Below are 202,883 nucleotides of genomic sequence, written 5' to 3'. Positions count from 1 at the left end.
TCTCGTTATTGTCTTTTAATCACCAGTTTAGAATTTACTCCCACACCAATCACCCCCACCCCAACACCACCACCACCACCTTTGAAGAAGAAAATGGTTGCATTCTACCGCACCAACAATTCCAGAAAAAAGTCAATTAATTGCAATTTACTTGACCATCCCAGGCTGACCACAGTCAGTGGGATAAGCTATAATTTAATTATGGTTGCTCTAAGTTTAATATGTTCAAAAAGTCTGTCGAGTGTGACGGCTCAGATGAAATGTAGTTAGCAGTATTTAGCTACCGGTATTTAGTGTTTATCCATCCATCCATCCATTTTCCGAACCGCTTGATCCTCACTAGGGTCGCAGGGGTGCTGGAGCCTATCCCAGCCGTCTCCGGGCAGTAGGCGGGGGACACCCTGAATCAGTTGCCAGCCAATCGCAGGGCACACAGAGACGAACAACCATCCACGCCCACACTCACACCTAGGGACAATTTAGAGCATCCAATCAGCCTGCCATGCATGTTTTTGGATTGTGGGAGGAAACCGGAGCACCCGGAGAAAACCCACGCAGGCCCGGGGAGAACATGCAAACTCCACACAGGGAGGCCGGAGCTGGAATCGAACCCGGTACCTCTGCACTGTGAAGCCGACGTGCTAACCACTGGACTACCGGGCTGCCTATTTAGTGTTTAATAAGGGTAAATTTATCTATCTTATATTTAAACTTGCTTCTTTTTCGTGCCTCTCTCTGTTTCCTTTTGTTTGCCTCCCAGCACATAACATTTGCTGAGGTAGGACACAGAGAATATTTTCAAAAAGGCTCTGGGTGTTTTTTGTTTGTTTGTTTTCTTTTGTTAATATCTAGAAAAGACTGTTAAGCTCGATTTGCAAGTTGTGAAGAAACAGCTGGCTAATGAAGGAGCTGCTACCGAGCCTATTGTTGGTCTATCTGGCTTATCTGGCTGCTCGACGTGGAGGTGAAGCGGCTTGACTCTGAGCCCTCCTGGATGACTGAGCTTCTCGCCTTATCTCTCAGGGAGAGCCCAGACACCCTGCAGAGAAAACTCATTCCGGCCGCTTGTATCCGGGATCTCATTCGTTTTTTATTATTTTTTTCCCCATTAAATACATTTCAGAGAGCTCACACGAAACTGCAGTCGGGCATAATGTATGTTCTTTCATAATTTTCATGTGAAAACTGACCATCATGATGTCAATAATAAAATCAGGTCAGACACAACAATAACAGTGAACAAATTACCCTCAGTTAAAAATCCATTTGGGTAATCATCCAAACCCATAAACAATAACGTGTGGGCAAAAGAAATGGCTTTTGTGGTCAAAGGAACATTGCTTTCATTTTGCCTTCATGATGTTAAAACACGGTTTGTGACTTTTCGTGAAAATTCAAAGAATAAAATATGTTTCCTTCAGCCAGTAGGTGTTAATAACACTATGATTCAAATAAGTTCGTAGGCTCATCTAATGTGTCAAATTGTGACAAGATACAGTATGGTCATGTGGGTTAGGTTACAGCAGCTTCTTTGTAAGGTGACACAGACTTTTAAAGTCAATTCAAAATGGTGAACTTTATGTTCGGTTTTTCATTTGGTTCTAAGAATTTTTTTTAGGTCTTTGGCCAGTTATGTATACCACGATATTCTCATACATCGAGCTGAAACCTAAAACCAGGGCTTGCTTTGTTAAAAATGTCTTGGGGGCGCGAGTGAGGCACCTGCGCTTTGCGAAAATTCACAAACTTGGTTTTGCAACATTATGTAAGCCAAAACACTCCTGCAAGCAAATATGAGCTAAGTTCTAAAATAAAATTTAAAAAATTTATTTTGCACACTGTTTGATTCATTATTCTATTCATTATATGGCATTTTGTGTTTTTTGTTATTGTAAAGTGTCCTTGGGTGTCTTGAAAGGCGCTTATAAATAAAATGTATTATTATTATTATTATTTAATTGTATGTTGCTCCAACCTAAAGATTCACAATTTATACAGACAAGTCGCTGCCGTGTGTTCAACATTCAAGACGCACGGGGCCACAAGAAATGCCCAAGTGTTCTGAGAAAATTTGTTTGGTCATTCATTAAATGTACACTTCAGACCCATCGACAACATGAATGCTTGTATCCATTTTGTCCAGGGAAAACTAAAACGAGGTGACCACAATGGCGAAGTGCTGCCGAGTGACACTTGGTCGTAACAAACTTATTTTTCTCCTTGAATAAAGAAAACACAAGACAAGCACTGCACCCAATAAATTATTTCTCAGGAATTACACAACAGGAAGGAGACTAATCAACATGCTGTTCTAGGACTGATAAGTAATAATCTGTTGCATCAAACAAACCTACTGTGTCCCTTGTGGCAGCTGCTGCTTAGGTTGGGTCCAAAGTTGTTTGTCCAGGACAATTTGCCTTCTTTTTATTAGTGTTAAACTAAATCACTAAATCATTCCGCTTCCACGCCTTATCTCCTCTTTCTCTGTATTTCCACCGCTATCTCTCATCTTGTCTCTCGTAACCTCTTTTGGTCCCATATATCCCTTGATCCTGTCTTCTCCCTCCCCCAGTCTCTGCCACCTCATTCACTCTTGAATTTCTTGCATTCTTGTACCCGTCGTCAACTTCTTTCTAAAGTTTGATTCATGTATTGTTATTATATTTTCAAAGCCCAACGGGTACGTCTATATTCTTCTCTGTGCATTATTTTTCTCAGATGAACCACAATACTTCAATAGTGTCTGAGAAGCTCATCTTTATAGTACCGGTCCCATTTTTTTCATGTTCTTGTGATATTCTAGCAAAAGAATAGGATCTTTAAAAAAGAAAATTTGAAAGCACACACACAATATGGATCTATTGCATTTTAGCATAGGCTGAAAGCCTTTCTAAGACCTTTCTGAAAGGTGTTAGAAAATTCACTCCTCCATTACCACAAGTGAATTAGAGCCTCTTGGAACCATAGTTAAGCCCAGACCTTATTTGTGTGTGTTTGCACCCGTTGTACTACGTTCTTCCCTGCAGCGTTGATTACAGTGGATAATCAAATGATTGAAATGGTTTAACAGTCCAGGCACATGGTATGCATTTGTTTTCTGGTCTGTTCTTGCACAGATGGTGTGCCCCCCTTGAGCGATGCACAACTTAATCTCTCAGACATATGGCAGGCTTAATCGGAGCAACTTTGTTTGTGTGTTTGAAGTGTAGTTTCAATAACATAGCATGACTGTGAATTTCGTTTATACTAGCAGCATGAACAGTTTCTAGGGTAAGGTACAAAAATCGAAATTACTTTGCAAGGGCAAAACATTTCGTTTGCCATGCATGACATCATGTGAGATTTCTGATATGCATATCTGAAGTCTTGAGACTTCAGTATATGTCATGAGCATTTTAAGATGAACTCCACACAAATATAATGGGGATAATTCAACATCTTTGGTGTTAATTATAACACAAGCAAAGACGAAAGGTTGTTTAACATTCAAGAAATTGTTGACCACCCAGTAGTTTTTTAGCGCAGCAAACGTAGTGTTGATAGTGCAGTAATAACGGCACTATTCAGTGTTTAGATAAACCCCAATGAGTGTTTATACCAACATCACACACTTCATCATGGCCTATGCCACACAACCTAAAACACATTACAAGATTTCAATTCAAAACGTTTTTTTTTCCATCCATCCATCCATTTTCTACTGCTGTCGGGTCGCGGGGGCAGCAGCTTTAGCAGGGAAGCCCAGACTTCCCTCTCCCCAGCCATTTCTTTCAGCTCTTCCCGGGGAATCCCGAGTCGTTCCCAGGCCAGCTGGGTGACATCGTCTCTCCAGCATGTCCTGGGTCGTCCCCGGGGCCTCCTGCCGGTGAGACATGCCTGGAACACCTCACCAGGGAGGCATCAGGAGGCATCCTAATCAGATGCCCGAGCCACCTCATCTGGCTGCTCGACGTGGGGGTGAAGCGGCTCGACTCTGAGCCCCTCCCAGATGACCGAGCTTCTCGCCTTATCTCAAAGCCCAGATACCCTGCAAAGAAACTCATTTTGGCTGCTTGTATCCGGGATCTTGTTTGGGGGTTTTTTTCCATTCAATAAATTTCAGAGCGCTCACACCAAACAGCAGTTGGGCATAATGTATGTTCTTTCATAATTTTTCATGTGAAAACTGACCATCATGATTCCATTAATAAAATCAGGTCAGACACACCAATAACAGTGAACAAATTACCCTCAGTTAAAAATCAATTTGGGTAATCATCCAAACCCATAACAATAGCGTGTGGGCAAAAGAAATGGCTTTTGTGGTCAAAAGAACATTGCTTTCATTTTGACACAGCTGGCTGATTCGCCAAATGTTTCACCATGGATCTGCATTCATCTCAGCTGATGGCTGTTCAGATGTTGAGTGGTTTGGCTGAGACTTTGGGCCACTTTCAAAATTACAGCAAAACAGACAGAAGAATATGGACACAAGGCGATTAACATTACATACTTGAGCCCATTTCCTGTCAACCTACATGAGCAAATGAATAAACTCTAGTGGTTTGTGTATCTCAATACACACATAAATAGTTGGTGAGGCCTTTTCTTCCAAATAGGGGAAGAGAGTGACAATTCCACAGACATAGAAGAATCAAACATTAACTGGAGACCCTGGAGAACTTTTATAATTAGTAAGATTACAGATAGTTGACCCATGTCTGTAAAATGTACATGCAGTTTAAACTGCAATTTACCCGTCATCCTGAATCATATCTATCACTAAGATGTTGTCAAGTTTCTTTCTTATGGGATAATACAGGCGATAGTTTCCTCATACTCTCTGCATCCATCTTTAGCCCCTGGTTTCTGACAGAGCCTTGAAAACAACCTGAAAGAAGAGTCCCTTGTCAGACAAATAACTTGAAAAAAAGAGATTAACGTTCAAAATGTACATTACATGAAATTAATTTTATGTACACTGTACACTGCAGAATTAAGCAGCAGGGTATTCAAACTACTGGCGCATAAGATTAGGTAAGGTGACTTGAACTAGGCCGTTATCCGGCTGTGGGCTTTCTCATGCTTTCATGTGGTTTACCTTCTTGACAGCACGCTTGGCACGCAAATTAGTTGATCTCATTTAAGACCGTAGAGTCACACATAGACCACGTTTACATGCAGTCAATAACCCTTTTAAAACCCAAATATTGGCTGTATTCTGTTTTTTTAAAGGCCATGTAAACACATGCAAAACCCCAAATATGCTCTTCGGGTTTCTAAAAACTAAAGAAAGGCACCTGGCCATATCCAGTAAACAGAATTGAGCTACCTACAAATGAAGGAGTCAGCATTTTGTGTTTTTACTCTATCCTTAAGGATTTATGGTCATTGTGTTACAGAAAGTTGTTTCAGAAATGTTGACTCCATGTAAACTGTCACATTACACACAAAGCAGGAAGAGGAACTGCTTCGTACGTAACAGAGCAAACGAGAATAAGTGGATCCCCGAAACAGCAGACACTGACAAGGACTTTGTCTCAAAAAATAATATTTATTATAAACAAAACTCCGCCTCATAGAAAAACAGAAAACGCTGGTCAAAACGAGAACCAGGAAACAATGTAACCCGACAACAAAAAGCGCTTGCAAAAAACGGCAAGGAAATAATTAGAGAATTACTAGTTCAAGTACGCACTTAGAATGATCCCAATGGGACGACAAAAATGTAACAAATAACAGTCAGATTCGAGTAATATTTACGAACATGGGCAACAACAGTGGCACGGCAATGAGTCGACAGCCGGAGCGCCTAGATATAGCAGGTGCAATCACCGACAAATAGGCAGCAGGTGTGCAGGCGGCAGAAATGAACGCCTGCCACCTGCTGCCAAATACGGAACATCACATAAACGTAGTCAATGGCACACAAGCTGGAGAGAGTCGCCCTCCCTCTGGGTTGGTGACCAAGGGAGTATAAAGAATAGGGACCAACTGGACAGATTAGACATTTTTCCAAAATCTCACAGAAAAAAGGATCCATGGCTGTGTCTCGATCTTGCTGACACCCACTAAATAGTTCAACTCAGAATATGCAGTCTTCTGGCAGTAACTATGAGGACAGCGAGCATTAGAGACAAAAGAACCAGGCAAAGGTTCCCTCAGAACTTTTCAGCCCTAAATAACCTTTTGCCGAATCCTTCCATTTTCTGTTCTGCCAATCCTCACAAGATGGCTTTGGGCAAGAGGTAGAGTACACCCTGATCTGGTCACCAACCAATCACAAAGTCGAACAACATTTCACATGAACACTTCATCCATTCATCCATCCATCCATTTTCATCACCACTTATCCTGAACTGGGTCACGGGGGGTTGCTGGAGCCTTTTCCAGCTGACTTCGGGCGCAAAGCAGACCATGCCCTGTACTTGTCGGCAGTTGCAGGGCACATGTTGTATAGAGACAAACAACCATTCACTCCCACATCCGCAACGTCACCGACTGGGAACCGATCCTATGCTGCCCGCACACAAGTCAGGCGAGTGAACCACTACACCCAGGGTAGTGGGTGATCCTATGCATGCGGCTCTTTAGCGCTGCCCTAGTGGCTCCCCTGAGGTTTTTCAAAAATGTTTGAAAATGGAAAAAGATGGGGGAGGGAAATATATTTTTTATTTTAATATGGTTTATGTAGGAGGAAAAACATGACGCAAACATTCTTAACATTTTCCAATGCTTTAAAAATGTGTAGAATAAAATTTAAATTTCAATATTTCTGTCAACGAAGATTTGCGTCATAGATTATGACACACTTTTTGATTAGCAGGGCGGGATGCCAGGCGTTGCTGCAAAAAATATATATAATAATAACGGCCTTTCATGTATGTTTCACCTGGGGTACTGGCAAAGAATGGGAATCTGGTGGGCCAACAGAAGCATTTTAAAACGGTACACGTGAGCTACGTAGTTAACATGCTGCAAAAGTGCATCGAGTGCCTCCACGTCTGGTCTTGACGAAGGTAGATTGGCATGCGTGTGCAAGTGCGTGTGTATGCGCGCATGTGCAGTAACAGGTCAATCGCGAGAGGTTGGTTGATCGAAAAGTAGATCAAAAGAGGTTGGGCACCCCTGCTCTACAGGATGCAGTGCAGGGAAAAATATAGTATTTGTAGCCAACTTAGTCATTTTGATAGTAGACTAATGTGTTGTGACTAATGTGCATGTGTTGCCTTCATTACAAGGCTTATAGAAGGCTTTTTTTTTTTTTGTGGCTCCAGACATACAGTATTTGTTTTTTGTTTTTTTTCGTCCAATATGGCTCCTTCAACATTTTGGGTTGCCGACCCCTGCACTACACCATCAGTGACAGATGTACTTGAATATAATCAAATTCCTTTAAGGACACTTGGCTTTTCATAATCATCTCAATTACATGTTACATTTTGGAGAATAGGCATATTGTTTGCCAAGCTGCTAACAAATGACGCTCATTGGACTGCATGGAATCAGTTTGGCTACTCACTAGTGATGTGTCGTTCGCGAACGAGCCGGCTCTTTGAAGTGAACGATGGGAGCCGGCTCCTCATTGGGAGCCAGTCCGAATAGGAGCCGACTTTTTTTTTCTCCTGTTTTTTTCCCCCCTTCGGTTAAAGCCGCACGTGATTGGTCAAGATCCGTGGTAGAAGAGGAAGGGGAGGGTTTTACACACACAAGCACACGCTGCAGTTTAAAGAAAGGGGAGGGGTTAGAGAAGAGACACACAGCAGCACACTGAGTGAGCAGCACGCAAACAAGACAAACGAGGAGATGAGAGAGTTAGTTAGCGAAAAAAACAACACGGTGGAAAGCGGAAAGGTGAGAAAATGGATAGGAAACGCAGTGAAATTTGGACTCATTTCAATTTAATTGATAGTTCAAAGGCAGCGTGTAGACTGTGCAAGGTTAAAATATCCCATCGATCAGGCTCCACAAATAACCTGCACAGGCACATCAGAAAAGTCCACCCATCAGTACAATTTGAAGAGAAAAGACAAGCAAGGGAACCAGCTATTAATGAAGGTGCTAGTGTGTCTGCAACTGTTGCTGCTGCTGCAATGTCACAACTGCCTAGATGTACAACCCAGAGCTCTATGAGCCACTTTATGCAAAAAGCTATAAACCAGCAAAACAGAACACAATTGACGAGGAACTGGGTAAAATGATTGCAAGTGATTTTCAGCCATTTTGGTTGGCTGTGTGTTGTCGCAACATCTGTCCCCTCAGAGAGAATCTTCTCCAAAACAGGGCAAATATTAACAGAGAGGATAAACAGGATCAACCCCTCAAAGCTGAGGCACTTGGTTTTTCTTCATGCCAATCTTCGCGAAAGACAAGTTAAAACTTTTACCTGGGTGCTGCTTTCTTCTTTTTGTTTTACAAATTTTAACTTATAATTTGTTGTGTGGTATTCAAAGCTTACTTATGTTGTTTTACTGTAAATAGTTAAAAGCTTATAAATATACACATTCAGAGATTGGAACTTTTTGTTGACCTTGTTTTGATATGGGTCTTTGTACTTTGTTTTTATTTTTGTAGCACTCCATGTTGAGTATGTTCAGAAGAATATACATAAAGGCATATAAATAATAAATATTTGATATACTGTCTATTTTTTGCATTAGTAATTTTTGGTACTAAATTAATTTAAGCAACAAAAAAACTGAGGAGCCATTTGGGAGCTCTTTTTAGGGAGCCGAGCCAAAAAAGCCGGCTCTCTAAAAGGAGCCGGAATTCCCATCACTACTACTCACCAGTCAGTTTCTCCACTTCTCAGAACAACTCAGCAGGTTTGGGAAAGGTACAGAGCTCCTACAAGTTCACACACGGGACTTAATATCAGCCATAATGCAAGCCGAGTGAAAAGCAAAGTCAGAAATAAGTTTGAATAAATGTGCAATTTGTCACTCTGGCTGCATAGCCCTACTGGAACAAAAACATAAATACTGTGTGAATAAATCCGATTGGCCAGGCGGCCCGTGTGATGACACACCACGGAACTGCGAAATGGCAACAATCTTTAAATAACATGCAGGCTGCACAGGATTTGTCAGGTTGCTTTCAAACATCTAATGCAGGGGTGTCAAACTCATTTAGATCTGAGGTCCGGATACAGCTTAATCTGATCCCAAGCGGACCGGGCCAGGAAACCCAATAAATCAAGGAGAAAACAATAAGTCCACTTTTTTCTTCGTATGACTGCAAAGAAGTCACTTCTGAAAATCTTTATTTAAAATGAATTTTCATTTATTAAATACATTATGAACAACATAAGGACTACATAAAATGTGCAATTTTACTCAGTTTTACATATATATAATGCTTTATGCATGAAAACTCATCACTTTGTGGAACTTGTGGAAATACTGTTTCTTTCTTTCAACATCTCGGAAGCAATTTGAACAAATGAATGACTTTCACAGCAATTACTCGTCTTGCTTAGTATTTGCCCCTAAAACTTGGCATCGTTTACACGACACAACTGCATCAATATTAGGCATCATGTCCTGAGTAGCAGCCAATTACAGAATCTCATGTAAGGGCTTATGTGTGACCTTTGAGCGTCGCTTTCTTAATGTGCATTGGTGAGAAAACTTGCTCACAAAGGTAAAGGTAGTCCCAAACATGGAGAATATTTTTACAGCCAGTGCTGTCAATGTAGGACAGGGGTGGCCAACCAGTCAGAGACAAAGAGCCAATTTTTTTACTGAGTTACTGCAAAGAGCCACATCATACTCTTCCTCGCGCGCGCGCGCACACACACACACACACACACTTTTTTGGCCAAAAAAATTGATTTTTGAAGCGACCAACTTCACGAACGACGCGATCGCGCACGTGCAAGCATATGTGACGAGGTCACAACTATGATGGTCTCGAGCTCCACGTCGCTGCCGCCTCAGGAACACCAGACACTAGGATGTGGCTTTTCTCTTTTTTTATTGCCTGCAACACAGTATGGCGGGAGGGATAGGTTAGGTGAAGTCACCGGGCTTTTCAGTCTCAAAAATAACCTGTGACTTCCCTGGTAGCTCTGCCTGAACTAAACATCATCCATAAGAAAACTAAATGCACAACAAAACAAAATATACAACATAGGTGATCGTATATTAACTATTCACAAAAAAAGGGGAAAAAAAACACACTTCCACTGGTATCTACGTGATGCTGCTGAACGCATCACACGCAGCAGAACGGCTGCGCAATGCACAATAATGGCGGCCACGACGAACCGCGCGGGTACACCCCAGCCACACTAACAGCCAAATGAAAAACGACACGAAAAACCATATACAGTACAACCAAAAGGAAAGAAGCATTACCTGCAACACAGTATGGCGGGAGGGATAGGTGAAGTCACGGGGCTTTTCAGTCTCAAAAATAACTGCGCAACTAAAAAACACCTGTTAACTCAATGGATAAAAACTTTCATTCGACAAAACTTAAATTAAATGACGACACAAAAAGCAATGTGGACTCGGAACAAATCAGGGAACTAATTAAATACACGGCACCGTAAAAAAGGAAAAACAAAGTGACATATTGTAATTAAACTAGAAATGAATCCGGACCGTCAATGAAACCTGGCTTACCCTGTGACTTCCCTGGTAGCTCTGCCTGAACTACGGCGGGAAGCTGGTGCCATACTGTGCGCTGTTGCGTCACTTCCGTCATAATTTAATAAACGCAATATATCACTCCGTTACACATACACACACAGGCGCGCGCGCTACGCACTCACGCAGGTGCCCACCAGTGCACTCGCGCACATATGCACGCACACCACGATGAGCTACAGTCGGAACGGGCCGAAAATGAATGAAAGCTCAAGATACAAACAAACAAACAAATAATAATAATAATAATAATAATACATTTCATTTATAAGCGCCTTTCAAAACACTCAAGGGCACTTTACAATCAAAACAAGAACAATAAAACCATAGATAAAATTATAAATAATAAAAGGAGAGATGAATTTAAACGGAATAATTTTAAATAGTTGACGCCGGCAACATCGCCGTCGCGAGGAGCACTAGTCGACCTAGCCAGGCCGGCCAACACGCCGTGGTCCGCAGATCGGCCGCCGTTTCTGCCGTTGTCTCTGCGTGGCCGGCGGGAGGACGACCAAAAGGAGGTGATGCCCCTGGAGCCATCGGGGTGGAAGCCCTGACGAGATCCGTGGCAGATGCACCCCCGGGAAGGACGAGGAGCGACGCCCGGGAAGCAGTGCAGCGCAAGCGGGGAGCCCGACCGGGTACAACCGTGCGACGACCGACGGTCCAAAATCACAACGAACCGCGACAGGAGTGCAGGTACTCCCCCATGACGAGAGCAAACCGCAAAAAAAGAATAATTGCAACAACAACAAAAAACGCTAAAAAAAAGAATAATTGCGGGTGAGCAGCGGCAGCCAGACACGCCAACGTTCACTCAACCCGGAATGTGTGTTACCGATGTTCGATGCCATGTCAGACTTTTTTTTAAATCTTTTTTTTCCCCACACATTTCCTCCTCCTACCCCTTGCGGTCGACTTGGGACCAGTTCGCTGGCTCCCGGTCGATTCTGATCGACGTATTGGGCAGGGCTGCCTTAAAGTCAGAGGTAATTCGCTAACTAACTTAGCACTTAGCGCCGTTGTTTGCGCATGACCGGTGATACAGTCATCTGATTGGTTGCCCTCTATGTCAATCAAGTAACGGGATTGATGATAGGCTGACGGAGTACGTTCTGTGAAGTTGGCGCCTTGTTTGAATGGCATCGCCGCTGCCGAGGCGTTTTCGACGCTTGTCGTGTGAGAGCCCGGGAGCCGCATTGAACCAGCCGCATGCTCTTTGCAATGGTAAAATGTGTCCAAGCCCACAGAAGCAAATGCGTCCTTCAATTCTACATCACACTGCAAACCAATGATTTCAATTTCTGAACCGCTTCCTCCTCAGGGGGCGGGGCGTGCTGGAGCCTATCCCAGCCGTCTTTGGGCAGTAGGCGGGGTACATCCAGAACCGGTTGCCAGCCAATCGCAGGGCACACAGAGACAAACAACCATCCACTCACAATAACACCTAGGGACAATTTAGAGTGTTCATGCATGTTTTTGGAATGTGGGAGGAAACTGTAGTACCCGCAGAAAACCCACGCAGGCACGGGGAGAACATGTAAACTCCACACAGGAAGGCAGTTGCTGGAATCGAACCCACTACCTCTGCACTGTGAGGTTGACACGCTAACCACTTTCGGGCCGCCCCCTTGCAACATTATTATGATTATTCAAGTGCTCTATGATGTCATCCATAAAAGCAAGGTCCTGCAGCCATAGTGGGCATTGTAATTCCTTAGCAGGCTTACCTTTTTTGTCCATGAATTGTCTGATTTCGCCACGTAGATCAAAGAAGTGCTTCTGCACAGCACCTCTGCTTTACCATCATAGATCCGAGTGCAATGGCACGCCATGGGTATTGTTGCAGTCATTCAGAAGGCAGTCAAATTCACGATGATTGAGACCTCTGGCTCAGATGAGAAGTTCGGACAACCACCTCCATGACGTGATCTATTTGATTATTTTGCAGCATAATCCTCATGCAAAATGCAATGAAATGTCCAAAAATCCATGATTGGCTTGTATTTTCTCACTGAACTTTGTCACAACACCTGCCTTTTTACCAATCATTGACGGTGGACCATCACTAATACTTTTGGCGCACGCAACCAGCCCTGATTCTATCCAGCGCTCCAACTACAGAGCGGAAAATGTCCTCAGCAGTAGTGGTATCTCGAGAAACTCCTCTTTGACAGTCAAAGTCTTGTCAACTCCACGAATGAATATGGCCAGTTGAGCGACGTCCACAATTTCAGTGCTCTCATCAGTCGCAACAGAAAATGCCAGAAATTACGAAACTTTGCGTTTCAGTTGGCAGTACAAATCTGCTGAGAGTTAGGAAATCTTGTCTGTAATGGTACTTCTCGTCAAGCTAATATTGGCAAAAGCTTGTTGCTTCTCAGGACACACAATTTCAGCAGAGTTTTTGACAAACTCTCCATCAGTGTGCGGCTGTGATGCTAATACTATTTGGCTTTTATCGCTCCATCACTGGCTTCTCGTCTCCGGGTGAAAACACATTGTTCTTTCTTCAGATGAACCATCATTTCATTTACCTTCTGTTTTCTCCGTTCTCCGTGCAAGCTGTTGTGTTTTTCACCATACTGAGTTTCATCGTGATGCCAGTACTTGTCAGGTTCATTGCTCAAATAACATTTATACACTTACACAAAAAATGAGAGAAGACTCCGCACATACAATTCCCACAGCTATACAAAGCAGCCCCCCCCCCCCGAAACCCTCTCTTTTTATTCATTTTGGTTTTCAGGTTTATCAGAGGAAAGTACACACACGATGTTTGTGGGAAATTCCAACAAGGTCAGAGACTGACATTTCAGCAGTCAGTTTAGCAGAATCAGCACTTCTCTCTTGGGTCTTCTTATCTTCGGTGACCAGCTGGAAACTTCTCAGCCAAATCTGCAAACATTTCTTCACACCAACCTTCAAACCAAGCAAACTCTACACAGCAATAATTAAATGTAGAATAAGCATAATAATAAATGTTTTACCAATGTATTACTGTATTGTATTTTTAAGTACCAAACCTTGCCGCTGTTGCACCAGGAACACGGGTTTCCCATTCACCGCTGTGTACATATAAGAACATGTCTATTTTTCTTGAAAAATTCTAAACTCTGTGTCTACTTTTCTCCTTTTGAACAAAGATCTTGCATTTCGCTGATGAGGGTGCCAGGGCCAACTGAAAAAGTGGATAATGCAATAGACTCAAATGCCACTTACTGTTGTTCAATGCTACCACCTGCTGTTCGTTCCGCTGCAGTGTTGCTTTCATGTTATTTGCACTCACTAAAACACATTGCCCCTAGCCGACAATATAGAAACTGCAGTTTTTAAAGAAAATTACAGCAGGTTAATTCTTTTTTTTTTTTTTTTTTAAATAATGCAGATATTCCCCAGGCGGGCCGGATCCGGCCTGCGGGTCATGTGTTTGAGACCTTTGATCTAATGTTTTTTGAACATTTATTAATCATGGTTAAATCATCACATCTGGCATCGCAATGCATCTAACAATCGATGTAACAGCACACTTGACTCATTTCTATTCTTTAAAGTAATGTAAAGATGTAAACATGATATGGAATCTTGAAGGGGAACTCAACACTGAAACGTCTTTACATACAGTATGTTCTATGCAACTCCACTAGTCTAAACACAGCATTCTGATTAATATTGTGTTTGTGGAATTTGCATTAAGCAGCAAAATCCACCCGTTTTTAGCCATCTCAAGGGGTGGCCATTTTGTCATTTTCTGTCAACTGAAAATTACATCACATTTGCTCGGGCTATGACCAATCACGGCTCACCTTTTAGTCATGGCAAAATGGCCGCCTCCAGAGAAAGACAAAAACGGGCGAATTTTACTGCTTTAGTTATTCCACAAATGCAGTATTCATCATAATGCCATCTTTAGACTAATAGGGCCACATAAAACTTATTGGAAAGAATATTTTGGGGTTTGCTTGCCCTTTAGTTATTTTCTAATAAATGCTCTCTTTTAAACAGTTTCAACCAGAAAACTCAAAATTGAACACAAGTTATGAGTTAAAATAATAATAATAATCAAATGCCGTCATGTTAGAGTTTTGCCTACCTTAGGGAAGTTCAATTCCGCAAGCAAGTATTATCTACAGACATTCTCACAGCCATTCAACATCATTGCTATGACTAAAACCTGGATCTACACAGAAAAGGGAATTAACTTTCAGCTAGGTGGGTTATGAAGTCTCTTATAACAACAGACTAAGCAAAATTGGTGGAGGATAAGATATATTTGCGGACAATAATTTAGAATTGAAGGTGTTGGAAGCTACGGCACAGGTGATTGGGAATTTCCTTGAATGTCGTACAATACATCTGTGCTTGGAAAATAAGACAAATGTTGTAGTGAGCTGCACATATAGAGCGCCAACTTTAGGGAATGGATGGAAGGCATGCTCTCTATATCAGGGGTGCCCATTACGTCGATCCTGATCTACCGGTAGATCTAAGACAGGTCCCAAGTAGATCCGAGGAGTGTCGAGGAGAAAAAAAACAACCGATTGTGTGTCTTTGTACATGTTAGTAATATATTTTTTTGTGTTAATGTACGCTGCACCCTAATCATCCTATCAGTCTCATTTTCACAAAATAAATATTTAAAAAATAAAACAAAGCAGGTAAATCCTGAATTTACGGTGGCGCATGATTACGTCACCGGAAGTTGTTCGCGCTCAGCAGTCTGCAATTGCAGCTTGTGATCAGAGCTGATGCGCTCTATCTTTTATCGTCATTATTCTCATTCAGTTTGCTAAGTGTACAATTCACCGAGGGCACGGGCAAAGAATAGGAACCTAGGAGGGCCCAGGGAAGCACTTTAAAACGGTACGTGTGAGCTACGATGCAAAAGTGCATCGCATGCCTCAGTTTCAGGCTGTTTCTCATCATGGCGTGAGTGTGCGCGCGCGCGTGCCAGTAAGGGTAGATCCCGTGAGGTTAGTTGATCGAGAAGTAGATCTTCGGTCCAAAAAGTTTGGGCACCCCTGCTCTATATTAACTAAAAAGAACGGTTTTATATGTGGGGATTTCAGTATTGATTTATTTAATGCATAGGTTGAGGTTTTTTTCAGACAATTGTCAGGTGCTGTTTATTTTTATTTTTTGTATCCGGCGGGGAAGGAGGATGTTTCCTCCATAGCAGCACCTGTAACAATTAATTAAATTTTAGATCAGAAATCATGTGGCATACAAATATACAAAGTGCTAAAAATAATTATAATATTAATAATTCAACTATTGTAAAAAAATAGAGGCACAATTAATGACATTTTCTAATTTATTTACAGTTATTGTTTACAATTGATTAATTGTTTGTCACGGTTCTGTTTTCGGTCTGGCCAGCAGGTGGCATGAGCGGTTCTGGTGCACACCTGCTGCCAATCTATGATTATGAGACTGTATTTAAGGACTCCTCTGCTGTGCACCTGTTGTCGGAGTATTGTTTATGCCTTGCTGTTTCCATGCTCATAGACCATTTGGCTATAGACATCGTCGTTTTTTGCTTTCGATATTCTCGGTACTATTTGATCTTGTCAGTATGGTTTTCATTTTGTGATTTGGCTTTTGGCTTGCATGTGCTTTGTCACATTGTTTTTCGTTGCGTTCTCGGTTCTTGGTTTCTTTCCTTGCCTTTCGGCAAGCGCTTTTTGTTACTCATTATTGTACGCCCTGGTCCGTTTTGACCAGCGTTTTTTGTTACTCTTTGTCGGTGCGATTTTGGTGTTAAAACATTTTTTTGCTACGGAGACCTTGTTGACGTCTACTCTTTGGGATCCAAACTTAACTCGGCTTGTCCGAAACGTAACATTGTTTAGATCTTTTTAAATTTAATTTTGTCGAAATTCTCAGAATTTCAGCTTCTCATCAGTCAATGTTGTCCGAGTTTTAAGTGCTCCATGAAAACACTACAATTATTTTTGTGTTGAATCAGAATGAAACATGTTTTTTGTTTTTGAATCTTGATTAATATGTTAATACAGTCCTGTACTTTAATGTTGGTCCATACAGTGGCACTTGATGAATGTTTTGACACGTTGGGCCACATAGAACATACGGTATTATTTCAGTATGTACAGTATTATTAAGAAAATGTTTGAATTGACTACTTTAAGAAAATTAAAGGATAAAGGAACACTGAACAAGGACGTTACTACTGCTTAATGTTTCAATGATAAATATATTTGTGGGGACCACTACTAAATTTCAATCAACAAAATGTGCAGGAGTCCACAAGTTGCTTTGTCTTTCCTTTAATTCTTAATTTACAAAGTAAAATAGAGCTCAGTGATGTGATCCTCTCAGTCATTCACTCTTCTCTCTTTTTATGTGTTCCGCAAATTCATAGTCTTTAATAACTATATTTGCAAATCAGCATCCAATAGGAAACACTATTGCCATCTAGTGGCAGAATAATTATATGCAGATTAAACTCAATACAAATTGACTCATTCATAATAATAATAATAATGCATTTTATTTAAAAGCGCCTTTCATGCCACCCAAGGACACTGTACAGACAATAAGAAAATACAATAACATACTTTTCAACACAATATTATTTTACGTTCAAATAAATGAATAAATGATATGAATGACTACATAATTACTGTGTCGATGAATAAACGACTAAAAGATGCAATATTTGCAAAAGGTAAACCTAACCATACACTTTCATGTGAACAAAACAGATCAAAATTGTGTGATTAATTTATTATGCGCCCCCCATCCCCAAAAACGGACATTTTGCAGGCCAAATCTCATTGAAAAAACTTTTTTTTTTTTTTTTTTACAGAATATAAAGAAACAGATCATGATTTTATATTTGATGTGTTGTTTTTCTTCTGTTTCCAGGTAGAGCCAAGCCATATATTCCTAAAGGGACGCCATTTTATGTCTTGGAATATGCTCGCGCACAGTCATCCCAAACTGTGCGGCGTGACTTGCAAATTTTTGAAAAACTTCACCAATAGGAAAACAAAGTTGGAAATCTTTGAAATCTGAAATCTGTCAAAGAATCACAACATTTATCCAAATCCCAGAATCAAAAACTTTGCCTTTTTGATGCTACAAACAAAATGGCCGAGAGCATGAGAAAGAGGGCTTGGCTGTCCACAAGTAAAGCATTCACTCTTCTCTTTGATTCTTTTTCATCTGGTAAGAGTTCATATTTCTTAAAAATTTCCAGACACTAAATAAATTTTCAGTTCATTAAAAGGATCGTGAACTATGTATTTCAACTTGAAACCAAATGTTTTGTTAGCAATTAGCTTGCAAAGACTAGAAAACATCCGCCCATTTTTCACTCGTGTTTTTTAAAGGAAACATCCGCCCATTTTTCACTCAGTCTGTCTTGGTATTTTTTTTTTTTTTTTGATCATGAGAATGATCTTAGCTTGCATTTTCAATGTTATCAATTTGTTTTAGAGAAATCAGTCAATACCTAACTAGTCGAAAAACGACCCTTTCTAGTCAACTATATAGCAACATCCAGCCACCCCTCTTCCAATGTCTTGGTGGGAGTCACCGGAGGAACCAGGCTTAATTTGTCAAATCAAAATCATTGTACCGTACATACTTGGTGCACTGTACATAAAGTCCAAAAACGGCGATCGGTTGGCACCCAAATTTAGGTGGACATCTCTACTCAACTCTACTCAACTCAACTGTATTTATGGAGCACTTTAAAACTACTCCTGCTGTAGACAAAGTGCTGTACATAGAGCAAAAATAATTCATACAACAAACAATTAAACAATAAATTAAAAACAAAGACAATGCAAAGCACAAAAACATTCAAACTAAAAATCAAGTCTCATGCTGAGTCAAAAGGCAAAGAATAAAAAATAGTTTTAAGGTGAATTTTATAGATGAGCAGCGAGAAGGCTTGCGTAATATTCAGCGGGAGGTCATTCCAAAGAGAGGGACCAGCAACGGAGAAAGCTCAATCCCCTCTGAGCTGCCGTAAACTTGAGGCACCGGACAGGTGTGGAGAGGTATGGTGGAGCGAGGCCATTTTAAGATTTGAAAACAAATAATAGACTCTTAAAAAGAACTCTAAAATGTATAGGGAGCCAGAGAAGGAGTTTTGTGCTTCCTCTTAGGAGTAGCAGTCAAGAGGTGAGCAGCGGCATTTTCGACCAACTGGAGACGCTTTGGTAATCCAGCCAGAGATGTGACAAAGGCATAAATTACTGTTTCAAAGTGCTTTTGAGAAAGGAGAGCCTTTACTTTTGCTAGCTGCCTAAGCTGAAAGAAACTGGATTTAACAACTTCACCAATTTCTATACTTACGGCCACTTCAAACTTCTGAAAAGGATTAGCCTCTACCATGGCTCACAGATGAAAGAATGAGGAAATGTGCACCATACATGCAGTTTCTCTGATGACAGATCTGTTTTCTTTGATTAGTCCCCAAGGTATGAACACAATGCATTCCAAAAGGCGTTTCGGAAACTGAATTGTTTATAAATCATTATCCTGGTGGATTGATAAAAACACTAAATCATACACATTTTAAAATGGAAACATATTCAAACGTTGTATTATGTACATTCGTTTGGACAAATCGTGAATTGCTTCTAAGATGGTTATGATGTGTACATCACTTTCTTTACCTCTTGTTTTGTTGCTTTTTTTGGATGGGGGCCTACTAGTGGAGTGTGGCCTTTCCTACTTTTTATCACAGAGAGCTCAATCTCGAAGTGTTCCTCCTCACATGCTCCTTGTAACATCACCTGGTTGTAGTGTGGGACACTAACCGCTAGCTTTGAATTTGCCATTTTTCCAAGTTCAAAATTTCAACTTTTGCGATCAAGTTCAACCGAACAATTCAGTATTATGTTTTGATGTCACCGCCCGACGGACGGTATGCTGACATATGTCTAGCTTGTGGACTTTATCTGCAAAATATTAAATAATTATTAGAAAGAAAACGATCTACCGTATTTTCCGGATTATAAATCACTCCGCAGTATAGGTAGCACCAACCATAAAATGCATAATAAAGAAAAAAAACATATATAAGTCGCACTGGAGTATAAGTCGCATTTTGGGGGGGAATTTATTTGATAAAATCCAACACCAAGAACATACATGCCATCTTGAAAGGCAATTTAAAATAAAAATAAAACGGAAAACAACACGCTGAATAAGTGTATGATATGCTAACGTTATGCAACCCGGATTATGGCATGAGGCAATGGGGAGTAGACATAACCAATTTAAAGATCATAGGTTTCATTCAGAAGTTAAAAAAGAAATATATATATATAAACATAATCTATATTGACTAAAAGAGTAGCGTCATTAAAATCGGCTTAATTAAACAGAACTGAATATTGCCGTGGCCCTAGCGAATCAGGGCACAGAATACGAGTGGGGTGTCAGCGAATGAGAGGTGCCGTTTTTCACCTTCGTGACGTCAAGAACTTGCTGTGCAACCTATCTCTTTTCTGACGGGACATGAACGCGAGCTGACGTATTCTTCAGCTGTTGTAAAGAGGTGTTTCGGGAGAAAGAGAGAGTCATTCTACTCAACCTCGAGCACTGTTCCTGGCTAACGTAGCTGTTAGCTTTCCGTACCGCCGGGATTTCGCCGACAGTATAACATCGTCAGAGTCTCATTCAACATTCTTCTGGCCGGGTCTTTTGCGGAGTTCTGATTGAGGACAGCGCTGGGATTAGCGTGCCTTCAGTAGAGTGGATTCCATTACGGTGCCCTGACTTCCGAAAGTACTGGAAAAGGGGTACAGTGGGGGTGGCGAGCCAACCAAAGAACATATATTACATTTGATAAACTTTTATTTGTGTTGGTAATGTTTAGAAGAATTTATTTTGTACGACAAGAGTTGACGAGAACATTTTGTGTTTAGTTATTTCATTCAGATTGAAAGGAAAAAAAATCTCACACCCGTGTTGAGAAAGGTGATCACCACTTATTTTGCTTGAAGGGAAAGTCAACTAAGAGGTTGAGACCAAGTTGGATTTATTTACTTTTTCACTGTGTTTTTGTGACAATAATTTTGTTGTCATGTGTTTATGTTTGATATAAAAGTTAATTGTTTTTACAACTGTTGTCTTGTTTCTTTGCCCATGCTACCCCCTCAATGTTGACATCATTGGCTCCAGTGAATTGAATCTAGTGTCCCCTTACTGGTCCAAATACAAACCCGTTGTCCGCACCATAGTGTTTTATCATCTCCAACAATCATAAAACAGACGTAGCCCTTGTTACAGTTACATGATGCATAAACGACGAACTGAGAACGTGCCTGGTATGTTCAAGGAACATATTAAGAGTTATTCAGATAACTATAGCATAAAGAACATGCTAACAAATTCACCAAACCATCAATGTCACTCCAAATCACAAAGGCCAATGGAATCTTCATCCTCTGTGTCACTTTAAAGCAGTGGTTCTCAATTATTTTCTGTCATGCCCCCCCCCCCCTAAAAAGAAGAAAACATCTCGCGCCCCCCCCCCTCGTGACTATAAATACCTGTAGTATCATTTGTCTATAAAAAGTACACCTCTGCATAACACTGTACCCTTATTAACGTATAAGAGAATAAAAAAAGAAATATGGACCAACCTACAACAAAGAATAGCTTTATTAACTGTAACAGAAAAGAGTTAAAGTGCATCTGAAATTCAAAAGTAAAATTAAATCCTTAATTTAACTATAAATATTTTTTGACGGACCAGGTCAAACCATACAATACTGAAAAATAAAATTACCGGTAGATAAAATCAATAAATAACAATGCATTCAAACTGATCACCAACATTAACTCAGGAGCACAATCTTAAAAAAAAACTTTAACCTGCAAAACAAAAATATACAGTATAAAATAATTTGTGCAATTTTTTTAAAATCAAAGATAATGTCTGGATTAATGGCTACAAGTAGCAGTCACAAAACGGGATGATTGTTGGCAATATTCGGCACGTTTTTTCTGAAAAAAAACCCTCTTTTATCAACGAAATTGGAGTCTTTAAGTGACACCTTAATTCATTTGGCTTCATGCTGTCCGATGTCTTTCCTCCCACCGTGCGAACAAAACACCTAGCGAATGCTCCCTGCGCACTCTGCCAAGGTGAACGCCACTGCCCCCTAATGTAGTCGAGGTGTAATTGCACTTTATTCTAGGACAGTAAAAAAATAAAAATAAAAATAAAAAAGCATGTTCCCCGAGGCCAAACGCCCCCCCCCCCCCCCACCCACTATTTGAGAACCACTGCTTTAAAGCGACTCCACCAACTCCGGAGGTAGAAGATGCAGTGCTTCCTCTTCTACGTCGCTTACGTCAGACTCATCGTGGTTTTATCAATACAGGTCTAGAGCGGCCTATTGCGGTTTAATGTGAAAATAACATGTGAAATGATATAATAATGTGTTAATAATTTCACCCATAAATCGTTACAGAGTATAAGTCGCACCCCCAGCCAAACTATGGAGAAAAAAAATGTGACTTATAGTCCGGAAAATATGGTCGGTATTGTTTTTGTAAAGTACCATCATGTTTTTCATTGAGTTTGTAACTGCCCATTCTCTAATAAATTGATCTTACATCTTTGTCATTGTTGGTTCTTTGGCGGGTGGGACATTTTTAGGTGACTATTTCAAAGTGACTTTTGGCAGAAACCTCAGAGGTGGGGGGCGAGGGACAACTCAGTGACCTTGAAGGTTGTCCTTCTTTTGCCAATTTTCTGCGTCACTGAACACAGCTCGTGACAAGGATGCATGAGTCAATCATTTTAATTAAGTGTGAATATCTATCGTATATGTTATGAATGCCACAGTAGGACATTTTGATGTTGTAAGATAGGACACCCAGCTACAATGCATTTTCGGAGAGTGACATCATTTGTCCTTTCATTTGTTTTAAGTCAGGAAACAGACACCGCTGGGAGGCTCTGTGTTCAAATGACCTTCAAAATGGATCCATACCAGTCAGAAGAGGATGTAAAGAGGTAGGATTTCGCATTCCTGTCAGGAAGTGGTGAAATCTGGGCAAGGCCATCTTTTATGTCAGCTCGGGTTTTATCTCACTAAATCCTTCATCATCATGAGCTGATGTGATAAAAAGTACAACTGTGACATCCTGTTTGTCAGTCAGACAGGTGAGGTGAGGTTTTCTGTTCAAGGGAGTTGTTGAAAATATACATAATCATGATTAAATATTCATCTTTTTATTCATTTTTTATAATTGTATGTCGTTTATCCTGTTTCTGGTATCACTGCGTAATTAATTTCAAAAGCTGTTCTTGAATGAAGTCAGGAAACAGACCGCTTTGGTGGAGTCCCTTTGTTCAGAGTGTCCTTGAAGCAGATGCCATGACAGTCAAAACAGGAAGGGCAATGTACAATTTTTAGGTCAATAAAGTATTGAAATGTTAGAAAAACCACCCATGCATTCGTTTGTCAAACTTGTTAATGCTCTTGACATTTTGAAAGTAGTGATCTTTGAAACTACAAAGTACACTTCATTTCCAATGAGATACTTCGTAAAATGTATTCCCAATAGCCCTGCACATTTTAATTTCACCTGATCGATGTAATCTACTTTAAATTAAATTATTAAATTATTTCGCAAACCCGACCTGAAAAAAATGACTAAAATAGAGTCAAGTAGCGATTATGATCAATCATGTTAGAGTCAGGTCCCGGTGGAGATATGGGGAGGGACATCAGCTAACGTCAAGCAATCGAGAGGAATAGATGAGACAGATTTGGAAACTGTTGGAAAAACGCATTTGTTTATTTACATTTAAATTTGACCTCCAGCAGCCATTTCGAGCAATGTCATACACAATTTCAGTGTGCAATTATGCTTTCAGCATTCCGATGCACCAGAGTTGGACTAAGACTAAAAATAGGCCTTGGCATTTTTGGCTTTGACCGACCACCATATGTTGGTGTTCTCTGAAGGAATATATTTGACGATTATTCCATAATAATAATAATAATAATAATAATTGGTTTTACAGTCATCCCTCGCTATTTCGCGGTTCGTTTATCGCGGCTTCGGTGCATCGCGGATTTTTTCAAACATTCATAAAAAATAATAATATATATACTGTATATATTTTTTGGAAGTCCGCAAAAAGTCCGCAAACGGTCCGCGAGAAGCAGTGAAAGTCAGCAAAAAAAACAGTGAGGCACATAGAGCAACATATACAGTACATGTGGGGTGAGGAGGGGGGAGCTGAACCCATGTTGATTGGCTGTGCATCTTCTTTCTGTCTTATCACGGTGGGTTAGTCTTTGATCTTTAATCAGTCTCTAAGTGTTTTTTACGATGCTGCTAGTGTGTGCGTGCATATGCGTGCGAGTGTGTGTGTGTGTGTGGCTGAGAGAAAGAGTGTCATGATTCGGTTTGTGACCAACAGGTGGCACTGAAGGTTTCCCCCTGCAGCTTCACACCGGTTGGTCATTAGTTAATTAGCTGTATAAAAGGACTCCCACCCGAACACTCATTGTCGGGTCATTGTTGCTCTTTGCTGCTGTCATGTTTAGGTCATGTATTTGGTCATGTTTCTGTTATTGATAGTCCTGAGCTTCAGTCATGGGTTTTTGTTTGATACTTTGGGTTTGTTTATTTAGGATTTAGTTTTCTGTGTTTTAATATCGTGATGGGTCCATGAGGCCTCATGAGGCGTGTCGACACACTGACACACTGTGTTGATACTGTGCTGATACTGTGTCGCTGACCACTGCCACCTGCTGGACCTTCAAAATCCCTGCAGCCAACCCACTTGACAGACTGAACTGACTGATTTGATGATGAAGTGTATACAATGCACTACCTCACTTTACCCACAATAGCCACAAGTGCCATTGTTTATGTTGTTGTTTATGCTGTTTATATTGTTTATATCGTCTATACTGTTTATCCTGTTCAGATTACATATGTCTTTTTTATACAGTGTAGCTGCTATCCTTTCTTAGCTGTGTGTGTTTAATGCACAGCACAGCATGTTTGCATGCATATTTGCACTGAGGATTGAGAGGAAGAAATTTCATCTATGCTGCATGTCATACATAAAGCATATTTAACAATAAAGATGACCTTGACCCTTGACAATATCATTCACATCCATGCATTCATATTGTATCATTCAATGTGTTTCAATAATGTGAAAATCATGTGAATGATGATGCTTGTGGGCTTTGTCTTCACAAATTTTTAATCAGAAAAATAAGATGCTCCAGTGTTTTAAATTTCAGTCTGTTGCGTTTCTTTCATGCACGTACTTACGGCGCCGACGCAACCCACGCCACATATTAGCTTTGAACTACGACAACAGCTAGGCTAGCCTAGCCGATGTAATGATGGTCAGCAGACATGGTTTCTGTGTTTTAATACAATCTTTCAAGTACACCCTGCTCCTCCCTCTCTTGCCTGCTCTTTGCGGTCCACCACCACCCCTGTATCGTGAGAGAGAGAGAGGAGGCTTATAAGAACAAAAGCAGGTCTCTTCCATCCTTAATGGCCTAATCATCCTTAATTGACAAATCATAAACACGTCATGCCAACCTTTGTTTGTGTGTGTGTGTGGGTGTGTGTGTGTGTTAGTGCGCTCTGCTCAAGCGCAAAGGCCCACGTGGAGCAATTTCTTTTTTATGTATATGTTAATTGGTCGCTACTTCACGGATTTTCGTTTATCACGGGTAGTTTTGGTCCCCAGTAACCAAGGGATTAACCGAGGGATTACTGTTATTATTATTATTATTATTATTAATTTGGTGAGGTGTATCAGAATTGAGGGGACTTGTGTTGAGTCGACTTGAGTCGCTGAGTATTTGTGACATGCTTTGCACAAATTTATGAAAAACTCCATTATGAGCTAACTCATGCTAACGAGTCGACCAGTGCCATGATTATTATTATTATTGTTATTATTGTTATTATTATTATTATTATCATCATGCTGGCCCGGTGGTCGAGTGGTTAGCGAGTCGAGCTCACAGTGCAGAGGTCATGGGTTCAATCCCAGCCTTGCTGTGTGGAGTTTTTCATGTTCTCCCGGGCCTCTGTGGGTTTTCTCCGGGTACTCCGGTTTCCTCCAACATTACAAAAACATGCATGGCAGGCTGATTGACAACTAAAAATTGTTCCTTGTCTCTGTGTGCCCTGCGATTGGCTGGCAACCAGTTCAGAGTGTCCCCCACCTACTGCCCAAAGGCTCCAGCACCCCCTGCGACTCTTGTGAGGATTAAGCAGATCGAAAAATGGATGGATGGATTAATGACATTGCAATTTTTTTTTAAACATTTATTTATTTATTTATTTTGTGAGCCCATTTTCGTGTGATCACTTTGCACAAGTCTGTTTTGTGCTTCTTTCAGAAATGTTTGCTTTGGCTTGTTGGAAATGTGTTTTCCACTTCTATTTTTAGATATGACACACAGCGAAATCTTCTCTGTCGCCTCATTTTCAGTTGGATGATTTTCATACAGCATTTCAATGTTTAAGATATCGTTTATTTGTCCCACACTGGGGAAATGTACAATTATTTTTAAATATTTAATTATTTAGAAATAAACAATTAGCGCACACATGTCATGATAAATCATCTTTGGCTGCCCAAACAGATTTGAAATCTCGCTGGCATATTTATATCAACCTGTGACACATCATTTTGATGGTTTTCAGGGCTATGCAGACCAATTTGTACATTGTCAAAGAATGCATTGCCAAAAATTCTTTCACCTACCATTGACTGGGCGAGACATTATAACTATGATTACTTGGCTTGTGACATCTAACACTTTCTTGGAGTGTATCATCTTTATAATTTACTGTGTCCTTGGCGCTTTTGGAGGATGTAGTTCGCCAGACGAAGCCATCTGGCTCCCCTTGCGACTCTCTTCCCCCGCACTTCGTTCAGGAGGTTCTCCCGAGTGTTGGCGCATCAGTCTTGGATATCATCAACAGCAGCCTCTCTTCTGGTGTAGTTCCCCAACAGTTTACGGATCGAGCCTTTTCTGTTGCTGGTCCCTCTCTCTGGAATGACCTCCCACTGAACATTCGGCAAGCCTCCTCGCTGCCCATCTTCAAAACCCTCCTCAAAACTCACTTGTATTCTTTGGCATTCGACTCAGCATGACTTAGATTTGTTCTTGGTTTTACTGTTTGGTGCTTTCTACCGCCTTTATTACCGATTTGTCTTACTGTTTATTGTGCATGTTAAATTGCTCCATGTACAGCACTTTGTATGCAGCGATGGCTGTTTGAAAGTGCTCTATAAATACTGTTGACTTGACTTGTTGACTTATAATTCTGTCCATTGGCCCCCTTCTCTCAACCAACTGAACATCCTGGCACCCCTTTGCCGCCCCACATTAAACTTGCTAGAATGACCACTGATGCTGTGTTAAAGGTGCAAATGTTCATTTTAGGCTACATCATGATATTTTAAATTTTTAGATTACAGGTGTGTTCAGGTGTCATTTGTTTAATGGCAAAGTTTTGCCAGAAGGTTAAAATGATTTTGTTTTTTAGTTTTTAATTGTTTTCAATTCACCACTTCAGGCAATTACAATACCTCTCCTGTGTGTGTGTGTGTGTGTGTGTGTGTGTGTGTGTGTGTGTGTGTGTGTGTGTGTGTGTGTGTGTGTGTGTGTGTGTGTGTGTGGCTGTGGTGGGGAGTGAGATGTAAGGGGGTTGGGAAAGTGTATGACATGTGGGAGAGTGTGAATGCAGGAAATGAGGCTAATATGAGACAGGCTGCTGAAAGTGCCGTGTGTGTTTCAGGATAAACTATGCTCAGCTCGGTAAGTGGCTAATGACTAAATATCACTACTTATGAATTAATATTCGATATCATGTTTCATATAAAGGCCATTTTTTATGGAAATTGAAATAAGACAACATGATTTAATTAATGTTTTGAACTTCATCAAGGCAACGAAAATGTGTGGAACCCTTTTATCATCGTTGACGGTGCTTATGGTCTATTTTGTAAAAATCAACTGCATTTTCTGCTTTTTAATTTGTTTTCGTTGTCCTTATTTACTTGCAACAATGTTGTTTGAAAACAGATGTTTTTGACAGGTAACAATGGAATTTAAATAAATATGGAAGTCGGCAGCCTTAATGTAAATGTTTAAAGTTATATTAACTTTAAACATAACATAAACATAACATAAGGACTTAACAACGTCCTCCTAAATACAACAAAGACTTTTTAAGCGACTTTTCAACCTTTCTTGCGGAAATCAGGCTGAGATATGATCATATCCTCCTAATGGGGGATTTTAATATCCATGTGTGCTGTCCGGAAAAACCACTAGCAAAGGACTTCTTAAGACTTATCGACTCTTTTAATTTCGTGCAGTATGTGACCAGCCCGACACATGAACAAGGACATATTTCAGACCTTGTCCTTGCTTATGGCCTACTGGTGTCAAATCTGGAAGTCCTTGAAAATGGGATTTCTGACACATGGCAGTTTTATTTGACGTAGGCTTATCGCATGCTGCTGTGAAATCTGCCGCTCCGAGTTGTAAACGCCGAATTTTTAACCCTCGCACTGCTAGTCGTTTCTCTGATGCCTTTAATAACGTTTGCGTACCCTCGTCTAACACAGAGGAACTCACCTCTTGGTTCAACTCATCATGCCGTGCCATCCTGGATTTGGTGGCTCCTTCAAAAACTGTGCTCCCAAAACCTAAACCTGAGCCTTGGTTTAACGACAAAACTCGTGCAGCCAGGCAGGGGTGTTGCAAAGCCGAACGCAAGTGGAAAAAAGACAAATTGCATGTCTCTTATCAAATTTGGAAAGACTGTTGGCGTAACTACCAGCTCACAGTAAAAGAGGCCAAAAGAGAATATCTGTCGGACCTTATTCAAGCTAACCGTCACTTGCGACTCTCCTCCCCCGCGCATTTTTCAGGAGGTTCTCCCGAGTGTTGGCGCATCGGTCTTGGATATCATCAACAGCAGCCTCTCTTCTGGTATAGTTCCCCAACAGTTTAAACATGCTGTGGTCCAACCCTTGATCAAGAAATCTGGTCTTGATCCAGATGTGCTGTTAAGTTTCAGGCCCATTTCCAAACTGCCTTTCATTTCCAAAATTCTGGAAAAAGTGGTGCACATGCAGTTGAATTTTTTCTTGGATTAACATAACATCTTGGAGGTCTTCCAGTCAGGTTTCAAGATGATGCATAACACGGAGTCAGCCCTGTTACGCGTTTCTAATGACATCCTCCTGGCAAATGACGCTGGAGACCACGTGTGTCTAGTTTTATTGGACTTAACTGCAGCATTTGTTCTCACTGTATCTGCTCCCATTGGGTTCCATCTTAAGGAAACATGGTATTCCCTTCCACTGCTATGCAGATGACTGCCAGATCTATGTCCCACTGAGCAAGAAAGACGCCTTCTCATTAAGGCCACTCCTATCCTGTCTGGAAGAAATCAAAACCTGGATGGCACAAAATTTCTTGAGATTCAATGAAAAGAAGACAGAGGTGATATTGTTTGGTCCCAGTGGCCCTTGTACATCCCATCCTGTAGACTTGGGCCCCCTGTCTCCTTATCTTAAGTCAACAGTCTCAAACTTGGGCCTTAAACTGGACAGTGATTTCAAACTTGATCGGCAAATTGGTGCCGTTGTTAAATCCAACTTCTTTCACCTTAGACAGCTGGCCAAAATAAAACCTCTCCTCTCACATGAACACTTTGAGACAGTAATTCATGCCTTTGTCACATCCTGGCTCGATTACTGCAATGCCCTTTACTTTGGAGTCAGCCAGTCCTCCATTAAGCGCCTTCAGCTGGTCCAGAATGCCGCTGCTCGCCTCTTGACTGGTACTCGTAAGAGGGAGCACATAACTCCTACTCTGGCATCCCTTCACTGGCTCCCCATACATTTTAGAGTTATTTTCAAGATCCTCTTATTTGTTTTCAAATCTCTGAATAATCTCGTGCCACCTTACCTCTCTGAGCTCATCCGCCCCTACACACCTGCCCGGCGCCTCAGGTCTGTGGACCAGACCTTATTAGAAGTACCAAGAACTAAACTGAGGCTCAGAGGGGATCGAGCCTTTTCTGTTGCTGGTCCCTCTCTCTGGAATGACCTCCCACTGAACATTCGGCAAGCCTCCTCACTGCCCATCTTCAAAACCCTCCTCAAAACTCACTTGTATTCTTTGGCATTCGACTCAGCATGACTTAGATTTGTTCTTGGTTTTACTGTTTGGTGCTTTCTACCGCCTTTATTACCGATTTGTCTTACTGTTTATTGTGCATGTTAAATTGCTCCATGCACAGCACTTTGTATGCAGCGATGGCTGTTTGAAAGTGCTCTATAAATACAGTTGACTTGACTTGACTTAAAGTGAACTGAACTAGGGTACAAAGTAATTCATGCATGTGTTCCCCAAAGGATTGTAATTTACTCTTATCCCAAACACAACTCTAATTATTGTAGTTAGGCATACTGTACAACATTTTTTTAATAATACTCTAAATGGTGGCTTATTAGGGACACCCTCTCACCCAAATGAGTCACTTTACATAAACGCTAAGGCTGAACTCAACAGGAACTCGGACATATTTAATTTCCTCTTGAATTTTGCCTATTTTTGGCCTTTTATCGAGGTCCCATTTTATTAAAAGTATCTTTTAATATGATGTACTTCATTTAAAAAAAAAAAAACATTCCAATTCCAATGTGCCAACCTGCCAGTACCACAAAGTTGTTAGGGCTGCGAGGGCCCTTTAGAGCACCATGATGACTTCAATGAAGCGGTCAAATATTGCAAGTAAATCCATGACAAAAAAAAGGGTCTTAATTTTTGCACCGTATCCATTAAATTCTAATCTTCATCCATTTGAATTTTTTCACAACGCCATCCCTGTTTCTCTGTTTCTTTTTCCAGTGAAAACTTGACTTTTCCTGTTCAACCCACTTCACAATTCAAAGTGATGACACTTGGAAAATAGCCCTCATCGCTTAAAATCAAAATTAATGAAAAATGAGAACGATCTTAGTCGGCTTTCTATGGCTAAGTCTTGCCCTTCATCTAGATGCTTTATTTTTGAATGGAGTGAGGGCAGACTCAATAGGGGAAGAAGGCATCCCGGAAAAGGCGGCAATCAAAAGAGTTAGACGAGGCTGGCGGTGGAATCAGTTTTTCCTGCAAGAGGAGTATACCGGCAGTGACTATCAGTACATTGGAAAGGTAAGAAATGTTTTAGTTTATTGCAGGGATCACCAACATTTTGAAATTCAGAGCTAATGAACTGATTAAAGCAAAGGGCTTCCGGTTCGATGCAGTCTTGTGAAAGAACATATTTGCTCAAATTATATTTTGCACTTAGTATCCATTCTTAATTCATTTAATACCAGCCATTTTTCTCAAATAAGGAGAGCCGCTGCATGCCATTTTTGACCATTTTGACAAAATTTTTTGAGTTTTGAGAAATTTAATTTTCTAGCTATATAGGCATGACACCAACCAAAACAAAGCTTCAACCTGCTTCCTTCATCGGGGGGAAAAAAGTACATTTCTTTTATAAACAGCTGTTGAACATTGGTAAGTTTCTTGAATATACTCGTTTCCAAGGAAAATTCGAAGAAAGAGGCCTTTTTGTGAAAGGAAGCATTTTTTTGTTTGCATTTGTGATCCATCACAGATCTAAACAGTGCTTTTCAACAAAATAACAACATACACAATACAGTGATCCCTTGCTATATTGCCCTTCATTATTTGCGGCTTCACTCCATCGCAGGTTTTTTTTTCCAAAGTAATGTATTTAGAAAAAGTGTGTGTGTGTGTGTGGCTGGGGGATGGGTGCGAGAGAGAGAGAGAGAGAGAGAGAGGGTGATTGGGCTTGTCTGAAAAAAAGAGCACTTCTCTTCACTCCTCCTCATCAATACAGGTTGTCTTATCATAAACACATCATCTGCGCGCTGCGGCATAGCTGGCCAGCAGCTTGCTGGCGGCTAACGGAGGCTACACTGTCAGAGCGGCATAAAGAGAGTAACACAAGTCTCTTTCTCTCTCTCTCAAAAGGCAATGCAGATGAATGTTAATTACTGTATAAGGTTTTATAATTAAAGATTTAAGTAAATATGTGTACAGTCATGCCGTAGTCATTGTCTCAAATATGTAAAGTATAAATACTGTTCACATGTTTTAAACATGCTGGTACCCACAAACCCTTACACAAGAATTCCTGAGGGAGAGGTGGGGGGGTCAAACCCTACTTCGTGGATTTTCGTCTTTAGCGGGTGGTCCCAGTCCCCATTAACCATGATAAGTGAGGGATCACTGTACAAAAAAGGTCACTTGGATTGCAAAATAACAGTTTATTGCAGGAAAAACACTGCCATGACATATAAACAATGCATGAACTTTTCATGAACGTTGAACTTTATCCAGCAGCGACCCGGTAGTCCAGTGGTTAGCACATCGACTTCGCAGTGCAGCTCCGGCCTCCCTGTGTGGAGTTTGCATGTCCTCCCCGGGCCTGCGTACTCCGGTTTCCTCCCGCATTCCAAAAACATGCATGGCAGGCTGATTGAACACTCTAAATTGTCCCTAGGTGTGAGTGTGGCCGTGCGTGGTTGTTCGTCTCTGTGTGCCCTGCGATTGCTGGCAACCGATTCAGGGTGTCCCCCGCCTACTGCCCGAAGACAGCTGGGATAGGCTCCAGCACCCCCGCGACCCTAGTGAGGATAAAGCGGTTCGGAAGATGAATGAATGAATGAACTGTATCCATGTTCTCAGAACTTCTCACCACCACACTGGTTTCGCAGGCCACCTCGTCACACACGTGGAATCGCCGTACTGTATATACACACTCATACGATGTATGGACCAAGATCCAATCAAAGCCACTCCTGCAATCCAGTGGTGATTTATTATGCTGAAATCAGTTCCAAAGCATTGATACTACAGTGAAACTCCTCTACAACGAAATCCTGTTTGCAGCAAGATTTTTTTCACAACAGGGTTTTTTTTACTGTAGCAAATTTGATCTCAGATGTAAACACACACACACACACACAAACGTATGTGTACACGCACAGACAATCGTATGTGTACTCTTTTTTTTATTTCAATAGTGCATAAATATGAGCACACACTTATTTGACACTTCATATTGTCAGTGTAGAAAGAAAAAAAAGGGAAAAAAATTGCGAAATTTACCATCAGCAATCACTTTCACTTACATCAATTTCTTGGATAATGTATTTTATTTTGCTTGCTCCGTCTTTCATTTTGATCACTTTTACCCCCTCTTCCAGCATCAGAGCTCTTCTTGTCATAGCTGCTTGACATCCAAAGGTCCGTTTTGTAGCGATTATTTGTTATTGTTAGATTAAGTCAATGCTCGTCTTAATCTAACAATAACAAATACTTCCTGGACCCAGTGGCTTTTCTTTCCACCATCTCACTGTCTCTAACTCGACCTCCCCTCGATCGCCACCCAAGACAGCGTTGCTCAGCTGCTGTCATGCAATGAACTTTTAAGCCAGCCACGGGACGCTTCGTAGTCCTCGATGGCCAGAGTTAGCTCTCGAAGGCTAAAAACCTTACGCTAACTGGAGCGCTTCTCTCCCATTAGCGCTCCAGTTAGCGTAAGGTTTTTAGCATGATAACAAGTAAAGCATTTTCGAGGAAAATGCTTTACTTGTAATATGAGGAAACGTTCGTTTATTTGAATGTCCGTCGAGCCATAAGCAATTTACTCCGAGCAGCTAATTGGATGCATTCTATCTTGTCTATCTTCTACTTCTACTCTATCTTCTACGGATCTAGCTTCAGTATCTACAGACATAGACAGTGAGGTCCCTCTTGGCCAATCGGAGGTCAGGATGATGCTCGGTAAGCCAATGGCAGAGCAGCTATGAGTATGTTGCGTTCAGGAAACTCACAGCTGTGACCGAAATAAACATCGTTCACTATGTAAACCAGTGTGGTGGTTGCTGTTGCCGTTTCCGAACAAAGCAGTAGAGGTCGCTGTTGGATTAGACTTTGTTGTAGTGAATGTCTTCGCGAGGCAGGAGCAGAGAAAATGATTTCGTATAACGCAACAGGGGTTTTTTTCATCGTGGGGGGGGGGGCAGTAGAATGGGAATGGTGTTAATGCATGAAGATTTTGTCACATTAGGGGGTATTTTCGCCCATGTAGGTTTCGTTCTAGAGATGTTTCACTGTAGCTCCACAAAGCTCTTGATTATTTTTTTAATACAAAAACAACAACAATTTAAGTTTATATTGTGTCACTAATTGATCAGGATTTTACAAACTTAATTTTACATTTTGTCATTCATCAATGTGAAGACATTGATATATTGATTTTCCAATAATTTGATCCCATAGGAAACATAAATATCACGATACAAGACATCATTTCTCTATATCTCTGCAGGCATGTACTGTACATTTGCAAATCATTTTTACAATATTCTGAGGAATTCACAGTGTCCCATTTTCATGAGCCATTAACACCTATTAACTGAACTATTTTTAGCGTCCCTGTTGAAAACTCCTATTCCCTTACAAAACTAAATAGCAGATAGCTAATATTGTTTTTGTTGCAAGTAAAATTAATTTCAATTGATTTGGAAATAAAGTGATCTTTTTTAATCCAAAATGCAATTTTATTTAGTCAATCAGCCATTCCAGTCTCTTCGCAGGTGTGGGTTAACTTTTTTTGTTGTGTGTGTGCAGAAAAATCACACAACCTCAAAAGTCTGACAAATTGGATTGAATGATTTGCTTTAATTTATTTTGATTGTGGTGGTGAAATCGGAAATACTGAACTGCTGAAACTGGCTTACTGTGTTTTTGTATACACTGTAGCTCCAGTCAGACCGAGACAGTGGAAATGGCCTTGTCAGGTATGTTCTCTCTGGTGAGGGGGCAGGCACCATCTTTGTTATTGACGAGACCAACGGCGACCTGCATGCCACGCGCCGCCTGGATCGGGAAGAGAAGGCGTTTTATATCCTCAGAGCGACAGTTGTCAATAAAATCACAGGCAAAACATTAGAACCAGAGACGGAGTTCACTGTCAAACTCCATGACATCAATGATAATGAGCCTCAATTCAGCAAGGAATTTTATAATGGCAGTGTACCTGAGCGGTCCGATATTGGTAAGGAGTGGTTTTACCTGTGCATCACTTGTCATTACATCCAGGAATCTTCTGTTTATACAGTATAAATGTGTGTCTTCTGAATATGTTTTAGGTACGTCAGTCATCTGTGTGACAGCTACAGATGCAGATGACAACATGTATGGGAACAGCGCTAAACTGGTGTACAGTATCAAACAAGGGCAGCCATACTTTTCTGTTGACCCAAAAACAGGTACAGTATATTTAAATGCATGCGTACCCGTGCTCATTGGGAGCAAAGTTAGAAAATAGCCCCTTGTCTTATTCCGTGAGCTGGAGTGGCTGCGAGCTTTAAGGTTCATGCTTCACTCATATGGTCTTATGCTAGACTGCCACTGTCTGGTAATGGTGATACATAGTATTGCATGTCGCTCTTACCATCATACAAGCTATGTGCAGACATGACCACTCCACACAGGCAGGCCAAAGCCAGGACGTGAATCCACAACCTATGAACTGTGACGCGGATGCGGAGGGCCACTTTCCTGCCTGTTTTCGAGCTCTCCCGGCTGCAACACACCTGATTCAGATGATCAGCTCATCAGCCAGCTCAGAAGCAGCATTAGAACAATCCTGTTTATTTGAATCAGGTGTGTCGCTCCTGGGAGAGCTCAAAAACAGGCAGGACAGCGGCCCTTGAGGACTGAGTTTGGACACTGCTGTGCGAACCAGTCAGCCAATGTAGACCCTCCGCTCCTCCTCCAGTCACTTCACCCCCAACTTATTGTACATATTATAGATACAAATACGAGAGAAAACAAAAACCACCATACTGTAAGACAGTGGTTCTCAACTGTTGTCACCCTCGGACCTGCATCTTCCTATTGTTGGAAAGTCTCAACCCACTTTATAGAAGTTAAAAACAAAAAAGGCTTGTTTTTTTTAAATAACTTCTGATAATACCTGTTATTTTTTAAAATGCAGTTTCAAATGAATTTTACATACCATCAAAAGTATGTTGCTAGCTATGACATCCGTTAGCCAAAGGCTGAGATGCGCTGTATTTGTTTACAGACAAGCTTGTGACAAGAGAATGAGTGAGTGATATTTCCTGATGTTTGCTTACCAAATATTGTATTTTCTATGTGAGAAACTGAGCCTCAGTACTGTTCTAAAACATTTGAATACGAATACAGACATGTATAGACACATAATCTTTTACGAGCTGTCCGCAACCCACCCAGAATGGGTCCATGACCCACTTTTGGGTCCCAACTAGAGGCTGATATTTTTTTCGGGAATTCCAAGGGATGGGAGTCAACTTTACCATGAATCAGGATTAAAAAGTTTATGGCAGCAGGCAGGAGCAAGATTTCATTTTTTTCCAATTTGTTTTCTATTCCATGTTGCACAAAACAATAAGAGTTGATGAGGAGAAAAGGGGCAAGTGCTGTTCAAAAATAAGTAAAATTCAACTTGAGTTGTTTTTTTTTTTTTTTTGGTTTTATTTTTTTTTTGTGATTTTTATGGAGCTGACCCCCCAGAATGGAAGCGATACGGGAGTGGGAGTCATTCTGAATGGGAGTAGGACGGGATGCAAAGTTGGTTTCACTGAGAACAAGACGGGACAGTTTTGTTTTTCTTTTTTTTAACTGTGGTCCGTAAACTGGGACGGGAAAGGAGATTTTCCGTGGTAGTGGGATGGGGCAGGAGTGAAAATCCACTCCTGTATCATCCTCTAGTCCCGACCCACCAGTTGAGAATCAAAGCTGTAAGAAATAGTGACGAAACCACAAAGTAATGAAGCGAAAACAATCCCAGTGCCACAGTAAAATAAGGTAAATTTATTCATTGTCCTCCTCCTCACTGATTGAAATTGTCTTCATTTTCCGTGTGAACTGAAGAGCTATCAATGAGCAAAATGTTGCTGGATTCAACAAAAAACATTTTTGTCTAGGTGTGATCAGGACTGCTTTGGGTCCAGGCGACATGGACCGTGAGCAGAGGGAGCACTATCAAATAGTAATCGAGGCTAAAGACATGGCTGGAAATCGAGGAGGGCTCACTGGGACCACAGTAGTGTACATCACCCTCATTGATGTTAATGACAACACACCACGCTTCACTCAAAGTAAGACATTATCGTTATGTTTTTTGTTGTTGTTGTTGTACCCTTAACATACACATATCAAAAACTAGCTGACATTTTCTGGTGGTGGAACACAAAGTAAAAAAAAAAATTCTGTCAAAATAATTATTATGCATGCTCATTTTTTGATAATGATGATTTTTTAGGTATATACCAGTTCAGAATTCCTGAGCTGTCCATCCCTGGCACTGAAGTTGGGAGGATTAAAGCTACAGACAGAGACATTGGAACCAACGCAGAGATGTACTTCACAATTATTAGTGGAGATGCCCTGGACATATTTGACATATTCACCAATAAAGAAACCCAGGAGGGTATTATAACTGTCAGCAAGGTCAGAAAGACAAGACGTCTGAAAATATATGATTTATGTACAGTCAAAGTCCTCTAGAACGAAACCTACATGGGCGAAAATACCCCCTAATGTGAAAAAATCTTCATGCATTAACACCATTCCCATTCCCTCTACTGCTTCATTTGGAAACGGCAACAGCAACCACCACACTGGTTTACACAGCTCCGAGTTTCCTGAACGCAACATACTCAAAGCTGCTCTGCCATTTGCTTACCAAGCATCATCCTGGCCTCCGATTGGCCAAGAGGGACCTCACTGTCTATGTGTGTAGATACTGAAGCTAGATCCGTAGAAGATAGAGTGGAATGCATCCGATTAGCTGCTCAGAGTAAATTGCTTATGGCTCAACAGATATTCAAATAAACGAACGTTTCATCGTATTACAAGTAAAGCATTTTCGAGGAAAATGCTTTACTTGTTATCATGCTAAAAACCTTACGCTAACTGGAGCGCTAATGAGAGAGAAGCGCTCCAGTTGGCGTAAAGTTTTTAGCCTTCGTGAGCTAACTATGGCCATCGAGGACTACGAAGCGTCCCGTGGCTGGCTTAAAAGTTCATTGCATGACAGCAGCTGAGCAACGCTGTCTTGGGTGGCGATCGAGGGGAGGTCGAGTTAGAGACAGTGAGATGGTGAAAAGAAAAGACACCGGGTCCAGGAAGTATTTGTTATTATTAGATTCAGACGAGCATGGACGTTGTATTGCTAAAATGGCTACAAAACAGACCTTTGGATGTCAAGCAGCTAAGACAAGAGGAGCTCTGATGCTGGAAGAGAGGGTAAAAGTGATCAAAATGAAAGACGGAGCAAGCAAAATAAATATTATCCAAGAAATTGATGTAAGTGAAAGTGAATGCTGATCGTAAATTTTGCAATTTTTTTTCTACACTAACAATGTGCTCATACTTATGCACTATTGAAATAAAAATAAAGAGTACACATACGATTGTGCGTGCGTGTACACATACGTTTGTGTGTGTGTGTGTGTGTGTGTGTGTGTGTGTGTGTGTGTGTGTGTGTTTACATCTGAGATCGAATTTGCTACAGTGAAAATCCCCGTTTTGTGAAAAATTTCTTACTGCAAACATGATTTCGTTGTAGAGGAGTTTCACTGTATTCATTTCTATTGTTTTAAAAGTGTTTTAAAGACCTTCAGAAATCGAAGTGCCATAAAGCTATAAAAACATGCTTTGGGTGTATTTAAATAGGGCATTTCTGTATTGCGGATTTCGCTCATTGCAGGAGTGGTGTGAAACGCACTTTTATTTTTAATGATTGAAATGGTATAAGGCGGCCCGGTGATCCAGTGGTTAGCGCATAGACCTCACAGTGCAGAGGTACTGGGTTCAATTCCAGTTCTGTCCTCCCTGTGTGGAGTTTGCATGTTCTCCCTGGGCCTGTGTGGGTTTTCTCTGGGTACTCCGGTTTCCTTCCACATTCCAAAAACATGCATGGCAGGCTGATTGAACACTCAAAATTGTCCCTAGGTGTGAGTGTGGGCGTGGATGGTTGTTCATCTGTGTGTGCCCTGCGATTGGCTGTCAACCGGTTCAGGGTGCCCTTTGCCGACTGCCCGAAGACAGCTGGGATAGGTTCCAGCACCCCCCGCGACCCTTGTGAGGATAAGCGGATCAGAAAATGGATGGATGGAAATAGTATCAGGCGGCCCGGTGGCAAGTGGTTTGCGCGTAGACCTCGCAGTGCAGAGGTTCAATTGCAGCTCTGTCCTCCCTGTGTGGAGGACAGGACCACAGGAGAGAGCTCGAAGGATGCATAGAACCCATCCATCCATCCATTTTCTGATCCGCTTTATCCTCACAAGGGTCGCTGGATGTGCTGGATGTGCTGGAGTAGGTGGATATCAAAGGATATCTTATCTTATATTCTTTATTTGCACCACACTGGGGAAATTTACAGTCTACAGCAGCAAGATTGTGGGTAGGAATAAGAAAGAAGAAAAACAAAGTGTTTGCATTCACAGATATACTGTCGATAAGGTGGCTGTGCTATTTACAATTGTTTTTCACATCATTTTATTTTTTATTCAGCAGCCTGACAGCAGTCGGTAGGAACGAGCGGCAGTATCTCTCCTTCTTGCAGCGTGGGTGTAACAGTCTCTGGCTGAAGGAGCTCCCTAGTGCTGTCAGGGCGGGCTGGAGGGTGTGGGAGGGACTGTCCATCATAGCTAGCATCCTCCTGTTGCCCACCTCCTCCAGAGTGTCTAGGGAGCAGCCCAGGACAGAACTGGCCCTCCTGACCAGTCGCTCCAGTCTCTTTCTGTCCCGGGCCGAGATGCTGCCTGACCAGCAGACCATGCCATAATGGATGGCCGAAGCCACCACCGAGTTATAGAAAGTCTTAAGGAGTGACCCCTGAAACCCAAAAGACCTCAGTTTCCTGAGTAGGAAGAGTCGGCTCTGTCTTTTCCTAATCAGGGCATCCGTGCTCGTAGACCAGTCCAGTTTATTGTTTAGAAGAACACCTAGGTACTTGTAGGAGGTCACCCTCTCTATGTCCATACCCTGGATGTTCATCAGTGCAGGTGAGGACTGTTTTCTGAAGAAATCCACAACCAACTCCTTAGTTTACCTAGGGTTGATCTGGAGGTTATTCTGCTTGCACCAGTCCACTAAGTCCTTCGTCAGTCCCTTGTACTCCCGATCGTCTCCCTCTGGAATGAGGCCTACAATCGCCGAGTCATCTGAGAACTTCTGAGAACAGTTTGGAGTGGTGTGTCTGAAGTCTGAGGTGTAGAGGATGAACAGGAATGGAGCCAGAACAGTCCCCTGCGGTGCTCCAGTGCTACAGAGAAGCCTGTCCGACTCATAGCTCTGTACCCTCACGTACTGTGGCCGGTTTGTGAGGTAGTCTGTAATCCATGCTGTGAGGTGGTGGTCCACTCCGGCGTTCTGCAGTTTGTTAAATCAATTGTTGTTTTAGATGTGTTGGTTCTTCTTGTAGTTCCTTGTATAACTTGTATAACATAATATTGTTTTTTCTTCTTCTTTCTGCCTACATTCTTGCTGCTGGAGGCTGTAAATTTCCCCAGTGTGGGACAAATAAAGGATATCTCATCTTATCTTATTCATCAGAATGCCATCATATAAACCAAGTACCATTCACCTTGTTAATTTTTTTATTTCTACAGATTTTGGATTATGAGAACAAACAGTCCTACGTAGCAGAGATCCAGGTCCAAAACACCCAGACAGACCCTCGTTTCACATCCACATACTCGAAAGACATGGCCACTATTCAGATTGTCGTGGAGGACATGGATGAGCCACCAGTGTTTGACAAACACAGTTATTTTATAGAGATTAAAGAAGATGCTGCAGTGGGCATGGTCATGGGCTGGGTCAGTGCCATGGACCCCGATGAAGCTCACAGTCCGGTCAAGTAAGACAAAACAGTCTATGATGCTAATAGTGCTTTTTTTCTATCACATCAATGTACATTTTTAAAAAATATAAAATCGTCTGTCTCGTCATTGCTAATTATATGAAATGGGTCGCGCCTCACCTTATAGGAGGCTTACATGTTTTGATGCCGTCTTTCTGCCTCAGATATCTGAAGGAGACAAATCACGTGATCACAAATTCATCAATGACTACAGCATGTGTAGTAAATGCAATGCACTCTGTCACTTAAGGGAGTGCGAGAAGTCTTTTGTCAAGACAGTTTGTGTGCACCTCTGCTGAAATTTTGGTGCTAGGCGAGCAATGTGTGCTCTCTCCAAAGCACTGTGGTGTGCGTGCTTCAAAATGCAAGTGTTCACGAATTTAGGACGCTGCAGTCTATTAATTCACCACTAGATGGCACGTGTGAACAGCATATAATCTTTTGCAGTTACAGTAAAGTTTCTTTTGACATTGACTTTCACAGGTACTCAGTTGACCGCCGGACAGACATGGACCATCTGTTCAATGTCCATTCAGAAAATGGAACTTTATTCCTTCTAAAAAATCTGGATAGAGAGGAGACTGCCTTGCATAATATTTCAGTCATCGCCACCGAGATCTGTAAGTCTTTCCACTGCTACCTGTATGGCAGGACGAAGGCTATGTCCCCTGCATTGTTGAGGCAAGTGTTTTCCCCTGCATGAAGCTTTTGCGTGTCTTCATTTTAGCTCACCCTCAGCAGAGTAGCCCTGTTTCAGTGTACATCAATCTACTGGATGTGAATGACAATGCTCCAACCTTTGCCACATTGTATGAAAGCTTTGTCTGTGAGAAGACCAAGTCGGGTCAGGTACATGCACATTCTCACTTCAAGAATATGCTATGTAATTTGGCGAACCAGGTTCTTTCATGATAACAGCAATGACCCAGTCAAAGAGACAAGTCAAATACCCCAAATTATTCATACATGGTTCTTAATCAGTTTATTTATATTTGTTGGTGTTCTCAAAAGCGCATACAAATAATAAGTGCTGTTGATGCTGATGAGCCATTGATGGGGCACAAGTTTTTCTTCAGTCTGGCGCCAGAGGAAACCAGCTACAGTAATTTCTCTTTACAAGATAACGGAGGTATTGTTTTTTTTCGAGCATGTTCACACACTGTCTTCCAAAACCTTGTTTAGCTTGGGGCTGAGAGACGATATAACTGAATTTTCCAAACTCAGATAACACTGCCAGCGTTGTGACAAAAAGGGCCAGCTACAGTCGCCTTCAACAGAACACCCACCTGGTTCCCATCGTAATCACTGATGGTGATTACCCAATGCAGAGCAGCACAGAAACTTTAACTGTGCGGGTCTGCACTTGTGATTTGGAAGGCAACATAGAGCTGTGTAACTTTAATGCTCAGATAGGCTCTCCAGGGATGAGCACCGGAGCCTTCATCGTCATCCTGCTGTGTGTCATCATACTACTATGTAAGTGCAGGAAAAAAATAAGTGTATCAAATGCAGTGATGGAGTAACAGTATTGTATGTAACTGTGTTACTAGAAGGGTGGGGATGAACGAGTGAATCACATAAGTGAAGATGATTCAGTCAAATTTCATTTTAAGCCAATCAGAAGTAAAGTTAGGCTGGTGTTGACAGAAACTGCGAGCGAGGATGGGTGCACAGCAGTGGCGGATGCTTGTCTGTCAAGCAGGGGAAGCTCAGTTTTGGCCTACATCATAAAATTTATACGTGAATTCTACTCTCCGTTCCTTTTCAAGAAAATGATCTGTGACCCTGTCATACCAACTGTCACGGTTCAGACGAATTGAATCAAGTTTTGGATCCCAAAAGTGTAGACTCCAGACAAGATCTCCGTAGCAAAAATGTTTAATGAACAAAAATCGCACCGACAAAGTAGTAACATAAAGTGCTGGTCAAAACAAGGACCAGGGAGCACGAAAACGAATAACAAAAAGCGCTTGCACAAAAGGCAAGGGAGGAAAACAAGAACCGAGAATATAAACGAAAAACAATGTATCAACTACACGCTAGCAAAAAACCCAAATCACAAAACAAAAGCCAAACTAAAACAACAAAGCAAGAGTACAAAAGCAAAAACGACAAGGTCTATAGCAAAGGGTCTGTGAGCAAGGAAGCAGCAAGGCATAAAACAATTCTCCGACAACCAGCAGACTGATTGAGGGTCCATAAATACAGACTTCCCTAATTGTCAGATTGGCAGCAGGTGTGCAACCAGCAAGACTGCTCAGTCTGCCATATGCTGGCAAAGCCGAGAACAGGAACATGACACCAACAAGGCGTCTTTTCCAGGGTCTTAACTGTGGTGATATAAGTCAGTCTGCGAACACAAACAACTACAATAAAACCCACCAGAAATAAAAGATTAATTTGTCGCTAGTTTTTTTTCAACAAAGAGAGTGTTGCTAAGATGATTAGAAGAAGTCTCCTGTTCAACTCAGAACAGAATGAGAATTGAAAAATCCTCCCACGGATGCCGACACCAAAGGATTGGCTCATTTCGCTGTCAATCAAAAAGAGATTCAGCCTCAGACAGATTATCCAATCATCATGCAGAAAAGCTGAGCGTCCGGGCCAGCCGATAAATGCCCACTGTCCATCGACTCCCAGAGACGCTGAGCATCCAATGGGCAGGACAAAACCAGCATTTATCCAATGACTCATCTCATTTCAATGCATTGGGACAACGGGCTCTGAACTCTCTAGACACCCAGCGTCCGCGCTGTAGACGCTCAGCGTCCACACAGTTGAAAGCTCAGTGAAGCTGCGGGAATGAATGAGAAGAGAGTCGCGTCGTAACCAATAATAAGAAGATGATTCGAAACAAAAGTTGAGCACGTTATAGCACATATTTAGTCAATGACATGTATGTACACACATATATTTGATCACTTATTTTTTTGACACTTTAGGGGAAGCTGAGCTTCCCTTGCAGTCTTAGAGCAATCGCCTCTGGTGCACAGATCTAAAATGTCTATAAATCTACCGGTAAAGAAAGTGGCCTTCTTGAATGAGAAGTAGACATTGATTTTTCATAAATGAACTTAAAGGAAAGAATGTACATGTCAAATGCACATTCTGACTTGGACAAAATGATTCCTCGGGTCAGAGTCGAGCCAGCCTCAAGAAATCATTTTTATTGACACATGCGTCTACAAAATGAGTGGCTGAGGAGATGGAGACAGTGCTAAGTAACCAAAAGAAATTAAGAATGCTTTCTTTTTTTTTAAATATAGATAAATAATTAATTCGATTACCTGATACTTGATAAAGGGAACTAAGTCACCAGGGATGTGCGGTCAGGCCAGGCAGGGGAGACACAGTCTCCCTGGCCCCCTTGACTGCATGTAAAATATGGTGGGCGTTCACGACGGTCGCGCTGTCAGACTTCCAGATAAATATCATTCTGTGTCTTGGAATGGGAGATATGTCACACTACAAGTCAGTCACTGACCAGACCTCACTGAATCGTCGTGTGCTTCCGTCAAGATCGGTGCGGGTCCGTCAGGAAGCCGGGACAAGCAGCTGTCAAAGTCATGCGTTTCTTCTCTTATCAGAAAAGGCAAAAAAAGAGAGACTAGCTAGGATCACACTGCAGGAAAATCCGACACAGATCGGATTTTTATGCCCATATGCGACCTGTATCTGATTTTTTTTCCTTCCTGATAGTCTGAACGATTCAATTCTGATTTTTGAAAATACATATTGGATTTTTTGCAATGCGACTGCAGTCTGAACGACCAGGTCACATATACATAGAAGTTATCGGGCGGGGAGAGAGCATTTGGAAAGGAGATTGACTGATTGTCTTGTGAGTCTGCAACGTTGTTCTGAGTAACAGTAATGCCTTCATATGTGATTTGAATGTATTCCCTCTTGAAATATGGAACCTAATGTGTATATTTGTGGTGGTCGTACTAATTTAGCCACATAGACGCCCCAATTATTATGCGCGGTAATAACATGACGTAATATTTTGTAACATCGACATGAAATTGAGATATAATTTTTTTTATTTATACCTCCTCTTGCATCGCTGCTCTGATGCGCCGTGGTCCTTCCACACTGTATGGTACGTTGTAAATGAGGTCATCTCTTCTGTGCAGGCGGGTCACTTTCGGAGACGTACTGTATATATTCACACACCAGGCAGACTGAGGTTGTATTTAAAATGTAATGTAAATCCTTCCTCAAAAAAATGGGATTCCACCCAAAAATAAAAAATGAGCATTAAGAACTGTAGAGTGAACCTAGCCTATGGATACATTCCTGGATGGTGGGGAGGGGACAGTAAAGAGTTCGAGGACACCGCATCAGCTATTACTGTAACTTTGCAGTCCACAAATGTAGCATGAGTTGAAACGCTTCGAATATTTTCCAAAATGTACCCTATTTTTCGACATTTCTTTGTGCGTGCCATGTCCAGTCTCTTGTCATTAGTAGGAGGGCACAGTCTGCCTATTGGTCAATGCCAAAGAACCAATCGAAGAACGACATAGGACACGTCACACTATGCGGAAAGACGGACAAAAATTCTGAACATGCCAGACTGTCGTCGTCCTGAAGCATTCCAGATGCCTCACGGCCAATCATTGAATATGTGACACGACGTAAAGTAATTAAAAGTTTGAAAACAATTCTTTGAATTCATGTCAAATTTGGCTTCATACTTTTATATCCGACTCCAGATGAGCCAGTGCCTCACCAGTCATGAACCTCACCGCACGTCGCTCGCTATCATAACACCTTTACTTTCTCTTGGGGCGTTAATTCCATCACTGTTCATGATGCAAGTGAATTTGCTATTGTGAAAGCAGATTTGACTGTTGACTGTCAAAATATGTGATCTCTGCCTCATTTCTTTCAGTGATAATCGTTCTGTCCATTAAATTAACACGACAAAGAAAAAAGGAGCCTTTGATTGTCTCCAAGGAACATATCCGTGACAATGTGCTGAGCTACAATGACGAGGGTGGAGGCGAAGAGGACACCCAGGCCTTTGACATTGGAGCTCTGTATGACCAAGAAGCCGCAGCTGTCATGGAGAAATTTGCTCAACAAAGGCGTGACATCATCCCCACAGACATGCTGGGCTACCCAATGCACTTTCAACATGCCTTTGATCCCGTGTTGCCGCCTGTCAGCTTGGATTCACATGACAACGGCATATGCAGATTCATCAATGAAAGAGTTGAAGAGAATGACTATAACCCTACTACACCGCCATATGATTCACTGGCCACTTACGCTGATGAGGGAGCAGGTTCAGTGGCCGAGTCTTTGAGTTCACTGGATTCCGTATCATCTGAAGCTGAGGATTACTACGACTACCTAAGTAATTGGGGGCCCAGGTTCAAGAAACTAGCTGACATGTATAAAAGTGAGAATATTATGTCCTCCTAACAACATTTCTACAGTATCACATATTTCTATGAGACTCGAATCTTATATTTCTTTCTAGCAATGCAATACGATTTTTAAGCAAGCATACATATTGCTTGTACAGTTACTTCTCCATGTGATGCTTGCTAAATGTAAATATATTCTTTGCAGAAAGGATTTCAGATGTTTCTCATATTTTGGGTTAAAAAATAGAGGTTTGATGACCAGTTTTGCTGATGTGCCTCATTAAAGGGGAAAAAGGTTTTAGGTTCTGATCAAGGAGCAAGGACCCAGGTGCAGAATAGTTGACAAAAGTTTAATTGAGCCAAAAAACAAAACACAAAGTCCCCATAAAGGAAAAAAAAACCTCACGACAGTTTCAACTGGAAACAGGAGTTTGGACCGGCTTTAGAAGACGTAACATTTAATGTGAAAGATAAAAAAAATATTTAAAAAACGACTCAAGAAGATTTAGAAAAATTCAACTATGCATCAGTCTTCAGCTGAATCAATACGATATTGATTAATATACCTATACCTATATTTATAGAACATCAATGCTCGGGGATGCCTTTGCTAGCAATTCAGGGTGATCTCTGGAACGGTGGTTACGGCGCTGTTGGTGGTATTGCACCCAGCTTTGATCTTATCCAGTTCCTCTTTGTTAAGGGATTTTAGCCTTAATATGAGTACTAAGGTAAGGTAAGGCCTCTTTCCTGAACATCTGTTTAAACACTTATAATAAAGAATGTAGTGTTAAGATTACATCTTCTTCCCCCTTTAGTGATTATCAGCCCCCAAGTGTCTTCTTTCACACCCCCATCTCGGCAAACTGCCTGAAGGCTGTCATGAAAGGAACTCTTATCTCAAGATTTATGCACCGCAGGATAGGTCTGGACTTTGTCCTCATGCCAAGATCCAACTGCATTGACCTTTCTTTGTTTCTGATTTTTACATAAGGGGAAGGACTGCCCGCCCCTCATTAACATATTAACTCTATATAAACGTGAGACTGTATATTTTCCCTTGCTTCCTGACGAGATCTGAAACTCTCAGAAGCACGAATCGATTCGTATTGTGTTGTGATAAACTGCAGAAAAGACGACGGGGTGTTGGGTCTTCTTCCACCTTATAGAGAAATAAAAGAACCTGTGACTAAGGAGCCCCGTAAGGAAATGGACAGCTCCCCTCCACTACACTCTTGCTTAACACTCACTTGAATTCCAAATAGTTTCTACACTTCTGCTTTTAATTTTGTTTTCAGACTTGTATCATCACGTTCCACAATTGTTGTTTGAAAACTGCTCCGACTTCACAAAGCGAAGGTCACGTCACTCAAGTCATGCGAGAGTTGGGTTACGGTTGTAAACTCCATCCAGCAAAGGATTGAACCCACAACCTCTGCACTGTAAGGTCGACGTGCTAACCACTCGGCCACCCGGCCGCACTTTGTAATGATTATAATTTTATTTTATTAAATATTTCATGGCAGGCTGAACACTCAAAATTGTCCCTAGGTGTGAGTGTGAGCGCGGATGGTTGTTTGTCTCTGTGTGCCCTGCGATTGGCTGGCAACCGGTTCAGGGTGTCCCCCGCCTACTGCCCGAAGACAGCTGGGATAGGCTCTCGCGACCCTAGTGAGGATAAAAGCGGTTTGGAAAATGAATGAATGAATTATGAATTTCATAATGATTATTTTCATATAATTTAAAACATAACAACAGTACTGTATTCATTTTCCAAGATTGTATAATTTAAAAAAACGTTTAAAATTTAATTATAATAAATCCTTCATTCGATATGAAAGAATAATAAAACACATTGCATAATACATATTTTACAATTCAATGGGAAATATATATTTGTCTGTTATTTATTAAATGTTACTTATTTCAAAATGTGTTTATTTATTTTGACATGATGGCTCAAGCATCAAGATTGCAGCCATATTAGCGGTACTTGGCCTGCCCTGGTGGTCTGAATATCTATCTATCTATCTATCTATCTATCTATCTATCTATCTATCTATCTATCTATCTATCTATCTATCTATCTATCCATCTATCTGTATATGTCGACTGGTTAGCACGTCCGCCTCGCAGTACGGAGATCATGGTTAAATTCTGGGCTAGTTTTCCTACGTGGAGATTGTATGTTCTCCTTGTGCCTGCTTGGGTTCCCCCCGGGTACTTTCTTTTCCTACCACATCCCAAAAAGATGCTCGATAGGTTAATTAAACACTCTAGATTAGGGGTGTCAAACTCATTTTTGTCACGGGCTATATTGTAGTTACTGTTAGCAGGGTTACTTCACAGCGCTTGTTGACTGACATCCTTTTGTCTACCATTCTAAGAATGACATGATAGGTGTTCTCTTCAGCCAGACACCGGCATATTTATTTCAACAGGCAGAGAGATTAAAAAAAACAGCGTGCCCCTTTTATATGGCAGACAACGTCATTCACCACGAACAATGCAGAGTATAGTTACATTGCCCTCTACTGGCTCAGCTGCAAAAAGGCAACCATACAACCCTAACAGTTACCATTTCCATTGGAGGGCCTGTATGACTGTGAAACCATGTAACGAAGTCAAGAATATTTTTTTTCTTCAACTTTAGTTACTGTAATGAGGGGGTTGGCAACAAGAAAATGCTTACAATATCTCACTTATTTGTTGCATATGAGAGTTTGACGTTTTAGTACAGATATTAGGAAGCATCATGTTTGACGTGTTTGATTGGCATTTGTGGGAAACAGTACTAAGGTTAAATGATGTGACGGGCGAGATTTGGCACCCGGGCCTTGCATTTGACACGAGGTTATCCCTAGGTGTGATTGTGAGTACGAATGGTTGTTTGTCTTCGGGATAGTTGTGTTGAATGCGTGTTGAGGAATTAAGGTTGTTTTGGTTTGGTAAGGCAAACGAAAATAATAGAGAATCTTTTTATGGGGGTTCTGTTTTATTTGGTGAAGGAGACTGTTTGCTATTGGTTTTACTCTCTCACACTGAAGAACTCTGATACAAACTCCATCACAATAGGGGCGCTAACTATAAACGTGGGATGCCTCCACCGGCCGAAGAAGAAGAAGGAGACGACGACAAAGAAGAAGAAGAAGAAGAAGAAGAAGAAGAAGACGACTCAGTCGAAGTAGTCGTAGTCATAGTAGTACTAATTTGTAATCCGCACTAATAATGGTTTAAGTCTTTTGATAAGAGTATATACAGGTAACCAATTTTTTATTTTCTTTTGCATGGTTCAGAGCTATTGTGCGCGTTTTAAAATGAGTTTTGTTCAGCCAGCGCGGGTCTATAAACACCTGCCGGTATGGATCGTGGAAGACCACCACGATGTAAGTCTGTGCTCTAGCTTCTGTACTTTTCGAGACGTCCCGGCGAGTGATGACCAGATTAAGTTTTCTTAAGACTTGAATCTGCCCATGAACATGGTCCACAAAAAGGTTAACCTTCATAGTCTTCATCCTATTTTAGGAATTCTTTGATTGGAAAGATTACAGAAAGAGACAACATATTCTCAAGACCAAGGATGAATTCACATTTAAATGGTTTCGTCAAATACCAACAGAAAAAAAAGTATATCTCATTTGTCAAATTTGATCAAGCTCGTTCAGAGATATCCAAATTTGAAGTTAATAAGAATTAATTTTGTGATTTCCTCGTTTGTGAATACACAACAAAGGAATAAATAACAAACACTTGTGAGACAGTCCAGTCTCCTACATTTTACTGACATCAGATTGTTCTCTTGGATCATCGGCTCAAGAAAATGCCAGGGGGGGGGGGGGCTAGATAATTTATTTTGTGACTTCTTCGCTTGATTTTCTGTTTTGATGCATTATTTTTAATTTTCATAGTTTCATTGAAGTAAACGTTAATTTATGTTTTTCGGAGGTGGTCATGAATGCCTCTCGAGTCGAACGGAAGGAGCGTCGCTCCATCTAGTGGATGCATTGTAGATTGGGCCTTATAATCCAGTGCGCCCAATATATGAAAAAAAAAGGAAAAAATAGCCCATTCATTGAAGGTGCGCCTCATAATCCAGTGCACCTTTTAGTGTGGAAAATACGGTAGTCTAATGGTCCATTTGTTGATGCAAGCAAACAAAAATGACATCCATGTTTCTTTGTATTTTAATGTCTCAATGATAAGAAACTCAACATTAGTGTTTCACAACACAAAAATGACTACTGTGATTGAAAAAAAAAAAGTTTACTTTTAGAACTCCAAGCCTCATTTGGCATCTTCGTGGGCGGGCACGGACTCCTATGGCCTGCCCGAGGAGACGGATCCCACATACTGTAGGTGTGGGACGGGAATTGTTTACAGATGTTTAAGCGGCCAACTCAACCACCGTCGGCCACCAAATTGACTGGCGATGTCTGGACTTTATTGGACAGATGGAGCACACTAAAATAACCGATTCACGGCCAACCTACTGTAATCACTGTAAAATAGCTAATTCACTTCAGGCCAAGAGTTCTTTGCTGCGGCGATTGATCAATCAGAACCATTCACGGCAAAATAACGCAAACAGGAGAGTTGCCGGTCACGTAAAAATAACCACTACCCAACATATACTGTAACAATAATTTCATCAGAATCATCTTTATTGGCAAAGTATGTGGAACACACAAGGGATTTTTCTCCAGTTTTGGTTATTTCTAATTAATTCATTCAGTAATTTCAACATGCAATATAACAAAAGTCATCATCATTTGAACGCTAATATTAAAGTTAAAATTTCAACAGAAAAGAATCCAAATTTAGTGGAGTGGTTGACGTGTGCACGTTGCAGGTTCTGCTTTGTGTGCAAACGCACTATCTCCGATTGGCTGCCATGACTGCCAGTCATGATCACTAATCTTATTCTGTAGCTCTCCACAACCAGCATCCTTTTTAAAACTCTGTATTTTACCATTTGTTTAACATAGAAAATAAGGAAGCTCACAAACTATTGAGAAGAAATACCAAGACAAAAATAAGAACGGTAAATGGACTGTCACTATCTGTAGCGCTTTTCTGCCTAGGGTGGTCTCACTGGCCAGGGATCGAACAACCAACCTCAGGGTTGGAAAACGACCACTCTACCAGTGAGCCATGCCATAGAAAATGAAATAAAATAAAAAGGAAAAATGTCCGTGATGTACCATCAAAATAAAAAAACCCACAAAACATTTAAAAAAAAACTAAAACCAAGACTACATACTGAAAATGACTCTTACAAACAATACGCGTCATTCATTGAATATTTTTTCCACTTCTGCCATCGTTTTTTTTTTTACCCATATCTTTTTGAAGGTACAGTGAAACTCCTCTACAATGAAATCATGTTTGCAGCAAGAAATTTTTCAGAACAGGGCGTTTTTCACTGGAGCAAATTTGATCTCAGATGCAAACAGACACACACACACACCCACACACACGCGCACACACAAACGTATGGGTACTCGTTATTTTTATTCCAATAGTGCATAAGTATGAGCACACACTTATTTGACACTTCATATAGTCAGTGTAGAAAGAAAGAAATTGCGAAATTTACGATTAGCATTCACTTTCACTTACATCAATTTCTTGGATAATGTCTTTTATTTTGCTTCCTCCATCTTTCATTTTGATCACTTTTACCCTCTCTTCCAGCACCAGAGCGCTTCTTGTCTTAGCTGCTTGACATCAGAAGGTCCGTTTTGTAGCCATTTTAGCAATGCAACGTTCATGCTGCATCTGAATCTAACGATAAGAAATACTTCCTGGACCCGGTGGCTTTTCTTTCCACTATCTCACTGTCTCTAACTCGACCTTCCCTCGATCGCCACCCAAGACAGCGTTGCTCAGCTGATGCCATGCAATGAACTTTTAAGCCAGCCACGGGGCGCTCCGTAGTCCTCGATGGCCATAGTTAGCGCGATGGAACTCGCCTTCTCTCTAATTAGCGCTCCAGTTAGCATAAGGTTTTTAGCATGATAACAAGTAAAGCATTCCAGGAAACGTTCGTTTATTTGACTGTCCGTCGAGCCACAAGCAATTTATTCTGAGCGGCTAATCGGATGCATTCCACTCTATATTCCACGGATCTAGCTACAGTATCTACACACATAGACAGTGAGGTCCCTCTTGGCCAATTGGAGGACAGGATGATGCTCGGTAAGCCAATGGCAGAGCAGCTATGAGTATGTTGCGTTCAGGAAACTCGCAGCTGTGACCGAAATAAACATCGTTCACTATGTAAACCAGTGTGGTGGTTGCTGTTGCCGTTTCCGAACAAAGCAGTAGAGGTCGCTGTTGGATTAGACTTTGTTGTAGTGAATGTCTTCGCGAGGCAGGAGCAGAGAAAATGATTTCGTATAACGCAACAGGGTTTTTCGTCGTATGGGGGGCAGGAGAATGGGAATGGTGTTTATGCATGAAGATTTTTTCACATTAGGCGGTATTTTCGCCCATGTAGGTTTCGTTCTAGAGGAGTTTCACTGTATACAGAATATGTCATCTGCTCCAGAACATCAATTTTGTTTTCAAATGTAAGCTGTAGACGTGCTTGTCTTCACTAGGTGGTGAGCCATATATATCGTGCCATTGCATCAAGACATCTCCCCATGAAGAACATTAAGATGGTTCATTTAGACTCCCATCCAGATCTTCTGATTCCTGTCAACTTGTGTGCTGATGCAGTTTTTGAAAAGGATAAGTTATTCAGGTATGTTGTGTCAAGAATTATTTCTGGATTCGAACACCTTATGAAACTATATAGGAGAAGACTCATTCAGTCCAAGATATTTTCATTTCCTTCTGTACCCTAACATGGGAAACATTTTTAAAATTACATGTATCTGGGATTAAATACCTGTATTCTTAAAATAACATGGAAAAAAAAAACTTTTTGGAAGGAGCTGTTTGTTTACAAAAGGTGGCTGTCCAAAGCATTAACTTTAGGGGTCCTAAAAGTTCTGGCAGCTCTAGTTAAGATGTGTTCTTAAGCTTTAAATTCATACATATTTTTGAAGTAATAGAGGACCAAAATAAAAAGGGGAGAATCTAACAAATTCAAGTGCATTCATCCAGTGGAGAAAAAAATCCCACATTGCAAATTAATTTTTTTACATCAAATCATCAATGTCATCATGTGCTCCAATGATGACGATGTTAATCCTTGTCAGAATGTGTGTGGGTTTTTTTTTTGTCAAACCGTAACTTGAAATTGTTTGTGAAATAGTAACACGTCAATTCCTCCACGTCACTGATGAGGCGTCAAAAATTGCAGAGACGATGATTGTGCGGACAGTAACATGTCTATGCTTATTTTCTTAAGATTGTTACTGTAATTGGAGAGAATCACTTTGTGTTTGTGTACGTGTATACGTGTGTGTGTGCACGCACTTCACAGGTGGCAGGATCTTGTTTGCGTCATAATGAATCCACACTCGCAATTAGCCCAGCAAAATGTTGGATGGCATGAGGGCCCCCCCCCTACTGTCCCCCCTTTTTTTAAGATAGTGAGGTACACTGACTGCAGTGTCATGTTTAATGCTGACATGCATTACTGATGTACTGAATCTCATTAATGCCAGACAACATACATTTTTTACAGCGAGTTGAGTATAGAGAACTGGATCATGCCCATGGTTTACGCTGGCCACGTCTCTTGTGTGGCATGGCTACATCCCTACTGGTCGCAGCAAATCATGGAAGGGGAACACAAGATGACCGTCGGCAAAGATTCATCCACCACCACCATCAGGTATAATTTACTTGATAGTTCATTCAAAATTGATTTTACTGCAACTAATTTGTTGTTTTGTTGAATTGGCATCAAAGTCAATTTGTCTTTCAAATTCTCACTTTCCCCATCTCGGCAGGGTCACAAGTAAAGATCATTACTTCCTCAGTGATGGCTTGTACGTCCCAGAGGAACAGCTTGAAAACCCCAAACCTCTCATATTAAATGTGATCAAAGTCAATCCTGTTAATCGTCAGCAGACATTTAAAGGTATGTATTCAGCAGAGATGGGTAGTAATGTGCCATATTTGCTGCATTATATTTACTAAAGTAACATTTTGGAAATATTGTACTTGTTTGGGTAGTTTCAATGTGACTTAGTTTTTTATTCGTACGTGAGTATTTTCATTGGCCCACTTTTTTAAATAGAGTAGAACCTTCCAATCACGGTTTTATCCAGTGATAGATGAGATCGCCTTGGTTGATCCCAAAGCATGTCTCAGTCTGTGCACTCAAAGTAGCACCTGTCCTTTTTCCGACAGCCTCCAATTATAATGCCTTACCAGACAGCACGTCGTCGTCAAGCTGTATAGGGCACATGGCGAGTTATTGAGACGTTGACATTTTTTTTTGTGGTGTACCCACCATTATTGTTAACTTTTGTTATCAATGAATTTTTTGAGATAAGGAATTAACCAGTGCATACTTCGACAAAAATGTCCTACTTTAATGATGTATCACTGCAGCGTGAACTTTTTACATTTTCCATATATTTCAAATGAAAGCCAAATATCCCTAACTTTTTGGGAATTGTGTGTGTGTGTGTGTGTGTGTGTGTGTGTGTGTGTACACACACACACACATACATATTAGAGCTGTATATATATATATATATATTTATTTTTTAAAGAGCAGGTGGCCCGGTAGTCCAGTGGTTAGCACGTAGACTTCACAGTGCAGAGGTACCGGGTTCAATTCCAGCTCTGGCCTCCCTGTGTGGAGTTTGCATGTTCTCCCCGGGCCTGCGTGGGTTTTCTCTGGGTACTCCGGTTTCCTCCCACATTCCAAAAACATGCGTGGCAGGCTGATTGAACTCTCTAAAATTGTCTCTAGGTCTGAATGTGAGCGTGGATGGTTGTTTGTCTCTGTGTGCCCTGCGATTGGCTGGCAACCAATTCAGGGTGTCCCCCGCCTACTGCCCGAAGACAGCTGGGATAGGCTCCAGCACCACCCGCCACCCTAGTGAGGATCAAGCGGTTCGGAAATGGATAGATATATTAGAGCTGTCAAACGATTAAAATATTTAATCTAATCTAATTAAAAATGCAACTGTCATAAATGAACTAAAAAATTAATCGTGATTACACACACATTTTTTTATCGTTTCTGAATTTCCTTTTATATTTTTTTGTCCTATTTTTCCCCATTTTAATGCTCTCATCAACATGGAATCATGAATCAGTTTTCTATGTGGAAAATGCAAATATTTAATATTTCAATTTTCATGAACATTTTTCACTTGGAGCAGTTATTCACACAATCTCACACAATATTACTGTCCATCAACAACAGTGAAAAAAATATTTCACATCTAAGGTAAACTAGTACTCAGCCTATAGTGGATTTAAACCATGGTTGCATACTTCGTTTTTCTCAAGTTTGCTTTGAACACAGCAGTCAGGCTATGTTGATTCTGTTGGTCCTTCTTGCGCGGAAGTCTCTCTATGGTTTTGTGTAGACATCATTTCGGATGACGCCCATGTCTGTTTTGCCAGCCACGGCAGCGCGAGACACCGAAAACTGATACTTAAAGAGTTTATGAATGGAAAGTTTACTTTTTAAAAAAATGCCAGATTGTTCCACTGACAAGACCAAAGTTAACTGTATGTTTTGCAGTCGTAAACTGAGCTATCATCATAGCACGTCGAGTCTGAAATACCACTTAATGGCCAAGCACACAGCTGACATGAGTACTCCGCCCCCTCGACTAAGACAGACAGCTGTGGATCATTTCAAAGTGAAGAAAATGGATAACACGACGCAGAACAAATTTGCTGAAGCCATAGCTAAATGTATGGCGACTGCATGCACGCCTGTCAACATTGTCCACAGCTCGACTCAAGCTGAAATCATTCGCATTGCATCTAACGACTCCACTATGGATTGCCAGCGAGAGCCCCCATTACAAGCTGTGTACAGAGATTGTACGTAGCGGAGAAGGCTAAGGTACACCAAGCGGGAGAAGACATTGTTTTGGGAGAGAAATAAGAGACTAGGTTGATGAGCCTCTGGTGAATAAAGAGCAGGCATTCTGTTGAGTTCGATGTATGCCACTGACGCGACTGTTACTTGTTTGGAACTATTTTGTGTGGAAGGTTACAGTGTTCCGTGTCCATATAAATAAAGCGGGTGGAGCTTCTCTGTGTTCGTCTGACAGTGACGGTGCGCTGAGTCATGTCGAGAGTTCAGCGGTGCTGTCGTTGCGAACACTGAAAATAAAACGTCTCCAGTGTTGTGTTGTGCCTCGAAACATGTGTAGTCCGCCGAAATTATATCTGCACAAAACCATAGAGAGACTTTCGCGCAAGAAGGACCAACAGAATCAACATAGCCTGACTGCTGTGTTCAAAGCAAACTTGAGAAAAACAAAGTATGCAACCGTGGCTTAAATAAGAAAATCCACTATAGGCTGAGTACTAGTTTACCTTGGATGTGTACTTTATCATTTTATATTGCTCTGTTTTGATTCCCTAAGAAGAGCTGTTGTGTGGCAAAATATTTTTTTCACTGTTGTTGACAGACAGTAATATTGTGTGAGAGATTATGTGCGAATAACTGCTCCAAGTGAAAAATGTTCATGTAAAATTGAAAATCAAAATTGTTGTTTTAATAAATATTTGCATTTTGCACATAGAAAACGGATCCATGATTCCATGTTGATGAAAGCATTAAAACGGGAAGAAATAGGACAAAAAAAATACAAAAGGAAAGTCAGAAATGATAAAAAATGTGAGTAATCACGATAAAAAAAAATTGTGAATTAATTATGACATTTGCATTTTTAATTCGATTAAATATTTTGATCGTTTGACAGCTCTATTATATATATACACCTGTATATGTGTGTGTATATGTATATATATATATATGTGTGTATATACAGTATTTTCCGCACGAAAAGACGCACTGGATTATGAGGCGCACCTTCAATGAATGGCTATTTTGTCATTTTTTTCATATATTAGACGCCTCGGACTAAAAGGCGCAATCTACAATGCGTCCACTAGATGGTGGTACGCTCCTTCCAATCAGCTCGAGAGCCGTTCAACGTGAGAGGCGTTCATGACTGCCTCTGAAAAATGTAAATTAACTAATTAATTAACTGTCTTAAATGAAACTACGAAAATTGAAAATAATGCATCAAAACAGAAAATCAAGCGAGGAAATCACAAAATAAATTCTATATCCCCCCCTACAGAATTTATTTGGTGATTTTCTCGCTTGATTTTCTTCGTGGTTTCATTGAAGTAAGAATTAATTTAGGTTTTTCATAGGCGGCCTTGAACGCCTCTCGAGTGGAACGGAAGAAAGCACGGAGACGGACAAAGACGTACAGTACCTGGACTTGCTGAGACTGTGAAAGCCATTAATAAAGTCTGCGTTTAAAAAAATTATAAAACCACAACCACAGCTCTCATTTTTTCAACAAACTCAGGTGTGTCTTTGTCTGTCTCCTTCCCTTCTTTTCCTCCGGTCAACTTGAGAGGCGTTCATGACCGCCTCCGAAAAACCCATTGGCATTTCCTTTATCATAGCTCCAAGAGTCCAATCAGATAAGATAAAATAAGAAAACCTTGTTGTTTTCTTTCACAATGGATAATTTCCCACTTCATAGCAGCAAAGTTATGAGAGGAAGAAGTCGAAGAACAAAATAAATAGTAGCTGCTGGAAAGGCAGCCACTCTCGCGGCGCCATCTTGAAGTCAAAATAACACGACAAGATGTCAGTCGTAGTTATTTATTCCTTTATTGTGTATTCACAAATTATGAAATCACAATATAAATTCTGTCGGGGGAGGGGGGAGAATTTATTTTGTGATATCCTCGCTTGCTTTTCAGTTTTGATGTATTATTTTAAATTTTTGTAGTTTCATTGAAGTAATCGTTCGTATACATTTTTCGGTGGCGGTCTTGAACGCCTCTCGAGTCGAACGGAAGAAAGCACGGAGATAGACAAAGACGTACCTGTATTTGTTGAGACTGTTTTAAAAAATGAACACCACAGCTCTCATTTTTTCGGAGCTGCAACACATACTTATTTAATAAAGCAGCGACACAGTTCACTGAACCAACAGCAAGTTATAACATTGGAAGCATATCTCCAGGAAGGAGCCATCTTGGAGTCGACGTCTTACCGTAATGACCATACAAAAGACACACTGGATTTTAAGGCGCTCGGTGAGCTTTTAAGAAAATTGAAGACTTCTTGGTGCGCCCAATAGTGCGGAAATTACGGTACCCATTTTATAGTATTGTTGCAGTGCATACCTGTACAGTACCATACTGTGATATTTAGCCGGCAAAAATGATAGCATAAAAAAATGCAGCGAAAAAGCACTCCAACTCAATGTGTCGTCGTTGTTAAAGTTGCACAAACACAAAGATAGAGGGCTGAAGTGGCGGGGACTCTGTGGTAATGTTTTGGGCCACCATGCAGCTGCAGACATTTACCGACCAGGCCAGTACAAATTGATCCACTCACATCAATTTGACAGCAACGTGCATTTTTGTGTGTGTCAGGTTAAATCCTTCCCAGAGGGAATGGTTTGAACACGATAAACATATATCAGTCTGGAACTGTACTTTGCCACATTTACGGCCATCGAACTTAATTAGTACTCTTCTCTTTTTGTAGTGTTTATAGCACTTTGGTCATGGAGACTGTACTTATCTAATTCACCCACAGGTACATGTGGAATTATAAATACTGTCAGGTACTGTTGTAAAACATTGTATACTGCACTTCAACATTATCAGCACCCCTTGTTAAGATGTGAATTTTTAGCTTTTAATAAATTGAGTTTTTTTTCCTAAATAATATAGGCTCTAAAATAAATAAATAAAGAACGTTTAAACTTTAATTTTTGTGTATTTGTCCACCCATCCATCCATCCACTTTCTCATTCACTTATCCCCACAAGGGTCGCTGGAGTGCTGGAGCCTCTCACAGCTGTTTTCGGGCAGTCGATGTGGGGTACAGCGTGAACTGGTTGCCAGCCAATCGCAGGGCACACATAGACAAACAACCATTCCTGCTCGCAATCACATTTCGGGACAATTTTGCTGCTATGCATGTTTTTGGAATGTGTGAGGAACCGGAGTACCTGGTGAAAACCTACGTAGGCAAGGGAAGAACATGCAAACTCTGCACAGGATTGCCGTACAGGAAGGCTGGAGCCGGAATCAAACCCTGCACCTCTGCACTGTGAAGCCGAATTGCTAACCAATCGTCCCACTGTGCCGCCGAAGTTTATTTTAAAAAATCCCTCGTTTAGAAATATTTTTCCATCCATCCCATTATCTGAGCAGTTTATCCTCACGAGGGTCACGGATGTGCTGGAGCCTATCCCAGCTGTCTTCCGGCAGTAGGTGGTGTTCACCCTGAACTGGTTGCCAACCACTAGTAGTACACACATAGACACACAACCATTCACACTCGCAAATATCTCTCACAATATGATAAAGGTATATTGCACTCCTCTGTATTTCTCATCAGTGCAACTAGCTCATCCATTTTATTGGCGGGTCTTAATATTACTAGCTCGAAGGAACGGCATAGACTTCATCTTACTCGCCCGCACTATTACATCAGCGTTATTCTCATGGCTGTCTATCTCCTTCAGAGTTTCAGGGAACTCCCCACTGACGCGTAACACTCAATGTAAGCCAGTAGATGGTTGCGTATGCAAACAAGTAACAAGCTAAATTTGAAAACAGGAAGTGGGCAAATACTTTTTCACGGCACTGTATATCTGTACACATTCACCACCAGTCAAAAGTTTTGACGCATTTTTTTCGTGCTATCGTAGGAGATCACCTGTACAGATTTGATTGGTTGTGTACATATTGAACATGCATATACATGCATAGCCAAAATGATTTTCTCCCCCCCTGCTCCCCTCCCTCCCCTCAAATAAATATTACAGAAATGAAAATGGAGGACTCTGAGACATGGCTTGCGAAGAAACCCAGGAGAGAATGTTCACAAGTTGGAGAGGCCAGTTGCTCTCAACCCCTTTTAAGAGCTGATGCGCCACAACTTGCCGAAGTCAGGTCGGTTAATAAAGATGCCGGACAAGAACAACCGAGCTGCAGTATAAAAAGGAATTACAATGGTGAAGATGAAGAAGGAACCACAAGTTACGTGGTTAAAAGGATATCAACTTTTCTGAGTCACACAGAGCCATACATCCTGGATATTGATTTAGATTTCTTTTCCTGTAAGAATCCATTCAAGGAGTTGTATACTGAGGTACCTATGGCTTCTAATTTCCATTTTGTATTTGTGGTTGTGTTGTTGGAAGCAGATTTGTAATGGTGTAACCTTGGTTGTGATTGTTTTTCTTACACATCCAAATAATTGATTGGGCTTCTTTTAATTGGCATTTTAAATCAGGTATTTAAGATGAACAAATAGTGTGCCATTTCAGGATGACATAGCATTTTTGTTTGGTTTATGATAAAAGACATATTTCAACAATACAAAATGTAGGAGTGGCAAATGAGAAGATCGCAGCTACACTGTATAAAAGACATAATATGCAATCGGAACAGTATAAACAATATAGACGATATAGACAATACAACAGCATAAACAATGGCACTTGTGGCTATTGTGGTAAAGTGAGGTAGTGCATTGTGCAATACGCAATATTCAGATGTTGGATAATGAGGGGAGGGTCATAGTCTGTGACAGGAGGCAGGGGTCGGGCAGAGGCAGCATGGTAACTTTATGAATAAAACATTCGTCACAAGGTGTAGTAATGCTAATGTTAACTGTTGGTAGAACTAATGATGACGTGTGTTAGATTCTTTCGTCAAATTGATAGAAGATTACACATACGTCGTCTTGGGAAGAGGATGTCAAGCCTCATCAATACTTACCTGTATTAATGATTACCAGTAAATTAATCTTTCCAGTATGGGATTGGAAAAAATACTATGATTTTGTGGTATGTTGTATTCATGATGCCATATGAGTACAACATATTTTGATCCATTTATTTTCTTGAATAAACCTGGAGTACAGAGCTGCTGATGTAATGTTCATTGTTAATGCATCGTTTTCAAACATTTACCCTTGAAACATTATACTTTTGAGTTTCAGAATTCTTGATTATGAATATCAGTCAAAATAGAAAAATGGGTTCCCATGATGAATGTTTACGGAACCCAAAATGAGTTACCGTGGTTTCCCATTGGGTAATCCGACGGAACCGAAAAAACGGTTACCGTGAATTTCCGAAATCCTTCGCCCTGCTACTGAATGATTTAAATTTTTGCAGCATTTCTTTATAATTGTGTGTATATGTTGTTGTTTGTGTTATTATCATATGATATGAATTGAATAAGTAGACCATTTCAGAATTCGAAATTTGGGACTCTCGAAATGCATAATGGAACTCGAACTTTTCTGATCAGCGAGTCCCTGGGACTCGCTGGTGGTAAACTGTGAAATTTTTACTGTGCATGTACAAAACCTCCGAGTTATTCAGCCTTTTTTTTCTGAATACAGTACTTTGGAAAAATCCGTGATGCACTGAATTCGCAATAAGTGAATCAGGAAGTAGCGAGGATCACTGTACTTGCAAATTACTGTTCTAACTTGTGTTATTGTGCATCATAATTGTACCATTTGATGATGTCAAAGTTATTTCTATTTCCTGAGTATTATAGTTCACTGATTTATCGTCTCTTTTTCAAGGCGGAATATGCCATCCTTCAGGAACTCTACAGCTTCAAAGGACCTGTTCCTAATGCTAACAAGGTATTTATCTATACAGTCATTCCCTGACATCACGGGGGTTACATTCCATCACACAGCAGCAAGTGAAATCTATAAAATCGAAATGCACACTGGGCCTTTTTATGACATTTAAAATAATTTCTCAAATTTCAGCTTTTTAAACACATTTGAACACACAAAAACATTTTTTGCTATATCTTGTTGTTTATGAGATATTTTTTGTATCACATTTGATATAGTGGGCGCTTTTGGCAACTTTTTGGTCACAACAGTGTTAATATCAGAATAAAAAACAGAGTTCTGTCCATAACATTTTGAAATTATAGAACATGTTTTGAAGCTTTTCCTCTTTTTCTTTTTCATATGACACATTTTAGTGCCTTTTTATTTCACTTTGTGGTAGGCGGAAAAACACTTTGTTTTTGTTCTGGCAAAGATGCACCCTTCACTTTCCACAGTAGACATGTGAAAAGTGATTGCCCGTGCAGTGCTTGCATCTCTGTCGGGTTTCCCATGTAGGAAAATGGTCAGTGCCATCCTTTCTGTACTAACCCCATATGCATGTACATGCCTAGAACCTGCTCCATCTCTTTGGCACTTGTGTTTACCGACTTCCCTTTTTTTGCACACTGTACAGGTTTGTTTGTTCTGCAGTTTCCTGTAACATTTCATCAGTTACAAACTGTTTGAAATACAGATATGGTGTCCAGTCACACTTGTCCTCCGCCCCTTCATCAACACATGCAACAAAATTGACAGATGGACCTTGATATTGTGATTTTATTCCATCTGTATTCTCTGCTTTTTGCATTACCCTTTACTGACTCCTTTCTGATTGTGTCTTGTGTTGTTGTTGGAACCTCAACATCTGTGCTTGTCGGGGAAACACTTTCCTCTTGATTGTCTTCCTCATCAGTGCTGTCTGAACTTTCATGCATGTCCTGAGGAGTCCATTCCTCATCCTCATCCTCATCATCATCTGCCAACTGCTCTATGTCACTTGTATTGCCATCCATTATCATGCTGATGACATTTTCAATGTGCTTTGTCTTTCTCTCTTCTTCCTCGAGCCTTTTTGACATCTAGGTCAATATTGCATTACATTACATTGTTTCAGAGGAATTGTTATTGTGGAAATGCAGTACTCAAAATGTATTTGAAGGTGGCATTTCAGTGATTTCTGTCAGAGATTTTCTCGGACAAAGTTAAAGAAATGACTCGGCACACAGGAAAATTGTCTTCAATAGCGGCGGAAGCGGATCTCTGAGAGCGAACGACGGTTAGTTGCTCCACGATCACACTCGAGCTCCCTTTCCGCCAATTCAGACTTTTATTGTAACATACAAGGAAAACACTGCCCCCGATATTTGCATACTATATAAACAGCGTGTCGGCCAGAAGTGCTGTCAGTCATGCTTTGGAACTCAGCTCATACACTAGACGCTCCACATTATAAGGCCTCCTGTCCATTTTGGAGAAAATTTAAGACTTTTAATGGCGCCTTATAGTCGTGAAAATATGGTATATGGAAAATGTAAAATGGTCATGCTGCAGTGATACATCATTAAAGTAGGACATTTTTGTCGAAGGATGCACTGGTGATTTCTTTATCTCAAAAAATTCATTGAAACAAAAGTTAACAACAATGGTGGGTACACCACAACAAAAAATGTCAACGTCTCAATAACTCGCCACGTGCCCTTGAGCATCAATTACAGCTTGACGACGACGTCTCATGCTGTTCACAAGTCGACTTATTGCCTGCTGAGGCATGGCATCCCCTTCTTCTTGAAGCGCAGCCCTCAGGTCATTGAGGTTCTGGGGTACAGAGTTTTGATTCTCTACGCGTAAATGGGTATGGATATATTTTAACTCCCTCCACCCTGTATCCACTGTTATTTTGTTCTTGCACAAGTCATACAGACAGTAAGAAGGGAGATTAAATGTATTTAAGATGTTGATGTTCTCATAGTTAAACTCGTTCACGTGATTTTGTTTTTATCTGCGTGTCTAGGAGCAGCTTGACGAGTGCGTTGATTGTCGTATACGTCAGTTAGAAGACTTAGAAGCAGCATTCGCAGATCTACTCGAAGATGATGGAGAAGAAGTTGTTTCACATTGGGTCGGCAAACTTGGGTGAGGAGACAGTTTTTAGGGTTGCTTTGTTTTTCCAACATTGAGCAAATGTTATCTCTTGCTTGAGTTTTCAAGGTTGTGACATTTTTGCCCACAGATTTAGTGTCATTTCAAATGTCAGTTAACACAATTCGTTTTTTAGTTTAGGGGTGCAACACTCAATGTCTCACCAGGTGTGACTTCTTAGGGATGTTCCAATCCTTTTATACAGTATCTGTGTTGAGTATCGTCCACAAATTACATATTCCAGGGTGACGTGTGGCACAAATCACCATAGGTCAAATATTTTTGATATATACTAAAATACCGTGTACAACTTTACTCAGTGTATTTTTGTTAAGACAGGCAAACTGCACCTCTACTATTCTCCCATATTATTTACAAGCTAACGCCAACTTAAGTTTGAACTTTTCAGGCTTGTCAAACGATAATACACAGACCAGCACCAGGAGACTAACATGATGTTGCCTCACTTCAAAGCAGAATAATGTAGAATTCTGTCGTGACTTAACTCCGTTTCTCTAGATGAGTGAGCATTGCACACTCCACTTCCGTGCACTCTGTGATGGGTGATGTTGAGCGCGAATGACGCAGCGCGTGAGTGAGAGAATAATCACGCGACACAACAAATCAAAAATGAAATTCGTTGACAGCACTTTTAAATGTCGATTTTTATCGACATATAGATTTGTTGTTACAGCCGTACAATCAAGAAAAAAATTAAAAATGATACTTGTAAGGGAGGACAGCACAAGTTGTTTTTACGACAGTCAAGGAAAAATTGCAGTAAACTTACAAGGGTCACAAAATGTGTTTGCCTTGAGTTTAATTGAAACAGATTTCCAGAGTGCGTATTTACTTTTTTTTTTCCCTCTCTCCAGGAAGACATGTTTTGACCGCCTGGTTTCCAGTTTGAAGTCAAGAAATCCTCACCCAGATTATGAAATGGTAAGAATGATTCGTGTTTGTGCAGAATGTACAGAAGTATAATTTTACATTGCTACAAAATCATATAAGACTTTTTTTTAAATAATTCATTGACATTTTGTGCCCACAATGAATGAATCAATCAATGAGTGAGTCATAGTTTATTTTTCAGTTTTATACATAGTAGCGAAAAGAAAACATAAAAATCACATTTTGAGTGTTAATTACCATATTTTCCGCACTATAAGGCGCACCAAAAAGTTCAATTTTCTTAAAAGCTCACAGCGCGCCTTAAAATCCGGTGCGTCTTGTGTATGGTCATTACGGTAATATGTCGACCCGTAGATGGCTCCTAGCAAGTTATAACATGCTTACAATGTTATAACTTGCTGTTGTTTCAGTGAACTGTGTCGCTGCTTTATTAAATACGTTTTTGTTGCAGCTCCGAAAAAAGAGCTGTGGTGTTGTTTTTTAAAATGCACATTTTATTAATGGTTTTCACAGTCTCGACAAACACAGGTACGTCTTTGTCCTCGTGCCTTCTCTTCTTCCGTTCGAATCGAGAGCCGTTCATGACCGCCTCCGAAAAACGTAAATTAACGATTCCTTCGATGAAACTACGAAAATGGAAAATAATTCATCAAAACAGAAAATCAAGCGAGGAAATCACAAAATGAATTCTATAGCCCCCCTACAGAGTTTATTTTGTGATTTCCTCATTTGTGAATAAAGTCCACAACAAAGGAATAAATAACAAACACTTCTGAGACAGTCCAGTCTCCTACATTTTACTGACACCTGATCATTCAGTTGGTGCTACGCTCAAGGAAATGCCAAAATAAATTCTAAACAAGTAGGCTCGAGCATTAACTTAGCAGGAGCTATTCTTCCTCGGTTTTGGAAGAAAAATACCTCGGCCACTTCTCCAAGCCATTGGTACGTAGCCCGAAATAAGATGCTCTCGTATTTTATGTGTTGGCAGCCCTTCCTTAGCAAAACTGGATATATTCTATTCTGTCCGGAACCTTGAAAGGCTGGAATTCATCTTTTGCTCCTTTCATCCGCTCTTCCAAGGAGGTGGAAGGGACTAAATTGTTGTTTACAGGTGTCAAATTCACATTATCTGAATTTCCCCCGGATCGCATGCAACCACCCCTTGAGTACCTGGTGAAAGGATATCAAATAGGCAGTTCATTATTCTGGAGGATTGGTAATATCCCCGTTTGTACAAACCCAATTCCAATGAAGTTGGGACATTCATGTTCATGTTCAACCTCCATGTTCAACCTACATTTTAATACACTACAAAGACAAGATATTTAATTTTCAAACTAATAAATATTGTTTTTCGCAAATAATCATTGCCTATGGCTGCAACACGTACCAAAAAAGCTGGGACCGATGGCAAAAAAGTCTGAAAAATCCCACAGGTGAACAGGCTCTCCGGGAACAGGCCATGTTTGGCTGGTAACCAAAGAGGGATTGATTGCTCCTCCATGGGTACCTGGATGTTGTTTCTGAATATTTTGGTAATGTCTTTTTTTTTCTAAATTCATTTTTTAGACTGAATTTTCTGAGGCGTTGAATTTTTTTTTCCAGTACCTGTATATATTTTTTGGATTTAATATATTTACACTGCATATTTTGTGATGTTGACTTTTTTCCCCATGTTAAATTCAATTCTGAAAAAATTCCATGTTAGGAATTTCAATGCAAAAAAAATTTTGTGTTAGAACTTAAAATTCAAACTCCGATGGCGCAGGTATACTGCTATACCATAGTAAATGGAGAAACCTTGCTGAAAGGCTGGATTCATGTCATGCACTTTACTTTGGAGTGAGACAATCCTCCATTTAGTGTCTCCAGTTGGTCCAGAATGCTGCTGCTCGCCTCTTGACTGGTACTTGTAAGAGGGACCACATAACTCTAACTCTGGCATCCCTTCACTGGCTCCCTATACATTTTAGAATTCTTTTTAAGATTCTATTATTTGTTTTCAAATCTTGAAATGGCCTCACCCCATCTTACCTCTTCGGACCAGACACTATTAGAGGTACCGAGGACTAAGCGGAGGCTCGCTTTTTCCATTGCTGGTCCCTCTCTTTGGAAGGACCTCCCGCTGAACGTTAGGCAAGCCCTCTCACTTCCCATCTTTAAAACTCGTTGTTTAAACTCATTTTGATTGTTTGGCTTATGAGACTTGATTTTTAGTTTCACTGTTTGTGTGCTTTCTACTCTCTTCATTATTAATTTATTGTTTTATTGTTTGTTGTGGCGGCCCGGTGGTCGAGTGGTTAGTGCGTCGCCCTCACAGTGCAGAGATCTTAGGTTCGATCCCGGCTCCGGAACTTCCTGTGTAGCGTTTGCATGTTCTCCCCTTACCTGCGTGGGTTTATCCAGGTAGTCCGGTTTCCTCCTACATTCCAAAAACCTGCATGGCAGGTTAATGAAACACTCTAAATTGTCCCTAGGTGCGAGTGTGAGCGTGGATGGTTGTTCGTCTCTGTGTGCCCTGCGATTGGCTGGCAACCGTTTCAGGGTGTTTGTGAGGTCCTACGTAGTTGTTCCACTCCTGCTTTCCCCAACTTGACCATCAGAAGTCCTGGCTGGGTCTTGTTTTTTAAACAACATGATCCATGTGGCTGGCTTGACTGATTAGTCCTGAGTAAAGCCTACCTCTTCCACTAAAACAACTGGATTATTTTTTCTCTTCCCTTTGACCCTGTAAGACAGGGGCTGTGAAGATAATGGATGGAAGTATGGACTGCTTCAGTACATTTAAGTGTAGCCTTTTTTTCTCCTTGATTTTTGCTAACTTGTTCACATCTGACTTTGTTCACTTGTACTTTGTTTTCCTTATTATGAGTTGATCTTTTCTCATCCCCAGGTACATCAAGCAGGTTTAACCTGTGATACAATCGAGTTGCCCCATCATATTAGCTCTGATGAAGAGATTGACAGACTTATATCAGCTGTACAGCGGTTTCTGAAACACTTGCCTTTACCTTCTCTGGTGACAATGTCCAGGTGAACACACACATGCACGCGCACACACACACACACACACAAACACACACGCGCTAAAATATGTCCAAGGTAGTGCCAGCATGAGTGGCTTCCTCAGTTACGCAGTCTCTAGTATTGTCTTTGTTTTGGTCATTTTAATTCATTTTTGGCAACTTTGCGCCGCTGACTTGAGAGAAGTCCTGACAAGCGCTAGGGACTCTCCACTCATCCTTTTTTTACCAACACACTTAAACCCACAAGGTTTTTCGGGGTTAATAGCTGGCGGTGCAGCTGCACAATAGGGGGAAACGAGTCGGCGTGCTCGTCAAACTACATCAGCGTGGCTTTCGAACCCGCTCCAATCGATCCATCTTGCCAATCCATGTTCTCTGCCAAACAAGATGGAGGAACTCCTTCTTCTCACAAGGACCAACAAAACCTTTCCACATTCTGCCACGCTCTGCTTCACTGGAACCTGGCTCAGCGACCGCCACCCGGACACCGTGCTGCACCTACCCAGTTTCTGCCTCTTCTGAGCTGATCGTGACATGGAGCGATCGGGGAAGATCAAAAGGTGGTGGAATATGCTTCTATGTCAAAGAAGAATGGTGAACTGATGTCACAAAACTCAACACGCACTGCAGCCCGGACTTGGAGTCGCTGTTTCTAAACTGTAAGCCACAGGTGTCAAAGTCAAGGCCCGGGAGCCAAATCTGGCCCGCCACATCCATTTATGTGGCCCGCGAAGGCAAATCAAGCATGTCAAGTCCATGATGCTTGCTAAAGTCTGAACCAAAATTTCAAATTGTCATCTGTAATCTGCATTAACAGTCATCTTTCTTGACTTCTGATTTTAAAACTAATTACTCATCAACTTGTTGTGTGCTGTGTATGTAATATGTGGAGGGGATTAAACATTTATAAGGTTTCCCAAAATTCATAACAGCACTCCAAGGAAAACCGTAACTGCAATGTGGCTCGCGACCATAATGAGTTTGACACCCCTGCTGTAAGCCATTCTACACACCACGTGAGTTGTCCTCCTTCATTCTCGCGGGTGTTTACATCCCACCGCAAGCTGACGCGAGCACAGCGCTACAAACGCTGGCTGACCAAGTAAACAAACTTGATCGAAAGCATCCAGAGTCACCCCTTTTTATTTTGGGCAATTTTAATAGAGCACAACTTAACCATGAACTTCCCAGATATAAGCAGCACATTGATAGTTTCGCCAGAGAAGACAACATTCTGGACCATTGCTGCACGACGCTTAAAGCACTGGGCTTTTCTGATCACCTTTTAATACACTTATTCCATACATACAGGCACATACATGTGTAAAACCGGTTGCCAACACTGTGAAGAGCTGGACCAATGAAGCAAAACTGTCACTCCAAGAATGCTTCGACTGGCAACCTGGACGAATACACAGAGACTGTAGCATTATTCATCTTTCTGTGACAATGTGTGTTCCAACAAAGTCCCTCCGCTCCTTCAACAATAGCAATCCATGGTTCACAGCCAGCTATGCAAGCTACGGGTCATGACCGAAAGAACAAGATCCCGGATACAAGCGGCCGAAATGAGTTTTCTCCGCAGGGTGTCCGGGCTCTCCCTTAGAGATAAGGTGAGAAGCTCTGTCATCCGGGAGGGGCTCAGAGTCGAGCCGCTTCTCCTCCACATCGAGAGGAGCCAGATGAGGTGGCTCGGGCATCTGATTAGGATGCCTCCTAAACGCCTCCCTGGTGAGGTGTTCCGGGCATGTCCCACCGGCAGGAGGCCCCGAAGACGACCCAGGACACGCTGGAGAGACGATGTCACCCAGGTGGCCTGAGAACGCCTCAGGATCCCCCGGGAAGAGCTAGAAGAAGTGGCTGGGAAAGGGAAGTCTGGGCTTCCCTGCAAAAGCTACTGCCCCCGCAACCCGACCCCGGATAAGCGGTAGAAAATGGATGGGTGGATGGATGGGTTCACTGTGAAACTCAGGCAACTTAGAAAAGAGAAAGAGGCCACCTTTAAGAAGTGTAGAAGCACACGGTACAAACATGCCCAAAACCAATTGACAAAGGAAATTAACATCGCAAAGAGAAGCTATGCAGAGAGGCTGAAAAAAAAAAAAAACGTTTTTTGTAACGACTCTGCATCTGTGTGGAATAGCCTGAAAGCAGTTACAAACTGTAGGACACCAGCTGCTCCAGAGAGAGAGAGAGAGGGTGAGAGAGAGAGAGAGAGATCCCAAGGCATTCTCAATTATTTGTGAAAAAGCTCACTTATTTGCTGCTCCAGAGAGAGAGAGAGTTTGAGAGAGGGAGAGAGAGAGATCCCAAGGCATTCTCAATTATTTGTGAAAAAACTCACTTATTTGCTGCTCCAGAGAGAGAGAGAGAGAGAGAGAGAGACATTCCAAGGCATTCCCAGGCCAAACCCATCCTCAATTATTTGCAGAAAAACTCACTTTCTTGCTGCTCCAGAGATAGAGAGATCCCAATGCATTTCGAGGCCTAACCTATCCTTATTTATTTGTGGAAATCTCACTTATTTGCTGTATTTGTGCTCAAGCCAAAGCAATAAAATATGTTTATTTGTCCCATCTTGTTCTGCTTCTTATTACTTAGGGCCTATGCTAAGATAAGATAACCTTTATTTGTCCCACACTGGGGAAATTTGAGGGTGACTTGAGGGGCTTCATTTAGATGAACGTTGGATGTCACTATCTTGATGCATCACTTTGCAATTAAAAACCTTGTCTGGGGCTGATTGTGATCTACTGACTGATTTTCGCTTTTCCCTCCGCAAATAGCTGGAGTACACTGTACATACAAAGAGATATGACTCTCCTGATTGTGGACTGGTGGTGATTCTTACCCTGACTTTTGTATTTGTCTCTGTGTCATAGATCCAGTCTAGATGAATACTGCCCTGTAGAACAAGTGGATTCAGTCCAAAGCAGAGTGTTGGCTGTGCTTGAAAAGCTGTATGGACCTTTGGACATACAAAAGGACTATGAAAATCCTAACACAGAAGTTCAGGGCCACCAACCTCAGACCACATAACAGGCATCCAGGAGTCCCTTGAAGTGATCTAAATAGGGTGTTTTCTCAAGCACTCGCAGCATGTCAGTTTCGGTTTTTGCATGTTTAAAAACATTTTTAATATTTTTGTTTTTGTCTTGCAGCAAACAAGTTTTAATACCGTGTGAATCTCTGCTCTGAGATCGATAACAAAAATAAAACCGAGCACTTTTATTGTTTGAAGCGAAAACTTGTCTCATCTCAATATGGCGTCATACTCCATATTTGAACCAGGAACTCGACCCATTCTGTGCCCATAAAGCGCACATGCATACTGCCAGGGAATTGGACGTACAGCCCCCAAGAACCACCAGAAGCTCCTTCCCTCATCCTCGTGGGAGACAACAGCACACCAGCCACCCTTCAGTTGTTCCTTTCCAAAATCGTACTTCTGGATTAGCATGTTCAACGGTATGTCCTGTGTCGGTTTGTTGTTTCTTTCCTTTTGAGTCCATTGGACTAATAGGCTTGCGACAATGCCCACAAATATCTGAGACGGCCCTTCCGTGGCTAAAATAAAACTCAGTGCTTTTCCTCATCTCAAAGGATTTACAGTGGACATATTAAAAATTCTTCAAGAGATTATAAAAGAGTTGTAAAGCTGTTTCCTAGGCCCAATTAGACATGATTAAAAATAATCTAATTCATTCTAAAAGACAGATCTCATTTCCAAACATTCAATTAAATCACATTCACCTTAAAGACAAAATGTGTAATAATAAAAGTGTTAGTCAAATATTTCAAATTAATATTTAATATTTAGTCAAATATTTCAAATTAAAATTTCATGAAGAGTTGCAGTTGGCTGGCAACCAGTTCTGGGTGTCCCCCGCCGACTGCCCGAAGACAGCTGGGACAGGCTCCAGCACGCCCCACGACCCTTGTGGGATAAGCGGATCAGAAAATGGATGGATGGATATTTCACGAAGTGCGAAAATCCATAACAATGAACGTAAAATTACAAATAGATATGTGCACTTTATGAAATGGACGATGTCTTCCAAAGTGAAAGAATGCCATTTAAAATTGGACATGGTCATGATCCAGCAGAAGCAACGTTGGTTGATAAAACAATTTAGATTGGAGATTGAGCCATGCGGCTTTAGCTCTAGAGAGGAGGAAACAATTGACATCTGTTTTTCTCCTGTTTGAAAGAAACTTGGAATGATGCAAATGAAAATGGATAAAGTACTACAATTAAATTTGGACCAAATTCATGGTACAATTAACCACACACAAGAATGAAACTTTGCAATAGTGTCATAGTTATGCATGCTAAATACCACGGGCAAAAAAGAAAACTGTCCATTAATGCGTTTAAAACTGAGAGGTGAATTTGGACTTTCAAAGTTTATGTGAAGATGTCTCAAATTATTTATTGTAACACATTAACCCTTTGATGCATAACATGGGTCAAAAGTGACCCGGCTGACTTTTTATTTTCGATATCGTCGCAGTAAATTAATTTCATCATTCAGCATTCATGGTATTCCTCAATTAACTTGTTTTTGACCATCAGACACAATTGTTTCATTTTTTTTCTTTATTTTTTAATAAATAACATTTTTATATCACTCCCCTTCTAATGCACAACATGGGTCTAAAATGACCCATTTTCATTTTCTATGTTATTTCATGCATTGCTGAGTTTTTTTTATGATATAACTATCATTTACTCTTCCAAATATGCAGCAAAAGTTTTGTTTTTGATTACCACTGATTATTTCCACTTTTCCTTTCTTATGGTATGAACAAGCACATCTTTTGTATTTCTACCTCAAGTTGACACATATGGGCCAGAAAGACCCACATTGATTTACTAGCTATTGCCTTTGGAGAGAAAATACATTTCACAGCTCTGCACAAGCCTCTTTGCCCATCTCTAATTCATGTAAGTATTGTTTTTCAATTTCTCTAACGTTGCCTCAAAAGGTATTTGATGACATTTGTGTATTGCACATAATATTTCATCCATCCATCCATCTTCTACCGCTTATCCGGGGCCGGGTCGCGGGGGCAACAGCTTTAGCAGGGAAGCCCAGACTTCCCTCTCCCTAGCTACTTCTTCCAGCTCTCCCCGGGGGATCCCGAGGCGTTCCCAGGCCAGCTGGGTGACATAGTCACTCCAGCGTGTCCTGGGTCTTCCTCGGGGTCTCCTCCCAGTGGGACATGCCCGGAACACCTCACCAGGGAGGCGTTCAGGAGGCATCCGAATCAGATGCCCAAGCCACCTCATCTGGCTCCTCTCGATGTGGAGGAGAAGCGGCTCGACTCTGAGCCCCTCCCGGATGACCGAGCTTCTCACCTTATCTCTAAGGGAGAGCCCGGACACCCTGCGGAGAAAACTCATTTCGGCCGCTTGTATCCGGGATCTCGTTCTTTCGGTCACGACCCATAGCTCGTGACCATAGATGAGGGTTGGAACGTAGATCGACCGGTAAATTGAGAGCTTCGCCCTTCGGCTCAGCTCCTTCTTCACCACGACAGACCGATACAACGTCCGCATCACAGCAGACGCTGCACCGATCCGCCTGTCGATCTCCCGCTCCCTCCTGCCCCCACTCGTGAACAAGACCCCAAGATACTTGAACTCCTCCACTTGGGGCAAGATCTCCTCCCCGACCCGGAGGGGGCACTCCACCCTTTTCCGACTGAGGACCATGGTTTCAGATTTGGAGGTGCTGATTTTCATCCCAACCGCTTCACACTCGGCTGCGAAACGCTCCAGTGAGAGTTGGAGAGCCCTGTTTGAAGGAGCCAACAGCACCACATCATCTGCAAAAAGCAGGGATGCAATACTGAGGCCACCAAAACGGACGCCCTCAACGCTTCGGCTGCGCCTAGAAATTCTGTCCATAAAGATTATGAACAGAATCGGCGACAAAGGGCAGCCTTGGCGGAGTCCTACCCTCACTGGAAACGATTCCGACTTACTGCCGGCAATGCGAACCAAACTCTGACATCGGTGGTATAGTGACCGAATAGCCCGTATCAGGGGGTTCGGTACCCCATACCCACGAAGCACCCCCCACAGAACTCCCCGAGGGACACGGTCAAACGCCTTCTCCAAGTCCACAAAACACATGTAGACTGGTTGGGCGAATTCCCACATACCCTCGAGGACCCTGCTAAGGGTGTAGAGCTGGTCCACTGTTCCACGGCCGGGACGAAAACCACACTGCTCCTCCTCAATCTGAGGCTCGACTTCCTGACGGACCCTCCTCTCCAGCACCCCTGAATAGACCTTACCAGGGAGGCTGAGGAGTGTGATCCCTCTGTAGTTGGAACACACCCTCCGGTCCCCCTTTTTAAAAAGAGGGACTACCACCCCGGTCTGCCAATCCAGAGGCACTCTCCCCGTTGACCACGCGATGTTGCAGAGGCGTGTCAACCAGGACAGCCCCACAACATCCAGAGCCCTGAGGAACTCCGGGCGGATCTCATCCACCCCTGGGGCCCTGCCACCGAGGAGCTTTTTAACCACATCGGTGACTTCAACCACAGAGATAGGAGAGCCCACCTCAGGGTCCTCAGACTCTGCTTCCTCCAAGGAAGACGTGTTGGTGGAGTTGAGGAGGTCTTCGAAGTACTCTGCCCACCGGTTCACAACGTCCCGAGTCGAAGTCAGCAGTGCCCCATCCCCACTGTACACAGTGTTAGTGGTGCACTGCTTCCCCCTCCTGAGACGTCGGATGGTGGACCAGAATTTCCTCGAAGCCGTCCGGAAGTCGGCTTCCATGGCCTCACCGAACTCTTCCCACGCTCGGGTTTTTGCCTCGGCGACCACCGAAGCTGCGTTCCGCTTGGCCAGTCGATACCCGTCAGCTGCCTCTGGGGTCCCACAGGCCATAAAGGCTCGATAGGACTCCTTCTTCAGCTTGACGGCATCCCTTACTGCTGGTGTCCACCAGCGAGTACGAGGGTTGCCGCCACGACAGGCACCAACCACTTTACGGCCACAACTCAGATTGGCCGCCTCAACAATAGAGGCACGGAACATGGTCCACTCGGACTCAATGTCCCCCGTCTCCCCCGGAACATGGGAAAAGCTCTGTCGGAGGTGGGAGTTGAAACTCCTTCTGACAGGGGATTCCGCCAGACGCTCCCAACAAACCCTCACAATACGTTTGGGTCTGCCAGGACGGACCGGCATCTTTCCCCACCATCGGAGCCTACTCACCACCAGGTGGTGATCAGTTGACAGCTCCGCCCCTCTCTTCACCCGAGTGTCCAAAACATGCGGCCGCAAATCCGATGATACAACCACAAGGTCGATCATCGAACTACGGCCCAGGGTGTCCTGGTGCCAAGTGCACATATGGACACCCTTATGTTTGAACAAGGTGTTCGTTATGGACAGTCCGTGACGAGCACAGAAGTCCAATAACAAAACACCACTCGAGTTCTGATCGGGGGGGCCGTTCCTCCCAATCACGCCCCTCCAGGTCTCACTGTCATTGCCCACGTGAGCATTGAAGTCCCCCAGCAGAACAAGGGAGTCCCCAGCAGGAGTACTCTCCAGCACACCCTCCAAGGACTCCAAAAAGGGTGGGTATGCTGAGCTGCCGTTTGGTGCATATGCACAAACAACAGTCAGGACCCGTCCCCCCACCCGAAGGCGGAGGGAAGCAACCCTCTCGTCTACCGGTGTGAACCCCAATGTACAGGCACTGAGCCGGGGTGCAATGAGTATGCCCACACCTGCTCTGCGCCTCTCACCATGAGCAACTCCAGAGTGGAAGAGAGTCCAACCCCTCTCGAGAGAACTAGTACCAGAACCCAGGCTGTGTGTGGAGGCAAGTCCGACTATATCCAGTCGGAACTTCTCTACCTCACACACCAGCTCGGGCTCCTTCCCTGCCAGAGAGGTGACATTCCATGTCCCAAGAGCTAGCTTCTGCAGCCGAGGATCGGACCGCCAGGGTCCCCGCCTTTGGCTGCCGCCCAGCTCGCATTGCACCCGACCCCTTTGACCCCTCCCACGGGTGGTGAGACCATGAGAAGGAGGACCCACGTTGCCTCTTCGGGCTGAGCCCGGCCGGGCCCCATGGGTGTAGGCCCGGCCACCAGGCGCTCGCCAACGAGCCCCACCTCCAGGCCTGGCTCCAGAGGGGGGCCCCGGTGACCCGCGTCCGGGCAAGGGAAACTGAGTGCCATCGATTTTGTCTGTCATAAGGGGTTTTGTGAGCCGTGCTTTGTCTGGTCCCTCACCTAGGACCTGTTTGCCATGGGTGACCCTGCCAGGGGCATAAAGCCCCAGACAACTTAGCTCCTAGGATCATTGGGACACACAAACCCCTCCACCACGGTAAGGTGACGGCTCCCGGAGAGGGCACATAATATTTGATTTGGTTTAGTCTACTTTGAGTGAGTAGATTCCTTGTTAGAAAGTTACAGGTAATTATGATTAGCCAGCTCTCTCGCTATGGTGGTGTTTGCTAGTCGTGGTGGGGGATGCTGCCATATTTTTTTTCATTGGGGGTTAGCTAAATCAAAATAAATCTATGTATGTGTATGCATATTGACGTGGATCAGAAAACATTGTAATGCTTTTGTTTTTCTTTATCTAGAGCAGAGGTGGGCAAACTACGGCCCGCTGGCCAAATCCGGCCCGTTGGTCTTTTTAATCCGGCCCGCCGAAGGTTGGTACACAATTAAGGTTCAATGTCAACGACTGCATTCATTTCATTTGGACTTGTAATGACAGGCATTTCAACGCCAGGTGGCACAGTTACTTGAAGTTGCAGAACATAGGGAGGAAGGGGGAGACGATACGGAAGCCCGCAGTAGCGCCAAGTCAAGCAAATCCCGTTCGATACGACGGAATAATGTACTCTTAAAGTCTGAAAAACGTGCCAAGAAATGCAAAATACTGCTTTTTAAATAAAGAAATCCAATTAATATTATGTCGAATTTAGTTCACCCTTTTGATCCGGCCCTCCATAATATTTTCTGGTTCTCATGTGGCCCTACGCAAAAAATAATTGCCCACCCCTGATCTAGAGTATTGCTGTTTGCAGATTTACTGTTGAAGAGGTTGTAGCAATGCTGCAGCAAGAGGAAGATGAGGAGACCATTTTTTTCTGATTCAGAGTCTGAAATTTCTGATGATGATGAACCCAGAATATTTGCTACAAGCTGAAATTGTGGGTGTGTCTGGAAATCCAGCTTTCCTGCATGAAGAAGACTCCTCTCATGACACAGAAGATTCCTCTAGTCACTCTTCTGGAGAGGAAACTCAGCCTCAGTCCAATAGACTGAGTAAAAATGGATCTTACTGGAATGAGAATCCCTCCACTCATGGCAGAACAAGAAGCCACAAACTTCCTGAGGAGTTGTCTGGACCTCTTCTTGGAACATCAGCTGTTTCACTAAAAGATGCCTGCATGTTCGTGAGTGACAACATCATTGAGGAGGTTCCAAAATGCACCAATTTAGAGGGACAAAGAACCGAAAAACTGACAAAGTATTCATGGCCTTTGTCAGTTTGACCCTCATTGCAGGGCCAGGTGCATGCCCAGCAAGCCTGCAAAATATGGGATGAAAATCTTCTGGATGTGTGACGCAAGGTTACCTTATGGAATAGAAGAAACTGTCTTGACAGGGAGACAGCCAAGACAGGAGGTTCAAAGAAATTTAGGAGGGAATGTCACACAACAATTATGCAGTGGAATCAGACAGATAGGTGAATATACAGGACAATAGAGAAAGTACGTTTTAGCACGATGTAAAATTGACTTTTTAAAATTTGATTCATTTGAGGGCAGAATCGAATAAAATGCAATGCAACCAGTTTACAGTTGTAAAGCTACTGATTTAGCTCAATTCAATAGCTGTGTGCTCTGTTCTCAAAGCTGTGTAACAAAATGACAAATAAAAACATTGCAAATATTAAAGACACGTGTTTGGCCTCCTTCACTGCTAAAGTAATGACTTGAAGCAAAGTATTATTACAGTTCTAAGTTATGTAGTCACACTTGAATGAATGTGTCTCTTTTGACCCATGTGTGTAAACTTAATGTAATCATATAAAAACTATTTTTGTTCATAAAGTATGAAAGGAAGAATGGAAATAATGATCAGTGGTAATCAAAAACAAGGTATTGAAACAATACTTGGAATATCCAATGATAAAATAAATTGATTTCAAAAGATACACCAAAAATATACTCAGCCAGCATGAAATAACATGGAAAATGAATGCGGGTCATTTTGGACCCATGTTGTGCATTAGAAGGGGGTGCATATGTTATGCATCAATGGGTTAAGAATACTGAACGTAAATGGCTTATAATGACATCAGAACTGCCTGGCTGTCATTTTGTTTTTCCTATCTCTACTTCTCTTCCACTGACTTGTTACATAAACACAAATATCCATCTCCCATCGAGGTTTGTGTACTGTATTGTAATTGTGTGAATCCTTTTTTTTTCTTTTTTTTTAAAGGAAGGGTTAGGTCATCATCGGCCGCCGAAGGACCCCGATTAATCTTGCAGCCTGATCAAATCTGGTACCGAGAACCTTCTCGGTACGGTATATGTCATTCTAATGAGTGGAAGAGCACATCTGGTATCGACAATGTCAGCAACAGTCGAAGGCGTTGTGTATGCAACCACGTATATCTATATATAGATAAGAATATATGTAGATACGACACACTCTTTGCGACATACATGCCTACGGTGCTGCTAAGCTAGTAGGGGCAATGGCGTCCGTGCATTCGTGCAGACAAAAAGAGTAGTGACAGAAAAAGATGAGGGCGAATCATGCCGCACACGGTTATGCACAACGGCGTACAATTATGAATGTGACTAACTTTTCACGTGTAAACGGTATGTAAATCATTTTTTCCGCAGATGTTGAAACCTCGTGTAAATCAGTTGAGAAACGACTAAGTTGAGACTTACAGTATTTCAATGTCCATGCATTGCCGTAAACGGGAACGCCGCCCCTGCCAACATGGCCGTCACGTTACGTACGCACGTTGGTTAACTGGGCTGCGCCATTTTACGGGCGTTTCTTCATATCTTTGATGGGAACCATCCGGGGACTCACTTGCACAAATAAGTCGTATCGTAATAAAAATGAAGGACGCAGTTTTCCCCCGAATCTTTGTCATCATCTTGTGTGCAGTGGTTTTTGTTGCAGTTTTGGTCGTTAACGGCTTAGCAGGGGCGGGTAGAGGTGAGTGGTAGCAATCAAATAGAACAGTTTTAACGTCCCTGTCGCGATGCCAATGGTGGTTCGATAGTTTAGATGGCATTCCGACACATCACTAGTAATTATATGCTTCAAATTTCATAGATTCACAATTAAAGTACATGAAACGAGCATGATCAGACAGATCTTTTAAAGACGATTTCTGTTACTTTATCACTTTCCCGTGACAATCCCGCGACCCGACTAAGAATAAACGGTTCGAAATATGGATGGATTATGTGTCAGTCTTTTAAAATGCCCCAATTAACGGCCAACGCCTCAATGCAATCATTGAGGCTCGAGTGTTGAAGTGTAACATTTTTTGTTGTTGTTGAATAAACGTTTCAAAGTTTCATAACTTTTTTAAAATATTTACTCAGGGGTCATTTAGCCATGAAAGGCTCGGATTGGTAAAACGAGTGAAGAATTCTGGGTCAACCGTGAATCGGCTATTTTACCGTAATTGCAGTAGGTTGGTTATTTTTGCGTAATATGTAAAATGCCGTGTTACCGTTGGCTACAAGTGGCATCCAGATTAACTGGCTCCCAATTCCAGCTGTGGCGGGTAGGTCAATGCAAGTCCAGTAATTTTGAGTTCCCTGTCTGCAGATTCTTCACAAACTACATCAAAATTGTTCAACTGCGCATAATTCTTCACTTCTTCAATAAACACGTGAAATAAAACGTTTCGTTTTCATCACCCCATTGGCTGCAAGAAATTGTCAACATACAAAAAAAAAATAAAGATAAAGATTACAAAAAATAAAATACAAAGATACATACAGTACCACAGGCGTTGCTTGGCATAAAGCACTACTATACCCCGTGGAATTATGGGGGAAAACCTGATTGGAAATCATGCACTGCAGACATAATCAAACCATACAATTACAAATGAATAATGCTTAGTTAATTTTTGAATGTATCAGCATAATATTGGCCAAATGCTAAATAGCTTTTTTATTTTTTAACTTGAGCAAGTCCTTGATTGTATTCTTTGTTTTATTTTATGCTAAATGTTCTGTAAAGGGAAGGCTCATGGTCAAGTGGTTATGCGCGTCAACCTCACAGTGCAGAGGTGCAGGGTTAGATTCCGGCTCTGGCCTCCCTGTGTGGAGTTTGCATGTTCTCCCTGTGCCTGAGTAGGTTTTCTCCGAGCGCTCCGGTTTCCTCCTACATTCCAAAATCATGCATGGCAGGTTAATGGAGCACCTTAAATTGTCCCGAGGTGTGAGTGTGACCGCGGATGGTTGTTTGTCTACGTGTGCCCTTCAGCACAGTTCCTAAGCAACAAGATGGTGCTGATTTGTGTGGTAGCTGTTTTGTAATTACAAAGGACGGGTTTACAAAAGCGAATAAGTAAAATTGCGAATAGCAAAAATGTGGGCGTTATTTGTGCCCTTTTCCGGTTCATGGCTTCAAGATAAGACTTTCCCAAATCATAGGCTTCATGTACACAAAACCATGTAAATGTACATTATCCTTATTATGTACTGTAATTCCATCATTTTACCAATACAAGTAGGTGAGTTTTCTATGAGTGATGAATGATAGGGTCCCAAAAAAATAATCAGTGATGAGGCGAATAAGGGATTTTTGAATATTTGTCTGAACTCTACTGTGAATTCCCCACTGTTATTTGTCTATACTGCATGTGCTCTGAGATTGTCAGGCGACCAGTCAAGGGTGTGTGCCCTGCCCTCGGCTCTCGTCAGCGAGTACTGCATAGGATCCAGGTCAACTGTGATCCTGAACGTGATAAGTGGAAGAAATTCCAATTTGTACAAACGAATGACTCTGCTTTGCAGGTGCCTTCCATTCCTCAACAGGCAATGTGTCAGCCCGTTATGAAACAGACATCACACCTGCTGGCTGGACCTTCTCCATTTGGGGTGTTATTTATACCTGGCTCTCCTTAATGGTCTTATATATCACCCTATTTGTGTTCAGGGGGTAAGTAAACATCAGAGTGTGTACTGCAGACTAATATGATTCTTCATTCTCAGACCAGCTGAACCATGTTTTGCACTTTTTGAACAGATCCTGGGCTCAGTGTCTGCTGCCGTACACCTTCTATTTCTTCTGGCTGCTCAGCATTGTGCTGAATATGATATGGCTGCTGTTGTGGGACAGAGAGTATGTCGATGGTTTCTTATTCATCTTTTTATACAATCTATGTACATGTTAATATGTCCAATCATGTCAAAAAACATACAGAAGAATAGGGACCGTGAATAGTGAAAATCCGCGTACAATTGATAGACATTCAAATGCATTGGAAGAAAATGACTACATTATTTTTGGGGACCATAAACTGCACTTAAAATCCTTTAATTTTCTCCAAAACCTACAGTTGCGCTTTGTAATGGAGTGCACCTTATGTATGAATTTTGGCTTTTCAATTTGTTGTCTTTAATTCAAATTCCTATTTAACTTTCATGAATATAATTGCTAGCAGGAGTACATTTTTTCCTCATAAGGAACAAGATCACTTTAATCAGATGTGTTGCAGCAAGAAGAGATATGAAACTGGCCCGCGAGGAACAGGATTGGTGTATGAGAATCTTGGGTGAAGTAGTCATGCTAGCATAATACTGCAGTCAGACCGAACGTGAAGCGAGCGTTGCTGGCTGCGCGTTTCCAACATTACAGTGGTGGACAATATAATTGTGGTCAGTAGAAGAGAGAGAGGTAAACAACACAGTCGGCTATCGGTGGGTGCTGGGACCGAGCAAAAAAGGAGCTGGCTTGTCACGAGACATTGGCATATCTCGTGAGTGAGTGTATTGACTTGTTTACAGCTGTTGAACTGTCAACCTCAGCAGGCAAACACCATCAGATTCAATAGCAATGTTTACATTTTTCGATTGATTTGTTTATTTATCAACTGTCGGAGGAGCTCGAAGCAAACCGCAGTGTAGTTGCATGGCAAACTTATCAAAAGATAGAAATCAAAATTATGAACTAAAAATGGGACAATGATATTACGCCTCATAATCCAGAGTGCCTAATGGTCCGAAAAAGACGGTAAATGAACCACAACAATTCTTCAGAAAACGTAGATAAAATTCTGTTTTTCACAAACACAAGAGGGAAATGGGGTAGAATAAACAAACAAAACCTTTTTTTTTTAAAGGAAAAAAATCCCTGAATATGAAAATCCATAGGTCGCAAACCGTATTGTCTATCGCTAGACAAACAACGAGAGCACAGCTGGGGGGTCAGGAGGGGGGTCTTTGGGCAGTCAGACTCTTCCAACCGTATCCTCGCACTGTTTTCTTAACTTCCTTTCTTTAGGAAAGCTTTGCAGGCTTACCTCGCTTTTATTGAAAATTACATCAAAAGACACGCAGTGTGGCATTTTGGCTCCTTTACGCTGTAGTTCATTGTTTTGGTTTGCTTGGCAAAGAGCAAAGCACTGTCATGGGCAGCAACCATTCTACGTCACTACACAGAATGCGACAACGGTGGCATATATGCAAATAAGGTTTAAACAAAATCTGTTCAACTGGAAATTCCTTCCAAAAATCTGATGGCATGTTACTACCGTATTGGCCCGAATATAAGACGGTGTTTTTTTTTTCATTGAAATAAGCCAAATAAGAAAAAGTGGGGGTCATCTTATATTCGGGGTATAGGGGTTATACCCATTCACTACGCTAGATGGCGCCAGATATCATTGAAGCGAATGCTGAACCTGACTCCCCAGGCCAAAGTGAATCCCTGTCACGAAGAATAAAAATAAAAATAGCGGTAGCATGAAGAAGAAAAATAAAAAATAGCAGTAAGAAAGAAAAGAGGAGAAAATAATAGCAGAGATAACAGAAAATGGAGAGACGTAGTGACAATCTGGAGAAAAGTGGGTCGAAGATCGGCCAGGTTAACCGGCAGCTGAGGCGACGTTATGATGTAATTTACATTTAAAAAACCATAAGCCATTCATTTACAAATGTGATTTCACTTTAGTTTGCATATTTCAATGTTCAGATATTAAGATTTGAATGAAGCAAAACAACACTTTTTCTCTCAAATATATTATTATAATCATTTGTTTCAGATGTACTGTAATTATTTTCTGTATAAAAATTTATTTGGTGTTCAAAAAGTATTTTTTTCAAACTTGAGTCTTGAAAAAGAGGGGGTCGTCTTATCATCAGGGCCGCCTTATATTCGGGCCAAGACGGGAATAAGTCGGGGTTCCTTTTAAGGGTCCCCGTCATGTGGTTACCCCGCTAAATGAGCAGGAAGTGGGATTGAAATGTTTTATAAGCTGCAACAATTTGCATTCCCACATTGTTGTGTAACTCTCACAGCTTCTATGTAAACAAAACGCCAGTTTCGCTCTACCGAAAGTTGCGCACCTAATTCACGACTGGAGGCTCATGGGACGCAGGAGTAAGGCGGATGGCCTGTCATAAAATATTTAACAATATGATAGTTTGATCCGTTGACTCTTTTGTTCCCTCTTTTAGGTTGATGCTGTCAGCATTGGTTGTATTGATCCTGATCGTGATTTCCAACTATAGTGCCTTGAGTATCTGTTGCTTTATCACGGATTACTATGGACTCTGGCTACACACCTATTATCCCAAAGATCTGACCTCCGTAACAATTCTGGTAGGTGGACTGACTGTCATCTGAGTGCAATGGTGCCTTGAGATACGAGTTCATGTGTTTTAATTTGTACTTCAACAGTAATGTTTAAAAATAGCATTCCATATTATGTGATAAAAAAAATAGACAGTTGAACCGAGTTAACATGTATTATCAAACACTTTTTACGGCAATGCTTATTGCGCATCTCATTCTATGCCAACGACATAAGGTAGCAGGCACAACAATTAAATGCCTTTCTGTTAACCTGTCCATCAACCTTTTGTGAAATCTTTGTCCAGTGGTGTGCCGTGAGATTTTTGGCTCAGTTAAATTTGGGGAAACACAACAGTAAATGCTCGTTTTCAATTTTACGCTCAAGGCACCACTTTATGTAAGATATTTATCATAATTGATTTTAGCGTTAAGTGGTTTGATTTGTTTTCACGAATTTCATTTTGTATCCGTGTATGAAAACTTTGAAGGTCCAGAATGGCTTGGCTCTCTACACCACGTGGACATCCATTGCTTCTTTGATCAACTTCACCCTCGTTCTTCAATTGTGGGGTGTGGTCAGGAGCACAGCCGCAACGGTGTCCCTTTGCCTCCTGTTTGCCGAGCTGGTGGGCTGGTAAGATTTTACCAATTGTCTCCTCTAAGATCCCGTTTTGTCTACTTCGGCCTGATCAAATGCAACGAAATCATGTTTGCAGCAAGAATTTTTTCACAACGGGGTTTCTCACTGTAGCAAATTTGATCTCAGATGTAAGCACACCCACACCCACACCCACACCCACGCACACACAAACGTATGTGTACTCTTATTTTTATTCCAATAGTGCATAAGTATGAGCACACACTTATTTGACACTTCATATTGTCAGTGTCGAAAGAAAAAAAGGGAAAAGAAATTGCGAAATTTACAATCGGTATTCACTTTCACTTACATCAATTTCTTGGATAATGTCTTTTATTTTGTTTGCTCCGTCTTTCATTTTGATCACTTTTACCTTCTCTTCCAGCATCAGAGCTCTTCTTGTCTTAGCTGCTTGACATCCAAAGGTCCGTTTTGTAGCCATTTTAGCAATGCAACGTCCATGCTCGTCTGAATCTAACAATAACAAATACTTCCTCGACCCGGTGGCTTTTCTTTCCACCGTCTCACTGTTTCTAACTCGACCTCCCCTCGATCGCCACCCAAGACAGCATTGCTCAGCTGATGCCATGCAATGAACTTTTAAGCCAGCCACGGGACGATTCGTAGTCCTCGATGGCCATAGTTAGCTCTCGAAGGCTAAAAACCTTACGCTAACTGGAGCGCTTCTCTCTCATTAGCGCTCCAGTTAGTGTAAGGTTTTTAGCATGATAACAAGTAAAGCATTTTCCTCGAAAATGCTTTACTTGTAATACGAGGAAACGTTCGTTTATTTGAATGTCCGTCGAGCCATAAGCAATTTACTCTGAGCATTCAATCGGATGCATTCCACTCTATCTTCTACGGATCTAGCTTCAGTATCTACACACATAGACAGTGAGGTCCCTCTTGGCCAATCGGAGGCCAGGATGATGCTTGGTAAGCAAATGGCAGAGCGGCTTTGAGTATGTTGCGTTCAGGAAACTCGGAGCTGTGTAAACCAGTGTGGTGGTTGCTGTTGCCGTTTCCGAACGAAGCAGTAGAGGGAATGGGAATGGTGTTAATGCATGAAGATTTTTTCACATTAGGGGGTATTTTCGCCCATGTAGGTTTTGTTTCTAGAGGAGTTTCACTGTACATAAATCATATATTTGCAGAAGTCTTGTCTTTCTGACCTTGCTGACAGTTATAACACCCTCCTGGGTTTCTTTATTGGTGAATATGTCAAATATGTCCAGGGCATCTCCACTAATAATTGTGAAGTACATCTCTGCGTTGGTTCCAATGTCTCTGTCTGTAGCTTTAATCCTCCCAACTAACAAACCCTACTTCGCGGATTTTCGTCTCTAGCGGGTGGTCCCAGTCCCCATTAAGCATGATAAGTGAGGGATCACTGTACAAAAAAGGTCACTTGGATTGCAAAATAACAGTTTATTGCAAGAAAAACACTGCCATAACATATAAACAATGCATGAACTTTTCATGAACGTTGAACTTTATCCAGCAGCGACCCGGTAGTCCAGTGGTTAGCACATCGACTTCACAGTGCAAAGGTACCGGGTTCGATTCCAGCTCCGGCCTCCCTGTGTGGAGTTTGCATGTTCTCCCCGGGCCTGCGTGGGTTTTCTCCGGGTACTCCGGTTTCCTCCTGCATTCCAAAAACATGCATGGCAGGTTGATTGAACACTCTAAATTGTCCTTAGGTGTGAGTGTGGGCGTGCGTGGTTGTTCGTCTCTGTGTGCCCTGCGATTGGCTGGCAACCGATTCAGGGTGTCCCCCGCCTACTGCCCGAAGACAGCTGGGATAGGCTCCAGCACCCCCGCGACCCTAGTGAGGATAAAGCTGTTCGGAAGATGAATGAATGAACTTTATCCATGTTCTCAGAACTTCTCACCGTATGGGGGGGCAGGAGAATTGTGTTAATGCATGAAGATTTTTTCACATAAGGAGGGGGTATTTTCGCACATGTAGGTTTCGTTCTAGAGGAGTTTCACTGTATTGTCATGTTCCTGTTCTTGGCCTGGCCAGCAGGTGGCAGACTGAGCAGACTTTCTGGCTGCATACCTGCTGCCAATCTTTCAATTAAGGAACTTTGTATTTAAGGACCCGCAATCTGTCTGCTGGTTGTCGGAGCATTGTTTATGCCTTGTTGTTTCCTCACTCACAGACTCTTTGCTATAGATCTCGTAGTTTTCGCTTTTGAACTCTCGGTGCCATTTATTGTGTAAGTATGGCTTTGTTTGTTTGTTATTTGGCTTTTTCTTGCGTGTAGTTGATACATTGTTTTTCGTTTGTATTCTCTTTTCTTGTTTTCATCCCTTGCCTTTTGAGCAAGCGCTTTTTGTTATTTGTTTTTGTGCTCCCTGCTCCTCTTTTTGACCAGTGCTTTATGTGACTACTTATCGGTGCAAATTTTTGTACATTAAACATTTTTTGCTTCGGAGACCTTGTCTGCAGTCTACACTTTTGGGATCCAAACCTTGATTCGGTTAGTCTGAATCGTGACATGTATTGATTTAGTAATATTTTTTTGGATTATGCTGCACCCTGCTGAGACTTGTTTCTGATTTTAGTGACCTCATTAATGACATGATCAACAACAACAAGCCTTCTCTGTCTAGGTTTATTCTTGAAAACTGGGTACTGGACCGTTGGGTGCGCAACATTCTGACAGTGTACCCGGTTGTGATCGTGGCGCTGCTTGGAAATGTTTTAAAACATTTTGATCCAGTGGACCCCAGCCCAAATGCCATCTTCATGGGTGAGTTGAATTAATCTGATCAATTTAATTAGTGAGGTCCAGAGTGTGAGCGTGAAGTCCACTAATCCCCGTTCTACTACTGCTACTACTATTGGTACTTCTGCTGCCGCTGCTACTGTGATCACCAGTGGCATGCCCTTAGGGCTTTCAAAGCCTTCTCTGCAGACCCAACCTCTATTAGAAGCACAGACCTACATTTACAACTTGCATGAAATGGAAATAATTTATTTCCAACAGCTTGTGTCTTCATTTGTACCGGTACCATGATTAAAAATTCACTTTCAAGGCGCACTTCTCAAGAAAACCAACACTGCTCTGCTGAGTGGCTTCTTTCAATCCAATTTTTTAAATTTTTTTTAGGAAGGGTGTACTTTCAGAGTAGGTATGTATGAGGGGAAGAGTTTAGTATACACAGACAGGCAGGAGCCTCTGCATTAGGATTTGTGGGAAGTATGATGTGATTATTTAAAGTTTTTAAGTGAATAAAAATTGATAGTGAATTTCTTTTTTTGTAGAGATTTAGAGTTGTTGAGGTGATGCGTTTATGGAAGATAAAAGTAAAGGTATGGAGTTTTTTTTTTCTTTCGTAGTAATGCTACTTCGGGCTGTACAATATAATCAGTATATTTAGTAAAAGTATGAATTTGCCCAAAGGTAGGAATTTGCATCCTACTGGATCTATATACATATTTGTATGTAGACACTGTTTGGGGCGGCCCACTGGTACAGTGGTAAGCGCGTCAACGTCACAGTGCAAAGGTCGTGGGTTCGATCCCAACTCCGGCCTTCCTGTGTGGAGTTTGCATGTCCTCCCTGTGCCTGAGTGGGTTTTCTCCGGGCACTCCGGTTTCCTCCCACATTCAAAAAACATGCATGGCAGGTTAATGGAGCACCTTAAATGGTCCCTAGGTGTGAGTGTGACCGCAGATCGTTGTTTGTCTACGTGTGCCTTTTCAGCACAGTTCCGAAGCAACAATTCCGAAGCACAGTTCCGAAGTACTGATTTTGTTTTGTAATTACAAAGGACATGTTTCCAAAAAAATCAATTAATAAGTAAAATTGCGAATAGCAAAAATGTGGGCGTTATTTGTGCCCTTCGCTGGTTCATGGCTTCAAGACAAGACTGGTTAGCACATAGGCAGAGGAGTAGGGTTCAATTCCAGCTCGGGCCTTCCTATCCGGCCTTCTTGTGTGGAGTTTGCATATATCCGCCTGCGCGGGTTTTCTCCGGGTACTCCGGTTTCCTCCCACATTCCCAAAAACATGCATGACAGGCTAATTGAACACTCTAATTGTCCCTAGGTGTGAGTGTGAGCACAGATGGTTGTTTATCTCTGTGTGCCCTGCGATTGGTTGGCAAACTGTTCAGGGTGTCCCCCGCCCACTGCCCGAAGACAGCTGGGATAGGCTCCAGCATTCCCTTGTCAAGATAAAGCGGATCGGAAAAATGAATGGATGGATGGACACAGTTCAGGAATGAACTGAATGATGATCAGATCTCATGAACGTAGACACAAACATAATCCGTAGGAGAAATATTTATTTAATAGAAAAAGTGCACCAATGAAATATAAAAAGAAAACGCTAATCAAAAAGAACCAGGAAAAACAATATATTAATAAAAAGCGCCTGCAAAGGCAAGTAAATAGAAAATCCAAAATTATAAACAAAATGACTTTAGTTCAATTTCACGAACCAAAAACATAAGCAAGGTCAAAGACCAAGGTCAAAAAAGGTGAGGTAAGAGAGAAAAAAATTATTCAGAAAACAGGGAATTTAACCCAAAATGGAGAAGCAATTTTTTTTTTCAATGCAAAGAAAAGATTGTCTGTCTCATCTGTCGGTGGCGGTATTCAAAGAACACAATCTGTGGAGACACTATGAATCCCGTCACAACAACAAGTACGATTTTTTGCATGGGCAAATGAGAGCAGACAAACTGTCAATGCTAAAAAGAGGAACGTTAGCTCAGCAAAACCAGCCATCTGTTTGGGCTAGCTTTCGGTTTGCTCAACTGATAGCAAGCAGCGGTGAGGAGAGTTTGTCAAGAAATGCATGAATGCTGTCGCAGAGGTGGCGTGTCCCGAGAAGAAAGAAGTCTTTAATACCGCGAGTGTATCAAAAAAAGTTATTTGATTTTGTGTGGGTTTCTGGGAAACAATACATTTTTACGCCTAGGTACTCTTGCAGTCACACTTTTGCTGTTACAAACTGACCGGCCCCCCCATCAGAGAAGCGAAAGGTTATGTGGCCCTCACAGGAAAAAGTTTGGGGACCACTGGTTTAATGGATTGCACTGAAAATGTGTGTGTGGAAATTTTAAGTTGTAACATCTCATAAAGGTTTCATAATATCGAAGAAAATGTTGATGCTCTCTGTTCCTGTTTAATGAAGACGGAAGGTTCTGTGTGGAAACCTGTGAATACAGTAATGCGTTCAGCTAAGGAAACGGTTTTTAAACCCCTCCGTAGCTCTCACTTGCATTCGCTGAATGTATTAACAAAATCCTTTGAATTTGTTTTCTTGGAGTATTGTTTCTGCCGTTGCTTTAATTTGTAATTCAACTGGAATTGAATAACCACCACTGTGAAAGGAGGGACTGCAGTTTTTGTTTCTCTGTTACTGACTACAAGGGAATGATTGGAGTATCCAGCTAAGGCTTCATTAATTACAGCTGTACAGTCTGACAGTTGTTTTTCATGAATCAACTGAATTTGGAAATGTCTTACTGGTAACGAATTTCCAGGGAAGGAAATAGTGCTGTGACTTGGGAAAGGAAAAGCTTATTTGTCGATACTGGTCAAATAGAGCTGGACCTACACAATTTGGACTGGAAGCCACGCAGCCAAGACACAAGCTATGAAATAATACAAGACCGTTGGAAATCTATTATTTCCACTTCATTTAGGTTATAAATGTAGGTCTGTGTTTCTGATGGTGTTTGCGCCTGCAGAGGCTTTGAAGGCCCCGATGGAACGTCACACACATTAAAATATAAAACATAAACTCCAAAAATACATTGTACTCACCAGAGATGCTGATTATTTATAGGTGATAAAGTCCTCCTTTTCTTTGCTCATCAGAGCTAGTTGGTTTTGTAGTCAGAGCTAGCTAGTTGTAGCGCCATTACGTGTCACTCGGGAAGTTGCCAAATAAATAATTTTCTGGGTTGAAACAACCTATGTTGTTGGCTGACCTATCCTCACAATATCCATTTGTTTCTTGAAGTGTCTGCAATTAAAAAGTACACACGCAGTGAGTTTTAATAATGCCCAACATTTATCTTCCACCGTCAGTCAGCCCTTGCACAAACCGCAAAACTATTCAATACTGGTGAACCAGTCCCAAGATGACAAGATCCTGTTGTCATGCCAAGCCTTTGTGAAGGCCAAGTTTTGTGAATCTGAATTAAATTTATACAATTTCATGTAAATCCTCAGTGTCGATCAGTATTTTGCGCAACACATGGGATAAATGATGAACGATAATACAAACATTAACAGACCAACAATTTTTTTTTCTCCAATCCTAGTCCAGATCTATTGGGCTGAAATATGTGCCACCACAAACTTGAATCTGAAAAATGTATATTTGAATTTGAATCGCCAAAGTTCAATAAGTGCTTCGAAAAACGGAATCCGAATTACATAAATTGAATTTGCATTGTTTCATTTGAATATTTGTTATTAAAAACTGTCTTGAATTGCACAATCTGAATTTGAATTCCTCACTGAAGATTCAATTCTGTATATTTTTTTTTCATATTCAGTTTTACATCGGCGCACCCATGCTCAACAAGACTGGCAAAACAAAACGAAAATGTGACCTGTTTTGGATCTGAGCCTAAAATTGAATGTGGAAAAACTTGGCTTTTGTTTCCCCTTTTTTTTAACATTTTAGATTTAAATCCAAACAACAAAACAAGCAGACCTTTTCATTTTTTGAGTTTCAGAAATGGATCCTGATGAAAATCATTTCATTAATGTAGAAAAGATGCTTGAATGCTGACTTTTTTTTTTCATCAAGACATGAAATCCTGAGAATCCATTTTTATTTGCTAAGACATCCCTTAAATAGAAATGCTGACTTAATTTGCTTTCATTCAAATAAAATCGAAACCTGCAGTGAACACATTTCACGACTTGAGGCAGAATCACCAAGGCGCAAATATTCCTGTATCTGCTTTTGACATGCAGCCCGAGTAGATTAATTTACCCTTTAAACAAATGTCACGGTCCTACGTAGTCCTAAATGTGTGGTCAGCTGATGTGTGAAAAGTATCGTCATTGAAGGTTCGGCTGTTATGAGTGATGTTATGACGAATATGCACGAATGCTATTTTTGTGTCTTATTAGTTGCTCTCCTGGTGTTGGCATGCATCCTGCTGGTGTTCCGAGTATGTAATGTCATCTGGAGAAACAAAAGGCGACCCCTCTTTTCTCCAGGGTCAGCACGGCCGCTGATTTCGCCTCTTGATGCAAGCAAATTCAAGATACAATTGAGATTCTGTTGATACTCAAGTCTTGACTTCAGGATCTTATGACAGAAACATACAGTACCCTAAAATGGGATCACTGTAGAGGTGGATGATGTTACTCGTGCTGTCTACTTTATGCAAGCTAATGTGGTATCGGATTTTTTAATGGACACATCTTGTGTACGTACAGTATTTAATTCCTATTGTTACATGGACGTACAGTACTGTGTCACTGCTGCCAAATAAACAGGAAGGCTTTGTGTCTCCTGTACAATACCACTACGTATAATCATTATCTCAATAAAAAATGGATCGCAGTGTGATGTTTTGATACCTTTTTACACCAAGTTAGCTTGACTGTATTCTGCTTAGTGTCGTATGTTTAGATTGTTTTTTTTTTTAAAGTCAAATGTGTATCCAATGTTTGATAATGACGCTATTAAATGTCTTTCAATACAATCCCACATGCATCAATGCACGTTCATGACTGTCAATTGTTGAATTGTAGAGTTCGTTAACCTGTAATGACAGCAGCAAACCTAATTTTGTCACTCACGAACATTAATCCAGGAGGAGGGAATGTGTGTACAGCCCTGCATGGACACTATCATTGACTTGAATTTAAATTAACTTCAAATTCAACTGAACTGTATTTATAGAGCACTTTCAAACGGCCATCGCTGCATACAAAGTAGACCTAAGATCGGTCCTAAAAAATTGAGCCCGACCCGAACCGGCCCGAGGGTATTTAAGCCCGACCCGGCCCAAGCCTGATCACTTAACTTGATTTGCAGGCCCGAGCCCGAAGCAAACCCGACATTTCATATTTTATTTGTGAGGACTCGGGAAGCGGAGGGGTGATTTCTGATAACAAAGCCTGTCTTTTGGAACTAAATCTAAGTTAAACAAGACTGTATAAACATTTATATCTTTTATATTTCTGTTTCTGAAGAGGTTACATTAGCCGACAATTTTCCATCACTGACGGATTTTTTTTTAAGAGTGGATGGGGAAAATTTAAGGCCGTCCGTCATTTGGACGGGTTGAAAATTGGGCCATAAACCACAGCAGCAGTACGTCCTTAAGACTCTAGCGCGGCACTTTAAGAGAAAGTAGCAGAGACAAAGACGAATAATGACGGGTGGATACTCGACAGAGACTGGAAGGAGTTCTTTGAATTGTCATTGCAAGAGTTTAGTACAATACAGTACGTGTTGTGATGAGGCAACGTCTGTTTTTTTTGCGAACCACGGTCTCTCATGGCCAAAACTATTCACGGCCTCGAATTTTTTTTTTAAAAAGTCAGCGAGAGAGAAGCCCGACACGACCCGAACCCGAAGCAATGATTGACATTTCGGCTCGGGCTTGGGCTCGGGCGGCCCGATCTTACCTCTAATACAAAGTGCTGTACATGAAGCAATTTAACATATACAACATTCAAGGGTGTAGAGCAGGAGAGTGTCAAACTCACTTTTGTCGTGGGGCACATCGTAATGTGGGCCGTAATGACTGTGAACCCACACAATACACAACAAATTGACGGATAACTCAACCAGAAGCTGATAAAAATGGTTTGTTCCGTTATTTTTCAGTTTACTAGGCAAAGTAAAAAAAAAAAAAAAAAGCTGCTGTCTCAGCGTTATTCAAAGTGAAGCCAATTTACAAATAGCTGGTCGCAGCTCTAGTTGTAATTATGAGTGATTTGTTATTTATATACACAATTACGAACTCATTCAGTGCCAGCCATTTCAGACCCTTCTTATCCCCTCCCACGTCATGCCAAAATTTAAAATTAAAAAAAAATACATACAGTAAAGATGTACCTGAGATTGAATGCCTGAATTAAAAAAAAGGGAAAAAAGTGAAAAATCATCCATGGCGTTGAATTAGTTCTTTGCTAATAATTTTTTTTTTCATACTGTTGCCATAAGGAAATATGCCTCTTGAATGCATGCCATGTTCATGTCAAGTCAACTTTATTGTCAAATTTGCTACATGTGCAACATGCAGCAGAGATTAAATTTCTTTCCTCAGGAGAGAGAGGAGCCACTGTGGATGCCTGTGCCGCCGTCAAAACTAACATAAAATGACAAAATAATACAACACAACACAAAAGACACAGACTGTCGTGCAATCTTAACCACTTTTCTGCATACACTTTGTTGTTTGAAGCAGTTATAGATAAAAGAGGAGTGAATCAAAGTATCCTTCGGCTGTTTGCATGTAATCTTCAGTACCCTGTGTTTATATTATTATTATATCTACTGACATGTACTATTTTATCAATCCATGGCAACTTTATAGGTTGTTTTATATTAATTAATTTTATATTTTTTGTGTATTCTTTGTCAATACTGCACACTGGCACTTGTTACAACATAACTCTAACAACCAGTTACATTAATACTGTGTTGATATTTTCATTTCTGAATAAAATCAAATGAATTTGGAAACATCCTTGAGTGTCAGTGATCTTTTTGGGGGGTTCTGAAAAAGATAAGATAAGATATCCTTTATTTGTCCCACACTGGGGAAATTTAAAGCCTCCAGCAGCAAGAATGTAGGGAGAAAGAAGAAAAAACAAACAAACACCGTTCAATTAAGTGCAATATAAATACAAATGGATAAATCGCAGTGCTATTTACAGTTGTTTTCCACATCATTTAATTATTATTAATATCATTGTTGCTATTTTTTATTCAGCAGCCTGACAGCAGTTGGTAGGAACGAGCGTCGGTATCTCTCCTTCTTGCAGCGCGGGTGTAACAGTCTCTGGCTGAAGGAGCTACCCAGTGCTATCAGGGCGGGCTGGAGGGGGTCGGAGGGACTGTCCATCATAGCTTTTAGCTTAGTTAGCATCCTTCTGTTGCCCACCTCCTCCAGAGTGTCAAGGGAGCAGCCCAGGACAGAACTGGCCTTCCTGACCAGTCGCTCCAATCTCTTTCTGTCCCGGGCCGAGATGCTGCCTGACCAGCAGACAATGCCATAATGGATGGCCGAGGCCACCACCGAGTTATAGAAAGTCTTAAGGAGCGACCCCTGAACCCCAAAAGACCTCAGTTTCCTGAGTAGGAAGAGTCGGCTCTGTCCTTTCCTAATCAGGGTGTCCGTGTTTGTAGACCAGTCCAGTTTGTTGTTCAGAAGAACACCTAGGTACTTGTAGGAGGTCACCCTCTCTATGTCCATACCCTGGATGTTCATCGGTGCTGGTGAGGACTGTTTCCTGCAGAAATCCACAACCAAATCCTTAGTTTTCCTAGGGTTGATCTGGAGGAGATTCTGCTGGCACCAGAAGAAAAAAGGAGCTTCAGATTCTGAAGTGCACTCATTTGAGACATGCAACAGGTCTAAAACCCCACCACTCACTTTTGAAAAGAGTGGGTTAACCATTTGGGTTAATAGCAGAAGATTGGAGAATATGGGCAATGTATTCCACAATAAACTGAATCTCAATCATTTATATTTGAATTTGAAATGATAAACGTGAATAATTGCATTGAAAAACTGAATTGGAATTACATAAATTCAATTTGTATTGTTTCATTTAAATCTTTACATTGAAAAACTGAATCGGAATTGTACAAATTGATGTCGACTGGTTAGCCGTGAGCACATCCGCCTCACAGTGCAGAGGTGCAGGTAAAATTCTGGCTCCGGCCTTCCTGTGTGGAGTGTGGAGCAATGTTCTCCCCGTGCCTGCATGGGTTTTCTACGGGTACTTTGGTTTCCTCCCACATTCCAAAAACATGCATGGCAGGTTAAAAACATTCTGGTTGTTCGTCTCTGTGTGCCCTGCGATTGGCTGGCAACCAGTTCAGGGTGTCACCCGCCTGCTGCTCGAAGACAGCTGGGATGGGCTCCAGCACACCCATAACCCTTGTGATGATAAGCGGATTAGAAAATGGATGGATGGATGAATTTGAAATCATTACTTTGCAGCTGAACCCTAATCAATTCAAAACGTGAGAATCACACACACACACACACACAAAATAGATAAATAAAAGGCTACCAAACACATGAGAGGTCATTGACTTTTTTGGGGGGAGGGGGGTGTAGTACAAAAATGTATGCTTAAACACCTTAAAGCTTGCAGACATTGTTGAAGAGGCTTCACGCCTTAAGTGACAAAATGACAGATGCGCTTTGTGCTGTCTCTAACTGCTCTAATGAAATTTGTAGATTTAAACGGTGTCAAAAAAAACTGACAAAAAACATCATTGCAAACCTCCATGTTCATCTCCAACTTCATGACAGAAAACATCCGGAGGTGGATGTAAAAGATGGGCAAAAATTGTACATTTCTTGAATGCATTTATTTTGCAAGTGCCTTGGAACCCCATGCATCCCATGTCCTGTCTGTGTCATCCTAACATGCTGGAATTGGTCCTTGGACAGTCACTGTACTGAATTATCAAGCAACAGAGGTGGCCGGAGATCTGCATGTCGCTTTTTGGCAGATGACACCGCAATCTTTTTTAACCCTTTCGGGGACCACGGTTACTACAGCTTATCATGTTATCAGGTTACAAGGTGCATGAAAAGTTTAAAAATGCAAGTCACGTGCCAATTGCCCACAGATAACTTTTCTAAACCTTCTCAATTAATCTTCAACTTTAACAAATATTAACTATTATTGGTCAAAATTCTAACGATCATAGTATTTGTAAAGGAAAAAAAAAAGCAACAAAGCTGTTCATGAAGTACCGGTAACCTATTTTGGTGTGATTATCTGTAAATAAAAAAAATAAATAAAATCATCTCAAATTTTCCTACTATTATTAAAAAAAAAAACTACAACCTAAACTAGATGAAATTTTAAAAATATGTATTTTTTTGTGCCAGGTGTGATGTGTGTTCGAGTGAGTTTTTGCCAAGGTTCAGACCAGGGGTCACCAACGTGAGGACCACACGAATAGCCCGCTAGTGCTAGGATTGTGATTTGCTACAAATTTTGATTTAAAAATGCAAACACTGGCAGTATTTTGAGACAGCTTTAAGATGATCAGAGCCTGAATTTTTTAAATAAATCATTCAGTACTAAAAATAACACATTCTAATATTATTAAATGTACTTTGTACAGATGTTGTTTCAGACGTGTATCAATTTGGTAGCCCTTCACACAATCAGTACACATGAAGTAGCTCTCACGATCAAAAAGGTTGGTGATCCCTGGTTTAGATGCTCAAAAACAGCATTGTTTCTTGTTGTAAACAGCGCATTGCCACAGTAACAGCGTCTGACGAAATAAAAAACTTTCAATAACTTTTCATCTTAATCAGCTCTAGATGAAACACCCTAAGTTTGAAGTGGATCAGATAAATTCTCTAGGAGTTTGTTAAAATCTGAACTCTGTAAAAGGAACCAAAAGGTTGCCCAATTCCAAAATAAAGTAAAAATGGCGGGCTTCCTGTTAGGTTTAGCATATGCTACCCAATACTTTTTTGTAGGTCTCGGGCTGTAACGTCTGACTCCCAATTTTCACAGATCGAGGTGAAACATAGAATCAGAATCAGAATCATCTTTATTGGCCAAGTTTGTAGAACACACAAGGAATTTGTCTCTGGTTTTGATTATTTCTATTCAGGCTATACAAGTATCCTCATAAACAAGGACATGACAAATAAGGACGGAAAGACATTCCATAATGTAAGTGTACCGTTGTGCTGTTGTACCACCCAATGACAACTGTGAGACAATGTGCAAAGTATCAAGCAGAGCTAAAGTAATCAGTGGTAGAATACTATAATATATCAGTTGTGCAGTTGGTGCAGTAAATCAATGCACCATTTTAAAGTGACGAGTAGCAGTATTTGTAGAAAAAGTGTAAGTGTATATTGTATAGATGTCCTTGAGCGCTTTAAAGTGTCTGGTGCTGTGGAATATAGATCAGTGACAATGGTTCAAGGAAGTACAGAGCGGGAGCTACAGTGATTATTGCGGTAATGCTGTTCCACAAGGTTGTGCAAAATTGCAAAGAGCCACTATACAGGTAGATTTGGGTTACTGTTTAGGGAGTTAATGGCTAGAGGGAAGAAGCTGTTTTCGTGTCTGCTCGATTTGGTGCGCGTGGATCAGTAGCGCTTGCCTGAGGCGAGTAGCTGGAAAAGGTGGTGGGCAGGGTGCGGGGGGTCCAGTCGGATTTTCCATGCCCTTGTCTTGGTTCTTGCGGTGTGCAAGTCCTCAAGAGTGGATAGGGCGGTGCAGATGATTTTTTTGCTCCATCCTAACTGTCCGTTGCAGTCGAATTTTGTCCTTTTATGCGGCGGTCCCAAACCAAACTGTGATGGAAGAACACAGGATCGATTCGATGACTGCTGTCTGTAACTGTCTTAGCACCTCCTGTGGCAGACCATGCTTCTTCCTCAGCAGCCTCAGGAAGTACATCCTCTGCTGGGCCTTTTTCAAGATGGACTTGGTGATGACCTCCCACTTCATGTCCTGGGAGACACTGATTCCCAGGAACTTGAAAGTCTCGACGGTTGACACGGCAGTTGGATAGTGTGAGGGGCAGCTATGGTGAAGGATGTTTCCTCAAGTCCATGATCAACTCTACCGTCTTGAGCATGTTCAGCTCCAGGTTGTGTTGGCTGCACCAGAGCGCCAGCTGCTCCACTTCTTGTCCGTATGCAGACTCGTCGCCATCTTTGATGAGACTGATGACTGTGGTGTCTACGAACTTTATGAGTTTGACAGTTGGATGTGTTGAGGTGCAATCGTTCGTGTAGAGGGAGAAGAGCAGTGAAGCGAGGACACATCCCTGCGGGGCTCCTGTTGATGATGTTGTCCTTCCCAGCCTCACCTGTTGTGTCCATCCCGTCAGGAAGCTGAGGATCCCCTGGCAGATCGTAGGGGACACAAGAGCTGGAGAAGTTTGAGGCTGAGGAGTTGGGATGATGGTGTTGAACGCAGAGCTGAAGTCCACAAACAGGATCCTTGTCGAGGTGCTCGAGGATGTAGTGCAGCCTGATGTTGACTGCATCCTCCACAGACCTGTTTACCCAGTAGGCAAACTGCACAGGGTCCAGCAGGGGTACGGTGATGTTTTTTCGGTGGTTCAGCACAAGGCGTTCAAAGGACTTCATGACCACAGACGTCAGAGCGACAGGCCTGTCGTCGTTCAGTTCCGATGTTGCTGGTTTCTTGGGAACTAGGATGAGGGTAGACTGTTTGAAGCAGGATGGGACCTCAAACAGCTCCAGGGATCTGTTGAAGATTTGTGTGAAGACCGGAGCCAGCTGGTCAGCGCAGACTTTCAGGCAGGAGGGGGACACTTTGTCGGGCCCCGCAGCTTTCTTGATCTTCTGCTGCTTGAAGAGCCGTCTCACTTCCTGTTCGTGGATCTGTAGGGGAGAGAATGAGGGTGGGGACGTAGATAGAGTAGTTTCTGGTTGAGGTTGGTGTATGTTGGAAATGGGGGTGTCCTTTTCAAATCGGCAGAAAACATGTTTAGTTGATCAGCCAGACCCTTATTGTTCACTGCTTGGGTGGATGGTGTCCTATAGTTTGTGACTGCTTTCAGGCCATTCCACACAGATGCAGAGTCGTTAGCAGAAAACTATTTTTTCAGCCTCTCTCTATAGCTTCTCTTTGCGATGTTAATTCCCTTTGTCAATTGGTTTCGGGCAGGTTTGTAAGGGTTTAGACCCTCAAAAACACTATCATTCGTCTTTGTAAATGGAGCATTGTTATGGCAGCAGTTTATGATGACAAAAATAGATTTAAATGAATTTGAATTTTAAACATCATGAAATGTCTCTCTCTTTTGTCTCACATTTTGAGATGGTACAAGTTTGAAGTCAATCGGGTTAACTCTCTAAAACACGGTGTCAAACACAAGATATGGCCTGTCACATGGTGTTTGTCAATTTGCATGATCCATGCTAAAATCTGTACCGACATGTCAAATTGTCATGTGCAATAAATAATGTTTAGATTTTGCAATATTTTTTATACTCACTTGAACAATAATTCATTTGTTGTGTCAAGGTAATAATGCGATGAGATGCTGAAACATTTTTGTAGTTTCACTGTTAGAACTCCAAAGTGGCCCGCGAGAAAAAGGAATTTGACACCCCTGGCCTGGGGGGCAAAAGTATGACCCTGTAAAAAGAATTAATTTGCTCTAAATTTTGTCTCACAAAATTCTTACAAGGATAGATCTTTATTCATCAAAACCAGCTTCCAATCATTTTTCCCATAAAACATGATAATTACAAATTGAGCACACAAGCAACATGCACCGAACTGTGGATTCTAAAAAAACAAAAAGTAGAGGTCTATTCAAAAAATAAAACAGTTATACCATGACATATTATAATTAATGGCCTGTTTTTGTTAGGGTTTGTATGTGACCCCAATAGCACGACAACAGGCAGGTCTCGTGGAAGCCAACACTTGGCGTAGTTTATTTACGAGTCTTCACAAAGTCACTCAGGGAGAAGCACGAGGAGTCCACAAGGAAATGTCCACACAAGGAACAAGAAGCTGCAGGAGACGGCAACAGAGTCCACTGGCGTGGTGACGGCACGAACTTGCACTGGGGAATGGTCGGTGAGTCAATTTGTACCAGTCCAAACGAGCAGATAGGCAACAGGTGGGTGATGAGCTGACGAGTCTCAGGTGTGAGGTGCAGAGCACCCTGGCTGAGGAGGCTGCCTGGCTGGCCCCTCCCTAACAGTTTTGTTTTAAGTCTCTGAAATGTCAGAAAATACTCAATTTCTCTCAGGTAAATGGAAAAAACAGTAGGCGACAATTTATCAATCTGCATCTATGATTGGATTGGATTGGATAAACTTTATTGTCAAATGTACTGTATGTGTAACATACCTGTACAGCACAGATGAAATTTCTTCCCTCTCAACATAAAACAAGAGGAGCCGCTGCGGGTGTCCGCGCCGCTATGAAAAGAAAAGTGAACCAAAAAAATGACAAAACAATACAAAACAACACATGAGACACAGACAATCGTGCACTCTTAACCACTTTCCTGCATACTTTGTTGTCTGAAGCAGTTATAGATGAAAGAGGAGCGAATTAAAGTGTCCTTTTCACCAGTGGATCAAAGACGTCATGCTGCAATGTGCACACGTCTGTTACAAGCTAAGCTTGAAAGCAACAAGAAGCTGTAGCATCCATTAACAAAAAAGAGAGATTGGCTCTCTTCTCCTGTCCCATGTAAGTCCGCTTCAATTCCAAGCCGCGACTCCCAGTTCCACATACGCATCGGCGCTCTGCGCTGACGCTCCTTTCTTCTCATCGTCGGCTCCTCAATCCATGCATCCATCCAGCCGCAGACTCCATCAGCATCGACCTTTTCGCTGAACAAAAAGGGGCTGTGAAAATGCTGCCTACTTCAGGCGCAAGACACAAGCACCCCGGGGATGTCCAGCAATGACAGTCAAATGGCGCAGACATTCCTCCCAATCAAGAAATCAGTGCTGGTACACATGTGCTGCCGAGAAGGGGCAACCACCAAGCACAGATTCTTCTTCTTTGACGAATGCCATGGCCAAAAATGCTGAAAACAGTCCACATCAGGTCCACACGATGTAACAACAACACCATGTGACAAAACAAGACAAAAACAACAAAAAACAACAAAAAACGCAAGGCTCTTGAAGAGCACTTGCCGATGGCTGCCTATCCGGGCGCCACATTGGGGGGGGAAAAAATGAATAATTTTTTTCAAAAATACAGGTATTTTCAAAGTGTTGTACAACAGTTCCTGTTTTTCCTGTTTCCTATTTTGTTTTACCGTTCCATATTTAAAGTCTCTGTACTCGAGTTGGGGTGACACATGATCCTTCTCCCAAAACACTTTAGTGTGTATACAGTCAAAAATAAATGTTCCAAAGTCTCTGTCAGAGTTACAAAATTAAATACATACATAAATAAAAGTCTGCTCTAAATTAACCCTCGGATTACAAGGCTATAAATAATTTAACATCTTAAAATTTGATTCTCTACTTTTAGTAATATCGGTAGAGTTAGGTATTCTTTCCTTATTCAAAGTCTAATTCTTTGCGAGCATATATACTTGAACTTCATTTAAAAGATAAGAAAAATACTAGACAAAAGGGCACCCTTTAAGAATCTATTTTTGCACGGTTTTATTATTTTTCCCGAATCTGCACTGCTGTTTGCGCAGGTATTTTGTCCTGGTGTGATTACCGTAGTTAACGACAAAAAAAATGGCCGACATCCTGCGCGTTTGCTGCAGAGGTCACAGATCGTGTATTGAGAAATGACGGACCCCCCCCCCCCCCCCCCCCCCCCCACAATGCTTACTACAAAAATGTTCTGAGCATGCTAGTTCCCAATTTAATTTTTTTCCAGCGCACAAGTACCTGCGCACCGCTATGTTTACCCCTGTATATGTGTATCGTGAGAGAGAGAGGGAAGGAGGGTGGAAACATCTATCCATTTTCAATACCATTTATCCTGTACAGGGTCACGTGGAGGGGGGGGGGGGGCTGGAGCCTATCCCAGTAGATGCGGAAGGCAGACTACACCCTGAACTGGTCGCCAGTCATTCGCGGGGCACACACAGCGACGAACAACCATTCACGCCCACATTCATAACGTCATTGAGTACCGCTACATCAGCGACTTCCGAAATCAAATTTGCATTTAATTTTGTCTGTAACATTAATGCATTAAAACATGTCTAAATGCACTTAACATCAAGGAGTTCAAATATTGACAAACAGTAAGGACCCAAACATAATTTAAATTTTGGAGCATTATTGATAAGTATTGAGGTACAGTCAAATTATTCTTATTCTCGTCAACCAAATTTAAATTAGAAAATAAAATCAACGCTGTTCCCAAATACTGTAATTCTGTTGCAACATATTCGGTTAATACGGTAATCTCGAAAGCCTGGTTTTCTGTGCCACGCCTCCAGTCTCAAATGTTGCAGTCAAACACTCGTCCCTTAGCAAATAAGACTGCTACTTCCGAGGACGGGGAATACGACGAAGGCGTTTCGGGGTCAGTTGTTTAAGATCAATATGTCAACATTATTATAATGTCATGTATTGTAGCCCTGGTCTGTCGTCGTCGCCATAGTGGATGATCACAACAGAGGAGAGAATCAACCCACCGAAATTGCAGACATTTCTTGTTCAAAAGGCAACGTTTCGGATGTTGAAATAACCCAACATACGTTTTTCACTTTACTCGAAGATTCTCCGTCATTCATTGCAATACTGCATCACAAACGTTTGAAGGGCCTATTGTCATTTGATATGCACATTCATGTGCACATGCGTTAGGAATAAATTATAATATACTATATTGCAACTGCTTTTTTTTTTTTTTACAATTGGTCGAAACATTTATGCATGCGAAGAAGTTCAACGGTTCAAAATCAAACAAAAAAACTCAATATGGGCCATGTTTTTTTTGTTTGCTCAACGTATTAGACGCTGGTGAAGATAATATAGACTGCTGCTATTTGCGAAGGAATTTGGACTTCGTGCTATTTGAAGCTACATTTGCACGTGCTGTTGTGTTATGTATCTATAACCTGTACGAGTGTGTGTTCCGTTCAGGGTTGACATGAGCTAAGGTTGTCGAGAAAGCTCATCAGTGACAAGAGTTTTATAAATACACGTTGACATTATCGGCAAGATTCCTGACCTTGTCCAGGGGAAAGCACGACGCAGAATCAAGTTTGAGGTTTCTGGTGGCTCCAATGACTCTTGACCGCTTTATCCGATGTTATTTCTTGTTGCCTTAACGCAGTGCTTCTCAATTATTTTCTGTCATGCCCCCATGAAGAAGAAAACACCCCCACCCGCGCGACCATAAATAGTATCATTTGTCTATAAAATTATTATAAGTACACCTCTGAATAGCACTGTATCCTTATTAACGTATAAGCGAATAAAAAAAAAATATGGACCAACTTACAACAAGGAATAGCTTTATTAACTGCAACAGAAAAGATTTGAAGTGCATCTGAAATTCAAAAATAAAATTAAATCCTGAATTAAACATTTTTTGACTGACCATGTCAAACCATATGATACTGAAAAATAAAATCAATAAATAATAATGCATTCAAACTGATCACCAACATTAACTCAGGAGCACAATATTTAAAAAAACTAACCTGCAAAACAAAAAATATATAAAATAATTTGTGCTGATTTTTTAAATCAAAGATGATGTCTGGATTAATGGCTACAATTAGCACGTTTTGCAATGCACAGCTTTTCGAAGCGAACGTTTGAAGCAGGACACAGCAACTCTCAGCTCCTGCTCAATGTGTAGCCGGAACCTGTATTTTAGTTTACTGAAGTAGCAGTCACAAAGTGGGATGATTGTTGGCAATATTCGGCACATTTTCGCTGTAGAAACTCAAGCAGCTTATCAGCGTGATTGGGGTGTAATGTTTTTGAGTGACGCCTTAATTTATTTGGCTTCATGCTGTCCGCTGCCAACATTTTTCGACACAGGAAGCACACCAGTCTTTCCTCGTCTCCCACCGTAGTTACAGTGAAGCCAAGCGCTACATACGCTTCGTCATATTTCCTCGTCTTAGCTTTCGGGAGCCTTTCTTTTGTCTCTTTATCACCGTCTCTTTCTGCCTGTCTTCTCATCCCTGTTAAATATTTTTTCATTGGGGTCACTTGAGGGTCTGCTACACTTCGTGTCTACACTTTATACTCATACTCTGTGCTGTGTGCAAAGCGCGCATGCTCAGTGCAAACAAAACCACTACACCACCCAGCAAATGCTCCCTGCGCACTCGACGGAGCGCGCCCCACTATTTGAGAAGCACTGCCTTAACCAGAGCCAACTCATTTCCATCTGAAATTATGAATTTAATTTGTGGGGGGGCAGGAGAATGGGGTTCATTGATAGTGTGACACAGATACATTTAAATAAATAGGTAAGAAACTAATCAAATAAGTCAATTTCAATTCAAATAAGAGGCGACAACATCTGTTTGATCGTCAAATCACATTGGCGTGAGTGTTTTATCAGTCCAATTAAATGATTGCAGTGGAACAAAATAGAGCATGTCATATATCCTATATCAGTGGTCCCCAACTACCGGTTCGCTGCCTGGTTCTGGTCCGCGGGCTACTTGGTACCAGGTTGCTCATACATCTCCTCTCTCTCTCTCTCTCTCTCTCTCTCTCTGTATATATATATATATACATATATATACAGTATATAATGTATATGTATATATGAGGGCGGCCCGGTAGTCCAGTGGTTAGCACGTCAACTTCACAATGCAGAGGTATTTCTGGGAGTTCAATTCCAGCTCCCTGTGTGGAGTTTGCATGTTCTCCCCGGGCCTGCGTGGGTTTCTCCGGGTACTCCGGTTTCCTCCCACGTTCCAAAAACATGGATGGCAGGCCGATTGAACACTCTACACTGTCCCTAGGTGTGAGTGTGGGCGTGGATGGTTGTTCGTCTCTGTGTGCCCTGCGATTGGCTGGCAACCGATTCAGGGTGTCCCCTGCCTACTGCCCGAAGACAGCTGGGATGGGCTCCAGCACCCATTGTGAGGATAAAGCGGTTGGGAAAATGAATGAATGAATATATATATGATAGGGCGGTCCAGTGGTTTGCGCGTCGACCTCACAGTGCAGAGGTTCAATTCCAGCTCCGGCCTCCCTGTGTGGAGTTTGCATGTTCTCCCTGTGTGGGTTTTCTCTGGGTACTCCGCTTTCCTCCCACATTCCAAAAACATGCGTGGCAGTCTGATTGAACACTCAAAATTGTCCCTAGATAGATATGAGTGTGAGCACGGATGGTTGTTCGTCTCTGCGTGCCCTGCGATTGGCTGTCAAACGGTTCAGGGTGTCCCCATTCTACTGCCCGAAGACGGCTGGGTTAGATAGGCTCCAGCACCCCCTGCGGCCCTTGTGAGGGTAAAGCGGATCGGAAATGGATGGATATATATGATAAATATGTAAAATGTCCTTTTTACAGGTGACCAGGATTCTGCACAATCAAATTACGCAAAATGCTGCCCCAAGACTTGAAGCAGATCAGAGTGCTGATACTCAATGACAAAGAAAATTTAGAGAGGACCCTATTCAGACTTGATCAAGGTAAACTTTGCTGTCATTTAAAATTCAAATTATCTATTCATATTCCAGTTATTGGCATTAAAACGGCATTGCTTTAAAAAAAAGAGATAAATCACACACTAAAAGCCTCACAACATTGCAACAGTTTTTTTCTATAACAAACATAAGATCAGCAACCCTATGAACTTTTGAATATTAAAAATTGTTAATAGCAAGAAAAAAATATATTTTCATGCAATCTAGACCTCACCAAATGTACCTAATGACATTGTGACTATGGTTAGATCTTGGATTTACACTGGTTCAAGTGATAAACAGTGATCCCTCGCTATTTCGCAGTTCGTTTATCGTGGATTCGGTGCTTCGCGGATTTTTTCAAACATATTCATTAAAAAAAAATATATATATATATATATATATATTTTTTCCATATACATGGAGTACAGTACTGTATATGTTGCTCTATGTGACTCGCTGTTGTTTTGCAGCTTCTCCTGGACTGTTTGCAGACTTTTTGCGGACATAAAAAAAAAAAAAAATTTAACCTGTTAATTGGATTTTCATTTATCGCGGGTGGTTTTGGTCCCCATTAACCGCGATAAACGAGGGATTACTGTAGTTCAGATTTTTTTTTTTGCTCTTTAGTGGCGTGCATCATGGCAGCCTCACAAAACAAAAACAAAACAAAACAACCCCCCCCCCCCCCCCCCCCCCCCGCTTGGAATCGTGTATCTGCAGATCAGAATCAGAATTCTTCCAAATCTGGCCAACTAAGCTGTGTATGTTTTTTTCAGTCTTTTTGTCCACTACAAGTTTTCTCTCCCTAGCAAAACGCTTGTGAGATGTGAGATTGTTATTTGCATATGTACGTGTAGTTTGTCATGTATTCTGTGAACGTAACACGTCCTCATCCGTGATTTGAAGTGTACATGTCGATGGGCTAGGCGATTATAGAAAAAACAAAGTCACATAATTTTGATTGATATTGAAATCATGAAATCATGGATCGGTTCACAGCCGTGTGTGAAGCGGGTGGGGTGAGAATCGGCGCCTCCAAATCTGAGATTGTGGTTCTCAGTCAGAAAAGACTTGAGTGCCTTATCCATGTCGGGCTTGAGATCTGCCCCAAGTGGTGGAGTTAAAGTATATTCGGCTTTAGTTCACAAGTAAGGAGACCATGGAGCCGGAGATCTGCAGGTGGATTGGTGCAGCGGTGGCAATATTGCGGATATTATCGGTCAGTCATGGTCAAAAGGGACCTGAGCCAGAGGGCAAAGCTATCGATTTACCAGTCGATTTACGTTCCTATCCTTTCAGAGAGTTAATATATTTTTACTTCCTCAGGTTTTGAGCTCCAGTTCCGTCTGGGTCCAAGTCTTCAGGGCAGGAGAGTTACAGTGCAAACCAACTACCCGCCTGAAGGACAGCGGTTTGAACGAAACACTTTCCGTGTTTTAACCTGGAACAACCCAACAGGACGTGAGGATGACTCTGATAAGTTTTGCCTTCTGGATATCAAGGTGGCCGGTTCTTATCAGTACTGCTTTGGATTTGGGTAAGATTCCACTGTAAATTAACTCTCAGAATACAAATGATGCATTTTATTCATGACTAAATTGCAGTATCAGTTGTTTACCATCCTGATCAACTTTTAGCCAATAATTTGGGGCAAATGATTGATGATTGATTAGGCATGGAAAAATCCTTATTCCATTGGATCCGCCGAGTGACCCATATAAATAGTTGACCATATTTGACCTTAATTTTGTTATTAAAAGTGTGTGTGTGTGTGTGTGTGTGTGTGTGTGTGTGTGTGTGTGTGTGTGTGTGTGTGTGTGTGTGTGTGTGTGTGAGAGTGCGAAAATTTGAAACCTGGGGCAGTCTGCTGAAGAATGATGAGATAACAATGAGTCTTTTGGTGGTACGGCGTGTAATTAATTGCATATACAGTAGATTGCCGCCCTAATTAGTCGCGCCCATCACTCCACAATTCCGCAATCGCAACATTTACCGCTGATTTCGAAGTCCTCCATGGAAATCAAAGCAGTCCACGTAATATACTGAAGGGCAAAGTGAAGAATATTACTTGTTCATTTAATTTTCATCCTGGCAGCTAAACGTTGTGGTCTGATAGACGGGGTCGAAGGCTACGTTCACACTGCGGGGTGTGATCCCCAATTCCCAGCCGCTATGCTAATACATGCCAATTAAAAATTGTGAGATCTTGCACAGGCGGTCTGGTGGTCCTGTGGTTGGCGTGTTGGGTTCTGTGTCAGGGATGAGATTTTTCCGCTTTTTGGCGGAATTCCGCTTTTTTTCCAGTCAAAATGTACCTATTTTATATTGTTCCAAATCCGTAAAAAAAATCAGGGGGTGGGGGGGGGGGGGGGGGGGGGGTCCGGACTTGTCTTCGGCAGATTCGGGGCTCGTAATGTTTACAAGTAACATTTGTAAGCATCCATTTTGAATCCCGTTTTTTTATCGCGAAGCGTTAGTTTGTCGTTACTTCCTATGTGGGCTAAAACCAATGTCTTACTTGTTGTGATTGGTCGCCATATTGGCAAACGCAAATCGCAACCAATCCGTGTTCGCACTCCTAAACCCCTTTCTCGCGAATGCCGAATGTTATCGAGACTCGCGACGAAGCTAAAGTGCGTCAGACAGATGCGGATCTGAAAAACACGTTTCGATGGGACTGGTTGGATAGAAAGCTGACGGTGTCCCCAGTAGGAAACAGTAAAGCGGAACCATTGTGCTTGTGTCGGGTTTCGTGAAAAAGCTCGATGTCGCCGGTAAAGCTCTGTGTACAGTGTGTGACGATGTCATTCTATACGGATCGAGAGGATGGAAAGCTTTACAGAGTCACGCAAGCTCGGTGAAACACCGAAAACAGACATTTCTACTGAAAAGTAACGACTCAATCTCAAGCGCTTTTCGACAGCCTGGAGCATGTGTAAAACCAAGAGGAGTTGGCTAAAAAGAGAGTGGAAAAAGACGGAGAGGACCAATAAGCTTTTAGCGCTTGCTAAAAAGCTTAAAATGAAGAGAAAATAAAGTATTCTACCTCATGAAAATGTATATTGTATATACTGTAAATAGACATCCACTTTATATAATAAAATACATTCATAACTCATATATAGTAAACAGTGTGGGACTTCACTATCACTGTATGAGGTAAGAATCAACAGCTTTTTATCACATTTACACAACACTTTATGAATACAAGTAATGAACAAATCTTAAATATGGCAGGGAATGTGTTTCCTTTTTTAGTTTTGATTTTGAGCAGCAAATTTGAAGTTACATGTTGGTGCTCACCAGGAATGCATCAGCAAAATTGCAGAAATTTTCACTTGAAAGATTAGTGCACAATCTTGGGATTTTTTTCTGTTAAAGTTTCAAATAGTGTGTAAATTGAATACACTTCATCTTCAGCATGTTTAGTGCCACTTTTGTAAGTGGCCCCGCCCCCGTCCCGGCCACGCCCCCTTCCGCTTTTTTCATCACTAGCCACTCTCATCCCTGCTGTGTAGAGTTTGCATGTTCTCTCCAGGCCTGCGTGGATTTTCTCCGGGCTACCGAGTCATCTTCCAATTAATTAAAAAAACTTGAATTTTGCATTTCTCCCCCCAAAGCAATTAAATGGCCGTCATTTATAAGCAGATAAAACTGCGACAATATAACAAATACAGTAATTGGTTTTCTTTCAGTGTGTTTTCTCCTCCGAAATTCCAAAAACATGCGTGGCAATTTAATGGAACACTAACTTACTAACTAACTTACTAACTTACTTACCAGGTTGCTCATACATCTCCTCTCCCTCTCTCTCTCTCTCTCTCTCTCTGTATATATATATATACACATATATATACAGTATATAATGTATATGTATATATGAGGGCGGCCCGGTAGTCCAGTGGTTAGCACGTCAACTTCACAGTGTAGAGGTATTTCTGGGAGTTCAATTCCAGCTCCCTGTGTGGAGTTTGCATGTTCTCCCCGGGCCTGCGTGGGTTTCTCCGGGTACTCCGGTTTCCTCCCACGTTCCAAAAACATGGATGGCAGGCCGATTGAACACTCTACACTGTCCCTAGGTGTGAGTGTGAGTGCGTATGGTTGTTCGTCTCTGTGTGCCCTGCGATTGGCTGGCAACTGGTTCAGGGTGTCCCCCCCTACTGCCCAAAGACGGCTCCGATAGGCTCCAGCACCCCTGCGACCCTTGTAAGGATAAAGCCGATCAGAAAATGGATGGATGGAGATCTTGGACAATTTTTAAATGCAAGCCCGACATTTTTTTAGAACTCAAATAGTAGCTGGGTCAGGGGAAATGACCATTCATTGACATTTGTTGGTTAGTTTGATTTTATGAATAGTGCAGACTAAGTCAAACAGATTTTATGAAATGAACATTCATGTTTGTCTGACAGGGGTACAGATTTCACTGGGTTACACAATGTGTTCAGCAATGATGCGAACATACTGGGACAAAAGAAAATCTCTGCTGTCATCAAAAAAATATATTGTCTACATTTTATAAATTGGTGGTGACTACAGCGTATGCAAGCTGCTGCTCATTATCTATTCTTGTTTCTTCTTTCCCACAAGTCAATGAATAGTGTGCTTCTTCACAAAATGGAATGTTTTTTTTGTACATCACATATTTTTTCCTCTCATACCACTGAAGCGCTGAAGCAATGAATCGTAAATATGAAGCTTTACTGGCATCAATTTGTGCCAGTTACCTCTTGATGTTTTAAGAATTTATGGAGGTTACACTCTAAAAGAAAAATACCCTCCCCCCCCACAGAGATGCAGAGAAATCTGGAGGAGGCTACTTTGTTGTCAACCCAATTCTTCGTGTTGGATCAGAGAACCGCGTCCTCCCATTAGACTGCATCAGCATTCAGACCTATTTATCCAAGTGTTTGGGTCACCTAGATGACTGGCCAGCCCGATTGCAAGTTGCAAAGGAGTCAGGTATGTGTGTGATGTCTTTTTAAGCAGAACATTTTACCCATTACAGTATGATACTTGAACTCCTCCACTTGGGGCAGGATCTCATCCCCAACGTAGAAAGAGCACTCCACCCTTTTCCGACTGATTTGGAAGTGCCGATTTTGATTCCAACCGCTTCACACTAGGGTGCGAAGTGCTCCAGTGAGAGTTGGAGATCGCCGTGGTGCAAAATGTAAACCATATCATCTGCTAAGAGCAGAGACACAATACTGAGCCCACCAAACTGGACCCGCTGATTGCCTTGGCTGTGCCTACAAATTCTGTCCGTAAAGGTTCCGAACAGAATGGGTGACATAGAGGAGCCTTGGTGGAGTCCAGACCAAAAGCAGCATGAGAAAAAAGCTAACAGACGAAGGTCCCATACTACAGGGCCAGGCAAAATGATCTGACACATTTGTCGGTTAAATAAAATAAAGAAACCAAAAAAGTGTCTTTATTTTTGAAAAGTACATATAATGCCATTCTTTTTCATTATGTTTTAAAAATTAAGTGGAGTTTCGGCGGTGCAAGGTCGGCCGGTTGATTTTCGTTTCAATGCAGAGACCAGTAGCTCTGAAGTTGGTAACCCAAGATCGTGTTTTGAGCTGGTATGGGATCATGTCTACCAAAATTGAAGTGCAAATGAAACGCTCGTTGTGTTGCAGTTACAGATTCGTTTGTTTTGATAAACGTTTCCACAATGAAAGTGTAATGCTCACCAGTCCAATTCATGGCAGCAACTGAAAAAGAAACGAAAAACAATGGCATTATAAAGAAACAAAGCAAAATGGCATTATATGAAAAAAAAGACATGTACTTTTTGAAAATAAAAACTTTTTTTGTTTCTTTGCTTTATTTCCCTTTTATTTAACATAAGAAAACACGAATAATGTGTGGTGACTTTAACATTGACTTATGAAACCCAAATGGACACAAAAAAACAACTGACTTTATAAATACTATGTACAGCAACAGCCTTTTCCCAGTAATCCTGAAAGCTAGATGAATAACAGTTGACACGGCCACATTAATAGATAACATATTTATAAATAAGATTGATCATAAAATGAAAAGTGGACTTCTTTGATATAAGTGACCATCTACCTGTCTTTGCAGTTTTTCATAATTATTTTGATAGAAAAACAAAGTCAACAACTCACATATCAGAAATAAGACTAAGAACCCAACGCTCCATGGATGCTTTTAAGCAAGACCTAGAAAAACAAAACTGGATCGAGGTCTACTCAAACGAAGACCCAAATACAACGTTTGATGTATTTCAGTCTACCATAATCTCCCTATTTGATAAACATTTTCCATTAACTAAAGTCTCCAAAAAGTATAAAGACCCAAGTAAGCCATGGGTAACTAAAGGCATAGAAAACGCATGTAAAAAGAAAAACAATTTATATAAATTGTTTATAAAAATGAGAACTGAAGAGGCAGACAAAAATATATAAGAGCTATAAAAATAAACTAGTAAATATTATAAGAACCAGTAAGAGAGACCATTATCATGTGCTATTAGAGCAGAATAAAAGTAACACACAAGAAATATGGAAAATACTTAATCAAGTAATCAGAAATAGTCCTAAAAAAATGGATTATCCAGAGTATTTTATCAAAGGCAAAAATACTATTCTGGAAAAAACTGCAGAAATAGCAACTGAATTTAATGAGTATTTTGTCAACATCGGCAGTAACCTAGCAAAACAAATTCCTGATTCAACAAACTTTGAAATAGATAGATACGTAGAAAAAAACTCCTCCACGATGTTCCTTACTGCTGGAAAACAAGAAGTATCAAATATTGTAAGAACGTTTAAAAATAAAAAGTCAATTGATTGCTTTAATATTGATATGACAATAATAAAACAGATTATAGAATTTGTAGTGCGACCTTTCACGCACATATGCAACCTGTTATTCAAAGCTGGTATCTTTCCATCAAAAATGAAAATTGCTGAAGTTATTCCAATTTATAAAAGTGGAGAAAGACATTTGTTTACAAATTATAGACCAATATCACTACTCCCACAATTCTCAAAAATATTAGAAAAACTATTCTCTAGCAGACTTGATAGCTTTATACAAAAACATGCGCTGTTAAGTGAGAATCAATATGGCTTCAGGGAAAAACGGACCACCTCAATGGCAGTTATGGAGTTTGTGGAAGCAATAGCCACTAATATAGACAACAAAGAATTTACTGTTGGGGTTTTCCTAGATCTAAAAAAAGCTTTTGACACAATAGATAACAGTATATTATTGAAAAAACTAGAAATATATGGCATTAGAGGTGTAGCTTATAAATGGATAAAAAGTTATTTAGAAAACAGATATCAGTATGTGCAGCTCAACAATATAAAAACGAATCAACTGAAAATCACTCATGGAGTTCCTCAGGGGTCAGTGCTTGGTCCAAAACTATCCATCTTATATATAAATGATATCTGCAAAGTCTCAGAACAATTTAAATGTGTCCTATTTGCTTATGATACAACTTTCTACTGTTCTGGAATAAATCTGAAACAGCTCCTGACAACTGTAGAAAATGAATTAAACAAATTAAAAACCTGGTTCGACAGAAATAAATTGTCACTTAAGTTGAAAAAATCTAAGGTAATTGTTTTTGGCACAAGACCAATCAAACACCAAGCTAAAATTATGGTAAACTCAATTGAGATAGAAAGAGCGTATGAAACCAAGTTTCTCGGATTAGTAATAGACTCAAAACTATGTTGGAAGCCACATATCGATAACGTAAAAAGAAAAATAGCCAAAACCATAGAGATCCTCTACAAAACCAAGGAAGTGCTAAATAAGAGATCTTTGCACACATTATACTCTTCATTATTATTACCATATATGACCTACTGTGTGGAAATATGGGGAAATGCCTGTAAAACAAACACACTCCCTATTCTAAAACTACAAAAAAAAGCAATTTGAATTATTAATAGATCAAAATATACGGAACCCACAAATCCAATATTTATCAAATTAAATACAATGAAATTTTATGACCCCTCCGTGAGCCGTCACCTTACCGTGATGGAGGGGTTTGTGTGTCCCAATGATCCTAGGAGCTAAGTTGTCTGGGGCTTTATGCCCCTGGCAGGGTCACCCATGGCAAACAGGTCCTAGGTGAGGGACCAGACAAAGCACGGCTCACAAGCCCCTTATGATAAATAAAATCAATGGCACTCAGTTTCCCTTGCCCGGACGCGGGTCACCGGGGCCCCTCCTCTGGAGCCAGGCCTAGAGGTGGGGCTCGATGGCGAGCGCCTGGTGGCCGGACCTACACCCATGGGCCCGGCCGGGCTCAGCCCGAAAAGGCAACATGGGTCCCCCTTCTCATGGTCTCACCAACCGTGGGAGGGGTCAAAGGAGTCAGGTGCAATGCGAGCTGGGCGGCAGCCAAAGGCGGGAACCCTGGCGGTCCGATCCTCGGCTGCAGAAGCTAGCTCTTGGGACATGGAATGTCACCTCTCTGGCAGGGAAGGAGCCCGAGCTGGTGTGTGAGGCAGAGAAGTTCCGACTGGATATAGTCGGACTTGTCTCCACACACAGCCTGGGTTCTGGTACCAGTTCTCTCGAGAGGGGTTGGACTCTCTTCCACTCTGGAGTTGCTCACGGTGAGAGGCGCAGAGCAGGTGTGGGCATGCTCATTGCCCCCCGGCTCAGTGCCTGTACATTGGGGTTCACACCGGTAGACGAGAGGGTTGCCTCCCTCCGCCTTCAGGTGGGGGGATGGGTCCTGACTGTTGTTTGTGCATATGCACCAAACAGCAGCTCAGCATACCCACCCTTTTTGGAGTCCTTGGAGGGTGTGCTGGAGAGTACTCCTGCTGGGGACTCCCTTGTTCTACTGGGGGACTTCAATGCTCACGTGGGCAATGACAGTGAGACCTGGAGGGGCGTGATTGGGAGGAACGGCCCCCCCGATCAGCACTCGAGCAGTGTTTTGTTCTTGGACTTCTGTGCTCGTCACGGACTGTCCATAACAACACCTTGTTCAAACATAAGGGTGTCCATATATGCACTTGGCACCAGGACACCCTGGGCCGTAGTTCAATGATCGACTTTGTGGTTGTATCATCGGATTTGCGGCCGCATGTTTTGGACACTCGGGTGAAGAGAGGGGCGAAGCTGTCAACTGATCAACACCTGGTGGTGAGTAGGCTCCAATGGTGGGGGAAGATGCCGGTCTGTCCTGGCAGACCCAAATGTATTGTGAGGGTTTGTTGGGAGCGGCTGGCAGAATCCCCTGTCAGAAGGAGTTTCAACTCCCACCTCCGACAGAGCTTTTCCCATGTTCCGGGGGAGGTGGGGGATATTGAGTCCGAGTGGACCATGATCCGTGCCTCTATTGTTGAGGTGGCCAATCTGAGTTGTGGCCGTAAGGTGGTTGGTGCCTGTCGTGGCGGCAACCCCCGTACTCGCTGGTGAACACCAGCAGTGAGGGATGCCGTCAAGCTGAAGAAGGAGTCCTATTGAGCCTTTATGGCCTGTGGGAGCCCAGAGGCAGCTGACGGGTATCGACTGGCCAAGCGGAACGCAGCTTCGGTGGTCGCTGAGGCAAAAACCTGAGCGTGGGAAGAGTTCGGTGAGGCCATGGAAGCCGACTTCCGGACGGCTTCGAGGAAATTCTGGTCCACCATCCGACGTCTCAGGAGGGGGAAGCAGTGCACCACTAACACTGTGTACAGTGGGGATGGGGCGCTGCTGACTTCGACTCGGGACGTCGTGAACCGGTGGGCAGAGTACTTCGAAGACCTCCTCAACTCCACCAACACGTCTTCCTTGGAGGAAGCAGAGTCTGAGGACCCTGAGGTGGGCTCCCCTATCTCTGTGGTTGAAGTCACCGATGTGGTTAAAAAGCTCCTCGGTGGCAAGGCCCCAGGGGTGGATGAGATCCGCCCGGAGTTCCTCAAGGCTCTGGATGTTGTGGGGCTGTCCTGGTTGACACACCTCTGCAACATCGCGTGGTCAACGGGGAGAGTGCCTCTGGATTGGCAGACCGGGTGGTGGTCCCTCTTTTTAAAAAGGGGGACCGGAGGGTGTGTTCCAACTACAGAGGGATCACACTCCTCAGCCTCCCTGGTAAGATCTATTCGGGGGTGCTGGAGAGGAGGGTCCGTCAGGAAGTCGAGCCTCAGATTGAGGAGGAGCAGTGTGGTTTTCGTCCCGGCCGTGGAACAGTGGACCCAGCTCTACACCCTTAGCAGGGTTCTCGAGGGTATGTGGGAATTCGCCCAACCAGTCTACATGTGTTTTGTGGACTTGGAGAAGGCGTTTGACCGTGACCTTTGGGGAGTTCTGTGGGGGGTGCTTCCTATACTATACCACCGATGTCAGAGTTTCGTTCGCATTGCCGGCAGTAAGTCGGAATCGTTTCCAGTGAGGGTAGGACTCCGGCAAGGCTGCCCTTTGTCGCCGATTCTGTTCATAACCTTTATGGACAGAATTTCTAGGCGCAGCCGAAGCGTTGAGGGGGTCCGTTTTGGTGGCCTCAGTATTGCATCCCTGCTTTTTGCAGAAGATGTGGTGCTGTTGGCTCCATCAAACAGGGCTCTCCAACTCTCACTGGAGCGTTTCGCAGCCAAGTGTGAAGCGATTGGGATGAAAATCAACACCTCCAAATCTGAAACCATGGTCCTCAGTCGGAAAAGGGTGGAGTGTCCCCTCCGGGTCGGGGGGGAGATCTTGCCCCAAGTGTAGTATTAAGTATCTTGCGGTCTTGTTCACGAGCGAGGGCAGGAGGGAGCGAGAGATTGACAGGCGAATCGGTGCAGCGTCTGCTGTGATGCGGACGTTGTATCGGTCTGTCGTGGTGAAGAAGGAGCTGAGCCAAAGGGCGAAGCTCTCAATTTACCGGTTGATCTACGTTCCAACCCTCATCTATGGTCACGAGCTATGGGTCGTGACCGAAAGAACAAGATCCCGGATACAAGTGGCCGAAATGAGTTTTCTCCCTTCAAGATAAGGTGAGAAGCTCGGTCATCCGGGAGGAGCTCAGAGTCGAGCCGCTTCTCCTCCACATCGAGAGGAGCCAGATGAGGTGACTTGGGCATCTGATTCGGATGCCTCCTGAACGCCTCCCTGGTGAGGTGTCCCACCGGGAGGAGACCCCGAGGAAGACCCAGGACACGCTGGAGAGACTATGTCACCCAGCTGGCCTGGGAACGCCTCGGGATCCCCTGGGGAGAGCTGGAAGAAGTAGCTAGGGAGAGGGAAGTCTGGGCTTCCCTAAAGCTGTTGCCCCCGCGACCCGGCCCCAGATAAGCGGTAGAAGATGGATGGATGGATGGAAATTTTATGACCTGGTTGACTTTAAAATCGCCAAATTAATGTAAAAATCACGCAATAACCTGCTCTGTCAAAACATTCTGAAGTTTTTCGAAATTCGAGAAAGCTGCTATGATTTAAGAGGTACCATCTTATTCAAAAAACTCAAAACAAGAACGAACATCAAGCAAAGAAGTGTTGAAAAGGACCTGAAAATGAGTAAATCGCTTTCTGAGTTCAAAAACAAATTCAAAAAAATAGTACAAACAACCTACATCAATCAGAGTTAAGGTGATAAATTCTAAACATTAATTAAATATAATAATAAATCAGAACTAAGTTGATAAATAGAGAACGGTACTGCAATATCCATTATGAATACAAGAGAAAATTGACACAAGAGTGCCAGGGTGTGTATGTATAAAATCCCGATACAAACCAAAAGTTGTAAAAATATCACGGTTAAGGGTAAAGCATGAGCCTTAATGGAGACTTCTTTCTTCTTACTTTCTTTCTTTTCTGATTGATATAAAAATGATCTATTTAGATATAAACACATAACACGGGGTAGGACTAGATACGTTTTTTACTTCTTCCTACTCCCTTGAACATAATAATTGTGTTGAATGATGACTGATTTCTCTTTCCTTTTTACTATTTTACTTACCTTACTTTCTGTCAAATTATTACTGTGTATGTTTTATGTTCCATAAACAAACGAAACAAAACATATAAATGTGTCAGATCACTTTGCCTGACCCTGTATTAATAATAGTCTGTCAATTAATCTTGAATGCATGTGAAGTTCCTGGCGGTTTCATAAAGATGAAGAGAGTTTTACAATTAACTTTCTGCTTGAATTCACACTATGAAGTGTGAATTCAAGCACAACCATAAGTGAATGAGGATGACCTCATTCACTTATGGTTGTCATCACTGGATAATAATAATAATAATAATAATAATAATACAGCGATAATAATATCCACCTTTCCATTCATTTCTTTTCCATCCAATTGGAATACTGTATCCCAATCCCATTGGAATATCTATCTAAACACGTCTATCTGACACGTGTAAGACAATAGATGTCATTTCTGCTTCTTACCTTCAACCACCAATAAAAGACATTACATTCCTGTTTTCCACCACACTAATAAAGTAGTTGGTTTCTTGTTCACTCAAAAAGTGCACTTCTGTTTGGGTCTGAGTTTCAACATGTTTGTTTACCTATACTTGTATATTTCCAGTGCATTGTGCGTCAGATGCCGTACATGTACAAGTAGTTTCTGTACTCAAAAGACCGAGATTGCTTGCTGACAGAACATGCGCAGAAAGCAACCAAATGTCCCGTTCATCAGAGATATTCCAATACGCTTTTATACAAACCCAATTACACTGAAGACAGGTCTGGACTGCAGGCAGGCCAATCGAGTACCCACACTGTCTTACTACAAAGCCATACTGTTGTAACATGTACAGAATCTGGTTTGGTGTGTTGGTGAAATAAGCGGTCCATGAAAAAGACGTGGCAGCAGATGTTTTTCCACAACTGTGTGTAACATTCCACATTAATGGTGCCTTCACAGATGTGTAAGTTACCCATGCCATTTGAATGAACACAGCCCCATACAACCACATCACGTTGCCCTCCACAACAGTCCGGATGGTTCTTTTCCTCTTTGACCCAGAGGACACAACGTTCACAATTTCCAAAACCAATTTGAAACATGGACTCCACACTTTTGCACTTTATATCAGTCTATAATCTTGGGCCCAGAGAAATGATAAATGGCTTTTGCTTTGTACAGTACAGCTTTAAGTTGCACTTACGGATGTAGCGTCAAACTGTATTGACTGACATTGTTTTTCTGAAGTGTTCATGAGCCTATGTGGTGATGTCCTTGATGTTAGTGTTTTATGCAGTGGCACCTGAGGACACAGAAGGTCCCAGGCATTCGGTGTTGGTGCTGGTGTTCGGCATTGCTGCTTACAGTACAGCTTGCAGTAATTTCTTCAGATTCTGTGAACATTTTGATGATATTATGGACTGCAGAAGATGAAATCCCTAAATTCCTTGCAATTGTACGTTGAGGAACATTGCCCTTTAACTGTTTGACTGTTTTCTCATGCAGTTGTTCACAAAGAGGTGAACTTCGCCCCATCTTTGCTTGTGAATGACTGACCAATTCAGGCAATGGACTTTTTAAAATATAATGTTTCGTATCATATAATATGATCACATAGCACTACACTGGCACAGGAAGGAGTCACAAGTGCCTTTCCTGCACAATGCTGAAGTGGGGCGCGATGGCTCCCCTCCATTCGTGAACATGCATCTTAGACAAACATACCGATAATTTTTTTGTTCGTTAAAAATTGTACTTTTTTTTTTTGTTAGTTGAACTAATGAAATTAAGGGTAAAATGTGTAAAATAACATTAACGTTAACATTAATGTTAAGGTTAGCTGTTATTGGTGCTGCAGTTTTAAAAATTCAGTCCCAGGGCTCGACACCATCTCTACTGAAATCAAAGATTGACTTGTTGATCTCTTGTGTCATGCTCATTATTTAATGTCAAACCTAAATTTGTTCAGTTTACAGCAAAAAAAGGAACTGGCCTCACTTTTCCATTGTTTATGTAGAGCAGTGACTGTTGCTTGTTACCTGGAAAATTGATTCATTTTCACCCCTGCTTTTGATGTGTTGCTGTTTTGTTTTCCGGAAGTGTGGCAGTCAAGCTATACAATGTGATATGTGAGCGATGTATATGTTTATTTTATTTTCTAGGGTACAACATGATCCATTTCACGCCTATGCAGACGCTAGGAGAATCCAGGTCATGTTACTCCTTGGCAGACCAGCTTACCTTTAGCCCTGAGTTCAGCCCTGATGGCCAAAACTATAGCTGGACAGATGTGGGGGCATTGGTGGAGAAGTTGAAGAAAGATTGGAACATACTGTGTATAACTGATGTGGTGTACAACCACACTGGTAGGTAACTAAATATGTGTTAATGTGTGTTATATACGGTTTGGTCCGGAAGTATTTAGACTCTGCCATAGTTTTTGTGATTTTGTCTCAATACACAATCACAAGGGTTTTATTGTAAAATGAATCAATTATCAATTGATGGGTAGAAAAGTCCATAGTAGTCTAAAGAAGGTGGGCATATCTTTGTCAAAATCTACAGCCGAGAGACTTTTTGAATACATTGGGTTAAATATGATGCAAACCATTTGAAAAACACAGGAAAGGCATACTGGAGCAGAACAGCATTTTTTTTAAAGCCTCCCATTGAAGGAATTTTTCTGACAGATGAATTCAAGATCAACTTGTATCGCTCTTTGTAAATTTGCTTTCTTCCAGAATAATTAACCATCTCTAAATATTCAGATTGTTTATTGATTGTGGTCATGGAAATAAGATTTGTCACAAAAAGCGTTATATAAAAGATATAACATGCAATTTTAGGAATACATTTCATTCCAATCATTGCCAAATGGCCAAAGTGATCGAAAACTTTAAAATCACGCAGGAATAATTCATTTAACAAAGAGGATTTGATTTTCATGCAAGATGGTGCTCCTCCACGTTTTGCTCTTGGTGTTTGTGAATGGCAGAATGCTCACTTCCCTGGGGAATGGCCAGGTCATCATGGTCGACATGTTTGGCCTGCCAAAAGTCCTGACTTTACACCCTGCAACTTTTCACTTCGGGGGTTGGTTCAAGGAGCAAGTCTACTTACCAAATTGACAACTTTGGAAAAACTTGAAGGACGAAATATTTTGTCTTTCATTCCATAAGACTTCTTCGTGAAATCTGTTAATGCGGTTCCTAATCGGCTTGAGAAGCTGATGGCAAATGTTGGCGCCCATTTCTTGACATTAGTGATAGTTCAGAAATAAATTACAAATTACTTTTCAATTACCCTGTATATCTCAAGTGTATTTAAATAGCTCTTAAGGACAAAAGATTCACAAGCCCACCTTTTATCAAGAATAACAACACCCCCCTTATCTAACTCCGCCCTCTATATCTACATTCTATGAACAGACTTGCGCTGGGAACAAAAATAGGGCCCTATGTCTCTGTGTGAAGGAAGTGTTCCACTGCGCGAGCCAATTGATGATGATTTAGGTCACAGTTTATTTTTCTATTTTCAGCCGCTAATAGCAAGTGGATCCGAGAGCATCCAGAATGTGGTTACAACCTGGTGAACTCTCCTCATCTACGTCCAGCCTGGGTCTTGGACAGAGCTCTCTGGCATTTAACCACTAGAATCGTAGACGGACGGTACAAGGACAATGGCCTTTCTGCGAATATCACCAATAAAAATCAACTGAATGTAAGTGCATTATTGCTTTTAACACTTTGTTTTAGATTGTTGTCAAACTTAAGAGGAAACATATTGGCACTTCAGTGGTTATCCCTCTTTCGACAGCTAAATTTGCATTCACCTCTGGTGAATTCCGTTGATTGGGTGCACCTATCTATATAAGGTCCATAGTTGACCGCACATGTCGGAGCACAAAAATCATGAAGTCAGAGGAGTTTTCTGCTGACCTCTGAAACAGAATTGTTTAGAGCAGTGTTTCTCAAATAGTGGGGCGCGCTGGGGGGGGGGGGGGTTTGCGTCAAGGGGGGCGGGTTTGACCTTGGGGAACATGCTTTTTTTAATTTTTTTACTGTCCTAAAATAACGTGCAGTTGCACCTCCACTACGTTAGGGAGCAGTGGCGCTCTCATTGGCAGCGTTTGCGCACGGAGCATTCTCAGGGAGGAAATATGACGAGGCATATGTAGCGCTTGGCTTCAATGTGACTGCGGTGGCAGACGAGTAAAGATCGATGTGCTTACTGTGTTTAAAAATTTTGGTAGCGGACAGCATGAAGCCAAATAAATTAAGGCATCACTTAAAGACATTACACCCCAATCACGCTGATAAGGTGCTTGAGGGAAATGCTGGGTGTAAAATCTATTGAGTGAAAAATCGAGAGGCGAGTGTTGCAAAGAATCGCACATGTGATGCGTATGGGAAATGAAAGACTAACAAAAGCGATGGTATTAGGGTGGTGGGAGGAACTGGAAGGAAGAGGGAAGATGATGGGATGCAAAAGGAAGACAGTGTTGTACTGGAAGAGAGTAATGAGGAACGCAGGAATGGACTGGACGGAGGTGGAGAGATTAACGAGTGACAGAGAAGGATGGAAGCGGAGAGTGAGTGAGCGTATGGATCACCTGTATAAATGGGAAAATCAGAAGGGTCACAGATATGAGGTGGGAAGGAACGAGGAAATACTGGAGAGGAATGCTAGGAGGGTGAATGATGGGTTGGTATGTAGGTACGAGGGGTGCGGAAAAGTGTGCAGGAGTAGAGCTGGTCTAACCATGCACGAAAAGCGGATGCACCGCAGGAATGATGAACAGGTGAAGTTTGAGTGTGGGAAATGTGGGAGGATGTTTGGGTCGAAAGGGAATAAGATAAGTCACGAAAGGAGTTGTACAGGAGGAGCGTATGAGGAGAAGGGAGAGAAGAGACAGTGTGGAGGGTGTGAGGAGAAGGGAGAGAAGAGACAGTGTGGAGGGTGTGAAAGGTGGGTGACAAAAGCAAACTATGCCAGACACGTGAGAGGGTGTGAAAGAGTGGAAAGAGAGAATGAGGAGGAGAGGGGAGGAGGGAGAAGGGATGAAGCGGGTGTGACGCGTGGAGGGGGAATCGGGGGAGGACGAAGAGCAATTGGGGAGGAGGGGGGTCGTGGAGGGAGAAGGGTGGCTTGCGGGAGGTGTGGGAAGGAATTGTTGGCGTGGAACCTCGCAAGGCACCAGCGGGACTCGTGCCAGGTGTGGGACCCGGGAGGGGGGGCAAGTCCCTGACGGAGGCCGACTGCCCAGGATCGGAGACAGGAGTAGCCTCGCGTGGTGGGTTGCCTCCAAGTGGCGCGAGGGGGGAACACCGGGGCTCTTGGGCCCCAGACGCGGCTAAATGCACACCAGCCGGCGGGGAAGGAGGTGGGGTCTCACCGTAAGGTGAGGCGCCCAGGGCGCGCCCCGCCGGAACGGAGGGGAGTGGGAGGAAACTCTTTGCGTGTCAGTGCAAATCCACCTCTTCTGTCCACCATGCAGGAAAGATGAATGTTGCTAACTTGAGGACCACTCTTGGCATTGTTGCAAGTCTCTTTTTTCAAGAATAGTCACTACAGGCATCACTAAATATAGGGACAATGTAGCTTAGTTGACAACACTACATACCGTACACACGCATGCACATGAAAATAAAAGCTCCGCCTGTTCTCCTTTTTTTTTTCCTCACGGTGAACAGATCAGATGTTACCTGCGAGTTGTACATTGCCTTGGTTTTTTGCAAAATACATGAGCCTTCGGCGTACATTTTAGATGTATTGCTGTGCGTCTACACAGAATAAGAAAGGTAAACCAGTCATTGTAGAATCATTACACAATTCTGGGTGACCTTTTTTTTTTTTTAGCTTCCACTTGAAAAGCACTCCGCATACAGTGGAACCTCAAGTTATGACCATCCCTTTTTACAAACAATTAAAGTTACGCACAAAATATTGGGAGAAAAATGATCACATTTACATATTATTTTTGATATACTCAGTTCAACTCAACTTTATTCATGGAGCACTTTATAACAACCATTGCTGCATATAAAGTGCTGCAGATGAAGTAGAAATAAATCATCCAATGACAAAGACAGAAAAAAAACACTAAATGAATAACAAAAACACAGCAGACACCATAAATCACTACAAAGTCTTATGCTGAGTCAAAAGCCATGGACCAAAAATGTGTTTTCAGATGAGTTTTAAAAATGGACAGAGAAGGGGGGCTTGCCTAATATTCAATGCAAGGTCATTACAAGGGAGGCCCTGGCAACGATAAAGGCTCCAGCCATTTGAGCTTCTGAGGCTCTGGGCGGGTCCGTAGGTATGGAGGAGTTCAGAGAGGCAAGGTGCAGTGGACCAATTGGAGACGCTTGAGGGAGGACTGGCTGACTCCAAAATAAAGTGCATGACAGAAATCCAGCCGAGATGTAATGAAGGCCTGGCTTAATGTTTCTAAGCGCTGTTGAGAAAGGGCACGCTTTACCTTAGCCAGCTGCCTTGGATGAAAAAAGATGGATTGAACAACAGCACCGATTTTCCAGTACATTTAATATCTATGTCCAATTTCACAAGTTTGAAACTGTTGGGGTCAGGTCAGTAGGGTGTGATATACAAGGCCCACTAGGACGAAAAACCGTAACTTCTGTTTTCACTCATTATCCGAGCCACATATTCTCACTAGGGTTGCTGGTACGCTGGAGCCTATGCCAGATGTCTTCGGGCAGTAGGCGGGGTACACCATGAACTCCTTGCCAGCCAATCGGAGGGCACATGTGGACAAACAACCATTTACACTCACAATTACACCGAGGAACAATTTTGAGTGTTCCATGAAACTACAATGCTTGTTTTTTAGAATGTGGGAGGAAACCGGAGTACCCAGAGAAAACCCACACAGGCATGGGGAGAACATGCAAACTCGACACAGGAATAATATCCTCAAAAATCTGGAATGGTATTCGAGGCGTTGTGTTAGACTGGTTCAAAATCTATCTGCATAATAGACAACAGTTTATTAAGTTGTGTGATGTTTCCTCATCTTTTTTGGATACTGTTTGTGGTGTCTCTCAACGGTCATTTTGGTGCCCTAAACTATTTTTTGTTGTTGTATATAAATGATGTTTGTAAGTTATGATACTGGTATTGTTTGCTGATGACAGGGTTCAAGAACATACATTTCTATATACTGTATATGTACACACAAATATATATTTCTATTCCTCACCCTTCCTTAGCTGTTTAATTGATTAACAGATTGAATAAATTTTCTGTATTGTACTGTATTTATTTTAACTATGCACCAATTAAAAACAAATTGAACATATATTTATGAGGTGGCTGCAATGAAGTAATTCTTTGTCAATTAATTTCAGTGGCAAACATTGCTTCGATCTCACTTTTGATTGAGTGAACCAAACCAAACTTCAACAGGATATTGTTTGTCCACTGAATGCATTCAATTTTTCAAAAAAATGTGTTTTAGCTATATAATGGTGTATACCATTTGGATTTCAAAATGATTACAAAAATGCCTTTTGTCAATGTTTGTGTGTGTGTGTGTGTGTGTGTGTGTGTGTGTGTGTGTGTGTGTGTGTGTGTCAGGAAATCCGAAGTGTGCTGTGGCAGGATGTGTATCCTCGGATCAAACTGTGGGAGTTCTACCAGGTCAAAGTGGACAGCGCTGTGGAGCAGTTCAGAACGCTCTTACAAAATGGTCTGTACAACTCTGCCTTTCTAAATTAGCTCCTCTCTGTTAACGTCCATGTTGTTCATTGAGGCAGAACACAGCTTTTCATGATAATGATATTTGGTAAGATTCCTTCCTGTAAACAGGTCATGATTGTTTCAGGAGAAATGTCGCAATTTGTGTTATACGTGGTTGTTATGTTCAAATGCCATTGGAAAAATGTGTCCTTTAAGGGGTCTTTGGATGCACAAAGTTTGAGACCCTTTAATCTATGTAATTGTTCTGATCCAGATTTAATACAATATCATCTTGCGTAGGGTGAGAGGGAGGAGGGACACCCAAAGCGAGCGATGGACACATGCATCCACTGCTGCCTGGTCAGCACACACACAAGAAATCCACTTCCGTGCTTTCTGTCAAGTATATATGGACAGTACACATTTGTGTTTTTGAACCTTACGTGACCATTTTTATAATTTCAAAATTACCTGTGGATGAAATACCAAAGCTTGTTGTAAAAAATAATAATAATAATAATACATTTTATTTGTGGGCGCCTTTCTAAGAACTCAAAGACACCTTACAACAAGCAGTTAAAAAACCACAAATACAATGTTAAAAACAACATCAAATAGAATAAGATAAAATAATACAAAATAGAGACAATGGATTTATGGTCAGAGTGAATAAGCTTGTCTAAACAGATGTGTTTTGAGGCTGGATTTGAAATGTGTGAAATGAATCTGTGTTACGAAGGTCAGCAGGGAGTGTGTTCCAGAGCTGGGGAGCAGAGCGACTGAAGCCTCTGTTTCCCATGGTGACGAGACGAGCAGGGACAGTGAGGAGGAGAGAGGAGGAAGAGCGAAGAGAGCGGACAGGTGTAGGAATATGGATGAGGTCAGACAGGTATGGAGGGGCAAGGTTATGGATGGCTTTGAATGTAAGGAGCAGGATTTTATATTGTGTGTATAATGTGGAGCCAGTGGAGATGTTGGAGGACAGGTGTAATATGGTTTATGGATGGTGTGAGCGTGATAATGCGAGCGGCTGAATTATGGACCAGCTGAAGCTTATGGAGGGTTTTTTGAGGGAGACCGAGCAGGAGGGAGTTACAGTAATCAAGTCGGGACGTGACGAGGGTGTGAACAAGTATAGCAGTGGAGTAAGTACAAACAGCTTGCGCCTCACTGGCCTGCGTCGTATTTCGGTCGCAACATGTGTGTTCATTGACTGTCATGTTTTTGTGGATTAATAAGTCATACAATGTAAAATATTGTACGGGGACCCTCAAAACACGATTCAGGCATAGTTCATATTCCTGAGAGTTGTCATAAAAGCAAAGTTACAGTTCAATGCGAATTGAATTAGTTTTAATTTGTTGCTGACTTTGGCTGTCAGGAAGTTATAAAAAATACCTAGAAAAATTGCACTTTCCAATCCTTTTGGATTGATAACTTTTTTTCTTTCTTTTTTTTTCTTTTTTTTCACCGTGCCCATAGTAATATCATTATTGTATCATTGTAAAGACAGCTGTCAAAAATATTGAGATTCTACCAATCATAGGCTCCAGCACCCACCTCCCCCACCCCCCCCTCCCCGTGACCCTAATTGTGACGATAAAGCGGATCGGAAAATGGATAGCTGGATGTTATTCTGTCCTACTTGTCTGTGTCCGAGACGTGAACAGATAGACAGATAGCGAACAACGAAAAAAGACCAAGAATCCACAATGTTGAGATGGAGCTTTAGTTTCTTTTTCCTTAGGTTTTTTGTAAAACTGTACAGAGAAATAGAAACACAAAAAGGGGGATGTTTCACACCGTTCAAATTAAATGTCTCTGTGTCAACACTGTACATTGTAATGTTAACTTGTCAAAACGCAATATAAGCTTGGAACAGAAATAACCAAAATATGCACGGTTAGCATTGAAAATAGCCGCAACTAGCATGCAGTAGCCCATATGCTAATATGGATAGCCCAAGCGCTAATGTAGCATAGCAAAAACGGACGGAAAATCGTTCTTAATATTGCATATTTCCAATGCTAGAACTGAAGCAACGGTTTGGTAGACATCATGAAAGTGCAATCTAAACAGGGTTCAACTTACAGACGATGCTTTCCAAGGCATATACTCAAGAAGAAAACGAGAAACGATAACAACAGCTAGCACAAAACCATGAGGTCTTCACTGGACTAGGTACTTCCGGTTTGTGTTGCCAAAATTAAAGTGCCGTAGAATCTCACCAAAAACGGAACATGACAAGTTACTTCCGGTTTGTTTTGCCAAAATTAAAGTCCCCTCGAATCTAACTACAAACGGAACATGACAGGATGATATATCTTACATTCTCTTTTTTGCATGTTTACTTTGACAGTAAACTTCAACTTGGACTGCCATTAATAAGTTTGAATCCTCGATTTTGAAGAATTGTTCACCTGCTGCCAAACTGCTAATTGTTGTGAAGCGAGTTGAGTTGCGTTCACTGCCCTCTTAGAGTGCTTATATCTAAAAATTTTGCTTGCAAGTCAGTGCAAAAATATTGGCTGAATGAAGCCTCGTCTTGTGAAAAACGTGGTCACGTATCTCAAGGCACAACTGTATATCTACATACAGTCAATGGTAAACAATGTCCAAATCAATTTGTATGTTATATCCATCCGTCCATTCATCCAGCATTCCATCCATTTTCTTCCGCTTATCCAAGGATGAGTCGTGGATTCAGCAGTTTTAACAGGGAAGCCCAGACTTCCCTTTCTCCAGCCACTTCGTCCTGCTCTTCCAGGGTGATGCCAAGGCCATCCGGTAGACATAGTCTCTCCAACGCGGCCTGGCCTCCTTTTGGTGGGATGTGCCCAGATCACCTCGTCAGGGAGGCATCCTGATGCCAGATGCCTGATCCACCTTACCTCTTCTTGATGCACAGGAGCAGTGGCTTTTCTCAAAGCCCCTCGGGATGACCGAGCTTCTCACCCTTTCTCTAATGTAGAGCACCGGATGGACACCCTAACGAAGGAAATTCATTTGGGACACCTGTATCCGGGAGCTTGTAGTTTTGGTTACGACCCACACCTTGTCAACTTGGGTGAGCGATAAATTGAAAGCTTTGCCTTTCAACCCAGCTCCTTCTTCAAAGACACTGCCAACGCTGAACCGATCCACCTGTCGATCTTCCGCTCCATCCTCCTTGCACTCTTGGTACTTGAACTCCTCCACTTGGTGCAGGATCTCATCCCAGACCCAAAAATACAGTCCACCCAACTGAGAATAATGGCTTTAGATTTGGAGGTTCTGATATTGATATGCCAAATCACCCAGTGAGTTTTAGCAAACGGATTTTGATTTTAATGAAACACACTGTAATTGTTGAGAGTAATGGCACAACCCAAAGTCTCAAATTTTCGGTCAATCAGAGCAGGGGTTTGGAGCAACAGCTCGCCAAATGTTTTATATGTTTGGCAAGAAGGGGCGTGGCTACCTTCCTTTAAACCCTTATATCTCAGAAACTAAGTATTCCAAATCTGCAATAACTTCAAAAATTGTTGCATATTTTAGTAACCTAATCTTTTGAGCTACTTTGTATAATTTGACCTTGAAATTGACATGTCGATCACATGACCGGAAAAAGGTTATTCATGAAATGTAATCTCGTAAGTGTTGTCCAGAACATATAAAAGTGTCAGATATGTATTATTTTTTTTGGTTTTGCAGCAATAAGGAGTCAACGTATCCATACCCCCAGATATTCATTGAACATTCATTGAAAGTTGATTATTCAGTGAATTGATACTTTGAATTCTTATTGCTGCCAAACAAAAAAAAAATGGAACATCTGAATCTTTTATGTTTTAGGGAACATGTGAGAGATTGAACTTCAAAAAAAAAAAAAGTTGAGTGCATATGATCCAGAAGGTCAAAAGGTAAAGTGATTTAAATATACCCCAATCTTCTGAACAATTACGGATTTGGAATCCTAGATTCCCTTTCCAACAATAGCTGTTTTGTGAAGACTGGCCCAATAGTTCCTGAGACACAAGAAAGTGTTCGGGCGCCTTTTTGCCAAAAAGATAAAAATTTGGCAGGCCATAGCTCCCAACCCCCTGCTATGATTGTCCTCAAATTAGAGTACAGCAATTTGATTAAAATTAAAATCTGTTTGGTTAAAATGTTCCGATTTTTATGGGGGGATGGGGGTGATTTGACATGGGGTCAACCGTTTTACGATAGGCTGCGATCCGCACCACTGAATGTTGGCGGTCACAGCAGGATGATGCAAATCTGATGCCCCCAATAACGATTCCCTCTACGCCTTGGCTGCACCTAGAAATTCTGTCTATAGAAGTTATCAGAATCACTGACAAGGGTATCCTTGATGGAGTCCAACCCTCAGTGGAAATGAGTCAGACTTGCTGCTGCCAATGCGGACCCAGATCTGGGACCGGTTGTTCAGGGTCTGAACACCCTGTTTCAGGAGATTTGGTACCTCATACTCCCAAAGCACCCCTTTGGAACGCCGCAAGGGACATGGTCGAATGCTTTCTCCAAATCCACAAAACACATGTCGACCGGTTGAATGGACTTCTATGCACTCCCGAGGGTGCAGAGCTGGTTCCACGGCCAGGACAAAACTCCCCCTGATCCTCTTAAATCTGAGACCCCCCTCAACATTATCCCCGAATAAAGTGTAATCCGCATGCAGTTGTAGCACACCCTCTAGTCATCCTCCTTAACAAGGGACCACCGCCCCAGTCTGCAAATCCAGAGGTGCTGCCCTGGATGTCCACCAGACATTGCAGAGGATTGTCAACCAGAAAGAGCCCTACCACATCCAGGCTTATCACCAAAGACCTTTTTAACCATTTTGGTGGATCAACCATGACAATAGAAGAGCTCACCCGAAAGACCCCAGACTCTGCTTCCTCATGTGAAGGCGTGTCCGTGTAATTGAGAAGGTCTTCAAATTCTTCTGCGTTCATCGATCTATCCATCCATTCTTCCATTGCACAGCAGCCTCAGAAGAGAGATCCAACCTCTTTTCATCCTCTCCGCTCCAGCTAGCTCTTCCAAAGGGATGCAGAGGTGTTCCCAGCATACCCGAGAGACAGTCTTTCCAGCGTGTCCCGGGTTTTAATAATCTGATGAATATGTGTCACATGTACCATGTCTGTATTTCAAGGTGCGAAACCAGACCATAATAAGACTGGAGGAAAAAATGGCCTTATCATCATCCAGGACCCTGGTTGGCGACGTTATGGCAACTCAGTGGATATGAACTCTGCTCTAGAAACTTTTGTACCTCACAGGTAAGACACATTTTAACACAGCTCATTGTAGAAATGTATGTGTGCCATCAAATTCAATATTTGATATTCTGGATCTTTTGACCAGAGCAGAAAAAATGTGTTTTTTTTTCTTCTTCCCTGTTTGTGTTTTATCATTTAACTGATTTGAGAATTATCTTTTCACGCAAATGTTCAAGCCACAGAAGGACATTTCAAGCATGGACAAATTACAAATAACCATTTGCACACGTCTTGAAACCTATATTTATAAAAATATTGTAGATTGCGTAGTTTACAGTACTGTACATGCCTCTTTGGTCATTTTGAGGTGTGTTAAACAGAAAAACATAAGTGCAAGTTGTTTTGCTCTTTACGTAACTGTATGTCATTTTCAAATCATGTATTGAATCTCGCCCTTAATTCAAATCATTTTCAATATGATTTGAACATGACCATATTCTCAGTCTTATTATAAATATGTATTATTGTGGTGAAATACTAAACAACAACAAAATATTTACTTTTTTAAATCTTTGTGATTTTAAATGTTTTTGTAAAAAACACAATTTTGTGGTTGTTTTGTTTCAATATTAATAGCATGTAATTCATGAAATGTGGCTGGTACTACAGTTTATAAATGTAAATATAATTTGATGTTGGCGGGGTGTTAACATTACTGAGCCCGATCCTCTGTGGCTGCCACAAATCTTGTATTGTCACAGACAATGTGTCACAAAATTTGATATATTGATGTAAATATGTATTGTCAAAAAGATCAATTATTATGCAGACTGCCATCTTCCTGTCTTCTTTTGTATTTGATTCTTCTATTGTTGTTGGAAATCTGATTCAGGAATGCCAAAACTCCACAGTGCATATCTAATTTTCTTTTATCCGCATACATGTCATGAAGCAGTTTTAAAAAATATATTTGTTAAGAATAATTGTTTTTGCTGTTCGTACAGTTTGTCCCCACAGCACATAGAGGAGTGCTGCCATTTGTTGCGACAGAAATTGAACCAGCTTAATGAGGAACAACTGCACATTGTGCATCAGCATCAAGAACAGGTAGCATAACATAACGTAACATGTTTCTTCGGTAACATATTGATAAGGCAATGTCTCCTAAATTGATTAGAAAGTAGGTTACAAAGGTGACTGTATGAGTAGACATGATGAAAAGTCAACACATGGCGAACATCAACAGTCAAACGCCACGTCGAAGTCACTGGCATTCCATGTCATTTTTTAATGACATCAGACCTGCAATCTTCCAGTTTTGGCTCACATCAACTGTTCAATGTCAAAATCAGGTTGTGTTTTTGTCGCTTTTAAACAAACATTTCTACCAGGTTGAACATTTTTGTGATTGACCAACTGTGCAGTTTGTAAAGCCAAAAAATAATAAAGCCAACGGATAAATGGTTTAGATAATAGACATGAAAACAATCATTATCTCTTATCACTCTTTTTAGTTCATATTTGCTTGTAATTGTTTGCTTGCAGGCAGCCAACTGCATTGTGGGAAATGTAATGTATGAGCGTCTGGCAGAACATGGCCCCAAAATAGGCCCTGTTAGCAAGAAGAACCCTCTTGTTACCAGGTAAACTTTTGTTCTTCGCTTGTCTGTCTGTTTAGGCTGACCGGGAAGCATCAGTGTTTCATTGACCCTAGAAGAACAAATGGGATCTATGACGCATGTAGAAAGACAAATATTTTAATTGAGTATTAGCAAATCAAGGGCAAAAGCTGATGAAAAATGGTTTCAGACATATAAAAATGAAGAAGTAAACATAAGAGCAAGTCAGAGAACATTAGGGGTGTTCACACGGCACACATTTTCTCCGGCGCTGCACCGATGTATTTTGTTGAGATATATTTTACACCGCAGCAAATTGTGTGGAGCGTTCACACGTACAAAGCCGCTGAGCGTGTCAACACCGGCACAGGGTCGGTGCAGCCCCACTTGCGTTCACACGGCAGTTTCTGCAGCGGAGCAAAACGACAGAAAAAAAATGAGCTGTCGTGTTGGTTCTTTTTAAAACGTATACACAACTCAAGCGACTACTGGACAGGCACGTCCTTCTCCTTCTCGTTCTCCGTGCCTTCTGCTCGAGAGTGACCGCCCCCGAAAACGTAAATCAACGATGACTTCAATGACACTCAGAAAAGCAAACACGTAATGCGCCAAACAGAAAATCAAGAGAGGAAATCACAAAATAAATTATATGGGGGGCGGGGGGTTGTGAACACACAACAAAGGAACAAACTACACAAACAACTCCGAGACAGTACAGTCTCCTACAAAAGGAAAGATGTTACCAGCCAAGTCTTGTGTCGTTATTAAACAAACACATGACGGAAGTCCGACAGAGCACGAAAGCAACGCATTCTCGCCGTACGTAATCAACTCTTCACAAGCATTTGCTCTGGAGCAAATTTAACCTAGTTGCGTTCACACGTGCAAATTTACATTGGTGCTGCTTCGCAAATGAGCATTTGCTCTGGAGCAAATCTTTAAACCACCTCCCTGAGGTGGATCAAATTTGGTCCGGTGTAAGCTGTTTTCCGGGGCTACGCCGGAGCTAATTTGCACGTGTGAACGCTCTACTGGGGCAGCCCCGGCGTAGCACCGGACCAAATCTTGCCGTGTGAACACCCCTAATATCACACATTATTGTGATGGAACATGAAAAACGCAAGAATTGTGTTAAATAGTATAATTATTTTTTATGGACTTCCCAGAATACTTCATAAAAGAAAACATATTATTGATAAAATTAGAGGTATTGCTAAAATAATGTTTTTTTTTGTTGCCAATGTTGGTTATGATCTCACCAAAGAAATTTCTAGGCCAAGAAATAACAATGGAACAGATAAAAATTAAATAATAAAACTAAAAACTCCTGCGTGTTTATTCGTGCTGTAAATAACAGAGATATAATTTTGTATTGTTAAAAACAAAAAAAAACACTCAAAAATCCACTAATTGCTATGATATGAACATTATATAAATAAAAAATATTTTGGAATATGTGGCATCGTCATATTCTTCATTTGTAAACTGTCCTTTGAAACTAGTATTTTCCCCTTAAAAATGAAAACAGCAAAAATGACTCCTTTCTATAAAAGTAGATCTTTATATAAATCTATTTACAACCTACAGACCAATGTCACTGTGTCGACAGTTTAAAATTGCATGGTTAACAAAATACACAATAATTGACTTTAGTCAATAGTTTACTGTTTGAAATCAGACAACAAAAGTGTTGTGTATAAAATAAAGCCTATGTTCATATCCAAAATTGACCCAAGAGCAGACCTTGTCGTTGGCTCCACTGTATCAACATCACAAGGACATACGTTCCTATACGGTGTCAGAACTAACCAGCCACCTTGCTATACTGCTCAGGTCAGGACTTTTCTTTCCAGATTTCTCAAATTTACTGGGTGGAATACTTGGTGAATGAAGTCTGTCTGATCCAAATGTTTGCTGCAACTGAATTCATCAACTCTGTATTTGTTGCATTGTTCATTGGAATATTCTCAATAGTTTTCAAATTGTAATCGTTTGTTAACAGGGCCTGAATTGTTTCTTTTTTTCCCTCTCTCAGGTATTTCACCTTCCCATATAAAGATATGACTCTTGAGCATGAGATGCAGATGCTGGATGAACCAGACAAGACATGTCACTTCCTGGCTTTCAATGGTTGGGTGATGGGGGATGATCCTCTGCGCAACTTTGCTGAGCCAGGTAAACTCATTAAGTGTAAACAAATCATTGTATTCTCTTACGTTTAACACAACGTCCAAACTTCTTTGGAATTGGGTTTGTACAAAGGGACATAAATAAATGCCTCCTGAGTTAATTAAAACCTTGTAGTTGTTCTAAAAAGGACCCCTGAAAGCATTTGAAAGTGAATTGATACGTGTAGAACCATGATATTTTAGTGACCCTGACTGTAAAAACTGACTCTCAATATTTTCATTCATTTTTTTATAGCCACCTTTCATTGAGCATAACCTCTCTCTCCTGTGGTTGAGAGGGAAAAAAATCATCTGTGCTGTATGTTGCACAAAGAGCACATTTGACAATAAAGTCAAGTCAGCTTTTATTGTCAAATATGCTCTACGTGTAACATACAGCACAGATGAAATTACTTTCCTCTCTCAACCACAGTGCAAACATGGAGTGTATTGAACAGACACAGCTAAAATTTACGTTAAAATTCCACAAGACATAAATATATAAATATGTTAAATAAAAATAAACTGTTCTTGAGCCTGGTGGATTTAGCAGAGAGACATCGCAGTCTCCTCCCGACGGCAGCACGTCAAAGAGGCTGTGAGACGGGTGGGTGAGGTCACCTGCGATCTGGGTGGCTTGGCGGGTCAGACCAGCGTTGTAAGTGTCCGCGAGTGGAGGAAGAGAGACACCAATGATCTTCTCAGCCGCTCTCACAATGCGCTGCAGACTCTTTCTGCAAGACGCGGTGCTCGCGGCGTGCCACACGGTGATGCAGCTGGTCAAGATGCTCTCAATGGTGTCTCTATAGAAAGTCTGCATCATTGGGGGGCGGGGCTCTTGCTCTCCTCAGTTTGCAGAGGAAGTACAGGCGCTTGGTGGGCTTTTTTGGCCAGTGAGGTGGTATTTAGGCTCCAGGTCAGGTCTTCAGAGATGTGCACACCAATGAACTTGGTGCTACTCACCCTCTCCACTGCTGCACCGTCGCTGGTCAGTGGAGCATGCTGGGTGTGCGTTCTTCCGAAGTCCATACCAATCTCCTTCGTTTTTTCCACATTCAGGTATAGATTGTTGTCTTTGCACCACATGGCAAGCCTGCTCACCTCACTCCTGTAGATCGTCTCATCGTTGTTGTTGATGAGACCCACCACAGTCGTGTCGTCTGCAAACTTAATGAAGAGGTTGGAGCAGGATGAGGGAGTGCAGTCGTGGGTCAGCAGAGTGAAGAGGAGGGGGCTCAGCACACAAACTTGGGGGGCCCCCCGTGTTCATCATGATGGTGCTGGAGGTATTTCTGCCTACCCGATCTTCCTGTGGCCTCCCCGTCAAAAAGTCCAGTAGCCAGTTACACATGGAGGTGTTAAGCCCCAGGTGGTCCAGTTTGTGGATGAGCCACTGGGGGATGATGGTGTTGAATGCTGAGCTGAAGTCGATGAACAGCATTCTGACGTGTGAGTCTTTGGTCTTCAGGTGGGTGAGGGCTGAGTGGAGGGCAATGGAGATGGCGTCTGCAGTTGATCGATTAAGCCGATATGCGAACTGTTAAGGGTCCAGGGTGGAGGGGTGGGGGGGGCAGCATGACTAGGCGCTCAAAGCACTTCATAAGAATAGGGGTGAGTGCGACCGGGTGGTAATCATTATAACTGGAGGGAGATGACTTTTTCGGGACCGGGATGATGGTGGTGGTTTTGAGGCATGTGGGCATAACAGCCTGGCTCAGTGAGGTGTTGAAGATGTCGGTGAAGACATCTGTGAGTTCCTCAGCACAGCCTTTCAGGACACGACCAGGGATGTTGTCAGGGCCTGCCGCTTTCCGTGTGTTTGTCCCTCTGAAGGATCGTGTCACGCTATCCCGGGAAAGCGTCAGCACCTGGTCGCCAGGAGGAAGTGGGGTCTTCTGTGCTAGAGTGTTGTTGTTCACCTCAAAGCGGGCGAAGAATTCATTCAGTTTGTTCAGTAGAGAGAAGGAGCTGTCGCAGGTCTGCGGAGTGGGCTTAGAGTCCGTAATGGTTTGGATCCCACGCCACCGGTTCCTGACATCTTTGCTCTCATTGAATTAATCTGCGATCCTCTTGGAGTATTGTCTCTTGGCCAATCGAATGCCTCGTGACAGGTTGGCCCTGGCAGTCCAAAGACCCACCACGTCCCCAGCTTTGAAGGCAGTGTTCCTGGCCCTCAGGAGCTTGCGGACCTAACCTGTCAGCCATGACTTCTGATTGGCCCGAGTGGTGATATTTGTAGTGACCGTGACATCGTCTATGCACTTCCTCATGTAAGATGTGACAGTCTCTGTATATTCATTGAGGTCAATGATGTTGCTGTTGGTTGTAGCTACCTGTTTGAACACACTCCAGTCTGTGGTGGAGAAGCAGTCTTGGAGTGCTTCTGTGGACCCCTCGGGCCACACCCGTATCTGCTTTTTTTACCGGTTTGATGACTTTCACCAGCAGCCTGTATGCTTACATTAGCATAGCAGTGGTGTGGTCTGAGGCACCAAGGTGTGGCAGGGGGAGGGCTTTGTAGGCTCCTCTATTGGTTGTGTAAACATTGTCCAGATTATTGGTACCTCCTGTGGGAAAGTTGACATGTCCATGGCATTGTGGAAGCCCGCTCTTGGGGTTTGCATGATTGAAATCCCCAGCCAATATGAGAAAGGCATCAGGGTAAGCTGTCTGCTGCTTACTCATGTGCTGATGGAGTTCATACAGAGCCTCTCTCCTGCTGTTGAACCAGGGCGGATGTATATAGCTTCCAGCAATATGGTGCTAAATTCCCTCAGCAGGTAGAATGGCCGTAAACGTAAAACGTAAATCCTAAACAATAACGTAATGACCCAGTCCTTTTTTGGAGCAATTTTTGGATACCAATTAGAAATAATTAGTCGTGTTCAAAATTCATACACAAAATCTTACAACTTCAAAAATGTTACATATTAGTAGTCCACGGGGTTTTAGATGGGCTATATGATCCTCATCTGAAAATGAAACACTCACGAAGCGTGAGATTTGAATACTCTATGTATGGTAAGAACAAAAATATCCATCCATCCATTCTCCAACGCTTACCGAAGGTCGGGTCGCAGGTGAAATGGCCTACGGGAGCCCAGATTTCCCTTTTCTCAGCCACTTTGTCCAGCTCCTCCAGGTGGATCCTGAGGTCCTCCCAGGCTAGCCGGGAGACATAGTCTCTCCAGCGTGTCCTTGGGTCATCACTGGTACCTTCTCCTGGTTGGATATTTGGAAAAGGTCACCAAAGAAGCACACAAGAGACATCCTAACCAGATGCCCGAGCCACCTTTTCTGCCTCCCTTGGATGCGGAGGAGTCGCAGATCAACTCTGAGCCCTTCCCAGATTACTTAGCTTCTCACCCTATCTCTCAGGGAGAGCCTCGACGAAGAAAAAGGTCATTTCAGCCACCTCGATCCAGGATCTTTTCATTTGGGTCACGACCCACAGCTCATGACCATACGTGAGGATTGGCATCTAGGTCGACCGTTGAATTGAGAGGTACTGATAGACAGTCCTCATCACTGCAGATGCTGCAGCAATCCGCCTGTCTCTCTTCAATTGTGAATAAGACCTTGAGATACCTGCGATTGCCTGACAACCGGTTCAGGGTGTCCCCCGCCTACTGCCCGAAGAAGGCTGGGATAGGCACCCCCCGCGACCCTTGTGAGGATAAAGTGGATCAGAAAATGGATGGATTGATGGATGGACCTTGAGGTGAACTGACATCAAGAGCTACTGATACAGAGTCCGCATCACTGCAGATACTGCACCAATGTGCCTGTCTCTCTTCAATTGCGAATAAGACCTTGAGATACTTATAATGCTCCACTTAGGGCAGGATCTCCTCCTCGATTCGGAGAGAGCATTACATCCTTGTCAGACGGAGGACCATTGTGTCAGATTTAGAGGCGCTGATTCACATCCCATCTACTTCATTCTTCTTCATCATCAACACATCACCATGTTGTGATCGCACCCCCCGGCCCCCCTCTTCGCCCTAGTGTCCAAGACATGTGGCCGCAAGTCCAATGACACGACCACAAGTCAATTATCTAACTCATTGTCCTGGTACCAAGTGCACGTATGGACACACTTAGGCTCCAACATTGAGTTGAGTTATGGACATTCCGTGAGCAGCACAAAAGTGCAACAACAGAACACGACTCTGGTTCAAATAAGGAGGATCGTTCTACTCAATCACCCCCTTCCAGGTCTCACTGTTATTACCCACATGACCGTTGATGTCCTCCAACGTAACAAGCGGGTCCCCAGTGGGATTGCTTTCCAGCAACCTTTACAAGGACTCAAGACCTCCAAGAAGAGTTGGTGCTTGGAACGGCTGTTTGGTGCAGAGGCACAAACAACAGCCAGTAGTTGTACCCAAAACCCGTATTCATAGGGTGGTTACCCTGTCGTCCACCGGAATACTCGTAAGAGAGAGCACATCACTCCTATTCTGGCATCCCTTCACTGGCTCCTTATACAATTTAGAGTTATTTTTCAGATCTTATTATTTGTTTTTAAATCTTTAAGTGGCCTCGCTCCACCTTACCTCTCTGAACTCCTCCGAGCCCCCAGCCTGGTACCTCAGGTCTGCGGACCAGACAATATTAGAGGTACCAAGAATTAAGCAGAAGCTCAGAGGAGCCTTTTCCGTTGCTGGTCCCTCTCTTTGGAATGGCCTCTCACTGAACATTTGGCAAGCCCCCTCGCTGCCGATCTTTAAAACTCTTCTCAAAACTAATTTGTATTGTTTGGCTTTTGACTCATCATGACTCAGACCTGATCTTAGTTTCACTGTTTTTGTGCTTTAAGATAAGATATGATAAGAAAGCTTGTATTTGTCTCACAATGGAGAAATTCGCGATTTACAGCAGCAAAATTTAGAAGAGAAGAAAGTAGAAAAACATGAAGAATTTGTATTGTTTATTGTTGTTTATATGATATTTGCGCCGTTGACAGCACTTTGTATAGAGCGGTGGTTGTTTTAACCCTGGAGAACCCAAGAACCTTTTTCTTCTTTGGAAAATGATGAATTATACATTAAATGACTGCTATATGTTCACTGAACACCAAAATACTGTATATCTTTGTTCAAATATTCAATGCTTTACTCCAAATTTAGGATTAGGGCCAAAGATGACCCTTTGGGATTTAAGGGTCATTTGAGTAGCAGAATTTATAGGGGCCAAATTTGACCCCGTGGGTTCTCCAGGGTTAAATTACTCTATAAATACAGTTGAGTTGAGTGTCGGCTTACTGTAATTCTTTGTGTGTGTTGTCTTAATTTATGCTTACTTTAGGATCCAATGTCTACATTCGGCGGGAGTTGATATGCTGGGGCGACAGTGTCAAACTTCGCTATGGCAAGGGACCCGAAGACTGCCCTTTTTTGTGGGCTCACATGAAGAAATACACTGAAATAACCGCCAAATATTTTCATGGGGTCAGACTGGATAACTGCCACTCTACACCATTACATGTTGCAGAGGTAAGCTTATCTTGTAGTAGTCTGCGTCACCAGAGACATTCAAATCAGAAAATATAGAAAACCTGTTGTTCTATTGAGTTAGATGCTCATTTGATATTTGATCCAATTTAGCTCACAAAAAATTGACATACAATTTATAAAAAGAAAAGTAAGCTCTCCAAAACTGCTGTATACTGTTTACCAGTCTTTTCTTTTCTTTACAAGTCTCTTCTTTTCTCCCTGTCTGTAATGTAATGTTTTGTCCAGGCCATGCTTGATGCAGCAAGAGTGGTCAGACCCAATTTGTATTTGATAGCCGAATTGTTTACAGGCAGCGAAATCATTGACAATGTATTTGTGAATCGGCTGGGAATTAGCAGCCTTGTAAGAGGTACTTGTTCAAAAAAAAACTAATGTTGTGGTGTTTCTCTTCCCTTTTCCCTGCGTTTTGTGTGCTTTCACTTTCCTTCTATTCTGTTTTCTTGGACTGCATGAATGAATGTGGTGTGATTCTTCCCAATCTGTTTGTTGTCACTAACCGACTTCATCTCTTCAACAATTGTTTGATAAATTCATTCCTACACTTCCTTTTTTCCTACCTTAATTACTTTCTGACTTCTTGGACATTGATGTGTTGCTTCGTGGTGGTGGTTGACAAGTTCATGCTTGATGTGGCTAGAGCAGTGCGCCCTAACCTGTATGTGGTGGCTGAACTCTTCACTGGCAGTGAGGAACTGGATAACATCTTCGTTACAGATCTAGGGATTACATCACTCATACGAGGTACAGTATTGTATTTATATATAAGTTGCTGAAGTATTTAGCTATGACAGATGTTTAACGATCAACATGTAAATGAAATGACTATTTTCAGCATTCACGTAGAATGGGAACTCATCTGAGTGCCAATTGCAAGGCACATTTAGATGGACAATCATTCACACACAGCAATGGACAATTTAGTACACAGTCAACCTAACACACATATTTTTGGACTATGGGAGGAAGCCCAGAGAACATGAAAACTCCATCCAAGACGGTAGAACCTCTGAACTGTGAGACAAATGGGATAAGAAGTAAATATGTTAGAACCATTTATCCATTTTGTAATATCCTGATACACTGCTGAAGATGGAGAGTCAAAGTTTTCTGACAACCAGTGAAAATGGAAAATTCAGAGGAAGAACGGGTAAGTACATAATAATAATAATAATACATTTTATTTATAAGTGCCTTTCAAGACACCCAAGGACACTTTACAATCAGGAACAAAAACAATAAAACACAGAACGGGTTGAGCAGCGGCAGCCAGACGCGCCAGCGTTCACTCAACCCCGAAAGTCGGAAGAAACAACAGGGGAGGGAGAGGGGGGGAAAAACATGCTCGAACTATCCTCATTTTGAGGATAGTTTGAGTTAGGCAAAAAAAAAAAAAACTCCTGCACAAGCAAATGACAATTACAACAGGTCACAACACATGAACACATAGATGAACTTATTTACAATTTAAACAAACCTATGTGACACCACGGGAGTGACTGTGATGAAATACTGGCATGGTAATTGTTAGCTAGGCCATGATTGCAATGTCATGCTCAAGCAACACCAATCTAAGTAAGCAAGCGTTACTGGAGATTGATTTATTCCTGGGACTATAAAAATGCTACTACTATACCACCACCAAATCACTAAATAAAAAGTCCTTGTCAAGTGTAGTATTAACATTGCATTCAATTAACCATTAAGATACTAACTAAACATTAACTACTCTATTGTGTGACGCCATTGTATCTGGAAAAAACTTAGAGGGATACTTATTGATCAAATTTCAGCAATTATTTTTTTGTGTGTGTGTTTTGTGTATCATGAATTTGACAACATTATTTTGTCACTTTTTGTAAACTGAGATTGACAACACGTGCTCAGGGGCCAGGTAACAACCAATTACGGCTCAATCATGTAACACTTCCAAGCTGAGCTCCTGAGATGTCATTTTCAGTCAACAAGTGGCAAAATGCATTTAATTGTACATGAAAATGGCATCAAATCATCAAATTTACTCTAGACAAAATCTTAACTTTTTACCGCTGAAAATGGCAAAATTGATAAAGTGTCCCTCTAGCTAAAAAGCGAGCACAGTGAGCAATGCAACTGAGCACGACTAAAATACAAAATTGCAAAGAAATTCGCACGCCTGGCGATACTGACCACTGATTCATTGCTACACAAAATCTGCTACTCTTGTTTTTGCTCAGAGGGGGGTCATATGATCATTTAATTGAACCACAAACAAACAAACATGGCGTGTTAGTCAAGGACAAAGTAGATTACTCGGTAAATGATCATAACAAAGTGTAAATGAGTGAGAATAAAGGACAGCATGTCACTTTTTAGCTACAGGTAAATATGAAACTATGAATATAGTTAAGTATTATTGTAAAACAATGTATAATGTGTTAGTATATGTATTGGTGTAATTTTTGTTTGCGAAACATCATGTTTTATTTATTGATTCATGATCACATGATGCAAAATGTCATTTTTGATTGGCCATCTGCAACGTTGCAATGCCATTGACGTGTGATTCAAATCCCAGCAAAATTATTTGCCAGCGGTCAGCCAAACATATAAACCCGTCACATAGTTATGCGCACTCTGCGACAGTTTCTCCCACGTTGTCGCGTTGCTCAGTGTGCAGTGGATTTCGGCAAGCCTTTTTGTGATGTCATTAAAGCTACAAGGTTTTCCCTCTCTGTCCTGTGTTTTTTTTACCCGTAATATTTTAGAGGCCATGTCAGCTGGTGATAGCCACGAAGAGGGCAGATTGGTCTATCGTTATGGCGGGGAACCAGTTGGAGCGTTTGTTCAGCCAAGTCTCCGCCCACTGATGCCCTGCATTGCACATGCCATGTTCCTTGATGTAACCCATGATAACGAATGTCCTATCCAGGTGTTTTATCAACGGAATACAATTCCATAACTTGTGGTTAAAAAATAACAACCAATTAATATGATTTGTTGTTGTTTTCCCCAGAAAGTACCATTAAGAAATTCTTAGTACTAGCACATGAAATCAGAAAACATTCTTTGTTTCTTTTTGCAGCTGCGTTCAGCTCTGGACTCTCTTTCGAGTTCTGCTATGGTCTCGATGGCCTGCTGTGCTACCGGCTCTACCCGAGGATATGATGAATTAGTACCACATCAAGTAATGGACACACGCGTGCGCGTGTGCACACACACACACACACACACACACACGTGCTTCAAGTACATGTTGCAATCTGTCTCATGCCACTAAAATGGATGTGACGACAAACCAGTATTAATCCATCTTGATAAATTCCAGCGTAAATTTTGAACGTTCCTGCCACCTTTTGGCTCGTCATCTTTAACTTACATTTGTGAAGGATTTATTTCATGTAAGACTTGGTTTTTGAAACTATTTTAAACATTGGCCTCAACAAAACAAAGTCTCACAATGCAAAGCTAGCATGATTTCAGGAACAAGTTGTGTGGACCCATAATATCTAAAGAACAGTGTGATACAGCGTCACCAGCGAGCGCGCTGACCGTCCCACAAACACAAGTCATTTGAAGGCTGAATGAGTGAGGCTTTAATGATGTACACTCACACAGCGCATGGTGGCACAGAAACATTTCATAACAACGATGGAGCGTTAGCATGCACAGCCATCAGGGAATTGCAACTTCTGTTTTAAATGAGCATGTTTGACTTGAAGATAGACAAAGTCAATATTACTGGCGCTCATTTGCTCGCCCCGGGCATCAACTGTGCTTTGCACACCCTACTGCGTCATAGGGATTGTATTTTGTTTTTCATCAGTCGAAATGGGCTTACTTGTTTGTAAGTTGACGGCGATGATTGCCACTATCCGCTTTTATTTCTATCATGATGAATCTGCACATTGAATACGAACACTCAAGTTCCGTTGACATTGCCAGCAAGGGGAAATGACCTCCAAAGGCTCCACTCAGACAGCTCCCGGTCGCTGTCCCGTCCAGCCTGGAGCCTACCCGATTCCATAATATTGTCAATGGAACCTCTTTGTTGGCCAAGACATAACGCTGAATCCAAAGTACAAAATAAACGGCAGTAAATAACGCCCCCATGGCGGCATTCCATGGGTTTTATGTAATAAAATAAATGTCCCACAGCCTCCGCGGATAATGGTCAGCAGATAATGGCAGCATTTGACTTTTGTTGTGTCTCTCACACAAAACGTTGCCATTTCCCAGCATGCAAGACAAAGTGTGGATGTGGCATGCCATTCAGTGATCAAAAGTACAGTCACGCCCAAAATTATTCCTCATCTTGGGGTATGAATAATGTTGGCCGTGACTGTATATTGATGCAATTTTGAAATAACAGGAGAGAATTTGATCCGAGATTTGCAGACTTCAGAACGCACAGAGACACTCTGCAAATTTTTCCCGACCACTTCTCCTTTGAAATGCAAGATGCCCCTCCTGTGCTTCAAAAAGAGCAGACAAATTTGGGCAATTTTGGAGAAAAGCAACCCCCAGGTTTCCTGAGCTTTCTCGATCATTCAAACGGGTGGAGCTTCTCTGTGTTCGTCTGACAGTGACGGGAAGTTCAGCGGTGCAGTGGTAGCGACCTAGCGAAAATAAAACGTCTCCAGTGTTGTCATCGAACCAAGTGTAGTCATCCGAAATGATGTCTACAACAAACCGTAGAGAGACTTCCACGCAAGAAGGACCAACAGAATCAACATAGCCTGACTGCTGTGTTCAAAGCAAACTTGAGAAAAACGAAGTATGCAACCATGGCTTAAATCCACTTTAGGCTGGGTACTACTTTACCTTAAATGTGCACTTTATAATGTTATATTGATCTGTTTTGATTCCATAAAAAGAGCTGTTAAGCAGCTGTTGTGTGACAAAATATTTTTTTCACTGTTGTTGATGGACAGTAATATTGTGTGAGAGATTATGTGTGAATAACTGCTCCAAGTGAAAAATGTTCATGTAAAATTGAAAATCGAAATTGTTATTTCAGTAAATATTTGCATTTTGCACGTAGAAAACTGATTCATGTTGATGAGAGCATTAAAATGGGGAAAAATAGGACAAAAAAATATCAAAGGAAATTCAGAAACGATAAAAAATGCGTGAGTAATCACGATTAATTTTTTGTGAATTTGAGTTAATTATGACAGTTGCATTTTTAATTAGATTAAATATTGTAATCGTTTGACAGCTCTAATAAAAAAAAAATCCTCGTCTCACCCCTCGGGTGGTGTCCATCCCTCATTCAGCTCGGGTCCTCTACCAGAGGCCAGGAAGCTTGAGGGTTCTGCGCAGTATCCTTGCTGTTCCCAGCACTGCACATTTCTGGACTGAGATGTCCGATGTTGTTCCCGGGATCTGTTGCAACCACTCATCTAGTTCTGGGGTCACTGCCCCGAGTGCTCCGACCACCACAGGCACGACTGTCACCTTTACCTTCCAGGCTCTCTCCAGCTTCTCTCTGAGCCCTTGGTATTTCTCGAGTTTCTCGTCTTCCTTCTTTCTGATGTTACCGTCACTTGGGACCGCTACATCCACTACAACGGCTTTCCTCTGCCCTTTATCTATGATCACGATATCTGATTGGTTCGCCATTACCATCTTGTCAGTCTGGATCTGGAAGTCCCACAGGATCTTCGCTCTGTCATTCTCCACCACCTTCTGAGGTGTTTCCCATTTTGACCTTGGGATTTCCAGTCCATACTCCGCACAGATGTTTCGGTAGCTATGCCAGCCACCTGGTTATGGCGTTCCATGTAGGCTTTCCCTGCCTGCATCTTACACCCTGCAGTTATGTGTTGGATCGTCTCAGGTGCCTCTTTGCACAACCTACGCCTTGGGTCTTCTTGCCATTGAGCTGGCTTCTTAGGACTTGCCTCACTCGCTGGAGGTATTTGGCCGCTTTCCTTGTTGCCAGTTCGAGGTTGCCATTGGCTTGTGGTATACCGAGGTACTTGTAGCTGTCCTCAATGTCTGCTATTGTTCCTTCAGGGAGTGAGACCCCTTCAGTGCGGACTACCTTTCCTCTCTTAGTCACCATCAGACTACATTTCTCAAGCCTGAATGACATCCCGATGTCGCTGCTGTAGATCCTGGTTGTGTGGATCAGGGAGTCTGTGTCCCTTTCGCTCTTAGCATACAGCTTTATGTCATCCATGTAGAGGAGGTGACTGATCTTAGCTCCATTTCTGAGGCGGTATCCATAGCCTTTCTTAGTGATTACTTGGCTTAGGGGGTTCAGTCCTATGCAGAACAGCAGTGGGGAGAGTGCATCACCTCGGTATATCCCACATTTGATGGATACTTGGGTAAGTGGCTTGCCATTGGCTTCAAGTGTGGTTTTCCACATTCTCATCGAGTTCGCAACGAAGGCTCTTAAGGTCCTGTTCACCTTATACAACTCCAAGCATTCAGTGATCCATGTATGTGGCATCGAGTCCTAGGCTTTCTTGTAATCAATCCAGGCTGTGCACAGGTTGGTACGTCGGGACCTGCAGTCTTGTGCGACTGTTCTGTCAACCAGGAGCTGATGTTTGGCTCCTCTGGTATCTCTACCAATGCCCTTCTGTGCTTCGCTCATGTATTGATCCATGTGTCCACTTATCTTAGCCGCAATGATGCCTGACATGAGCTTCCATGTTGTGGAGAGACAGGTTATTGGCCGATAGTTGGATGGGACTGCACCCTTTGAGGCATCCTTCATGATCAGGATCGTTCACCCTTCGGTTAGCCATCCTGGGTGAGTCCCATCCCTCAGCAGCTGGTTCATTTGTGCTGCTTGGCGCTCATGGAGTGCTGTGAGTTTCTTTAGCCAGTAGGTGTGGACCATGTCCGGGCCTGGTGCTGTCCAGTTCTTCATATCTGAGACTCTTTCCTGTATGTCTGCCACTGTTATGGTAACTGGGTTCTGTTCAGGGAGGTTGCTGTGCTCCTCTCTCAGGGTCACCAGCCATTGTGCACTGCTGTTATGTGCAACCTCCTTCTCCCATATGCCTTTCCAGTACCTTTCAGTTTCCAGTCTTGGTGGGTCAGCTCTGTTGTTAGGACCCTGCCACTGGGCTTACACTTTCGCAGGTTGTGTTGCGAACAGCCTGTTTATTCGTCTGGCCTCATTCTCTTTCGTGTACCGCTTTAGGCGGCTGGACAAGGCTTGGAGCCTTTGTTTGGCAGTTTCGAGTGCTTCAGGTATGGTCATCTGGATGCACCTCTCGGGTATCGGCCTTTTCATCACACCTCTCTGGGCCTCTGTCAATTGACTCACATCTTTGCGAGCCGCCTTGATCTTAGCCTCCAACCGTCTTTTCCATGGTGGGTAACGTATCTCATGGCTTCCATGGTTGCTCTTATAGCCAAGCATCTCTAGGAGCAGTGATGCTGAAGCGTATATCAGCTCATTGGTTTCCGTGATCGTTACGGTCGGGATCGCCCTCAGTGCTGCATTCACACTTTTCATCTGCATTCATTGGGGCTTGCCTCCCAATCTCTGGTATGACCTCCAATCTCTGATCTGGAAGCCTGGGGCCCTTCACCATGGAACCTGCGTTGTGTTAAGGAATTATTCTGCTAGAAGTAGTCGTAGAACACTGTTGAGGAATTTCACCTTGCTATGAGTCCTATTGATACTAGTCTCTGTCCTAAACAACTGCTAAAGTACTTAAAACAAAGAATGTAGGGTGAAGTTTGGGTCATATCTCCCCTTGGTTAATTAACAGCCGCCCGAGGGTTTTCTTGCCTCCGCCACCTGGTAAAAGTCCCTGAAGGCTGTCAAGTGCCCTCAAAGAGGAACCCTAATCTCAAGATTCGTGGCCAGCAACAGAGGCCTGTACTTTGTCATCATGTCAAGATCGAACTTTGCTTGACTTTCTTTGTTTCTGGTTTTTACATAAGGGGAAGGACTGCCCGCCCCTAATTAACATAATTAACATACTATACCTATATATATATGTGTGACTGTGGTTGTTCGAGGCTTCCTGATGAAATCTGAGACTCACAGGAGCCCGAATCGATTCGTGTTGCGTTGTGATAAACTGAAGAAAAGACGACGTGGTGTTGGGTCTTCTTCCACCTTATAGAGAGATAAAATAGCCTGTGTCCAGGAGGGCCAAGAGCAAATTGACAGTTCCCCCACCTCAACAGTTGTACCTCATCAATCTCAAGTTGTGACAGTAGTTGCCGTTTGTGGATGTTGGAACACTGAGCTATTAGTTGTTTCGTGGTCAACCGTGACTGTGGGTTTCGAAGTAACCATTTAGCCCACATTCTCTGCATGTAACCCCTCTGACTGGGTTTGCTTGAGTAGTAGCATTCCAACAGAGCCATGTTTTCGCATCTCGCCCATCTCCGCTTTGTTCCAGTAGCCCATTTTTCATCAGCTCTCTTCGGGCAGTAGGCGGGAGACACCCTGAACCGGTTGCCAACCAATCGCAGGGCACACAGAGACGAACAACCATCCGCGCTCACACTCACACCAAGGGACAATTTAGAGTGTTCAATCAGCCTGCCATGCATGTTATTGGAATGTGGGATGAAACCGGAGTACCCGGAGAAAACCCACTGAAAGAAAACCAATTATTTGTTATATTGTCGCAATTTTATCTGCTTATAATTGACGGCCATTTAATTGCTTTGGGGGGAAAAATGCAAAATTCAAGTTTTTTAAATTAATTGGATGATGACTCGGTAGTCCATATTTTCTTCTGCCAAAAATAGGCATCAGCATCGGCCTAAAAAAAACAAATCCATATTGGTCGGGCCGTAGTAATGTTACAACCTTATTTCATAATGGAATAAAGGTATTTTTTTTCTCCGAATTCGGAACAGTCACACCAAAAAGTTCAATCTTTGCCTTATCAGACCAAAGAATTTTGACTCTTATACAACACATCTTTTTTTTGTTGATACAGCGCTCTTACAACAGCTGCAGCTGTTCCAAAGTGCTTAGAACAGTTAACATAAAATAACAAAATAATATAACAAGATATGGACAGTCATCCAATCTTAACCACTTTTCCTGCATACGTTTTGTTATTTGAAAGTGGAGAGAAATCAAAGTGCCCTTTCACCAGTGGATCAGAGACATCATGCTCAAAATGTGTTGACTGCTAAAAGCTAAGTTTGAAAGTAAACAAGAAGAATAAAAGAGATTGGTTCATTTTTCCTGTCCCATTTCAATTCCAAGTGGTGACTCTCAGTTCCAAATAGGCATCCGCGCTCCGTGCTGGCGCTCCTCTTTTCTCATCTATGACTCCACAAGCCATCCATACAGCCGCACCAACGCAGACTGTCCAACAGCGCCGACCTCTCCGCTGAAAATTTCATGGTCACACTCCGGGCAGGCCACTGTGAACCTGTTACTAAGGACAGCCCCCACCCCCACCCCCACAAATGCAGATCGATAAGGATTTAATAGTGTGGTCAGGTATTATTTCAAAAGAGAAATAGCAGATAATTATTATGCTTTCACAAAGCAAGATATCAACCTGGGTAGAAAGAGTGCTGAGGCAGATTGATTCGGATTTTGGGGATTGTGGCAATTTAGAACATATTTTGATACCTCCTTTCGTGGGTTCATTCAACAATGTGGGATGTATCAATAACAACAAACGCAGAGTACAAAAGCAGAATTGTAAATAAAAACATATAATAAATGTGAGCAATGATGATACAGGCTACTTTTCTTCACAAATAACGACGAAGCAGTGTTATAATGTATTTTCTGCCATTTTTCACTTCCCGCACTATAATCGAACACTGTTGCACTTTGTATTGAAATTTATTGAAGTGTGTGTGTGTGTGTGCGTGCGTGCGTGCGTGTGTGTGTGTAGATTTCTGTTGTTAAAGAGGAGCGTTTTTACCCCAAGTGGAACCCTTCAGCCTCCCTGACCTCCGCCAGCGAGGTTGGACCACAGACGGGCATCATTGCTGGGAAACTGGCCCTCAATAAGTTGCATCAAGAACTGGCTGCTCAGGGGTTCATACAGGTATCATTTGGTCATCAATTTTCTTGAAATAAATAACAAATTTTAAATAGTAACAAATATTTGTTTGTCACCTTTGCCTGTTTAAAGGCAAGGTGCAGCAGGCAAACTCTTTTGTTGTTTTGCTTTGTTGTCCTAAATGTCGTAGCCAATTTCAATCTGTCTCCTCGCCAGGTATATGTGGACCAGGTTGATGAAGATATTGTTGCCATTACTCGCCACTGTCCCAGCACCCATCAGTCAGTGGTGGCAGTGTGTAGAACAGCTTTCAAGAACCCCAAAACACACCAGTACAGCACTGATATACCACCAATGTTCATACCAGGTAGAACAATTACACAGAATGTGGGGGGTGGGGGGGTGCCCATGTTGATAAATACACTTGTCAGTCTTTTGTTTTATGAACAACAATTTCAAAAAGTCATACACTATATTGACCTAAGCCTTTAATTTATTTTAGCAATTTCCAGGGTTGTAATAATTGTGGCTTTTTTTTTAAATATCATAGTTTTGTTTTCATTCACACGTTTGTTTTTGTGTATCGTTGTACCCCTAATGCAGTCTCTCTCGCTCTCTCACTATCTACACTAGCTACACTCTGTCCCTCACTCCCCAGTCTGCCCCTGTTCGACTTTGATAAATGATTATATACTGTATATATATATTTTTTATTTTCTTATTATTACACACTGATCCTGTTCATCAACTTTTCTCCAGGGAAAATTGAAGAGGTGGTATTGGAAGCAAGGACAGTGGAAAGACATACTGAGAGTTTCAAAAAGGATGACAACTACATCAATGGGATGCCTGAATACACAGTCGAGATTAAGGAGCATATTCCAGTAAATTTAAAAAAAACATACAGCATGCTTGTGTGCATGCCAGGGTTTATGTGTTAACAAATATTTGTGTGCATTTACAGTTACAGGAGAGCTCAGTGGTGAACGAAGCTGGTGTGACATCTAAAGGTCGATCAGAGTTTGTACAGGAAATCAGCTTTCGGAAGCTGACACCGGGAAGTGTCATTGCCTTCAGGTACTATAGGACTCATTACCTACACAAAATGCATCTTTCCAGTTTATTCCAGATTCCAAACTCTTTACATATTTAACTCATACAGTTGGGGTTTTTTTTCAAAATAATAGTAATCCAACATGACATACCAGATGAATCACTGTTTTTGAGAGAAATTACAGTATATTGTAACTGCACATTGCAAATAATTTATTAATAGGGGTAGATCGTCACAAATCCAACAGATCTTCATTGTACTCCACTCACACAGACATTTATAAGCCACATTAAGTCCATTGTACGCCATCTGAACCAATCAGGACCCACGAATGAAATGAAAGTAATTTGTGTTGAACGACAATAAATTAGCATAGCTTGAGACACATCTGTTGTCCATATGGTACATCGCTAGCTTAGATCCAGTGTATGTGTGATGTGAGGTGAATTCTTGTGGGAAAATGTTTCTGAAATCAGCAAAAATAAATCACAGGCTAATGTAATGTACGTCAGTGAGTCATGGGGTCACTCATGACTGTCGAAATCTATTGCACTAATGGCATTCTTGGCACAGGGAGCGGGGGTATCAGGCGAGCGTGACAGTAGCGACAGGATCTTTTATTGTAATTCATTTTATTTAGGATCATTTGTTGAATTGTATTTTTGTGTACCTATTCCTCGCGTCCAGTGTAAGCTATGAGAGCAGCCTAAACGGCCGTGAGAGGCACTTGACCCGGCGAAAGAAAGAGCGCTCCACTTGTTGCCAGGTGTAATTTGAAAATATTTATTTTTTGACAGAATAGTGTTTATCATCTCAGCAAACCTAATTGTTATTTATAGACTCATACTTATCACTGTCACACAGTTTACCCTAAAAATGGTGGGATGGGTGGATTATGATAGTAATCGTTGGAATAATCGATAGATTAATCAATTGTAAAAAGATTAGTTTGTGACAGCCCGACTGAAAATGGATCGTAATATTAGGTGTACAGTATTAGGTATATACGTTTGCTTTTGTCAACTTTTAACAATCCTTTGAAAATGTCCAAGGCAAACATCAGCATAGTGAGAGATCGCCCGACAGGTGAACACTTTTTCTGGGTGATTCACATTTGCGTAAAACTATCTAAACGCCTCATGGCCCGAGGGGCAAATGATGAGGACGCTGCATAGACAAATATCTATTTATCTATCTACAACAGGGGTGGGCAATTATCTTCCCGGGGGGGCCAAATGAGAAGCAGAAAATATTGTGGAGGGCCGGGCCAAAAGTTAGAAATCTACTCCTGATTTAGATTTTATTTCTATGTTGAAATAAATTAATGACATTGTTTACAGAAGCTGATAAGAGTATGTATTATTTCTAGATAATGAAAGAATTTATTTTACAGAAAAATTATTTCTTCAGTGAAATTATGCAAAACAATTCTAATTGTGCAACACTTGTAACTCTTTTTCAGTAAGATGAACACTACAATACTTTCTGATTTTAAATTTCCCATTAATATAGCACAATGTCTTTGTATGCCAGTAATAATGTAACAGAACTCACATTTTTTTGTCCTAACTGTCAAACAATGTAGAAAAAATATAAGCAAGCATGTTTCAGTGCTTTGATTTTTTTTCTTGTTCAGGAGAGATCAATCTAGCCCAGGGGTGGGCAAACCTTTTGGCTCGGGTGCCACATTGATTTCTAAATTTGACAGGTGGACCGGGTCAGCACAAGATACGGTACATATAAAAAAATGTATATGTTGACAGTCCATACCAAACATCAACAGAACAAAACTATTAAAGTATTACCATACTCTTTTTTTTTTTTAATGAGAACAGTGAAACAACTGTGATGAACGTCCAAGTATGTTAACAACATACAGTACATGTGTGACAACACAAGCAACAAAGTGCAACAATATATTGCCCATAAACTGCAGCATACAGTACAGGTATATGACAGAATATAACAAAATTAGGACTATTTTCTCCCAAATGAGACACGTAAAAGACCTGATGGCTTTCTTTCCACTCACTGTCTCGAACTTGACCTCCCCTCGATCACCACACAAGACAGCGTTGCTCAGCTGATGTCGTGCATCGAACTTTTGAAGCCAGCCACGGGACGCTTCGAAGTCTTCGATGCACATACCGCTATATAAATCGATTGCTCTCTTATTAGCGGTCCAGTTTGCGGAAAGTTTTTAGCACGATAACAGTCAAACCATTTCAGCAAACGTTTATTTACTCGACTGTCCGTCGAGCCGCATACAATTCACCCTGAGCATGGAAACACCCAGAATCGGACTGAGCAAGAATCGCTTCCTTGTTTTTCAAAGTCTCGTAGATTTGAGTCTTTCAGACTCCAAGCGTCTCTTGAATGTTTCGGACTTTGTAACCCGCTTCGTTTAATCAGATGCACTTCACTTACTGTTCCTCTTCGTTTGGATGCCATGATCGACAGGACGTAAAAATGTTCGCAATTCCAGTAAAACTCACTGCAATAAAGAGTCACTTGCATGTCGTCGTTTTGGAATCAATGATTGAAAATAGCAGCACAGACACACTTATTCCATCGTATCGAGCGGAGTTACTTAATTTAGCGCTACTACTGCGGGCTTCTGTATCGTCTCCCCCTCCCTCCCTGTGCTCTGCAACTTCAAGTAACTGCGCCACCTGGCGTTGAAATGCCTGTCATTACAAGTCCAAATGAAATGAATACAATCATTTACATCGAACCTTAATTGTGTACTGTGCCAACCATCGGCGGGCTGGATTAAAAAGACGAGCGGGCCCGCGGGCCGTAATTTGCCCAGGTTTGATCTACAACATAGACACATACGGTAGAGGTCCCTCTTAACCAATGGAATGCCAGGAAGATGCTAGGGTAATAGCCAATGGCAGAGCAGATGTAAGTATGTTGCGTTCAGGAAACTCGAAACTGCAAGTAGTAGGCCATACTGTATTTTTACCTTTCGTATCTTGAAATTTATTTTGTAGCAAGAGGCAATATTTTCCAGTTGATTATAATAATAATAATAAGACATTTTATTTGTGGGCGCCTTTCTAGAAACTCAAGGACACCTTATAACAAGCAGTTAAAATCACGAATACAATGTTAAAAACAACATCAAATAAAATAAGATAAAATACAACAACAAAAATAAATAAATAAAAACTAATGGCTTTATGGTCCGAGTGAATAGGCTTATCTAAATGTTGTGTTTTGAGGCTGGATTTGAAATGTGTTAATGAGTCTGTATTACGAAGGTCAGTGGGGAGTGTGTTCCAGAGCTGGGGAGCAGAGCGACTGAAGGCTCTGTTTCCCATGGTGACGAGGCGAGCAGGGGGGACAGAGAGGAGGAGAGAGGAGGAGGAACGAAGAGAGCAGACAGGTGTAGGAATGTGGATGAGGTCAGATAGGTATGGAGGGGCTAGGTTATGGGTGGATTTGAATGTGAGGAGCAGGATTTTATATTGAATGCGGTGTAAAATGGGGAGCCAGTGGAGATGTTGGAGGACAGGTGTAATATGGTTTATGTATGGTGTGAGTGTGATAATGCGGGCGGCTGAATTTTGGACCAGCTGAAGCTTATGGAGGGTTTTTTGAGGGAGACCGAGCAGGAGGGAATTACAGTAATCGAGTCGCGAGGTGACGAGGGTGTGAACAAGTATAGCAGTGGACTGAGGAGTGAGAGAAGAGCGGAGCCGGTGGATGTTTCGAAGATGATAATATGCAGAACGAGTGATGTGGTTGATATGTGAGGTGAAGGAGAGGGTGCTATCAAGGATGACACCCAGACTCTTGACCTGAGGGGAGGGGGAGATGGAAGAGCTGTCGAAGGGAATGGAGAAATTGTTTATTTTGTTTAGGGTGGATTTGGTGCCAATGAGGAGGAGTTCAGTTTTATTGCTATTCAGTTTGAGGAAGTTTGAGGTGAACCAAGATTTTAATTCCTGCAGGCAGTTGGTTAGGGAGGATAGTGGAAGTATGGTATTAGGTTTGGTAGAGATGTAGAGCTGGGTGGCATCCGCGTAGCAATGAAAGTGAATGTGATGTTTCCTGAAGATATTACCAAGGGGAAGAAGATTAGAAACAGCAAGGGGCCAAGGACAGAACCCTGAGGAACACATGAAGTGAGGGGAAAGGGGTGAGATCTAAAACATTTGAGCTGGATAAACTGGGTGCGGTCAGAAAGATAGGAGCGGAACCAGGACAGGGGGATGCTGGTGATGCCAATGGAGGAGAGCCTGTCGAGGAGGATGGAGTGAGAGATGGTGTCAAAGGCTGCACTGAGGTCAAGCAGGAGGAGGATGGCGAGTGAACCGGAGTCAACAGAGAGAAGAAGGACATTGCATATTTTGAGGAGGGCAGTTTCGGTACTATGGAGGGGACGGAAGCCAGATTGAAATTGTTCGTAGAGGTTATTGGAGATGGGTGTGAAGTTGAGCAGCTACTGTTTTTTCTAGAGGTTTGGAGATGAACGGAAGGTTTGATATGGGACGAAAGTTGTTCAAGTCGGAGGGATCAGAGCCAGGTTTCTTCAGTATGGGAGTGACAGCAGCAGTTTTGAGATGGGACGGTACAATGCCAGTAGAGAGCGAAGTTTGAATAATGTTAGTGATGATAGGGGAGAGGGCCGGGATAGAAGCTTTGACTAGAACAGTAGGGAGAGGGTCAAGTTGACAAGTAGAGGATTTGGACTTCTGGATTAAGATGGAGATTTGGTGGACAGATGGGGAGGTGAATGCAGAGAACAGGTGGGTAGGAACCGGGGAGAATGGAGAAGGAGGTTTGGGAGCAGATGAAGGGGTGAGTTGCTGGTGGATAAGTTGGATTTTGGATGTAAAAAATGAGGCCAGAGTATTACAAAAATCAGTGGAATGGAGATGTGAGGGAAGAGTGTCAGCAGGTTTAGTGAGTTTAGAAATGAGTGAAAAGAGTGATCTGGGGTTACCTTCATTGGAACTGATTAAACCAGAGTAGAAGATTGAGTTGAGGCGTTTCGTAACATGAAAATTTCGTATGAAGAGATGTTCGTAAGTAAGAGTACCACTGTATAATGTGCAATGTTGGCAATACAGTATACAAATGTTTTACCTTTATTCATGGTTTTTTACCCTGATATATATCACAAATTGCTAAGCCCTTTCTTTTCTTTGAAGGGTAAGTTTGGACCCCAAAGCCCAGAAGTTGGTTGGGGCACTCCGGTATTTTCTGTCCCAATTCAGCCTAAAATACAGAAAAGGCAGTATAGCAGATGAGAACCCATCTGAAGTCCTGAAGATGCCTTTGGCACAGTGAGTCCACATCGATATATGTTTTCACCTTGTGCATCACAGTCTTCGCAGGAACGCCACCTCTGCCACGACGGACAGCAAAATAACTATTTGCACTTGTTGAAACTGTTGAAACTCCTGTAAAATGTGTAGTCCTGTATCTATATCAACGATTATCTTAAAAAATGGTCATATCATACAGTGAAATTCCTCTACAACGAAATCATGTTTGCGGCAAGAAATGTTTCACAACAGGGGGGTTTTCACTGTAGCAAATTTGATCTCAGATGTAAGCACCCACACACCCACACACACATACACTATGGCCATAAAGGACTACGAAGCGTCCCGTGGCTGTTTTTAGCATGATAACAAGTAAAGCATTCGAGGAAATGTTCGTTTATTTGAATGTCCGTCGAGCCACGGGACGCTTCGTAGTCCTCGAGCTAACTATGGCCTTGTTAGCTCTCGAAGGCTAAAAACCTTACCCTAACTGGAGCGCTAATGAGAGAGAAGCGCTCCAGTTAGCATAAGGTTTTTAGCCTTCGCGAGCTAACTATGTCCATCAAGGACTACGAAACATCCCGTGGGTGTTTTTAGCATGATAACAAGTAAAGCATTCGAGGAAACGTTTGTTTATTTGAATGTCCATCGAGCCATAAGCAATTTAGCATTAGCAGCTAATCGGATGCTACGGATCTTGCTTCAGTATCTACACACATAGACAGTGAGGTCCCTCTTGGCCAATCGGAGGCCAGGATGATGCTCGGTAAGCCAATGGCAGAGCAGCTATGAGTATGATGAGTCCAGGAAACTCGCAGCTGTGACCGAAATAAACAGCGTTCACTATGTAAACCAGTGTGGTGGTTGCTGCTGCCGTTTCCGAACAAAGCAATAGAGGTCACTGTTGGATTAGACTTCGTTGTAGTGAATGTCTTCGCGAGGCTGGAGCAGAGAAAATTATTTCGTATAACGCAACAGGGGGTTTTTCGTCGTATGGGGGGGCAGGAGAATGGGAATTGTGTTAATGCATGAAGACTTTTTCACATAAGTGGGTATTTTCGCCCATGTAGGTTTCGTTCTCGAGGAGTTTCACTGTAATAGACAAGGGTGTCAACCAAACGTAGCTTTTTATCACCTACCTGCTGATGAAGCTAAAAGATGGCGATGGATAGCAGCAACGAATCGAAAGGACTGACAGCCCTCAAAGTATTCCAGGATTTGCAGCGATCATTCTTTACAGGGGTAGTAGATCATTGTTCGTCTAGTTTAATCATAATCATTAAATTACTGCACATTGCTGGGCACAAACATAGGATGGAATGTGTTTTTAAAAAAAAAAACGGCAGTTAGCATCATAAGCAATTTTTACCTTCTCCGTTACAAGGTATCTTGTCCCTTCGGCGTGAGCGAAACATTCCATCCCAAGGATCCAGCCAGCGACAAAAACTGGTTTGCCTCCAGATTTTCAAAAGCTTTCAAATCAGCTCCAGTGTAAGGGGATACAGCATTGAAAACATAATGATAAAGGTCGTGCACCGGGAATCCCGGCAAAGTCGCACAGCAGACATCAGTTAAAGTGGTGGATGTCAAGGCTAGATGGGCAAAAATGAAAATAACCTATACAGTTGTTAAATTGCCAATTCGATTCGGCAGTCATTAACTTTTGTCGTTCGTCATGGTGCAGGCACGTGATCACCTGACGTCGCTGCAACAGGTCAATAGCTGAATGATGTTAACACAACACAGGGAATAGTTGGGGAAAAAGACATTGAAAATAAGCAGCAAATAAATTGTTTTTATTGTTTTAACATGTATAGTTCATCACTATGTTGTACAGTACTGATCATCATGAACTCTCATCTAGGCTGATGTCAAAGTTAACCCTAGCAGACATGAATGTGTTGCTATTTCGCTGCGATTCTGAAGAACAAGAAGACGGAGGAGGCTGTTACAATATTCCAGAATGGGGAACTTTTAAATATGCAGGCCTCCAAGGTAAGTGATATTGGAGTCCAGTGAATGACCTACAGATGCCACAAAGTGGCAACAAAGCAATATTTGTATATGAGACATGCCTTTTGCCTGAGCACAACAGCCAATGGATGAGTTTTTAATGACCAACTGAGGATAGGTTACCCCACAAAAAAATCAGCAAATAGGTGAATTTGCTCATGTCCAACCACGGGATCACAAATAATAAACACTGTTGTAGCAATATTTTCTTGTGCAGTCATAACATAAGATGAGAAAACCTTTATTTGTCTCACAATGGAGAAATTCGCAACGATGGGCAACTTAAATGAAGGAGATGGCCACAATTTTTCATCAGCGCTACTTGGGGGAGCGGGGGGCGGCTCATAAATATGGACAAAATACGTGCTCGCCCATGAAAAGCGAAAATCCACATCTAACTGATGGCCATTGAAATGCAGTGGGAAAATAAAATTGGAGTAGAACATTTTTGTAAACCCTAAAAATTCTTCCCAAAATGATTTTAACCTCCAAATATGCATTTCCGCGGAAGACTGGAGTGGTATCAACCCCCCCAAAAAAACACCCACTCTCATCCCCCCATAAAATTGGAAAAACAAAATCCTCAAACAGGTGAAACCGCAGACCCCGAACCACAGGTATGCTGGGTTGCACTTTAGTCACGGAAACATGTTTATTCTCCGCCAAAACTATTTAACATTATTGAAAACAAAATGTGTGTTTTGGCGAAAAAAGCCTGAGAGTAGATTCCCTTATACTGACCAAGTCTTCTCTTAAGTACGTAAGCGGCGTAGGGCTGCCCAGAACAAACAAAAATGATAAAAACAACGACAATACTAGGGAGCATGTCACACTGCGCGTGGATCTTTAAAATTTGTAATATTGAATTTTTTTTGTGTTTGTGACAAAAGATCGAAAACTCTCGCGAAGAAACATGAGCGGAATTATTTCAAGAGTTAATCGCTCTAAACATTTTCTAATTTACAGTTCTACAGACTGATCTGTTTCAATGATAGATGTCGCTGTTGTGACGTATCCATCTGGCTGACACATTCTGTTTAATTCTCTTTGTATTCTAAACCATGTCGTTTTATTCATTAAGTGACAGTGTATCACTTTTTATACGGTTTCTGGCCATATAACAGTGAGAATGCATTTGCAAGTTGAAACATTACAGCAGCATTAGTTCTCTATCTCGAAGTTCCCCATTAAAAAGGGGTGTCAATGTAAGGATGATATTGTGATCGGGTAAGCAGTATCAAGCTTCATGTTTTGACGATCTTGTTTTACTGATCAAAAAGTATCATTTTCGCATGTTTCGGACTATAAGGCACACTTAAAATCCTTTAACTTTCTCAAAAAATGACTGTGCACCTTCTGTCTAAATGTTGAATTGAAGTTGTGTAAAGTTAGTTTCATTTGCTGTACTGGTTTGTTTCCCTTAATGTGTAGTAATGCAACTTATAACCCATTGCAACATATTTTTGGAAGGTTAAAGAAACAGACCTGTTTATTGAGACTGTACTTTATAATCTGGCGTGCCTTATAGTCTGAAAAATTCAGTAATTAAAAATTGGAAAACTCCCTGGCATGTACCAAGAGTGCTAAATACTCTGACAGATTCTGTTGACATTTATCAGGGACAAAAGTTAATGTTTGGAGAGAAGGAGTACCTTTCATTCATCTTACATTCAATTGAGTGGTTACATATTAATCCTAAAGGGAATATTTTTTACTACGCATTGGTGAGCATTTGAAAGAAAAGCCGTCAGCATTTGGACCAAACTAATCTAAAATGGATTTATATAAAATGGAAAAGTCTTCTGTGTAGACCACAGTCGACCACACGAGTCCACATTTCAAATTGTTTTTGGAAATTGTGGGCATCATGCCCTCCAGGCCAATGAGGAAACAAACTATCCAGACTGTTATGGACACAAAGTTCAAAAGCCAGCATCTGTGATGGTATGGGAAGGCCGGAGCCGAAATCAAACCCTGCACCTCTGCACTATGAGGCTGACGTGCTAACCAGTTGTCCACCGTGCCTGACCTATTTTTATGCTAGTGAACACCAAAATAATATTATCTCAGTATGTGGTGGTGTGAAAAGTCCAGATCAACCTGTCCCTGATTCTCAATATTGTGGTTATATCGATGCAGGTCTGATGTCAGTTTTGGCTGATATTCGTGCCAACAATGACCTGGGCCATCCTGTGTGTTCTAACCTCAGACAAGGTGACTGGCTAATGGAATATATCGGCAATAGACTTAAACATAGGGAAGGACCTCTGGCACAGGTAAAACTTTAACAGCCTTAACATGTCTTTGTATATGCTTGAACATAAGCAACTACGAAGAAGAATCGCTCCCACTCAAACTATCTCAGTGAAATCTGACTCGTGTAATGAAGACAACTTAATTATTTTCATCATTTTATGTCTGCAGGTTGGACAGTGGCTGGAGGCCATGTTTTCTTATCTGAAGCATATCCCACGCTATCTCATTCCATCTTACTTTGATGCTATCCTTGTATCAACTTTCACCACAGCTCTGGATGCAACTTACAAACTCATGTCAAGGTAGTTGTTTTGTAATCATGCAACTCTGAATGCAGTCCTGATTAATGATTTAATGGTGATTAACTCAGACAGTGCTAGCTATTTTCATTCCTTTCTTTTCCCTACCATGTGAAAAAAAAAGTTAAAATACATAAAGACGTACCTGGGATTAATAAATGCCTGGATTCTTAAAAAAAGCATGGAAAAAAACATTATTGACATTGAACGAGTTAATCAAATCACGAAAAGAATCTCAAGGCAGAGTGAATTTTCTGCGTAAACATATATATTTTCTTCAGTTTCATTCAGAGAGGCTCAAGCTTTGTACGACACTTGGCGTTGGCTTCACTTCAGATGTGTGGAGTCGGACGCTTCCCTGCCCTTCCTGCTCTTTCGAAGAAAATTGACAACGTTCCGTATTGCATCAGCCCAATAACTGGCCAGAAAGAGCAGTGCTGTGTGACAGTGGCTGCAGGTCACCAACCTACTAAAGCGTTTAAAAATATGCTTTTTTGGCTCCTCGCGATTCATACTAATTGCAATTTATTCTATCAGGTCTTCCTCATTTCTCAACTGGAATTTTCCGTTGCTGGGGCAGAGACACTTTTATTGCTCTCAGAGGACTGATGCTGCTCACTGGGAGACACACCGAAGCCCGGTATGCATCTGTGTCTGCATACATGTTTGACTCTTTTATGTCATTGTATGACTTTCTTTTTGGATACAGTACTTGAACAATAATTGAGGCCCTTTGCTGTGTCCTTAGAAACATCATCTTGGCGTTCGCAGGGACGTTACGTCATGGTTTAATCCCAAATCTGCTTGGAGAGGGTCGCTTTGCCAGATACAATTGCCGTGATGCTGTGTGGTGGTGGCTGCAGTGCCTCCAGGTAGGAGGAAACTGAAATGTCCATTTAAAGGCATACCGCAGAGGTGCATCAGGGATTTCAATACATTAAAAAAAATCCACTTTTCATTTAAACAGTCAAAAGCGTTTATTATAAATAAGAATGAGAAATGCAGAGGGACCAATTATTGCTTCATGATTGTAATACAGAGAGAGTGGAGCTGTCTTCTGGGATCCTGTGATGTGCAAAAGTGAACACGTTTAATCAAATGACACCAAAGTTCTGGTGAAATATGACAATAGGGGAGGTCAGTGAAGGTCACTTTTTTCTCACAATTGTTTTTGTTTGGTGTCAAACAGCATGCACCAATAACTTGACAGCTGAGTAGTTGATAATTGTCAAATATTATACAATAAGGAAACTGAGAGCTAATTTAGCACAATTAAGGGCAGCGTGCCCAAACCTTTTTGCACAACAGACGGCTTTCACGTATTTTGACAGACCGTCGAAAACGCGGCACAACAAGACTGTCAGAGTTATCAATTAGACATTCATAATAAAGACCCAATGAGGAGAGGAGACACAGGATTCTGGTACCAAATCACTCGAGGCGGGAACGAGGAGAAGTGTTAGGTTTCAGTTCTCCGCACTTCACCCATGGATCTCCCCGCTCGCCCTCTCATTTATTTTTCATTGGGAATCGAATACATTGGTGTCCAACCTAAAGGGTGAGGGCTGTTGAAGACACACACTGAACTTGTTTGACTGTGTGTGTGTGTGTGTGAGTGTGAAAATTACGTACCGGTACATGTGTGTAATTATTACCGTATTTTCCGCACTAAAAGACGCACTGGATTATGAGGCGCACCTTCAATAAATGGCTACTTTGTGAAAAAATTTCATACATTGGACGCTTCACATTATATATATATATATATATATTTTTTTTTTTTCCAAGATGGCGCCCGAGTAGGCAGCCTTTGGCAAGTGCTCTTCAAGAGCTTTGCTTTTTTGTTGTTTTTGTCTTTTGTTTTGTCACATTTTGTTTGTTGTTTCATCGTGCGGACCTGATATGGACTGTTTTCAGCGTTTTTTGGCCACAACATTCGTCAAAGGACAAGTATCCGTCCGTGCTTGGTGGTTGCGCCTTCTCGGCAGCACGCCTGTACCAGCACAGATTTTGATTGGGAGGAATGTCGGCGCCATTGACTGTCAGTGCTGGACAGACCTGGGTTGCTTGTTTTTTTGTGCCTGTAATGGGCAGCATTTTTCACAACCCCGTTTTGTTCAGTGGAGATGTCGGCGCTGTTGGACAGTCGGCGTTGGTGCGGCTGGATGGATGACTGCTGAAGTTGAGGATGAGGAGAGAGGAGCGTCGGCGCAGAGCGCCGATGCGTATTTGGAACCAAGAGTCGCCGCTTGCAATTGAAATGGATTTCCATGGGACAGGAGAAGTGAACCAATCTCTTTTTTCGTCAATGGATGCTACAGCTTCTTGTTGACTTTGAAACTTAGCTTGTAGCCGACGTGTGCACTTTTTGAGCATGACGTCTCTGATCCACTGGTTAAAGGACACTTTGACTCTCTCCTCTTTCATCTCAAACTGCTTCAAACAACAAAGCGTGTGACGGAAAAGTGGTTAGGACTGCACGACTGTCCGTGTTTTATGTTATGTGTTGTGTTTATTATTTTACTTTATTTTAACTGTTTTGTTAAGCGCTTTGTTACAGCTGCCGCTGTTGTGAAAGCGCTATATAAATCAGCATGTATTGTATTGTATTGTATAAGGCGCAATCTACAATGCCTCCACTAGATGGTGCTACACTCCTTCCATTTAACTCGAGAGGCATCCGTTCAACTTGAGAGGCGTTCATGACTGCCTCTGAAAAATGTAAATTAACTATTACTGTACTTAAATGAAACAACGAAAATTGAAAATAATGCATCAAAACAGAAAACCAAGCGAGGAAATCACAAAATAGATTCTATATCTCCCTACAGCATTTATTTTGTGATTTCCTCGCTTGATTTTCTTCATGGTTTCATTGAAGTAATAATTAATTCACGTTTTTTGGAGGCAGCAGTGAACGCCTCTTGAGTGGAACGGAAGAAGGCACGGAGACAGACAAAGTCTGCGTTAAAAAATAAAAATAAAACCACAGCTCTCCTTTTTTCAACAAATACAGGTGAGTCTTTGTCCGTCTCCGTGCCTTCTCTTATTCCGTTCAACTCGAGAGGCATTCATGACCACCTCCGAAAAATGCATTATCATTTCCTTGATCATAGCGCCACGACTACTACGATCAGATGTCAGGAGAAGTTATTTATTCCTTTGTTGTGTATTCACAAATGATGAAATTACAATATAAATTCTGTAGTCGTGGCTATAGAATTTATTTTGTGATATCCTCGCTTGCTTTTTAGTTTTGATGTATTATTTTCAATTTTCGTATTTTCAATGAATTAATCATTAGTTTCCGTTTTTCTGAGGCGGTTTGAATGCCTCTCGAATCGAACGGAAGAAGGCACGGAGATAGACAAAGACGTACCTGTATTTGTTGAGACTGTTTTAAAAAATGAACACCACAGCTCTCCTTTTTTTGGAGCTGCAACAAAAACGTATAAAGCAGCGAGACAGTTCACTGAACCAACAACAAGTTATAACATTGGAAGCATGGCTCCAAGAAGGAGCCATCTTGGAGTCGATGTATTACCGTAATGACCATACAAAAGACGCACCGGATTTTAAGGCGCTCGGTGAGCTTTTAAGAAAATTGAAGACTTTTTGGTGCGCCCTATAGTGCGGAAAATACGGTACAAAAATTCCAAGTAAGTTGCAGCTGGTGTTGACAGCTCCATCACATATCATATATAAACAAGGTCAACAGGTCAACAGATGCTAAATGGGGAAAGACTTCATCTAAATGGTTTTCCGCTATATGATCACATGATTTGTCTTTTTTTCCCTCCATTTCCAATCGTTCATTATAATACAATACTATTTCATTTTTTTTCAGGATTATGTCCGCCATGTTCCGCAAGGACATTGTATCCTCCAGTCTCCTGTCACGCGCATGTACCCAACTGATGAAAGTGAGACCTGCACACCAGGAGAAGTGGTATGACCCTCTCAAAATTGCCATAATTCAAAACAATCGGAATCATTCAACTTGCAATTACCATATTCTCACGACCATACGGCGCACCGTATTAAGGGGCGCAGTGTGAGTTGGGGGTGCTATTTCTGTGTTTAACACATTCACAACACGCACTGTATTAATGGACGCAGGATAAGATAAGATAAGATATCTTTTATTTGTCCCACACTGGGGAAATTTACAGCCTACAGCAGCAAGAATGTGGGTAGAAAGAAGAAAGAAGAAAAAAAAACCACTGCTCAATTAAGTGCAATATAAATACAAAATGGATAAAGCGCAGTGCTATTTACAATTGTTTTTCACATCATTTAATTATTATTATTATTATTCTTATTATTTTTATTCAGCAGCCTGACAGCAGTTGGTAGGAACGAGCGTCGGTATCTCTCCTTCTTGCAGCGCGGGTGTAACAGTCTCTGGCTGAAGGAGCTACCTAGTGCTGTCAAGGCGGGCTGGAGGGGGTGGGAGGGACTGTCCATCATAGCTTTTAGCTTAGTTAGCATCCTTCTGTTGCCCACCTCCTCCAGAGTGTCAAGGGTGCAGCCCAGGACACAACTGGCCTTCCAGACCAGTCGCTCCAGTCTCTTTCTGTCTCGGGCCGAGATGCTGCCTGACCAGCAGACAATGCCATAATGGATGGCCGAGGCCACCACCGAGTTAAAGAAAGTCTTAAGGAGTGACCCCTGAACCCCAAAAGACCTCAGTTTCCTGAGTAGGAAGAGTCGGCTCTGTCCTTTCCTAATCAGGGTGTCCGTGTTGTGTGGTAAACAGGAGTGGTAAAACATACGCTAGCTTAAAAAATACAGCAGCAATGCACTTGCGTCTGTTTTTAAAAAGGCAGCAGGAGCAAAACCGAGTTCGTTTGTTCTGAAGTATTTAACAATGTACTCACGTTATTTTTTTATCAATCCTCATCCACAAATCCATCAAAATCATCATCTTCTGTGTCCGAAATGAACAGCTTGTCAAGTTCCCCATCAAACACGGTTCCCTTGTGTCATTATCAGAGTCAGTCCCGTTGCTGTGCGGCTCCTCAGAATGATAACGGCTTTTGCGAAAGCTCCAATGGTGCAAGCAGACACATTAGTTCAAGCATCCAAAATCCTTTTACTAATTGTGGCGCAACTCTCTCGCCGCTGTCTACTACCCTTACTAAAGCTATGTTCGCCGTCGCTCCGACGCCGCTCACAACTTCACTTTGAACGCCCTGTTGACACCGATGTCCGCCAGTTGAAGTACCTTTGTCAAGCCTCCCGGTATGATGGCAAACTCTGAGTTCATTTGCTGCGCTTGATTTTTCACAGCGGCTGTGAGATGGTCGCCGTGCATGGAGTCATAGATCAACAAGGACAGTCTCTTTACGTACACCTCACTCAGCCACTCTCTCATTTTCTGCTCGTCCATCCAGCCCTTTTGATTGACCTTAAACATGACTCTGGCTGGTAATTTTTGTTTTAGGCAGCGTCTTGGGCAGTTTCTGTCCTTTACCGTGGCAAACAATGTTCCCTCTAAGCTGCGCAACTGCACACTGGTCACACACTCTCAGCGCACAAGAAAACCTATCCAGCGCAGTGAAACACTGCAAATGAATTAGATATTTTACTTTTTTTCTGTATCATTTTGCTGTGACAGTGAGTGACAGTTGTCCAGCCAATTATACGATACGATGCAATGTTGCTAATGCAGCCAATCACGGCACTGACAGTAATTGTGCATGTGCGCTGCTCATACACGCTCCATAACAATAACAATGCGGCAGAGATAAGTGACGCTAATGCTAACCCTTTATCACTGCGAAACAAGCGGGCAGTGAATGTGATGCGTCGACTCCCCAAACCAAAACAAAAATGAACTGTGGTTCTTTTAAGTTGGAATGGCTGTCGGAGTATGTGAAAATAAAAGAACAAGCGGTGAAACTGGGTGAGATCTTTTCTTTATTGGGTGAGAAAGGTCTGCTCTGCCAAATATGCAGCTATGCTAAGGGTGTAAGCAACTTTTCCGATGGAAAAATATGGACTAAATAGAAGCTGGACTACCTCAAGCGACACATTCAGCAGAAAAGTCATTTGAATGCTGTTGGAATTATATGAATACTCAAGATGGGAAAAGGGATTGGTACACTATTGCGGGGAGAAAAAGAATCGGCTGTCCCACAGAAAAAAAATCTGACCCTGAGCAAGTTAAAGTTCTCATTGGCAATATTCTACTTGCCATCAAAATAAATGCCTTAATTACTGCTATAATTTGTTTCTTTTAATAAGCCTTGAAACTTTCTATGAACCCAGCTGTGATACTGGTGTGTGGCCACAGCAAGCACTTCTGATGCTGCTCACAGTGGTCCTAGGTGTGCTCAGGGAGGTTATCTGTGTGACATTTGAAAAATTAGAGGGAACATTGGTGGCAACCAAGACAACAGTAAAAGCCGACTTCTCGCGCTCCGCTGTGCATATCGCAACCGTGCTGGTCCCCTTCTTCTCTACAGTGTGGTTCACTGAGATGTCGAAAGTGAGGGGCTCTCTGTCCATGTTGTTGATCTGGTTGGGCTGGATGAATTTGTCTGCAATCTTTTTGTTGTATTTCAAAATGCAAGGTATGCTTGTCACTCATCACTTGCCTTTGCCCAAGTTGGTAAACTCGGAATATAGGGATTGATTGAGGGAACCGTCTGTAATGGAAGCCAAATCTCCAAGAAGGCGTCTTTATTTAATGCATCGCAAAAAAAAATTACACTTTTTACTGCAGTGTAATTTTTTTTTTTTACCGCTTTTCCTGGTAATCAGCTGGGTTGCTGCACCACACTCTGGGTTGCTGCACTTACCCGAATGGATAGATGGCACTGTTTAACAAAACAAAATCACCATCCACCATGGATTAGTGGGGGGCCATTGAAGGAGCGTTCACGTCGCGGTCCCTGTCAGGTGTTTTTGCACTTGCGAATCCTTGAACTACACTACGCAATCAACAACAGTTTTTCTATTCACTGTTAATATGACCCAACAAGACCTCAGATCTTTCGGTGGTGCCCAAGGTTGTAAGCATGGGTCCTTGCCCGGACCGGCCTTGTGTGTGATATCTTCGAACATCGAAAGACTTACTGGCGCCAAAAAAGATCTCCTGGCGGATTTATGTATCAAGACTAACTGCGACATCCTCTGCCTCCAAGAGACACATCGTGGACCTTCACGCGTCCGTCCTCACACCTCTGGTATGACCCTCATCCTGAGAAGCCACATGGGAGTGCAGTTTTTTTCCGCAGAGGTTTGCATGCAGACAAGGTATCAATTTCTGACGACGACATTGAAGTCATTACCATCTGCACAGAGGGAATCTCTGTCACTTCAGTATATAAACCACCCTCCATCATTTTTGACATTCCCCCTGATCCCACCGATGATCGCATCAACGTGGTTATGGGAGATATTAACAGTCACAGTGTCAACTGGGGTTATGCTCAAAGTAACAAAGATGGTGAGCTGGTTGAGAACTGGGCAGAATCCAATCAACTGTCTCTCATCCACGATGCTAAGCTCCCTCCTTCTTTCAACAGCTCCCGATGGTGTAGGGGATACAATCCAGATCAGATTTTTGCATTAGATGCCATTGCCAATCAGTGCGAGAAGATTGTCCTGGACCCAATTCCACACACCCAACATCGTCCAATAGGTCTCAAGATCAATGCAGTCATTTCTCCTCGCACTGTCCCTTTTAGGCGACGTTTCAATCTGAAGAAAGCCAACTGGGAAGGCTTTGCCGAATACCTAGACTTTGCCATTGTGGATCTTCCAGCCACTCCAAGTAACCATGATGCCTCTATAGAATCAGTCAAGTTGTCCTCACGTTGCAACATCCCGCGTGGTTGCCGTACGAATTACATCCAAGGCCTGACAGATGACTCCAAGGTGTTATATGATGAATACATCTCGCATTTTGATAACGGCCCCTTTAGTGTTGACACCATCGAGCTTGGCGAAACACGAGCAAATTCCATCACAGAAGAAAGATGGAAGAAGTGGCAAGAGCTAATTGAATCAACTGATATGACCCATAGTAGTAGGAAAGCCTGGAAGACTATTCGTATCCTGGGAAACGACAACACCAAGTCACAACCAAGGCCGCAAGTCACCGCTGACCAGGTTGCCCACCAACTCCTGCTGAATAGTCGGGGTCATCCTCTACAACGTACTCAAAGGGCCAAACTTCCTCAAGTGTCTGATGCGCTCTCAGATTACTCTCCAGATTTCACAAGACCTTTCACCATGGACGAACTAGAATCTGCAATGAAGTCCATGAAGAACAACAAAGCTGTGGGTCTTGATGATATCCTTGTGGAGTAGATCAAGCACTTTGGATCAGGCACACGCAGATGACTTCTCAGTCTGTCGCCTCCAACAAGATCCCAAAGATGTGGAGAAAATCAAGAGTCAGCCCTAATGAAACCTGGAAAAAATCCTGCCATCCCAAAGACCTACAGACCAATATCGTTGCTCTACCACATGTACAAGCTGTTTGAACGTATCCTCATGAATCGCATAGCTCCGTTCGTTGATGACTTCCTTATTCCAGAGCAAACAGGCTTCAGACCTGGGAAGTCATGCACAAGCCAATTGCTGAATCTAACCCAGTTCATCGAGGATGGTTTTGAGAAGAAGAAAATCACAGGTACTGCATTTGTTGATCTATCTGCAGCGTATGACACAGTCAACCACCGCATACTAACCAGGAAACTGTATGAGATGACGTCAGATGTCAGGTTCACCCAGCTGATCTGCAATATGCTATCAAATCGCAGATTCTTTGTAGACCTCAATGGTAGTTCGAGTAGATTGGGGACACAGAAGAACGGACTCCCTCAAGGTAGTATGCTCGCCCCCCTGTTGTTCAACATCTACACTAATGATCAACCTACCCAACCAGACACAAGACGTTTCCTCTATGCGGATGTTTTGTGTATTGCCTCCCAGAAGAGTACCTTTGAAGCAGTTGAAGTCTCCCTTTCGAATGCACTGGACCTGCTCATCCCTTACTATTCCGTCAACCACCTAAGGGCAAACCCGGACAAAGCACAAATTTGTGCGTTTCATCTAAAAAACAGGGAAGCCGATCGCAAGCTACAGATCAGCTGGTACGGGAAGAGGCTGCAGCACACCTCATATCCAGTCTACCTAGGGGTGACACTTGACAGGTCTCTCACCTACAAGGAACACATCATAAAGACCAAAGCTAAAGTGGCATCAAGGAACAGCATTCTCAGGAAGCCTGCCAACACAAAGGGGTGCTGATGCCAAGATAGTACGTACAACAGCATTGGCTTTATGCTTCTCTGCAGCGGAGTACGCATCACCGGTCTGGTGCAGATCAGCCCATGCCACCAAGGTTGATACAGTGCTACACTCTGCTTGCCGTGCTGTCACTGGTTATTGAAGCCCACAAAGGTCGATGACCTATACCTACTCAGTGGGATTGCTCCACCAAGCATCCGGAGGACAGTTGCATCCCAGAAAGAAAAGCTGAGACAAGAAACTGACACCTGCCACCAACTCTACAATCATGAGCCAACAACAAAAAGGTTAAAATCAAGGCATAGCTTCCTGCACTCTGTAGAGGCTCTGGACAGAAATCCGGAAAAGCACTGTGTCGCTCTGTGGACAGAACATCTTACCCAAGCCCCACACAGTGTCTTTTACCAGGCCATGCGAATCTCTTCCATCTCGTGCCAGTGAAGCATGGCCACTCTGGTCTTGCCGTAATCGCCTGAGAACTGCTGTCGGCCGATGTAAAACAAATCTGATAACGTGGGACTTTAATGAGACTGGCGACATCTCTTGTCAGTGTGGAGAGGATCAGACCATGCAATATCTCCTTGTCTGTCCACTCCTCCCGACATCTTGCACCCAAGAGGACCTAGCCAATCTCACCCCGAATGCCAGACAATGCATCCAACAATGCACTGGAACCATCTGATGATACGTAGTGACTCGAGAAAGAAAGATGGATGAGTTGATCGTGAATTCTCTCCCAGCTGCTTGATTCCCATGGTCCTCTGCGTAACTGATATCTTGCATATTAAACTGTGCTTCTTAAGCGTGTGTTCGTAGGTGCCATTTTTGGAATGTAGTTTTGCACAATGCACGTGCTGTATACTAGATACACTTACTGGGAACGTGCCTTTAGAGTCCTCTTTCATGATCAGGCTTCGCACTTTATCGTCCGCTTGCTGTCCTCAGTTACGTCCGCCTTTCCTCTATATAACAAAGTGTCGGCGCAACATCAGTCAGTCAAGCGGAAAACTCATTGAAGTCGCATTCACCAAGAGCATTCACAGATTTTGGAACTCGGTGCATAGACGAGACACATCATCAGTCCCCCTGTCCATTTTGGAGAAAATGTAAGACTTTTAGGTGCGCCCTTTGGTTGTGAAAATATGTTACCCAAAAATTATATCATGTTGAATGATGTATTGAGATATACAGTGTTTTTCGTACAGGAGCAGCCTCTTTATGATGTGATCCAAGAGATTCTGCAGCGCCACCTCGAGGGAATTTCCTTTAGAGAGAGAAATGCTGGACCCAAGATAGATATGAACATGAGAGACGAAGGTGTGTGCATCAAGTGTATTTATTAGCCACACTTCATAAGTCTGGCAATATTTTCATGAAATCTCTAGTTTAAAATATGAATACCGTATTTTCCGCACTAAAAGGCACACTGGATTATGAGGCGCACCTTCAAAGAATAGCTATTTAGTATTTTTTTTTCATACATTGGACGCATCGCACTATAAGATGCAATCTACAATGCGTCCCTTAGATGGTGCTACGCTCCTTCCATTCAACTCGAGAGGCGTCCGTTCAATTCGAGAGGCGTTCATGACCGCCTCTGAAAAACATAAATTAACTATTCTGTACTTAAATGAACTACTAAAATAATGCATCAAAACAGAAAATCAAGCGAGGAAATCACAAAATAAATTATATATCCCCCCTACAGAATTTATTTTGTGATTTCCTCGCTTGATTTTCTTCGTAGTTTTATTGAAGTAATCATTAATTTACGTTTTTCGAAGGCGGCCATGAATGCCTCTCGAGTGTAACGGAAGAAGAGAAGGCACGGAGACGGACAAAGACGTACACTACCTGTACTGTATTTGTTGAGACTGTGAAAACCTAAAGTCTGTGTTTAAAAAATAAAATAAAACCACAGCTCTCCTTTTTTCAACAAATACAGGTGTGTCTTTGTCTGTCTCCGTGCCTTCTCTTCTTCCGTTCAACTCGAGAGGCGTTCATGACCTTCTCCGAAAAATGCATTGGCATTTCCTTGATCATAGATCCAATGGAACGGTCAGATGTCAGTAGTCGTTATTTATTCCTTTGATGTGTCTTCACAAATGATTAAATCACAATATAAATTCTGTAGGGGGCGCTATACAATTTATTTTGTGATATCCTCGCTTGCTTTTCAGTTTTGAGGTATTATTTTCCATTTTTGTAGTTTCATTGAAGTAATTATAATAATAATAATTATAATACATTTTATTTGAAAGCACTTTTCATCATACTCAAAGACACTTTACAAGAGCTTAAAACACAGGATAAAAATGTGCACTTAAAGCATAATTTACAAAAGCACATTTAGATAAACAAAAAAGCAAATATGGGTAAAAGAGATTAAAAGGTGTTAAAAGCATTGCGGAACAGATGAGTTTTAAGAGATGATTTGAAGGATTGGAGGTCAGTACAGTTGCGGATGTGTTGTGGTAGAGTGTTCCAGAGGGTGGGGGCGGTGACAGAGAAGGCTCGGTCCCCCCAGGTTTTGAGCTTGGTCACAGGGATGGCGAGGAGGTTTGTGTTTGAGGAGCGGAAGTTGCGGGAAGGAGTGTATTGGTAAAGAAGGTCGGAAAGGTAGGAGGGGGCCTGATTGTGAAGGGTTTTATAGGTGAGTAGGAGTAGTTTAAATTGAATACGCTGGGGAACGGGGAGGTTTTTAAGGACGGGGGGTGATGTGATCACGAGTACGGGTGTGGGTGAGTAGGCGGGCGGCGGCATTCTGGATGTACTGTAGTTTATTGAGAAGTTTGGAGATTGTACAGTAGAGGATGCTGTTGCAGTAGTCAAAGCGGGAGGTGATGAAGGCGTGGATGAGGGTTTGAGTAGCGTTGAAAGAAAGTGAAGGGCGGAGACGAGAAATGTTTTTGACGTGGAAGAAAGTAGTTTTGGTGATTTGGGTTGATGTGTTGGTCGAAAGAGAGGTTGTTATCAAAAAGGACACAGAGGTTGCGACAGTGAGAGGAGGGGAACAGGGTGTAGTTGTCAATAGTGAGGTTAAAGTTGGAGGCTGTTTTGGTGAGGGACCGAGGACCGATTATTAGCAGTTGAGATTTAGTGCAGTTAAGAGTGAGAAAGTTTGTTTGCATCCAGGATTTGATATCTGAAAGACAGTTAGCCAGGGTGGAGTGGGTTGTTGGGGTAAATGATTTGGTGGATATGTACAATTGGACGTTATCAGCATAGCAGTGGAACTGGAGACCATGATGACGAATGATTTGGCCGAGGGGTAGAAGGTAGAGAATGAAGAGAAGAAGACCAAGCACAGAACCCTGGGGGTCACCTTGGCACAGTGGGGTAGGAAGAGCAGTTGTTGATATGTATGAATTGTTTCCTCTCTGTGAGATATGAGTGAAGCCAGGTGAGGACTTTTTTGGTGATGTTTAGGGATTGCAGGCGAGAGAGTAGGACGGAGTGGTTGATGGTGTCGAAGGCAGCTGTAAGGTCAAGAAGGATGAGGATGGAGAGTACGCCGGAGTCAGAGGCGAGGAGGAGGTCATTGGTGATTTTGAGGAGGGCTGTTTCAGTGCTGTGTTGTGTGCGGAATTCAGATTGTAATTGTTCAAAAAGTTGGTTATTGTCTAGGTAGGTTTTAATTTGAGATGCGACGGCACGTTTTATGACTTTGGACAGAAAGGGGAGGTTGGAGATGGGTCGAAAGTTGCTCATGATGTCAGGGTTGAGTCCGGGTTTTTTGATGATGGGGGTTACAGCAGCCAGTTTGAGTGAGGAGGGGACATAGGCAAAGTTGAGGGAGGAGTTGACAATGTTCATGACGAGGTGGGAGATGGTGGGAAAGCAATGCTTGACGAAGGAAGATGGGATGGGATCCAGTGTGCAGGTGGAGAAATTCATTGTTGAGATGATATCGGTGAGTTCGGCTATGGAGACAGGTGTGAATTCAGAGAGAGGTGAAGTAGTTGGAGTGATGGATGCTGGTAGGAAGGGAGAGGGGACGGGTGAGGTGGTGAGTGAACTGTAGAGGATGTCGATTTTGGATTGAAAGTAGGATAGGAATGAATTGCATTTGTCAACGGTGAAAGAGGTTGAAATATTGTCGCTGGGTTTGAGGAGTTTGTTGACGGTGGAGAAGAGGGCCTTTTGGTTGTTGGAGTCGGTGTGGATAAGTTTGGAGTAGTAGGTGGAACGGCTGGAGTTGAGTGCGTTCTTGTATAACTGAAGGTGATCGGTGTATGCGAGGAGATGAACAGTTAAACCAGATTTTTTATAGTCTTTCTAGCTGGCGTTTTCGGGTTTTAAGTTTGCGGAGTTCTGGGGTGTCCCAGGGGGCTGAGCGAGTGTAGGAGACAGATTTGATTTTGATGGGGGTGAGTTGATTGAGACAGGAGGAGAGAGTGCAGTTGTAGTAGTTGGTGAGAACAGTGGGGTCATGGGACAGTGGAGGAGGTAGTATGGACAGGTGGTTGAGGACAGAGGTAGAAAAGTCAGTTGGGGAGATGGATTTGAGGTTTCTGAATAATATGGTGCACTTTTCCTTGGGAAGGGGTGTAGGGAGGTGGAGGTCCAGAGTGATAGCCAGGTGATCGGAGATGTTGAGGTTGGTGCTGGAGAGTTTTTCAATGGTGAGACCGGTGGAACAGACCACGTCCAGAGTGTGGGTGTGGGTGGGGAAGTTGACATGTTGAGTGAAGTTAAGGCAGTCCAAAAGGTCAAGAAATTCAGAGTCATGTTTGCAGTTGGTGTTGTCGATATGGAAGTTAAAGTCGGCAAGGAGCAGAGTGAAAGGTCAGACAGGTGAGAGCTGTGTGACAAAATCGGAGAAGTCTGAGAAATGGGTTGAATTTCGGGGGACGGTAAATGACAGGAATGACCGGGGGAGGGACCAGGGAATTTGAAGGTGATATGTTCAAAAGACTCAGTGGTTGAGGTGGATATAGTGCTGATTTTAAACTCAGTTTTATGCACTGATGCCACCACACCACCTCGGCTAGTGAGGCGGGGCTTGTCGATCTAGGTGTAACCAAGTGGGGTGGCTTGGTTGAGTAAGAAGTAGTCCAGGTGTTTGTGCTAGGTTTCGGTGATAAAGGGGAAGTCCAGGTTATTGTCAGTTATGAATTCGTGTCAGACGAGTGCTTTGTTGTAGAGTGAGAGGGTGTTAAATAGAGCCAGTTTGAGGATTTTGTGATGTGTGGGTGACAGTGAGGATTGGGGGAGTGGGCGGAGATTGGTATTTGACATTTGAAAATATTATCTCTTGAAGGGAGAGTGGATCTTGGCGAAAGTTTAGTCAGTGGCAGTGAAGTGGAGGGGGAAGTGCGCGGGAGGAGACGAGGGACAGCGCGCTGCGGGGCCGGAGTGAACTGAGGGATAGAGCGGCGGTGAGCAATGGAGGAGAAGGGGTGGACAGGATTTTCTGAAGAAGGGATCTGAGGGGAGGGTTTCATTTTGGACTGTGTGGTGGACGGTGGAGAAGTTGTCGGCACTCCAGCAAGAGGAGGGAAGTCGCGGAGATTGAGGATGTCAAAGGTGTTTCTCAGCTGGATATTGGACTGCGGGGGGTGGTTGGGATATGTGTCTTTCCCGCTGCGCTGAACCAGGGACCTGGACACAGGCTCGTGGAGAGTGGAGCTGGACATCGACCTGGGCTAGGCACCCAGTCGTGTCCAGGTGTCATCTGGATTGGCGAGTGGCAGGGAGTCTTCAGGTGCGGGATCGGGAGTGGTGGCCTTGTCAACTGCGGGAGAAGCAGGTTTGGCGGCAGCAGCTGTGTCGGTGAAAGATGGAGACTCTGGTTGTCCATCTGCAGCTCAGCATCACGGATATGGTAGAGTGTGGAGACTCTCTGCTCCAGTTCAGCAATCTTCTCAGCAAGGCGGATGCAGCTGCTGCAGCCGGACGGAGAGGCAAGAGGAGGCGTGCGTAGAGTGTGGTGTAGGTCTAGCAGCGGGTGGTTTGGCTAGCAGCGGGTGGTTTGGCTGGCAGCGGGTGGTTGGCCTAGCAGCAGGTTTAGCTTGCAGCAGATTGTTTGGCTAGCAGCAGGTTGTTTGGCTTCCACCGCTAAGCGAGCTGGTTTCGTGCTCTCTCTCGGCGTTCGCCGTCACTCGGTAGCTCACTAGCTGGTGCTCTCTCTCGCCGATTCGCCATTGCTCGGTAGCTCACTAGCTGGTGCTCTCTCTCACCGTTCGCCGTCGCTCGGTAGCTCACTAGCTCGCTAGCTGGTGCTATCTCTCGCCGTTCGCCGTCGCTCGGTAGCTCGTTAGTTTACGTTTTTCGGAGGCGGTCTAGAGTCGAACAGAAGAAGAGAAGGCACGGACAAAGACGTACCTGCATTTATTGAGACTGTTTTAAAAAAACAACACCACAGCTCTCCTTTTTTCAGAGCCGCAACAAAAACCTATTTCATAAAGCAGCGACACAGTTCACTGAACCAACAGCAAGTTATAACATTGTAAGCATGTCTCCAGCAAGGAGCCATCTTGGGGTCGACGTATTACCGTAATGACCATACACAAGACGCACCGGATTTTAAGGCGCTCGGTGAGCTTTTAAGAAAATGGAAGATTTTTTGGTGTGCCCTAGTGCGGAAAATACGGTATATTTAAAACCTTAAAAGTAGCTGTTTTGTCTGTGGCACAGAAAGCAGGAGCACATACTAAAAAGAGAGAAAGAGTGAGGATAAAAACATTTTTGAAAAATGAATACAAAACATAACACAACACAATTATTAGGCAATTGAGTATTTTGAAAAGTTTATACAGCTTGGAGTTGGAAAATATGCATAAAAATGATATGGTCAAAATACTCGTCTAATAATTGTGCACACAGAGTAGAGACATTGTCTGAAAGGCAAGGCAGTCTTAATTATAGAGCACATTTCATACACAAGGCAACTCTTTTTTTGTGCTTCACACAATCAAAGACACAACACCAAAAAGCATTTGCAAACAGAACAGTCAACGACATTCAGAAGCAAGGCAGAGAATACAGAAGTTTCTTACCAAAATTGCTATTCAATGCAATTATGAATTCATATTATTAAAATTACATTGACATTTCAACACACTGAAAGAAAATAGAATGATCCTCGCTATATTGCGCTTCCTTTATCGTGGCTTCAGTACATCGTGTTTCACACAACATCTAAAAGCATTAACAAACGGAGCAAAGAAAACAAAAGTAGCTTATTAGAAGAATGAACGCTGACATAATTGAAGCACATTTGCAACCAAAAGATTCAAAGACATTTAAAAGCAAAGGAAAGAAGTAAAAATTCACTCTCTGACAGGTCGACCAATGTGCACATACAGTAATTGCCATAGGCCTGCCAAAAACACAGAAAGTAGAAAAACACAAGAAGGTATTCAAAAGATCACTGTATTGAGGCGACCATTTGCCGCCTCATCTCAATGTGTTCTTTTTCCTTCCAGGGTTCAATGTGGTTATTAACGTCGATCCTGCAACAGGCTTTGTCCATGGAGGAAACCGCTTTAACTGTGGTACCTGGATGGATAAAATGGGAGAGAGTGAGAGAGCAAGAAACAAAGGCATACCGGCTACTCCCAGGTAACACAGAGAAATACTGATCACACATCAATTTGCTAAAATAGGTGGGTGTCAGACCACCTTTTTCTCTTTATCGATGTGCGTTAATGTTGGCATGTAATTCTCGAAAAAAAACTATTCTGAAAGATGACGAAACTGTTGCCCTCGTGCAGGGGTCGGCAACCCAAAATGTTGAAACAGCCATATTGGACCAAAATAAACAAATATGTCTGGAGCCGCAAAAAATAAAAAGCCTTATAATGCAGGCAACACATGCTATATGTATCTATATTAGCTATATTAGCCTGCTATCAACATGACTAAGTTGGCCACAAATACACAATGGGCATTCATGATTAAACATTTTTTTTCACCTGCAGTTCATCCTGTAGAGGAGGGGTGTCCAAACCTTTTTGACGGAAGATCTACTTTTCGAACAACCAACCTCCCGCGATCGACCCGCGACCGCACACAATTACACACGCATGCCCTAATGAGCAACAGCAGTAACGTCCGCTAAAATGAACGAAGCACGGGTCGCACAATCGCAGCGTGCTAACTATCGTAGCTCACGTGTACCGTTTAAAAATGCTTCTCTTGGTCGCCCAGATTCCCATTCTTAGCAAGTACCCTCGGTGAATTGTACGTGAAAGGCAGCTGTTTTTTTGTTTTTGTTTTTTGATAACAGCCCCCTGACTGACATCCCGCCCTGCTAATAGAAACGTGTGTTGCAGGCTATGACGCAAATATTCGTTGATGAAATGTTAATATTTATTAAATGTCACATTTTTACAGAATTGGAAAACATTAATAATGTTTGTGTCATGTTTGTCCTCTGGCAGAAACCATGTTAAAACAAAATATATTTCCCTCCCATCTTTTTCCATTTTCAAACATTTTTGAAAAAGCTCTAGGGAGCTACTGGTGGGTGCTAAAGAGCCGCATGCGGCTCGAGAGCCGCGTGTTGCCGACCCCCTGCCCTGATGGGTCACTCTCTATTTGCTGTGTCAATTACTGTCAACTGAAGTTTAACAGATGATGGGTGAAGCCATAGGACCACTAACCCAAAAGACAGAAATAAATCAAGGGATAGCTTGCATCAAAAGAAAACAAAAGTATGACTTCTGGAGTGACCCAAATAGAGTCCTGATCAGAAGACGATGGTTGCATATTAAAGTTAAGCATTTAAAAAAACACCTCAGTTTCCTTTCTCCCATTTTTTAAAATTGAAAATTGCCCCAAAATCTTTCATGATTACTAATGTAAACTGCGATGCAATGTGAAATTCTCTCTGCAGAGATGGAGCAGCTGTGGAGATAATTGGTCTCAGTAAGTCAGCCATCCGCTGGATTGTGGAGCTGCATGGCAAAGGGCTGTTTCCTTATGATGGAGCGAAAGTTCACAGAAATGGTATCAAGCACACATTAGAGATAAACATTTAGATTTGTAACCCCATTTTGTTTCATTGTTTTTATTTTTTTTGATGATTTCTACAAGAACAACATGATCATGATTTGTCTGCAGTCATCAGAGATGTGTTCCTCGAGCCGGTCCTTGGCCTCGAGGACCGGCTCGAGGACCGAGGGGCGGTCCTTGGTCCTCGGCCTTGGCCTCGGAGTCAAGTCCTTGGTCTTGGCCTCCCTCGGATTGCCGGTCCTCGGACACAATGAGGGATTAAAGCCTCGAAACCCTTGTATAAGGACCGCAAAAATCCCGAAGGAATCGAATAAATTCCATCCAAGGAAACCCATATTGATGGATTAACTCTGGCGCTTTAAGAGGGGCGGCGGGTTTGCCACTGACAGGTAACAGTTAGCGCAACGTATAAAGAGCGGCATCACAGTTAGTTTCAATCACGGTTTGTTGCGTTCGCGATCGGCAGTTTAAATAGCGTGTAAAGCCTTTCTGTAACAGTGGTGTCTCATTTAGTTATTTTTGCACAGTCGTCACGTTTATGCGGTCGCACTACAATGTTTGTTTGAACCAAGTAATTTGCGTTACAGCTGGAGTCAATAATGTCGGCAGTTCACTTCCGGGTTTGGCCATTGGGATTTGGAGTCCTTTTGCTCGATTCCAGTTATGTTTGCTGAATGCTTTCTCATGTTTGGAATAATGAATACTGATAATACATAGTTTAAAATCATGGTTGATTTAATTAATTTTTATGATTATTGTGAATTTGAAGGTATTAAATTAATTTATGTAGTATTAGTGGGAGTGGTAATCATAGTAGTACTCAGAGAATGTTTAGAGATTCAGCCATCTCGTTACCTCTGCGTCCCACGTCCTAGACGCATAATTTTCCCACGGGACGCACAGTTCCGAACAATGTGCGTTTTTGGGACGCAAGGAAATTTCTCCGTCAAAACAAACAAACAAACAAAAAAAACTACGGCAAGCCTGAGGATTTCACAGTAACAATCGTTACCGGTAGCGTGTCGTTTCCGTGGCGTCATTTTTACGGTACCGAAAAATAGTTTAATTATAAAAGTCACCGCACTTGAATTGACTGTGTGATCCACGCGATTTCACTGCGCCTGTATGTGTGTTTGTGATGTGGTATGGTGTGTGAGTGTGTTTCTTCTAATTTACTTTCGTTTTGTTTTGTTTTCAGTGTTGGGGGGGACACAACAGATGACGTTATGTGCGCATGCGGGTTGTTATTTTAGTCCGCAAACTGAGGAATCGCGCGGATGAAAGTTTGAGATGGCGGCGAAAAAAACTCACCACGGTCTACTAATTACGATATTTAAGAAATGGGAATGCCAGTCTGATTTTTCGTATGAATCGTCCAAAGGGCGTATCACTAAACTCACCTGTGACGTATGCACAGAACGCGAGAGCGAAATACGACGCGAGGCACGATTACGAGGCAAATTGGTCATTAGATTTGTAAGGTAATCGCTGTGAAAAATATTATGAAACGGTATTGGTTATTCTATAATTTACTGGTTGTAGCATGGTAACTTTATGAATAAAACATTCGTCACAAGGTGTAGTAATGCTAATGTTAACTGTTGGTAGAACTAATGATGACGTGTGTTAAATTCTTTCGTCAAATTGATCGTAGATTACACATGCATCGTCTTGGGAAGAGGATGTCAAGCCACATCAATACTTACCTGTATTATTAATGATTACCAGTCAATTAATCTTTGCAGTGTGAGATTGGAAAAAATACTCTGATGATGCCACATGAGTACACCAGTTTTTGATCCATTTATTTTTTGGAATAAACCTGGAGTACACAGCTGCTGATGTAATGTTCGTTGTTAATGCATAGTTTTCAAACATTGACCCTTGAAACATTATACTTTTGAGTTTCGGAATTCTTGATTATGAATATCAGTCAAAATAGAAAAATGGGTTCCCATGATGAACGTTTACGGAACCCAACATTTGTTATCGTGGTTTTCCATTGGGTAATCCAACGGAACCGAAAAACGGTTACCATGAATTTCCGAAATCCTCAGGCCTGCTCCTGAATTATTGAAATTTTTGCAGCATTTGTTTGTCATTGTATGTACAGTATATATTGTTGTTTGTGTTATTATCATATGCAATTGAATAAGTAGACCCTTTCAGAATTCGAAATTTGGGACTCTCTCAATCCATAATGGCACTCATACTTTTCTGATCAGCGAGTCCCTGGGACTCGCTGCCGGTAAACTGTAAAATTATCACTGAGAGATTACCGCTTTTTCTGCAGTCAGTGATTGACTTCGATGCAAAGTCATTTCTCAACTTGTGTTCCGTGCCACGTCATGTCTGTTTCAGTGTTGATTTACTTCTGCTTGACTATTTGCTCTTCCATAAAGCAAATAGTTCTAATTTTGCCACTTTCCGGGTGCGCTAATGCGCTATAGATGCGCATATCTGCTTGCCTTTTGTGTATCCACATCCCTTTGTGTAAAATGTGGCCACCCACGGAGAATGTGGCCCTACGCCCAGTGCATGTTCTACAATCTGTGAGGGGCGGCCCTGCATGCATCAAACACCTTTTATGAATTTTGTCTTTTAGCTCCTCAGAAGTTGTGCAAAACGTACTGAAACACTGAACATTTGGACATTCATCTAAAACTTTAGAGAGGGTCAAATAAAGTTACCTATTAACTCATTCAATGCCAAGGGCGTTTTTTGTGGGATTTTTTTTTTTTTTTAAGAATCCAGGCATTCAATCCCAGGTATGGTACTTCTTTATCCATCCATCCATTTTCTAATCCTCACAAGGGTCACTGGCGTGCTGGGGCCTATCGCTGCTGTCTTTGGGCAGTAGGCAGTTTACACCCTGAAATGGTTGCCAGCCAATCACAGGGCACACAGAGACAAACAACCATCTGCACTCACACTCACACCTAGGGACAGTATAGTGTGTTCCATTACCCTGCCATGCATGTTTTTGGAATGTGTGAGCAAACCAGAATACCCGGAAAAAACCCACGCAGGCAAGGGAAGAACATGCAAACTCCACAGAGGAAGGCCAGAACCGGAATCAAACCTTGCACTTCTGCACTGTGAGGCCGACCTGCTAACCAGTCGACCACCCTGCTGCCCCACTTCTCTATATATTTTACATTTTTTTTCCCACGTGATAGGGTCAAGAAGAAGCTGAAAATGGCTGGCGCTGAATGAGTTAAGATTATAATGCGGCTAAGGATTCTCCTCAAAATGTATGCATATAGCATATGAGTGAGTGGCTGTCGATGACGAACAACACCTTTCCTGATTTCAGATTATTTTCCCCCATATTTTATCACACTTAAATATTTCAGATCATCAGATGTAAAATAAAATATTGACATCTCACAAAGCCAACCCAAGTAAATATAAAATATTGTTTCTAAATGATGAAAATATCTTAACATTACAATATTAGAGATTCCACACAACAACGGGGAGAGCATACAAACTCGGACACATGAGATCCCGCGACATGCAAGTTTTGAAACGACAACCTCTCGACTGTGAGGCAGATGTGCTTACCACTATCCACCACGTTCCCGATGGAAATACATCGGCACATGCCATTCATGTTATAACTAAATTTCAGATTCCGTTGCATTGTGTTGCAGGTGAAGAGGTGTTTATCTCATACGTCCAATGGAATGAACAGATCCAGCAGTCCTATGAGCCATGTTTCTGGGTGTCCGGTGAGCCATTGGACCCTAATGAGAAGCATTCTGACCTTGTACACAAAAAAGGTATCTATAAGGACAGTTATGGAGCCTCAAGCCCCTGGTGTGACTACCAACTGAGACCAAACTTTACGATTGCCATGGTTGTGGTAAGTTAGCACAACTACCATTGGAATAATATGTTTGTAAGTTCTGTATTACATGCTGATGTACCTTTTATGTATTTTTTATTTTTTAAATGACAGGCTCCAGAACTTTTTACAGTGGAAAGGGCCTGGACGGCTCTTGAAATGGCTGAGGAGAAATTACTCGGACCCCTTGGAATGAAAACCCTTGACCCTGAGTAAGACAGATTTCTCAATTCTGAATACCAACATGTGGAAATGTATCTTAAACGGAGATCAAAACAATCAATAGCGTTCGCCGGTGCCCCTGACAAGGTCACGTTGCGATCACCTTCCCCGAAGCTCCTTGTCACGGTGTCACATACATGCAGCCGTAACGGGGCAAACGTTTTAATTTTGTCCAGCCAAAAATGCAGCAGCATGACAGTTGGAGTAGTCCGGCCTGTGTCTGACAATTTCGGATAAAAATAGCTGCGAGAGACAAGTGCCTTACCTCATTGTTAAAATTTCAAAGTTGGACTCGGAAAGCACTGGAGTACTGGAAGCGCGTTAAAAATAAGAATAATGCCATCACGGACTAGACCGCCCTGAAATAATGATGACTGACGATGACGGACATCTAGGTCCGTCTTCGGCGAATAACAGAGGTTCACTGATGCACCCACTACTGTCTACCAAACTATGACAGATCAACATTAAAAATATAACGGAAAAAAATACTGTCCTTTAAAATGTAAACAGGTCCTGTTTTGTTTATAGTGTGATTGGATTTTTAATTCTGCTTCCTGATGCAGCATTTATATATTTGCAGTGATATGGTCTACTGCGGTGTGTATGACAATGCACTGGACAATGACAACTATAATGTAGCAAAGGGCTTCAACTACCATCAAGGACCGGTGAGAACATCTATTTGAGTTTGATAATTGGTAGTGATAGTGAAGGACAATGACAGCCATTGTTTAAAACTAGAAGTTGCATGAATAAAGTTGGGTTTTTTTTGTAGTCAATTAAAAATGTTTTAATGATTATACAAAACAATGAATTTAATAAATTTTCTAAATGAGCATAGTTTTAACTTTTAAATTCATCCTGCAGACCAGATTGAACCCCTTAGCGGGCCGGTTTTGGCCCGCAGGCTGTATATTGGATCGCCCCTGGTCTAGTCAATAAGATCAACTGCTATTTCCACCTCTTATGTTTGTCCAGGAGTGGCTTTGGCCTGTTGGATACTTCTTGCGTGCTAAACTGCACTTTGCCAAAATGCTTGGTGAAAAAACGTATACCAAGACGGTGACCGTGGTCAAAAATGTTCTTTCACGACATTACACTCATCTGGAGAGGTATGAATGTTATGTATTCTACATGAAAACGATGCTCTCACCTTTTTTCTCATTTCATCCTGACGTTATATCATTATAATTTTAATATGGCACAGTGTTTTATGTTGAGAGGGAAGAAATTTCATCTGTGCTGTATGTTACACATACAGTACATTTGACAATAAAGTTTATCCAATCCTATCCAATTATATTTCGAATATGCATTTCCATAGCTTATTGTGCAGGGTTTCCGCAGGTCATTAAAAAGCATTAATTGATTTTACAAAAATTAAGGCCTTAAATGGTGAATACATCGTCCAGAAGCATTTTAAAATGAAATACAAGTTATTTTCATGATATGAATATTTTATTATTAGTGGGGGTTTTGGGGAACATATGGTGGCCGTGATGCGCCCTGACCGGTCTAGAAATAGACTGGCTGTTCGGGAAAACGGAGACATTTTCCCAAAATCCCCAATGGCAACTACGCCCCTGTATGTACATTTCTACCTTTTACCATTCTTTAGTAAACAGCAGTTGAACATTGTAAATTTCATGATTACACTTCCAAGAACAATCGTGAGAAAAGAGCTTTTTTGAAAGGTCTGCTTGAAATGCATCCTTTCACTTTGATGCAATTTTTTTTTTGCATTATTGATACCTCAAATATCTCAACAATGTTTTCCTACTAAATAACATAACCAACACAAAAAATGCACTTGAATTTCAAAATAACTGTATTGCAACAAAAACACTGCACCGAAGGCATTCAACTGTGCATGAACGTTGAACTTTATCCATGTTTTCACCACCACACTGCTTTCGCACGCCACCTCGCTTCACATGTGGGATCGCTGTACTGAATGCACACACACTCACTTGGTGTATGGACAAGATCTGATCAAAGCTACCGTATTTTCACGACTATAAGGCGCCATTAAAAGCCGGAATTTTCTCCATAATGGACAGGACGCCTTATAACGCGGAGCGTCTCGTGTATGCGCCGAGTTCCAAAGCCTGACTGACAGCACTTCTGGCCGACACGCTGTTTATACAAAGAAAAGGCGACAGGCATGCGGAAGTCCGCCAATGAGTGAAGGGTGGGCGTGTAAGAGGACGCTAAAGGCACGCCCCTAGCATGCCGTATGTTTAAGATGGCGTATGTTTTACCATGCCTGTCTGCGCCCAATAATACAGTGCGTTTTGTGTATGTGTCAAATACAGAAATAGCACCCGTGACTGAGACTGCGCCCAACAATATGGTGCGCCGAATGGTCGTGAAAATATAGTACTCTTGCTATATAGTGGTGATTTATCATACTGAAATAATTCCCAAAGCCTTGATACTTACTGAGGAGCTGCGCAAAGCCCTTTATTTAATTAATAATTAATTTATTTATTTAATTAAAAAATGAATCATTTTATGTTTTGGCATTAAATGAGTTAAATTGTTTTTAAATTGCATTAAAAACGGCTTTAAAATAAATCCAATTATATTTGCTGATACCTGCAGAAACCCTGTTGTGGGCATGTTGATGGAAAACACATCATGAAGAACATTATAAGTAATCAGTGAGGAATTTTTCATTTCCATAAACCTTTGTCTACATCTGTTTTAGGTCTCCATGGAAAGGTTTGCCAGAGTTAACGAACGGGAATGGCCAGCACTGCCCGTTTAGCTGTGAGACTCAAGCATGGTCTTTGGCTTCTCTGCTGGAAGTACTGTATGACTTCTAGAAAACTTCTGCAAGGCCATTTCCAACATCTCTTTTACTCTGTGCTACAGTTGAAAGGAGTCTGTTAAATTGTTTTGGCTGTTTAATCCAAATAATCCCTATCTAACATCTGAAAGGCCTGAGCCACCCCAGATCACTGCCTCTTCCCATTTTAATTGAAAACAGTTGCCACTGTCCCAGAACATGGCAAAAAAGTTGCCATGCATCTAATTTTCTGAACATATAATGCCACCATTTCTGTGTGAACATTCATATGCCATCGTCAGTGAGAAATAGAAACTTAATATAACAGAACAGAATAGAAAGTGTTTGTTGTCATTGTATACAGAGCTGCCAAATTTTACGGAATGTCTGTATTATTTTACAGAAATCACCTGATTCTAAAACATATCCAGAACGATTATCGTTCTGGATATTTAAAAAAAATAATCGCCAAGTCCATTCTGTGTTCATGACAATTTTGAACACAAGTGCTGTTTACGGTTGCTTTAATCATTCAACAGTACATAAGAATTCTTATTGTGCATTACCGGCAGTGATTCTAAACCGGGGTCTCATGACTTTATATCAGGTAGTGTGCTTCTTTTTCATGTGTGGTGGGTCCGATGATTAACCTGACTGTTAACTGACCAAGTTTTAGTTCGCATTGTCGGTCAACACTTATCTAATTATGTGTGAATACAAATTTTGGTCATTGATGGAATATCAACGTTTTTCGACACAATGATCACAACACTTTACACTCAGACTTGATGTCTGTCGAGCCATGTGTTGCAACAAGTGCGTCTCATTTATTAGTAGTTAGCAAGTTAAGCTAAGCAAGCTAAGTGAGCTTGAAAGGCTTCGACCACGTATTGCCAAAAACGAGTTCATCCAGGAACAATTTAATGAACGTTTTACACGATGAAAGTAATGATCTGGCTTCATTTGACCGGCTTCATTCATATCTCACTGAGCTGCGCATTTGCGCATGTAGTGTTTTTTCATCAGGGTTCCTAGAAGGTTGCAAACCATTGCAAAAGGTTGCAAGCATTTTTTCTTGTCGCAAAGAAATTTAACATGTTAAAATGTCTACAACAAGAAAAACTGTTTGCGACCATTAAAACTATTGCCAATTGTCTGACGAACGCCTTTGCGACTGTTTGCGACCTTGAACGAACGCTGACCAAAAAAATCTACATTCAGCCCGCGCTCACTCACCAACCTCTGCGGCCCCAATAAGTTACAGGCTTAAATCGAATAAATAGCTAAACGGAAGGAAGCCATTGATCCTGTGTGCTGTCTCAGGAGAGTGGTCACACTCTCCTGAGCCTCTTCATTTTGCCTCACTGAGATGGGAGAACCACAGAAAGAGTGGTGAGTGAGAGAGCTGAGGCACAGTCAGACTGCCAGGCTAATAGTCACTTATATAAATTTTTTTGACGGAGGAAGCCAGAGGTAGCAGAAAGAACAGGAAAGCAAAAGTAAATAAATATGCATGCACAAAGACAAAAATAGAGCATTCACATAACGGCGGACAATGAATGCAGAATATCTTAATATAGGGCAACATTACCCTGGCCCTAATTGCTTTATACCATACAGGTGTGTATATGATAAAAAGTAAATCAAACAAATTCCCTACTGCAAGTGAATCATCCGTCAAATTTGTGTTCACACATTTAGATCAGATGTCCTCATTAGTCCTTGGTCCATTGTTGTCCTTGTCAAAATTCACTTTCGCTCTGTTACTTTTAACTGTACTACTAGCCATTTGTAGCAGCTTTTATGCTCACACAACCTAATGAAAAAGTCACCTAAATTTACCTGTACTGTATTCAATAATGCATTAAAAAATTTATAAATGCTGCCCTTGTACCTATTTTCCATTCACATAATTCCAGGAAATGTATTGAAACATGCTGGCCACTGCATACTTTTCATCTACTCATATTCTCCCGTCCAGAATTCTGACAGCCCCACCCTTTTTAACCAAGGAATGGCTGTGTCCAAATCCACAGGCCGGATCCTCCGAAGGACAATTCGCAGGCCAGGTCTTTCGAAGCCCTCAAAAAATGCTTCTCCCCATGTAGCCTCTGCGTGTGCGTGGTGAATTTGGACAGGTGTAATTAGTGCTGTCAGGAGATTAAAAATATTGTGAGATTAATTAATTACAGTGAAACTTCTTGACAATGAAACATACATGGGCAAAAATACAGTAAATATTCTCTAGTACGGACTCGTGTTTGCGCTGTCCAATTTGTCCTGATAACAGAAATTCCTCATTTGGGAAATGAGCATGGTACATGTCCTTTATGAACCTGCAAGTATGTTGACAAAATGCACGTGTAACAACACAATCAATAAAATACAAAAATATACTGTCCAAAAACTGTTTATATAACAAAAACTGCAATACAGGTGTATCCAAAAAAAAATCACAGTAAAATACGTACAGTATTTTAATGTTGTTGTTTTTTCTGTCTTGGGAAAAAAATATGTATTTTGGATTGTTTTGTTGGATGCATTCTTTGGTTTATGACAATGTTTGCCTGCGTGTCATACAGTTTTCTTGCTAGTTGCAAGTAACTGTTGATCACCGATGTCTGGTAATTCTTGTGCACACTCAAGGATTTTTGTTGCCATTTGCATTGCTTCCTTGCTGGATGGTGGCTTGTCATCAGGAGTTGAATTGATGCCTTGTCGTTTAAAGTTTCGTAGATTTGCGTCTTTCCGACTCCAAGTGTCTGCTGGATCTTTTTAACTTTGTGTCCAGCCTCGCTCAAACGGATGCATTTCACTCCCCCCGCTCCAGTTGTTACAGTTCTTCTACGTTTCGATGCGATGATCTACACGACGTAAGTGAGTAAGGTTAAAATCTTTCGCAATTACAGTAAAACGCACGCCAATAAAAAGTCGCTTACACGTCTTCGTTTCGAATCTGATGAATGAAAACAGCGAAGCGAACACGTTTCTTCGGTCGTGTCGAGTGGGTGCTGCTTTTAAGCTAGTGCCGCGTTCTACAGGACGTAAGTGACTAAAGTTAAAATCAGTCACAATTACAGTAAAACGCACAGCAATAAAAACTCACTTGCACGTCGTCGTTTAGAATCTGATGATCGAAAAACGCGAAGTGAAAACTTGTTTCAGCGTTGTCTTTTCCGTTGCATCGGGTGGGCGTTGCGTGTATTTAAGCTCCCGCGGCATTACACCTCCATCCGGGTTACGGGTAGTGGAATTTCCGCTTACGCAAGTTCCGGTAACATGTAATATCGTAGTCAAAATGTTAATGCATAGGTTTTTATTCCGGGTGAAGCATATTCCTTTCCATAGAATTCCGGGGATGGGAATATTTACTGTACCCCCTAGTGTGAAAATTTTTTCATGCATGAAATCCATTCCCACTTTTCTGCTCCCCCCTTCAACGGAAAGTCCCCCTGTTCCGTTATACGAAATATTTTTCTCTGCTCTTGCCTCGCAACGAGATTCACTACAATGAAAACAAGTCTTCCCGCAAAAGTCTAATCCAACCTCAGCATGCCACAGTGACCGCTACTGCTTCATTCGGAAACGGCAACAGCAACCACCACACATGCATAGTAGGAAGTACAGGAAGTATTTGTTTCAGACTGCTGAGTATGTCCAGACATGCCCAAATTAACCGAAACTTTAAAAATGATACAATTTTGTTCATAGATTTCTCTATCACAGACGCAGCACGAAAGTTGCATTGCTAAAATGGCAACAAAACGGACCTTTGCATACCAAGGAGTTAAGAAAATAAAAGCTTTAACACTTGAAGACAGATGACAGAAAATGAAAGATGGAGGAAGCAAAATAAAAGACATTATGCAAGAAATTGATGTAAGTGAAAGTAAATGCTGATCGTAAATGTCGCAATTTCTTCCCCTTTTTTTCTTTCTACGCTGGCTATATGAAGTGTTAAATAAGTGTATCCTCATACTTATGCACTATTGGAATAACAATAAAAAGTACACACATGTTTTTTGTGTGTGTTCGTGTTTACGTCTGAGATCAAATTTGCTGCAGTGAAAAGTCTCCTGTTGTGAAAAATTTTTCGCTGCAAACATGATTTCGTTGTAGAGGAGTTTTACTGTATGATCTGTAATTAATTGATCTAATTAACCTATATTTTAACCTCATCTAGAAATTGCTCAGAAAACAACTATTTTAATTTTAAATTCATGACATTATTGATGCAAATCACATTATTGAGACATCACAAAAAGTGGCATTATAAAGTACAGTCAAACCTCGGTTTTCGAACGTCTTGGTTCTCGACCAATTCGGTTTTCGACCAAATATTTTGATTTTTTCTGCCTCGGGTGAAGAACAAATTTCGGTTCTCGAACTAAGCGCACTTGAATGCACCATTTGACTCCTCTCGCCTTCCTTACACGAGGAAGTGACGCTTCCTTGTGTTGCTTTCCATTGTGAGCAGACGTGTTCAATAAACATTTTTATTTTAAAAAGGGTGTGGTTTCTGTTTTCGAACAGCCTTCTGGAAATGATTATGGACGAAAACCGAGGTTTGACTGTATTTTGTTTTTAAACAGACTTGAACAGATGCCAGCCTAGCCATTTACCTTCTGTTGTATTTGAGACTAGTCCCAAGTCACACCTGCAACCTTTAGTTTCGACCACCAGGGGGAATATCAATGGGGGGTGGGGGGGTTCTGTAAATCTCCAAATAATTACAAAATAAAATTAAAATAAAAAACTAGGTCCATAAAAAGTGCTTAGGTTAACATATCAAAAACAGTAAGAACACTTTTCTGAGCAATACAAGTCCTGAACTTGCTTCAGATAATAAAAAAAATGAATCAAACAGACCCTTGAATCACAGTGCTGTAAGTTAGCACTTCAGAAAATAACACTGTTCATCATTACAAAATAAAGTACTGAAATAAACATCAATCACTTCTCATAGGCTACAGAGGACACAGGAGCGATGCTGACTTAATGCCTCGTCCACGGGGTGTTCTCCTCGAGTTTGCCAAAGAGCTTTGCTATGGCTCGCTCTTTTGCTTTTGGTGCTAACGTTAGCTGTGGCTGCGCTCGCGACTAGGTGCTTTGCATTGATGTGGTAGGCTAAACCTGAGCTGCTTCTGTGGTAAGCCAAATTAGGCACAACACTACCTGTCACAAGCGGTGGTGGTGGAGGACCCCAAAAAACAGGCAGGAGCGAGGAGCAGTGTGAACTTGACAAAATGTATTCATCAAAGCACTGAGAAAACTAAATCCATAACAAAGAAAGTTCTGGAAAACAACAATAATCCAAAGTACAAACAAAAGCCCATGGCAGAAACAAAACACGAACAAGAAAAGAATCAGCAACAGAAAAAGCAACAATAGTGACAGCAACAATGACCCGACACTGAGTGGTCGGGCATCAAGTCTTTTAAAGTGACAAGTAATGACACAATGACCAACAGGTGTGCAGCTGTAGGTAACCTCTTGGTCACAAACAGATCCATGACAGTACCCCTCCCTCAAGGGATTGATCCCAGAAGTCTCAAACAGTCACCCAATGGTGGCTGGGCTCCATTGGGCTCGGCCTGACGTGGACGGGGCTCGGCCTGACGTCGACGTGACACAGTTCAAACGGGCACGTGGACGTGTCTTGGCTCAACGTGGACGGAGCTCGGCCTGCCGTGGACAGGGCTCGACCAGACTGGGAACATGGGACGGCTTAACGTGGACGGGGCTCGACGTGAAGGGGAACATGGGACGGCCTGACATGGACGGTTCTCGGCCTGATGTGGATGTGGCTTGGCGCAACGTGGACATGGCCGTGACTCAATTCAAACGGGCATGTGGACGTGGCTCGGCTGGACGTGGACGGGGCTCGGCCTACCGTGGATGTGGCTCGACGTGACTGGGAACATGGGACGGCCTGACGTGGTGGCACAGTGTGGAACTGGGACCAGTCCTTTATTTCTGCGGTCTCCTTTTGATGGTCGGGTCATTCTGTCACGAGCGGTGGTGGTGGAGGGCCCCAAAAAGCAGGCAGAAAGGATGAGCAGTGTGAACTTGACAAAATGTATTAATTAGTGATCGGTCCCGCAACACCGATGCGTCGACGCATGTGTCGAGCTCACAGAGTAATCCCCGCGTCGGTGCACGTACTGTTTTAAGACAATCATGTGACCGATGCATGAACTGTGTCGACGCAGTTCAGGGGGCATCAACGCCGCAAAAACACGCCAAAATATGTTAATAAGGAAGTGTGCCTGCTGACGACGCGATGCAAACCTCACCCTTGCTTGTGGAAGTACATGCATATTATGGAGCAGCTCCAGGGGAAACGCAAAGTGTCAGCCGTGAAGGACCATTTTGATCTCCTTTCGGAGTAAGGTATTTATTCAAATCTCCTTGTCTCACCAAGTGCCTCTCAGATTTTTGACGTTTTGTTCCATTCTAATTCATATTAATTTCAAGGTAACTCTAAGTTTACTTTTCACATATTTTATTAAAAGTGGATACAGAATTATCATTTACCAACAGAAGCACCTCCTCCATGCTGCGGCATTATCGTGCCAAGCATGAGAATTAAGTTCCCGATACACCCAGGTGAACCTCAGGTATACAGCCATTCGCTTACCTTTTCACAGTTGCTTTGTTGACTGGAGTCGCGAGTCATGCCCCGCACAAAGGGGGCGTGGTTAAATGGAGCCCGTATCGAGGCCTGTCTCGTTTTTTACTCGTATCACGTGACCGAAGGTAAATGTGGCCCCGTTTTCAGCGATCACGTGACTGACTCACATCGTGATTCGCACTCCTTAAATAGGCGCGGAAAACCCAGGAAGAGTCCCCCGCATGACCGTCTGACGTGAGTCTTGGATCATTGCTGCGCTACTTCGACTGCTTGAGAATGGAGCCGGAACCACCCAAAAAGCGAAGGACTTCAATAGTTTGGGAGCATTTCGAACAGCTATCTCCCAACACTGCGAGGGGGTTTTCTCAAAGGCAGGGGAAATCATATCCAAAAAAAGTAATTGACTGAGCCCCAACACAGTCAAAATGATTTTATTCCTTCACAAAAATCAATAAAATACACCATCTCCCTCTATCCAATGTGTGTCCCAGTTACACAAGCACATCAAGTAACTGAACATACAACTGACAAATATACGGACAATATTTAATGGTCAAAACATCCATTATTTTGTGCACAGATTTACTGGTTTGTTGCCTGTTAACCACATAACATCTGCGTTACATCAAATGACCAGCAGATGTCAGCACTACTACATGAGCTATTAAATGGGGCCTCGATTGAGCAGCCTTTTGGCGAAGCAATTGGCCCAAAAGACTCGATACATTCATGAGGCTTCATCCCGCCATCACTACCTGAACCCTCATATGTTTTGCCGACAAGCAAGAACAGAATCAGCAACAGAAAAAGCAACAATAGTGACAGCAACAATGACCCGACACTGAGTGGTTGGGCATCAAGTCTCTTAAAGTGACAACTAATGACACATTGACCAACAGGTGTGCAGCTGCAGGTGGAGCCCCACAATGCCACCTGTTGGTCACAAACAGATCCATGACACTACCTTTATCAATAGTGCCGTCTTGGCATTTTTGGAATGTAAATTTTCCATTTATTGGGTCGAGAACTCACACATGCCCCTCCATGTTCACCTCACCTCTCCTCTCCTCACCGCTGCTTAGCTTGCCCTCCCAAGTCCAATGGGAGCCTATCATCTTCTGCTGAACAAGCCCAAACAAAATGACAGCCAATCAATGTCCGCTTTAGGCTGTGACTGACCATTGATTCCCACCCTCAACAACTTGAACACAGGAAGCCAACACATAAAAAGGGATATTATAAAACGGCAACCCATCTACAGAAAAAAATTAAGTTAGAGATTAAAATTTAGATTAACGCGATTAAAAAACAATGCACTAAAGATGACTGTAATTAATTATTCACAATTAACGCGATAATTTGACACCTCTAGCTGTAATAGCTGTATACCAGGGGTGCCCAAACTTTTCGGACCGAAGATCGACTTTTCCATCAACCAGCCTCCCGGGATCGCCCCTTACCGCGCACACACACACACGCACACACACGCCATGATGAGAAACAGCCTGACACGGAGGCATGCGATCCAGTTTTGCAGCCTGTTAACTATCGTAGCTCACACATACTGTTTTAAAGTGCTTCCCTGGGCCCTCTAGATTCCTATTCTTTGCCCGTGCCCTCGGTGAATTGTACACAAAGCAAACTCTGAATGAGAATAATGACGATAAAAGACAGTGCAACAGCTCTGATCACAAGCTGCAATTGCAGACTGCTGCGCGCTAACAACTTCCAGTGACGTGGGTCACGCTACCGTAGGTTAAAGATTTACCTGCTTTATTTTATTTTTTTAAATATTTTTTGTGAAAATGAGACTGATAGGATGATTAGGGTTCAGTGTACATTAACACAAAAAATATATTTGTCATGTTCCGTATTTGGCAGCAGGTGGTAGGCGTTCATTTCTGCCGCCTGCACACCTGCTGCCTATATGTCGGTGATTGCACCTGCTACATCTAGGCGCTCCGGAGGTCGACTCATTGCCGCAGTATTGCATGCCGCGCCACTGCTGTTGCCCATGTATTTTAGAAAGCGCTACTCGTATACTATTGCTGTTCTTTACATTCTTCAACGTCCCATTGTTAAGATTATCGTATTTATCGAATCGATTCCCTTGCCGTTTTTTGCAAGTGTTTTTCGTTGTCTCGTTATATTATTTCCTGGTTTTCGTTAGTAACCCGCCTTCAAACATAAGGGTGTCCATATGTGCACTTGGCACCAGGACACCCTGGGCCGTAGTTCGATGATCGACCTTGTGGTTGTATCATCGGATTTGCGGCCGCATGTTTTGGACACTCGGGTGAAGAGAGGGGCGGAGCTGTCAACTGATCACCACCTGGTGGTGAGTAGGCTCCGATGGTGGGGGAAGATGCCGGTCCGTCCTGGCAGACCCAAACGTATTGTGAGGGTTTGTTGGGAGCGTCTGGCGGAATCCCCTGTCAGAAGGAGTTTCAACTCCCACCTCCGACAGAGCTTTTCCCATGTTCCGGGGGAGGCGGGGGACATTGAGTCCGAGTGGACCATGTTCCGTGCCTCTATTGTTGACGCGGCCAATCTGAGTTGTGGCCATAAGGTGGTTGGTGCCTGTCGTGGCGGCAACCCCCGTACTCGCTGGTGGACACCAGCAGTAAGGAATGCCGTCAAGCTGAAGAAGGAGTCCTATCGAGTCTTTATGGCCTATGGGACCCCAGAGGCAGCTGATGGGTATCGACTGGCTAAGCGGAACGCAGCTTCGGTGGTCGCCGAGGCAAAAACCCGAGCGTGGGAAGAGTTCGGTGAGGCCATGGAAGCCGACTTCCGGACGGCTTCGAGGAAATTCTGGTCCACCATCCGACGTCTCAGGAGGGGGAAGCAGTGCACCACTAACACTGTGTACAGTGGGGATGGGGCACTGCTGACTTCGACTCGGGACGTTGTTAACCAGTGGGCAGAGTACTTCGAAGACCTCCTCAACTCCACCAACACGTCTTCCTTGGAGGAAGCAGAGTCTGAGGACCCTGAGGTGGGCTCTCCTATCTCTGTGGTTGAAGTCACCGATGTGGTTAAAAAGCTCCTTGGTGGCAAGGCCCCAGGGGTGGATGAGATCCGCCCGGAGTTCCTCAAGGCTCTGGATGTTGTGGGGCTGTCCTGGTTGACACGCCTCTGCAACATCGCGTGGTCAACGGGGAGAGTGCCTCTGGATTGGCAGACCGGGGTGGTAGTCCCTCTTTTTAAAAAGGGGGACCGGAGGGTGTGTTCCAACTACAGAGGGATCACACTCCTCAGCCTCCCTGGTAAGGTCTATTCAGGGGTGCTGGAGAGGAGGGTCCGTCAGGAGGTCGAGCCTCAGATTGAGGAGGAGCAGTGTGGTTTTCGTCCCGGCCGTGGAACAGTGGACCAGCTCTACACCCTTAGCAGGGTCCTCGAGGGTATGTGGGAATTCGCCCAACCAGTCTACATGTGTTTTGTGGACTTGGAGAAGGCGTTTGACCGTGTCCCTCGGGGAGTTCTGTGGGGGGTGCTTCGTGGGTATGGGGTACCGAACCCCCTGATACGGGCTATTCGGTCACTATACCACCGATGTCAGAGTTTGGTTCGCATTGCCGGCAGTAAGTCGGAATCGTTTCCAGTGAGGGTAGGACTCCGCCAAGGCTGCCCTTTGTCGCCGATTCTGTTCATAATCTTTATGGACAGAATTTCTAGACGCAGCCGAAGCGTTGAGGGGGTCCGTTTTGGTGGCCTCAGTATTGCATCCCTGCTTTTTGCAGATGATGTGGTGCTGTTGGCTCCTTCAAACAGGGCTCTCCAACTCTCACTGGAGCGTTTCGCAGCCGAGTGTGAAGCGGTTGGGATGAAAATCAGCACCTCCAAATCTGAAACCATGGTCCTCAGTCGAAAAAGGGTGGAGTGCCCCCTCCGGGTCGGGGGGGGGGGGAGTTCTTGCCCCAAGTGGAGGAGTTTAAGTATCTTGGGGTCTTGTTCACGAGTGAGGGCAGGAGGGAGCGAGAGATCGACAGGCGGATCGGTGAAGCGTCTGCTGTGATGCGGACGTTGTATCGGTCTGTCGTGGTGAAGAAGGAGCTGAGCCAAAGGGCGAAGCTCTCAATTTACCGGTCGATCTACGTTCCAACCCTCATCTATGGTCACGAGCTATGGGTCGTGACCGAAAGAACGAGATCCCGGATACAAGCGGCCGAAATGAGTTTTCTCCGCAGGGTGTCCGGGCTCTCCCTTAGAGATAAGGTGAGAAGCTCGGTCATCCGGGAGGGGCTCAGAGTCGAGCCGCTTCTCCTCCACATCGAGAGGAGCCAGATGAGGTGGCTTGGGCATCTGATTCGGATGCCTCCTGAACGCCTCCCTGGTGGGGTGTTCCGGGCATGTCCCACCGGGAGGAGACCCCGAGGAAGACCCAGGACACGCTGGAGTGACTATGTCACCCAGCTGGCCTGGGAACGCCTCTGTCACGTAGCAAGGTGGTGGTGGACCCCAAAAAGCAGGCAGGAGGGAGGAGCAGGGTGTATTTGAAGAATTGTATTTAAAACAAAGAAAACTAAATCCAAAACAAACAAAGTCCAAAGTATCAAACAAAAACTATGACTAAAGCTAAAACATAACAATGAACTAAAAATGACAGAAACTAAGAGCAAACAGCAACACACATGACAGTAGCAATAAGCAAGCACACATGACAGTAGCAAGAGCAAGACACATGACAGTAGCAAGAAGCAACACACATGACAGTAGCAAGAAGCAACAATGACCCGACACCGAGTGTTCGGGCAGGAGTCCTTTTATACGACTAATTACCAAATGGCCAACAGGTGTGCAGCTGCCGGGCGAGCCCTACAGTGCCACCTGTTGGTCCCTAAACCGAATCATGACAGCCTCGGGATCCCCCGGGGAGAGCTGGAAGAAGTAGCTAGGGAGAGGGAAGTCTGGGCTTCCCTGCTAAAGCTGTTGCCCCCGCGACCCGGCCCCGGATAAGCGGTAGAAGATGGATGGATGGATGGACGGTTTTCGTTAGTAACCAGCGCTTTCTGTTTTTTCAATTAGACTGTGTTATTTTGGTTTGTAATAAATATTATTTTGTGAGACAGTCCTTTTTCAGTGTCTGCTATTTCGGGGATCCATTCATTCTCGTTTGCTCTGTTACGTACGAAGCAGTTCCTTTTCCTGCTTTGTGCGTAACGTGACAATATTACAGTGATCCCTCGCTATTTCGCGGTTCGTTTATCGCGGCTTCGGTGCATCGCGGATTTTTTCAAACATTCATTAAAAAAATATATTTTTTTTTTTTGAAGTCCGCAAAAATCAGTGTGTAAGTGTTGTTTACTATGCGTGCTAGTGTGTGCGCACTCTGCTCAAGCGTGGAAGGTCCACGTGGGGCATGTGTGTGTGCGTGCACGCATGGGCGAGCAAGTGAGTGTATGTGTGTTGCTGAAAGAACCAGAAAGACAGAGAGAGAGAGACTTATAAGAACAAAAGCAGGTCTCTCCATCCTTAATTGTCTAATCAACCTTAATTGACTAATCATAAACACGTCTGCTGCAAGCCAGGCGGGATCGCTGGCCTGTGTGTGTGTGTGTGTTAGTTAGTGCGCTCTACTCAAGCGCAAGGCCCACGTGGGGCAATTTTTTAATATATATATATGTTAATTGGTCGCTACTTCACGGATTTTCGTTTATCGTTGGTTTTGGTCCCCATTTACTGCGATAAACGAGGGATTACTGTACTAACATGTACAAAGACACACAAATGGTTGTTTGGTTTTTTGTTTTTTTTGACACCCCTCAGATCTACTTGGGACCTGTCCTCGATCTACTGGTCGATCAGGATCAACGTAATGGGCACCCCTGCTGTATACAACGCACGGAAGCTAGTCCCCCACCATCACCCCCTCCCTCATACATTCCCTTGTTTCACCGTCTTCATTGTTTATGTCTTGTGACCTGTTGTAACTGTCATATGCTTGTGCAGGAGTTTTTTACCTCACTCAAATTATCCTCAAATGAGGGTAGTTCAAGCGTGGGGTTTTTTTCTCCCCCTCTCCCTCCCTTGTGGTTTCTTTCTGACTTTCGGGTTGAGTGAACGCTGGCGCGTTTTGGCTGCCGCTGCTCAACCCGTATTGTTTTGTGTTTTTTGTTATTGTAAAGTGTCCTTGGGTGTCTTGAAAGGCGCTTATAAATAAAATGTATTATTATTATTATTATTATACAAATCAATAGGATCCATCTAACGCCGAATATGGCACCCACGTCTAAACTGGACGCTGGTGTCCAAATTCACACAGACTGAGAAACAGCCTTCAAATCTGGACTCCCTTTCCATGGAGATGGGCCCTGAGTCAAAAAAAATTAAACCTTTCCTCACGGGGTACGGAGCTGACCATATGATTCACAAAACTCTGGACGGAGAATTGAGGCTTCTTCACCGGGGTTCTCCACAGCAACAGTTGGAGATCTGTAAGAATCATTCTGGGGACACAGAAAGGTCACTTCCTGAAGGTCTCGTGCAGTGTTGGGGTAGTGGATGACTTGGTGGCATCTTGATTTACATTGCGCTTTCACAACAGTTGCAGCTAGAAGAAAAAGTAGAAAGTGAATAAAATACAAACAATTTTACCTTCCATAGCTCAAAATAAAAGGGGACTGCAGCCTGTGAATTTGGGTGGGGACAAAACAATAACATGGTGGTTACTTTTGCCATGGCCAGAGTGGTAATCGACTCATGTTTGTGCAAAGGTAGATGACCCAAAAAAACAAGGAGGCAGCAGAAGCAGGATGTACTGAACAAAGTATATTCACAAAAACATTAACTAGGCCACACTTGAAAAACTAAATCAAAAACACAAACAAAGTCCTGAAAAACCCACTGACTCAAAGTAACAAAAAACTCTAATATAAATCATGACAGTAGCGCAAAAATCCGCCCCCGAGTGCACGGCGTGGCAGACCTTTTAACTGAAAAGAACTAATGACTAACAAGTGCAACGCTGGAGAAGCCCTCCACCGCTACCTGTTGGTTAACAAACTAAATAAAACCCAGACAGTAGCCCCTCAACAGGTGGATCCTACACGTTCTTATTCACCCAGTGGCGGCCACAGGACATGCGTCACCAGACCAGGAACGGGTGGCAGCCGCAGGACGTGTGCCGTCTGAATGGGGAGGGATGGCGACAGCAGGACTTGCACCACCTGAACGGGAACAGGCAACAGCTGTGAGATGTGCACCACTGGAGCCAGGTGGTAATGGGATCAGACCTCTGGCCCTGCAGTGTCTTTTTTGGTGGGATCGTTCTGTCATGTTTGTGCGATGGTGCAGAACCCAAAAAAGCAGGGAGGCAGGAAAAACAGGGTGTACTGAACAAAGTATATTGACAAAAACCCAAGGGCACCCTGGAAACACTTTTTCAAAATCACAAAGTCCTGAAAACCCCATTAACTCAAAGTAACAACAAACAAAAAAACCATGACAGTAGCGCAACGATCTGACCCCGAGTGGTCGATGTGGCAGTCCTTTTAACTGAAAAGAAGTAATGACATGATGACCAACAGGCGCGACGCTGGAGGAGAAGCCCTCTAATGCCACCTGTTGGTCACAAACGGAACAAAAGCATGATATCGATGACGCAATTGCTGCATTTGAAACGATGCAAAGTGTGTCCTACTGGCAGAGAGAACCTTAAAAGCAGCCTAGAAACAGGTGACTGTCCCTGATAACCATACCCTGAGGGTTAAGTCATGTCACGTTTATTTTTATAGCCCTTAACCACAAACAGTTTCAAAGGGCTTCACTGGTCCACAGTTGACAAGTATTCACGACATCCCCTGACCTTTATCCCCAGGAGGGCAAGGAAAAACAAAAAAAAAACATTTTCTGGTGAAAAATGAGAAACCTTGAGAAGGGGCCGCAGATGGCACAATCCCCTTACCAGGATGACCAGAATGCAATGGATGTGAGTGGGCAACATTTGACACAATATTTTACCATACAATGTTAGTTATAATGATATAAAAGCCACTTAGCAAGATGAAAAAGCTGCAGGAAGACATCTTCGGAGAGGTGGGTCCCCATCAGAACCTGTCCCAGTTGGTCAATGAAGAAATCTTCATAGCAGCGCCTCCAAGTGGTCGACCCAGCTCTTGTCCCCCTCAGCCGGTGAAAATCATGTCCATAACAATCAGAGCAGAATCCGTACAGTGACATCCAATTGGGTCATCGTCACCTAGCCCCCTCTCCAAATCAAGGAGGAGGGGGAAGGACGAACAAGGGAAGCGGCAGTACAAACAGGCAACATATAGTTCAACAAAATGCAAGAGTAAACAAATGAGCCCTAAATTGAGTTTGAAACATTTCAACTGAAGTAGCAGCTCTAATTTTTATGTGGGCAGGACATTCCAGAGCACTGGAGCCCCAATAGAAAACGCTCTAGAATCTGCAAACTTCATTTTGGGTCTCAGAATCAAGTGTTTTGAACGAAGAGTTCGGGACAAAACATACAGTGTTACGAAGTCAAGAGGTAGGAAAGTGCTAAGCCATGTACTACTATAAAAGTGTAAGTTGAGGGGTTCATTGTTTTTAGTGGATAGCTCTTCTTTCCGAATGACAAAAGGAGAAATGGAATCCTTTCATGCAGGTTATTAAAAGGGGGGAAAAAAAGACGTCTGCACCGCAGCACGTTCGAGAACACAACTCTCGTAACTAAAATCACTTCCTGCTTCTCTTACTTTAACAGCCAATCAGAACCTATCAACATAAAAACATGTCTAAGCGATTATTAAACACAGAACATAATTTAGGTATGCTTAACATGAAATAATATGATGCTCAAACATAAAATGATAATTAATAATATAACATAAGCTTACATTCTTCCCCTTCCCACCAGAGAAATGTCCTCATTGTCATGATTCGGTTTAGGGACCAACAGGTGGCACTGTAGGGCTCCCCCTGCAGCTGCACACCTGTTGGTCATAGGTAATTAGGGCTTTAAAAGGACTCCCAGCCCGAACACTCATCCATCCATCCATTTTCCAAACCGCTTGATCCTCACTAGGGTCGCGGGGGGTGCTGGAGCCTATCCCAGCTGTCTTCGGGCAGTAGGCGGGGGACACCCTGAATCGGTTGCCAGCCAATCGCAGGGCACACAGAGACGAACAACCATCCACGCTCACATTCACACCTAGGGACAATTTAGAGCGTTCAATCAGCCTGCCATGCATGTTTTTGGAATGTGGGAGGAAACCGGAGTACCCGGAGAAAACCCACGCAGGCCCGGGGAGAACATGCAAACTCCACACAGGGAGGCCGGAGCTGGAATCGAACCCGGTACCTCTGCACTGTGAAGTCGACGTGCTAACCACTGGACTCCCGGGCCGCCCTCCCGAACACTCAGTGTCGGGTCATTGTTTGCGCTTGCTACTGTCATGTTTGTTTGTTTGCTGTTGCTTTTTGCTGCTGTCATGTTTCTGTTATTGATAGTTTTGAGCTTCAGTCATGGTTTTTGTTTGCTACTTTGGACTTTGTTTTTTTTAGTTTTCTGTGTTTCATCAATACACCCTGCTCCTCTCTCCTGCCTGCTTTTTGGGGTCAACCACCACCTTGCTACGTGACACTCATTTCTACTTTGCACACTTAACTGTAGAATCCAGGTTACAACAAATTAACAACATTGCACAGAGGGTAAAAAAAGGGCATCAGGAACATACAATCATGTCAGAACAAAGTCTTTGAAACAAGACGGAAGCTTAACTTCACGGCGGCCTGGGCGTGTGAAGGAACGAGAACTTAAGCCCAGGGCTGCAGGCAGAGCTGTAGACATTTGGTCCACAACAGCAGATCTTTTGGAATTATGAGGTTGCAGTCACTGTCTTCATGGGTGCTCTATGATGTGGAGCAGGATTGCGTCGAGCATCACATGGCAAAAACTTGCACCACTCACGAATATCTCGAGACATGAATGGCCAGTAGCACAGTGCCTGAGTACGTTGCAGAACCTTCTCTGCTGACAAATGGCCTGCCACAGGATTTCCATGGAGCAGCTTGAAGGCATCTTCCTGTAACCTTTGGGGTATGATAACCTGGTAGACTGGATTTTGGGTTATGGATTTTCCTACAGAGTAGCTCTTGGTGAAAGGTGAGCCTTCTGTATTCATGCCAGAGTGACTTCTCTGCAGCGGGTCTGTTTTTCATCCTCCAGTGAGGGGATTTGAAGCCTTTGGTCTTCCAACTCATGACCTCTGCCAGGATCAGGTCCTGCTCCTGTTTCTCCTGCAGTTCCACTCCACTGGTGGAAAGCTGTAAAGTAGGTGAGGAGGATCCTTTGGACTGTTTTGGAACTGGCTGATGGGGTTTTGGTTCTGGTTCCGGCTGAATATCGGCGGTGCACACATAGCTGGGTTTGCTGTGGTTCACATTCATGGGCCTCGTAACGACATGAGAAGGCAGCCTGACTTCAGGAGGGGTGTCAGTGGTGTCAGATGGACTTGGCACA

The 202,883-nt window shown here is 42.4% G+C and overlaps 4 protein-coding genes across 7 annotated transcripts; all 4 read left to right on the top strand.

The window, feature by feature from the left end:
* Window positions 1-27,404: 27,404 nt before the first annotated feature.
* On the top strand, window positions 27,405-47,229 carry LOC147195563 (cadherin-6-like). The gene is made up of 12 exons (XM_086129824.1): window positions 27,405-27,448; window positions 30,560-30,862; window positions 34,496-34,790; window positions 34,885-35,004; window positions 36,709-36,882; window positions 37,047-37,234; window positions 40,402-40,652; window positions 41,139-41,275; window positions 41,383-41,504; window positions 41,667-41,784; window positions 41,880-42,131; window positions 45,553-47,229. The coding sequence occupies exons 2-12, from the start codon at window positions 30,656-30,658 to the stop codon at window positions 46,086-46,088; spliced, it is 2,400 nt and encodes a 799-aa protein (XP_085985950.1). The 5' UTR covers window positions 27,405-27,448; window positions 30,560-30,655; the 3' UTR covers window positions 46,089-47,229.
* A 1,961-nt stretch (window positions 47,230-49,190) lies between these two features.
* Window positions 49,191-71,504, top strand: c14h5orf22 (chromosome 14 C5orf22 homolog). 3 transcript variants are annotated; one of them, XM_086129529.1, is made up of 11 exons: window positions 49,191-49,294; window positions 49,366-49,419; window positions 52,636-52,781; window positions 53,673-53,822; window positions 53,941-54,071; window positions 60,007-60,332; window positions 61,785-61,847; window positions 63,841-63,962; window positions 64,844-64,910; window positions 67,777-67,916; window positions 70,792-71,156. In XM_086129529.1, the coding sequence occupies exons 3-11, from the start codon at window positions 52,681-52,683 to the stop codon at window positions 70,946-70,948; spliced, it is 1,257 nt and encodes a 418-aa protein (XP_085985655.1). In that variant the 5' UTR covers window positions 49,191-49,294; window positions 49,366-49,419; window positions 52,636-52,680; the 3' UTR covers window positions 70,949-71,156. The 3 variants fall into 3 exon arrangements, with proteins under 3 accessions (XP_085985655.1, XP_085985654.1, XP_085985656.1); XM_086129528.1 differs by having other exon boundaries at window positions 49,203-49,419; window positions 70,792-71,504; XM_086129530.1 differs by lacking the exon at window positions 49,366-49,419 and having other exon boundaries at window positions 49,208-49,294.
* A 7,480-nt stretch (window positions 71,505-78,984) lies between these two features.
* On the top strand, window positions 78,985-94,088 carry LOC147195561 (uncharacterized). The gene is made up of 7 exons (XM_086129505.1): window positions 78,985-79,150; window positions 80,974-81,118; window positions 81,206-81,301; window positions 83,638-83,782; window positions 84,244-84,389; window positions 87,015-87,154; window positions 91,510-94,088. Exons 1-7 carry the CDS (start codon window positions 79,051-79,053, stop codon window positions 91,665-91,667), a joined length of 930 nt encoding a protein of 309 aa, XP_085985631.1. The 5' UTR covers window positions 78,985-79,050; the 3' UTR covers window positions 91,668-94,088.
* Window positions 94,089-102,528: 8,440 nt separating this feature from the next.
* Window positions 102,529-187,664, top strand: LOC147195560 (glycogen debranching enzyme-like). 2 transcript variants are annotated; one of them, XM_086128442.1, is made up of 35 exons: window positions 102,529-102,627; window positions 105,592-105,713; window positions 107,037-107,247; window positions 110,503-110,672; window positions 119,773-119,976; window positions 121,149-121,330; window positions 125,213-125,324; window positions 130,473-130,599; window positions 131,544-131,646; window positions 132,085-132,182; window positions 134,194-134,333; window positions 139,637-139,824; window positions 140,463-140,586; window positions 142,590-142,753; window positions 142,907-143,008; window positions 149,676-149,831; window positions 150,003-150,153; window positions 150,546-150,670; window positions 150,751-150,863; window positions 156,003-156,137; window positions 157,984-158,114; window positions 160,272-160,408; window positions 160,557-160,690; window positions 160,969-161,144; window positions 161,225-161,327; window positions 161,436-161,559; window positions 164,535-164,636; window positions 171,160-171,271; window positions 177,385-177,520; window positions 178,797-178,909; window positions 182,572-182,783; window positions 182,880-182,977; window positions 183,571-183,658; window positions 183,969-184,102; window positions 185,701-187,664. In XM_086128442.1, exons 2-35 carry the CDS (start codon window positions 105,626-105,628, stop codon window positions 185,816-185,818), a joined length of 4,611 nt encoding a protein of 1,536 aa, XP_085984568.1. In that variant the 5' UTR covers window positions 102,529-102,627; window positions 105,592-105,625; the 3' UTR covers window positions 185,819-187,664. The 2 variants fall into 2 exon arrangements, with proteins under 2 accessions (XP_085984568.1, XP_085984569.1); XM_086128443.1 differs by lacking the exon at window positions 140,463-140,586 and adding an exon at window positions 140,071-140,194.
* Window positions 187,665-202,883: the final 15,219 nt, after the last annotated feature.

This window comes from Hippocampus guttulatus, chromosome 14, assembly GCF_054856545.1.
Source record: "Hippocampus guttulatus isolate MCC_2025c chromosome 14, RoL_Hgut_1.0, whole genome shotgun sequence".
NCBI classification, from domain to species: Eukaryota; Metazoa; Chordata; class Actinopteri; order Syngnathiformes; family Syngnathidae; genus Hippocampus; species Hippocampus guttulatus.
The sequence above is the reverse complement of the archived record's forward strand: the minus strand, read 5'-3'. Positions and strand labels throughout refer to the sequence as shown.

Bases quoted from the DNA above. Each gene is read 5' to 3' on its own strand.
- LOC147195563 (XM_086129824.1), top strand. From the start codon at position 30,656: ATGAGAACGATCTTAGTCGGCTTTCTATGGCTAAGTCTTGCCCTTCAT. The intron at 36,883-37,046 runs GTAAGACATTAT...ATGATTTTTTAG, and splicing joins CACACCACGCTTCACTCAAA to GTATATACCAGTTCAGAATT. The intron at 41,785-41,879 runs GTATTGTTTTTT...TTCCAAACTCAG, and splicing joins CTCTTTACAAGATAACGGAG to ATAACACTGCCAGCGTTGTG.
- c14h5orf22 (XM_086129528.1), top strand. From the start codon at position 49,321: ATGGTTCAGAGCTATTGTGCGCGTTTTAAAATGAGTTTTGTTCAGCCA. The intron at 52,782-53,672 runs GTATGTTGTGTC...CATTTTTTACAG, and splicing joins GAAAAGGATAAGTTATTCAG to CGAGTTGAGTATAGAGAACT. The intron at 53,823-53,940 runs GTATAATTTACT...CCATCTCGGCAG, and splicing joins TCATCCACCACCACCATCAG to GGTCACAAGTAAAGATCATT.
- LOC147195561 (XM_086129505.1), top strand. From the start codon at position 79,051: ATGAAGGACGCAGTTTTCCCCCGAATCTTTGTCATCATCTTGTGTGCA. The intron at 83,783-84,243 runs GTAGGTGGACTG...AAAACTTTGAAG, and splicing joins TGACCTCCGTAACAATTCTG to GTCCAGAATGGCTTGGCTCT. The intron at 84,390-87,014 runs GTAAGATTTTAC...TTCTCTGTCTAG, and splicing joins TTTGCCGAGCTGGTGGGCTG to GTTTATTCTTGAAAACTGGG.
- LOC147195560 (XM_086128442.1), top strand. From the start codon at position 105,626: ATGCTGCCCCAAGACTTGAAGCAGATCAGAGTGCTGATACTCAATGAC. The intron at 182,978-183,570 runs GTAAGACAGATT...ATATATTTGCAG, and splicing joins ATGAAAACCCTTGACCCTGA to TGATATGGTCTACTGCGGTG. The intron at 184,103-185,700 runs GTATGAATGTTA...CATCTGTTTTAG, and splicing joins CATTACACTCATCTGGAGAG to GTCTCCATGGAAAGGTTTGC.